Here is a 233,528-nt window from a genome sequence, read left to right on the forward strand (position 1 = left end):
AGACCCTTTTAGTTCATCATACCCTTTCCCCAAAGGCACAAATAAGTGAGGAAAGAGTACCAAGGTGCAGAGTAGCAGGAGAAGGCACGAAGAGGAGAAGCCAGCCCCACAGAAGCACAACCCACGCACATTCGCTGAAAGCCTCGTGGCTGCCTGGTGCATCAATGCCAACTTACATTCGCATAATCTTCAGGGAGCCCATGAGGAAGGCAGCAGCAGCAGTGACAATAGTCTAGCTTTGTCCTTTTGTTTGTCTGTTTAAAGGAAAGGACAAGATTTGTCAGCATGGAGTAAAGCAAAGGAAAGATGAGAAGAAAGGCTGAGAATTAGACATTCCTAAAGCAAGGTCCAACAGTGTCACTCCTCTGCTCAAGAAGTATCCCTGCCTATTGCCTCTTGGGCAAACTACAAGCTATATCATTTGTATTTAAAGCCCTTTACATTATGGTTTATATCAATGTGTGTGTGTGTGTGTGTGTGTGTGTGTGTGCATACGTGCGTGTACTTCCCACTCATACCCCCAATCCCAGTGAAATAAATAAATAGCAATTGTTTAATTTTTGCCCTTGTATCCCCAACACTCAGCCTAACATATAGTAGGTGCTTAATAAATGCTTCTTTCAGGGCATTTAACTGGCTCAGTGGATAGAGAGCCAGGGCTGGAGATGAGAGGTTCTGGGTTAAAATCTGGCCTCAGAAATGTCCTAACATTATGACCCTGGACGAGTTACTTTACCCCAATTGCCTAGCCCTTACCACTCTTCTGCCTTGGAACTGATACTTAGCAGCAATTCTCAGGCAGAAGGTAAGGGGTTTTGAAAAATAAAATGAAATAAATGCTTCTTTCCTTTCATCATCCCTTCCCTAAAATCAAAATGGAGATGGGGAAATGAAGATACAGAAACAAAGAACCAAACCAAGCCAAATCATTTCTCAGTGAAGCCACTGAAAGTCCAGCCCTAGGTTCAGCTTAAATCTGTGCCTACAGATTTCCAGAAATGCCTATCCTCACTGAGCAGGCATTTCCCCCTCAACTTCTGTACTGTAGCATCAAGAAAGCCTGTCATTTCATTATTCTGTAGCTTGGCCTAGGAATAAGCCCATTTTTTGGTAGCAGGGTTGGGATATCATCACAAGGGAAGTCAGTAAGGTTCCCATGATGGTGAGAAACTCAAAAAATTGACAGTCACTGATGGGGAGAGTGACAGAATCACTTCTTCCTTTAAACCCCAAAGAGCTATTTCCCCATCCCGGTGCGGACAAGATGTCCAGATTCTCTGGAACCATCTCTAGACTACATTGATTCTATGAGCTCTGAGATGAGTTGGTTGGGCTCAGCTCTAATTCTATGATCCTATGAGCCCATGACTTCTCAATTCTGCTGAGAGCAGCACCATGACTGTCCTAGAGGATTCTGGGAAATGGGTTATACTTTTAAGGCCATTTCTAGGGCAGTCCTATCTAATTCCTGCCTGCTTTCTAGGAGTTTCTTCCATTTCTCCCACCAGTACAGGGTCTCCACTCACTTTCTTTTTCTGTGCTTCAGTTTGCCCTGTCTTCCTGCCCTTTTCCAAAATGGCATCCTATTTATAAGCCCTTCACCTCATGGCAGGATTATGCTCCTGCTCACACCAAGTTTGACTCCATCTGTATGCTCCAGCCTGGCCCCAGCCACTCGAGATAGAGTTGAAAACATTACAGAACTGCAGAGCCTAGAAGTGGGAAAGGACCTCAGAGATCACACAGTTCTCCTTAGAACTAAATCTTCTCTACAACTCCTCCCATCCCCCTTCAGGGCTCATCCAGTCTTAACTTGGAGCCCTCCATTAAAGGCAGCCCTTGTCCTGCCACTGGATTTCAGTGACTCTGGAAGAGCAAATAAGGCTGATGACTCACTTCGATCCAATTTACACTGGAGTCAGAAGGCATCACTAGTGATGTCATTTTGGTCCTGTTCAAACATAAAAGACAGCAACCAACCAACGAGTCAACTGCCTCCTGAGGCACTCCCTTCCACTCTGGGAGAGCTCTGATTGTCAGGAAAGTTTTGCTGATGTCAAGTTGAAACCTGCTTCTCTGCTGGTCCATCTCCAGAAGTGAAGCCAGTCCTCTAGGTATGACCAGACCAGGGCAGAGGCTGCAGGCCCTCTTCCCTCCCCAGGGCTGGGAAAGCTGTGCCCTTGAATGCAGGGGAATGGTTGCCTTATCATGCCCTGGACCAGAGGCGTCCCAAAAATATGTTACACAATAAGTAAAACTACAATGGAGCACAGATAATGAATGTCAACAAATGGCTTTCTAAGTCAACCTGCACCCACATGTATGGATTAGCGGCCCCTGTTTCTTTATTTGAGTTGGCCACCTCTGCTCTGGACTTGAGCTTAGCTTGCAATCCATGAAAACTTCCAGTTTTTTCTCAGATGACAGATGGCTGCTGTCTGGCCAAGGGAGCAGCATTCTCCCCATAGGCCCACATTCAGAGTTGAGGGACCCCTTTAGTTTCTGACTCCCCCCTGGTCACAGGCATGTTCTTGCTCCTTTGAATTTAAGCCTTATCTCCAACTCCCATTGTTAGAAGGTAGGGCCTAGAAGGCCAAGGTCACTGTTTAGATGCCAATGAGCTTTTCACAGAGAGAGATCACTGTCCTCACTGGGGCAAGGACAACAAATGAAACAGTCCCTACCCTCAAAGAGATTAGATTTTCCTGGGAGCAGAAAAGAAAAGATAAGACAATATGAGGAGGCAGAGAATTAACCAAGAATTTGGCATCAGGGCTGAGCCTTGAAGAAACGTGAATGATGAGAGGCACAGTCAGAGAGCATGAAGAATGGCTTGGAAAAAGCTAGTCAGGGCAGTGGGTAGGGGAGGGAGTGCCAATGTGTGACTGGGAAGGGAGTTGGAGCCTGATTATGGAATGCCAAGCTAAGACATTTGTATTTGGTCCTTGAGGTAATAGGGAGCCACTAACACGTTTTAAGCAAAGGGGAGCGACAGTCAGCCTTGAGCCTAGAGACTGAATTAAAGAAGGGGAGATACTGGAAGCAAGGAGGCCAATAAGAAGGTTATTATAAGTTCTGGGGAGAGGCCACAGCCATGTAAGAGAAGAGATGCAGTAAAGAGAGAGAGCAGCAAGGTCTGACATTCTCCCTGGAGAAAAAAGAGTCGAAGATGATTTTGAGATTGTAAACCTGAGATGATAGTAGAACCCTGGACAGAAATTGGCAAGCTTGAAGGAGATTTGTGTGTTTGGGTGAGGGAAGAGGGCGAGTTTTGGTCTGGATACCAACGGTACCAGTGTCTCTGCCCCTGACAACCTGCCCCAACAAACACGTGCTATAATGAAGAGCAGACAAGAGTGGGAATGGTTTGTCCCAAGCCCATCCCCATTATCAAGCCTCTACTGAAAACACTGTCTATTGCTGGTGGGCTCTTTGCATCTGTCTTATATGGAGCCCTCAGTCTCTGTGCTGTCTTCAAACAGTGGTTTTGCCTTCTGTAAAGTAGAAGGAACAACTCTGGCTACACTTGGCAGTGTTGGAAGGACTCCAGTCCCCTGGAGAAGTTTCTTGGATGCCCCATGGCCTCCCTTAAAAGGTGCCATCTAAGAATGAGCCTCCTCTTCCCTGCTGGGGAGTACACTCCGGGCTCAGATGCTGCTGTACAAGCTAGAAAGTGGCTTCTGTGAGTTGCTTTTCCCCTGTGGGGCGGGAATGAGGCCCCACAACACATGTTGCCTCCTCCTCCCTCCATCTGTCTTGTTTCCCCTCTGAGCTCCATTCGTCTCACAGAAGACCAGAGGATAAAGGGAGCAGCCAGCTGACAATGCCAAAGACTGCCAACATAGGTAGAAAGAAATTACTCCTCCAAGGAACAAAAGCCTAGAGATTCCTGGGCACCAACTGCTCACCGGCCTAAGAAGGCAGCAAGAGGACCTTCATTCCGGCTTGGTGGAGACACTAAAAGGGCTTTCTTTGGGGACGTGGAGGGATTGCTCTGCATTCTTTCCTCCCCCTCCACTCAGAAGATGCAGCAGTTCTCCGCTTATTTCCACTGTCAAGGGAATCTTCCCTGAAAGCACATTTCCTGGGTTTCCAACCTTGAATTATTCATCTTTGCTGCCTAGGCTTAACAAACCTCTCTGCCTGAAGTCCCTGGGTGGGACTAAACTGCCCTTCCAAGTCAGAGAGATGGAAATGACAAAAGTAGCTCAATTCCATTCTACAAAACATTCTTGAAGTGCCTGCCTTGGCAAAAGATCTGCACCAGCTTGCTGCCCTTGGAGTCAGCATTCGAACTCAACCATTTACTAGGTGACATGACCCTGGGCAAGTCCTTTCACTCTCAAAGGCCCACTTGGTGTGAGGACCAAAGAAGCTAAAGGAAGCCAAGTGTTTGGCAAACCTTAGCAGTGAGGGTGGTTGTTGTCCAAGCTCTAGGAATTTTGCCTCCAGCATCTCTCTCTCTCTCTCTCTCTCTCTCTCTCTCTCTCTCTCTCTCTCTCTCTATATATATATATATATATATATATATATATATATATATATATATATAGGCCTCCTTGAGCCAAGTTCCCTTGCTCCTTGCCCCCAAACTCCAGGATCCTCTAACCCCAAGTTCTAGCTTGTTTGGTAGATAGAAGTCAAGCCCCATCCCCATTCCACATCCACTGTCCTTCTCAGGAAGTCCATGTCTTCCAAAAAATATTGTGGAAAGGGCTTCCTGCCCTGGTTAGGAGTGTCTTCATTGTTTGGGAACTTTTGGAGATGGCTTTCCTAAGAAAGGACCACCCTCACCTTAAGATCATGGGGTCCTAAATAGGGTTTGAGCTAGAAGGGGCCTTCAAGGACAGAGTGGGAAACTGAGGCCCAGAGAAGGAAATGGATTTGCCCAAGGTCATGCAGTTCTTTTCACGGAGGAAGAAGGGAAGTGTTGCTTGGGGTCTAGGGGACCTGGCCTACTCTTTCATTGGGATAGAAGGAAGCCGAAACTGTGAGGGCGTGGTTAGGATCTACCCAGGACTCATTCACCCCCCCCCCCTCTAAAATTGACACAGGAAGCACTAGAGCTATGAGGGAAGACTTGTGGATGCCTGGACATAACAAACCAATGTGTACCAGAACCCTAAAGACATGCCCTGGGCTCCCCTTCTACAAGAAACAGATGACTGAGGGTAATGGTTTAAAAATGTTTAAATAATTTAAAAGAGCTTATGGCGTTGTCACGGCAACCAGCCTCAATGCACTCAGCTTCCCAAGGCCCCTAGCACCTGCTCCATTCTATGAGAGAAATTTCCCCCAACAGGAATGTCTCCTACTTCCTTGCTTCTTTTCCTTTCAATAAAGATGTTCATTTTCTCTCCCTTCGTTTGTTCTTAATGTGGTAGGAGCAAGTTGGCCTCCCCTCTCCTTCCCTTTTCCCTCTCCCATCTTCTCCTTCCTTGCTCCTCTTTCTCCTTCCTCCACCAGTCCTCTCTGCCAGCATCTCTGGATGCTCTCTCAGCACCGACTTTGAAGAACAAGCAGACCTTGAGCCTTTGTTCTCTGTGGGCTTTTTTGCTCCAGTCTTTTGGTCTCTCTACAGCTTGGAGAGAAATGGCACAATGTAACTCACTACCTGAGTTCCTGTTATCTGAGAAAACCCAGATGATTAAACAGATCGGCTCACCCATTTTTCCTCCCCTCCCCTTTTCATTTTTATCATCCCTGTGAGGAAACTGTATGCCTAAGGTGAATACATAGCGTCACGAGTTCACAGGAACCTTGGTGGTCATTTAATTGGCCTTTCTCACTGATGTCAAGAGCAGTTGAGTGACTTGTCCAAGGTAATGTCAGGGAGGGATTCCACGCCAAGTTACTAACTCCAAATCTCGCTGCCGTACCCACCATGTCCTTCCTTTCTATGACTACCAGATATCCCGTCTCACTAGCACATCTTTAGGCAGTATGTAAGGCTTTTTAAAGGAGTGTCTAGCAAAGTTTGGGTTTTTGTTGGGAATTGTCTTACATCTAAATATGAATATAATTTTACAGTGTGAAGTCAACGAGAAAAAGTTATCACAAGAAATATATCAGATCAAGGTCTGATGTGCAGATTCTCTCAGGAACTGGTGCATCTCTAATAACACTGACACACAAAGCCCCAAAGGAGCCATAGTGCATGTGGATCCACCTTGAAAGGAGAGAGAGACCTTTGGCTGAGCGGAGTGGCCTGGTGGACAGCAAGGGCCAGAGATACTGCCTAAATGCGACCATCCTGGAGCTCTTATCTGCTTTGGTCTCCAGTATTCTGGTTTTGTTTGGATCATCTCTCAGCCTAGATCTTTCTCTTGTCTGAGGTGAACAAGGAGGCGCTAACAAAGGGAGCCGCTTTTACCTGCACCAGGAACTATAGGTTCTCTACTCCATTGAAAGGAGACCCATTGCGAGGAGGAAAATGAGGTGCCATAATTATTAGTGAATTCTGAAGTGACCTGGGGAATGAAGCATTTTTCTCTTCCTACACCCCATGTGGTACCCCAGTCAGATTCCCTAATTTTTCAGATGGAGAAAACGTGGCTCAAGGCTGTTCACAGAGACTTTGCCTAAAATCTCACTGTTAGTAAATGGTAGCGATGGGATTGGAACTCTGGTCTTCTGGAGCTTTCCACCAAGCTTATTATTAGTATTATTCCTTGTCAAAAGCCTGAATTTCAGGCAATAAATGGAAAGTGAGAGAGGAATCGGGAATGATCCTTTTCTCTCTCCCACGGACGGCTGAACAGCAGCTGAAGAAAAGGAGGACTCCAATGGGTTGTTGCGGGAACAAGGATACACTAACTGAAACTACCCGAGGGCTCCAATAGGAAAATGTAGTTGTTAGCCCCCCAGAAGATGTCCTGGCAGCACAGGAATTTCATAGAATATTACTGGGCAGGAAGAAATGCCAAGAGAGGAATTTTTAAAACCTGGGAGATTTGGAGGAACTGATGCAGAGTTAAGGAAAAAGAGCCAAGAAAACAATATCCGCAGGATGACCTCAGGGAGGGACATGAAACCCGCACTAAAAGGCCACATAAGATATGTTCATCATTCCAAATCATGAGAGTTTGTTTGGCCAATCTGTCTTTTTGTCTTTTTAAAGAGTTTTTCTGGGAAGGGGAGTGTCTGGGATATGAGAAGATGTCAAGAATGCGGTGTTGCAGCAATTAAAAAAATCAATAAAAGAGTTAACTAAAAGGAAAACCTGTATGTTTTAAAGGGATGGGGAGCAGGGAACTCTCATGATTTGGAATGGCGAACACATTTCTCAACATAAAGATGGACAAAGAAGAGAAGGCAGAAGGTACGTATATGTAATGTGGGTGGATGCTTTTGCTTCTGTCGCAATAAAGGCTTCCATGTTGGAGAGTAGGTTAAAGGGGAATAACTGTGCTATAAAACCAAAAGATAACAATTGAACCAAAGGCAAACCTTGTAAATCCTCAGATCAAGGGAGGCCAGACTTGGGAGGGGGGAATCATGTGGCTTTAAAGGGTCTCCAGTTTCAAAAAAAAACCCCGCCAGCTAGGCAACTGGCCTGCTGAGTTATGATAGCCTTGACTCTACTACTTATTCCTCTTACAGCCTCTAGAGAGAAGACCCCTTCTGTGACCTGGTCTGGTGAGTAGCTTACTTAGAACTGGAGGGAATTCATATTGTAGGCAATAGAGCAAGGCTTCTTTACCTTTGTTATGCCATGGGCAGTGGGCTGCTGAAGCCCATGCGCCCCTGTTCAGAATCATATTTGTAAATGCATAAAATCAAATACAAAAGACTATACATGAAATCAATTCTATTAAAATACAGTTATCAATATTTTTTACTGGAATTCTTTTTAGTTAAGTTTTAAAATTTTTATTTTCAGTTCCAAATTCTCAACTCGCTACTCCCTCCCCCATGGATTGAGATAGCAAAAAGTATAACACACGATTGACTATGAATTAGGGCACAAAAACCTCACAAGGAAAAGTAGAAATGCAGAAATACTAACAACCTTTTCAGATCATAACAGAATTAAAAACTACATTCAAAAAGGAGCCTTGGAAACATCGATTAAAATTAATTGGAAAATAAATAATCGAATCTTAAAGAACAAGTGGGGAAAAGAACAAATCACAGAATTGATCAACAATTTCAATAAAAAAATGACAATGATGAGATACCACGCCAAAATTTGCAGAATACAAACAAAGCAATACTTGGGGGAAATTTTCTATATCTAAATAAATATAAATATAAATATAGATAAAATATAGAAAGATCAGAACAATGAATTGGGCATGCGACTTTAAAAAATAAAAAAGAACAAATTAAAAATTCTCAAATAAACACTAAATTGAAAATTCTGAAAATCATAGGCGCGATTAATAAAATTGAAAGTAAGGAAACCACTGGACGAGTAAATAAATAAAAGTAGGAGCAGGTTTTGTGGAGGGGGGAAATCAACAAAATAGAAAAACCACTGGTTAATTTGATTAAAAAGAAAAACAAATCACCAGTATCAAAAACGAAAAAGAGTGACTTGACCACCAATGAAGATAAAATTAGAGCAACTATTAGGAGCAATTTTGCCCAATCATATGTCAATAAATCTAACAATCTAAGTAAAATGGATAAATACTTATAAAATATAAATTGTACAGATCAACAGAAGAAGAAATAGAATATTTAAATAACTATTTTATAAGAATTGAATAAGCCACCAATGAGCTCCCTAGTTAAAAATACACAGAACCAGATGGATTCAGAAGAGAATTTTGCCAAATATTTAAAGAGCGATTAATTCTAATACTATACTTTCTATATGGAAAAACAGGCAAAGAAAAAGTCATACCAAATTCCTTTTATGACACAAATACTGTGCTGATATCTAAACCAGGAAGAGCCAAAACACAGAAAGAAAACCACATAACAATTTCCCTAATGAATACTGAGGCAAAATTTTAAAATAAAATATTAACAATGAGAGCACAGCAATATATCACAAAAATTATACATTATGACCAGGCAGGATTTATGCCAGGAATTCAGGGCCGGTTCAATATGAGGAAAATTAAAAACAATGAAAAGCATAAGAAAAAATGGAGCTTTCCTTAAAATGATAAGGAATATTTATCTAAAACCATCACCATGCATTATCAGTAATAGGGATAAGCTAGAAGCTTTCCCAATAAATAAGATGAGGGATGAAGCGATGCTGCCCATTATCACTACTATTATTTAATACTGTACTAGAAATGCGGGCTCTAGCAAGAACATACGAAAAAGAAATGAGGAAACAAAACTATCACTTTTTGCAGATGATATCATTCAAGAATTCTACAGAATCAACTAAAAACTAGTTGAAATAATTAAAAACTTTAGCAAAGTTGCATTTTATAAAAACACCACAGAAATCATCAGCATTTTTACCTACTACCAACAAAGTTCAGCAACAAGAGATAGAAAGAGAAATTCCATTTAAAATAACTGTAGAAACATGGAAATAGGTTCTGATCAAGGACACATGTAAAACCCAGTGGAATGGTGTGTTGGCTACGGGAAGGGTGGGGGGAGGGAAGGGAGGGAAAGAATATGGTTCTTGTAACCAAGGAATAATGTTCTAAATTGACTAAATAAAAATTTCAAAAATAAAAAGAAGAATAAAATAACTGTAGACACAAGTAAAACCCACTGGAATTGCGTGTCAGCTGGCGGGGGGAGAGAAGTGAGAGAAAGAACATGAATCATGTAACCATGGAAAAATATTCTAAATTAATTAATTAAAAATTTTTTCAATTAAAAAATAAAATAAAATTTAAAAAAGAATTCACATCAAAGCATAAAGAAATAAAATAAAATAAAGGTAGAAAATATAAAATACTTAGCAGTATATCTACCAAGACAAACCCAGGAACTAGATGAACACAATTACAAAACACTTTTCACCCAGATAAAGTCAGATCTAAACAATTGGAGAAATATAAATTGCTTATTGGTAGATGAATCCAATATAATAAAAATTACAACTACCTAAATTAACTTACTTATTTGATCCCATGCCAATCAGACTACCAAAAAGTATTTTGTAGAGCTAGAAAAAATAATAGCATAATTTTGGAAGGATAAAAGGCCAAGAATATTAAAGGGAATCAATAAAAAAATATATGAAGGAAGGTGGCCTGAGCCATATCAGTTCTCCATTTGTATTACAAAGTGTTAATCATCAAAACAATCTGGTGCTGGCTAAGAAACAGAGTGGTGGATCAGAGGACTACATCAGGTACACAATACAGAGTAATCTACTCTTTGATACATGCAAAGATCCAAGCTTTCAGAACAAGAACTCACTATTTAGTGAAAACTGAAAAGCAATTTGGCAGAAACTGAGTATAAACCAACATCTAATATGATCTACCACAATAAGGTCAGATACACAATTTAAACATAAAGGGTCCTACTGTAAGCAAATGAGAGAAGCATAGAATAGTTTATGTGTCAGATCTATGTTTAAGAGAAGAATTTATGACCAAACAAGAGATAGAGAGCATTACAGAATATAAACCAGATATTTTTGATTCTATTAAGTTAAAAACTTTCTGCACAAGCAAAACCAATGTCGTCAAGATTAGAAGGAAAGCAGAGAACTGGGGTGGGGGGGGGACTTTAAAGCAAGTTTCTCTGATAAAGGCCCCATTTCTGAAATATATAGGAAAGCGAGTCAAATTTATACAAATTCAAGTCATTCCCCAGTTGATAAACGGCCAAAGGATATGAATAGGCAGTTTTCAGATGAAGAAATCAAATCTATCTATAATCACATAAGAATATGTTCTGTGGGATGATCAACTGTGCATGACTTAGCTATTCTCAACAAGACAATGATCTAAGATGAGTCCAAATGACTTATTATTTCAAGTGCTATCCACCTCAAAAGAACTGATGAAGTCTCAACGAAGATCAAAGCTTCCTTTTTTACTTTATTTTTTAAATCTTGGGGGTTTTTGTCTGTCTTCTTTTACAACATGACTAATATAGAACTGTTTTGCGTGACTGCACATGTATCACATATCAAACTGTTTGCCTTCTCAAAATTAGGAGGGTGTGAAGAAAGGAGAGAATTTCTAACTTAAATATTTTTAAATGAACATAAAAATTGTTAGCACATGTAAGTGGAAAAAATGAAGCTAGGAAAAAATAAATACAATACACATTATATATATATGAAGTCACACAAAACATAACATACTTAGATATTAGCCACTGACATTTTTATAAACCCTCACCTTCTGTCTTGGAATCAATATTGTGTATTGGTTTCAAGGCAGAAGAGTAGGAGGGGCTAAGCAATGGGGGGTAAATGACTTGCCCAGGATCACACACCTGGGCAGTGTCTGAGGATCTCCCATTTCTAGTCCTAACTCTCAATCCACTGAGCTACCCAGCTGTCCCCCACTGACATTTTTTAAAGCAAGTACATAAACTCAAAGCTAAGAACCTCTGCACTGGAGTCACCATGTGATCCTGAGAAAAATCACTTACTAGGGGCTTCATTCTCAAAAGGCCTACCTGGGAGGCCTCATGAGATCCAAGCTTGTCGCCTGACAAACCACTGTAGGCTGCTCTCTCTGGTGAAAGGGTGCCAAGGTGAACAATATCAAAGTAGATATGGAACATAGCCTAGAATAAAGGCTAACACTGCAGTGAATCAAACATGGGGCCAGATGCTGAAAAGTTTTTCACTCGCACTCCTGATCTTTAAGTATTAGGAGAAGGTAAGTGGCCTAGCAGAGTTGGGAGTCCTGTGTCTTCATCTCATGCTCTCCCACTGGCTGGGTCAATAGCCCCAAGAGCATTTCCCAAACCATGTCAAAGGAGCTGCCCCAAAGACGCAGGGTTATAACTTCAGCAGAGAGGACTGAGGCTTCTCCTTTTCTTAGACCTACATTTTCTCATCTCTTTCACTCTGGGGTGGGGAGAATTCCAGGGTCTCAGGCAGGATCTACTGAGTTGTGAAGGTCTTAAGGGCAGATCTGATACTGGACCACTGTCTGTCATCCATAGACCAATCTGGCTAAGTATAGAGAAGCATACAGCAGCAGAAGGTCATCGACACGATGAGTTGTTTGTTTTTTTTTCAGCTAGAGCAACTCAAACTGGGAACCTGAAGTAAGAGTCCTCACCAATGAAAACAGGGATCTTTGGAAGAATTAAAGTATAAATTAGGCCTACTAAGGGTCGGTCATCCTGGATTGCAGATGGGAGAAAAGGCATTGCAAACACTGCAGTAATCCTTCAGACCTAGAGAGTCTGCTCATATGCCACCATTTCCACTCTGAGGTGAGCTGAAAAAGCTGCCTTCTACATATGATGGCAAGCTTCTCACCACCATTGTGATGAGGGCCTTCTGCCAGTCTCCATGGGGACAAAGAGATGTTATGAGAGGGGAACAGTCATTTCGTTGTTTAAAAGAAGAGTACCATGAAAATCAGGCTAGAAAGGGTCCTTTTGGGTCAGTAGAAAACCAGTGGCAAGCTTCAGTTCACAATGGGATCCAATCAATTTAATTAACCTAAGCTGATTCTCTCCTGGAAATGGTCTCTTTAGCTCTGATTAACACCCTCTCAGGGATATTATCATGGTTGGAGCCTTGTCTGTTTTATTTTAGACTTTGGATCTCTTCAGATTTTTGCCCATTGTTGTTTGATCTTAAATGAAGCCTCAGAAAACTCTGCCAAAATCTCAGCTGTCAGAATGGAGACACTGTGGGTTTTGCACTCCGGTACCTGAGGACAATCAAACAGCCATTTTGAATTTTTCTAGAGTGTTCTTCAGAAATGCAAGTTGCCTTTGCTCCAAAAAGAAGGTTCCTTTCTAATCCCTTTGCCTCACAGCAAATGGTGCTCTCCTTGGCTCTTCCTCTCCCTCCCTACCTCTGTCCAGCTACAGTCCACTTCCTCAGACTGTGACTATTGTAGGCCTCCAGCTCATGGAAACTTCATTCTTTCTATATAGCCTGCCCCCACAATTAGCCAGAGGGAGGTCTCTGCCCCCTTCCCCTGGTCCCTCAAGCTGCCCAAAAGGACTTGGTCTTAAATCTACCCTCCTCAGAGGTGATGGGGAGCAGAGAGGGAAGGCAACCCATTTCAGGCTCATTTTCATAGTGCCCTCTTCATCCCCAGCCCCAGATGAAAGCTTTAACTTTGCACACTTTGGGGCCACAGTTGCGTTGATGTGTATTAAATAACCCGGACAAAAAATGTGTGTCTCCAAGGGAAAAAAAGCAGAAAGCTCCTTTCTGATCTCCCTACAAGAGAGTAGGCAGGAGATTGCCCCTTTGACTTCTTTTTTCTTTCTTTTTTTTTCTTTATACCTTTTTTAATGAATTCTTAAAGCTAGACTTTCCCACAAATGCCTTCTAATAGGTTTCATTATTTTTTATTCTGTTTATCATAAGAATAGATAATATCACATTTGCATTGTTAAAGAGACCTCTTTCAAAACGTTGACATTTCATTTTCTGAATAGAAACCAGCCTTCCATGTAACATTAGGTTAGAATAACACATTATTATTTATCATTCAGTTTCTTAATGTCAACAAATTAAGTCGATTTTTACATCAGTAGGTTAAATTCAAGCCAACTGTTGTTTTAAGTTGATTTCAAAACAGTTTTATATGTTTTTTTTATTTTATAGTATTTTATTTGATCATTTCCATGCATTTTTCATTAAAGACAAAGATCATTTTCTTTTCCTCCCTCCCACCCCCCGTGGCCGATGCGTGATTCCACTGGTATCACATGTGTCCTTGATTCGAACCCATTGCCATGTTGTTAGTATTTGCATTAGAGTGTTCGTTTAGAGTCTCTCCTCTGTCATGTCCCCTCAGCCATTGTAGTCAGGCAGTTGCTTTTCCTCGGTGTTTCTATTCCCTCAGTTTGTCCTCTGCTTATGGATAGTGTTTTTTCTCCTTGATCCCTGCAGATTGTGCAGGGACATTACACTGCCACTAATGGAGAAGTCCATTACGTTCAATTATACCACAGTGTGTTTGTCTCTGTGTACATGTTCTCCTGGTTCTGCTCCTCTCGCTCTGCATCACTTCCTGGAGGTTGTTCCAGTCTCCATGGAACTCCTCCACTTTATTATTCCTTTTTGCACAATAATATTCCATCACCAACATATACCACAATTTGTTCAGCCATTCCCCAATTGATGGTCATCCCCTCGTTTTCCAATTTTTGGCCACCACAAAGAGCGCCGCTATGAATATTTTTGTACAAGTCTTTGTGTCCATTATCTCTTTGGGGTAAAGACCCAGCAGTGCTATGGCTGGATCAAAGGGTAGACATTCTTTTATCGCCCTTTGTGCATAGTTCCAAATTGACCTCCAGAATGGCTGGATCAGTTCACAACTCCACCAGCAATGAATTAATGTCCCTACTTTGCCACATCCCCTCCAGCATTCATTACTTTCCATAACTGTCATGTTAGCCAATCTGCTAGGTGTGAGGTGATACCTCAGAGTTGTTTTGATTTGCATCTCTCTGATTATAAGAGATGTGGAGCACTTCTTCATGGGCTTATTAATAGTTTTGATTTCTTTATCTGAAAACTGCCTATCCATGTCCCTTGCCCATTTATCAATTGGGGAATGGCTTGATTTTTTGTACAATTGATTTAGCTCTTTATAAATTTGAGTAATTAAACCTTTGTCAGAGGTTTTTATGAAGATTTTTTCCCCAATTTGTTGTTTCCTTTCTGATTTTAGTTACATTGGTTTTGTTTGTACAAAAGCCTTTTAATTTGATGTAGTCGAAATTATTTATTTTACATTTTGTGATTCTTTCTATGTCTTGCTTGGTTTTAAAGTCTTTCCCCTCCCAAAGGTCTGACATGTATACTATTCTGTGTTTACCCAATTTACTTATGGCTTCCTTCTTTATGTTTAAGTCTTTCACCCATTTTGAATTTATCTTGGTGTAGGGTGTCAGGTGTTGATCTATTCCTAGTCTCTCCCACACTGTCTTCCAATTTTCCCAGCAGTTCTTATCGAATAGTGGATTTTTGTCCCAAGACCTGGGATCTTTGGGTTTATCGTATACTGTCTGGCTGAGGTCACTTGCCCCCAGTCTATTCCACTGATCCTCCTTTCTGTCTCTTAGCCAGTACCAAATTGTTTTGATGACTGCTGCTTTGTAATATAGTTTGAGGTCTGGGACTGCTAGGCCCCCCTCATTTGTGTTTTTTTTTCATTATTTCCCTGGATATCCTTGATCTTTTGTTATTCCAAATGAACTTTGTTATGGTTTTTTCCAAATCAGTAAAGAAATTTTTTGGGAGTTCCATGGGTATGGCACTAAATAGATAAATAAGTTTGGGTAGGATGGTCATTTTTATTATATTGGCTCATCCTACCCATGAGCAGTTAATGTTTTTCCAATTGCTCAAGTCTAGTTTTGGTTGTGTGGCGAGTGTTTTGTAGTTGTGTTCATATAGTTCCTGTGTTTCTCTCGGGAGGTAGATTCCTAGGTATTTTATTTTATCTAAGGTGATTTTGAATGGGATTTCTCTTTCTAGTTTTTGCTGCTGAGCTGTGTTGGAGATATATAGAAAAGCTGATGACTTATGTGGGTTTATTTTGTATCCTGCAACTTTGCTAAAGTTGTTGATTATTTCAATAAGCTTTTTGGTTGAATCTCTCTTTAAGTAGACCATCATGTCATCTGTAAAGAGTGATAACTTGGTCTCCTCCTTGCCTATTTTGATGCCTTCAATTTCTTTTTCTTCTCTAATTGCTACTGCTAGTGTTTCTAGTATGATGTCAAATAATAGAGGTGATAATGGGCATCCTTGTTTCACTCCTGATCTTATTGGGAATGCATCTAGTTTATCCCCATTGCAAATGATATTAGCTGATGGTTTTAGATATATACTGTTTATTATTTTTAGGAATGGCCCTTCTATTCCTATGCTTTCTAGTGTTTTTAATAGGAATGGGTGTTGTATTTTATCAAAGGCTTTTTCTGCGTCTATTGAGATAATCATGTGGTTCTTGTTGGTTTGCTTGTTGATGTGGTCAATTATGTGGATGGTTTTCCTAATATTGAACCAGCCCTGCATCCCTGGTATAAATCCTACTTGATCATGGTGGATGACCCTTCTGATCACTTGCTGAAGTCTTTTTGCTAGTATCCTATTTAAGATTTTTGCATCTATATTCATTAGGGAGATTGGTCTATAGTTTTCTTTCTCTGTTTTTGACCTGCCTGGTTTTGGAATCAGTACCATGTTTGTGTCATAAAAGGAGTTTGGTAGAACTCTCTCTTTGCTTATTATGTCAAATAGTTTGTATAGTATTGGGATTAACTGTTCTCTGAATGTTTGATAGAATTCACTGGTGAATCCATCAGGCCCTGGGGATTTTTTCTTAGGGAGTTCTTTGATGGCCTGTTGAATTTCATTTTCTGATATGGGATTATTTAAGAATTCTATTTCCTCTTCTGTTAGTCTAGGCAGTTTGTATTTTTGTATATATTCATCCATATCACTTAAATTGGTATATTTATTGCCATATAATTGGGCAAAGTAATTTTTAATGATTGCCTTAATTTCCTCTTCCTCAGAGGTGATGTCCCCCTTTTCATCTTTGATGCTGTTAATTTGCTTTTCTTCCTTCCTTTTTTAAATTAGATTGACCAGTACTTTGTCTATTTTGTTTGTTTTTTCAAAGTACCAACTTCTTGTCTTATTTATTAAATCAATAGTTCTATCACTTTCGATTTTATTAATTTCTCCCTTAATTTTTAGGATTTCTAGTTTGGTTTTCTGCTGGGGGTTTTTAATTTGGTCACTTTCGAGTTTTTTTATTTGCATTTCCAATTGATTGATCTCTGCTCTCCCTAGTTTGTTAATATATGCACTCAGGGATATGAATTTACCTCTGATTACCGCTTTGGCTGCATCCCAAAAGGTTTGAAAGGATGTCTCGCCATTGTCATTTTCCTCGATGAAATTATTAATTGTTTCTATGATTTCTTCTCTAACTAAACGATTTTGGAGTATCATATTGTTTAGTTTCCAATTAGTTTTTGATTTGGTTTTCCATGTACCATTACTGATCGTTATTTTTATTGCCTTGTGGTCTGAAAAGGCTGCATTTATTATTTCTGCTTTTCTGCATTTGTGTGCCATGTTTCTGTGACCTAATGTATGGTCAATCTTTGTGAATGTGCCATGTGGTGCTGAGAAGAAGGTGTATTCCTTTTTATCCCTATTTATTTTTCTCCATATGTCTATTAATTCTAATTTTTCTAAGATTTTGTTCACTTCTTTTACCTCTTTCTTATTTATTTTTTGATTTGATTAATCTAAATTTGATAATAGTTGGTTCAAATCTCCCACATGTGTCATGTGCCCACAGAGAGTGCTCTGTATGCCATCTATGGCACCCATGCCATAGGTTCACCATTACTGCCATTTCAAGAGCCCAAGACACCCAACCTGCAACCCTCTATTGTATCTCTGACTTCAGAAATCTCCTTCAACCAGACATCATATTCCCACAAGTGCCTGCCCAAGCATACACCAATAGGAAAGCAGCAAACAAATTCACAGAGCCATTCCCAGGCTGGAATTCCAAGAGCACCCAAACTGGAAATGTGTGTAGAAGTCCACAAAAAAAGCTAATGGCAAACTCTGTACCCAAATGCGGCACCATTATTAATGTATATAATGCCTCAGTAACATAATTAAAAAGAAAAACCCGAGCACTAATGATTCCCTAGGGCCTCATGTACTTCTGCTGGCTTTGCCCCTTCATGCCCTAATTTAATAATCATAGCAACACTTGCTATTTATGTCGTTTGAAGCTTTACAAAGCCCATTTTTACCATTCAGTTTGGCCATTCTTGGACCAAGGCTTTAGGATTTGAAATTATCATATAAAAACCAGGTAATTAACAAGGATTATGCAAATTAGCTCTCTGGGTTATATTCCCAGCTCAGGAACTCCCCTCCTCTGAAGAGCTATTCTGGAATGTAAATCCACTGAGTAGTGCAGGCTATTCCTCATAGAATTTTACAATTTTCACATCAACAACACAAGTCACCCTATTAACTACCACTATGCTACTATATATTTTGTCAAGAAGTGAACTCATTTTCTCAGCAACCATATTCTAGAGTTTTACCAGATGTAGGAAAGCCTGTCAGCTGCCAAACAGTAAGTCCAAGGAGGGTCTAAAGAGCTGGATCCAAATGCCTCCGGCCACCCTTCCCCTCTGTTCTTAAAAAGAGCCAGGATGGGTGCCAGGGCCCTTTTTATAATCCCCTGATGGATGCACTCCAGACCTCCAGAAGAGCATTTGGGTTCCATAGGCTGAGGGGCTTTGCTACCAAGTTCAAATGGAACTTGAATGCAGCTAAATAAATTTAGGTGGACCTTCCTTCCATAATGTCAGCTGCTTTGTAACTTTCCATTCTAGCTGGGTGAAAAGCTATTCTTCTACCTCAAAATGCGCAGCTCTCAGGTTGAAGCATTATAAAACCTTCTACCATAGCAGCAGCAGCAGAAGAAATGCAAACTTCTAATGGTGCCCACATAGCAAGTCTCAAACACTGAATAAAACAAGGAAGAAATTTCTGAAACCATTATCATAACCCACATGAAATTAAATGAGTCATTTTTAGCAGGGCTAAGGTCCTAAACTAAGAAATACATGCTCTAAGGAGTCTTTCATTTAGGAAGACCTGTCAAAGTAACCACATATGGTCCACAATTTTTTTAAACCTTTACCGGAAAGACAGAAGAGCAGAAAGGGCTAGGCAATTGGGGTTAAGTGACTTGTTCAGGGTCACACAGCTAGGGGGGTTATCTGAGGTCCCTTTTGAACCCAGAACCTCCCATTTCTAGGCCTGACTTTCAATCACATGGTCCATAATTATAAACCCAGAAGATGTCCCATTTTAGTGGAACCTATTGAATGGACCCAAAATTGCACATGGGTCTTAACAAACCATTGATCAACCAAAAAAAAAAAGACAGGAACTCAAGAATTAAGAGAATCACCAAAGTCAGGCCTCTGAGTTAAATCCAGCCTGGGCACAAGGTGTCCTGTGCTACTACAGGTACCCAAGGTCGAAAACAGTGGCCAGCCAGGCAGGGGTCTTAGAATCCCACTCCTGACATGAGATGTATCAACCTGAAATAGAGAAATACCAAAGCAAGGGTCTCCAATGAAGCAAGAGAACAGTGGTTTGGGTCTACTGCACAACACTAGAGTGCAGGAGTACCTTAAGGGAGCATAAGGGGCAGACCTGAAATATACTTCAAAAGAGAGAAGTGCTTGAGAGGGGCAGCAACAGAGAAGAGTTAAGCCAAAGGCTGGGGAGTGACCAAAGGCTGGGGAGTGATCAACATCTGGTCAGAACAACAGGTTCCAGGTAGCAGAAGTTTCTAGAGATTTCCCAAGACCTGCTCCAAGCACAAGGTCACTGTGGTCCAGGGAGTCCCTTCTGATGATCAATGAAAGAATAACATGGGGAAAAGGCATTAAAGGAAAAAGATGTTCTTGCTATCTCTTTGTGAAAGTAGATAAGTGCACTTTTCGAACTGGAAGAAATTTGGAATTCATAGGCTTAAGAATGATCACATTTTATCTCAGTTGGAATATTTATTTTTGTTGACAGAATTGTCACTGTTCTCTTTCTCTTCCTATTACTCTGTATTTACGTATCTTTGTGCATAATGTATCCCCACAGCAGGTTGCAAACTCCTTGAAAACAGAGATTGTTTCATCTTTGCTCTTCTGGTGCCAGCCCCTATATGCCTTACACAGTAGGTATATACAAGTTTGCTGAATAGAATAAATCACTTTTTAGGGAGAAAAAAGCTCACATATAAGTTGTAAATGAAAAAGACCTCAGGATTCTGGTTCTGCCTAAGGTTATGCAACTCAGATCTTCCAGACTTCAGAGATCTAGTCCAATCTCCTAATGTTACAGTTGAGGAAACTGAGGTTCAGTGAGATTAGGTGATTTGCTCAAGGTCACACAGGTTAATAAGTAATCCAGTCAAGCTTTATGCCCACCATCCCCTACTCTACTAGTCAGCCATCAGATTAAGTTTAACCTTGATGCTTTATGAGAAGCCATACAGCTCAAGTGGGAATATCAAGACTGCTGGCAGTTTTAAATCAGTAGCTATTTGCTTCACTCTAAACCCTCCCTGAATTGTGGCTGATTCTACTGGGCTTGCAGTTGTTAAACACCACCTGCCTTTGACTCAGCAGTGGACACGCTCCTGTGGTAGGTGGGGGTGGGAAGCACAGCAGGAAGGGAATGTGAAGGTTACAAAAAGAAATGGATGCTCTGCAAGAAAAGGAAGTCAACGTTCTCAACGCCACACTATTTTAGTCTCCGTAGATGACATTGCTGACAGTGCATGAGTCTATGACAGAAAAGGCTGGTGTGTGACCTGCCCAGAGCAGAGGGAGTCTGTCGTCAGACCAACCTTTTTGGTGATTTGGGCTTTCTGCAAGGCCCAATACTGATTACGAATCATCCTCCCCAGGTCATAGCCAGGATGATTTCACAAAAGCAGCCCACCCACCCCAAGTCAGAGAAGTGTTTACAGTTGGCATCTTCCTGAAGAATAAATTTGCTAGGAAGGCAATGTGGGTGACTGACTATGGCCAAATGCAGTGAGTTGGGGCAATAACTGCAAATCAAATAACAATTTCCATGGGATGAAGTGTGGGAAAACTGCTCATCTTATATCAGCCTTCTCAGCCCCATCCACACACTTAGCAAGGATATGATTGCTGGCAGTGACATCTTCCAATACAAAGGCGAGCTTTGGTATATGTGCGCGTGTGTGAGCGCCTGGGCACACCCAAGTGTATGCTCCAGTGCGCAGACTCAAACATTGTAATTGTGCAAGATGAATTTTACATAATGTACATTTATACATATAAACATATACCAAAGACTGGGTGCATGGTGGATGGATGGCCAGTCTTGGAGTCAAGATGATCTGTGTTCAAGTCCTGCCTCTAACACTTTATTGGCTATGTGACAATGGGCAAGATATTATCTATAGTATACACGTGGTTCACTAAACTTCACACTGCAGCGTTGGGTATCAGGGTCCCCCAAACCACAGAATCTCTAAGCTAAAGGGACCTAAGGGGGCATGTAGCCCAGTTCATACCTGAACAAGAATCTCTACCACCACATACGCAACGGACAGTCATCCAATTTGTCTGGAAAACTCCAGTGAAGGGGAACCTGCTGCCTCTCCACACAATCTGCCCTACCCTTGGCCTGCTTTAATCGTCGGGTCCTTTTTCCTTACATTGATCTGAATATTCTACTCTAACTTCCATCCAGTGCCCCATTACAGTGTTCACTCTAAGACCTGGCATTTCTGTAGCCCTTTAGGGTTTCCAAAGCATTTTACATATACCGCCCCATTTGAGCTTCCCTGGGAAGTGCTCCAGGTATTATAACTTCCATTTCCCAGGAGAGGCTAGGTTAGTCCTCCTGGTCCACAGAGCGAGTCTTTGCTGAAGGATTTGAACCTCAAGTCCTACACTGCTGCACAGCCCAGATTTAACTCCTGCTCCTGGCAGAGTGTGTGCCCTGTGGGAGATGGGATCATTGTGTGGGCGCACACCTTCACCGCTGTCCAGTGCTGAACCAGAGGCAGGCCTCCTCCAGCCGGGTGCTGTCCAAGTGCTGAACGCTGCTCTGCTAGGGAACTTGCTCAAATAATTTCCCTAAATTAAAGGGTATCCCTGAGACACAGTCCCGAGAATTTTGGACACACACACACACACTCTCCCATAGTGCCTTCGTAAAGGGAGCCTATTCTTTTAAAAGCCTGGGCAAAACCAGTCTGTCTCCATGAGCTGGGTGGGTCCATCTCACTGTAAATTCTGGGCTATTTCATTCCTCTTATGCCCTCCCAGTTCTAATCGCAGCTAGTCACCTTCCTCTTTGTCGCCCCTTTAAATATAGCCTTGTTTACGGGTTTAAGCGTTTTCTGGCCAGCCATAGGAGGACCCTGTCTCAGAAAGAAGTCTGATGTCCTTTAAAATGTCAAATGACCCGCAAAAGGAAAACCCAGAAGCGGCAAAAAGCATGAGGCTTGCCCCTTAGAGATGGGCCTTCCACAGCCTGCTCCTAGTCAGCAGATTCAAGAGAAGGGCTCTCCACCCTACTCCCAGGCTTCTGAGGAAGTAGAAGTCACCTCATGGTTTCTCTAGGTGGGGAAACAGGCAGCAGAGATGGGCCAGTTGGATTCCTCAAGATTCCCTTTAACCTGATGGCTGCATTTCAGAAATCCATCAGTGTTATCTTTGGCACTCCAATAACTGATGGCCTTATCCAGGTGCTACTCCATCCTATAGGAAGGCAGAGGAGCAGGAGAAATGAGTCTCCAGCTCAGTTCAAAACAAAAGACAATCCAATCCAGGGGCTGCCAAGTTGCCTGGACAATCAAACACCAATTTGATGCTGTCAGACTGGGACTTCCTGGAGGCCCTTTTATAGGGGTATGAACTTCAGCAGGCTGAGATATGACAGATCCTGTTAACATCTGGCATCTATCTAAGGGTGATTAATCTTTATTCATTGACTCAGTGGTCCTCAGATGTGAAAATAATCATTTTCGTCCTGAAAATACTTGTCAAATTGTAACCCAAATCCACATAGCCTATTCACTGAGATTCAGCTAGCTCTGGGGTATAAGTGGAGCAGCCCACAGTATAACAGAAAGGACTTGAAGATAAATTGGTTTAACAGTAACATGGGATTACTAAAGATTGTCAGAATTGTCAGAGTTTTGACACGGACCAAAAGCTTTTCAATTAAGCTCTGAGAGTTTGTCTTATGGTATTACTTAGATGGACTATTCAAACTATCTTTTTAACTTCTTGTGGGCTAATGATGATTTCTGTGACATTTTCCTTCTCTTTTCCCCTCTAAATTATATGTTTCTGTACCCTTAGGAAAATTTTAATAATCAACCTCATAATTATTCATTATTTCACCTATTCTAAAATATTTTTCAAAACTTAACTCATTAGAGCCTCACATCTCTGTAAGGTGAGTAGTAAGAGTGTTAACCCATTTTATAGATGAGGAACCTAATGCTGAGAGAAGTGAGTGACTTAACCAAAGGTCACACAGTAGGTAAATGTTAGAGTCAAGACTTGAATCCAAGTCTTACAATCCAAGTTCAGGGATCTTTCCACTGTACCATACTATGTTGTCCTTCCAATTAGACACCTGGCTGACACTGGAGCCTCAAGCTGTCCTTACATGGAAGTGATAGGAAAGTTTCTGTCCTCCCAAAAGGCTGATTCTCCTATGCTTAGGGACTTTGGGATCCCAGGGGACTTGTTTGCACCCTATTGCTTTGAGGGCTTAGGACCTGTCAGTAACTTGCTGGAGTGACCTGAAATGCATCTTGGGCAAGTCTCTTCACCCCTCTGAGCCTCAGCTTCTTTTCAGCAAAATAAGAGAGTCAAACTAGATGACCCCCAAATTCCTTCTAGCACAAAAATGGAGACTGCAAGCACTGGACTCCCTACAGTATCAGCGACAGAGTCAGAGGCAGAAATCAGCTTGTTTTGTCCAGTCTATCCTCTCCTGTGGCCTGTGGCTCAGCCCTGCAGGGTTCCAGGCCAGTTTCCACTTGACTTCTTTCTCTAAGTTGTTTTAGACTAATAATGGATGGATAGGTAAGGTACGGTCTTGTTGGGGGCTAGCCGGAGCTTTTAGTGCTACCTCTAACACATACTGGCTGTGTGACAAGGAAAATCACTCAATCTCTAAGTGCTTTGGGCAACTCTCCAAGACCAGAAGTCACTGAGAAGGTGGAGAGGATTCCCCAATCTCCAAGTTCCCTATGCCCCTGAAATCACCAGTTCACTTCAGCTCCTAGCCATTTCTCATTGTCCTAACTAAAAGTCGGGAGGGAGGGAGAGGTGCCAAGTGAGAGTTTTAGAATCATAATGTATTTAAGATGAGCACATCTAAGTCGATCCACCTTCAGCTGTGTCTAGATTTTTAAAATGAGCCACAAAGGACTTATCTAAGGTGTTGCTGGCTAATCATGAATATTTAGGCAGGCTAAATTTGGGGTAAAGAAGCTGCTATGCCACCAGGAAGGAAGTTCAAGGCAAATGGGCCTGCTGAGAAAAAAGGGCAAGAGGGAAATGAGGCTAAGGAGGAAGTGAGACCTTATGGATGGCTTTCAAGCAGGAAAGATAAAGCCTAATGCCAGCTTCCTCCAGAAGGTCATGTCATTGCTCTCTGGTCATTAGCTCTTGGGAACCATATTGTAATAGCCTAGCCATGCTGGGTCATGCTGTCTTGGGTACAGAGGTTAATAGAGAGGGAGAGATGATGGCAGTGGAAAAGTTCATCCAAGAGGCCGGGGGAAATTGGAGAGACCATATAAGCCTTGCTGAGACAGAGAGAAACAGAAGCAGTGAGAAAGGGCAAGCTTCTGGCCTCCAGAGCCCTCCTCCCAGGGGCTAATTAACTCTGGCCCTGGCCTGCCACCTCCTCTCAGCCATGAAGCTGTCAAGAGGAAAATGCCCAATGATCGGGCTCCTTCACACTCTTCTGTCTCCTCTCCCTCCCACCACCTTCCTTCACTTTTAAATCATTAGGACTTGACTCTCCTGCCTCAGCTTGGCTCTGGGCTAGATGAAAGCTGTTGAGAAAGGGAGCGAATAAACAGCTTGTTTGGATTTCTCAGGGCTGGAGTTAGAGCCTGGATAGAAACACCTACCACACCTCCTGAGCTGAGCCTTGGCAGTCCAAGCTCCTCCCCAGCACAGTGACATGCTCTGAACCCCATTCCAGCTGCTGGCTACTGTGCCTTTAAATTGCTGCTTTCGGAGGGTGCATATGGGGGGAGGTAGGAGGGAGGGGAAATCTTCCTCCCAATCTCCCTCCTCCCTCCCCTCCAAGATTCTCCAGGGTTCTGAGAGTGATCGCTGTCCAAAGAGGATCCCTCCCAGCTTCCCAAGCAGCCAGGGCCCTCCCTCCACAGCCTGGGAGTCCGAGGCATCGAAGCAGAGTCATCTGTGACTGTGATTATCTAAATGAGGACAACTGTAGCCCCCAATCAGTGAGGACGGGGAGGAGAAAGGAAAGAAGAAAGACCAGAGAAGAGGAGGAGAAGAGGACCGACCAACTCCCTGGGCTGGGGAATCAGGCTATGCCTAGGCTGCCCAAGTTGGAGGAAGGCTTCTGACTTTTGACATTCCCAGTGGGGTTTTCCTCTCTTGCCTCCCAAGCCAGGGAAGAAGGGAAGGGCATCAGTTGTTCTAAGGAATGAAAACTCTCACTCCTGGAACCCTCTCCTTCCTCCTCCTCTGGACCCTACAAGAGCAGGTCCTACTCAGGTGAGCAGAGCATGGGTTAGAGCATGTGGCTGCATGAATAACAGAACCCCAAACCCAATGGCCGGAGAGGCTGTGCTTCTGTGCTTCCACGGGACGTGGCCGGGGTCCTGGGGGATTCTGCCCCAAGTGCTTTCATCTAAGTTTATGGGAAGCTGAGAGCCTAGTGGCTCCCTGAGACCCCAATGAGGCACTGTCTAGGAAGCTAGTGCATTTGGGCAGGAAACTTGGCTGTAATGCTGGTTGCCCAGGGCAGTGAGTGTGCTCCTTAGCCTCTCCTCTCAACACTCAGACACCCAGCTATACTCACTGAAGTCAAGAGGAAATCACATATGCTGGATGAGCTGAAAGCCCGCATCTGGAGGAGTCGAAGATGAACAAAACATAGGACCCCCTGCCCTGGGGGCTGTCTGTACATGACTGGTGACCGAGCCCCAGGTGGAAATAAATAGGACTCACTGCCTCTGAGGGGACAGAATACTTCCCAGAGCTCCTTGCTCTCCCGCACCCCTACCCTGCAGAATTAGAGCCGGAAGAAACTCAGTGCTGTTAGGAGAGAAGCAGCAAAAAAGGGATGTGCCTGGGGACAGAGTGGGCTGGGAAAGGCACACTGGCAGGGGCAGGAATGGCCCTCTCTCACATCCCTCTTCATGCCATCCATTGCTATGACCGAGGGCCTATTTGAAGATACTTCCCTCCCTAAATACATCTGGTGGCCCCTTTGGCAGCTGGGAGCATTGAAGAGCCAACTTCCCAAGCGTGTGACTTAGGAGCTGTACTTCAGGGGATGATCCCTGATCCCAACTTTGCTGTCTTTGGTGATGGGTTGGCAGCTTCCAAAACAGATTCCAGTTCTTCTTGGAGGAATTATTTTTAGAAATACAGAAAGTCAAATTTGACTTAAGGGCTCTTAAAGGTCATTTAGTACAGCCCCCTTCTATTTACACAAGAACGGAAACTGAAGGCCAGAGAGGGGGAGGGACTTGGCCAAGGTCACACAGTCAGCTAGCTAAAGAGTTGGAGCCTCCCAGGGCTTCATGTGAGCATGGGTGTCAGTTCTGCTACTTCTATATTCTTCTTAGCAGCAGGGACTTTCTAGGAATGAAGGTGACTGGAGTGTCTTAGTGACACTGAGGACTACCTCAGAGGTGAGCTCAGAGGTGAGCACTGGGCCTTCCTGCCCAATTCCAAAACTTCTCCTACAGCAAGAAACCTTTGAGGGGAAGCCAAGTTAGTCCTGCTAACAGTGTGAGGGAAAGCTAAGCCTGAAGCTGATGTGGAAGGTGGCCTGAGTAGGGTCAGTCTGTAAGTCTGCTGTAGAGAAAGGCTCTGACTCAGTCTCCCTATGGTGGGCAGGTGGCCATCAGCTGGCAGTAGCACCTGGGAAGTAAGTGGGGAACTACTCTGGCTTGATGATGACCTCCACCTTCTTCCCTTAGTTTTCAGAACCCATCTCTAGCCACCTGCTGTAGCAGCACCAACTCTCACCCCACTGGTGTATGAAGGGGTGGGGATGAGGCATAAACTGTTGTAATGTTATGGGGTTCAAATATGTACCCCTGGGGTTTGGGAAGGATACCTTTTGCAAGAATGCAAGACTCCAAGATTTAGTTTAAAAACGAAAAGAGAAATTTATTAATTTAGGGAGTAATGTTGAGGATGGCCAGGAGGATAGCAAGGTGGGACAGCAAGATGGGGAGCAGTTCCTTGGGAGGACAGCATGGATGGAAAGGCTGTTCCCCAGAGGACATCAGTTCTGGGGATTTTATACTCTTTACAACAGATGTCATGGTGTGGACGTGACCTAGAGTGCCCCTCATCCAGGCATTTGGTGGGGTGAGGTGCTCATCTGACTGGGTGGGGTCTGCCTGGAGGCATAACGATTCCTTATAGGATCCAGGTATAGCCTGGAGGTGCATCTCTCTGTCCATAATGAATCTAGAGGAGGATCAAGGTAGATAGTCATCTCAGGACCCTAGCGGGGGTCATTGGGTGTTTCCAGGTTCAGAGGAAGGAGGAAGGAAGGGAGCCAGGGAGTTTCCCTGATAATAGTTCACCTGAGTTTCTGGGGTACAGTGTCCATGTCAGTAACTTGAAGGGAGTGGGGTGGAGAGAGAAAGATGTGCCATCTTCAGAGGAGGGCTCCCTCTAGGAAAGGGCAGACATTAAGCTCTCCCTCCCATGCATCTCGCTAGACCCTAAGGTGATGCCTAGAATTGGTCACTGTCTGGTGCTATTAAGTGTTGCTAGGTGCTAGATGGCTGTGGGGGAGGGCCACTTGGCTTTGAGAAATGAGTCCAGCCACTCTTGGGCTGCTAGTGCCTTGAAAGAAGCCCCCATTTTGGTTAACTGGCCAGTAACCCATTCTGTTGCTCAACTCCTTTGTACCTGAGGGTTTTGCTAAACCTGTGGAAACGCCAGAGAGACAGCAGGGTGCAATGAGTAAAGAACTGACTTTGGAGCCAGGAAGGTCCATGTTCAAATCCCATCTCAGATATTTGCTGACTCTGTGGCCCTGGAAAAGTTGCTTAGGCTCTCTGGGCTTAATTTTCTCCCTCTGTAAAAGGAAGGAGGGGATTCATTGACTTCGAAGGTCCCTTTCAGCTCTAAATCTATGACACTATTCCATCTTCACAGGCAGGAATACACAGGGTAGACTGAGGGGATTCCAATGCTCAAAAGAGAGAGTGGGCTTGTCAGGAAAGAAGGACTCCTGGAACATGTGTTAGATAGAAGAAGCCCCAAGTTCCCAAAACAACTGCTGGAACTATATCATGAATCTTAGGCAAGGGAGGAGTACAAGGACCTCAGGTACCATTCCAGCAGAAGTCAAGTAACGTTGCCATCCTCGCCCTCAGAGAAACTGAATGAATGGTTAGTAAACAGTCTGGGGGGCTGGAGTGCATCATCTTTACTTTGGCTTTTGCACCAAACGGGCTTTAGCCGTAGTTGGACAAAACAAAGCTAGTCTTGGTCTCATCATCCCCAAGGCACTTCTGCTGCACTTGGCCTAAGCACAGCTGGTCAGCCTCTGGCTCCAAGCCCCCATCTGATTCTGCCATCTGCAAATGCCCACATCCTAGGATCCTAGGCCAGAGGATCCTGTTCAAACCAGAACTGTCAAGACTTAAAATAACAACCAATAGGATACCTTATGGGGCCAGCACGCCCTGACCCCAGAAATTCCGTCTTGTCCCTGACTGATTCTGACCCCTCAGCCTCTAGAAGGAAAATGTCCATGGGTTCCTTGGGAATCACAAGCTTTTAGGATTATAGGATCAGAGTTGGAAGGGATCTCTCTGAAAGCTCACCTCATTTCCTTATATCAAGCTGAATTCCCAAACCAAGAAGAACAAGCTGTTTCTATAAGGAGGCCCACTCCACTTGGGGGCAGCTCTAATTGTTGGAAAGTGTTTCCAGAATGCAGCTTAACTTTGCCTCTGTGGAGCTAGCTTTCTCCTATTGCCACTCCTGGTTCTGCCCACTGGGATCACAAGATGACCCTTTAGGTATCTGAAGATAGCTACCATGCCCCCTCAAGGTCTTTTCTTCTTCATTCCTTTAAGAAATCCCAATGCGATGTAGTCTCTAGGGTCTTTTGTATCCTTTGTACACACTCCAGCTTACCAATCGATGTCTTTTTGTAAATAACAAAGTTGGCAGGAGGGGAAGGTTTAAAAGGAGACATGAGCTCAGTTTGGGACATGTCCCACTGACATCTCAAACTCAACAGCAGGCATTTGGACTCATGAGATTGGAGCTCAGCAGAAAGATTAGGGCTGGCTAGAAAGATTTAGGAATCAACTGTGGAGAGATGATAATTACACCCATGGGAACATATGAGCTCACTAAGGGACCCAATATAAAGAGAAGAGAAGAGGGCCTAGGACAGAGCCTTAGGGAACACCCACATGTGGGGGAATGAAGAACACTAATAAACTAAGCAAAGAGAACAAGAAGAAATGGTTAGAAAGGTAGAAAAATCAGAAGAGATCCTGCTCAGGAATCAAAAGGAGAGAGCACATCCACAAGGCAGGGGGGCCAGCAGTGGCCAGCCTGGCAGAAATGGCAAAGAGAATGTAATCATCGTGTTGTGTAGTTAAGGGTTATAGGTGATCTTTGAGAGAACAGTTGTAGTAGAGGGGTAGAGTCAGAAGCTAAATTCTGAGGGACTGAGCAAATGAATGGAGAAGCACATTGTTAGGAGTGAAATGATTGCAAAATATTTCCATGTGAAGTTATGCTCTCACCAGGTTGTGACCTGATGTACATCAGCTATTCATGGCTCACAACTTCACCAGAAAGGCTAAGGAGAAGCAAAGGGGATAAGGGCAGAAACATGTAGCCCACTAATTTTCAACCTCTCTTCACTAGGTTGGCTTTGGGGAAAGAGGAAGTCAAATTTGCCTCCAAGAGCATTCCTCAACCCATGTCACCCTCTGATTTCCTGGACAAACTCATGGGACGAACTTCTGGGTATGATGCTAGGATTCGGCCCAATTTTAAAGGTAAATTGCCGTTAGTTTTTACGGGAGGCCCAAGGACACACCAGTGTCCAGCCAGGACCTCTGATTTCCAGCCACGATGAAGGAAAGGATGGTAAAGGTGGTAAAAGGTGGGCTCTTCTGTCTATCCTTGCTCTTACACACTCAATGCTGCCCTCCATTCCCTATAAATGCCATCCAGTCAATGCCATCTTCCCTTGACTTTTCCAATCTCCATCACTACCCCTAGCCTTAGCTATCTATCTCCCCAGCTCAGCTATCTACACACTTTTGGGAGAAGACCCAGGAGGGAAAAGGAGAAAAGGAAAGGAAAAAGAGTCAAGAGGGAAAGGGACTTAGTTCACTGGCTGACTCCATAGTCCCTTAAGTGATCCAGTAATGGCGCTATGGTTTGGTGTCCTCAGGGCCCCCTGTGAATGTGACTTGCAACATCTTCATTAACAGCTTCAGCTCTGTCACAGAAACCACAATGGTAAGTAACATCCCCTCACCACTTGCTAGGATTCCCTGTTCCTCCCATTACTGCCTAGACTTTCCTTCATAGGGTTTCCTCATTCCAAGATCTCTACCCTCCACCCCACCCACACTACAAGGGGTGTTCCAACCTCCTCACTGGGTTTCTACCTCCTACTGCAATACCAAGGCAAGAAAGCACTTCCTAATGTCATATACTTTCAGCTGAAAGAAATCAGAAGAATTATGTAATCCATACCCTTGCCAAAGGCATAGGTCCCCCTTGGATATCAAGCTTCCCCTTCTTTCTCTTTCCTTTTTCTGATCTCATGGCCAAGGGCTCTTTAACAAGGCTGGCCTGTGAATTCCCAAAGTTGAAATACTTGCTATTCAAACCATCAGAGACCTGTGGTCCTCTGAAAGGGGGCAGACTGAGGCTACAAAGCTCTGTGTGTCTAAGCAGCAGGGGGCCAGAGATTTGGGGTAGTAGCTCAAATCAGCCCAGCCCAGTCCAGCCCCCTCCCTCCAATGGGAAAGTCTTCCTTTCCCCATATTCTACGCACACTTCCTTTGGAGGTCTGAGGGATGCTCAAACTGAGCCTACAGAGTTGTCCCAGTTGCATCTGACATGGCTGTTTCCTCCCCTCCCCCCAAGGATTACAGAGTGAATGTGTTCCTTCGGCAGCAGTGGAACGACCCACGCCTGGCATATCTAGAATACCCAGATGACTCCCTGGACTTAGACCCTTCCATGCTAGACTCTATCTGGAAGCCAGACCTATTCTTTGCCAATGAGAAGGGGGCCAATTTCCACGAGGTGACCACTGACAACAAGCTGCTTCGGATCTTCAAGAATGGGAGTGTGCTCTACAGCATCAGGTGTGGGCCAGAGTGGGCGAGGAAACCCTTGGGAGAGGAAAATGGGAGAGGGAAGGGCTGGCCACGAGGGAAAGGGGGACCAGCAGTTCCTTTTTGTGGGTCTGCAGTACATCATCTGAGGCTGTTGGCTTAAAGCTTAGTGTGGCACACAGTGTAAGGACGGTTGTGCCAAGATCACTATTACATCTCCTTGTTTATCAGGGCAACTTACACAAGCCAAAGGGAAGAAAGCATACAGAGGAGGAGGATGTTGAAACAACATTATTTTCCTCTCTCTGCACTGGTATAGTGAGTAAAGAGCAGTAGCCCTGGCAACAAGAAAATCTAGGATAAAGTCCAGCCTTTGACATCTTTGTGACCCTGAGCAATTTCCTCAATTGCCCCAATTTCCTCAGCTGTAAAATGAGAACAATGCCTATAGTACTGACCTTATCAAGTGAGATAATAATATATCATAGAGTCCTTGACTAACTTGAAATTGCTATATCAACATTCATGATCTTTATTATTATTATATCTGGTCCTGCCAGGCTGACTCTTGTCTTGTCTTGTCCAATGGACCTCAAGAACTTCCCCATGGACATCCAGACGTGCACAATGCAGCTAGAAAGCTGTGAGTACCTGTGGATGGATGAGGTAAAATTGGAAGGGTGCTCCTAAGTATCTCCCCCATCAGCCTGCTTGGGGACTTAAAATTCCACCACTGCTCACTTTTTGGATTAAGGCACAAGATTCCCTTTCAAATGTCCTAGAGCCTAGTAGGACCTGACCAGTCTGGCTGAGGCACTGTAGTAGAGGATCTCACAAAAGGGTAAGCAGCAGTAAACCCCAATACCGTCTACTTATAACAGTACCCTGGCCAGTCCCGTACCTCTAATGTAGACATTACCTACCTATGACGTATGACCTTAAAGTAGAAACTGAGCCAGGCTCATAAGTGGCTCATAAGATCTTTCTCTGTTCCATTTTTATTGGATGTCTGTCATCCAAAATACTTCCAAGTATGTGAGGTGTTGGCTTCCTGTGTGTGCTCATAACACCACAGGCCTCTAGGAGTACGGAGATCTTGTACCTATATACTCAGTGTGTTCAGTGAACCTCTCCATATGGTGTGGTGGGGCAAAATGCCCAAATGTGCCAAAAGCAGGTCTTAATTTATGTAAATCAGTCCCCAAGGGTGGTGGGTTTTAAGAAATCCTAGCTCTGAAAGTGATCCTCTAGTTTGCATGCAATATTTGACACACGTGCTCACTCAGCCAGATTCCAGACTCCCAGGAGATTCTCATCTGCTACCTGAGCACCTCTCTGGAATGGAGAGGACAAGCTGAAGAGCTCAATGTTGATCGCTTTCTCCTTGGTGTCCTAGATATAAGGTGGGCTATCTTCTCCTGAAAAGCCTTGCTCAAGTGAGCATGAAATGTCCAGTCTTACTCCTTCTGTAGTGTAAGACAGGATAGCCTTTTTCTGGGTGCGCGTGCGCACGCGCACACATACACACACACAGAGGGAGGCCCCTGACCCTTTGCTTCTCCTCTTTCAGTTGGTTATACTATGAACGACCTTGTGTTTGAGTGGCTGGAAGATGCCCCCGCTGTGCAAGTGGCTGAAGGGTTGACCCTGCCCCAGTTTATCCTGAGGGATGAAAAGGATCTTGGCTATTGCACCAAATATTACAACACAGGTAAAGTCTAGAATTCTCCACTACCTCTGGACTCCAGGGCCCAGGCCTGGCCACTGATGAGCTCTATGGCTCCAAAAGAAACTGACCTTTAGAGCTGAACAATAGGAACAGTCGGCTATGTTCTGGGAGGGATACAGATGATGTGGTTAATGCCCTACCCATGCCCAGTTAGGCCACAGGAAAGCCCCTTAGAATCAGTGTCTCTGTGCTATACTGTAGGCAAAGCTCAGGTTCTACCAACTATGATCTCTCTCCAATGATGCCAATAATCTACTGATAGCTTCTTGACTGAGCCCTAAGGTGTAAGTGCCAGAGCTGGAATACAAGAAAGCACTCCCAACTGTGGGTAGAGGATTTTAGAGGGACAATGGAAAAGGTCCCAGGGCCAAGGGAGAGTTCAATGTTTCATCACAGAAGGTTTCCTTTTCACAATCCCAGCGTAAGATATGGCAAGGGAGATTGGAAGAGTCTGGAAGAGTCTGTGGACTGTAAGATCAAGAGCTAAAGGGAGGAAGACTCCATTCCAGAGAAGAGATGGAATTGGCAAGTGTCTCACACGACTCAGGAAAGGGAGTCCATTTCTGCCAGAGCTAATGAACAAATAATCATCTCCTTCCACCTTCCCACTAGGAGATGCTCGACAAACTGTCATGGAGTCAAATTAAATTGGTTTTCAAAACCAATGAACAAAAACTAACAATCCAGGAAAGACCTAAAATACCTATATAAGAGGCCTGCTTCCCAGTGGGACAGCTCCTGGGCACAGCCAGCTCTCACTTGAGGGCCCTTTCCCATATGGGCATATTGGACTGGGAAACTCTATGCCTTTGCAGAGATGCCAAGTTTCCCTCAGTATCTGACATTTGAGCTGCATTGTCTTAGTGACCTGTGCTCCTTAGTGTCTGTATTGCCTGTAAACAGCAGGCAGTCGACAAGCATTTATTAAGAAGTTACTATGTGCCAGGATCTGTGTTAAACTCTGGGGATTACAAGAAAGGCCAAAACAAGGTCCCTATCCTCAAGAAGTCCACACTTTAATGGGGAGACCACATGAAAACAACTAGGTACAAACAAGATACACACAATCTAAAAGAGGGATAGTCTGGGAAGTGAAGGCACAAGAGAGAAGGACAAGAAAAGCCTTCTGATGAAGGTGAGATTTGAGCTGACTCTGGAAGGAAGCCAAGAGGCAGAAGAGGGGAAGGAAAATGTGCCAGGCATGGGGAACAGCCTGCAAAGAGTTATGAAGGCTGGAGATGCTGGATCATAGAGTCTGGGGAGGAGAGTAACACTTTCAGAAGATTGGAAAGGTAGGAAGGGGCTGGGTTGGGAAAGGCTATAGAAGCTGAACAGAAGATTTTATATTTGATCCTGAAGTTTGTTAATGTAAAATCAAGTGGGGTGGTGGCTCTGAGGAAAGCTGATCTCACTGGTGCTCTAGAAAAATTACTCTGGCAGCTGAGTGGAGGATAGATTTGAGTGAGGGGACCAGTTAGGTGGCCTCTGCCCAGAGTGGCTATTCGTAGACATTAGGGAAAGAGCCAATAGATGAGGAGAGATTCAAAATGAAAGAGAGTAGGGGGTAGAGGGAGAAATCTGCTAGAGAAGAGGATTGAGTTGAATCAAGGGAATGTGTAGGTTTGCCTTGACAAGAAGAGGCACCTCTTTACGAGAGACAATAATAGTGGAGAAAATAATTATGGAAGATGTCTGAGAAATATGGGATGAGGAGGAAGAGAAAAGATGGAACTCTCAATAGATGGCCTCAGGCAAGGTCCTGGGCTGACAGGATGGGCAGGGGAAGAATGGCAGGAGGGGTTTGAGAAGGAATAAAAGGATTGAAAAACTACTGTGGTGAGTTGGGTAGCAAGTCAATCACAGAGGAATTGTCTTTCAACAGTGAGGGCCCAATTGAGATTATGTAACATAAATTTATAGTGGATCCTGTCAGCACCTCTTTGTAACTATTCTCATCTCCCTTCAACAGCAACTCTCCAAGAGAAAACAAAGAGGAATCCACTAGTCCTGAGACAGCAAGCCAAATAGGATCAGAGGCCTAGATCACTATCTACAAGGCTCATTAGTCAAGTCAACAAGTCAACAAGCATTTATTGCTTACTGTGAGACAATGACTCTGGGTCACTCCCTGTGGGGAAGTTGAGATTGTGAAGGTCTCAGCCATACATCACATTTATCCAACTTTTCTTTGATCTACTTGTAAACCCTGGGAGGGAGATAGAGATAGTATGGGAGTGACCATGTTGAGTCTGGCCCAAAAGGAGACAAGGCTACTGCCAGCCATCTATAGGCCAGATGGTGCATGTGGGGCTAATCCTCTCTTTTTTGGCAGGAAAGTTTACCTGTATAGAGGTGAAGTTTCACTTGGAGCGCCAGATGGGTTACTACCTGATCCAAATGTATATTCCCAGCCTGCTCATTGTCATTCTATCCTGGGTGTCCTTCTGGATCAACATGGATGCTGCCCCTGCCCGGGTAGGCTTGGGCATCACGACAGTATTGACGATGACGACCCAGAGCTCGGGCTCCAGAGCTTCTTTACCTAAGGTGAAAGGGCACATTGGAAGATAACTTTGCATAAGATATCTCTTAGCTAGCTCATCCTCTTATGTCAGCCATGTCTAAATTCAAATGAACAAACATTTACCTAGGATTGATCACACATGTCCATGAGAAGTAGGTCAAGAGCCAGCCTTAGTCAAGAAGACCTGCTTCTGAGACATACTAGCTATCATGACCCTAAACAAATCACTTTGCCTCTTAGGACTTTAAGCCAACAGTGTCAAACTCAAGTTGAAACCAATTTCTGCTGGCTGCATATTGACTTAGAAAACTACAAATTAACATGATCTACGTTGAAATTATTTTTACATATTTTGTTAAACATTCCCCAATTACATTTGAAACTGGTTCAGGCTGTACTCGGGAGTTTTGCAGAGGCTTGTGGCTGCTATTAAGTTTGACACTTCTGCTCCAAGGCTCTAAAGGGGACAGAAGGTTTCTTTAGACCAATGAAATCCTAGGTCCAGACAAAACTAAATAGTTATGTGCATAGGGCAGGCTAGTGGCGCAGTGGATAAAGTGCTGAGCCTGAAGTCAGAAAGACCTCAGTTCAAATCTGGCCTCAGACACATAGTAGTTGTGTGAGCCTTGGCAAGTCATTTCATCCTGTTTGCCTCAGTTTCCTCATCTGTGGAGAAGAGTCAAACCACACTGAGAAATGACTGAAAAACAACAACAAACAGTCCCATGCTTGGTGGTGGGGCTACATAGGATTACAAGTGCTAGAGAATTTAGAAGCTGAAAACATCAGTGCTTAGGGATCTTCCTGATCCAGTCAAAGGAAGAAATTATAGACATTGTAGGATCATAGACAACTTCTAAAGATGGAAGGCACCTTGGAGTTCAATGATTCCAAGCTACTCACACCTTACTAATGAAGAAACGAGGACATAGAGAAGGGCAGTCACTCCTTATGAGCTAAAACATTAGATCTAAAAGATTCCAGTTATTTGAAATAGGTTTAAATTCACTTTTAAATAATCTCTCTGTCCTATTACTTCGAGTCAAACCATATCCCAAAGGGAAGTACAAATTCTGATGTTTTGCTAGAATTTTGTTGTAATAAATATTGCTCAAAGGAAGTGGGTCCCTGGCTAGGGCTTGGCACATTATTGTCACACAAATGCTTATTGTCACAGGGCCCTCTTGCAATAAGATTTGCCTGATATCTCCAATACTTATGAAGGAAATTCAAGACTCCTCCCCGACACCTTGCACCTGGAAAAAGCCTTCTGGTCAGAAAGACCAAAAGCAGATCTAATGACTTGACCAGGACTTACATCTGTCTACTTTAACATGGACCTTGGGTCCCTCCCAGGACCGAGCTTGCCAATGTCCCGAGAGGACTTATCAAGGAGGAAGCAGGGAGAAGTGAGACTCTCCCAGGGCTTCAGATCAGTGGCGTTCTCTGATGAGCATAGGAACACACTCCATGGCAATGCTCCTTGGGTTAATATGGGGAGAGAAGGGCCTCTAACTTAATTTGTAAAAGAAAATTAGAGCTCTCCTGTATAGGACATGTAAATGCTCTACTGATTTTGGAAAGTAAATAAACAAAAAAAATGCCCTAGATGGAGGGAGTGGAGGGGGAGAGACAGTTCTATGTCAAGGCTGAAGTGCAATGTTGGATTATAGAAAGGAGAATGAAGAATTGTGAGATGAAAAGGCAGTATCTGCTGACCTTCCTAACTAGACAGCTTCAGATTGAATTGCATAGAACCCAACCAAGGTTAAAATAATGGGAAAGGAGGGACAGAGCAGACAGACTTCAGTTGGACCAATCAGTCAAGCTGGTGGTGATGGGAGTGGCACAGTTGTTGGTACTGCTGAGGCATGCAAGTGGGCACCTGGAGTGTCATCCAGTAAGTAACAATGATGTGGCATATTCAGGGGAGACTTCATGGGCAGAGATTCTAGCCAGGGGAAAAGAGGCCAGGCTGTGCCAGGGAGAAAACAGACCTGGAGAACACAGTGTTCCCTTTTATGTTTCTTGGGTTGTTTCACTGTTGAGATCAAGAGAGGGGGGGATCTAAGGAAAAGTGCTGCCATCTCTACCTTAGGCTTGCCAAAAGAACTCCCTTTTCCGGTCCCCTCCTGTGAACACACACAATCCATCTGCTCCCAGAAACCACTTACTTTGTTTTCTCATTTGGAAGGAAATGGCTTTTTTTCCTTCTCTTTTTTATAGCATCTGGTACCTCCTGGTCAGATTCTAATGGGTTTTCTATGGTTCTGTTGGCCAGAAAGCAAACCACAAATGTGCATCCCAACCAAAAAGTCTTAGGAGCCATTCAGAGCAAAGGCTTCAGGTCATTCCTTAAGAGTGGCTATTTTCATTACTCCGGGCCCAAAGAAGGCACCCTGCCATCATCCCCAGGTCCTGGTGTGAGTTGTGAAGGACAGGGATACATTCTCCCACTAGGGCCTTTTACTTTGACTGAAAGGGCTTTGAGAGGAACATAGAGAAAAATATGAAGGCTTCTCTGGAACTAGGAGAGGCTGGCCTAGAGAATCTGCCCTTGGGATTCTTCCAATTCACCTAACGCTATTGCTGCCTTTGGTTCCTCTGAGCCCTTAGCTCCTGGTAACTCTGGCAGTCACTGATCACAACAGCTCAAGTCACAGCACCAGAGGCTTCTGGGACATATGTCCTACCCCTCCTCCCCACCCCCAGGATCACAGCTGAAACAGGGAACTGGGCCAGTGAAAGAGAACAGTAGGTAGCCAAAGATCCAGGTCATGAAGATATCCCCATCAGCACTCTGGCTCATAGAATCAGGGGAAGACAGATAGAGGAGAAGGGTCCCCATGGCACCAGAGAAAGAGATGCATGAAAATTCTGGAGCATACAATAAAAGAAACAAAGGCAACCAGTGCTGAGAGAAGACAGGCTACAAAGGAGAAGAGTGGATCAATAATATAGCAAAGGGTCCAGGGCATCTGAATACTAGAATTCATGCATCTCCTTTTCTTTTTCTTTTTTTTTATTTTTATTTGGTCATTTCCAAACATTATTCATTGGAAACAAAGATCATTTTCTTTTCTTCCCTCCCCTCCCTCCCAACCCTCTCCCACAGCCGACGCGCAATTCCACTGGGTATCACATGTGTTCTTGATTCAAACCCATTTCCATGTCGTTGGTATTTGCATTAGAGTGTTCATTTAGAGTCTCTCCTCAGTCATATCCCCTCCACCCCTGTAGTCAAGCAGTTGCTTTTCATCAGTATTTTTACTCCCACAGTTTATCCTCTGCTTATGGATAGTGTTTTTTAGATCCCTGCAGATTGTTCAGGGACATTGCATTGCCACTAATGGAGAAGTCCATCACCTTCTATTGTACCACAATGTATCCGTCTCTGTGTACAATGTTCTCCTGGTTCTGCTCCTCTCGGTCTGCATCACTTCTTGGAGGTCGTTCCAGTCTCCATGGAATCCCTCCACTTTATTATTCCTTTGAGCACAATAATATTCCATCACCAACAGATACACCAATTTGTTTAGCCATTCCCCAATTGAAGGGCATCCCCCCCATTTTCCAGTTTTTGGCCACCACAAAGAGTGCAGCTATGAATATTCTTGTACAAGTCTTTTTTCCTTATTATCACTTTGGGGTACAAACCCAGCAGTGCTATGGCTGGATCATAGGGCAGAATTCTTTTATCGCCCTTTGGGCATAGTTCCAAATTGCCCTCCAGAATGGTTGGATCAATTCACAACTCCACCAGCAATGAATTAGTGTCCCTGCTTTGCCACATCCCCTCCAGCATTCACTACTTTCCATAGCTGTTATGTTAGCCAATCTGCTAGGTGTGAGGTGATACCTCAGAGTTGTTTTGATTTCCATCTCTCTGATTATAAGAGATGTAGAACACTTTTTCATGTGCTTATTAATAGTTTTTATTTCTTTGGCTGAGAACTGCCTGTTCATGTCCCTTGCCCATTTATCAATTGGAGAATGGCTTGGTTTTTTGTACAATTGATTTAGCTCTTTGTAAATTTGAGTAATTAGACCTTTGTCAGAGGTTTTTATGAAGATTGTTTCCCAATTTGTTGCTACCCTTCTGATTTTGGTTACATTGGTTTTGTTTGTACAAAAACTTTTTAATTTGATATAGTCAAAATAATTTATTTTACATTTTGTGACTCTTTCTAAGTCTTGCTTGGTTTTAAAACCTTTCCCTTCCCAAAGATCTAACAGGTATACTATTCTGTGTTCACCTAATTTACTTATAGTTTCCTTCTTTATGTTCAAGTCATTCACCCATTCTGAATTTATCTTGGTGTAGGGTGTGAGGTGTTAATCCAAACCTCATCTCTCCCACACTGTCTTCCAATTTTCCCAGCAGTTTTTATCAAATAATGGATTTTTGTCCCAAAAGCTGGGGTCTTTGGGTTTGTCATAAACTGTCTTGCTGAGATCATTTATGCCAAGTCTATTCCACTGATCCTCCTTTCTGTCTCTTAGCCAGTACCAAATTGTTTTGATGATCACTGCTTTATAGAATAGTTTGAGATCTGGGACTGCAAGTCCTCCTTCCTTTGCATTTTTTTTTCATGATTTCCCTGGATATCCTTGATCTTTTGTTATTCCAAATGAACTTAGTTATGGTTTTTTTCTAATTCAGTAAAGAAGTTTTTTGGTAGTTCAATGGGTATGGCACTAAATAAGTAAATTAATTTGGGTAGGATTGTCATTTTTATTATGTTAGCTCGTCCTACCCATGAGCAATCAATGTTTTTCCAATTGTTTAGATCTAGTTTTAGCTGTGTGGAAAGTGTTTTATAGTTGTGTTCATATAGTTCCTGTGTTTGTCTCGGCAGATAGATTCCTAAGTATTTTATATTGTCTAGGGTGATTTTAAATGGAATTTCTCTCTATTTCTTGCTGCTGAGCTGTGTTGGAAATATATAGAAATGCTGATGACTTATGTGGGTTTATTTTGTATCCTGCAACTTTGCTAAAGTTGTTGATTATTTCGAGTAACTTTTTGGTTGATTCTCTAGGATTCCTTAAGTAAACCATCATATCGTCTGCAAAGAGTGATAGCTTGGCCTCCTCACTGCCAATTTTAATAGCTTCAATTTCTTTTTCTTCTCTAATTGCTACTGCTAGTGTTTCTAGTATAATATTAAATAATAGAGGTTATAATGGCCATCCTTGTTTTACTCCTGATCTTATTGGAAAGGCTTCTAGTTTATCCCCATTGCAGATGATGTTTGCTGATGGTTTTAGATATATACTGTTTATTATTTTTAGGAAAGGCCCTTCTATTCCTATACTTTCTAGTGTTTTCAATAGGATTGGGTGTTGTATTTTATCAAAGGCTTTTTCTGCATCTATTGAGATAATCATGTGATTTTTGTCAGTTTGCTTGTTAATATGGTCAATTATGTGGATGGTTTTCCTAATATTGAACCATCCTTGCATTCCTGGTATGAATCCTGCCTGGTCATAGTAGATGACCCTTGTGATGACTTGCTGGAGTCTTTTTGCTAGTATCCCTATTTAAGATTTTTGCGTCTATATTCATTAGGGAGATTGGTCTATAGTTTTCTTTCTCTGTTTTTGACCTGCCTGGCTTTGGGATCAGTACCATGTTTGTGTCGTAGAATGAATTTGGTAGAACTCCTTCTTGGCCTATTCTGTCAAATAGTTTGTTTAATATTTGGGATTAGTTGTTCTTTGAATGTTGGATAGATAGAATTCATGTATCTCCTTTTCTTCCAAACACTCCTAGCACTTCCCAGACCATCCCAATACTAGCTCATTATTTAATCTCCATCAGCATTGACTGAAACCCCAGAGCAGTGCACAGCACTATAATAATCCGCTAGTGACATCAGACAACATTGTTACCTCTTAATAGATGGAAAAGTACAGACAAAGTGAGATGCAGTATTATTCAGGGTCACACAGCAAATGGGGATCAAGGTCAAGACTCAAAATGAGATCTAACTACAACATTTTAGAGATTATCTAATCCAACTGCCTCATTTTTACAAATGAAGAAATTGAGGCCCAGAAAGATTAAACAACTTGCCCAAATTTGCACAGTAAGTAATTACTAACCATATTACATATCAGTCAGACTTCAAGACCAGTATGTGAGGCTAAACTTCCAAATGGGATCTTGAGTTCTGTGTTCTAGTTTAACTATGTGGAGTATAGAGTTAAGTGAAGGGGAATGATATGAAATAAGTCCAGAAAAGGTAAGAGAGCCAGACTATGAAAGGATTTGAGTATCAAACTGAAGAGTTTATATTTTATCCCAGAGGTAACAGGGAACCACTAAAAATTCTTGAGCACAGACTCTTTTTGTTGCCCAGAATAATTGCGAAACTCTGTCTCAGGGAAATTCTGTCTGGTAAAAGCTGGGGAAACCACGTAGTAGGACCCAGGTTAGCAAGAGGCAGTATGGTGCAGTAGAAAGAAGCCCAGCTCTAGAGTCAGAGTCTTGAGTTCAAATGCCAGTTCTGCCATTTACTTCCTGATTGACTTTGAGTAAGCCATCTCATTTCTCTGGACCTCGGTTCCATCTGTAAAATAAGGAAGGAAGGGGTTGGATTGAGTGACCTCAAATATTCTTGCTAGTTCTAGGACTATCCAAAGAACAGCCTCTTTTAGCATGGAAGCCTGCCTCAAACAGGTTCACCTGCTCTCCACAGTTGGCAATCTTTTCACTGCCAAGCCCTAAGGGTTACAGAGGGTTGGCCAGGATATACCTGCTTTTCCGGACTATGTAGTAACTAAATCAGACCTCATTAGCCTCAGATCAGGATTTTGTTGTGGTTCAGTTGTCCCAGTTACTTCCTACACTTTGTCAATTTCCTTGGTGAAAATACTGAAGAGGTTTTCCATTTCATTCTCTGGCTCATTTTACAGATGAGGAAACTGAGGCAAAAAGGATAAAGTGACTCACCCAGGGTCACACAGATAGGATATGTCTGAGGCCAGGTTTGAACTTCCTCACTTCAGGTCTAACACTCTAGCCACTGGACCACCTAGCTGCCCCATAGCAGGCTATCTTTTCATTTTAGAGAACTTCTAATGGTAGAAACGAAGTGTCAGATGCCAGGAATATGGTGGGGCTACTTCCTCTTTTGTTGAAATTAAGGGGAATCACCATTCCCTACCTCTACCCCAAATTCTCTCTTTCCCAGGGAAAATGAGTAATACTAGTCAACTCAATTCAATTAGGCAATCATTTCTGATGTACCTATTATGGACTAGACTCTGAGGATACAAAAATAAAATGAAAAATAATCCCTGCTTTCAAAAAACTGACACTCTATAGGAGTGAAGGGGGTTCAATATATAAATATAAGCTATATGCAAATAAGCAGTGAAAAGGAGAGGTTCTAAAATTTGAGAGAAGTGTTCAAAGCAGAACTCATGTAGGAAGTAGCTTGAGCTAAGTCTTGAAGGGAGCTAGGGATTCCAAGAGGTGAAATCAAAGAGTGAGAACATTCCAGACATGGGGGAAGCCTATGCAGAGGTACAGATCTGGGGAGGGGGTGAAATGTCATATATGGGGAACATCAAATGAGCACGTTTGCCTGGAACAGAGAATTCATAAGAGGGAGTATTGCATAATCAATTCAGAAACACAGATCAGATGGAAATTATGAAGGGTTTTCAATGCTAAATGGAGCATTGCATCATAGAAGCAATAGGGAGCCACTGAAATTTCTTGAGGGAGAGAGAGGCACAGCCAAGCCTGAGTTTCTTATGGAGGAAAAAATTGAGAAATAGAACCTGACTAGGAAAGAGCCTAGCATGGTGCCATCTACACAAGTGCCTAATAATTATGGAAGGAGGAAGGGAAGAAGAGTGTTAAGGAGGGAGATAGAGAAGAAATGAAAGTGAGGGAATTAGAAGGGAAATCTATGATAAAGTGAAGTGGTCCATTAAAAGAATTGATCAAGCTAGATGATCTCTAAGGTCCTTTCCAACCTCAATGTTCTTGGAATCTGAGAGCTTTGTGGTGTGGTAGATGCACGAGCCTGGGATGCAGTTATGTGATCTGGAGTAAGCCCTTTACCCTTGGTGTGTCTTGCTACAAGAAAGATGAACTCCATGACTATAAAATAAGCGTCCCTAGATACCCCAAAGTGAGGGACATGGGCATATTTAGTAATACTCTTAGTTAAGAGAAGGGGGGCAGAAACAAAAGGAAACTGGAGGAAGAGGGATGGATGGATGACTCTGTCTTTAAAAATTAAACTGATCAAGAATGAAACCAAGGAGCAGAAAGACAGCTCAGTTGGGAGGGGTGGGGAGGGAGGGGAAAGGAACCCTGATGGCCACCTCTGCCCTGTGGACATTGCAGGTGTCCTACGTGAAGGCCATTGATATCTGGATGGCTGTCTGTCTGCTCTTTGTGTTTGCTGCGCTGCTGGAGTATGCTGCTGTTAACTTTGTCTCCCGCCAACATAAGGAGTTCATGCGCCTCCGAAGAAGGCAGAGGCGCCAGCGCATGGTGAGTGTTTTGGTTTGCAACCCAGCATGCCATTCCCCCCTATCTCTGCCATCTTCTCTCGATCTTCTTCCTTCTGCTTCTGAGGCTCTTATCCACACTAGAAACTTGGTGATTCACTTGGGTGTTGTCCCATTGGAAGGACTTATGCCATATTTTTTTAATTTAAAAAATTTTTATTCAGGGGGGAGCTGGGGAGCTCAGTGGATAGAGAGCCAAGTCTAGAGATGGGAGGTCCTGGGTTTAAACCTGACATCGGACACTTCTTAGCTGTGTGACTCTGGACAAGTCACTTGACCCCCATTGCCTAGCCCTCACCACTCTTCTGCCTTGGAATCAATACATAGTATTCATTCTAGGGTGGAAGGTGAGGGTTTAAAAAATTGTTTTTCAAAGCCTTAACCTTCTGTCTTAAAATTGATACCAAGTTAAGTGATTGCCCAGGGTCACACAGCTAGGAATCCGGCCATGTTTGCATCAGCTATCTGTGGTATTGGCCAAAAAGGACAGCTTCTTCCCACTCATCTTTAGCAGATCCAGAAGTCAGACATACAGGATGCTCCTAACTTTGACTTAGCTAAAATTGGTGCCAGCTTCACACTCATGTTTTACTCACGCTGGGGCTACAAGAAACAGTGTTTGTTGGAAAGAATACTAGGGTTGAAGTCAGGAGATCTCTGTTGAAGGCCCAACTCCAACACTGCACAGTTATGTGACCTTGGCTAAGTTAGCAGCTCTCAGATGTTATCCATGCAATGCTTTCCAAGGTGGCTGAGTCGATTAAACCATAAAATGCTACAGAAAACTGGTCATGTTGCCCCCAAGTGATTGTGCAGCTTTTGGTTGTTAGCCTCCTCCCCGCTCCCTGAGTACCCCGGAGTACTTCTGCAGGCCCTACTACTAGATGGGAATTCAAGGGCCAAAAAGCATCTTTTGTGGTGAGAGCGGCTAAAAGGACTCTATAACCTCCTTGGGGCCTAACTCTGCCAACTTGCCCTCTTCTGGATAAAAGCTTTCATTCTGGTCCCTTGAGGACAAACAGGAGCAGTTAGATTGGGGATATTCTCTGTTATTTATTTGCATTCTTCATTCCCTTTTCTCTTATGGAAGAAAAAAAAGTTTCCTCCTGGGAGAAACATTAGATGGCCTGTGTTGTCATGACAACAGAGATGGCCTCTTTCCATCCCCTCTGGAAGGAGGCACTGGTGATCACCTGACAATCTGGTCCACCTGTCCCCCTCCCTGCCCCAGAGCCAGGGTAGGGGGATGGGGGGGTGGGGGGGCCCACTGAGTTGTCATAACAATGAAGATGGTCTCCCTCCTCTACTTTCAGAAAGCAGTGTGTTCCTGTTGTTATGACAACAGAAGCTTCCCAGAGCCACTCTTCTGGGCAGGGAATACAAAGTGATGAACAAAGAACCCTGGTTGCTTTCTGCCATGGGCTGACTGCCTGGTGCAGAGGGGCAAAAAGATTTGGTGTGATCAGAACCACGAGCTCTCCCAACAAGTGGCAACTTCTCACTTGGCTTGATCTAGAGGCCTCAGAGCTTGAGGCAGCAAATCCAGGGATGGCAAGTTAAGGACCCCAGGCCTAGGGTCTGGCCTCTGTCAGAGAAGGAGGTTCGGTCTATCAGAGGGTCATGGCCTCTTCCAATTCCTTCCCCTCCCTCCTATCCAACTCACAGACTCTGATCCGTCTTCTGCTGGGGCCCAGGAGCTCCCCGATGGAACATGATGTTCCTAATGCCTTGCCTTGGGATTCAAGATAGCCAGCCCTCCATCACTTGGCCTTTATCTCCTACTATTTCTAGGTTCTTACCACTCATTATCTCTTTCCTCCATTAACAGAGCCCTGAGGGGGCGCCCTCTAGTGGTCAAATTCACTCTGGCACCTCCTCATAATTTATTCTATGCTAGGAACCAAAGCTGGACCCTGGCTCTGGGGCTGTGAGGGACCTCAGAGGGAAACTGAGGCCCAGGGAGGGTTAGAGATTGGCTCAAGGTCACACAAGTAGGAAGTAGCAAGGCTGTGATTTGAAACCACGTCCTGACTTCATGTAAAAATTCAAGAAACATTTTTTACTTTCTAGGTCTAGTAGGAGGCACTGCCCTGCTCCAGAGATACACAAACAAAAAAGCTGGAAGGAGTCCCTTCCTACTCAAGGAGTTGGCAGTGGGGGGGGGGGGGAATAAGCATTTATTAAGCACTGGGTGCTGTGCTAAGTAACACTTTACAAATATCTCATTTGATCCTCACCACCTGGGAGGGGGTAAGTACTGGGTTGTTTACATTTTCTATTTTACAGTTAAGGAAAATGAGGCAAACAAAGGTTAAGTGACCTATCTACAGTCACATAGGTAATAAGAGTCTGAGGCCAGATTTGAATTCAGGTCTACGTGACTCTCTAGCCATTGCACCATCTCCTGCCCCTATATCCCAAGACCCATGTTCTTTTGAGGACATCACATTTCCTTTCCCAATTTGAAATTCCAAGCTAAGGTCCACCCCTACCTCACCCCACCCATCACCTTTTAGACCTTCCCTCTAAAAAGATCTAGCCTGGGCTGGTAAAAGGCCAGGGAAGGAGGGAGGTGGTAGGAGCCGTCCTCTAGGCTGCCATCTCTCTCTCATCAAGCAATTGCTTCTGTAAAACTGCCCTGAATCACTCCCCCGACTGTTTTTGTTGCATGGAGTGAGCAGGAATGTGTCTGGCAGCAGACTAGCCTGAATGACCACGAGAGAGCCTGCTGGAGCTTCTCTCACCTCTGAAGCACTGACTCCAGGGCCCCTCAAGGCACCACCAACTCATCTCTGCTTCCCCCCTTCTTTTCTGATGAAGTCCTGCCATTCCATTTGCTCCACTAACCAAATGAGCTCAAAGCTGTAAAACAGGCCTGAGGCCCTAATTAGGCAGGGCCTGAAAGGGTCCAGGCTCTAGGTAAAGACTGTAACAAAACCCATCAGGGCCAGCCAAAGTCTGGGCCTCTTCTTTTCGGGCAGATCAAAGCAGTTGGGAGTTTGGAAGTACTTTCATTTCATCAGTCTGCTGCGGACAGTTTCTTTTCTGTCTCTGCATCTCTAGCTCCTGGCGCAGTGCTTGGCAAGTGGCTACAGAATCAGTCTATTCCTGAACCTGGGTGGAACTTGCCTAGAGTGCACTGTGCATGGTGCTATGCCGTCCTTGCCACCTCTGTACCCTTCTGACTTCCACCAATGGCCTTCACTTCCTTCAAAGACCAAACAAGACTTAACTCTTTCCGAAAGTCTTTCAGGACTTCTGAGCAGCCTTCTCAGCATCCACACTTAAAGGGGAAGGGTCTCTTTCTTACTTTGAGGCTGCCTTCTGCTTTGTCTCTTTTAAAAGATAGTGAGTTCCTTAAGGACATCTACAATGTCTACGTCTGGGTAATCTCTCCCCTCCCTGATGCTTAATGCCATCGATGAAATTGTTTCCATCCATTATCTCATTTTACCTTCTCAAAAATTCAAGAAAGTCAGAACTAGTTATTAGTCCCATTTTACAAGTGGGGAAACCAAGGTTCAAGCAAGTCACTTGACTTGCTTAAAGGCCCACAGCTAGAAAGTCTTTCCAGGGCTCTTTCTGCTTGCCTAAGATGAACAGATTGACCAGCTCCTCAGGGAATGATTGAGGCTTGCCACATGGAGAGGGGACTGCTATCACCCTGCAGTTCCCAATCTGCCAACCCTCCCCAGAGCCTTAGTCCAATAAGCCCTGCTTCCTCTCTCACCACTTCTCACTTGCCCTTCCAGGGCCTCCTTTCCCCTATTTGTAGCAGCAGCTCACAGGGTACCCTTGTCCCTCATGATGCTAAAAGAGCCCAAGTTCTCTCTCTTCTCCCTCCCTGACTTCAGGATATTTTTCTGGAGCAGCCTTTCAGCCCTTGCCCACTCTCCCACCTCAGAGGGTAGGTACAAGGGGGATCAGGCTACCATGGGCACATTCACTCTCTATCCTGGGCCCCATTCCCTACTCAAGGTCCTCTGCTTCAACTGTGAGAGTGCAGAAGAAAATCCAAAAGCAACTTTAAAGAACCAGCCAAACAGACTAGGAACACTGAGCTGTTCAGGTTTTTTCCTCCATTCTGGGTCTGTTGAAGCCATTCTCACACTGGATGAATCAAGGGAGTCTGGTGGCCCCAGAAGCAGGAATCTCTTCTCCTACTTCTTCTTTAACCTACCAATGGCTTTGGTGGGATGCCAAAGTTTCCACATCTCTAAAATGGGAATTAATATTACCTTTATCATAGGAATAATGTATGGTTTTATCAGAGCAAGCTGTAAAGTGCTGGGAGGCCTTTGGAAATGAGATGCTACAGCAATTCAGAAAGTAGCCTGGTATTCCTCTGGGGATTACTGTAGGAAACAAAAATATCTCCCTACCTCCCCCCTGGAGATCACAGTCTGGGTACCATACAACAGCTCAGAATTAATGCAGATATTTTCTAGCTTCTCTCTAAATAGGCTCTGGCTTGATTGTGTCACATTCCCTTCCCCAAGAACTTTCAATGGTTCCCCATTGCCCCTGGAATTAAATAAAGACTCCTTAACCTGGCATTTTAAGCCCTTCCCAATATGGCTCTCGCTTTCCAGGCTGATTGCATATTACTTTTCTTCCAGACAAACTGGCTCATGTATTTACTATTTATTGAACTCAGCACTTAATCAGCATGTATTAGCATAGGTATCTCTCTCCTTCATTTGTAAATGAGAATATTGGGCATCATGTAACCTTTTCTGCATCACTCAGGGTTAGAGGAACCCAGGCATTCCTGACTCCAAGCCCAGCACTCTCTCCATGCTGCCTTACCCTTGAGCTTTGGTTTTTAGAGAGAGAAAACAAACAAGCCCCATCCTGGGTAGGATTCTACCTCCTTTCTTAGCCTACACATCATCAAAACCAAGGTCTCAAGAGCCTAGACATTTCCTAAATAACATCTTCCAGTAGGTTCTGCTTATCGCAAAAAATCTGGGCATCTCCATCCTTCACAATGGCTCAACAGTGCAGTTAGTTCTGAATGTTGCTAAGCATCTGTTGGTAACTATGGTGGTGATTATTATTGGGAGCGGGGAACCTGTAAACAAGAACATAACACACTATACTTTGGGGCAGCTAGGTGGTGTAGGAGATAGAGCACCCAGCCTGAAGTCAGGAAGACTCAACTTCATGAGTTCCAATCCAGTGGCAGACACTTACTAACTGTGGGACCCTGGGCAAGTCACTTAACTATTTGCCTCCATTTCCTCCATCTGTAAAAATAAGTTGGAGAAGGAAATAGCAAACTACTCTAGTATCTCTGCCAAGAAAACCCCAAATGAGGTCATGGAGAGTCAGACACAACTGATAAGTGACTTAACAACAACATGCTTATGATGGATAAATGCATAGACTATACAGCCCAAGTGCTTCTACATACATTACTAAGTATACTGCAGATGTCTAGATTTCCCTCTTGACATGCTATTTATATGGCCTTGAGTAAGGAACAGATGTATGCAGTCTGGTCTCTGTCCCTATTATCATCTCTCCAACTCTGCCTGCCTTTACTTACTTGCTTCCACAGGAGGAAGAGGTCATCCGAGAGAGTCGATTCTATTTCCGGGGCTATGGCCTGGGCCACTGCCTACAGGTTCGGGATGGAGGACCCATGGAAGGCCCAGGTATTTATAGCAGCCCACCTCCAGTTCCTCTCCTGAGAGAGGGGGAGACTGTGCGGAAGCGCTATGTGGACAGGGCCAAACGCATTGATACCATTTCCCGGGCAATCTTCCCTTTCACCTTCCTCATCTTCAACATCTTTTACTGGGTTGTCTACAAAGTTCTGCGATCAGAGGACATCCACCAAGCACCCTGATGAGGCCTTCCCAGAGTGGGGCAGGGCTGTCACTGTCTTTTGGCCTGCATCAGAACTTGGACAGCTCCCTGACATCCCATCCAGAGCACCCAACTACCAGTCTACCAGCCCCATGGGTCTATGCTGCTGTTTGCTGCTGCATGGTGACAAAAGTGGCTGTATTCCTAGAGAAGGCTTCTCTATTCAAATCCAAACCAGCTCCAAGTTCACTCAGCTACTCCTCGAGTTAGGGTCTGCCATTTTCCCGGGGCTAGCTGATCTGGTCTTCTTTCTCTTCCAATGGCTCCTCTTTCATTAAGGGGCTACCCAGATCCCTAATGCTAAAAACTATAAGCTCTGCCATCTCACCCTAGTCCACCTTCATCCCAGCATGACCCTCCAGGGATGCTGTGCTCTCTTCCCTTCCCATCTGAACATGGTGCATCCTACCCATTTCAAAGCATGGAAATGAAGAGTGTGTCCATCCATACTTGTTGACCTTCATGGCCAGCCATATCTATATATCCATAGGACCAGAGAGCTTCAGTTTGGGGCTAGAGAAGAAGGAAGGGAAGCTGAAAGCCTTTCTATCACCCATCTGCCACAGAGAATGACTAAAGAGTCCTGTCCTGAACTAAGAGAATCAGCTGAGAAGTCTTCACAGCCATTAAAGAACCCAACTCTGGGCATGGATGGGGCAGTGCTTTAGACTTCTGGAAAAATCTGCTCTTGACAATGCAGAAAGACCTCATCAATTAATACTACTGGAGTCTCCTAAACCAGAGAACACTCATTCTCCTGTTCCTGCAGGCCTTCTTCCCTTAAGAATCTAGCATAGCAACAGTAGCGTTGGGATGCTTAGAAAGGGACAATATTTTTTTTAAACCCTTACCTTCTGTCTTGGAGTCAATACTGTGTATTGGCTCCAAGGCAGAAGAGTGGTAAGGGCTAGGCAGTGGGGATCAAGTGACCTGCCCAGGGTCACACAGCTAGGAGGGACAATATTTTTTAAAGGAAAGGCTTGATCTTACCCACTGGCACTTGTAACCTTGCATAAGAAACCAGTCCTGAGCCAATGTGTGCCTGGAATTCTAGGAGTTGTGGAAAACAGAGACTGTCCTTGGATGGTTTTGTGTTAGCTTTTTCATTCCAAACCCCGACTCTTTGATATCTAAAAGTCTCCGCTCTTGTGCCTACATCACCAAAAGATGCACCTGGCCTCTTGGCTGCTGACTTCATCCCCTGCTGTTGGTTATGAGTGAAGACCTTGAGATCATGCACCCCTTTTGGCAAATAATCCACAGCAACACTCCAACCTTGTCCTGGACAGAGGGAGATCCAAGTTTCCTGAGCAGGGATGGGGTGTAATGGTTGCTGCACTGTGCCAACAAGATCATGTCAACCTGCAGGGGTGGGTGTCATTGGTGGGAACATTTTGGGGTCCCCTAATCTAGTGACTGTGCTTCCTATTCTCCACCCCCCATACCCCCCCACACACAGCATGGTGGCTGAAAACAGAGCTGGGCGTGAGGTATGTAGTATATACTTCAAGGCTATATTTCTGCTGCCTCCCTATTAGTCCACATGGAAGCACGGGCCCAACACGATGGAGTCTATAACATGTACAAAACTGTGAGCTACAAAGACTGAATGTGATGAAGAGCGCTGGAGGAGGGGGTCTCAATAAATCTTCTTTGTTGTTTTTTGGGCATAACCAACTGGGTTTTTGGGAATGGCACACATATATACCCTCTCTTTTGCTACCATGTTCAAATTCCAAAGTCAATAAAGTCTCAAGTCAAATCCAGTGGTGGGTTCCCATTCTCCCCAGGGCCAATTGAGGTTGCTTGTTTCTTCACAGGTGGTGCTCCTGGGAGAAGCCTCTCTCCCAGCATGGCATTCAGTCATGGGGAATAGAGTCCTAGACTTGGTTATTGTCTGGAAGACCTGAGTTTGAATCCTACTACACTAGCTATGTGGCTGTAGGCAAGTCTCTTAGGCCCTCTTAGTTTCAGTTTCTCCATCTGTAAAGTGGAGATAATACTAAACCCTGCCTTCCAGGCTGTTATGAGTAACAACTAAGATCATTTATGTAAGGTATTTTGCAAAAGCTAAAGTGAGCTATTATTATTCCTCCTCTCAGTCCTATGCAAGGGATACGGAACCATGGAGGGAGGCTGGCTCCAAAATCATCAGTCAGTGGGCAAGCAAAGAGTACTCCCTACAGGGGAGTACAGGGTCAATGAGCCAGTAGGGAGGGGCTGAATTAGGAGGGAAGGAATGGGGTAGTGGAAATCAGCAAGGCCACAAGCAAAATCCCCTTCGAACAGAATCAGAGACCACCCCTTGATAATCTTCCCGATGGGTCCCATGGGGTGTGGGGTGTCAGGCTGCCACGGCCCAGGGGCCTGGGGAAGGGAGGGGCTCTATGGAGATGAGCTGTTTCAACAGAGCACTGCTTGTTAGAGATCTAGTCCAGATGGGCCAACTGCACAAATCTGCCCTGTTGGAAGTCTTGGAGAACAATGCGCTGGAGACAGCAATAATCCTGAGCCATGGCGCCTGCCCAACTGGGACCCAGCTTGGGCAATCAGCTGGTACTAGAAGGCCAGAGAAGTCAAAGAACGGGCCACCAGAATGACCCAGGGAGTTAACAAAGTGACACAGAGGCTAGCAGCCTCCCTTGGAGGGAGTATAGAACAAACGGTCTTAATTGTCCCACTCACACTACAAGAGCCCCACCTCCCCTCCTTCACCCAGAAGCACTCTAGAGGAGACACATGGTGGAAGAATCTAGGCCATGTGACTTCCCCTTCCCCTCTCCCTCCAGCCCCTCCCCACACACTGAGGTTTTCTGTGGCTCCTTGGGGCTTTTCCTTCCCTTGGGGCAAATTGGACACCTGGTGTTCAGGTCTGGCACACTATCCCGGGGCTCCCTAACCCTTCCAGTTGCTACTTGCCAGGAAGAAGTGGCAGAGTGAAATGAGAGGCCTCCATGATGTCTGCTTCATTGCTACCCATGTTCTGTGCCATACTGACTCCTCAGAAGGGAGTACTCTTGGAGAGATGGTGAGCCTTAAAAGAACCTTTTTCCAAAGAGGGAAAAAACTTCCTACACAGTGAAGTGTTTCTGGTGTTTTCATTAATCCAGTGTTAATATTTCATGTCAGTTTAAAATTTCATATGTTTTCCTTCCCTAAGAGAGGGTCTGACTAGTTGTTAGGGATGGCAGTTCCTCCACTACCTCCCAGCTTCCCTCTGCCCCTTTGAAAAGAGCTGTGTTCCTTTTTACCCTCCTGCCCCTTGCTTCCTCACCCAGAATCCCAGGGCAGTCAAGGGAAAGTTTTAAGAGGAAAAAGAAGCAGAGAATGAAAATCTCCTGCTTCCCACCTCCCCCGCCACCCCTCAAGCCTTTCTTTTCACTAGTTGCCAAAGCAATGAGACTCTTCAAGGGGAAAGGCCAAATACAGATGCTCCCCTCCTGCTAAGTCACTTCAGGGCTGAAATCTTGCTCAGAAATGGCTGTTCTAACTGCCCAAAGACCCTGGCCCTTCAGTGTGCTAGCTTGTCAGCACCCATGATCACTTCAAGGACACTTGAGACCCTTAATTTCTATTTCAGTCTAAGGCCCCAGAGAGAGGCCTACTGGAGCTGACGAGAGAGGGGAAAGAAGTCAGCCTCGGCATCCTCCAAAGGGTTCACAAGGCAGGCACTTGGAGTCCTCCCTTAACGGGCCAGATCCTGAAAGCAGGAATGGTCTTACACATTTTATCGCCCTCCTTCCCACAGTACCAATGACAGGGCTTTAGATATAACAAACATTCCATTTTTTGAATTGAAAGCACACTGCAGTACTCCAACGAAGTTTGCTATAAAGCACGTTTCTGACAAGTGAATCCTTCTCTTCCCTCCCTTCCCTATTGACCCAGTCAGCTGTTTTTCCAGGGGAAAAAAACCATTATATATATAGGCCCTAGATACAATGAAATCACATGCAAAAGGGCTGAGAATCAAATACTTCAAGGAAAAGGATAACTCTTGGAGAAGATATCAATGATATGCAAAACAACAATGTTCCTTTATTGTCCTCCAAATCAAGAGAAACAAAACAAAACAAAACAAAACACTGTAATTCTGGCGATGACAATTTAGCTCAGTACCTGAAAGAAATTCTGGCAGTTCCACCAGCTGCCCCTTGCGGACTGTTCACACTACATTCTAGAGAAACCAGTCTGGAAAGCATCAGTGCTTTGGCTGGTTTTCACCCACCTTAAACCAACATCCAACTTTGGAGCCAATGTACTTTTGACTTTAAGGCAAAAACTTATCCCAGTCATTTCCATTTGTGGTGGTATAGGTGGGAAGGTGGCACAGTGGACAGAGTGCTGGACCTGGAGCCAGGAAGAAATGTCTTCCTGAGTTCAAATCTAGACATGGACACTTACCAGCTGTGGGACGGTGGGCAAGTCACTTCACCCGGCAGGCCTCAGGTCCCTCATCTGTATAACAAGCTAGAGAAGAAACTGGTAAACTACACCAGAATCTTTACCAAGAAAACTCCAAATGGAGTCACAAAGAGTTGGACAGGACTGAAAAACGATCTGACAACAATGGACTGAATCATGAAAGATCACTTTCCATGTGGGAAAAATGCAATCCTGGAGCCACAGAGCCAGTCACAGAACCTGCTTTCGGCTTCTGTGTGGTCCCCACATGGCCACTGCCTTGCATCAGGCAAGGTTCTTCAAACAGCCTGGCTCTGTTCAGGGAGGTTGTACATCACGTGAAGAATGTTTTCCCCTACCACCAACTCTCACTATGTCGTATAGTTGTCAGAAGCATTTGGGTCTCATTTGACAAGGTGGCCACCAGTATACTTCCTACTGTGGAGGCTACTAAAAAGTGCTCTCTGCAGGGATGGAATAGCCTCTATCTACATGTGGTGCACACCCAGCCCAGCCAAACTATCCCAAAGTGGATGCTTTTCCATGGATGTTTCTTCTCCAAAGCACTGGCATTCCATGGAATCTTGGTTTGCTATTTCTGATAAACAAAAGGTATCTATAGCCACTTGGTTGGCTTAAGGTTGGGGCTGCTTCTCTAAGGTGACCTAGGAAGACCCTTAATTTATACTCTGTCACCCTTCTCTGAATAGTTCTGGCCTTACTGCAGAGCAGCCTTGACCATCCCATCTCCTGACAGAACCCACAATGACTTGGATAGGTTCTGCCTCCCTGATACCTTCTAAAAGAGGAAAGGAGGGAAACAGGGGCTCTAGCACCCCAACTGAGTCTGGCTGCCCACAGGTTCCTCTGCTAGTCCCCAAAGTCCTGGGAACATGAGACAAGGTATAGAGGATTTTCAATGTTGGCATCATAGGCAATTGATATGCCTTTAAAATACTGATAAGCAAACCAATTGACAACTGAACCTTCAACCAAGCAACAAAAGTCTCTCATTCGGCCAATATAGCCTGGTAATGGCAATAATTATTCCTTAATAATAATTCCTTCCTCCCTTCCCCAGTCTCTCCCCTCATTCAATAAGCTCCAGGGACTCCTTATCACCTCCAAGATCAAGTACCAAATTCTCTGTTTGGCATCGAAAACCCTTCACAATGTGGAGTACTCCTTATACTGACATCCCTCAACATATTCTGCAATCCAGTGACACTGGCCTCCTTACTCACTGTTCCATCTCTCAACACCATGCCTGGGACTCTCTTTCTTCATCTCTGCCTCTTGATCCCCCTTAGAGCTAGTGCCTTCCTTTGGTTGACCATCTGCTTAGGACAGCGCCTGCCTTATAGGAGGCACTTAAGAAATGTTTACTGACTAACTGATTTTTCAAAGGGGAAAACTACCCCCTTTGCAACCTCCCTATGCATTGTCTTCCCAACAACCCAGAGAACACATACCAGACCCAAGATGTAGCATACCAGGCATGTTGGCATCTGGGAAGTATGACTGATGTATTGATATTGTATTACCAGACACATGATCAGACCTCTTGATGGTCATTTTATGGAAAGGGACAGACTGAAGCACTAGCAAAGGATGGGCAAATTCATGAGCTGGGCCAAGCTGCCACAGCTCAGAGTACTTTCATTTGCAAAATGGGGTTCAATTAGGGGTTGATAGCCATGCCTCCGCTTGTGGGTTGGATTAATCTCCATCTCTTTGATCTCATCATTGTCAATTCAACTAATGGTAAAACCTATGTCATGTTACCTTGATCCACATTCCTAAAAACCTTCAATAAATACTGGGGACTAGCATGAAACTCACACTTACTATCCCTTTACTAGCTCTCTCTGACTAGCTCTCCTCTAACTAGCTCTCTCTCCCCCTTCACTTCCTCTCTCCCTCTGTTCCTCCTAGACTCTCTCAGTCTTATGGTTACTCACTCCTTCTCTCTCTCTCCTTCCCTCCTCTCCTCTTACCTCTCTTGCTTCACTATCTTTTTCATAGCTACGCTGTCGCTCCAGTGCAATATTGCTATAGGAGGCACCAAGGAGTTGTGACTCCCCACTTTTTCTAGCGACACTGTCACCCCCAATGCAGACTCTCTTGTCTATCAAGTATCAAGGAGTTGGTACTCCCCACCTATTCTCTTATTCCTCTTATTTCCTCAGAGTTCGCATTACTCCCCATGTGTTTCTACTTTTGCCTTTGAGTCATTATTATTCTCCCATTTCCTTAGTCTCCTCTCTCCACCTCAGGTTATTACCCACAGATAAATATTATAGGACTCCCCGGGGGGGGGGTCGCTATACAAGACTTCAGTTGACACTGGTCTGGATGGCTCTGCTTGGGTAAGGACAGCTATTGCCTGTCTCCTCCAGGTGACAAGTTCTGTTCTTGACTTCCTTGGAATATATACCTATTAGTGGTATTGCTGAATCAAAGGGTGTATACACTTTTGTGGCTTTTCTAGTATAATTCTAAACAGTTTTCCAAATGGCTGGACCAACTGCCAGGAATACCAATGACACATTAGTGTGCCTACCCTCCCATAGCCCTTCTAAGGAGTTCTTTCTGATGGACGTTACCCTTTATGATCTTCCCATGTGCTGCCTTCCCAATAGCTCAGAGAATAAATGCCAGACCTCAAAGTCCAAGTAATAGAATAATAATTGCTAAAATATAATAATAAATAAAGGGGTTTCCTTTGTGCCAGGCACTATGCTAAGCACTCTACAATCATTATCTCATTGGATGATTTGAATAGGTCTGCTTAGGTAATGATGTCATTTCCTTCTTCATCCTTTTCCAGGTGTTAACTTCTCCCTAGAATGAGTTTAAGGAATTGCTATTGGATTTCCCTTTTCAAACACTCATACCGTCTACAAGGAATGAGCCTATGACTAGAGGGCATGGTGGTAGGGTGTCAATAAGGAAGGAGAGACACTTTAATTCAAAACTTGCTTAGCTTAATCCAGGATAGGATGAGTTTCAGTTTGATAGAGGGACTGTCCAAAGGCCACAACCCTCTGTAGACTCCACATAATGTTCTACATGGAATTTAGAAAAATGCAGCCAAAAAAGTGGTGAGAGGTATAACGGTAGGAATCTGGCATAGGCAGAGGTCAGGAAGGAGATCATTGCAGGCTTGCAGAGTCTAAAGATAGAATGCCAAACTTTAGCCCTAACCCTAATTCTCCTGCATTTTTATATCACATTTTTTCAGTTGCTTTTCACCTGATGGGCAGCCGCAGAAATTCAAATAAGGTAGGATGCAGAGGAGAGAGAAAATGAAGCTGGGAGGGGGCCAGGGAAGGATGGTGTACTGAGGATTCCTGGACAAGATGGTCTCTGGCATCCCTTTCAACTTGGATGTTATGACATGACCCAAGATCTCTGGGTCTAGAGGGATCCATGGGTAGACTTTGTGTTTGGAGGGAAACCTAGCCATGTGTTTTGGGGCAATTTGGATCAATGGAAAGAATGGACTTATTGGGTGACTAGACGGGAGGTTGGAAATGAATTATCTGAAGAATTATTCCTAAAACATTTCCCTCATGTCACTTCCCACATGTCCCTTAAATGGCTTCTCATGACCTGCAGAATAAAGCTAACCCTCCTCAGCCTGCCAGTGAATAGCCTGGATATAGCTCCACTCTGATTTAATTGAATCTCCCCCCTACTCTATCTAGGCTGCTCTAATCAACTTTGAATGAACAGTCCTTGCTTATTCCTGCTCCTATGGCTTTGTTGTTTTTGTGTCTCTAACCTGAGACATCTTCTTCCTTTTTCCCCACATTTCCAAATTGCCCATTCTTCCAAGTCCACCTTAAATCATCCTTTTTGAAAAATCAAATGTTGTATTACTAACTTAACATTTGCCATCAACACTACCAGCTAAAGTTGCTTAGAAACTCTTGACATTTGAATTCATTTTCATGTCTACACAGTAATTTCAATCACTCCTAAGGCCTTGTCAGGATTCTTCATTTATCTATTCATTCTATTAATTGTTCCTTTTATTTATCTGCTGGTTAGCTATAAGTACTCCATTTCTTTGTTGTTGTTGTTGTTTTGCTTTGCATCATTTCATAAAGGTTTCTTTTTCAGATTTTAAAAAATGAATCTCATCTACTTGTCTGTCTTAATTGCATTAGAGTACTCCACTACCTCGATGCCGGCCCATAATTTGTATAGCCCCAATGGGAGATATTCTGCTGGTTTCTAGCTTTTTGCAAGTGCAAACAAGGCTGCATGAGAATCATTGGGGGGAAAAGAGATTTTTTGGTTCCTGGCAACACTATCTGTGCAGTCAAGACATCATCCTGTGATGTCATTGGTCCTCTCTGAAAGGACGGACAGGCTATTTGTGCCCAGCAATGGAATTATGGGGTCAAAGGCTATGATCAGTTTGACAACCTCAACAAGTCTGCAATTCTAGCAGCAATGAAGGAATATGTACCTGTTCCTTCATACTGACACTACCCTGAGCCAGTGTTGAGTTTCATTGCTCTTAATTACTTTTGCCAATTTTATGGGTGCAAGGTCATCCCTCGAACTTGCTGGAAAATGCATCTCTCTGATCAGGCCAGTCACACTCTCCGGACACTGATCATCTCCTGTGTCACGTTGTTAGTCATCCTTCCATGCAAGCCTAGTTTGTCTTATCAACTAGATGGTGAGGTCGTCCTCGAGGAAAGGGGCTGTGCGTGATCAATCGTACCTCACTCAATGCCGAGCACACAGATATACTGAGATGATCACCAAACAGAATAAGGCATTCATTAAATGTGGGCACAGCACTCAGTAAGGCACTAGTTAAATGAATGAATGAGACCCCAGAATCAGATCTGGCTCTGTTTCATGATTGGAGAGGGAAGGGCAATGTTTTCCTCAAAATATTTTTGCCACTTTGTACCCAAAGACCTGGGAATTCAAAGTGATACTTCTTCCTTCCCACTGGTCGCAGCTCCTTCCCACCGTCCTAACTCCTCCCTTCCCTTGCTCCCCGCCTCAACCCCCTCATTGTCCCCCTTCTCTGCTGGGTGGGAGCCAGGATTAGAAAATGGTCCAGCTGTCCCCAGTAACTTACGCCAGCCTGGACTGCTCTGCAGTGCCACGAAGGGCCAGGACTTTTGTTTACAGCTGGTATCAGGGAGAGGCAGAGAGCACAGCTGACAGCCCCACTCTGGAGCAAACATCAATCTCCCTCTGTCCTCCCAGCCAAGTTTCACAAACCAGCTCTATTGAGGACTGGCCTGCACCCGCCTGGGGCCCCACCAACCTTCCATTTACAGCTTTGGCCTGGGAGCTGCTGGGTCAATCGCTGCTTTGTACCTCTTAGGGACCTCCCTTCCTCTCTCTCCCATGCACCCAGACTCTATCCTTTCCTCAAACATTAGTTCTTCCTCAGACCTCAGCCCGTGGGAGGAAATATGTTCTCCTGGTCCTCAGCTCCCTAACCCTCTTACACCTCTCCCCCAAGGAGCACCTGAAGGAATCCCACTCTTCCATCCTGAGACTACTAGTCTGGAGGGGGTGGGGGGAGAAAGGAAACTCCCAGTGTTAGAACTGAAGCAAGGTAAGAGGGTCAGGTGGCTCTGGCTTCTGTGCCTGCTCTCCTTCTTGAGCTGATCAAAGAGATGGAAATTACAACAAGTTAGAGGTCCCACTTCACTGCCATGGCTGCCTCCACAGAAGGGCTGCTACATTCTTCCAATGCTTCCGATGTCATGGCCCCCTTTGGCAGACAGGTTGTTGAAGCCTACTGAATCCTGCAGAGAATGGTGTTCTGAAGTGGATTACAAAGGACAGTTACCCAAATGATTTTTACAAATGAGCTCATGGACCACAGGTTAAGGACCTCTGTTCCATAGCATGAAATAAAGGCTGCCTTCCTTTCCAGGTGCCTTTGTTACCTTGAAAGCTTCATGCAGAAGCTGGTGATCCTTTAACCCAGGTCTGTGCAAACGCAGACATGAGAATATTGGGCAACATCACCCAGGAAACTCTGGGCGGTGACACAGCAAGCCAAAGATGAAATTGCCCTTTTTCAGTCAGTCTCAGGAGACAGGACCTGACACGTTAGCTCAGAACCTGGGGGAACCAGGCTTGCTGGTTAGATATCCTACGGTATAAGGAAGTTTCTGAAGAAGCAGCCATGAGGCTCTGGTTTGCTCTATACCAAAATAAAGGCTTCAGCAGAGAGACCAAGAAGAGCCAAGTTGGATAGATAAAAAAATGTTTGCTTTGTCTAGAGAGTGCAGACTTTCTCAAGGGAATACAAGACCAAAGAAGGCTTGCTCCATGATCCTCACAATCACCAGATGGACAAGGCAGATGTTATCACTATTTCACAGATAAGGAAACCAAGGAACAGAGATGCTACCTGACTTTCCCAAGGCCACTCAGCTACTTAGTGCTAGAGTCAGGACTAGAACTCAGGTCTTCTGACCCTTTCCAGAGCCAGGCTCTGTCTATTCCATTTCATCCAGCCTCTCTTGACATGCAACAAATCACTGCATGTCAGTGCATGGCATTCTCGGAGGGACAAGTAAACTCAACCTTAGGAGGAAAAAGACAAATTATATTGTGATGCCTATGGAAAATGCCATCTGGAATATGAGCAGGAGAAGGTGACGGCAAAACACTCTACTGTTTCTGCCAAGAAAATCTCAAATGAGAACACAAAGATTCAGACATGACTGAAACGACTGGCATACAAATCTATGACCCCACAGCAAGGGCATTGCACAGGGCCTCTGCTGCATTAGGCTCAAATTGGCCATTTGCTTCTCCTCTAGCTTCATGTCCTAGAAGTGCCAGAGGGCACTGGCACCCTCTTCCTCAAATGTGAGATGGGTGGAGGGCACTGGGGACAGCTGGAAAGGCCCACAGAGGTTGTAAAGGGCCTGGAATTTTACTTAATGTGCTTCTTCTTTCCCTTTCCTGTCTACAAGGGCTGTAAGACAAGCCTGCAATTTCCTACAAAGAGAGGCCCCTCTGCCTTCCTACTCCCACCCCCACCCCAAGTCCAGCCAGTCCTGCCTTAATGTCATGGTAATCTGAGAAGGGCCAATCTTAAAACTTTCCCAGGGTTCTACCTGTTCCTTTCCACTCCCTTGACATCTCCAATCTCCACAAGTGCAGGTAACCATGGCAACCACCAGTCTGCCAGAGAGAGAGGATGCAGCTTGGCGCTACACCTAGAGGAAAAAAAAACCCCAAACTCATCACATTTTCTTATTTTCTCTTAGCAGCTGCTGGATGTTCTATACCCTCCCAGCCCATCTCTAACCTACATGACACAGGAGGACACCACAAAGTCAGCCCTCTCAGCTGGGAAGGGAGGTGGGAAGGGGGAACCACACTGGAGACAATTTACGAAGGGTGTACTGCAAAGTGTCAAATGTTTTCCTCAACACTGATAACACAAAGACAAAAAAATCAAAAGAATCCCAGCTCCCACAGAGCTCCAGTTCTACTGGAGGGGAGGGGATGGTACATTCACCATGCTGCGCTTTAGTACATGTAAAATGTGGTACTTGGGGGATCAGTGGATTGAGAGCCAGGTCCTTGAGGTAGGAGTCCAGGGTTCAAATCTGGCCTCAGATACTTCCCAGCTGTGTGACCGTGGGCAAGTTACTTAACCCCGTTGCCAAGCCCTAACTGCTCTTCTCCCTGGGAAGTGATACTTAGTACTACCTCTAAGACAGAAGATAAAGGGTTTTTAACTGTGGTACTTGGTTCTAGTTCAATGGAAAGATGCAAGAAAATTTGAAAGAATGTGAACATTTTTCAGACTCTTTGTGCACACTAATCAGAATCAAGCTGTTCACAGGTCCATAAGAACAAGGCTACCTGAGAACAGAGAACATTAACAACTGGTAGGATCAGGAAAAGGATCACCATGAGAGGCAGCACCTGATTTGGGTCCTTCAGCTATGGATTCTAGAAGGCAGAGGTAAGGAAGGATGTTTGCAGAAAGGCAGAATCCACAGAGTGGCTGTAGGAGCACAGACTATTTACACCCTCATTCCATTTAAAAATCCCCAAGAGGAGGCTGCTCCACCTTGTCCCTCTAGTCCAAGGATAATGTGCATGATCTCCAACATTCATTCTTTTAAATGAGAGTCCCTCTAATTATATCTAGTAACCAAAGTATCTTTCCCAGTCACCTCTATGGGCACACACAGGAATAGGTGAAGCCTATGTAAAATCCAGCCCTCTGGCTTTCAGCTAACCCTCGATGTACCCACCACCACTGGGAAAGGTCACAGAACTACCTGAGGGAATACAATGTCTCCAGGGCTAGTGGACACTGACTCGGTGGTTGGCACAGTAGAGGCTGCCTCCACAGTGTCTCATAGCGAGCCAGCGCCGGGAATGGAAATCTCAAAGGTCATATGGCTAATACCCAAGAAGACCAGACTAAAAGGCAGCTTTTTGAGGCCATTTAGCTGGTCAGATCCCCTAGGAACAAAGTGACCCAGACTAAAGGTAGTGTTTTGTTCTGATCATCTTTGAACTAGCCAAATTTTTTGTTTGAAACATAAACACTGCCCTCAGGTACAACTCCCAAGTGGTTTCCACACAGCAGTCCCTGTGATCATCAGGCCAGTGGTTTGCAAAATCTGCCAGGAAGGATGGATGCCCCTGGAGTTCTCAAATCCTGGCTCAGCAACCAGCCTTGGTACAATTTTCTCAGAAGTTCCCAAGTTGCTCACTGAAGTGCTTGGCTTCCAAGCTTGAGCAATCCTCAAACCCAGAGAAAAGAGTATCAAGGAGAAGAGAGTGATCCACAGTGTCCAAGGCTGTAGAGAGGTCAAGGAGAATGATGACTGAGAAAAGGCCACTGGCTGGTAACCGGAGAGAGCAGTTTCAATGGAATGCTAAGGTCAGAAACCAGACTATATGGGGTTCGGAAGAATCTGAGAAGAGTGAAAGGAAATGAAGAAGAGGGGAGAGGAGGGAATTCACAGTAAATTGACATAAGATCTAGTCTTTGTACAAGTCTAGAGTTAATCAGGAGGCAATCTTTCAATACCAGAGTCTGTCACCCACAGGACTGAGTTGCCAAGTTGCATCCTGGGAATTATGCATATAAGACAGTAACCCAAGAAATGTGTGGCTCTCTGTGAATCTAACACTATTAAAGGCACCAATTGACAGTCCTGCTGACTAGAGGCAAAAATTAATTCCCCAAACATGTCCAGTTTGGGGCACTAGGTAGGGGGAAGCTGCCCAAACTCCTTGCCTCAGGCCTGAGCTGGCCAAAAAAGAGAGTACAGCATGTGGCAGGCATTAAGGGCCTCTGGAAAGCATACATCAGCAATCACCATTAATATGAAATCCAGTGGAGAAGGCCAAGTCAGGCAGCCATCACCCTTGCTTCTCTCTCTGTCAGACTGACAACAAAGTGGGAGAGGGACAAAGGAAAGCAGCCGCAGCAGTTCTATACAGCATGCAGCACAATCCTCCAGAGACTAGAAAGAGAACCTTTAGTCCTAAACTGAGCTATCAAATTAAAATAGCTGTTTTAAAGAAAAAAAGAAAAACAATGAAGGAAAACAGAAGTGGAGACCTTAGTCAAGCAAAGCTAAGAACCCTAAACAGGAAAGGATAGGCCTAATTTATGGATGCTAAATGAATGCTAAATGAAATGTAAAGTTTTTTTCTTTCAGTGAGCCAAATCAGATCTGCCCTTCACCAGCATCAGTGGAAAAAAATCACTTAGGAGCCAGTCTTAATTGGAACTGAAATTCTCCCTTCCAAAGCTAAGGGCCCCACGGAGACAGATATCCTTCAAACTGTACTGGTTGTTTGATTATTCTAGTTCTTGTCCACAAGCAGCTATCTCTTCCTGTGGGCCAATTCCCCGAGTCTCTGAACAAACTCACCATAACTGCTGAGCCCCAAAACTGCTTTCTGAGCTGCCAGGTAAGAAAAGGACACAGTATCTGATTTGCCTAACAGAGGTAGTAAGGCAGGGCCAATAGAGCATGGTACTCAGGAGGATTCAGGTTCAAATCCTTGAGTTTGTTGGGACCATGGGTAAATCACAACCACTCTGAGCTTCAGACAACTCACTATAAGTTACAGGTAGGGTGATCTCAATATCTGTTCTTTCACATCAAGGAGATCACAAGTCTTTGAGATCCTGACAAGTGAATACTAAGGCCAGTCTTTAATCTGGGGACCCTGAAACTGAAGCAGGATGTCATCGAATTTCAAAGTTCAAAGAGATCTCAAAGGTCAACTAGTCCAATCTCTTCTTAAAGCATGAATTCCATTTACAACGCCCCAACCCTTTTCAGGATCCACCTTGGTAACTGGGAACTCGCTACTTCAAGGAGCAAGAATTTTTAAACAGCTCTAATTGCTAAAAAAAGGCTTTCCTTTGGGGATATTGGAAGAAAAAACTCTATGGTATATTAATAAAGTGTAATATTATCGAGTAATAAGAAATCACAAATGAGGAAAACAGAAACATGAAGATGTGAATGTGAACTGATGCAGAGTGAAATAAACAGAATTAGAACAATTGACAAAACACAACAATAAGCACTAAAAGGTGGTTGAACTTAAGAGTTATTGAAAAACAACAACAATAACCAATGAAGACTCGCGGGGAACAGATAATAAAACAGAAAGTGTCCCCGGACTAGACTGCAAAAGACAGAATAATATATACTTTATCAGATATCCTCGTTGTATTGGTTGTTTTTGCTTAACTGGTTTTCTTGATTACAAGGGAGACCTGGAGCAAAGATTTGAAATAACTGATATAATGGCCAAAAGTATCCATTTTTATAAAGGTTCTTTCTTCTATTTTTCTGAAACGACCAAAACAGGAAGGAGAAAATCTTCTGGTTTCTAGCAGAATTGCAGCCAGTGAGAGTACCTAGCTTTGAGAACTACTTGTCCCATGTGGCTCCAAGACCTTGGCGTTCTATTTCCAACATCAAAAGGGATATGACAATACGTGAGCACTGAGATGAAAATGAACAGTCTCAGCTGCCCTGGAAGACCACAGTCTTAAGCATTTCAACATGAATAAACACCTACTACACTTAGAGCATCTTGTCCTAAGTCAGTTGGTCAAATCAACATGGCGGCATTGTGTCAGATTCTAGTAGACTTGGACAAATTCCATAAGCTGTGATTTCTGCCTCCATGATGGCAAGTGACAAACCAAACATCAGAACTAGGCCACAAACTTACTGCACTGGCGAATTCGACTGCAGGACAGACCGGAAGTAAACAGTCATTCCTTCACATTAGGTATGAACCTCAGTGATACTTCTGGGCAATGAAAAGTAAGCTTTCTTTCAGAGTTGGAGGTAGGGAAGACTGTCTGTCTCCAGCTAAAATGGGGGAAACTACGAGTTGGCTATCTAATGAATGTGATGTCTTTTTCAGGGTCACATAGACAAGACAGGATGGAATCATGGCTCTAATATCTCTGTTAAGGGTCTGGTACTGAAAACACACAGCCAACTAACAGAAATAGATTCAAAACCACTCCCCAGGTAAAGTGAGGATAATAATGACACTTTCTTCCTAGAGGTTGTTGTGAGAATTAAATAAGATAATGTAAGCAAATACTTTACAAACCTTAAAGTGACATCTGATTTATTAGCTAGTATTAATCTTCCCTCCTCTCTCTTTTTGTTGGACTTTTTTGATAGGTTGGTTAATTTCCTGAAACTTTCCCCCTTTTTTTCCTTCATTATAAGGGATGGCTCTCTGGAAAGGGATGGGGGAAGGATACAATGGGCAATGTGGGTTATCTAAAAACAAAAGATAACAATACAAATTTCATTGAAAAAATCCTAGGTCAAATAGGTAGAACATGTGAGAGTCAGGAGTTCTAAGGTCTAACAGCCTATCTACCAGTCAGTATATTATTTTGGATAAGCTAAATCACCTCTCCAGACTTCAGTTTCTCTGCCATCCAGCTATGTTACAAAGATAAAGAGATGTGACTTGTGAAATCACTTTGAAATCCCTGCTTCCCTCAGTTTCCTCATCTGTGAATTAGGATGCCTCCCAGGGTTGTTGTGAAGATAAAAGTGTAATCACGTGGGCAGCTGGATAGCTGAGTGTATTGTGAGACAGGCCTAGAGACAGGAGGTCCTAGGTTCCAATCTGACCTCAGACACTTCCCAGCTGTGTGACCCTGGGCAAGTCACTTGACCCCCATTGCCTAGCCCTTACCACTCTTCTGCCTTGGAGCCAATACACAGTATTGACTCTAAAACGGAAGGTGAGGGTTTAAAAAAAAGTGTAATCACATTTGTAAAGTGCTCAGCATAATGGCTGGCACATAGTAGGTGAGATTTGAATGCTAGCCCTTTTCATTATTACAATCAAAGGAAAGAAAAAAAGAGGACACCTAAGTGGCTCAGTGGAAGGATTGTAAAGGCCCCAGGTTCAAATGTGACCTCAGACACTTCTCATCTCTGTGTTCTTGGGCAAGTCACTTAATTCCCATTTCCTAACCTTTGCTCTTGCCTCTCTTCTGTCTTGGAACCAAAAAGGGAGAATTCAGGTAAATTGAAAGCACTGAGAACTGAACTGCCTTGTGAGATCACCAAGCCTGTCCTATACATACTAAATACCTATTGGTTTGGGGGTGAGGTACTTGGCCAGCTGGGTGTCAGGTGAGGGTCAGAGGTTGGAGAGCTGCCCTAGGAGGGCACGACAAGCCCTCCATACCAGAGATACTACCGGCTCCCAGTAGCTGCTAGCATGCAGCAGCGGCCACACCCAGGGCAACGGCTTCAAGAGGCCAGCTAAACCTTCTGAGGGTAGCCATCGGGTCTTCGACCCCTGGTGAACCCAGGCTTTGCTCACCCAGCATGTGAAGACTGCTTCAGCTGAACAGGCAGAAGAAACCAATTAGAAGGTTCAACGACTGAGAGGGCGACGCAGCAAAGCACTGTGGAGTGCTTAGGGTGTGATGGAGCACAAAAGACAACACGGCCATCCAATGCAGCTGAGGAAGTCTCCAGGTGTAACGACTTTTCATGCCACTGGACCCAGGCTTCCAAAGCTGCGAGAGTGGGACTGTCTCTGTGCATTGACTTTTCCACTTAAGTCTCCTTCACCCACAAGTGTCTTTGTGCACACTCATCTTACCATAGATGAAAACGCACAAAGACAATCGTCATTCTCGGTTACCGAGAGACTACTACCAACCAATACTTGTCCAGCTGAAATGCAAGAGTTAACCCCCAAATACACAGGCTCTGCCTTGGTAGAGTTTACTTTCCTAAAGGAGAGCCAGACACAAATACAAATTCGATCCATGGACTTCTTTCTCTAGACCCTCTGTCTGTGTGATAGTCAAGCATTTTAGGGAGAGAATTTAAATCAAGGCTCAGAAAAGTTAGGATCGGAATCTGTACACTGGAAAGAACTCAATTTCTTTCTACAAGAAAACAGGAGAGAAAGGAGGAAGAGCTAAAGAGAAAGGAAATGGAAGCCCAAGAGAAGAAAGGAGGAAAGGAATGATCTAAAAGAGCCTTTGTTAAGAGGTCTCCAGGAACCCATCATCCCATCCTAGTGTCTTTCCACACTCAGGATCTGGTGACATCTAGTGGATAGATGGGAGGTTGCTTCGAGGGTTTTCTGGGAAATGAAAACAAGGAAAGAATATTCCTAAATCCCCAAACACTGGAGTATGCCAGGGCCAACCTTTCATTGTATTTTGAGAAACCTTCATTTGGAATAGCAATTTCGCTGAGCAAAAGAACTTCATATTTTCTCCCAACTTTCCCGAGTAGGGGCATGCCTCTCAGTACAGCTAAAATTATGTTGAGGAAAATGTCTGCCATCAATATTGCTCTCGATGAGGACAAATACCACCGAATAGAATGAAAATAGAATGTTCACTGACTTGACTGCCTGTCCCTTTGTCATCCCCAAACCTAAAATAGCACATATTTATCAAGTTCTAGAAGACTCTAGAAGAGGCTTTCTCAAGATCTGAGCTAGTGTTCTTGAAGAGTCTTGTCTGAATTCGTCCTGATCTGGACAATTCTGAGGGACTTATGAGAAAGAAGCTCTCCACATTCAGAGAAAGAACCATGGGAGCGGAAACCCAGAAGAAAAACACTTCTTTGATCATATAGATCAATGAGGACAATACTGGGGATGTAGACTAAGTGATCATACTGGTGCAAATATTAATAATATGGAAATAGGTATTGATCAATGACACATGTAAAAGCAAGTGGAATTGCAAGTTGGCTAAGGGAGGGGATGGGAGGAGGGGAGGGAAAAAACATGAATCATGTAACCATGGAAAAATATTCTAAATCACTTAAATAAATAAACTTTAAAAAAAGACCTCTCTAGAAAGAAAAATAAATAAAATAAAATTTAAAAATGAATTAGTCCTGATTTTAAAACCCTGGGAGAAATGGAGCAACACGGGCCAGCCCCCACCACCCCAAATCCACCTTGCACACGGGCCAAGGAGCAAAAGGCTAGGTAATGGGGGTCAAGTGACTTGCCCAGGGTCACACAGCTGGGAAGTGTCTGAGGCCAGATTTGAACCTAGGACCTCAGGTCTCTAGGCCTGGCTCTCAATCCACTGAGCTACCCAGCTGCCCCAGAGGTGATGTTCCAACCTGCACCAGGGAGGCCAACGAACCAGCCGTGCATTACAATCGAGCACGCAGCTTTCTAACGTCAACACTTTCAAGTACCTGGGCAGCACCATCGCCAACGACGGGTCCCTAGACCACGAGATCAATGCCAGGATCCAAAAGGCCAGCCAGGCACTCGGGCGGCTGTGCTCCAAAGTCCTCCAACACAGCGGTGTAAGCACTGCGATGAAGCTCAAAGTGTACAACGCAGTGGCCCACGCTCGCTCCTGTACGGTTGCGAGACATGGACACTGTACCGGAAGCACATGAAATAGTTGGAGCAATTCCACCAACGCTCTCTCCGGTCAATCATGAGGATCCAATGGCAGGACCGAATCACCAACCAGGAAGTCCTTGACAGAGCCAACTCCACCAGCATCGAAGTCCTGGTCCTCAAAACCCAGCTACGATGGTCTGGACACGTCATCCGCCTGGACCCACAGCGAATACCAAGACAGGTATTCTATGGTGAACTGTCAGCTGGACTCAGGAAACAAGGCCGACCAAAGAAAAGATTCAAGGATCAGCTAAAGTCCAACTTGAAGTGGGCTGGCATTACACCAAAGCAACTAGAACTCGCTGCCTCTGACAGAAGCAGCTGGCGAACCCACATTCACCATGCCGCCACCACCTTTGAAGATGAGTGATGTCGACGTCTTGCCGCTGCGCGTGAACGCCGACACCAGGCCACAACTTCACCTCCCGTAACAACTGGTGTCCCATGCCCCATGTGCCACAAACTTTGCGCCTCAGCCTTTGGACTGCAAAGCCACATGAGGGGTACATCAATAGATGATAATGGACAAAGACAATCCTCATTCTCGGTCACCGAGAGAGACTACCACTATAGCTGTTCCCACCCAAACTACCAGGATGTCCATTGTCTGGTGAAGTGGGACCTTCCCTCAGGGAGAAACCTCTCCTGTGACAAGGTCAAAATCTGGGGTTTCTACCTTTAAATTAAGTAAACTGGGGATCTCTAGATTTCCATGTTGACAAGCAGTAGGTATAAATGAAGATTTTGAGCCTTTGGACTTCATCCCCCAGAAGTCTCTTAGTATTTCCCCAAATTCCCTTTTCCCGCATCCCTGCATTTTGCATGGTTGTATTTAAGTGGCTGTAACTCCCTCTCTTTTTTTGACCTGAGACCAGGCTGAGTTCAGGCAGTTCTTTTGCTTTAGTTATTATTAATAAAACTTTAAGAATATAATAGTTATTGGATATGCATTTTAAAACTCACAAATACAATGATCCAGGACAATTCTGAGGGATTTATGAAATAAAATGCTCTCCACCTCCAGAGAAAGAACTGTTAGAGTAGGAATGCAGATGGAAAGTTATGATTTATCCCTTATTTAGCCACAAACAGGAGGTAGGGCCTCTTGCAGAGTTACCGAGTCCTGAATAACCTGTGATGTGGCCTTTGTTTTTGCCTTTATGTTTCTATAGTTTGTGGGGTTGCTTTTTATGATTATTTTGGTAGAGTAGGCAATCTTCCTGATTAAGCTTTCCTAATTGGTGTAGAATAGATATTAATAGGGTTAATAATATGGGATGGCAGCTTTAAGGCTAGCAGCGTGGGGTGGGTCAGCTCTGTGTGAGTAGGTATATGGGGAGCTGATCAAGCCCTGTGGAAGAACGTGTTTATGGATTTCTCTTGTTTTCTCTCCCAGCAGCAATGAAGCGGTACAAAAGGAGGAGTCTGTGGGAGAAGAGGCTGAAGGCATCATCAGGAACCACCAGATTTGAAAGGCTTAAAGACTTTGGGGAAATGGGGTCGTGTTTTGATTGCTAGTTTTTGCCAAAGGCAGACGGCCTCCCTTTCTGGCACAAATTGTCAATGTGTTGCTGGCTTTGGGGAGTGCCTCCAAATGCCAACTGCCCATACTTGTACCCCAAGGCTTTCCCACCAGTAGTGATGGAGTCCAACCCCATATAGCATTACCCATTTGTCTGTATATCTGGTCAGCGACGTCTAGTCCCGACCAAAAGGGGGGGGGGTGTCAAGGTGGAATCTAGAAGTCCCCAGTTTATTTAGTTGGGCAGCAGAAACCCCAGTTTTGACCTTGTCACAGGAGTTTTCTCCCTGAGGGAAGGTCCTACTTCACTGGTCTCAGGCTAACAAATAGGTAGTTTGGGTAGGGAATAGCTAATCCCACCAGAGGTGAATGGTTTCTCCCTTTAGGCTAGTCCTTTACCAAGATGGCCCAGCCATGGGCTGGGTCTTTCCCTTTTGTGCCCCTCACAGTTATTTGTCTGGAACTCCTCCTTTTCCTTTTTTACTATTGTAAAGTCAACTGTCCCTCTCCTCCTCAGCCCCCATGTTTTACCTAGAAAGTTATTTAAGCTCCCCAACTTTAATGACTCTTACATTTGGCACCCCCAGGGGTCAGTGACCAGAGTGGCCAGAGTTCAATCTTCAGACTCTGAGCTGTCCTGTGTGACTATTTAATAGTTCTGTGTTTTTTTCCCACTCAATAGGGCCTTGAAAGAAATTCGTCGTGGCATCTTTTAACAGGGGGCTGCCCCAAAACCAGTGATGGCACTATTAGCTAGGTGACCATCCCTGTGTTGGGTGTTGTGGAAGATACAAAGGGGCTCGGCCTCCCAGGGCTTTCCACTAGCAGAAAAGACTTCTGTCTTAGCAGATACTAGAAGTTCACAAAAGGAAGGGAGTCAGGGAAGGCTTCTTGGAGGAAATGGGCCTTAATAGGGCCCTACTGGATGATAAGCATTTAACAGGGAGTGGATTAGAAGTAGGGCATTCCAAGGTGCTTATTTGTTTGTTTGAGGGGGGAGGGAGGAGAGGACTGGATGGGGATGGGGAAATAACACCCCAAAGGCCCAGACTAAGCATTACTTTAGAGTATGGAATGTGCATAGACAGAAATCTAATTGGAGCAGAGGAAGATGCCTACTAGGAAAATGGTTGCAATGCCTTGTTCATAGCTGGCTGCTAAATGTATGTATAATGAGGGCGTGGTAAAAGACAGGCCCAACTTGTTTCCTGCCCTGTTATGGACACAATCTCCAATTTGGAAGAGCCCTGGAGGTTGGGGGGGAGGTGGGTGGCATATTTCTCAACCTGAGCAATTAGTGTGCTCAGCTTTAAAGATTTATAAGCTTAATTAATGTATGTGCCCATTTGAGCCCACACTTTGCAGAGAGGTTAACTGAGGTTCAGATGGCAAGTGCAAATCAACTTCCAAAAGGAAAATGTATGCACAGTCAGAAAATAGGAATCATCACTATGGGGTTCGCAGTCTTTTTTTTTTTTAAACCCTTACCTTCCGTCTTGAGTCAATACTGTGTATTGGCTCCAAGGCAGAAGAGTAGTAAGGGCTAGCCAATGGGGGTCAAGTGACTTGCCCAGGGTCACACAGCTGGGAAGTGTCTGAGGCCAGATTTGAACCCAGGACCTCCCATCTCTAGGCCTGGCTCTCAATTCACTGAGCTACCCAGCTGCCCCCTTCTCCCTCCGCCCCCCCCAGTCTTTTTAATAGAAGCTTCCTCAGAGGTATTTTTCCTGCGGTGTTTGTCCTGGGGCCAGGAGCTGTCAGATATGGAGAGAAGACAAGATAAGGAGGAGGTCCAAGAGGGAGACAAATTGGGGAGTAGGAGGGTGGGAAGCACAGAAAGATGAAAAAAAAGTGCATCAATAAAATATTAAAAGGGGGTAAGTGGCTCACTGGAGGCTGGAGGTCCTGGGTTCAAGTCAGGTATCAGACACTTAACTAGTTGGTTGAGTCTGGGCTACTCACTTACCCCCAATTGCCTAGCCCTTACTACTCTTCTGCTTTCCAAACCTGAAGGTAAGGGCTTGGGAAAAAAAGAATTTGATGGTGACAGGTAGATAGCACAGTGGATTGAGAACCAGGCCGGGAGCCTGAAGGTCTTGGGTTCAAATCAAACCTCAGATGGTTCCTGTCTTGGAGTTGTTACTAAGCCAGAAAGAATGAAATAAATAATAAAAATCATATAGGGAGCCCCAGCAAAGGCAGTCTCTCATTCTACTGGAAGAACAAGTATGGAACTAACAAAAGAAAAGAAGAGCTGCCCTAGAGGAGGTCAAGCCAGGCCCCAGCCAATGGGAGCTCTCCGGGCAGACGTGCGGTCCAGGACTTCTTACCTTCTCTGAGCGCTAGGGTGGGGCGGAGAGAGGGCTTGGGCACTGCAAATAAACATTAGTGAACTGAAAAAGAGGTGACTGGGAAATGGTTAACACCACCACCAACAATGCAATACTGGGAGGGGGGCGGCTCCCCGTGCCGCGACCATCTTGGGGCTCCGGGGCTTACCGAGATAACTCGCGATAAGAGCCCAGAACTCACTCGCTTCCCGTCACATGAAGCCTCATCACGTGAACACTCTCGCTCAGCCACATGACCCCCAGGGCCGGGAGTTTTGTCTCCGGTAACCACCCCCGGAGTGGCTGGTGATTGGCTAGCCCCCCCCCCTGCCCCGAGTTTTGAGCGCTCATTGGTCCTCCTCTTCCTTTAACCCGGTGAGCCGGGATTGTGGGAAGAAGACTGAGGACCGCGGAGTTTGAGCTTGGGGTCCGTGGCTGTTGGAAGATGGACCATCCGGGGCAGGAGCGGGGCCCGATGTTTGCCTTCGCGGCTCTGGCCCTGGTTCTGCTGGGCGGGCCCTGGGCCACTGCCCTGGACAACGGGCTGGCCTTGACCCCGACCATGGGCTGGCTGCACTGGGAGCGCTTCACGTGCAACGTGGACTGCATCGAGGATCCGGAGAACTGCATTAGGTAATAGGCGGGGCCCTTCCCGTCGGCCCGGAGCTCGGAGGGGCTCCGGGATCATCTGAGCCAATGGCATAGACCTAGAGGTCCCACTTCGAGCGCTTGCCAGGGGAAAAGGACACTTCAAGCTGTTTCCTGTTTTAGAACCTCCAGCTCCCTCCCCTTCCTCCCCCCCAAAAAGCCCCTAAAGAAAACAAAAGGGCTTTCTCTCTCACTTCCCTGTTGCCCCAGGGAACCCCGCTAGGGCCCAGCTTCTTAGACCGAGGAGTTTAGGAGTCGCCCCTCTGCCCTCACCGACCGCATCCGGCCATCCGCCCAGCCCTGTCGATTCTGCCTTCCCCTCTTGTCTGGACGGCCGCAGTGATCTCTTCCTTTCCCATCCTAAAAGTCCGTCCCTGCCGAAGGAGCGCCAAGTCAAAGCCCAACTCCTCCTTGGTCGGGGATTTAAAACCTTTGTTCTCTATGTGCCTCCAAGGTCATTGCTTGCACAGCCCGTTCACGGAATCCCTAGCCTCCTTCAAAGCCCCGCTCCTACGGGAAGTCTGTAGATACTTTGTACTTCTTTATCTGGACAGTGGAGTGCCTCTGATTACCAGTGTGACCTTGGACAAGTCACTTAACCTTTCTAGTCCTCAGTTTCTACATCTGTAAAATGAGGCATTTGAGTCAGAGTTGGAGCTCCAAGGGCCCAGCCAGCTCTAAATTGATGACCCAATCATTACATAACGTGTTGCTTCCCTCCAGTAAAATATAAGCTGCTCTTGAGGCTATGTTGGGTCATTTTTGTCTTTGATTCCAAATCCTAGTGCAGGCATTAACAAATGAGGGAGGGGGTTGGACTATATGACCTCAGATGTCATTTCCAGCTCTAGCATCCTGTAATGTCCAGCCTTTGTTTCATAGTTTATTTATTTTAAACCCTCACCTTCCCTCTTGGAGTCTATACTGTGGATTGGTTCCATGGCAGAAGAGTGGTAAGGGCTAGGCAATGGGGCTTAAGTGACTTGCCCAGGGTCACACAGTGAGGAAGTATCTGAGACTAGATTTGAACCCAGGACCTCCCTTCTCTAGGCCTGACTCAATCCACTGAGCTACCCAGCTGCCCCCCACAGCCAGTGCTGGAGAAATAAATAATTAAATAGCTCATAAGGGGCAGTGCCACAGATTGTGTGAGAAACAGCCTGGCCTGGTGAATATCAGATTGCTTTGGGAGCCTGGAAGACCCAGGTTCAATCCCCCTTCTGCTGTAATACCATAGATAAGTCATTTCACTTTTCTTGGCCTCAGTTTCTACTTCTGTAAAATGGAGATAATACTACCTCTGTTACTTACTCATGGGGTTGTTGAGAGTTAATCAACATGATGTATATTAAGTGCTTCGCAAACCCTAAGAAATGATGCAAATGTAGCTCTTCTTTGGGGGGGGGGTTAATACCACAAATAAATGAGTCTGTATTTTGCTCACCAAGGGAGTGAGATCCCTGCTTTTTGGAAATCCAACTTCCAGAGGCGGCTGTCCTAGGGCACCTCTTACAGGCAGTTCATAGATTATTGGTTATGACACAGGGCAGCAGTGTCTTCGGGTTCTAGTCATTGTGACCCTAAATAAGACTATCCTAGTCTGAATTAAACTCCTTGTTTGATGTTGGCCTTTCTATTCTTGAAAGGGGGAAGAAAAGCCAGAAACCCTCTCTGATGGTCATCATGGTGACTCTGATTTTTCTCTCAGTGAAGGACTTTTTATGCAGATGGCCGACATCATGGTATCAGAAGGCTGGAAGGATGCGGGCTATGAGTACGTCTGCATTGATGACTGTTGGTTGGCCTCCAAACGAAATAAGAATGGCTCCCTCCAGGCAGACCCCAAACGCTTCCCTAGTGGAATCCGGCATTTGGCAGATTATGTGAGTTCACAGAGAAGCCTCTCTGTCCCATTCAGGGACATGTATTGTATGTACCCGTATATAATCATTCAGAGACGTGTGTATGTATGTTTCTTTGTTTAAATGTATATACACATGTATGTATGTTGCAAAATAGCTCTTGTGACACTGTGCAATACCCAGAAAATGGGCATGCTGCTGTAATCTGACTGGAGGAAATGGTTCATCCATCTGACACACTCCTCATTCCTTCAGATGATGGCAGTTTGACAATAGTCCTGTATTCGAGTCTATTTTTTACACTCCCATCTTGGAAAAGCTGGCCTTTGCTGACAAAGGACCCTGGAACATTTCTGATTGTAGTTCTTGGGGATATACCCTTGCAGAGTTTCATCTCCAGGACATTTTTCTCCTACCTCATAGGCATAGCTATGATGGCTTGCTTGTAACTCCGAAGATAAACTCCTTAGTGGTTTTCTCCTGTAGGCCATTAACCTAGCTTCACAATCAATAATTTTGGTTTCACGACAAAGCCCACAACTCAGCTAAGGTACATTAGAGGAGGGAAGTCACAAACTCAAGAAGAAATGGATGGGGGGCCTTAAACTGTACCCATAAACTTTATGACCTTAAGTTGACTTAGAAAACCACGGATTAACATTATCTATGTTTTATTGTATTTTTTATTTGTTTTGTTGAATATTTTCCAATTACTTTTGGCTCTGATTCAGCCATCCATACTGAGGAATGTTGCAGGCCACATTGAAGGGTGGAACCAAGAGGAAGGGGAAAGGGTAGAGGATGCCATGGTTGGGTTATTTCTACTACACTTAGGCACAGGGCCCTGTTTATTCTGGTCCTTCACTGCTTTCAATGCTGTGTGCATGTATGTGTTTGTCTCCTCCAGGTACACTCCAGGGGGCTGAAGTTAGGCATTTATCAAGATGTGGGAACTCTTACCTGTGCTGGATACCCGGGCAGCTTTGGCTACTACGATATCGATGCCCAAACCTTCGCTGACTGGGGAGTGGACCTGCTCAAATTTGATGGATGTAACTTTAAAGATGTAGAAAGTTTGGTAGAAGGTATGCTCCAACTCCACTGGTGATTCCACTGGAGTCACATTTCTTTAGACCAAGAGAGATCAGGAATATTCATAGCCTCAAGTACCCCCCACCCCCAGCTCAGCTCTTATTTTTATTCTTCATATCCGAGTCTCTCCTTCATTCAGCAAATCTCTTGCTGAGCACCTACTCTCCAGTCAAATACCCTGGACCTCCCCAAGCTTGGATCTGCTCTGGTGGTCAAAAATCTTGTTTTATGAAATAATAGCAAACTTTAATTTAAACTCAGTATTTCCCATTCCCACAGGGGAAGAAAGTGCTGAAAACAGTAGGGAAGAGCAGTGGCTAGTATTCAGCCATTTTTATTTTGTTAGCAGCTTTTTTGGAGGGGTTGTGGAGGTAGAGAGGAATAGGCCTTTGTGGATTTACTTTAGTTTGGGGGAACTGGAACCCCGACTAAGAATTACTTGAGGTGCTGAGAAAACCCCCATTGGGGTCACAAAGAGTCTGGCATGGCTGAACAACGGCACCTCCTAGGGCTGCTGTGACAATTAAAGCATAAAGTTATATAAATGCTAGTGTCTGTCAATGTTAACATTATGCCTTACTTTCTACCTTAATTTCCACTGCCAGTCAGGCTAGGAGAGACTATTTAGAAATAAGCAAAGTTCTGCCTCTGCTTGCTGGTGGTCCAAAACCAAACCACGGACCCTTTAGAGAGCCAGTTTTGTTTGAGAACTTAAACTATCACCACATAAGGAGTGCATACGAGTTGAAAATGGCCCTTCCTGGCTTTTCCCCCATTCTTTTCTTTTACAGGCTATAAGTCCATGTCCTCTGCCCTCAACAAAACTGGCAGAAGCATCCTGTATTCCTGTGAGTGGCCTCTGTATTTAAGACCCTTCCAGGAGGTAAGCCAGCATACCAGTAGTCTCAGAAGCCTTCCAGAATTATCATGAAGTCAGGTCTCCCTCCAAATTCTGGTAGCCCAGCTTGACCAGTAGTAGTATCTCTACTCTTAGACTGCTCATTTCTGCTAAGATCCTAGGCCTTGTCCTGGCAGAAAACTTGACTCTTCTTTTTTTTTTTTAAATTCAATTAATTTATTTTTTAATTTTTATTTGGTCATTTCCAAACATTATTCATTGGAAACAAAGATCATTTTCTTTTCTCCCCTCCCCCCCTCCCTCCACCTCTCCCACAGCCGACATGCAATTCCACTGGGTATCACCTCTGTTCTTGATTCAAACCCATTTCCGTGTTGTTCGTGTTTGCATTAGAGTGTTCATTTAGAGTTTCTCCTCAGACATGTCCCCTCCACCCCTGTAGTCAAGCAGTTGCTTTTCATCAGTATTTTTACTCCCACAGTTTATCCTCTGCTTGTGGATAGTGTTTTTTAGATCCCTGCAGATTGTTCAGGGACATTGCATTGAGACTAATGGAGAAGTCCATTACATTTGATTGTGCCACAGTGTATCAGTCTCTGTGAACAATGTTTTCCTGGTTCTGCTCCTTTCGCTCTGCATCACTTCCTGGAGGTTGTTCCAGTCTCCATGGAATTCCTCCACTTTATTATTCCTTTTAGCACAATAGTATTCCATCACCAACATATACCACAATTTGTTCAGCCATTCCCCAATTGAAGGGCATCCCCTCGTTTTCCAGTTTTTGGCCACCACAAAGAGCGCAGCTATGAATATTCTTGTACAAGTCTTTTTCCTTATTATCTCTTTGGGGTACAAACCCAGCAGTGCTATGGCTGGGTCAAAGGGCAGACAGTCTTTTATCGCCCTTTGGGCATAGTTCCAAATTGCCCTCCAGAATGGCTGGATCAATTCACAACTCCACCAGCAATGAATTAGTGTCCCCATTTTGCCACATCCCCTCCAGCATTCACTACTTAAAGCTTGACTCTTCTGATAGACCTGCTCCTAGACCGACCTCACTCACCCTTCCCCACGTAGTGAGTGCTGCTCACAGCACAAATGGGAACTACCCAACTCTTGTTGTCAGTTCCTAGATATTCCTCTGCCTCTTATTTAAAATCTATTAGCCTTGAACAAAAATATTCATAGCTGCGCTCTTTGTGGTAGCCAAAAATTGGAAAACGAGGAGTGTCCCTCGATTAGAGAATGGCTGAACAAATTGTGGTATCTGTTGGTGATGGAATACTATTGTGCTATAAGGAATGGTGAAATGGAGGATTTTTACATGAACTGGGAGAACCTCCATGAATTGATGCCGAATGAAATGAGCAGAACTAGGAGAACAATGTACACAGACAGTGAAACACTGGAACAATCCAAAATGTAATATTTATTTATTATTTGTTACCTTTGGATAATAAAATACAAATTAAATAAAATAAAAAATAATAAAATGAGCTTTTTGTCCACCAATGGGCAGTCAGTTGCATTGAGTGCGATCTTAGTCTAGACTTGGTATCCTGGCTTGGCCATTGTGATGGTAGGAACTATTGAGAGCAAAAGGCTGAATTCTCCTGGCACAGGGTAGCCATGTGTTAACTGGAATGGGGAAAGCTCAAATTAGTGTGCTATTGTAAGGGCTGGGATTACTGCCTTTTCCACTCTCCTGGACTCTTCCCCCCCCCCCCCCCCCCCCATCATACTTTGCACTCAAGAATCATTCATTAAGTCGTTTGGATCTCAATTTGTAGCCCAATTACACAGAAATCCGGCAGTATTGCAATCACTGGAGGAACTATGGCGATATCTTTGACTCTTGGAATAGTGTGAAGACTATTTTGGCCTGGACTGCATCTAAACAGGAGAGCCTCGTTCCTGCTGCTGGACCAGGGGGCTGGAATGATCCTGACATGGTAAGAACCCAAGTCTTTGTTAGGTGAGGCCACTAGGAGAAGCTGGTCAGACAGCCAAGATTGGCCAAATCATGACAGGGCCTTTTTGGGACCTGAGGAGTCACTAAATGGAGTCATTAAATGTCCCTAAGTCACCAGATGGAGCCCTTTGAGCATAACTGAGTCATAAAGCATCCCTTATAAGGTTTACAAAGTGCTTTAGTCACATCTCTTGGGATGTGAGAGGCAGGCATACAGCTTCACTTCTTAGTGCTGGAGTCTTGAATCTCAGTCTATCAGTCTCACTAAGAATCAGACATGGCTTTGCTAACTTATTTATTTCTAAAACTTATATCTATATATACACACACAGCTAGTGATTGGCAACTTTGGACTCAGCTGGGATCAACAAGTGACTCAGATGGCACTGTGGGCTATCATGGCAGCTCCACTCTTCATGTCTAATGACTTACGCCACATTAGCCCCCAATCCAAGAACCTGCTCCAGAACAAAGATGTCATTGCAATCAACCAGGATCCTTTGGGCAAGCAGGGCTACCAGCTCAGGAAGGTATGTATACATAGCAGGTAGTGGCTCATTGGAGAAAATGGGACCAAGAGAATTTCAGGATGGGTACTTGTGCAGCCCCTTTTCTAAGGTGGTCCCAAAATGAGAAACCCACTCATTTTCCAGATACTCGGTATACATTCGATAGGAGCAAAGGCTCTAAACTTGTGCCCTACCCTTGAAAATGCCTTTTTTCTTTGCAACTTCTCTGCTATATATTTAATAGCAGCAGCATCCCAAATTAATGGCCTGGCAGATTTGTTTGGACAGCTTTGGAGCTAGAAATGGTGGCTGTTCACCTGGCCTGATTTTGAGAAGGCTGCTGCTTCAGTTCCTCTGGTTATGGCTATGAGGAACTGTTACTAATGCTGAAACTCTCTTGGTCTTCTAGGACAAGGACTTCGAAGTGTGGGAACGACCCCTATCAAATTTAGCCTGGGCCGTGGCTGTGCTAAACCAGAAAGAGATAGGAGGTCCTCAGAATTACGCCTTTTCCACTTCTGCCCTGGGCCACGGACTAGGGTGTTCCCCTGCTTGCTATATCACCCAGATCCTCCCAGTTAAAGAAGATCTGGGACTTTATACATGGATTTCTCAGTTGAAGGTTCGGGTGAACCCCACAGGCACTGTCTTGTTGAAGCTCCAGACTTATCAGCAACAGGAATATTCCAGCCATACCTCCCCAGATGATCTTGTTTCCAGTAACAGCACCTATGACTATTATGACTACTACAACAATGCTACCTCTGATGACATCATTTCTGTGACTGTCTTAGATACCTTATAATTTATAATTTGTAAATGTTCTAAGTGCATGTGCTCTGGATTTGTACCTTTTTGGCAACACAATCAAGTATGGATCCCTTTTGTCTGCTGCTAGGAATTAAACTATTTCTTTAATCAGTGGTTCCTTATTTAATTAATGCTCTTACTTTGTAATGTCATCTAATTAATCCTGCCACACTCCCTAACAGAAATGAAGAGCAGTGTCCCAGTTCTAAGGTCTAAACCTGTTACTTCTAACCACTACCCTGGGGGAACTGTCAGAAGTACCGGGGCGAATGCTCTTATTTCTAAGGATGACTAGGACATAAACTTTTTTTTTTCTGGAAAGGGAAAGCTAAATGGGCTAAATAAAATCAGTGTAGTCCACAAGGTCATGTGTCTCCCTCCCCCTCAATAAGAGTCTGGCAAACACCTTTAGGAAGACTCAACATTTATTAAGCACCTTTAGTGTGAAAGGCACAGTGCGGGCACTGTGCCAAGATACAAAGATTGACACAGACAAACATTCTGCCCTTGAGAGGGCTTAAAGCCTAACATGGGTTTATGTAGTACAAAAAACAATGTAAAACAAAGGAACAATTACTCCATTCTTTGCTATTTCAAGTCTTGCCCAGTTGTCATTCCCATCCACCCCTAAACAAAATTGCTACTGGTTTTCAATTTGGAGGCTACCCACTCAATGACTCAATTAGTTCTCTATAGAGGATTAACTGAAGAACTTTTCATTTGATAAGATGTTTCTGTCACTATTAATTCTCCAGATATTTTTCAAATGGGAAGGGCAACCTCTGTAGGTGAATTGGATTGCTTTAAAATAGGGGCTACTTATTCCTATCCTTACTACTCTTTATCCCCAATTCCCCAACCCCAATTTGCCTGGGAACCTAGGCTGTCACTGGTTTTAGTCATAGTACTAATAGCCAAGGCCCCCTAGAAATGTCCAGCTGGGCTATCTCTCAATGACAGGTACATTTCCTTAAGTAGATGATAAAAGTTACAACATTCAGCCACATCTTCAAGAACCTTTCCTACATGGGAAAAGCTTCATGTCGTATGAGACTTGGTTTTACTCAAGCCTCTTCCTTTCCAAGACAGAAAATACAAAACCAAGGGATGGAATGGAATGGTTTTTTCTATCAAGACGAAAACAGTGAAACTGGATCACTTGGCCCTGTAACAGAACAAGAGGAAAGTAATTAGTATATGACTTGAGAATACTGCTGATGCCCCAAAGGTAGCAGGAACTCCTCCTGAAATCCCATTGTTTTGGAAAGTCTGGGAAAAGCCTTTTATAGGCCTAGGCCAGACACCAAGGAGAGTCCTGCTGAATCCCGGGAAGTTTACTTGAGGGAGATGGGCAATGTGCCTGTCAGCACCACTATTAAGTGTTCTTCAGCATTTGAACTCAGGTCTCCAGGGTGCTGGACATTGCATTTTAAAACTTCCACTTTTTAATAAACCAACAAGATGAATCCTTCACCTGACAAGGGTAACAGATAATTCCCCAAAGGCCAGGTTTTTGCAAATTAACACATAGCTTCTCTCCCCAAATAAGGCTGCATGTTTGAGGAACACAGAGAGGACAGCTTAAATACCTTTCTCTTCTTACTTCTTCCCAGTTCAAAACGCTTACACCTCTTAATGGCAAGCATCCTTTTTGTCCTGCAGCTGGGTCCCAAACATTCAAGCCTCAGTACAACCCTTTTTGTGGTCTCTGCCTGGAAACAAAAATTAAATTGGGACACTTTTTTAGCACAAATCAAACTGGAACGAAACCGAGCTCCCACCAAAAAGCTGACCTATACACCATGATGTCAGGAGCACTACTTGAAGCAGAAGCTTGGCCAGAAAGGGGCAGACGGCTCCAAGATTAGGCCAAAATCAGTTAGGTGTCTGAGATACATGAAGGAGGGATTCCCTTCTCCCTTAGCAGGAAGGCCTGCCCTGTTACTCACCTTTTTCCTGAAAATTGGTTTGGTCTGACCACCATAGCCACTCTGCTTCCTGTCATAGAGCCTTCTCTCTAGAAGCAAAGAAAATGTACTCAACAAGGATGTCCATATTGCCAAGTCACGAGAGATGGGGAAAAGTGTCAAGGGGGATGAACAATGATTCGGGTAACTTTTTTCTTTCCTAAGCTGCTTTTTAAGCAATAACATCAGTATCTAACGCATTTCTGGCTACCAAGCAGGAGGGTCCCAGTAACTGTCGCTCGTTGCTCTCACCCTGCGCAAAAGGACGATCTCTGCCTCTCCTGTACTGTGTCACTCTGTGAGGCTGGTGCTTGCCACGCTTTCTGCAGAAAGTCTTGAGGAATTTGGGGATGTTCAGCTGATAAAAGTGCATGAAGAGGAGGGCATGGCCGAAAGCATCCTGGACCACACGAGCGCCGTAGAGGAGCGCCCACTAGTGGCCAGAATTTGGCCCTCTGTGCCACCGCCCCTTTCTCCGCCTCCCGCCCCACCCACCTCCCCTCGGACTCGGCTGCGGCCACACCTCACCGGCCTTCCGCCCCCACCCCTGAGGGACGCCATGTTTTCTTTGTTCTCGCCCACTCCAAGATGGAGCCTGGGCGAGGTCATCTTCGAGCACTCCCGGGTAAGGATGGGCTATCCCAGTGAGCAGAGCTCTGTTGGGCCGCCAAAGCCCAGCAGAGGTCCGGGCTGATGCCCGGGAGGTCGGATTAAGCCCGATTCGCGCGTCCCAGGTGTCCACCAGGGCTGTGGCAACGTCAACGTGGCCGGAAACACAAGCAGAAAAATAAAGACTGGGAGCCGCGGAGCCTTATGGGAGACGCCCTGAAGACGAGGCCAGTCGGGACTTGCGCTGTGCGCCCTCTAGCGGCCGAAGGCCGACACTGCGATTCTGCATTGCGCAGTGCGCCATGACAGGCGAAGAGACAAAGGCGGGCAGCAAACAAAGGGTGGTGGAGCTGTGCGGGGCAGAGTGGGCTGGGGACTCACCGAAGGGTAGCACTAAGCTTCCAACTGGGCTTCTCCGATGTCCAGGCCGCTGGGGTCCCTCGGCCGAGCGCTCATAAGAGAGCGCTCGGCCGAGGACGACGACGAGCTGAAAAGGACGACCGCCTTCGAAGGATGACAGCAGAAGACTGAAGCTGGAAAGAGGAGGAGGCTCATGCGCATGCCCTGACGTCAGAGGGAGGAGCTGCACGAGAAGGCCCGCCTCTCCCACACAGCCGGGTAGGCGTGGCCCCTCCCCCTTGACCCCGCCCCTTCTATCGACCCCGCCCCTTCCCCCCCCCCCTCCTCCCTAGTCCCCACTCCCCATTCCCCTACCCTGACCCTGAACTCTCTGGACCAAGGTTTTTACCTCGTTTAGCTAAGACAAGATACCTAGGAAATGATGCTTTTGTATGACTTCTCTAAGGGCCCTCCCAGCTCCAAACCTAAGATCAACTCCTTCCTATGACAGGTGAGTGATCTGAGACTCAGAAAAAGAAAAGCCAAAGTCACAGAGAAAGGGCAGGCCTGGAATCTGAACCCAGGGCCTGGGACATCCCTTCTTTTACAGTGGAGGATACTACTTCAAAACTCCTTGCCAAGGAAACCTGTGCCTCAAACCATAGTTTAAGGGTCTTCTTGCCCCTTTGGTAAAAGTATTGAAGTGGTTTGCCATTTCCTTCTCCAGTTCAGCTGACACATGAGGAAACTTGAGTTAAGCCCAGATTTACACAGCTAGGAAGTACCTGAGGCTGGATTTGAACTCAGGACTTCCTGACTCCAGGCCCCAAACTGTATTATTCTGAGAGTCACCTAGCTACCCTTCCAGCAAATTATCATTGCTACTGTAACATACATTGTTTATCCCTCACTCAAGGCCTTTCCACTTTACTGGGGCTTGTCAGGGTTTAACAGAGGCCTATCCTTGGCATGATGATGTATCAAGATCCATTGAGGCATGGGGGCTACATGTAGAGCTGGAAGGGGCCCTAGAGGTCATCCAGTCAAAACTCTACAGAAAAGGAATCTGAGACCCAGAGAGGTCAAAAAACACTTGCCCAAGGCCACCCAAACAGGAAGTTGCAGACTTAGGAGTTGAACTTAGACTCCAATTCCAGTTTTCTTTCCAGTGGGGTAGGGGATGATTACTATTTATGAATTGTTCTTAAGTGCAAAATGCCATGTTGAGCCAAACCAAATGAGTGAATATCTGAGCACTTTGGGCAATGAGTATATGAAGTCAGAGGCCTCGGGATCATGCCTTGGGTATGAGTGCTTGCCAAACCCTTTTCTGGGCTCCAAGAAGCTACAGCATCTGCAGTGGTTTTATCTTGGTAAAACCATCTTGGCAGATGGCTAAACCAGATTAAGGGTAACCGACAGGCCTCAAACCCATTGGTGAATTAAGGGGACGTCTACCCCAAGCATGTGAAGACATTCCCTAGCGGAAGGGGCGGATATGAACAATTTCTTCCATGGCCATGAAAGTGGTCAAAATGAGGCTGAAGCAGGAGCTGTGTAGCATTTAAGAGCTTGGTCAGACATCAAAGACACCAAAGACATCCACTGCATCTTGGGCCATCGCCTGTCATCCTGAATTTTGTCTTGCTATTGGACTTTGATGACTCTGGAAGAGAGAGGCTGATGACTTTGTGCAGCTTGAAACAACAACAACCCACTTACTGCTTCCATGACCTTGGGTGAATCACCTCTAGACCTCAGTTTCTCTATCGGTAAAATGAAGGGGTCAAATTATATGATTACCCAGGTCAGTCCCAGCACTAAATCCTATGTTCCCTGGGACTGCAGATTACGGGCCCCACAAGGAGTGGCCCTCCGCCTCCACGGTCCAGTACAGAAAGATCTGAAGGCCACAAGAAGATAAACAAGTCAGGTCACTTGCTGAAATATTGAAAGGATAATAGCAACCCCTGTGACAGTCATACCCATTTCATTCCTTCATAGCCTTTTGGCTAAATACCAGAATGTATGAAACTGCTTGTACTTGAAGGTCTCTGAAATTGTGGATCATCTCTGAGCCAAAAATCACATCATCCCAGAGACAGTCAGTCACCTTCTACCTCTCCCACCCCCCAATCTCCGGGTAAAGCCAAAGGCCAAACCAAGAAAATATTTCTGGGAGCCAGACGTGCACCCTTGGCTTCCATTGAGTTTCTGCTCTCATGTTGTGGCTGGTTCAAGGAAAACATGTTTTGAATCGAACAGTACAAAAGGCAAAAACTTCTCTGTCAACATGCCTGGAAAACCCAGACCATGGAAGGAATCCATCTACTACTCTGGGCCTTGGAACTAAACATTAAAATGCAAACTTCTCCAAACCTCTATCTGATCAGATGCATCATTGCTGAGATAAGTGTTTTGCTTATAGGGTTTGACACTGCAGGATCAAGGGACGCAAGTGTGGAGCTCTCCATAACAGTGGGTGTGTCACAATCTAGAATGATAGTATTTGAGAGGCAGCCTGTCCCAGTGAATAGAGTACAAGACTAGGACTTGGGAATTCTTCTGCTGTTTACTGGCTATGTGGCCAGTTTCCCCAACTATAAAATGAGTATAATAACTATGGTCCCTACAATGAGGGGGCAGCTAGGCAGCATAGTGAATAGAGTGCCAGGCTCGGAATCAGGAAGACCTGAATTCAAATCCAGCCTCAGATGTTCTAGCTATATGACCCTGGACAAGTCACTTAACCCTGTTTGCCTTAGTTTCCTCATCTATAAAATAATCTGGAGAAATGGCAAACCACTCCTGCCTGTACCTTTGCTGATTGGACACAACTGAAAAGAATAAACCACAAAAATTACAATGACTCTTTACAAACTTTAAAGCACCATATAAACGTCACTTATTCTTATTTATCCACCTGCCTTGAGCAAATGTGAGAATTAACTAGGCCAATACTTAGCCTATGAAAAGGCGTTTAGAAAATATGTACCCAGTTAGGACAACTTCATTGTCTGGAGAATTTTGACAGGCATATGAAGGCTTCAGAGACTTGGCAAGAACTAAGGCAGGCCCAAGAGTCAGTCAGTCAGTCAATAGATACTAGAACTCTGACCAGTGCAATGACCGATCTTGGCTCCTGAGGACTAAGGTTTGCTTGTTCTGAGCCTCACAATAGTCCTGGAAGGTAGAGAAGAGGAAACTGAAGTGACTTGCTAAGGAGCATCTGATTAGTAAGTGTCTCAGGCAGGATTGGAAGCCAGTGAAATAGACTTCTATCTCTTTGCAGAGGCAGCTGTGGCTTAGTGGATAGAATGACTAAAAAGATCCACTGGAGACGGAAATGGCAAACCACTCCAGTATCCTTGCCAAGAAAAGCCCATGCTCCAGGGAGTCAGACACCACAGAATAACAACTTATTTGCAGAGAGGTGGTGGATTATGAGTCAAATGAAACATATGTTGTCAAACACGGTCTGATGTTTGTTTATTTTGCTCCAATGTGCAAGAGAGAGTTGGGAGCTTTGTTTAGGCACGGTGACAGCAATGTAAATAAAAGCATCAATAAGACATTTAAGGCTTGGAGACGAGAGGACCTGGGTACAAATGTGCCTTCAGATACTTCCTAGTTGTGTGGGTCTGGGCAAGTCACTTAACCCTAACTGTTCAGCCCCTGCGCTTAGAATTGCTGTCTTACAATTGACACTAAGATAGAAGGTGAGGGTTAAAAAAAAAGACTTTTAAACACTTTAAATAATCTTAATAATGGAACCTGTGATATTCTTCTGCATCAAGGACCAGAGACTGAGTGCAGGCTACTAAGAGTATGCTTATGCTGGTAGAGTATGTTTGGCAAGCATTTTGGTGCAATGCTCAAAGCTTGAGGCCTTCACCATCTGCTGCCCCAAATGCTGCAGTTCTTGAGAGAGCACATGCCAAAACAAATGGAATTTCCTGGGAGAATCTGGAGGAGAAATGTGCTTCCTGGGATGACCAAAGAAAGACGCCTCTTTTTCCCTCTAAGGAGTCAAACTGGCAGGCCAGAGGCAGCAGATGTGGCTCAGCTCCAGAGCCCATTGGCATAATCCCCAGGCTTGAAATGATATACCTTCCTCCTGCAGAACCCAGAGGAGATATGCTCTCCAGGATTAGAGTCTAGACAGTTAAAGAGATGGCCTCCTAGTAAGGATCTTAAATGGAGAAACATCACCATCCCTGGGAAATAGGGAAGGGCCCAAGTTTGGATTTTGGCCCAGGTTCTGACATTTTTATCTTTAGTGCAAAAAAAAAAAATTCTTTCTTAGAAAATGACTCAACAGAGGAAGTCTTTCTATCTCTAGCTCTGTCATTCTCTGTAAACTGGGGTTCTATGGAGAAACTGTCCCCTTTGCCCCACCCCTCGCTTTAGCTTCAATCCAGTTGTCTTAACTTTCAGGGCCCTCAGCCTCACCTCACCAGAACAAAGGCCATTAAGGCAACTCTTCTTCAGCAAGGCCTTGACTTGTCTCTCCTTCTCCCTGCCATTCCCCCCATTTCTGCATTTCATTAATAGCTCTGACTGTAGCATGTCAGTTGTTTTTTCAAGTTTCCTGCGGACATGTAACTTTGCCATCAGTTTTGATGTGGAAACGTTATGATAGAGAAATGTTGTTGGACAATGGTAGTGAAGAGTTGACTATGTAGAGGGTTCCAAAAAGAATTTCTCTTTCCTCTCCCTTTCTGCTCCTTGTCCTACCCATGTGTGCAATCCTTAAGCTAAGGCTGGCCTCCACCTTCATGGCCTGGCTGCCTGGGCTAGGCCATATGGCTTGAGGATCAGTGACATCAAAGTGGATGGAAGAAGGCTTTTTCTGAGCCCGACTCATGGTGGCAGTGTTGGGGGTTCCAAGCAGATGGAGGGGGAAATAAGATACCATGCCTCTGAGAAGGGAGAAAAAAAAGACATTGGTTTAAGTCAGGAAACAAAAAAAGGGGAACTGAGTGGCTGTGGAAGGGTGGGGTTTGCTCACACTGTCCTTCCTCTCTGGACTGTAAGAATATGTCTCCAGTGCCAGTCTCTATGCGGATCGAGTCCCACCTTCCAAGTCTGGGCAGCTTAATGCATCTGGGAATCTGCCAGCATTAAGTCAAGACTGAGGTAGGTGGTTAATGGAGCAACAATGAATGACCGAGTAGGGATGGGGATGGGAGGACCTTCCTCCCTCAGGGCCATATGGGAGGACAAAGAAAAAACATGGCTGTGGTCTGAGAGGGCCAGAGGGGGTCGATGATGGGAGTGTGGGAGGGTCAAAAGCAGTTAGCTGGAGATGATCAGGAGGGACAAATGTCATGGGCTAAGGGACTAAAGAAAGCAGAGGAAAGAACCAACGAGGAGCTAACCCCAGAATTAGTCACTGAACTGAAAAGCCTGAGCACAGTCACAAGTCAAACCTTCTTATTCGTGACGTTCGCACGTTTGGAGAGTGCACTACAATGTCCTTCTGGGCATGGTGAGACCCCTTTACAGATGTTGCTTTAATATTCCACTGGACTTTAGAAAGCAGCAGCATCCTGGGGTGATTTAGAGGCAAAAGACGGGGGTGTGAATCCCAGCCCTGCCACTGCTGTGTGACATGACCAAGAATCAGAGAATGTCAGTGTTCTGAAGCTAATGCCCCCAAAGAACACCCCACCACCACCACCACATTCCCTGGAAGTGGCTCTCCAGTCTTTGTTTGATAACCTCCAGAAAGGGGAGTCTAAAGGCATCTGGTTCAACGTCCATGTCTAAATGTATGACCCTGAATTTAAGAGCTGAAAGGTACTTAAGAAGTCATCTGGTCCAGATAGTGGGCACATTATTTCATCTCTGGATCTCAGTTTACCTCTTTGTAAAATAAGATGCTTCTGTAAGGGGATCTTTATTGGTTCTTTCCAGCATGAAATCCTGAGGTCTTTATGAATTTGCTAAAAGTTACACCCTAGGATGATCGAGAGACTACAAGGAGCTGAGTAAAGGCACACTTAGAAGATCAGGGATCCTGAAGGACCTACGGTCCCATGAAGCTATTCATGAGACGCCATTCCAATATCGGATTAGGCAGAAGTGGACAGAATCAGAGCTGGCCTACGGTTCACATTTGACTAAAAAACAAGAAGCCATCTTTTTGTATCAAGGAAAGGCAGCCTGTGTCACTGGGAGAATTGTTAGGTGGCCCTGTGGGTATCACTAGAAGCCCTCGCTCTTCCATTCCTCCCCTTGTGTGTGCCTCTTTCCTTCTCCCACTCCTTTCTTCATGTTCAACATCTCTTTCTTTCTCCCTTTCCTGTCCCCTGCTTCTGTCCTCCACTTGGCCGTGATGGGCATTGCTTAGTTGGTGCCACTCAGGACTTGCTGCTGAGCCTAGTTGGGGCCTAAATCTACCAGGGTACAGTGGATTTGAAGTCAGAGAGTCAGAGGCCTGGGATCAAATGTTGCTTCTGCCACTCACTAGCTGGCTCCCTGTGCACAGGGTATTCCACCTCTGTAGGCCTCAGCAAGCACTTGGCCTGCCTATGGGTGCATGTTTCTCTTTGCTCCATGGCCTGCTTCTCCCTGCAGTCCTTTCCCATGGACTTCCTGGGCTGCTTGTCATATACCTGATGATGGACATGTCAAATGACAGGGCTGGACTCAATGACTGCTAAGAGCCCTTCCTCTCTAAATCCAGGCGGGACTATATATATGTGTGTATTTCTATGGATGTACATCCGTTGGGGGGGGGGCGGTCCATCATTAGGAGAAGAGCCAGCTCCCTCCAGGGTAACCCTGCCTGGTCTCAGGGCTGCCAAAGCATGTTAGAATCTCCCTGAATTCCTCAGGGCAGTGCTGCCTACCCTACTTGAAGGGTGGCAGCTGGCTGCTATCTCCTGAGCCTTGTGCCCTGCAGGCAGAGAAGGTTGTCATTGATGCCTTGTTCTTGCCCACCAGGCCATCCTAGCAAGAGGAAGGATGTAAGAGAGGTGGAACTTGAATCTAGGTCATCCTGGTTGAAGGTGATGTACTCTGCCACATTCCTGGGGCTGGAAAAGGAGTGTGACCATGGAAGAAGGGGAATGGAAAATGGGTGCTCCTCCCTAGGGCTGTGAATGGAGAAGCAGGGAGAAAAAAGCATAGGCCCAGGGCCAAATGGCATCAGGGCCTTCATTTCCCCGGGCCCCCACTGACCCTTGGCCAGAAGGAGCAGGGGAAGAAGGAGGAAGTGAGCACCTACCTGGCTCCCTAGGACTCTCCTCCATCCTGGGCAATGCTTTGCACCTATAGCACAAGCCTGGGACCTTGCTTTGGCTTTGTCACAGTGCCTGCAGGTGAGGCTTCCACTGCTGCCACCCATGACATGCTACGGGACTCTGGCCAAAGCCCTTTGCCTCTCTACACCTCAGTTTCCTTGTCTGTAAAATAAGAATAATTCCTCTTTCACAGGGTTTCTGGGAAGACAAAAGGAAAGCCATGTGAAATAGGTGACATGAGGTCAGGTCAAAGAAATTTCAGGGGTTTCGTTGGAAGGTGGTGGGAAGTGGGAAATGGCTTAGTGGGCTGTTAGAGCATCACAACTGAGCGTTGTTAGAATGTTCAAACGGAAACTTGGAAAATGGCTTTCTTCTGTGCTAGAGACATGAAGGGAGGGGAGAAGTGCTGGGAGGTCAGGGCACTCCTTACAAGGTTTACTGAAGTGACATTGGTGGCATAATTGGCGTGTGTTGGGGGAGGGGGTGGGTAGACAGGTATCAGAGGCACGAAGACTTGGAGCCAAGGCCTGCCTCAGCAAGCACTGGCTCTATGACCCTGGCCAAGTAATTTTACCTCTCCGCACCCCAAACAACTCCCTTCAGCCTGTAAGTTGTGGGTGATTTGCTGAACCACCAAATAAGGAAAACATTGTATCCCAAATGGCTTTATCTGGAGGCTCAACCCCCCTAGAGAGGGCGATCTGCTTTGTGTTGCCAGATTCTTTACATCAAGTGCACATAGCTTTGTCTCCCTCTCCTTTCTCTGGCTGCTCCAAGCTCTTAGCATTTGAACTCCCTAAAAAGGGTTGGTTCTCTTTTATGTTTCAAAGGCCTATTTCAGGGTCTTCGAGCCTATCAGTGTTGTTCCTTTGTTTAGAAATGCTTTATGGTGCCTAATTTATGAGGCAGCTGCTGCTCAGGGTTTCAAAACGCTGGGCCTGGAGTCAGGAAGACCTGAGTTCAAATGTGACCTCTTAGCTATGTGACCCTGGGCAAGTCACTTAACCTCTTATAGCCTATCAAAAGGATCCACTGGATAGACTGGAGAAAGAAGTGGCAAACCACTTCAGCCAGTGTCCTTGGTGCACAACAGTGGTCCATCATCGGGTCACTGAGAGTCCAACACAAGTGGCAATTGAACGTGGGGCTCCTTTGGCGTCCTCCAAAAATGAAGTGCACCTCAAACAGGAAGGGACCCACTGCCTCCACAAGCCAGGCCTTGGGTGGTTCCCAGAAACTCAAGCTCCACACTATTTCCTAGCTCTGAGCTGGGAAGGGGAGAAGGCTGGAGAATGAGGATTTTCAGTGAGTCATCCCTAAGGGAAAGGCTTCAGGAGAGAGCTAACCAATCTGACATGTCCTGGGGAGGCCTCTCCGTTATGCAAATGAATGCTGAACCAAGACCCCATTGGGCCCCATGGGGCTTTCAGTTTCAGTGAGGCTGAAAATGCAGTGAAGGAAGAAAGAAGGCAGGAAGGCAAGCAGGCATTCAAAGGGGGGGGGGGCTAGACTCTTCATACCTAGCCCTTCCTCCTGGCCTAGGCCCTCCCAGGTGTCCAGTACACTAAGTTATAATGGCCTAGCAGTGATTCACATGGCACGAATACCTCCAGAAACAAAGTAGACTATAGTTTAGTAGGTTAGCCACCCCCACCCCACCCCAGATCCCGGATGCCTACAATTCCAGACAGAAAAGAATTCAGCATCAGGCAAGCTGCAGGTTAGAATGGCTACAAACCCAGACAAGTGGTGCAGTGGAGTGGTGGAGAGAAGGATGTGCCAGGCATGGCACATTCAACCCACAACAACAGATGGCAGCCCAGAAAGATAGAGCACTTCTACAAGCCAAGAGCCCCCCCCCCTCCCCCCAGTTCAGTAGAATGCCATCTACCGGGTAATGCTAACAATGCACTCCTCCTTGGGCGATCAGAGGCAACTCAACAAAAGGGAGAGAGCAGTAAGCTGGAAGTGAGAAGGTCTCTTGGCTTTCTACAGTTCTTTTCCACTTGAAAGCCTGAGCCTAGAAATACCTGGAGAGAGGCACAACAAAGTGCCATGACGTGTGAGAGGAGGAAGGCCATTGCTGACTTGAAAGGCTTCATGGGGAAGAGGCATTTGATGGGAATTGAGCTATCAGGGATGGGAAAATGATTGAACAGGTGAAGAGAAAGATGGAGGACATTCCAAGATGAAGCCTAAACAAGGCCACAGAGGCAAGAAAAGGCAGGAAGAATTCTGGGCCTCATTCAATCCCACAAAGACAAAAAATAAAAAGGTCCTGCCTTCGGGGAGCTTTCAGCTCTTGGCTAGAGAATAGTCTTGTTGGGCTGGAGTGCAGAGTGGGTAGTAGCCTGATACTACTATTTTTTGCGGAGAGGTCCCTGGTATTTGGTGAGTGAGGGCCTCTAATCTAATAAATAAGGAGGCTGAACTCTTCAAGGGTAAGCCCTGTGTTAACTCCCCACTTAGGATTGTTGAAGGGAGGAATTAGAATGAGGAAGCTCATTCAGGCAATGGTCTGAAGGATAGACTGGAGCAGGGAAGAAAGAAGAAGACCTGTACATAAAGAAGCTATTGCAATGCTGTAGGTAGGTGGTAATGAAGACCTGTACTAAGGTGGGAGTAATGGCAACAGAAAGGAGATCAATCCAAAAGGCACTGCAGAAACTGGATTTCCAGGGATTGGATGTGAAAGGTGAGTGGCAGAGAAGAGGCAAGAGATAAAGAAGACCCCAAGGTTTTGACCTGGGAAGGCTGGCTGAATGGAATTCAGACCAAGGTCAAAATCAGAGGCTTCTTGCTAAGGGTCCCCACCCAGAGTTTCCTCTGTATATTGGTTCCCATACAAAAGTCAGAGGACTCCTGCAAGTTCTCCACCACCAGGCTCACACTCCTATAGCTCCAGATGTGTCCACTACACTCAGTATTGGCCACAAAACGTTCAAGGTGCTGGCAGGAAAGCCATTCACATAGAGACATCTTGGAGCCATTTGAAACAGTGACTCTGGGGCTCAGAAGTCATAGGCTGTTCTGGAGCCAGCTTGAATTGGCTTATGGGAGCTATAAAGCAGGGCTTGGGTTGTTGCTTTGTTGATTGTCTAGACTTCAGAAAGTATTCCTATTGCAGGTTAAACCTTATTTTCAGAGAACTGGTTGTTAAACATTTATTAGCACATCCCAGGCTGGAAGTCATTCATTTAGAGGTGGTGGTTAAAATCAAGGGAATGAATGAGTTTATGAAGAAAAGAAAAAAAGAAGAGAAGGCCAAAGACAAGAGCTTTAAAGACATTCAAGTCAAGATGATGAGGGATCGGGGAAGGAGGCAGAGCTGGAAGGGTTAGAGACTTAGGAAGAGAACCAGAAGAATATGACATCTCCCCAGAAAAGGGGAGGGAGGGGGAGGGAGGGAGGGAGGGAGAGAGAGAGAGAGAGAGAAAGAGAGAGAGAGAGAGAGAGAGAGAGAGAGAGAGAGAGAGAGAGAGAGAGAGAGAGAGAGAGAGAGAGAGAGAGAGAGAGAGAGAGAGAGAGAGGGAGAGAGAGGGAGAGAGAGGGAGAGATGGGGCAGAAGAATAAAATAAAAGGAATGCTTTCTGGGGAGCCTGACAAAGCTGCACATGTCTAAAAACAAATGGGAAGGAGAGACTGAAGATGCTAAGAGAGCACATGAGTGAAAACAGTGTAGAAATACCTAGACATGATACAAAGGCCAAAAGGAAGCCAGGTGAACTAAAGTAAAATGAAATCACATGGTCCTACCAAAATGGAAACAGAAAAACCCAGAGCTAGAGTATCGTATCACAGCAGTTTGGGGTTCAAGGGTACCTAAACTCCTCTTGCCTGCCATATGTGAGACCTGGCAATGTCCACATCACACTGTAGGAGTCCATTCCCCCCCTCCAAACAAGGCAGGGGAAAGGGAGCTCCTCAGTAGTCCAGAAATTAACACAGAAAAAAATCACTGCCAAAAACAGAGCAGCAGCCCTAAGAGCTTCAGGGATTGGCACTCCATCACGTGAGCCCTAAAGTTACCACTAGAAAGGCACAGAACCACTTTTGATCAGTCAGGCCACAGATTTGGGAAAAGCTTCCAGGTCAGCACTGGCTTTGTCTTTAACCCTTTTTCCTCACCAGGCCTCAGTAGAGCTGTATCTTGCCTTCTTGCCAGCCCACCAAATCTAGGTGAATTGAGTAGTCACCATAAAGTCCCTGCAGAGGCCCCTGGCTATTCTCCAGTTTATAAGCTCAGGGAACCCCCAACCTCCATCTCAGGAGTTTCTTCTGGGAGCTAATCAGAAATCATTTCAGGCCCACTTTCTACCCCTAACAAGGCAGTTCAATAAATCTATTCATCTCCACACTGGAGCATCAGGAAGGACAAGACCCTGGAAGAGAACAAAAAAGAACAAGGTTTCCCTTGCTGTGGCCCAGGAGACACAGCTAGTAACATTTTGTCTGCTGACTGAGCCTTTATCCTGGGGTTGTGGAAATGCATTCAAGCAAAGAGCCACATTAGGGACACACAAAGGATACAGGATAGAGGGGAGTGGATGGCCCTTTCAAAGCCTTCCCATTCATGTGGATGGCGATGGACACTATCCTTAGAGGTAAAAAAGAAGATGACATGAAGAATCTGAGAAATGAAAAGGTTTAGAAACTGTAGGGGGGTGGAAACAGTCTTCAGGTTGGAAAACCCAGAGCAACAAGCTTCCTGTTGATCTGAGAAACAGTGAGACATGAATGTGTCTGTTGTCAAGCCAGGGAATGACACTGGGAAAGTGATCTTTTAAAGGGGATGCTTCTCATCTAGGTAGCGCGAAGGATTGTTTGGAAGAGACTTATAATATTCCCATGTTTAACTCAACATAAAGAAAAATTGAACAATCTGAGTTGTCCCCAGAAGGAACTGACTGCTTTTTGAAGTACTGAATTCCCAATCGCTGAAGCTTTGGCTGAAGGGCCATTTGGATTTTTGGTTGGCTTTTTTAAACGCTTACCTAATATCTTAGGATCAATACTAAATATTGATTCCAAGGTAGAAGAATGGTAAGAGCTAGGTAGTTGGGGCTAAGTCACTTGTCCAGGGTCTCATAGCCAGGAAGTATCCAAGGCCAAATTTGAACACGGGACCTCTTGTCTCCAGGCCTGACTCACTAGCCACTGAGCCAACTTGCTGCCCCAGTGAGGGACCCTTTGTAAGTAACATTGTAGAAAGAGTTCATGTTTCATATAAGGGTTGAAGTAGAGCATCTTTGAGGTCCCATCCAACCCTGAGATTCTGGGGTTCTGTTGGTGAAAATTTCCCATATTTCACAGGTTGCCATGGTCTAAGAATTTCTTTCTAAATGGCCTCTTTCCATTTGTGATGAGCCTTATTGTACTTAGCTTGGCTGGTGCTCAGAAAACAAACATCACCTATCATCAAGCCCAGATCCAGAGCCTCATCCAGCCAAATCTTCGGCTCCAGCAACATAGTCTTTGAGCCCCCCAGCTCACATCGATGCCATAAGGGCATTTGGGATCTAGTCTAGAAAAGCAAAAAAAGAGCAGCCCACAGGGCCATGGATTTGGGGCTGGAGAGGATCTCAGAGGCGCTCTTATCCAGTGCCCTCATTTTACAGATGAGGAAACTCAAGGCCCAGAGGATGAAGTGCCTTCCCCAAGGATGCCCAGCTAAGAAGGGGCAGGAGCAGGATTTGAATTTCTGTCCTGATTCCAATCCTGTGCTCTTTCCACCACCCACACAATCTCCTGCGGTTTTGAACGGTGCTCGGCGTTCTTTGTTCCCTTAGGTAAATCATAGGTTGCCATGGTGCCCGGAGGTTACTAAGCGAGCATCTCAAGGCCACCCCCAGCAGCTGTTCCCCTTTGTTTCCCAGGTCTAGCTGTGTCAGGTTCTGTCTGCTTATAAGGCCACAGGAAAAATCCAGTTATAACCAGCAGAGAAAGAAAGGAAACCAGCAGTGAGGCTGGTCACTGACCAGCTGCACCTGAAGAGTGCTAATTAATGGATGGATGTCAGCCTCCAGCAGTCTCTAGCTATGTGCCAGAGGACTATATTCTTGGCTAGCTCTGTTCTGTTGGATGGGTTTTCTTTCCCTCCCTGGGGTCTTTTAAAAATCATTTGTATTTATTTCGTTGACTGTTTCCCAATTACATGTTTAAACATTTTCTTTCCAAATTCTCTCCTTCTTTCCTGCCCCTCCCTGATAATTTTTCAGCAACAGCCTGACTAAAGATCTAAGTGCTTTGCAAAGGAGGTAAAGCTGGAAGGATAGCTAAATTCATTAAGTAGCTGAATCAGGATCCAAAATTACCTCCCCAGGGTGGATTAAGGGGCCAACTCGTAACAAGACTCCATGTTGGAGGCAGTGTGGTCTAATGGAAAGAGTGCGATCCACAGACCTGGGTTTGAATCGTGGCTCTGCCACTTACTCTGTACAATCTTTGGCAAGTCACTTTCGAAACTCCTGGGGCCTCAGTTTCCCCCTCTGTAAAGTGAGAGAATTGGACTAGATGGTCCCTAAAGTGCTTTCTGGTTCGAACTCCATGAACCTACTACCATTCTGCCACTATAGGGAAGGTTGATTTAAAAAAGCAACCACTTTATGGTGCTTATTTACTATTCCCATGGTGCTTTTCTCCTTCACCTTTCTAATGGAAACTTTAGCGTTTCAGAGTCTGCAAATGTGAACAACAGACAAGAGAGAGGGAAGAGCCCATGGCTGCATAAGGGTGTTGTGTTGGTTCTCCTTAAAGGTTTTCCTTTGACACATGGGAAGGTTTCCTGTGGAGGATGGGGAGGGCTACATCTGGAAATGCCCACAATGTAAGAATCAGAGGCGTCCATAAACCTGACAATAGTGACACCTACACTTTTAAAAAGCCACTGTTTTGTTCAGACTAAATTTACTCCTGGACTGGAGGCCAACTCACTGTGTACCTTTTGCCACCTTTCTCTGTCTCAAGTGATTTCTCTAAAAGAGATAGTGAGGTCAGTCTTGCCTTCCTCACCAGGCAATCCTGAGAATCACTAAGTTACTTCCTAGTCATACATGGCTCAGACATCTGAGATGGAAGATAGGATCGGTGCAGTAATCCCACAGGGCAGTAATATGATCATTATAGGCTGAAGTCAGCACGCTATTACTGCTTTTCTTGTTGCCACTATTGATCACCACATATGGCTCTAAGAACCAATTTGGAGCAAATAAGGACCTCACATTGGGATGCTGAGCAGAATTCCAGAGCTTTCATCCTCTTTCCTTTCAGCTTGGGCAGGATTGGTGTGGAGGCAGTTAATTATACCTCCTACCCTCAGGTATGACCCCATCATGCTCCTCAGTTCCTGCTGGGCTCCAGACATCAATGGGTTGCCACTGAAAACAATTAAATATACTGATCAGGAAACCAGGCATTAAAAGTCCCAAAAGAGCCCCATTCAATTCTTACTATCTTCATGTACTCTTGAAGGGGGGATGATTTGTTAGTGAGGGAGGGGAGCATCAGGACAAAAAGCTGCCCTGAGCTTATCTTTGTTCCCAGGTTCCAATTACACAGGCTATGTGTAAAATAAGTTCTGTTGGTGTTGATGCAGGTCTGCTTCTTTGGTATCTGGCGAAAAGACAAGTAACTTCAAGATCCAGGACAATCAATGGACTTCTACGATGACCCAGTCTTACAGAGCCTCCCTATGATGGAGTTTACCCCCCAAACTTCCTTTCCCTAGGATTTACCCCAGCCCATCGGGACGCTATAACAAGAGCCCCTGGTTAACTGCCCAAAATGGCATTACTATTGAAAATGGGATCAGTTTGAGATGGGTTAAGGCAGAAGTGAGGCCAATTGGTAGTTGTGCTGGGTGCTTACCAATTTTCTGTTTCCAGCCCACAGGTGAAGAATACTGGGGAAGGGAAAGAGGGCACAAACGAGAAGAAAAGTCATGGCTGCTGTAATCCTAGAAAGTATCTTCCTGAAGCGATCCCAGCAGAAAAAGAAGACCTCCCCTCTGAACTTCAAGAAACGACTCTTTCTCTTGACAGTTCAGAAACTCTCATATTATGAATATGACTTCGAACGTGGGGTGAGTCTCTGCTCTCTGATGCCAAGGCGGGTCTGCAACTATTTATTTTTGGCCCCATTTCATATAGGAGGGAAACAGAGTTAACAAACCTTCTGTGACTTGCCCACAGTCACATACTGACTGGGGATCAGGAGCAGGATTTGAACCCTGTCTTCTGACTGCAATGTCAGCAGTCTAACTACCATACCAAGCTGCCTCTTAGTGGGTGCTTCCTAAGTGTTATTGATGACGCCAATGGTGAAGGCCAAGAGCAGGATCTGTTGTCTTCTTCCATTAGACCGTGAGTGTCACGAGAACAAGGAATTGTTTGCTTTCTTCTCTGGCCCCCCAGGGGCACATTACTATTTCATTGGTTCATTTATTCCCAGTCACTCACAAAGATGGCAGGTCAGAGGGTTGCCTAGATATTCTGCAAGTTGTCAGACTCTGTTATTGGCAATTGAATTCATAAAACAGAATTTAATCATTCCTGTCTCTATCACTTGCAATAACTCCACCTCACTCAATTCTTTATTCTCTTTCTCAGAGACGAGGAAGTAAGAAGGGTTCAGTAGATGTTGAAAAGATCACCTGTGTTGAAACAGTAGTTCCTGAAAAAAATCCTCCCCCTGAGCGGCAGATCCCGGTGAGAACAGGTCCCCTTTGCTATCCATCCACCCCTGTGCTGCTCTGTAAAAAAGCAGAGCTCACTCTCATCCCCATGGACAATATGAATACAGTAAAAATAAACGACTTCATGATATCACCACATTTGGGTGGCATTATGTCCTCTCAAAATAAGAGAGATGGATTCAATTCAACAAACATTCTTAGGCTAGTAGGTATCTCACAAAAACATATAAAGCTCATTTAACATGATTCTTTGTTCTCCAATACCAATGTCATGATATTTGGATGGTGTAGCCCAACTCAAGTAGGGGGCCACTAAACAATAAGTAAGGATCCCTGTGGGCCCATCTTCACTTGAAAACCACAAATGAACATTATCTATGTCCTACTGCATGTTTATTTAGTTACATATTTCCCAATGTGGGGATTGTTGTGGGCTTGTGAGCACATTTAACACCTCTGGTGTAGAGTATATTTTTTGAACCAGATCCATGACTTCGTCAATGTCGGGAACTCCTGGTGAGGAAACTCCCTCAACTAATATATCAGTACCTGCTCAGAAACTTCCAATTTTCAAATGTTGCCCTAGAGTGATTTGGGGAGGGAGGGGGTCACATAACCAGGATGTATCAAAGGCCTGACTGGAAGTCAAGCCTTCCTGAGTCTGAGCTCAGTTCTCTGTCCCCTATATGACATTGTCCCATAGTTTCTTATGAGGTATCTAATATGATACCAATTGAATCCTAAGCTTAAGGGCTTTGGGGAGCTTGGGGGGGGGCAGGAACTGACCCTAAGCCTTCCTCCTTGTCTCTCAGGACTCAGGGGCTCTAGTTCATTTTCAGCAAAGGGAAGAATCTGGTTCTTCTTGGGTATAGATTAGGAGATCCTCTCCATTCCCCCAGTTGCTTTAGAGAATTCGGTCTTACATCTATCCACCAGAGCCTGAATGAGAGAGAGGCCCAGTTCTTGGATCCCTGTAATGTGTTTTCATATCTATCCTCAGCTAGCTTGGATACAAGTTCTCAAGTAGGTTTGAGAATGACCTTGTTCATTCCCATTCCATGATTCTGAGGCAGGATAGACCACAGAAACTGGCTGTTTAGAGTCCTGCAGGTTGGTGCCTCTGTGCCAAGGCTTCAGGCAGGGACCCCTGTGGCCTGACTTTATTTTTTAGTCAGAGCCTTCTACAGCTAACACAGGAAGGCCTATGCCCTCTATCTCTTTTTCTTACAGAGAAAGGGGGAAGAGGCCAGTGAGATGGAACAGATCTCTATCATTGAGAGGTTCCCCTACCCCTTTCAGGTAAGTCTTTCTCCCTCCATTGTGGGACTGGAAGGGACCTTAGCAGGTGGTTCGTGCCATCTCATCATTTTCCAGATCAATAGGGGCTGGGCAAATGCAGGTCCCCAGGGAGAAGAGGTTTCAGGTGGGCCAGGAAGTCAGGGTGAAAAATGAGACTGACACAGGCATGTGCATCAAACAGGATTATATGCTCAATGTTTATCCTTAAAGCACCCCAAATTTCTTTTTGGCAGTGAATACCAGCCTGCAGAAGAGACAGCTTTTAACTCATCTATGATGGTGTTCCCTGGCTGTGGTCACTGAGATATGGAAGAAATGATACCTATTTACTGATTGAAAGATGTCCTTCCTTTCAGGGTTGCTCCTATTTATTGCTGTGAATTTTAAAAATCAGCAAGTAGACTGGAGCTGGGGGCTTAACATTCAGAGAGGGATGCTACTGTGTCTACTGTTAAACTCCAATTCAATTTTAGCTTTGAAATGGCAAAAACAGTGGGCACAATCTAAGCTGGGAAATAGGCACAGTCCCAAGCACCCCCCAAATGATTTGTTTTCGAGAATGTGGCTTTTCTTTGTTCTGTGACCAGAAACACTGCAGCCTCCAGGCCCGCCCTGAGAGACAGAAAAGGAAACGGAAGGGCCCCTCTGAAGGAGGGGGAAGGGGGCGGAGGAAGGCGAGGGGGAAGGGGGGCCTCTTAGTCATGGTTACAGGAGCATAGCAAAGGGCTAGAAACCAAGGCAGGTTGGGAATGAGGGCCACTTGTTCTATTTCTGGGATGAAAAAGGTGCCAGGGAAGAAACAGGGGCCCTTTGTGATAACGGCTTTTGCCATTGCTGCCTTCTCCCTTCAGAGAGTCTGTGCTAACAGAGACAAGCAGTTTCAATAATACAAAGCAGCAAATAATCCCCATATTATTTCTCTCTAATGTCCACGCTGACCATGTGGCACCCCCCCCCAGCTCCCCACAAACATAAAGTGGATCCTGTCCTGGGGACATGGGGCCTTGCATGTGGCAGAGTCTAGATAATTATGATTTACTTTCATTATTGTTGGGGTTCTTCAGTCGTGTCTGACTCTTCAGGATCCCGTTTGGGATTTTCTTGGCAAAGATACTAGAGAGGTTTGCCATTTTTTTTCTCCAGCTCATTTTATAGATGAGGAAACTGAGGCGGACAGGGTGAAATGACTCACACAGCTAGTAATTGTCTGGGTCTGGATTTGAACTCAGGTCTTCCTGCTTTAGGCCTAGTGTTCTTTCCACTGGGTCACCTAGCTGCCCCTTTGCTTTCATTAAAATTACAGTACATTTCCTTACCTGCTTATCCTACTTGGTGAACACTTAGCCTCAGTTTCCTCATCTGTAAAATGAGAGTAATAATAGCACCTCCCTCCCTAAAGTTATTGTGAAGATCAGTGGAGATATAGATGTGCAGTGTGTTGCAAACATTAAAGCACTACATGGGTCCTAGCTATTATTATTGTTGTTCTTGGTAAGTATGTAAGAGTAATGTATTGAGAATTCTGACCGTTTGCAGGTGACCTTAGTCCTTCCCCCTGACTGGTACTATGGCTAGATCTTCCTTCTTTGCCCTGAGGCCTAACTGCTCTGGCCTGGTCTGTTCATTCCCCAGGTGGTATATGACGAAGGCCCCCTGTATGTCTTCTCCCCAACCGAAGAGCTGAGGAAGCGCTGGATTCACCAGCTCAAAAACGGTAAGGCTGGTTTGGAAAAGCTAAACAAAACAGCTGCAAACATTTGGAAAAGTACTTCAGGATGCTCCATGGGGGCCAAAATCAATAGGTTTCAAACCAGTCACATGATTGACAGTGAGAAGAGTAAGCTCATGGTCTCAGTGCTCTTGGGGTCCCCTCACTGACACTTCAAGGCAGATTACTTCATACCTGAACACCTAACAAAGACTGTGCCTTCCCCTTTTCTTACCAGCAACTGCCAGTGATGTGTTTGCTTTCATCCCTTTAAGCAAGAACTGCTCCGTGTTGTTATTCTCTCATTGTGGGTTCATAGCTCTAGAGCTGGGAAGGCCCTTTAAGGTCTCTTCATTTTACAGAGTAGCCAAGAGAAGGTAAAGGACTCACCCAAGAACACAGAGAGTAAAGGGTCAGAGTGAGGCTGGATCTTTGCTCTATAGAGGAGGAGAAGAAGAAGAAGAAAAAAGAGACGGCCTACAAATCTCAGAAGCTCCTTTTCTATTCTGGACCTTCCAGCAGTCTAAAATTGATCAGAGCCCAGTTTCTGCCTTTTGGCCCAATTTTATGCCCTGTACAGCTTGGATGAAACTCCCCCAGGATGCATTCTGCATGTCTACTTGTGTAGCTCCGTGGCTATTAGGGACTAAGAGATTAACGGGCTGAATTGCCCTCAGGAAAGGTTGCCCAGAGAAACAGGAAGTATGGTGGGCTGATAATGGACAGCTGGGCTATTGCATGACAGTCACTTGTCCCAAACATAACGACTCTCATGCAGAAGAGACTTCTTAACCACACCAACTTTGCTCCTTCCTCAGGACACATTTGACTCCTTGTGACTGTACCCTGTCTAGCCCTAGAGCTCTAAATATGTTGTTGTTCAGTAGTGTCTGACTCTTCATGACCCCACAGATCCTACTGTCCGTGGTATTTTCTCAGTAAAGTAAAAACCACTGGAGTGGTTTGCCATTTCCTCCTCTAGTAAATTAAGGCACTGATGTTGCTGTAGTCATTTTATATAACAATTTCCTGATTTTGCTCAGTTTCCAAGTTTCTCTGAGCACCCAATATCCAGGATTTCTTATTCTTTTACCTTTACGTATTACAATTTGTTCAGCCATTTGCTAGTTAACGGGTACCCACTGACTTTGACTTCTTTAGAGGTACGTGCCTAGTAGTGGGAGCTCTTGGTAAAAGGGTCAGAACAGTTAAGTCACTATTATCACCTAATTCCAAACTGAACTTCAGTACAGTCAGACCAGCCTATAGCTCCAAGTATGTGTTTCTGTGTATCTTCCTGCAGGCCCTCCAACACAATTTCCATCTGCTCTTTGCCAATTTGTTGGGGGACCACAGCATCCATGACATTCCAGTTAGAACAGGTTTCTCTGTAGCTGCTACTTCCTCTGCCCTATAACCAACCATATGATCTGGAGTCATTGACTGCTTGGAGACATGAACATTTCATTTCTTTGCTACATCTTCCTACCCCTGTCTAGTGGCTATGCTTCTGTATGGTGCCCTTTTCACTTTGCCCTCTGGAATGCCCCTTTTAGTCTCTTACATTCCTTTTATCTTCTGGAAATGACAGCAACCTGTCTCCTGAAGACCTCATATCCTTGGCTATTTTCCCCAGTGCAGGCCTTTCCTTCTGTCACAGCCCCTGACTTGATGGGTGGGCGGGAGAAGCTGGAGTACCCTTTGCACCACAAAGTGGGCTCCCTCTGCCCTCCTCCCTCAGCAGAGGCTCCTTTGAAATGCACACCAGCTAATGTCATCACCCTGGCCAAATCCTTATCCCTGTTATCTACTGGCTTCCATGATATTCTTTCTCAATAAGTGCGTAGCATATGGCTCAATCTTCCTCAGCATCCATCCCAACCCCTAAAAAGAGTAGGTTTCAATCAATCAGTGCCTCCACTTCCCCACTTCCCCTTAATTCTGTAATGTCTTCCAAGCTTTCTTTAGATCCCACTACTGTGGGATTTCATTTATCTCAAATGGCAATAGTGCCCTCTTCATGTAAATCACATGAATCTCTTTTCTGCAAAGTAGAAGTCTGTAGGAAATTATCACCTGCCTCACAGGATGCTTATAAGTGCAGAAGGAGAAATCACAGGCCAGATGCCATTCTTGAGTTCTGTAGACATCTAATACCTCTCATATATATATATTCACTGAGAGGTCTTCTCATATTAAGGACTACTGAGGACCAAAAAACATTAGTGACCAATTCCATGGGAAGAGTAAAGGGAGAGTAAGGGGGAAGCCAAGTTAAGTCCAGTCAAAGGGGAAAAAATGTAATCCATGGCTTCTCCTATTAAAGTACTGCCAGGGGGCTCCAGACTGCAGAATAACCTCTTACTCTCTTCTCCTCTTCAACAGTGATCCGGTACAACAGTGACCTGGTGCAGAAATACCATCCTTGCTTCTGGATTGATGGACAGTATCTGTGCTGCTCTCAGACAGCCAAAAATGCCATGGGCTGTCAAATCCTGGAGAATCGGAATGGAAGTGAGACATCTATCTTTTCTTGCTTTGTTGATATACCCTACCGTATCCTGACTTACTACCCTTGATGTCTCCAGAATGCTTGCTGTATCATCACTGGTTTCTTATTCTACAGGCTTAAAACCAGGAAGCTCTCACCGGAAGACCAAAAAGCCTCTTCCTCCCACCCCCGAGGAAGACCAGGTATAGAGGGACCCTGGATGTGAATGCAAATTGAATAGTAAAATGACATTTTTGTTTCTAGAGCCAAGTTAGAATCCCTAGAGGGGGAGGACCAGAGATGTGCTGCCATTTGGAATTCTTACTGGGCACTTTGAAACCAAATAATAAGGGGCACCATTTCCAGTGCAGGAAAAAGATAAAGAGCTATAAAGCCATCCAGCTGCCATTGGGGGATGCTACCCATTTGAAATCTGACTAATCACTGCTGTTTATATAGTACTTGGTGGCTAACAAAGTACGTATTCATGCCTTATCTCATTTGGCTATCCCAAGAATACCACGAGGCAGATAGGCAGTTATCCGTTTTTCAAATTAAAAAACCAAGTCCCAGAAATGCTAAGCACATGGGCCAGAGACAACCAAGTACTAACTACATTGGAGAGCTGGGCCTAAAAGCCAGTTTATTTGACTTCTAATGGAGTGGCTGATTTGGGAAAACACTCCAGATGGGGAAGCAGAGGGAAATGGGCCACTTCTAGTTACATTACCTATTTGGACTTCCCACTTCACAGATTCTAAACAAGCCACTACCTCCTGAGCCAACAGGAGGCCCCAACTCCACAACGGAGCTCAAGAGAGTTGTTGCCCTTTATGATTATATGCCAATGAATGCAAATGACCTGCGATTACAGAAGGGTGAAGAGTATTTTATCCTGGAGGAGAGCACTTTGCCTTGGTGGAAAGCTCGAGATAAAAATGGGTGAGAAGCTAATAAAGCCATTTCAGGGCCCCACACACCGACACTCTGATACATAATCTGACAATATAATCCCACTTCCTTGCTATCATGGATAGAAAGGGTTTCTCCACCCAACACTGAATATACATAAAAATCCCATAACCTAGCATTAGCCAGGTGGCCTGGGTTTGGGCCCCATCTGGAAATTTGGGATGGTTTTTTGTTTTGATTTGGGGCCTGAACCTGCAGTTTGACTGGCATATGAGAATACCAATGAGTTCCCCATGCCCTCTACAAATGCAGATCTGCAACTGTTCTGCAATTTGCAATCTTTGGCAGTTGAGTCAAGTCAAGACAAATCTACAGACATTTCTTAAAAGTGCCTAGTATGTGTCAGGCCCTGTGATAAAGCTCTGGAGATACAAAAATGGGCAAAAAAAGTCCCTGCCTTCAAGGAACTCATGCTCTAAAGGGAGAGACATCATCCAAACAACGATGTACACCCAAGACACAGACAGGATAAAGTGCAGATAATCTCTGACAAAAGGCACTAGTATTGAGGAGAATCTGGAGAGATCAGAAGGGAAGATCTGAATCCAGACATGAAGGAAGCCAAGAAGTAGAGCTGAGGAAGGAAAGCATTCCAACAATGGGGGGACAGCCAGAGAAAAGGCAGACTCATGAGTGTGACAAGATCATAGAGCAGCATGCAGAGAGGAGGAATGTGTAAGAAAACTGGAAAGACAGGAGAAAGGGCTCTAAAAGCCAAACAGAAGATTTTCTATTTGATCTGGGAGGTGATATGGAGCCTTTCAAGTTTATTAAGCAAGGGAGTGATATGGTCAAACCTGTCGAAATAACAGAAGACTTTTGCAAGATAGTCCAGGCATGAGGGTATGAGGGCCTACCCCAGAGTGTGGCAGTGCCAAAGGAGAGTTCACATGAAGATAGAATCAATATACCTTGGAAACTGATTAGATAGGAGTTTGGGAAATGGTTGAGTGAGGAGTTGAGGATGACACCTAGGTTGTAAGCCTGGTTGACCAGGAGCATGGTGGTACCCTTAATAGTAATAGGGAAGATAAGAAGAGGGGAGGGTTTGTGGGGAAATAAAATGGTTTCAGTTTTAGACATGTTGAATTTAAGATGTCTATAGAAGATCAAGTTTGAAATATCTAGTAGGCAGTTGGAAATGTGAGTCTGGAGGTCAACAGAGAGGTTAGGGCTGGATAAGTAGGCTTGAGAATCATCTGCATAGAAGTGATAATCGAATCCATGGGAACTGAAGAGATCACCATGTGAGATAGTACAGAGGGAGAAGAGAACTCTGAAGAGAGCATTGGAGGATGCCCTATGGTTAGTGGGTGTTACCTAGATGAAGATCCAGTAAAGGAAAAAATGAGAAATCAGAAAGGTAGGAGAAAAAACAAAAGAGAGAAAGCTGTCATAAAAAATGAGACAGGGGAGATAGATTATCAAGGAAAAGAGAGTCCTCAACCATGTCAAAGGCTGCAGGAATGTCAAGGATAAGATCTGAGAAAAGACCATTAGATTTGTCAATGAAGAAATCATTGGTAACTCAGGAGAGAGTAGTTTCAACTATATGATGAGGTCAGGAGCCAGAATATGGAGGATTTAGAAGAGAATGAAAAAAAAAGGAAGTAGAGACACCTCTTATAGATGGCTTTCTCACAGAGGTAGGCATGTTTAGAAACTCCCCTCTCTCTAGGAGGCCTGACCTTGAACTCTTAAACTCAGGGTAACTCATGAGCTAACTCCCAGAGCTGGTGCCACCTAAAAAAATCTCCCTTTTGGCCATAAGTCTAGATTCTGGGATCATGGTACCCAGGAAATTGAAATCTTTCCCCTCTACATAAAGATTGGGCTGCAGGAACATTATCTATTACATACTATCTCAGGCAATATGGATGAGCATTTGTCTGCTTCTGTCATGAACTTCTGAAGGAACTCTGTCATGGTTCCAGTTGCTGTTATCTCTTAGATTAGGAAAGTTCTTTCTCAGGATTTCTCATGCACAACCTCAAATAACTCCCATGCGCTCATGCCACAAGGTAGCAATTATTTGTTCCTGGAGGTGGAGGAGATCACACATACATAAGTTTCTTGCTTACCTCCAGAACACCCATTTGGTGAAACAGTGCTCCAACCTGTTCTATGATCTGGGTAAAGGCAAAACAATGAGAATGGTGGACTATCCTTTTATGACCTGCACAGAGGGGTAGCTCTTGTGACAAAGAGCCTGCAATGAAGCCCTATTCATCCAGCCATGTCATGAACACTCCATCAGGAGTTGCCATCTGTCCTCTGAAGAGAGTGCCACTGGGTGTGTATATACTCTCTTCGGAAAGAGAGAGATGCTCATTCTCTCTTCAGATGCCTTTCCCCAGAGCTACACAAACTAAACTCCAATATAACCCAAAACAAATAGAGTCTGACCCATCTGCCACTGGGATGCTCATGGGGCTGTGGTGCCAGAGCCACATGTTTGGCTCTCTCCCTCCCTGCAGAGATGGTCCAGGGTGACTCATGTCTTTGTCCACTTTGCAGACAGGAAGGTTACATCCCTAACAACTATGTCACGGAGGCGGAAGACTCCATTGAGATGTATGAGTAAGTATGTACAGGGCCTTTGGCTACAGTATTTCACAAGGAAGAGAATGCATACCTCTCTTCCCTTCAACAGGCATTTCAAAAATTCAAGTGTGTTGACAAGCCTAGCTCACTGCCAAAAGTATAGGGGGTCTACCACTGGAAATGAAATTTTTGAAAAGCTGTCAAGCCCAAATTGAATATCTTCTACTCTTCATCCTAGCCACAGGAGTGGGTTGTCTCTGAGTGCTTCCTTTCTCAATCACTCCTTTCTCATGTCTCTTTGGTCCCAGCTTAGGTTTGAGAAAGGGGTAGATGATGTCTCCTCTGAGCATCAAAAGTATGCAATAGCAATTTCCGAGTTGAATATATTCATGACAGCTAAGGGAGCGCAGGTGGGCCTGGTACAGCTGTGATACTTCTTTCTGGGTTCAGTCCTGGACACTTGGACTATTATCTGTTTCAGGTGGTATTCCAAACATATGACCCGGAGCCAAGCAGAGCAATTACTAAAGCAGGAGGTGAGTACAGACTCACGTCTGATTGAGACTTGATTCTCAGGACTCCAAGCACAGAAACACTAGCAGGCTCTTAAGCCAATGACTCATGTCACCTCCAAGCTGAAGGAAATGAGGTTGTCATCATGCAATGTCTGATGATACTTACACTCAATAGCTGCTATGGCAACTGGCAACAGAGAAGTGAAGGTCAGGATGGATGGATGTGGGAGCTCCACTCGTTCCTCAGGTATCTCTGCTTCTTTCTCTTCATTGCAGGGTAAAGAAGGTGGTTTCATTGTCAGAGACTCCAGCAAAGCAGGAAAATACACTGTGTCTGTGTTTACCAAATCAGCTGGGTAAGTGTCAAGTCCAGAGAGTCAGTCAGTCAACAAGCAATGGACTTGAGGAGGGAAATCCAGGAAAGAACACAGAGAGGGAGTAGTCAAGGAGGTAGGAGAAGAACCAAGAGAAAGGGATCCTGAAAACCTAGAGGGTAATCAACAGTGTCAAAGTCTGCAGAGAGGTCAAGGAGAATGAGGGCTGAGAAAGTGCCAGTGGATTTGACAATGAATTTGAATTGGTAACCTTGGAGAGATGAGATGGCCACCCAGTAGTGGTAGAAGGGTCAGGTGAGAGTTTTTGAGGATCAGGAAAACATGGACAGGTGGGTTATAGGTTGCAGGAAAGGTCCTGTAAATGGAGAGAGCGTGAAGATACATGAGAAAATGGGAGTGATGGAGGGCGAAATCTGATGAAATAGGATCAAGGGGGTTTGCCACCTCATCATGTGACATGTCACTGGCATATTGAACATCCCAACAGGCCACTTTTTCTCTTTCATCTTTGAGCTTTTCCACCTCACTGATTGGGAATCTGTCACTTCTCAGTGTTTGTTTTCCAAGTCTCTGACTGTGTCTCTACCTCCCCAGGGATCCTCAAGGGGTGATCCGCCATTATGTTGTGTGCTCCACCCCTCAGAGTCAATACTATCTAGCTGAGAAGCATCTCTTCAGCACCATTCCTGAACTCATCAACTACCACCAGCACAACTCTGCAGGTGAGTACCAGAGGCTTCTTTAGAAGGGCCTACCAGCAGACAGGGGGCATATGTGGTGCTGACATGCCCATCATTCTATCATGGAGGCTAAGGAAGGCATGCAGCAGCTTGCACAGAATTCATCCTCAAGGAAGTGTGGGGGACTTATTCAAAGTAAGATACTAAGTAAGTGCATCCATGAGGCTGGCAAGTGGTGAAGACCCCTGAAGTACCAACTGTGGGCTGAGGAGATGATGGATATAAAAGGCTCTGGTCCCTTTAAAGCATGATATCAATGTCCAGTACTTTTCCTGCTATTAGCAGGTTAGCTGCTTGCAGGAAAGGCAATAGAGGAAAAGAATTCTATTGGTAGTTGGTAATATGTAAAAAGAGCTTTTGTATTATGAACTTAAACATGAATGTTTCCATATGCAAAGAAAAATAGAAAAAGTTTGTATATGAAATGGTGCATCTACCACATAATGTTGCCTTTTTTATCTTAAAAGGATATGTCAAATTTAACAGTCATAACAAAGTGGGGGTGGGGGAGGTCTGTGCATATCCAAGACTGAGAACTTGGTTGGAGAAACTAAGGAAATCTGGATTTTCACTAGCTTCTGCCTAAGATTTTGTATATCTTTCAATTACGAATAGCAGCAACATGCCTGATTGTAAGCAGGAGTCACGAGTTCTGTCAGCCTGCCAGGGGGTCCCTGACCCAGAGAAGTCTAAGAACTCTCCTGCCCCAGGTCATCTCATTGGAGCTACGTGATAATCCTAACGCTGTGAGGGAGATCCTGGAATGGATCTAGTTATCTCCAGTTTACAGAAGATGAAACCAAGGCTCAGAGAAGTTACCTGTGATTTGCCCATCATCAAATAGCTAGTAAATGTCTGAAGCAGGATCTCAGCCCAGGTCTGCCTGGCTCCAAGGTAGTCCCTCTACCTCAATGCCAGTGTTGCTGCTCAGTGGAAGCACCACCCTTCCCCTCATGACAGTTATGGTCCAGCTGGGATGACAAGATGAACAGAAATGAATCCATCCCCAAAAAGAAAACAATAGGTAGTAATGAAGCACTAACTTGTGAAGCCTGGGCTCTGAGTGCAGGGAAGGTTTACAGATGGGAGAGATAAACTGTCTGGAGCTGGAGCAGATAGACAAAAAGCCTGAATAATAGCTATAATAATAGCTGACACTTATATAATGCCTACTATGTGCCAGGTACCCATGCTAAGCACTTTACAATTAATATCTCATTTGATCCTCACAACAACCCTGGGATGTAGGTGCTGTTATTATCCCTATTTTACAAATGAGGAAAGTGAGACAAACAAAATCCAAGTGACTTGCTCATGGTCACACAGCTACCAAGGGTCTGAGGATGAATTTGAACTCAGATCTTCCTGACTGCAGGCCCACCTAGCAGTCTAAGAATGTCAAACTTGAGTTGGGTTTGGACTCTAGGAGTATATTACTGATGAGGACCATACTTTCTTCCATGAAAATACCTTTGGAGGAGAGGAAGAGGAAGGAGAGAACAGACACCAATCCCATGATATTGCCAGAAATGTGGGATTATGAAGTCAACTGGACCAAGGCAGTTATGTGTAGCCATCTGGGCACTGGTAGAATGAAATGCTGAGTAAGGCTGCGCACCCACCTTCCCAGGTATATACCCTCTGTTGTATATTTCAGGCCTCATCTCCAGACTCAAGTATCCAGTGTCTCAACAAAACAAGAACGCTCCCTCCACGGCAGGGCTGGGCTATGGTAACTGCTTTTTTCTCAACTTGAATCTAGACCTTTCACGCTGGCCCACCAACCCCTGCATTCCCAATCCAACCTCTTACCTTCCACCTCTCAATGGCTTCAGAAGTAAGCTGGAACGCACCAATCCTGAGTTTCCCCTTAAGAGAGCCTTGCTGCAACAATGCTATTTGGTCCCTACCGGGAGAAAAAGCAGCTACAGGGTCATCTCGACTACCTCCTCACCTTAAAACAGCACTGTTTCCAAAGTTCCAAGATCTCCAAATCCCAGAGCATCCATATGAGGAAAGATACCTGGATGATCCTGAGACTTCCCTTGAACCCATATCTCATCCTCCCCTAGGCAGATTCTTCCCTACTATATGATTCCTCTCCCATAGAATTACACAGAGGCTACTATTTGTTATAGGGTCTTGGGAGATTGATCCAAGGGACCTGACATTCTTGAAGGAACTGGGGACTGGACAGTTTGGGGTGGTGAAGTATGGGAAATGGAGAGGCCAATATGACGTGGCCATCAAGATGATCAGAGAAGGCTCCATGTCAGAGGATGAGTTCATTGAGGAGGCCAAAGTCATGATGTGAGTTACTACCCAAACTCTCCATCCAACCTTTGGTGTCTATATCAGCAGGCATGCTACACTGTGATGTGAGTGTGCCATACATTGTGGGAAACTTCCAAGGTCTGGGACCAGGACCTGGGGTCACACTGTGATGAGTGGAAGGCCTAGCCTCCAGATATTCATTGAGAACAGAGTTGGTCCTAGGGGTGTCCTAGTGGGAAATGATACTACCATGGCCAATCTTGTTTCCAGTGTCCTAGTATCTCCTCCAGTATCCCTTTCATAGCCTGACTGCAGTGGACTAAAGCCATTTCTGCCAAGGAAATAGTCTCCATGATTGTCCTGTATTAGATTTACTCCTTCATTTTATTAAGAAATTTCAAGCCTCTGCCTAGTGCCAGTCTCTAAATGTTGGGGCCCACCTCAGGGTTGGAGGGAGGAAGGGAGGAATGATGGCAATAGAGTCACCAGGGGCACTTGCTTTAGGGCCACTTCTGGGCTCTTGGATCAGTCTTTGTCTTCCTCAACCCTTCCTTGAGTGCTCTATGGAGCAAGCAGGGGAGGATGGATCTGTTACCTATCCTGTAGGAACCTGTCACATGAGAAACTGGTCCAGTTATATGGGGTCTGTACCAAGCAGCGTCCTATCTTCATCATCACTGAGTACATGGCCAACGGCTGCCTCCTGAACTACCTGAGGGAAATGCGGCACCGCTTCCAGACCCCACAGTTGCTGGAGATGTGCAGGGACGTGTGTGAGGCCATGGACTACCTGGAATCTAAGCAGTTCCTTCACCGGGATCTAGTAGGACCTTGGGGGACTGTGTGGCTACAAAGAAGGCAGGGTGGGGGAAAGCATAGATAGTATGGTTTAAGTAGGGTTTAAGGAGAGGCTTTCACTCAAGCCTTCCAATTAAACCTACATTGGGCAGCACAGATCCACAGCAAGTTATTCTCTCATGATTACTGCACCTCCTCCGTGTAGCATTATAACAAGAGGAAGAACCTTAGGGCAAGCCCCCTGAAAACTACTGCATAGTACAGCTAGGACAGTCTGTACTGTAAGTCTACTTCATAGACTACAGAGAGGATGGGACAGGTGAAAGGCTACGTGGAGCATGGAGAGAGCCAGAAGCAACACTAGAGCTTATGTATGCCAGGAGGCTATTCCAGAGTCAGTGACAGTTGATGTCAAAGCATGACAGAATATAGGTGGTGGAAGATACACCAGGTAGGACTTGAGGAGATAGGAATGAGCTTGGTCATTGGTGCCATTTTTCCAGTTTCACTCTGAGTGTGAAAACTGTGCATTTGCCTTGGCCCTAGTGGCAAAGATTAATGGGTTTGGCGGCAGTTGTCCACATTTGTGCCTTCTCCCTTCCTTCCACCAGTGGTAGCAGGGTGGGAGGGGTGCCCTCTCAGGTCATCAGTGTTTCCTTGTTCCCAGTGCTAGGGAAGCAGGAAGACTCAGGAGTAGCAGAAGGGCCCCTTGCCTCCAAAGGATTCTGCATCAGTGTAGCTGCACCTCCATTTGTGCTCTGCCCACACAAATTGCCTCAAGTCCTCCAAACTGCCCCACATTTAGTTCTAATTTAATATATCCCTAGAAAATGGATTCCATAATAGCTATATATGTGAATGAATGAAATCCAGTGGAATTTGTACTCTCATTGATTTCATTCATTATCGACATATTGAGGTGTCTCTGTGAAGCAGAATCAAAGGTAGGCACATAGTCAACAGGCATTTTTAAAATACCTACTGTATGCCAGACAATATACTAAGCACAATCACACTGGATTTAGAGAGGTTTCTCACACAGAAGGAACAAAAACCTTTGGACTGACCTCAACATGTACTTAACAAATGTGCTCCCTGAGGATTCCACCAGTGCATGGAAATGTAGCCTCACCGGGATCTCTTCCTCCATAGGCTGCTCGAAATTGTTTGGTCAATGACCAAGGGATTGTCAAAGTGTCTGACTTCGGTCTCTCCAGGTCAGTGTGCCTCCTCATCCTCTTTCCCCCTTTTTCTCCTTGAAAAATAGAAATAGTCTCTGTTTTTTTCATCCTACTCAGTCTATGCTCCCCACTAACTTCCTGCTTCCTGCTTCTCCCTCCCAGTTACTTTAAGCATGCTCTCTATCTTCTCTTTTCCTCTTCCCTTGGAGAGACTTTCCCCTCCTTGCTCATGTCTCTCTGGCTTCTTCTTCACCTCTATTTTTTCATTATACCTTCTCTTTCTTTGTACCCTTGTTATCTTTAAGAACAAAACCAAAACAATAAGCCTGTACCTTCTGTCTTAGAACCAATACTAAGTATTGATTCCAAAGTAGAAGATGAATAAGGGCTAGGTGATAAGGGTTAAATGACCTGCCCAAGGGCTCATAGCTAGGAAGTATCCGAGACCATATTTGAACCCAGAATCTCCCATCTCCAGGCCTGGCTCTCCCTGGAGCCACCTAGCTGCCTCACCTTTTGCTGTCCTGACCTCCTGACTTCTTCCTAATCAGTTGTATAAATCTCACCACCAACAGGAGAGGATAGTCCTGGGGATCTCAACATTATATGGCAACAAAGCCAATTCAGAAAGCTTCATCAGCAACTAAAAGCAAGAAGGACTGCTGTGCAAAGCATTGTCCAGTGGCAATGGGCCTTGATTTCTGTCCTGACTTTAAGAGATTTGGAATATCTTTTGCCTAATTTGTTCCAGAAAAGATTGGTCAGACAACATGAGACATTTAGCGAATCTACAGAGGTCCAGGCAGATCTCAAGATGATCATCAACAATTTGACCTAAATCTTCTCTTGAAGGTATGTCTTGGATGATGAATATACCAGCTCAGCAGGTTCCAAATTTCCAGTTCGGTGGTCTCCACCAGAAGTCCTCATGTACAGCAAGTTCAGTAGCAAATCTGACATCTGGGCTTTTGGTAAGTAGACAAGGTAATAAAGGAGGAAGAAGTGGGAGAGGGTCAAATCATCAGGACGGCTGCCATTTCCAAAGTACTATAAGGACCACAAGGTTCTTTCCCTACATTCCCCCTATGTGATGCTCCCAACAGCCCTGTGAGGTGAGTGCTGTAGTTATGATGAATCTTATAATACAAATTAGGAAACTAAGGCTTAAAGAAACTGATTGGTCTGTGGACACCAACTAGTAAGTGCCAAAGAAGCGATTTGAACCCAGGTCTCTCTTTCACTAAGCCAACTCCATTATACCCCATTGCCATGGAAAGTATCACCTACTTTTGCTACATTCCATGGGGCTGCTGTCTCTAGTACCTAGAATTATAGTAAGGGGCTTGTGAGCCACACAACTGTATCAAGTAGGGCATCACCTTCAGAAACCAGACTGGCTGAGTGTGAGTATATACGCATACATACAAGAGATAGCTGTGGCTTTGTGGATAGAGTGCTGGGCCTGAAGACAGGAAGACTTAAGATCAAATCTGGTCTCAGATACACTCTAGCTGTGTGACTGTGGGCATGTCGCCTAACCTCTGATTGCCTGACAGAAATGACCCACTCACTGATGAAGGGAGTGACAAATCACTCTAGTATCCTTGCCAAGAAGACCCCATGGATAGATGACCCCCAAGGTGTCATGAAGAGTTGGACACAACTGACCAATAACAATCATACATATATATGATGTTTTTCAAAATTTTGGTGGGGGTTGTTTTTGTTTTGTTTTGTTTTTTTGCCTTATAGGGGTTTTGATGTGGGAAATTTACTCTCTGGGGAAGATGCCGTATGAGAGATTTAGTAACAGTGAAACAGCAGAACACATTGCCAAAGGCCTCCGTCTATATCGACCTCAGCTAGCTTCAGAACGAGTGTATGCCATCATGTACAGTTGCTGGCATGAGGTGAGCCTTCTTCCTGGCTGCACAAACAGGTTTCCAAAACCTTCCTCCCCAGGCAATTGACAAGGGGCTCCTTTCCCACTTTCCAGGGCACATAAGAGCTGGTCACTGATTGGTGGCTGCACAGATTCTCTTGTCCTCTTACTAATTCCCAGAGAACAAGTGCTACCATTGGATTTGTGGAGTGGACTGAAATGCCCTACCAAAAGTTCCTGCCAGGCAGCCAAATACACACAAGCAGACATCTTGTCTGATCTGTAAAAAGCAATGAGAAATTCAGTGCTTACCCCTGTGTGTAGCATTGGTCCTTTGCCAGCCTTTCTTTTCTATGACCCTAAATGAAAGCTATGGGGCCCTAATGATAAAAGCAAACTATGTTCATTACCCAGTTCTTTATATATATATTTCATTCAAAAAGGGGATCTTCCTGCTTCCCACAAAGTCCTCTCCTACTCCCTTCCTGAGGCACTTTCTCAACCACTTTTCAGCCTGTGACCACCCAAATGGAGGTCTTGGGCTGGGTTTGAGCCTTCCTGTCCTTGGTACTTCACCTTTCTCCTGTGGAATGTGGGCACAGAAGTGTCTGGTTGTAGAGCATAAGGGCTGGGGGGTCTGGAGTCAGAGCAGTATTTCACATGCTGCTCTCCCTGCCCTTGACCAGATGGCATGGGGCACAATGAAGGTGGGCTATGTGGCAAAGGAGGAGCCACCCTGCTTCTTGGGACCTTGTGGCCTGCACCTCTCTGACACACTTTCATAGAATGCAAATCTAACTGAATTTCCTGACCCAGAGGTCCATGACTCCTGCCCCCTCCCAACAATATTCTTTCTCTTTGGGTCCAGAAAGCAGATGAACGCCCCACTTTCAGATTTCTTCTGAGCAACATTCTGGATGTGATGGATGAAGAATCCTAAGCCATTCAACCGAATATCTCCCCTCCCTGCTCCATTTGCTCACTTACTTTTCTCTCAAGAAATCCCAGGCTTCCAGGCTCTGGGTGGGAAGGGGAAGGGAAAAGGGAGGGGAGGGGAGGGGAGGGGAGGGGAGGGGAGGGGAGGGGAGGGGAGGGGAGGAGGGAGGAAAAAAGCCTTTATGCTCCTCCAGCCACACTATCCATCTGAGACTGGCTCACACCTTTGATCCCCAGGGACCTTCTTTGGCCTGGGCAAAAGCTGAGGAATAGTAGCCCCATTCTTCACAATATGCTGTTGCCCCAAGACAGAAAAATTCCTACTAGCAATTAAGACCCAATTTGTAATGGATGTATGTGTGTGTGTGTGTGTGTGTGTGTGTGTGCGCGCGCGCGCGTGTGTGCACACACATATATGCACAAACAGACCCTTTGGGGGGCCTTAAGTTGGCAGTAACAAGAGGTGGCCACAATGACAGGCGTGGTTAGGGGACTGTTTTTGATACAATAAAACTGCTAGAAAAACCCCTGAAGGTCTCCTTTCTCATTTGTCATCACACAACCTCCCTCTAGGTGTCGCTGCCTGCACAAAAGAGCTTCCCACAAGTCACCCCTAATTTCACTCAATCCTACAAGCAATTGGGCAGGGCTTTCACTTTACTGGGAGTTCAAACACTTGGCTAGGTGAAAACTGGAGCAGCTAGGTGGCAAAGGGGCTAGCGCACTGGACCTGAGTCACATCTTCCAGAGTTCAAATCTGTCCTTAGACACTGACTAGCTGTGGGCCGCTGACCAAGTCCCCTCATCCCTTTGCCTCCGGTTTCTGTAAAATGAACTGGAGAAGGAAATGGCAAACCTCCAGTATCTTTGCTAAGAAAACCCCAAATGGGGTCAGAGACAAAGTCAGATATGACTGAACAACAACAGGCACAACCCCAAGTGGGCTCAGGTTAAGGAATTTACATTCTACTGGGAGAAAACGTGTCTCCCCATCCAATCCATCCTCCAGTCTGCTATCAAAGAGATCTTCCCAAAGCAGGGGTCTGACCATGTCACCCCAATCCTTCCCCTCCTCCACTCCCCACTCAATATAATTCCAATAGTTCTGTATTATCTTTAGAATTCAATGTAAAATCCTCTGATTGGTATTCAAAGCCCTTCACAACCTAGCTCCTTCCTATTATTCCAGTCTTTCTATACTCTGCTCCCCTCCCCATACCCTAGGATTCAGCCACACTGTCCTACTTGTAGCTCCTGTTACAGAAACTCCCATCTCGGTGCCTTTGCACTGGCTATCCCCTAGAGCTGGAATATTTTTCCTTCTCCCCTCTGCTTCCTGATTTTCTTCAAGTCTCAGCTCAGATCTTCTCTTTTACAAAAGGCCCTCCCCACTGATAAGCCTTCCCTCTGAGATTACCTCCCATTTACATCAGATATATTTGTAGTGAAGGCTGTCTCCAACATGTAGCCTAAAGGTATGATTTTGTAGTTGAGAGGGAGGCAGAAGAGACATTTCCAGTCTCTTCTCCAAGGGTGCTTGTAATTCCTATCAAAAGAGGAAGCAGGAGGTTGGGGCTAGAAGCTTGGTCACTGCTTGCCTCTAAGAAAGGATGTACCAGATTTGAATTCTATTTGCTTACTCCCTTAAATACTGTCAGGCTAGGCATTTGGCGTTTAGGTTTAGGCTAAACTTCTGATTATTGTCCATTAATGGGGAAAAGAGGATCCTAGCTTTCTATTCAAGGTCTTACCCTTTGTCCACCAAATACCACTTCTACAATATACACAGTAAATAACACAGAAACCCATTTATCTAATTCCCTGGTCAAATAGAAATCACATTAAGTATGCATAGGAGAATATATACCAAACAATGCAGAGTGATGGAGCTCTCCCATTGGGAGCCAGGTACAGAAACAGGGAGAGAGACGCAGCTCTCACCTAAGGGGAACTTACCTGAAACCTCTAGAGTAGCAAGTTGGGGAGAGAGACATGATGGAGGTTGCTAGCTCCTCTCATGTCATCTTTCCAGTCATGTCCTTCCTTTGGCAATCTGAAGTGGGGTTGGCATATAGAAAGCAATTAAATAAATGCTTGTTGACTGACTGATAGTTCCTCATTCTTTTGATTCAGCCAGACATAGGTTCAATTCAGGGTCCCACTTTTTAAGGACATTTATAAGCTGGAGAGGGTTCACAGGAGGGAGGACCAGCATGTTGAGTCTTGAACTCATATCACAGTAAGATTGTGTGAAGAAACTGAGAGGGAAGTAGTGATAATGACAGCTGTCTCCAATTATCCGAAGGACTTGGGTGGGGAGGGGGGGGAAGTGGATTATTAGACTTACTCTACTTGGTCCCAGAGAGAAGCAGCAGGAACAATGAAGGGGGTAAATTTAGTCTTGATAATTCTAACCAGGGTAGTTATCCTGAAGAAACTAGTGGGGCGGGTGTGTGTGTGTGTGGGGGGGGGGATGGTTAGGCTCTATGAGCCCAGGGGGCGAGTTTCAAAGGAGCTGAGTGAGTGATTGAGGTCTTAGAGACAACCAAGTTTGTCTCACACAATTTTACAGAAGAGTAAGTTGGGGCCTAAGTGGTAAGGGAAGCCAAAGAAGCAGTCCATGATTCGGGACTGCCCTCTGGCCCGACTATGCCCGGCCCAGGAAGTGGATCCTACAACGGAAAGGCCGCAGGGGGTAGGATAATGAATAGAAGGCACGAGCGCGACTAGGGGCAGTTTACTGTCCAGTCATTGGCTCAGGGTCACGCGCAGGCGCCGGGCGCTGATGCGGTCGTGCGCTCGCGCGCTCCCTCAATTAACTGCTTAGCCATTGGCCCGGAGCACGCGCAGGCGCAGCGGGCACGCGTGCGTACATTACAGTTAACCGTCCAACTATTGGTAGGGCGCGCGCAGGCGCAATATGCACGAGCCGGAGGGGAGGGGAAAAAGAAGAGGAATCCAAGGAGGTGGGGCGGTCCCGGAGCCGGTGGGTTCTGCTTCCGTTTCCGCCCTGAAGACACGTGAAGGTCGGTGGGTTGTTGCGGCTTGCGGTCTCGGGCTTTTCGCGGGGCCAGGTCGGCATGGATTCCTCATCGTCCATGACGGGGCTGGGCTCGGTGGACCCGCAGCTGCAGCATTTCATCGAGGTGGAAACTCAGAAGCAGCGATTTCAGCATTTGGTGCACCAAATGACTGAGCTGTGCTGGGTGAGAAGCTGGGGGCCTGGGTCCCTCCAACCTTTCTTTCTTGCTCTGCCCTCTGCCCAGCGTCAGGGACACGGGGAGGTAAGGGAGGGGGAAGGGAAGTCCGCCACCTCTAACCCTGGAGTAGTCCCTCCTTTCTCAGGAAAATGGGGATCCTCACAGTTCCAAGGGTGCTGGGGGTCGAGGCTGCAAATGAGAGCCGAGGCTCCGAACTCCCATCCCTCCTAAGCTTGTCCTCCCCTCCCATACTCCCGTAGTTATCACTAGGTGGGTAAAGAATGTGATCGGAGCCCATCTCGGCTCTGGGATCTTTTGTGAAAGTCCAAATCCTTGGGCTCATATAACTTTCCGCTTCTGGACTCATCCAGAGTGTCTCCTAATTGTAACGCAACTTTCTTTCCTTGGAAAAGGAGTGAAGGGAACCCATTGACTGGAAAGGTGGAGTTTTCGGTCTCTAACACTACATGCACACTGATCTGCCTTCTTTCCTGGATCACTTACCTGGTCATGATGAGTATTTGGAGAACAAAGTGTACCAGCCTCAAGATTCAGTAAATCTCTGCCAGCTTGGAACCACCTTTGGTGGCCATTCGGTGTTTCCCTATACAGAAAGTTAGATAGAACGAAGAGGTGTTGCTAGGATATGGTTTTGTTTTAGGATAATGGCTGAGAGGCCATTGGATGTAAGTATATGTGCCTCCAAGTTGAGTTGGATCAAGCATGGGACCTGGGCCCCATGCATTGAATTGCAGTTAGTAACTTGTTTCCAAAGCACCTCTAGGCCTTTACTCTGAAACTCCAGATTTCCAGGTTGTGGCCAACTTAAGAGGCCTCTTGAGATCCTTGGTTTACCTAAATTCCAAACTAAGAGAATTTACAGGTTTTGAAAACCTCTTTGTTAAGCTTTAACCCTCTTTGCCTTTTGCAGTGTTCAGTTAGTCCCAAAACATTGTGGCACTATGAATATTGTTGGACAGAACTGAATAAAGCAGCAAAAAGACAAACTGGGCCTTTTTGCATTTTTCAGACTTGGTGCTTATTATGGGGTTTTTGCGCTCTGTCATAGACTTTTTATATGCTAATCATATGTTTTCTTTATTCTATTTGACCGCATATCTTTTCTTGAGCAGGAAAAGTGCATGGACAAACCTGGGCCCAAGTTGGACAGTCGAGCCGAAACCTGCTTTGTGAACTGCGTGGAACGGTTTATTGACACAAGCCAGTTCATCCTGAACCGATTGGAGCAGACACAGAAGTCCAGGCCAGCCTTCTCAGAAAGTTTGTCTGACTAATCTCAGCACAATCATCTGTTCCATTGACAAAGGAACTCTATAGTTCAAGAAGAACTGTGATGGGATGATTGTAAAAGAAAAGGCTGTGAGGAGATTGACTCCCAGCTTATATCCCAGCCTTGGGGTGTTCTGTCACCTGAATGAGCAGAGAAGTTTTGTGAGTTTGGGGTTGTGTTTTGTTTTGTTTCAAAATGCCAGTTTTGTGAAAAATATGGACAGTTGAATAGAAGACTACTAGCTACACTTAAACTGTACCCAGGGCTATGTTCTTAATGTTCCATTGGCTTCTTTGTAGGTGTTCAAATTGGGACCACATGGGTAGACTCCCTCATCTGTATCTGTGTTCATTTCAAACCTGTGGGAGGGTGGGATCGAGAGAACACTCTTTGTATCTGGCAGCAGGAGGGGAGAAACTATTTGGTACTGCTGTTTCAGGTCTCCTTATCTATTTTATGACTATCAGGGCTGGACAGAGCTCTAATACAGTACCAGACTATACACCTCACTTCCAGTGGTATGTCCTCTTCCTTTACTGTGACTTATTTTAAATACCTGTATGTAATAGGTCTCAGTAGACAATGCTGAGAAGCTGGAGACCTTTGGATATGGAGAAATCTAGCTTAATTATCTAGTTGAACATAACTTTTGCCTTCCTCTTGGCATCTCCAAATGAGAGTAGCTTGCCCTGAGTTTCAGAGTATTAAATGACTGAAAGATGTGCCTCAATTAACTGAAAAGGTTAAAACCAGCCACCACCCCAGTCAGCCATAGTTTCAGGTAGAGGGGCATACTTAATGTATTGGTTCATTGTTTCATTTACTGCAAATCTTCTGATCACTGAAATAAAAACCTTTGCCTCAGGTTGACACATTATTGGAAAAACTTTTCTTTCCTCATCACTCAGCTTTTGAGAGCTCATTGTTGTTGTATCTCAGAGTCTACACAACACTTTTCCTCATGCTTCATTACTTAAAGGATAGTCCTAGGTCTGTTTACTTCCACATCACTGATCAGACAACTCAGTAATCTCCAGCTGGCCCAAGATCCTAATTGACAGAGCTAGAGCTTCCAGTGTTGGTCCTTTACCTCTAAGGCCAGGGTTATTTGAAGTACATCACTACCTCTACTAACTAGATGTCCTCGGAGTTAAATACTTGTAACTCAGCCCATTCCAGGACTTTACATTCTTCTTTTATTAAGAGGGGTTCTAGATTCTTTCAACCATACACAACTTAGGTGATCTCTTTTGCATGGATTGTGGATTAATAAATAGTTGTCTAATCCAGATGATGAAACATCTAGCTTAATGAATACAAAGTTGATGCTGGAGTCAGGAAGAATGCCCTGCCTCTTGCATATTATACTGGCTGTGTGAGGCAGGCAATTCTCCAAGATGAAGTTACACATGACTTGTCAAATGAAATTATGTGTCCTTAGTGGGTGACATAGGAAGGAGGGTTCAGTGCCCTAAAGCTGTTTAAGGAATCTACCCAGGGAGATGAAATTGAGCCCAAAGTTGAAGGAGTACACTGCTGCTTTAATTGCTCCCTGCCTGGAATTGGAAAGGGAGCTGAAGCTGTTCCTACAAGGAAGAACACCGAGAGAAATACTTATATTGCTCATCAAGAATCAACATTTATTTAGCATCAAATATGGTTACAAAAGTAAAAACCTGAGTGTCCCCTGCCCTCAAGGAGCTTACATTCTAGTGCTTGGTTCTCTTTCAAACATACCATGAGCCTTCTATAGACTCTAGGATGATCTGCAGACAGGAAGTATAATATCTATAACTGCTGTCGGTCCTCATGTGAAGGCTGCCATTGGATTTTGTAATCTTCAGGGAACTGGGCAGGGACAAAGGGAACTCTGCTGCAAGTCAAGCCAAAAATGCCCAAAGGGCCCTTTAAGCTGCTTCTTGCTTTGGTCTCACACACATTACATGACAAGTGACTCTGTACTTTGCTTTCTATTTAAGTGTATCAGAGGGTCACCAAGGTCTGAAATAGGTATTCTTCTGGGTAGCTAAATCATCAACTTTGCCCTCCAGGACCCTAAGGACTACAAGCTGGGGAAGGGGGACAGTTAATAGTCTCTGGAATATAATTTTTTTTTTTTACAATCAAATGCTCTTACCAGGCAGCAGTTATTAGTAATTATACTTGAGTCCTTGATACAAACTTCAGGATGGTCAGGATTCAGTTAGCACTAACAGGGACACCAAAACACCTGTAAAAACATTTAAAAAACAAACTAGCATTCACTAAACACTGAAATATTCCAAGTGTACCAAGTAAATCCAGCTTTTAGGTTGTCTGAAACTATCGATGAGGAATCAATGGTTGTTTTCACAAATACTTCACCGGTGTATATATACATACACAGATATCTAGCACCATGTCTTACAACAACTTAGCATGTTCTATGCAAGTGAAACAAATGAGACTAGTGACAACATGGCAGTTGGGGAGGTTCTGCTGTTCCACTGCTTACTAGTTAGGTATTAATCTGTTCCTTTCCAGGTAAATCTGATCTGACCTGGATAGATGTCAGAGGCCTGGGCAGATCTTAAGCAAAAGTACAAAGGCCACCTTACCCAACAGAAACAGAAAGGACTCTGCCTAAGATTATTCACAGATTTTCAATCTCTTCCACCTCAATATTCTGGAACTCTTTGTTGAGGTCCTCCCTATTTAGGAGAGGCTGATTTTGTCTTTCATTTTCCCTCCAGGGAGGAGCATGGGGATTACTTGAACCTGACCTTGGAGAAAAATATATCAGGTCAGGAGAAAAAGGAATATCTCGAAAGGCATGAAGAAGGAAAATGCCAAAAACAATGGTTAGGAAACCACTGATTGTGCCGATGACGCTGTCTAGGACCATATACTGCCATTCCTTAAAAAGAATGGCAGAGCAGGTCATGACAGCTGTTGTGAAAAGGACATAATAGATGGGAGTAACTATGGAGGTATTGAAAATGTCCAAGGCCCGGTTCAGATAGTTGATCTGAATACTTATGCAAATCACCAGACAAAACAACAGCACCCAACCAAGGGGCTCTTTCAGGACAGGCTTCCCTGAAAAAAGCTCCTTTAGAGAGATGCCCAAACCCTTGACACAGGACACAGAAAGGGAACCGATTGAGGAGCAGATCAGAACATACACCAAGACGTTACTGTGGCCATATCGAGGTCCTACCACAAAGATGAGGGCAGTGGAACTGGCCAGTACACATATGGCAAAGCCAATAAATCCTGAGAGAAAAGAAAATTCAATTAGTAAGAATCTGAAATCCATTATTCTACAGACATAGGAAAGGCTAAATCACAAAAACTATATACTATCACATCTCAGCAAGAGTAAATGGATTTGAACTTGAAAGTCCTCTAATCACATTAACAAGTAAGGTTTTAGTTCTAAATTTTTTCCATATAGCTATCACCATCAAAAAAAAAAAGGTCTAATGTGAAGAGACGGACAGTTTCTGTGTCAGATACTTATTTGGTAACAACCTCGGGGTGGGGGTAAGCAGGAAACATCGGATCAGGATTCAGGTACAAGAGTAGGGAATTCTTGAGGAGAAAATGGCCCACAGGATTTAGAACTAGCAAAGTAATATAATCTCAAGTGGGAAGTAAGGCTCCTGCTAAGGAGCTAGATTAGGGTGCTTAAAACATGGTGCTCTTCTATCACCTAAAAAGTAAATGAGAAGACCTTCAAACAAAAAGGGTAGAAACCACACAGATTATTAAATCTGGGTACCTATATGAAATGCACCTCTGAAACTTGTGATAAAATAATGGAGAAATGGAACCAGGAGGTTATTTTGTCTAAATCCTGCAATCCCCCATGGAAGGGGGAAAACAGCTGGGGTGGTGCTATAATCCTACACAGTAGGTGCTTTGCTGAGAATCAGTATATAAAAATGAATCCAAGGGTCAATCTCCAGTGACAAGGACAAGAAGCTTAGGACAGAGGGGAAATGGAAGTGGGAAGACAATGAGTTCAGTCTGAGACATCCAGGATGACATGTCTAACAAGCAGCTAGAGATACTTGATTCTACCTCAGGGGATAAAACAGGGCCAAACATGTCATTTGAGAGCCATCTACATAGAGGTGACAATTGGACCCCTAAAAACAGATGAAATCACCAAAGAGCATAAAGAAAGAAAAAGACCTGGGACAGAGCCTTAAAAAGGACATCCAATGTTTGGTGGCAGGAAGAGGAGAACAAACTAGAGAAGGAAACTGGGAAAAGGTGAATTAAGAAGTAACAGAGGGGTTGGATCCAAAGATAAGTAAATTGGTAAGAAGTCTCAAGTAAAGGGCCCCTGGATCTCTGTTAAATAGCTCATTTCACCAATGACTTGAAGAAAGGCATACCTGGCCTGCTTGCTTATCAATTTGCAGATGACACAAACCTAGGAAGAATGAAAGAATTCGAATCCAAGAGGATCTCAACAAGTTAGATCACTGGGTCAAATTTAGTAAGACAGTAATAGGGATAGATGTGGTGTGTTAAGGCTCTCTCTCTTTTTCTTTTCTAAATCACTTACCTTCTATCTTAGAATCGATAAGAAGTATCGGTTCCAAGGCAGAAGAACGGTGAGGAGTAGGCATTTGGGGTTAAGTGACTTGCCCAGGATCTCACAGCCAGGAAGTGTCAGGCCACATTTGAACTCAGGACCTCTCATCTCTAAGGCTGGCTCTCTATTCACTGAGCTACCTAGCTACCCCCAAACTATATCTTGTTTTGGTTCTCTTGACCTCCTTTCTAGTTAGCATAGTAAGTTTAAAGGCAGCTAGGCAGCATAGTAGATAAAGCCCTGGGCTGGGCCTGAGCCTGAAGTCAGGAAGACTCATCTTTCTGATTTCAAATCTGGCCTCAGACCCTAACTAGTTGTGGTATCCTTGACATGTCACTTCACCCTGTTTGCCTCAGTTTCCTCATCTGTAAAATGAGCTGGAGAAGGAAATCCAAACTGTTCCAGTATCTTTGCCAAGAAAACCCCAAAAGGGGTCACGGACAGTCTTGAACAACTGAAAAGCAACAACAATAGTAAGTTTTAAGTAGCCAGTACAAAGCAGCAAAAGCAGGAAATGAGATTACAAAGAGAAATCTTAGAAGCTATGTACAAACTGTTCCAAAGATAAAAGCAGCATAATTTACAAACTGTATCCTATATTAAGCAAAAATCACATTCTGGCAATATATGCTGAATCAAGGGAAGTCATCTTGACTTTGTTGTCAAGGCCTTTGGATCTTATGCTATGTATATATCTAGATAAGTTTCAGATATCCCTAACAAGTCCAGTGGAATAGCAAATAGTCCTGATAACTTTGAGATGATGAGGATATATTAATGAACTAAATCCAAGGTGCAATCTTATCCTCCAGTCCCACAATGTCTGTTTCTGTATCCCTTCTTATCAACTGTCTCTATACTTTCTGTGTTGTTCCCCGTTATGCTCATTGTGCCCCATTAAAGTGTGATTGTGGCCTCACTTCCAATTCTGTCATGGTCTTCCCCAATAGTAGCCAAAGAACTAGGCACACTGATATCATTCATATGATCTCATACTTAAATTAGGACAAATCAACGTTGCAAGTACAAGATGGCTAGTCAACAGTCCCTCACAACGAGAAGGGGTGTGGCAGCTTAAAGCAGCCAAAAAAAAAAGCAAATGCCATACTAAAGTCCATCAGGAGACATTGGGACCACGATTGGGAGGGGGGGGGCCTCCATCAGGACTCTATTCTGATCAGCTGAAACTGTATTCTGTTCATTTAGCTCTGGCTGCTACATTTTACAAGGAACAGCACTAAACCAGAGAACAGTTAGAGGAGGGGAACCTGGATGGTAATGGAAATGGCAATCACATATGGAAATAAGCTGAAAGAATTGGGAGATGGGTAGTCTGGAGAAGACAAGTGGGACTGGGATAGGAATAACAGTTTCAAGAACTTGAAAGACTATCTACCGAAGAGGACTCACACTTGCTCTGCTTGGCCCCTGACATAAGAACCAGGGGTAGTGGGAGAACCTATAAAGGAGCAAATTTTAGCTTGATATTGGGAGAAACAACTAAGTCTATGCAAGAAGGTAAAGGTCTATCTCAGAAGGTAGTAAGTTCCCTCTCCCTGGAAGTATTCAGAGAAAGGTTTGATGACTACTTTCAACAGCTTCTGAGATCCACTCCCTCCAGCTCAGACTCTAGAAGGGCAGTGAAAATAAAAGGGGAGCAGAGAACCAAAAACATAGATGTGGCTCTGCTTCTGAATTCAAGGTTTCTCCATGTTTGACTGATTGGCCATGCTATACCAGCAATTCTGAAAAGGAAAATCAAAGGAATTCCATGAGGAGGAAGGTTCTAAAGGTCCCAGATGGAGATTGCTCACATGGCCAACAACTAGCTGTCACTGTCTCAGCCCCATCCAAACTAATCCTGCTGTCATCTCTTTTCCTCTCAACAGATGGAAAAGTTTACCTCTGAACTTCATGGGAAAAATAGAGCTCTCTTTCCCTAGGGATCAAACCAAACCTTCTGTTTGTTCTTGTGAAAGGTAAAGTGGAGGGGGGCCCCACAAAATTTTGAAAACTACTGCTCTGATAAATTCATGATTATGATTAATAAAGTCCAGAGAAAATGAAATACATTATCCCAGATGAAGATGGCAATTTCCTCTTATCTCCTATCTTTCAAAATGGTACTTCCCAAGAAACAGGCATGTAATTTGATTTCTCTGTCAAATTAGGGTAATCAGAAATAGGCAGGTAGTAAGAGTGATGTAGGACCAGAGTTTGGTGAATAAGAATGAGAAAAAACAAAGTATCTGAAGGAAGACTTTATTGACTAGCAGCCAACCAACTGGTGAATTGCTCTACATTTAGGTAGTTTGGTTTTTAAACCAGACACTGTAATCAGAACCATATGTGAGGGGCAGCTAGGTGGCACAGTACTTAGAGCACCAGGCCTGGAGTCAGAAGGACCTGGGTTCAAACTGGCCTCAGATACTTCATAGCTAGGTGGCCCTGGGCAAGCCACTTAACCCCAATCACCTAGTCCTTGCTGTTCTTCTCTCTTAGAATTGATACTAAAACAGAAGATAAAAAAGAATCATATGTGAAGTCCTTTCAGCTTAGAACCTGTACATACCAGTTTCCAGAACTCAAGAGAAACTGTGGCCTTCTTCATGCCAGAATGAATCATTAGAGTAGGACTGAAGATTCAGCATGGGATAGGGTTGAAAGCAGGGACTATTAAAATCACTTATCTTCTTCCATTAAGGAAGAAGAGGGGGTAGACCTCTGAGAGAAAAGAAATGAAAATCCCACCCAAGGCTTTTGTTATACATACTAAGTTATTTTAGATCAAAATCATATTAGAATTTCCTATCTGGTACCTGGACTTTTCAGCTTCTCAGACATCTCTGCCAAGGTGAGGATCATCTCCTCCTGTGGGGCATGGATCACCATCATTGTTGAACCCAGAATACTGAGCACACAGCCAATCTTCCCATGAACATTCAATTTCTCATTCAAGAAGTAAGAGGACAAAATGGAACTGAGGATAAACATGAAACGTGTCAATGTACCCAAGCAGAGATTCCTTTGCCAAAAACACTCATCTAAAAATCAATACCATACTGCCTCAGGACAGTGAAAACCACCAAGTTCACCAGAGTTTTCAGTATATTATATACAACTTCAATAAGAGGGAAATAGCTAAGCATTTAACTGGGCTTAGCAGATCCTGGGAAGAAAAAAAAAGGGAGAACCAGTAGAGGACACAAGAAGATAAACAAAACCAAAGAACCATGAATGCATAAATAGTTATTTAAGTTCAGTCAGAGTTGGTGGGCAGGAAGAAAACAATCTGCTCTATTCATGAAAAAGAATTCATCATAATAGCAATCTCATGAAGTTCTAAAATGAAACTCTCTCCAAAAACAGATAATTATGTGTGAATTTTAGTTTTACTTAACCCTACTTAGTCTTTAGAAATTCTAGCAACCAGAAATGTAAACACCCTTACTTAAGGATTAAGTGTTGAGGAGGATGGCCTATGACTGACATGTGCTAGCAAGTGACAAATCAGAAACAACCGATAGAACCCCTAGGCTGTCCTAAGTCAAGCTTCAGTTACCATTAGTACATGTGAGGCACAGGAAGTGATGTAAAGAAATGCCTATCTATTTCGAGTGACTTCCTCTCTCCAGCTCTCTCTCGTGGAGATGTTGGGCTCGTCAGTGAGGGGAGCTCGTGGCAGTGTTCTTAACGTGCTTGGTGAGTGGTTAGGCTGATTCCTCCTTTCCTTTACCTCCTAAAGTGCTATCCTCCTAGGAGACCCTTCATCTCAGAGGAGGCCTCATGGCTGGTAGCCAAGCTAAATTGAGAAGGCCCTTTGGCCAAGGCCTCTGAACTCTTGCCTGACTTGGCCTGGGCCGGAGCAGTTTAGATGCTCTTCGTCTTAATTTCTTCCCTCTATTGTAATTAAACCACCATAAAAATCCCAAACTGACTTGCGTATTTTATTGGGACTGAATTAATCCCTGGCGACCACTAGTATAAAATATTCAGTCAACAACCCCTAATTTTACCCCTTACATATGGGAAAGAAAAACTTTTCAAAACACTTCAAGTAATTAAAATTTGTGAAAGGAATATAAGAAAACAAGGCTATTAGGGAACTGGAGTAAAAAGTTCTGAGCAAGAATACATCACCTCTTCCTGTTGGTTGCTAGGTCACAGATTTTTTAAAAAGCACCTGAATGTTGCTTACCTGACTAACACACTCAGTGCACCCAAGGGTGTCACTAGTGTGGCTGGGGCAAAAGCATAGGCAGCAAAATTAGCAGCTTCTCCAACTCCCACTGCAAAGGAGAAAAAATTTTCTTGGTTAGGAAGGTGATCTTCACCACAGACAAATCTTGGCATGTGTACAATGTTATCTACAGCAACTACAGAATGACCCTTATCTCTCATCAGATCTTGATGAAGACAATCTGGGACCCTGAACCCAAGAGCTCTGGGAATAGCACTTCTTTCAGCCCAGTGCCCTTGGCCATCAACCCTGGGCAGCAATTCCTGTGGAGAGGTAGCCTGGCCACTGCTCTAAGAGGTATTATAGATACAGCTTCTGGAGGCCAAGAAAATAAAGTTCTTGCACCAAAGTTTGTGGCCCTGTCCAGTGGTTCAACATTAGAAACTATGATTTTATCAGGGTAAATGACGTAAAAGAAGAGACATGACTACTTGCTTGGCCATTGTACCCTCAAGACAACAAGACTTTTCCATCCCATTTGTAGTGGGAGCTTCCCAAATGAGTTGTCCACCCCATTAGAATGTGGACTCCTCCAGAGCATAGACTGTCTGCCTTTTCTATCTGTAACCCTAGGGTTTAGTTGAGTGTTTTGTATGTGTTAAGTACATAATAAATGCTCCATTCATCATTCCCTCATGTGTCCATCCATACAGTTCTTAAACCTATCTGATGCAAAGCCTTGGGTTCTGACTTGTGCTTGCTTAATAAACTCTTATTTACCTAGTTCTTTTAGGCAACTTCTTTCTTGATGACATAAATCCTTCAGCAGTAGTAAAATAGGATGCTGTACCAATAACTGATTGATGGCCTGACAGACTGAGATTATAACTCCAGTAAGCAAAGGTAAATTAATTCATATGGCACTATGTACCAATAAATGAGGACTACTGGCTAAGTGCTAAATAAGTTTAGCAGAGATAACAGGAGGTGATAATGAGACCATTCTATACTAAAGCAAAAGTCTAAGTAGTCTGGAATTTCATTCAAGGCCCTTGGGCACCAGCAAGTTGTAGACACAAGAGGAAGAGGTACAATTATTGTGACTTGAAGGCCCTAGGAAGCATGCTGTCACTGTAATTCATTCATCTATTTGGAAAATGGATGAGTCAGAAAGATACAAAAGAGGTTTCTCATAAGGGAAGGGGGAGTGAATATGGGTGTCTACCTATGGGACCATGTAGGAGTATACTGATACTTTGAGTGTTCATGATATAGGAAAGGAAGTCTTAGTTAGGGAGTTAAAAAGGAAATCACAAGTACTTGTTGGTCTATACCAAACCAGGTTATAATCAATGTGATCAAAAATTGGTTTTATATTTTGTGTGTATTTTTGCTAGAATACAAATGGTTGAATATAACTGCAACAGAAAAAAATTGTTTTACATGTTTAATGTGGAATGGTCATCTTTCCAGCTTACCCTAAAATTGTCTTATTTGACTATCTTTTCAGGCAGCAATTTCATGAACAATCCAAGAAAACTTACTGGATATTAGTCCAGCCCACCAGAGCCACTCCTTTAGGTATGCATGGCCACCGTGACCTAAAAAAGGGAGAAGTTGTTATGAAACTACCAGGCCTGAACAACTGGAATAAAGGAAAATCATAGTAAAATTGGAACATTTTTCTTTGGCTGAAAAGATAATTTTTCTGTTCTTCCTGACAAGCTAGAATCTGGTGGGGCCTTGGATTCCTCCTCTTCAACTTGCAACTTCCTAAAAGTTTTTCTTTTATTTCTTTTTTTTAGCACAAGAAATCACTGACTGGACATTTTGACCTGAATTTGTGAATTCCAAATGCAGACAATTTATTATGGCCCCCCAGTAGCAGTATGGCAGTTCCTTTCAAAACAGCCTGGGAAAAGAAACTCTAGTAGTGGGCTTTGGGTTTGGGCATGGCACATACCAGTGGGCAAGAGTTGAGACAAATAAAGCCCAATTCTTTTTTTTCCTTTAAACCCTTACCTTTCATCTTGGAGTCAATACTGTGTATTGTCTCCAAGGCAGAAGAGCAGTAAGGACTAGGCAATGGGGGTTAAGTGACTTGCCCAGGGTCACACAGCTGGGAAGTGTCTGAGGCCAAATTTGAACCTAGGACCTCCCATCTCTAGGCCTGAATCTCAATCCACTGAGCCACCCAGCTGCCCCCATAAAGCCCAATTCTGATGTATTCTGGGCCCCTTTTAATCATGGACTCAGAACAAAAGAATTTGAATGGGACAAGCTTTTAAAAATCTGAACTTCACAACTGCTTTCCTAAATCACTTAATCTTCCCATTACCAAATAACAGCTATGTCTGCAGCACAGCTCCTTGAAACTCTTCAGTTTTCTTCAATCCCAGACATCTGTTATCTCTCTCCATTATCATGGGAATGATAAATCAAATTCAGAGACAATCCTAAAAACTACCTTTGAACTCATTTCAACCTTTTCTAGGAGCCAATCGGCAAAGATGCTAATAATAACAATCTGTACAGATTTTCATGTTGGCTTCCTTTAATCTTTTCAGTCCAAAGGAAAGGAAAAATTCTAACAAACCAACCCAGGAATACAGTTTGCTATACCTGCTCTCAACGAGCCCCTGCTGGCAATCTTAAGAAGTCCTTTTTTTTTCAGGATGAAGCTTGCACCAATGAAAATGCTGGAGCTGAGAGCCAAGCAGAGACCGATATAGAAGTTATTGTGTGCAGCCATTTTGTCTGGCCAGCACTGGTCCTGTTGGGATTGTAAAATAAAGCAAATGTGAGAAGGTCACTGGCCCTTTGACAAAGTTCAATACCAACACTGTATTCATGAAGATCAGATGTCAAAGATTCCTTCTTCTGAGGATAGCATTAAATGGTCCAATTGGCTAGCTAGAAGTCTTGATGACAGATTAAGAAGACAGTTGCCAGTTGGTCAAATTGAGCGATTTTATTTTTTCCCCTGTGACCATTTGATTTTTAAGACAAACTGTTTCAACTTTAACCCTTGCTCTTGTGAATATGACACCAATATTTCATCCCTGGCAAATGGAGAGGTGGTTGGCTTTTTCCTCGAAGCTGCTAAATTTTAAAGTTGGTTTTTCAGGATGAACCCTATTGATAGCTTTACCAATGAGTTGGCCAACAGGGTCATATTAAGCGCTGGCTAAAATCCTGCTTTTGTGTATGCCCTAGTGTTCAAAGACCAAATCGCTATTGCTTAGTGTAAAGGAAGAACAATCTGAAAATGCATGGGCTGGGTTCTTCTTTCTCTTTTTTTTCCTCTGAGCTGTTCTATTTGTTTGTTTTCAGGGTTTATCCTTTCAATGATCAATAAAAATTTACCATGGGCAAATAAATAAATAAACAAATAAATAAATAACATTTTTCAGAGAGGTGAAACTACTGCATTGCCCTCCTCATCCTAATCTACAAGCATTTGCTTTTTTTTTCTTTTCCTGCAAGCATTTGTTAACTAAGACACTGACTAGGTGATGGTGCCATACATTCTCTGCCAGCTTGCCACCAGGAAACAGGCTGAGATCTTGAAGGTAAAACAAAGTCCAGGGGCCCTTATCTGAGGGGAAGCAGGAGCATAGTATTAAAGAATACAGAAGAGATGTTATATGTACCTCACATGAAGGGATGTCTGTGCACATACTTAGATGGATATCTATGCCTCAGTCCAGCTTCTAGTAATTTAGAGTAGTTCTCCAGTGATATAGATTAACACTATATAACTTTTCCCAATTTACAGAACAAATCCAATATGCCAGGGTTTCTAAAATGGCTACCCTGCTCTTAACCACACCTGGAAGAAGTAAAAGAGCCCTTTCAGAAGCAGATAAGACTTTGAAACAATGCCCCAAGGTAGCATCTCCTACACATGTATGGGGACAATCATATTGGTAGAATTTTGTATTTATCTAGAAAACACAATCATGATTTGTTGCAGCACAAAGGGTGGAGCAATGTGTCAGGGAGAAAATTCATTTCAGAAATTAAAATAAGAGGCACAAGGTTGGTTTTTGTTCCAGAGGATTAAAAAATCCCCTGAAAAATATGAATGTGAAAATGAATAAAATATAAGGTCACAAGCAAGAGAAACAAATAAATAAAATGGCTACCTTGAAATGGGCCTAATCTTCCAATTTCAATGTCCTTATTGTTGTTCCTGGATCTCTATTCCCAGTCCAATTCAACCTGTTCCAGTTTCCTAAATCCCTTTTTCTCTCAATTTCTCTATTCTTAGCTCCTATGTTCAGATTTATATATTCCTTCCCTCATTTTATAACCTATATTAAATCAACCCAATTCAAGTTTCTATTATGCTGTGAATAATCTCTTTCTCTGATATTCTACATCATGTATCCTCTTTATCATTCATTTAATACCACAAGCTTGCACAAAACAAATTTTGTTGGGGTATAAACCCAGGTGATTTTTTAAAAAAGGTAAACATTTATTGAATAGAAAATCAGACTTTTCCCCACTAAACTAAAAATGACCCAAATGTAACTAAAATTAATTTTTGAAATTAAAAAAATTAAACTTTAGTTGGAAAATTATAAAGGATAGGTACGGATCCAAAAAAGAAATATAAGATACCCTACTCCTTTGCAGAGGTGGGAGGTCCAGAAATCTTGTACATTGCAGATTTTCAGACTTTTTAATGAATTGGTCAGTTATGCTGATTATTTCCTTTCTTTTTTTTGTCTTAAGAATGCTATTTTTTTTATTATATGGGATAGTTCTCTGGGATGGGGAAGGATACTGGGGAAATTATGGTGATTAAAAAAAAAAGACAAAAATAGACACTTATTTAAAACCCCAAACATGTTCTATTGATTAAACTTTACTCTAAAAATTCATGTGTAAAAGATGAAACAAAAAAACTCCTACGTTTTCTTTAGCCATATTACCTCACTTCTATGTGTAGCACTCTTCCCTTAACTTTCTCCACCTTTATATTTTAGTTTCCCAACTAGATTGTAGGGTTGGCTCTCATCTTTGCACCCCAAAACCAGACGCTTAGGATATCAGATCTAATTAAATGCACAAACCATTTGGTGGGAATGGGGAGGGGGCATTCTGTTACAGGTGAAAGGGTAGGAATGGGAGAATGCCTAATAGGTGTGAAACTGAGTCCTGGAGAAAGGCCCTCAATATTTTCTTTTAGGCTAAGTGATCAGAGGGGAAATCTTTCAAGCTGAGGTTCCCTTTTGGGGGAGATGAAGGTCTGTGCCCAATTCTAACCCTCTAGGGGGAAGGCTGCGGAGGCATTAGGGTCAGGCCTGGGGGGAGAGGAGCATCTTGTGATTTTTTTCCCCCTAAAAATTCTTTTTAGTTCTCTTCATTTTCTAGGACATCCCTACCCAATGAGTCATCCCTGATAACAAAAGTTTTTAAATGTGTGTGTGTGTGTGTAAATACAGAATTTTAAAAGGCTTAAGGCGGGGAAAGCGGCTGGGGATGCTTAGGAAGGGCAGGGTTCTTAGCCCACTCACTTCCGGCCCCGCTCAGTTGCTGACATCTGGCAGCCCCCCATCCCCCACTCTCGTGGCCGCCCGAGCCGCCGCTGCCCTTACCTTTCTCCCAAAGCCAAACGCGTGCTCCCCAAGTCCCGACCTCGCCTCGCCTACACGACGAGAGGGAGAGACGGAAGGGAGGGAACCCGCGGAGTAAGAAGAGAGGGAGGGAGGGAGGGAGGCACACCACGGCCCTCCTGCCGCACCTGCGAAAATCCCGCCTTCCTGCAGCCTCCCCACCCCCAGTCACTTCCGCTGCCTCGCTCTGAGCCTCCCTCCACCGGAACCCCGCCCAGAGCGCGCCAGGCGGCCGGGGGGGGGGGGGGGGCAGGGGCGGGGCTGCCGAGCGCTTCCGGTGCCCGCGCGGTTGCTCAGGCGTTGCGCCTCCCGCCGTCGTCAAGTCGTCGTCGCCTAGAGATCATAGTTCTCGGCCGCTGGCGTCGGCGCCGGCGGCTGTTTGTCTCTGCGGACTTTGGTGAGTGGGCCAGAGCCTCTAAGGGGGTAGCGGGCTGCGATCCTTTTAAATGAGGAAGGTAGAGCCATTACTGGTCCGAGAGATGCAACCGGGGAGTGGGGGCAGGGATCTGTGAAGAAAATCGGCTAGGGGACCTCGGAGCTGGAGGGGAGCCCGGAGGCTGTCCTCGCCCTTTATTCTTGGGGAAATTGAGGTACAGGAAAGGGACAGTCCCAAGATAAGGAGGCAGTGTGGTATAGTGGAAAGCACTTAACTTAGAGCCTCAGGATCCGAGTTCGATTTCCGCCTCTACCTCTTAATACTTGTGTGAGCAAGGACAGGTCAGTCCCTTCCCCCGTCTCAGCCTTCTCCTCAGCAAAATGTGGGCACCTAAGCTTTATTTAGTGCCGTGGGCCCCCTCTGACCGCCTCAGAACCGTGTCGGGATGACAATAGGAAAGGAATTCTGTGGAAATACGGGTATCAAATACTTTTAAAATGAGGCCCTGGACCAGATGAAGTGTAAGAAACTGCAGTGTCCAGCCCTTTGGTAGTCATGGCTGGAAAGAGTGGGAAGAAATAAAATCCCTAGAGAATTCCAGAATTTCATTTTCTTGTCAGTTGCCTTATCTTTTCCCGCCATCTTTCAGACCTTTAAGAAGTCTAGCACCTTATTTTACAGATGAGTAAATTAAGGCTCGGAGAGGTTAAAGTCATTGCTAATAATTAATTACACTATTACCTTATGTACTTTATACATTTAAAACGTTGTGAGTGTGGTCAGTAATAATGGGATGTACTTTTCTAAGGGTACTACAAAAAGTTGGTGCATTGATTGGAAATCAGTTTCTTAAAAATCTAATCAAAATATTTCCACTGTCATTTTGACAAACTCCCCCCCCCCTCCAGATATGGGCATATGGGTATCCCCTTGTTGGAAAGCCCAGACTAAACTATTTTGCCCCCAGAGGAGAACCTGAAATGAATCTGAGTTACCTGACCAAAGTATTTTAGAATTTAGAATTCTGCTGGGAAGTCTTCTGTTGAAATTGCTCTGGCAGAAGCTTGCATATCAGTAGAAGAGTTGAGGTGGTGTTAAGGGGTAGTTGATATAGCCCTCAGCTTCTGGCATTTATTTTATTTGCTTTATTTTAATGGACCTTCCCCTCTTAATTTGAATTTAGTCTTTGAATGCATATGAATTTTTGTGTGAAGCAAAGAAGAAAAGAAATGACTATCACAAGTAATACATTTGTGGTTGGTTTGGGTTTTTTCCCCTTCTCTTATGCTGGATGTCTCTCAGGGCTTCTGTAGAGAAAAGGGGTACTCTGAAATGCTTTGCTTTTTTCTATGCCTTTCCAAAAATTTCTTAGGCTATCTTTATGGGTTGACTTTTTAACATTAGCTATAGGACATAGGGGATCACACAGAGCCTCTTTAACTCCATATGTATTAAGAATTCTTTAGGGGAGATTTAAATTCAAAGCCCAATCATACATGACCTATTGATTGCTAGAGTTTGTGCATTAATAATAATAATATCTGATATATATGTGTATGTATACATACACACATGTTTGAGCTTTAAAGTTTATTAATATACTGGTAGGCAATTTGTCATTCCAACCCTCAATAACCCAGTGACATTGGCATTACAGGTATAAGCCCCTTTTTATAGGTGATGAAACACAGAATCAGGTTAAAGGATTTGACCCTGCTTATATAGCTGGTAAGCATCAGATATAGGATTTGAACCCAGATTTCTTTGATGCTAGGGTCATTACTCTATCCATTGTAATGTACTACTGCCTTTCTCATCTTGACCTCTAATCTAAGGTAAAGGGGATTTGGGACTTGTTTGTGGCATAGCACCAAATTTTTTTTTTCACTTTTATCCTTCCTGATCATCTAACTTTGAACCTAATTGTCAGGTTGAAAATATAAACATTCCATTCTCTCCACCTCTGAGGAATCCTTTACACTGAAGAACTTGGGGATCCCGGCATCTAGGAAGCTATTTATGAAAGCCAAGCTATTCCAGGTATGTCCCTACTTAAATCTAATAAGTGGATATTAGAAACAACAAAAAAGGAGTAGGAACGTGGTTATTCAACTTACAAAAAGGTAAAATATACCTGATAGACATAGTCACAAAAGCCACAGGAAGCTGCATGTGCTCCAAATAAATGCTTACCTTGATTCAATTCAAAATCTATTCAAGAAGTGAATAGATAATGAGAAATTTAAGTAGATTTCCCTCAAAGCATCATAGACTACTACTCCAAAGGGTTTTGGTGTTCATTGTGGCTCTCACTTTATTTCCCTTTTTGTCTGTGATTTTTGCAGGAGATTATGCAATCTCCTTAGAAAGATAGAATCCTTTCTTGTATTGTTGGGTTGCAACTCCTCACATGAGAATGTAGCATGTTATTGTTAGGAACTTTTACTTTATGAAATATAGATAGTTGATATCAAGAGAACTTGTATAGTTTAAATTAAATTCTCTTTGGAGATATAGTTTTCAATTAGAAAGAAGTGGTAGGGATTAAATAGTGTCTTTGAGGTGTATGCATCTGTACTTGTTAGAGGATTCGTAAAACCAACCAATACCTCCTATTTGGAGATACCATTTATAGTGAACAATTGAAGGAAACAAAGGGGTTTTCACTGACTATTTGTGGTTTTGGTTTTTTCCCACCCCCCACTCCCCCAAATCAAGAAGCAAGATGAGCAAGAACAAAGAGGATCCTCCCCATGAGTTGGAAAACCAGTTTATATTACGCCTGCCTCCGGTAAGGAATCCTAGAGAATAAATGCAAATAACTGGAGGTTGAGTTTGAGTGTCTTTTACTCACACTATACTACTTTGGACAAACCGACGTGTAAGGATTCTGTGTGGTTGTAGGTTGTTAAGTATAAAACCATTATTTAAGAGGAACTTGGTCACAAAGAATCCAGTTGTAGTATTGTACTGTTTAACCTTTTCATTAAGGTTCAACTCTTTTTCCCTATTCATGACTATTTACTTTAGAGAGCTATTTTTAAAAATAATATTAATCCTGAATAGACTTATCAACTCTCATAGGGTCTTTGTGTCTACTGCCCATCACAGTAGCTGACTGTTGGAAGTTCTACTTGAAGTAAATCGATGTGAATCATGGATTTAGAGCTAAAAGTGTTCTCTAATACTAGAGACCTAGTTCACCTCTGCCATTTTACAGATGAATGACCCAAGGCCCAGAGAACCAAAGTGACTTGCCTGAGGCTATGCAGATATTAAGTAGTTAGTGCTCTGACTGGTCCTATACTGTATCTCCAGTTACCCTATCCAGTCTGGAGTTCCTTTCTTAGTAGACACTAGGCTTGTTCTGGTTTAGAATGCTTGTGTACCTGTAAACAGGTTGTAAAATTAGCAGGATACTACCGACAGAGTTCCACCATTGATGTCAAAGTGTGTTGTGATATCAAAACCTGAATACCTTCTGGGAATGGAAAGAATGATCCTTTTGAATACTATTTTAGGGCCTCTTTCTCCTTTGATATCTGGATCTAGACTTTGAAATGGATCCCAAAAGTGACATCCAGTGGGACGTGCCATATATTACAACATATAAATTGCCCTGGGATGGAATAAACAAAGTTTCCCTCAAATTGGGGTCGTTATATACTGGCATATTTGCAGATCAGACCCTCTCCTGACTTTTAGCACCTAGAGCTGATAGTCAATGGAATAGGTCAAGAACCTAGGGGAGGAAGAGTCCTTTCATTGCAGCTCTAAGAATGAGGGTCAACCTTTGTGTGACGTCAACTTAGATATCCTGATAAAGGTTAAAAAATATAGCTCTAGGAATACCAAGTAGTTGCTGTCTCTATGTGTCTATCTACAAATTGGTTGAAGGTTGGATTTAAGAGCAGAATTCCCTGGCACATCTCTTCTGCCATCTGGCATACATGTGACCAGCCTTGTAAATTTTTCTTCTTTTCAGGAATATGCTTCTACTGTGAGAAGGGCAATACAATCTGGAAATGTCAACCTAAAAGACAAATTAACTATTGAATTACATCGTACGTATTCCATATATTTTTCGTGGTCTCTTCTGTCCCATATTGTAAGTGAATCGGCAATGTCTTATGTTTTTTAGACTCAGTTTTATTTTATTTTCAGATTAGCTTTTTTTCTCTTCTCCATCTCCCACCCCACTTTTGAAAAAGCAGGAAAAACAAGATCTGTTACAAATTCCTAATTCAAACAGAGCAAATTCCCACATTAACCAGGTCCAGAAAAACTGGGCTTTGCTGTCTTCTCTCAAGTTTGTCAAGCTTGCTTGCTCTCTCTGGAGGTGGGTGGCAGGTTTCAGCAGGAGTCCTCTGGAACTGCAGTTGGTCATTGTGCTGATCAGAGTTCCTAAGTCTTTCAAAGTTGTTATCTTTACCATATTGCTGTTATTGTGTCCCTTTATTAGTCTCACTTCGCTTAGCAACAGCTCATCCTAGTCTTCCCAGATTTCTCTGAAACCATCCAAAGGGCAACACAACTAAAAGCTATCACTCTGTATGTACCTATGGGAGTGCCTGGGGTTTGGCTTCTAGAGACCAGACAGATAATGCTGACTGTCTTCTATCTGATATTCAGCCTTCTTGGTTTCTCACTATCCAAGGGAATAGCAAATGCTGGCCTTTCTTTATGAAGATAACATTTCAGGACTCCCCACAGGGAGGAAGTATGCTTTCCAGAATAGTTGGTGTTTCACTGAGCTATTCAAACAAGCTGGAGTTTCACTGGCCATTTGCATGCTTTTGTGAAGTAGCTGCCCAGGACTATAGATGCATTTTCTCTGTGACAGTAACTGGAGATCGAACCCATACCATTCTAGAAGAACAGTATTTTTTCCCTCCTACAAAAGCATGTATCTGCAATGACCTCCCCTACAGTGATAAATATTTGAGTTCCAAAAAGCCCTCTGATATTCTATATCTGGAACATGAATGTTTCTGAAGGCTAGTTTGAATGAGTGGAATACATTGCTTAGAGCAACACAAAAATACAGCATTTACAGCGATACAAAATTTCCTACAGAAAACCATAGCTTCACCAAGCTATTCAGTCCTCAACCATTAATAGGAAATTCAGCATCTCCTAGAAGAGTTGGGAGTTTATGAATACCAGGCCACCTACCATTTTTCCTCAGAGGTTTCTGGCCACATAACACAACTCTTAACATTCTTACTGTTAAAAGAAATGGTAGAGTTCCTAATAAAATACAATGCAGGTACCTTGTTATCATGTAGGTCCTCATTATTGTGACCTTAGGAGACCTACAGTTTATTGAAAATGTCAGGATTAAGCTTTTTAAAAAATTTGTCCTTAGCTGATGGACGTCATGGAATTGTCCGTGTGGATCGTGTCCCATTAGCATCTAAGCTGGTTGACCTGCCTTGCGTTATTGGAAGCTTGAAAACCATTGATAAGAAAACCTTTTACAAGACTGCCGACATCTGCCAGGTATGAACTGTCTTGTCTTTCCTAATCTCCATGAATGCTCACATCTCCCAGATATTCTATTGTATTTGGGGAATGACTCCTTGTTCTCACTGATTTCTAGGCTAAAGACCCAAGGATGAAATTCCATGTTTCCTTTTGCTGTTTTGAGACTTAACTGTTCATTGCCATTACTTCTTGTCATACAAGCAGCTTGTGGAGTGTGGAACCTCCGTTTGTCCTTTGTAGTGATTCATTATTTGAAAAAATAAGAGCAGCTGGGATCTTCTCTGGCTCCTTCTTGCTGAAGCACCCTGCAATTGACCATAGAGGTATAGCCTGGTTCTTATACATCATCTCCACTGTTGATTTCTTGTTTTCTTTGTTAATCAAAATGCCAGGATTTGTTTTCCAACATACTTCCTCCTCTGCAGTGGTAAGTACTCTAGTTCCCAAATCTAGCTTTTGCCAGATTTTGCTAGATTCTGTATTTGTAATGATGCCTTGAGGCAAGATGGATGTCTGTAAAATGTCTCATCCTCCTGACCCTTTATCAAATTTTACTAATGCCTTCTGTTTTCACATCAGTCATTTCTGGATATATACTCCCAACTCCCATACCCTCTGGCCACATCCTATAGCATATACAACAGTCCCCAAACTCAGCTTGTCCCCTCCTTCCCCCTGGCCTACTTTAAAGGGGGACTTAATATTTTCATTTCTTCTCAGGGCCCAGAATTTGTCATTTATAATTACAAAGGATCAGCTTCGTTTTGTGGTTCAGTTCCTATGTCTCTCTGAAATATTTATTACAGCACAGTCACATTTCTTTACATTCAGATACCACAGTTTGTTCAATCATTCCCTGGCCAATGGGCACTCTTTTTGTTTCTAGCACTTAGTGTAAAGCCTGGCTTATAGGTGGCTAGTCAATGCTTGAGGATTCCATTTCTTTGCCACTTCAAAAGGCACTGCCATGAATATTTTGGCATCTATTATGCCTTTGTTTCTGGCTTTTTACATCCTTGATGGTATATGCCCAGCAGAGGGATTTCTAGGTTTAAGACTTTATTAGCATTTGTCTTATATAATCCTGAGTCGGTATCTAGAACAGTTGAACCAATCCACAAGTCCACCAAGAGTATAATATTCATGTACCTGCCTTATTACTATTTCTAGTATTGACTCTTGACATCTTTTCAGTTTGCTAGGGATGAGGTGAAACCTCAAAAGTTATTCCAGTTTATATTTCACTTATTCATTGTGAACTCCCTCCTTGCTCCAAATCATCTCAACATTCTTCCCTCTCTCCCCTAATGCTCTATTTAGAAGGAAGATGCAGTCACTGATGTCTGCTGATTCCTCCTGTATTGCTTACAGATATTCCCAGATCTCCCCCATAGTGAAAAAACTTTTGCTTGACCCTAGCATCCCCTCAAGCTGTCATCTTTTTCAGTCAGATTCCTAGAAGAAACCATTTATACGTCTTGCCTCCCCTTTCTTACCACCAGTCTTTCAGCTTCTAACCTCATTGATCATCGGAAACTTCTCTCCACAGTTACCCACGCTTTATTACTTGCTGAAGCTGATGGCTTTTTCCCCAATCCTTGTCCTTCTTGTTGCATTGGACATAGCTGACCACTCTGTCCTCCTGAGTGCCCTTTCCTCCCCCAGTTTTCATGACCCTGCTCCCTGGCTCATTGCTTGGCCTTTCCTTGTCAGTTTCTTTTGTTGAACCATATCCTCATCTCACTTCTTATGTGGGTGATGGACCCAACGGCTCTCTCCTAGACCTTCTCCCTATATTGTACACACTCTGTGATCCTGTCAGCTCCTGACATTAGTTGAAATATTCCAGATAAGATGGCATTTGTAAAGTGCTTTGCAAACCTTAAGGTGCTATATAAATGCTAACTATTATTATTGTTAGGCCATATCCATAGTCTCCTCTCTGCAAAGGAGAGAGAGGGATACTTTCTCAGATCTCTTTCTTTGGGGCTAACCTTAGACATTACATTTTAGAGCTTTTGGTTTCACAAATGGAATTCACAATGAAGCATATTGTCATTTCTCAAGAAATTTCAGTGGCTCCCTCTTGTTTCTAGAATAAAATACAAAGCTGGCTTTTAGAACCTTTCACATTCTGTCTCCAGGCTACCCTTCCAGGCTTATTTCACGGTCTTTTCCTTTACATGCTTCACATTCTGAACAAAGTGTCCTTGTTGTTGCCTAGACTTGGTGTTCCATTGTCCACCTCTGTGCCTTTTTCTAGACTTCACTCCATGCTCAGAATGTACCCCTTCCCCACCTCTACCTTATAGCAACCTTAGCTCCCTTCCAAACTGAATTGGGACCACTCACTGCAACCATTTAAAGGAGTACTCCTTGTGTGAGTTGAACATCCTATCTCGGGGAGTGGGATGACAGCTCCCATGATGGCTTCCCAGTTTTCTCTTTGTATATAGGAAAAGATCTGGTTTTTGATATGTATTAGAGTTGCTCCCTCCTTTTAGAAAGTTCTAGGGTAGTGATTGGCAGGGAGCTTTCTCCATTTCCAGTTCTAGGGTTTGGCATCTCTGTGTGCTATAACTGTTTGATATGGTTGACAGTGTGGAATTCGAATGTTCTCTCATTTACTTGAGGTCAGTTAGTAGGTGGGCTGTGCAGAATCTCAGTCAAGATCCTAAGTCGTGTGGGTCCACATGGGCCCAGGGGGATACTTACCTCTGGAGCAATAGGGAAGAGTAGGAGACTTTCTCAGCGGGTTTGGGGGATGAAAGAAGAGAAATCAAAAAGCAATTTAAGCTACATAGGTATACAGGAAAATAGCCAGTTGGTTTAGACATGAGTGTCCTCTAGCAGGTCTGGCCAGTGCGAGGAGAATGGCTTGGGACTGTTCCCTCAAGGGAGAACCAGAGATCTCTGCTGGGGATTCCTTGAGATTCTGCATAGGAATGCTAACTCCTATTCTATAGGGGAGTGGGAAATAATGATACATGAAGATCCCACCATGGTGGAGGGAAACCCCAATAGAACTATGTAAAAATGTATGTATGCCCATATGTTTGTTTTATGGCAAGCAATAGCAGCTATTCAGAGGTTAGCATGGCATAGGCACGAATTTTGAGAAACAAGCATATTCTAGTACACTTGAGAAGGTCAGAGAAAGCCCAAGCCAGACTCCTATCAAATGAATCACTGTGGTTACAGCTGAAGGGACCCTTCCAGCAAAAGCATAACTCAAGTGCCTTCTCTGGGAGGAAGTCTAACTCATCCCTGCCAGTTGTGAATGCCCTCCCCCTGGAAATTATTCTGAATGGATTTTGTATTTGGTTTTCTTTTTTACATATTCCTTCCAAAAGAATCTATGTTCCTTTGGGTCAGGGACAATTTAGTTTTTGTCTTTTTTGTGTCCACTATTTAGCACAGTGCCTAACACATAATAGGTATTTACTAAATGTTCGTTAAATTAATTTAACGATGATTTGGAGCAGTCTTCCATAAAGTTGTTAATGTTTTGCCCTTCTTTTGAGAAATGATTCTCTCCTTTGATCACAATATGAAGGAATGGCTCTTCGTCTGGGTTAATCTCCCTATATAACTGGGACAATAGATTTTTACCAGTGATGATATTTGATTCAGTTGATTTCCCCCCCCCCACTTGACCATTTTTCTTCTTATCCTAGCTGTATTGACTTTGTATATGAAAAAGCTTTTAGAATGTTCCATAAGAGAAATTGTCTGTTTCATCTTTTTTAATCACTTCTACCTTGCTTGTTTAAGAATTCTCCACCTACCTACAGTTGCGAAAGGTACCTCTTTTCATTTTCCTCTAAGTTTTTTTTAATGTAACCGCTTATATTTAGGTGCCTTTTCGGTGGTAAGGGTGGTGGTCTATTGTTAAAACCAGCATCCAGCATCTAAGTCATGGAGCCCCAAGCAACTTTTATAATTTTTTGGGGGGGGTGGGGGGGTTGCTGTTTGTAGATGCTTGTGAGTACCGTGGATGGAGATCTTTATCCACCTTTGGAAGAACCAGCTGCCACTAATGATCCAAAACTAAACAAGAAAAAGGATAGGGACAGAGAGAAGAAATTCATCTGGAACCATGGCAGTAAGTGAGAAACCTTTTTCTTGCCCTGACCTACTTGTTGTGATTACTGAACCCTACTTAGTGGTGACTCTGGCATCTGCCCCAAGCCAGAGCCCTAGGTAACTAGCCAGAGTTCAAAAGGACCTGATCTTGGACTTCGGACTTCCTACAGCATCCTAGCCTCTTATTTCTTGTGAATGATAGCTTTTTGTCAAGTGCTGTAATTCTGTAACCACCTTGTGTCACTTATAGGTTCTTAGAGTAGGATGAGTTTTCTTTTTATCAAAACTGTTTAGACTGACGTCTTACCAACAATTAGGCTGATGCATGTCACTTTCTTTTATTTGTTTCAGTCACTCTGCCACTAAAGAATGTTAGAAAGAGAAGATTCCGTAAAACAGCCAAGAAGAAGGTAAATTCCCACCTCATAGAGTCTAATGGTTTCTCTGCCAGGTAGCCTGGGAGGGTGAAGATGGGAAAAGGGATCAAGATGAGGTCTGGCTATAGTACTTATTTAAAGGTTCAGGAAACACTTTGGACTATGGCATTCATAAATAGAAGGCATCACAGCCTGGTCTCAATCTTTAGCCCTTGACTGAGCATGAGTAGACAGACTTTTTCCTATTCCTAACTGCCTCATCCTTGATTCTTAAGGAAGCCACTAATACCTGCTAAAGAACAAAGGATTGTTTATGGATTGCCCCTCCCCTCACCCATGTGGTCCTGCTGCTCCCCTCTCCCCAATATTAGTTCACCGAATTGGAATTGGAAGGGGTGTAATATTGTTTGTTCATTATTTCAGCTTGACTTACTAGTTCATTTGGATTGAATAAGCTGGGAAGGGCATAATAGCTTCTGGAAGTCCTATCCCTAATTTGTGTCACTGAAAAATGACTGACATTTTAAATCTTTTGAATAATTCCCAGGGAAGAAAGAAACTAGCAGATTCAAGAAAACAGTATATGCAGCAACAACAGAAATATTGTTTGAAGGATAACTGTAAATGTCTACCTCCAGAGAAAAAACTGAGAAATAAAAACACCCATGACAGTTTTATATGTACCTTTTTTTTTGTCAAATGATGCCTTCTGTAGTTCAGAGACAGAAGGGAGGGAGATACCTGGGAAATTAAATGTGACAAACAAATTAAATTTTTTTAAACCACAAATAGCTCCCAGGGGAAAATGTTCTATTTGTCAGGTATCTTTGTCATCTGTTTTTCTCTGTTTCTTAGCTACTTATTGTGAAGGCAGTATCTTAGAAATCAGGTCTCAGTTTTACAGACAATTGTTTACTATTACTGAGTCTCCCTTTTGAGGTCCTGATTTCAATTTCTGGCTTGTCACTTTGGTTACTCTGGAGATAATTGTTTAAGATAAGATTCAAGAGGGAACATGCAGATAAGACTTGCTTTTTATAAGAGTGTATCTAATAACAAAGATGCGAGGAACAGAAATCTGGGGATTTGAAATTTCATGTCAGATTATTTCTCAATAGCTAATGTAGGTTACTATTGCAAAGTCAGTGCAAATACTTAATAACAGCTAGAGCTAAATTCTGCCATAAAGTTTTAAGATGGAAAAAACAAAGCCCCCTAAGTCATTTGTTCAATGGGAGAAAACTCCCATATCCTGTCAAAGCCCAGGTGCTAGAAAAAGGCTTCTTTTTCTTGCAGCTGAAGAATGCTGGTCGTTCTGATGACTTTGCCTGCAATGGTAGGCTCATCCCTGCCAGCCACTGGGTGTTTAATGCTGTTACTGTTCTTTTGTCTCCTCTGGCCCAGTACATTGAATCTCCAGATGTGGAAAAGGAAGTCAAGAGACTGCTAAGTACAGATGCTGAAGCTGTCAGTACCCGTATCCTTTTATATCCCAAATATCGAAGTCTGGGAGATTCTTTGGGCCTATTAACTTGTTTGTTTTTTTTTTCATTTAGCCTTTAGCAGAGGCATTTACTAAGATGGTATGGTAAGAATGGTTGGTTCAAACCACGTATTCACACACACACAGAGGCCATGTTTTCTTCATTTAGCCAGCAGAAACCCAGGCCATCAGATTTGTTTTATGCTTGTGTTAATATAGGGCAGCATTGGTGAAGATGTAGCACATGGGCAGAGCTGGCTCTTGGGGAGCCACTCTGTTCCCCCTCTTCCCAGCATCCGAGGACATTTTTTGCATGTCCCCCTCCTCTGTCCAGCCACCCAAAACAAGCATTTCCTCCCTCAACTCTTTCCGCTAATGTGGTAGCCCACAGACAGCTTGAATTTGCCCTCTGGGCAGAAAAGGTTCACCAGTGCTGATAGAACATTTTGCCATACTCAGGATGTAGGCCTAATTGGGCTTAGGCCAGACTTAATTAAGTAGCATTTCAGGTAGAGAGACTCTTCAGAGACTTTGGATTCTCCCCTTTTCTCTTGCCTTTTCCTCAATCGCACATGTTTTCAGGTTGGGAGGTCATTGCAGAAGATGAAACAAAGGACACTGATAATCATGGTTCCCTAACCAGCCTGGACATCTCTCCAGGAATGAGTAGCCAAAAGCAGGGCCACAGCTCCTCAGGTACTGCATTACTTTAGGCAGAGCTAGAGCCTAGAAAGAGAGGGATTTCCGACTGTTTGAATGATGAGCAGTTTCCACAAACCTGCTGATCATCACTGGCAAAGGATTCCTAGGTCTTCCTTCAACCTTTCTTGGTGATTGGCTCTTTGGTTTGGGATTATTAGTATTCTAATGTCTCTTCCATCCCTGCTGAAGCTCAACTCTTAGTTATTAAATGTATGGAGAGGCCTTGTCAGTGTTTCCTAACTTTTTGTGTGAGGAACACAACAGGTTACTGACCAGCCCTGGGGCGTGGTAGTGGGAGGTATTTCAAACATTGCATTTATTTGCTGCTTTCTCTCCTTTCACACTAAAAGAGCATGATGAGCTTCGAGAGATATTTAATGACATTAGCAGCAGCAGTGATGATGATGATGAACAAGATCACCACGATGATGACGATCTAAACATCATCGACATTGAGGAGGAACTGGAAAGAAGATCAGCAAGTGCATTTGATGAATCCGATGAACAGCGCCAAGAAGATGAGAAGGCCAATCACCTCAGTAAGTGCTGAGAGTCAGGCTGAGTGAGTCCCATTTGCTCCAGTAGCTGCCGGAGATAAGCAGATGTGTATCGAAGCTAGCTCACTATGATTATGGCCTACCACTGATGTGGGCTAGAATAAGGAGAAACACCTTTTTCTTAGTTTTAGGACTCCGGAAGCAAATTGATATGATGAAGGGAAAGCACCAAGAGACTCAGGACAGAGCAAAACGGCAGGAGGATCTCATCTTCAAAGTGGAAAATCTGGCCCTCAAGGTGAGTTGGATGATCTCTGAGGCCAACTGGTCCCCAGTACCTTCCTTTCCCTTCCCCCTACTCAGGGTGTCAGCACTGTTTTCCCTTCCATATTAACCTGGATTTGCTCATCTGTCCCTATGTACCACCCTCCTCTCCAAGAAGTGAAGCCAAGGACTCTGTTGTTGTTGCTTTTGTTCTCCTAGCACTTTTTCACAGAGTAGCAGCTCTTAAGAATTGTGAGTGGAATTGAAATTCTCTCCCTTCTCTCTCCTCTCTGCTCTATCATCCCCACCTTTTCCCCAGCACATGTTTCTTCATGTTTCTCAGGCCTATTTTCCTTGCTCATAGTTAGGTTTTCAGTTGCTCAGTTTAGTTTCCCCTTTGATCCTTTGATTTGCATCATTGTGATCTTGTATACTCTATTGATTCTGCAGTCATTCACTTGAATTTCCCTGTGTTTTTCTGAAATCCTCATATTCACAGAACCACAGAACTTTGTCATTCCTCAGTACATAGTAACATTCCTTTCTGTTCCAGAAACCACACTTTGGGCATTTTCAACTTAGGGCACTCACTTTGTTTCCAGGTCTTCCTTTTCCCCACTTAATAGTTCTCTCTAACCATTAAACCACCCAGTTGCACCTCATCTTTTTCTTTATAATGGGGACATGTTTAAATATAAAAAAAACAATTTTGAGGAAAGGAGCCAACTGGCTTAAAGTATATTTGTGTTAAACACCATATGTGAATCCAAAAAGCAGGGATTAGTCAGAAATGATTTAGCTTTAATTAAAGAATCCTGATTCTCAGTTTCTGTGTACCATTTGCACAGAAGAGTTCTGTTGTCTTTTCAAACTGCATGTATGTACATTATCTTCTCTTAGCATCCGTTGTGTCCTTTAAGGGAGCCAAGGATTGAATTTCTTTTTCAACTGTCTTCTGTTGCATGTTTGAGGAAAAGTGAATCGTTTGCATTTTTATTCCAACATGTTTAGCAACTTTTAATGAAAGGGCATGTGTTATTGAAACACATAGGTGTGAGTGGGAGGGAGACTCCCAGGCCAGCTCCCACCTGAGGTAGGGATGGATGGAGAAGCCCTCTAGTTGTTCAGAAGAACAACTGCTCTAAAACTTGATGGATTTGGGATCAGGCCCCTATTAGAAGGAGCAATCAATCTGTTGTACCTGCATCTCCACCAGATGAGATCATGTGTATGGGAAAGGAAGAAGATAGAAACAGAAAATGAATTTGTGATTTCATTGGTATAGGGAGCTCCTGGGGGAGGAAATTCCTTCTCCCTATACTGATTCACACCCACTCTGCCTCTTCTCTGAAGACCAGAGAGCAGCCTAGAGCATTAAGAGATTAAGTGACTTGACTAGGATCACATATCCAATATATCTCAGAATCAGGGCTTTCTAGCCACTATACCAAAATGTAGACAATGTCATGTAAATGAAGGTAATTTTTTTTATTGTTGTAGCTTGTTAACAGTGGTTTTCAAACTTTTTAGTATCGTAACCCCTTTATACTCTCAAGCAAGATTGTCTGTGTGAATTGTATTTATTGATTACTTCCTTAGAAATGAAAAATCTTTGTAGTAGTAGGAAGAGTGTTTCAATCTCGCAGACCCCCGAAAGGCTCTCAAGAACCTGTAGGAGTTCCCAAACCATCCTCTGAAAACCCCTAGCGATTTGGCCATAATGAAAGAGCAGTGATGAGACAGCATGGAATTCTAGTTAAATGCCATCATTTCAAGGTAGCCAAAGGAACACATTTAGCAAAGGGTTAAGATGTTATGTGAAGGCATTCATTTAAAGGGAAAAAAGAATGTTTTGTAGGACATTTTAGAGCTACACTGGCGAGCATGGTTTAAAGCCACAAAATTGATGGAAAGAGAGAGCTTTTGTTAGACCCCAAGCTTACTGCTGGACCTTCTGCCTGAAGAGCCCTTTGTCTGCCTTGGTTATTGTCTCTTTAGTGATAAGGCCTAGCATTCATTGCTTCTGTGACTTATTTTCTAGAGCCGTCTTCAGGCTGTGCTGGATGAGCTCAAACAGCAGGAAGAACAAGAAAAGGAGCAGGTAAGTTCTGATGGAATGGGCAAGGGCAACAGTGGCCAAATTGGCCCCAAGTAAGATGGCACAGAGTGGTGGATGGTATGGAACTAGGCTGAGGAACAAGGAGCCATGTGAAAAAGTCTACTGCCTATTTCCCCATGTAGCTGTGGCCTTGCACCGTTGTAGCAGCTTGCAAGAGTCTTGTGTCTAGAGACATGGCAAGGTTGAATTCTTGAGTTAGACTGGTTTTTGCTAGGGGGTTGTCTCCATGTCCCATGGATCTTGGAGAGCTTCTTTCAAGTCACACAGCTCTCTGTCCAGGTTAAGTAGCTCTCCCCTGCCCCAATATGTAGTCAGGTGCTAGATCTGGTCATTTCTAGCTCCACAACACCGCTTGCATTTCTACCCTTCTTTCCTCTCCAAGACCACTGCCCCTATTTTGGGCCCTTATCACAGCTCTTCTGGACTGTTCTAATGACCTTAGAATTTGTCTGCCTTGTTCAAGCTACCCTTCACACAGAATAATCTGCCTCATGGATAGCTGTAACCATGTTACTCCTCTGCTCTAGAGTTTGCTGTGACTCACCATTGCCTCTAGAATAAAATCGACTCCTCTGTTTGGTAGTTACTGCCCTTCTTAGTTTGGCTGCAGAATACCTTTCTTTTTTTTCCCTTTTTATTTATTTCTTTATTTTAGGCCCTCACCTTCCATCTTAGAATCAAGACTGGGTATTGGTTCTAAAGCAGAAGAGTGGTAAAGGCTAGGCAATGGGGGTGAAGTGGCTTGCCCAGGGTCACACTGCTGGGGGAAGTGTCTGAGGTCAAATTTGAATCCAGGACCTCCCATCTCTGGGCCTGACTCTCAAACCACTGAGCAGCCCAGCTGTCCCCTCCAGAATACCTTTCTAGACTGACTTCATAATGCTTTCCTTTACATACCCCTTGTTTCAGCCAAACTGAGCATTCTGTTTCCCACCTCTTTAGCTGTACAGAGTCTGTCTCCCATGCCTGGGGTGCTCTCCCCCTCTTCTCTGCCTCTTAGCATCTTGAGGTTCATTTAAGATTCAGCTTAGGTGCCATGACCTAGAGCAGGGGTTCTTCACCTTTTTGGGTCAGGAACCCCATTGGCAGTCCAGGAAAGCCTGTAGGCCCCTTCTCAGAATCCTGGTTTTGCATGAATCATAAAATGACATGCCCCAGATTGCAAAGGAAACCTATTATATTGAAATAAAGGTGGAAATGTTTATCTCCTCCAAGTTCATGGAGCCCCTGACATGGATCCCAGGTGAAGAACCCCCGACATAGAAGAAGTCTCTTTTAAACCCTTTAGTTCTTTATATTCTCCCCTGTAGACCAGATTTCTGGGCCTATTTCATGATATCCCCTCCTTAGAATGTAAGCTCCTTAAGGGCAGGGTCTGTTGTGTGTCGTAATATCCACAGCACTTTGCCTTGTCTTATGCATAGTAGGTGCTTAATTGACATTTGTTGGATTGGATTAAAGAAGCCAAGTGCATTGGGGTCTCTAGAGAGGGGAAGAAATGAAACTTCCTGGAGGTCTGGGGGCTGCTTAGGAGAGGTCTTAGTGGCCTTGTAGTGATCTGACATTTTCTGGTAGGACTCATTCAAACGGAAAAAGCAAGTACGTAAACATATCAGTTTCTTCCTTGGAGGGAATGGCATTTGAGACGGGCCTGGATTAGGGTTTTGTCTAGGAGTGGTAGGAGAAGGGGGGCCGCACTAGTAGCAGCAACAGTAGTTTAGTGTGTACAGATGGAGGAGAGGAATTTGACCTTAGCTCATTAGGTAGTAGAGAGGCATTGGAGGCTTCTGAGCAGGGAGGCCACTGACGTGTTGAAGGAAGCTTTATAACGCCCAATTCAACCGAGTGTTTAGATCTGATTGGAAGGTAAGGATCTGAAGGTGGAGAGACCAGTTAAGAGGCTAATGCAGCAGTCCAGACGAAGGCCTGAACTAGGGGGCTGGATGTAGGGAAGGATTATCACAGAGCCCAGTGTGGCAGCATTTGGCAAGTGGCTGTGCAAAGGCAAAGTGGGAAGTCTGCACCCAAGTTTCAAGCCTGGGTGCTTAGGAGAGGGGTGGCACCAATGGCAGAAAGAAGAAAAAGAAAATAGCTGCTTTGGGGAGGGGAGAGGAAGACTTTGATTTAGACATCTGGAGCAGGAGGGCCCTAGCATACCAGGTCAAGATGTTCAGCAAGCTTCGTAAATGCAGGGCTGGAGTTCAGGAAGAAGGAGGAGGTCAAAGATACAGGTTTTAGGGTTGTCTGCACGGAAGTGATAAAAGGTGAGTATGTAGGGATGAGAAAGTGATGAAGGACAACCCTAAGTTGGCATTACAGCCACTGAGGAAGACTTAGGATATGGGTGACTGGAGACCCTCTATTGTTACCTCCCCAGGCAGGACTGGTAACTGCAGGTGGCACACATATACACAGTTGTTTTGTGAGGCCTTGTTTCCCCTACATGAATATCACAGAGTAAAAATAAACACCTAGGTATAAGGATATGAAATAGTATTTTTAAAAATCCTTGTCTTAAAGGCTTTTGGTTCCTGTGTTAGCATTGGTATAGTAGCTAGAGCAGTGGACTTGAATCCAGGAAGAGCTGTGCTTGATTTCCACCTCAGACGTTTACTAGCTGTGTGACCCTGGGCAAGTCACTTAGCTTCTCTTAGCCTCAGTTTCCTCATCTGTAAAATGGGGATGATAATAATAGCACCTACCTCACAGGGATGTTGTGAGGCTCAAATAAGCTACTGTATGTCAAGTATGTTGCAAACCTTGGAGCACCATATAAATGTGAGCTATTGTTAGCACTGTCAATAAATGTATATAATAAAGTCAAAACAGAATAAGTTTAAATCAAATAACCAACCCAGAGAAGGAAGGCCCTGCATTCCAAGATAGTGGTGAGTTCAGTAGAGCAGGTGGGACCTTACCCAATAGTATGGCAAGGAGCAGTGAGACCCAGCATAGGCACTTTGATTGTCCTTCCCCTCCTGGTTTGGCACCATGGTCGCCACTGTCCCATCTCCTGTTCCCTTGCAGACAGTACAGTCTTCCTTTGTGCTCCCTCCTAGCAGCTTCACTGCCACCTTGGAAAACTTGCTTTTCTGTGCTTTCAGTAATCCTCGCTGGGATTATTACAGTGTTTGGCGCGTGCACCATTCCCTGGGGCACCATTTTTCTCCCTGGTGAGGAATGAAAGACACCATATAAATGCCAAATGATAACTGTTCTTTTTATTTCCTGCAAGCCTGAGTTGTGCATCATGTAAGTGAATCTAGATTTACAGATGAAATGTTTCTTCACCTCTCCCCTTGCAGCTCAGCTCCTTGCAGGAACAGCTGGACTCGCTCCTGGAGAAGTAAGGGGAACTTGGCTGCTATTCACTGTAATCTTCACACTGGCAAGCATCATGCATGCAAACTGGGGGTTCATTCTCTGGGCTGAGAATAGATAACATGACGATGGAAATGTGATTGCACTCACATCTCACTGTGTTTGTGTTACCTGTTTCTGTCTTTGCATCAGTCACCCTTTTGCTTTCCCATCCTATTGCTACGTAGGAGATCACGGCAAGAGGGGCCAGGTTGCAGTGAGGTCCCACGATTAGTGGGCTAGCCACATTAGCCTTGTCATTCGGTCCTACCTTGCGCCCTGGCTTTGACTTTTTACTTCTAGAACTATTCTTATATCTGTTGGTCTGTGGGAGCATCAGAGGCCTCAGCCATATTTTCCAAATAGATTTGAACCTGGAGTTTCCTGCAGGTGTTCTGTATCTGTTTTAATTCTCTCCTACACAAAGGAGAGCAAGTTGTATATATTGTGTAAGGTGTAATCTATGCCTGCCCTCACGGTGATTCCCACGGACACCACTGACCTACCTGGTGGGTTTGAAGAAGCATATAACTTGGTGTAGATAGGGGCAATTAAAGAACAATGGGTCTATCTTGGCCTCTGGGGTGCACAGTGGGTCAGAAGGCCAATAAGGAGCTGTTGCCCTTAGGCTGAGCCTACAGATCCAAACCGCTTCCATCACAGGAAAATCCATGATTCCTTCCAATTCCCACCTAGGCTTGTCCTAGATTTTGATGTGAAGGTCTACCTATTTCTTGTGTTTTGTTGAAAATTGCTCAATTGGGCCTTTTTCCAAATGTGCCAAAAAAAACCCAAACGGATCCCCATGCTTTTAGTAGGGGCTGTGCCAGGAAGACAGAGAATATTTCCCAGTGGATGCTTTTGGGACCCAAAACCAATTAGATTGGAGCCTCAGTAGAAAAAAGGAAAGAGCTCTCTTCTGATTAATTCCTAATGGACGAGGCAGTTCTCAGATTAATCAGACAAAATTGGGGATTTGTTGAGCCAAGGAAGGGGAGGAAACAGAAGAGGGATTTTGAAAGACCCTGCTAATCTGCTGCTATTGCAAAACATCTTGAGAGGAACTGGGACTGAATCTTGACCTTTAGAAAAAGAGAATGAGACCCAAGTGGATAAGCTATGTTTCTTAGGCTTACATGTATAGGGCTTTAGGGAAGCTGGTCCTTGGACCCCGGACCAGAAGTTTTTCCAGCTTGCTGTAGGACCCACTTCACAGCTCTTGGGAATGCAGGATCATCTTTACTCTGTGATGTGGCCTTACTAGAGGTTCCTGGAGGAATGAAATACTGCTGCTTGGTGGGTGAGGAAACATTTTTTCATGAAGTCTGTCCATCACTTATCAACCTGGCCTAATAGCGGAGCTGAAGTAGCTCTCAGCCACATCTTCTCTCCAAGGATGGTTTTTCATTTGCTCTCTTACCACATTGCCCCTCAGGGCTCCTTGCTAGTACAACTCCATATTCTTCATCATGCCTGTGTTGTCTTGGCCATTAAGAAGGGGAAGACTTTATTTGTACATGTGGTATGTGTGTTGCCATGTATATCTCCTTTTTGTCTGTAACTTTAGATTCTGTGTTCCTTGTAAGCAGTTAGATGCCTTTTTAGCTTCTCTACAACACCTACTGTGGCATGTGCTCCCTGTTATGTGGTTGAGGGAATACCTGAAGATTTGTGGGTTCCCTTTGCTTTCCAAGGTCCTGCAGAGCTCCCTTGCATTCTCTAGTTTTCTGCGATGGAGGAGCTTGGGTGCAATACAGGGTTAGGTGGCTTAGCCTTTTGCTCTGAAGAACAGACTTAGAATACTTTGGGACCTGTTTCAAATGTTAAACCTGACCAGTATCTTATTGGATTATTGAGAATTGCCATCTCTCTTCAAAGCCGGGAAAAAATTAGGATATCCAGCCTGGCTCATGGTAGCATTTTTCCTCCTGATATACTCCTGGGGTAGGATCACTCTGGGATCCTCTTTAGAGCGCTAAAAGAATCCCTGTGGGGATTGGAGAGCAGATTGATTCCAGGGTCTGCTGCTGTCGCTGCCTCTGGGCAGATTCCTTCGATCTCTAGGCTCTCAAGGCAGGTTTAGAGCAGTGTGATTGATGCCAATCAGAAGAGTATCCAAGGCTCCTTAAGGTTGAAGTAGGATGTGGCACTGAGGAATACAGTCACTGGCTTGCCATCTCAGTGTATACCATCCACTTTCAGGGTTCAGGTAGGCTTAGGACCAGTCTCTTTAAGGGAAGAGAAAGTGTGATACTGCAAGACAAAGCCCTTTCTGACAGAACTGAACCCAAAGCCCATTCCATTGAGAAGTGCCCAAACGATACACCCAGACATGGGTTTCAAAAGAAGAATTGCAAATTATCAACAACTGTATAAAAAAGTGTTCAGAGTCACTAATAGGCGAAATGCATTCTGAATTTTCACCTCCAGTCCACCAAAGTGGCAAGGATGTTAAAAGAGTGAAATAGTCAGTACTGGGAGGGCTACCAGAAGCCAGGTGTGCATCTTGTTGTTGGAGGAGCCATTTGTTTCTCCAACAATCCTACAAAACAATTTGGAATTGTGTGTGGGGAAATGTTTTTATCCAGCTATCCCACTGTTGTGCACGTACCCCAAGGAAGTGCATGACAAAGTCCCCGAATGTACTAAAGCATTAATAGGATTTATAGTAGCAAAAAAGGCAAACAAAAGCCGTATAAAGAAAGATGAGAGAATGGCTGATCAAACTGGTTTAAGAATAGAATGCTATTAGCTGAGGAATTCAAAGATACTTGGGAAGACTCATGGACTGATACAGGACACAACAACAACAACAACAAAAACCAACCACAAAGACCAACTGGACTCTGATGAATTGAAAAGGCTAAACTTGTTCCCAGAAAACAGATGATGAAACACTACTGTCCATAAAGAAGCTGAGCACTACTGCTGTGGCATGCTGTATATACTCAGATGTATTGATGGTTGTGTTGGGGTTGCATAATTGTTCCTTTGTGTCCTTGGGAGGGTGGAGGGTGGGGGCTGCATTCTGTGAAATGACTGGTGTAAAAATAAAAGGCATCAATTAAACATAAAGAAAAAAACAACTGGACCCAAAGCTTTGCTTTCTGTTTCCTCCAATATCCATTTTACCTCTGCTCCAGATCTCAATTCACCTTTAGAAGAAAAGAGAGGACATTAGCATTAACCTTGAAGTGGCTCACTTGTTTTTATAGGAACAAGAGCTACCAATTTGGAAATTAGAAATGTGGTGTTTCTTTAATGGAGATATGTACCCATATTAGAAACTAAAAACACAAGAGGTTGGGGGCAGCTGAGTGACTCAGTGGATTGAGAGTCAGGCCCAGAGATAAGAGGTCCTAGGTTCAAATTTGGTCTCAGATACTACCTAACTTTGTGACCCTGGGCATGTCACTTAACCCCCATTGCCTAGCTTTTACTGCTCTTCTGCCATGGAACCAATACATAGTATTGATTCTAAGGTGGAATGTGAGGGTTAGAAAAATAAAACTTAAGAATAAAAAAACACAAGATGTCTATGGCTACATCTCATTCTTTGGTATCTGGGGATGGGGCTAAGGAGCTGGCACTGAGGGAATTCAGCCAAGGACCCAGTCTCCATTTGCCACTGTGTGCTGCCGTCAGGGTCTCAGAAATGAATAAGAGGTCCAACTCAGAGTCTGGTCTTGACCTTAGAGTCAGCTCTGCCTCCGTTTCCTCATCTGTAAAATGGGAGTGATAAATAATAGCACCTACCTCACAGGGTTGTTGTGAGGATCAAATGAGATAATTGTAAAGCACTTGGCATAGTGCCTAGTACATAAGGCTATATAAACATTAGCTTTTGTTAGCACATAGTAAATGTTATACAAATGTATTTGAAAAACAAAAACCTCTAAGCCTAAGACTTACCCTAATGAGTTCATTTCCTGATCATTTTCACACAGTTCTCTTCCAACTTTCAGTTCTATAGAGCTTGACTTCCAGTTTACAATTCCAATTATGACTGATTTTTAGAAATGCACGCTGACTTTTTTTTTTTACAAAGTTCAGTTTCTTAGTGGCAACTCTTCTGGAGCAGTAAAGATGACATTTCTTGAGGCCACTGTAGCCAGGACTTGTTGCAATACGCAGAGATCTGGCAGTTTGATCCTGAGGGCCTGCAAGCTGATGATCAAATAAGAGATTGTATATAAAGTATTTTGAGTAATTTAAAGCCTTATAGAAATTGAAGAGTAAAGTGATACAGTGGGGGAAAGGGATGGTTGGATCTGGAGTCACAAGGGCCCATGTTGAGTCCCTGCTTTGCCATTTATTACCTTGGGTGAGTCACTTAATCTTCCTGGATCTCAGGTTCCTTATCTTTCAAATGAAGTCTAAAGTTCCTTCCAACTCTGAATCTGTAATCCTGTGATCTTCAGGAAGCCCGAGGCAGTAAGATGCCTTTGAAGAAGGGGAGCCGAGCCTATTCCAAATCCAAAGGCTCTGGAGGCAAGAAGCAATAGAGGAGATTCACCAGCAACTATCCTGAGCCTCAAAGGTACCAGACAATCTCTGCCTCCAGGGACTCTGACCAGTACTAAGTGTTGACTCTATACGTTGTTGACCCCTATCTTCTGGGTGGAATTGATCCTCTGCCATCTTAGGATAATGCAGCTTTTTGGCCAGGCCCCACCCTTAGTTAACTGGTGTAGGAGGCTTAAATGCTATTTATTTCTTGACCCAGATGTCTAGACAGAACCCAGTGCCTACATGGCTGCCTCTACCCTTAACTCCCCAGCATTTGGTATGACCAGCTAAGGAAGCTGACATTCCTGACTCCAAACCAATGCTCTCATTAGTCATCACAGGGCTCTGGAGGGTGGCAGATGCATTCTAGATCTCCCCCTCCCCTAGCCTATGACAGACAGACTCCCAAGTCTTGCTTCCTTTATTCCTGTTTCCAAGTTGCTTATTTCCTGCCTACTTCTCCCTATGCTCTCAGCCTTATCAGCCTTTTATACCCATCTCTGCCTTCTCATTGTATTGTGTCTTCTGGAGCCCCTTTTTGGCAAAAAAAGAAAAACCACTGCTTCATTCTAGATCTCTCCATCTCATACTTTCCATCTGGCACTAATGGAAATCTGGCTTCTCTGAAGGTATTGTTTACCTTGCTATGCCATCACTAGTACTGGGTGCTTCTCGTATGCCTTCTTACACAGAACCAGGAGGAAGATGAGCCATATTCTGTGCTCCAGACTGTTGACCTTTACTACTATTACTCAGGAACCTCTCCTACTTTGAGTTTTAGTCCATCCCTTTCCCTAGGCTTAGATCCATAATGTAATATTCTGTTGGCCCCTGGGACATTGTTTCTCCCTCTCTAGAGGAGTTAAGTACTGGGTTCACAGACTTCCCCTCCGTCCCAGTTCCTGCTCCTAAACTTGAGGTAACAGCCTTAAAAACCCTGGCTTCTCAATTCATCAGTTTCCTCAAGCCCGATAACCCGCTTCATCAAGCTAGTTACAAGGATGGTCAGATCTTAGATCTCATTCCTTCTGAAATGACTCCTTAATTAGAACCTTCTACTCTACTGCCTCATCCCTTAACTTATCCTTTATTCATCCCTCCCATCTCACAGGCTTGACCATTTCAACCATACACTGCCATTTACCCTTGAATGCCTTTCTCTCATTTTGTGGTGGCTCATGTTTTACCAACAACTATCGCATGTCCCCCCTTCCCCTAGGCTCCCCCTACCATTCCCCTCTGCTCCAAAACTCACAGAATCTGAAGCTCAGTTCAGGAAAGCCACCCAACCGTTTATTTACTTATTTGTGGGTAAGGGGGGCTTGGGAAGGAGAGGGAATCACTAGGAGGTGACCATGATGTGAAGGGGAAAACTACTGTTTTGTTACACAATAATCCTCTTATTTGTCCCTAATTAACTTATCACAGTGACCACCGTGGCTGTTGTAAACCTCTTCTGTCTTCCACTCCCTTTCAATCACTGCCCTCGCGGCAGAGCAGCTTGCTTGAAAATAAAGGCTGGCCATTAAGACCTTCATCTTGTCTATTCTCTACCTCACCCCTTCTCTGTATCAACTCGCCACGTCTCCCTTTCTTCAGTTTCTGAGGAAGAATGCCCTTTTCCTTGCCAATGCCAACTTAGTCTCAACCCATCACCATCCCAGAATGTTCTCGAATATTCTCTTCCACCTCTTACCTTCCTTTTCTCCTCATCCATTGGCTCCTTCCCTACTGCCTGTATACATTGCCAGGCCTCTCTCGTCCTTAAAAAGCTTTCACTCACTCCTGCCCTCCCCTCTCCTTCCTTTCACAGACAAACATCTAGAAGGTGTGACGCCTAAACTCGCTGTCTGCATTTTTTGTCATGTTCATTTTGCTCTTTGTAATCTGGTGTCCAGCTGCACTGCTAGACTGCTAGACACTAAGGTTTCAATGATCCCTTAGCTACTAAGTCCATCCGCCTCTCATTCCTCATTCTACTTGACCATGGATTCTGTGAAACTACTCAGATTTGTTCCCTTTACTTCTGTCTTCTCTCCATCCTCCTGGCCTACTGTCCCTCGAGACTGTGTCCTGAGTCCTTCTTTCTGTACTTTCTCTCACCACCCTTAGTGGTCTCATCAGCACCTGTGAGTCCAGTTGTTATCTCTATGAAGATGACTCCCAAATCCATATGTACATCCCCAGCCTTGACCTGCAGAGCAGTCCTGCAGGACCAGTTCCCAACTTGGTGTCCCACTGGGTAGCTCAAACTCGTCATACCCTAAATCAAACTTATGAATTTCTCCCCTAATTCTCCCCTTTCTTTATCATTCTTCTTGTCACTCACATTCACCTTTTTGCCATCCTTGACTCTTCCCTTCACTCCCCATTTGTAATCCATTGCCAAGTCGAACATATTTTTCTACAATCTCATGTCTGTTCTATTTGTTTATATTCAACAATTAGAATTATTATAGGAGATAAGTTATGCTCAACTATATTCAAATTAAACATTTCTTTACAAGAGAAAACTATAAAAGAAAAGGGGAAAGAGATTGGAAGAATTATTTATTGCAGATATAATAGATAAGAGTGGCATCCAAAGTATAGAGGGAACCATTAAAAATTCATAAAAGTAGTCACTCTGTCTATCGTGGATAAATTGTCAAAGGCAGCTATGAGTAGATAATTTTCCAGAGAAGAAACATAAATTGTTAATAATTACTTGAAAGAAAATTCATTCTTTTGAATGAAAGCAATATAAATGAAAACAACTTTGACGATATTTATCTCACACCCCTCAGGTGACATGATATATCTGAAAGCTCTTTGCAAACCTGAAAGCATGATATAAATGCTAGATATTAGCAAAAATAACCCTGAACAACAAAAACTGGATTTTTCTGTCGTATAGGGATATGACATATAATCAGGTTTTTTTTTTACATTTATTACAATTATGGTTTCACGTTTTGTTTGTCAGCTACTATTTTTAAAGGAATCAATTTCATATTTACTTTTTACTAAACAAAATTACAGGTTATTCAACTCACCTAAATTTGAACTGCCAATAATTTCCTGTCCTGTTTTGCCTGTGCCACATCCTTCAGCTTCCAACAATAGGCAGCCAGGATTCTTGGTCTCCATTTGCCTTAACATTGCATTTTCCTTTCTGGAGATTTCTAGATGGAAACATTCCCTGTGTTCATCACTGATAGCACATAGTTTTCTGGGAAAGATTCCAAATGTTATTTTTTGAAATAAATCTTGAGTAATATGCTATAGCCCCAAAGTTTATAGGCTTTGAGAAGACCAAAGATATTTTCTTGGTTATTTTCTGCCTTTTGGTTTTCACCAAAAATGTTTGGTCATTAGTAGTTTCCATGTTATTCCTTTAACTTTTTCAAAATGGTTATATTTTACCATTTCCCTTTTTCAAAAGCTGCAAAATATCCTTTCTTTGATTTCAGGTTCATTGATTCTTGGAAATTTATTTTTCAGATAAAGAAAATCTGCATTTTTTCAATCCATCATCTTCACAAAATTTTTCATTAAGCCAGCTTTATAATATGCAGTGGTGGTAAGAACATTTTTCTCCTTCAAATTGTTGGATTACCATTTGATTTTTTCCTTGAATTTGTTCTTTGACGCCAGTATTGTTGACTGTTGTTTCCATTAACTTCTTTCTTGTTTATAAATAAAGCAGTTGTATTTCTTGTTCCCAATTGCATCTAGAATAAAGAACAATTTCTTTGAGATTCCCATGTATTTGCAAAGGCCCTTTTTCATATTGAATGTGTCTCAAGAGGAGTTTTCATATCTCAAATCTGCTCCCTCTTACGTGAAATTCCTTCCTCTGAATCTCAATACTGAAAATCCAGCTTGATTTCTGGATAAGTAAAGATTATAAACAAGGTCATTTGGATCAGTTTGAGTCATGAAATAAAGATCTGAGATTGGAAAGGTTTCCTCAGATGGTGGATCATCCCCTTGCTGGACTACTCTATGGTCAAACATCAGTCCAATCTGATTATCAATCGGGTTTACCCTTTGTATTCAAATTCCAGGTTTCTGGTGTACAGGGAGTTTAGTTTCTTCATTGGTTCTTATAACTGATGATAGACTTGAATGTTGCATAGTATGTTTAGACCTGTAGGTAATTCCTGATATATTTCTTAATCAAAAGTAGCTGTATCTCCACCCCCGTGTAATCTTTATTTGATTTTTCTCTTTTATTTTTTAAGTTGTATTTATTTCTTTAAAAATATTTTCCCATGTTTCCATGCTTCATTTCCTCTCCCTCCCCTCTTCCCTCTCCCCTCCCAGAGCTGACAAGCACTTCCACTGGGTTGTACAAATGTTGTCACTTGATACCTGTGAAAGTAGCTGGATCTTCAGTGATCTTTTCACTATCTTCAAACCAAAAAGGTTTAGTCAGGAGACCAACACATGTTACAACATTAGTTGGGAGTCTGAGCCTTGTCTCTGTTGTAACCCAAATAGCATTCATCTGCATTTTCCCCTGGAGGATCAAAGTTACCTTGTACATCATGATTATTTGGATGACTGCCAGAGAAGACAAACTGAGAGTTTAGTGGGCGCACACCTGTATCTACTAAGGGCAAAATGCTTGGGAAAAAACGAGTAGGAAAAAGAATGTTTGCCAAATGATACCAGGCACATGAAAGACAGAATAGTCTGATGTGTGCATGTGTGTGTGTTTCTCACTGCATGGTGGAATGCATTTGAACATATCCCAGCATCTAGCAGACAGACAAGGCCTTCATACAGAATGCAAAAATCCGACCAGTGCTCTCTCAGTACCCTGTCCTCCTCCCTCCATTCACCTGCACTGAACCGTGCTTGATTTAATGCCTCACGTTATAGAATTGACATCAAAGCTCACCTGCCACTTGTTATTATTGGTAAGAGAGAGATTGTCTTCCCATGTTGAAATCCAGCATCCAAAAATACATAAAAAGCACCAGGCAAAATGCGGACTGAACACTAGGTAGAAAGCAATAAGCCCACTGGCATGGAGAAAGTACATTCATTCATTGTTGATGCAACTGCCAAGTTTTAGAAGTTTTTTGGAGAACACTTTGGCAGGAAGCTTGTTGAGCCAGCAATTCCCTTGATGGGAATATTCCCTGACAAGAGCTGCCTCTGTTCAGAGCTTTTCTTCACAGCATTACTGGTATCTGCACCAAACATTTAGGAAGTAGCCGAAATGTCCAATAATAGGGAAACGGTGAGCGTAGCTATGGAATACTATAATGCAACAAAAACCATTGAGTAGGAAAAATCCAAAGAAGTCTGGAAATACTTTCTGAAATAATGTGGACAGAGACAGTGAGTGCATAAAAGAATAATGGGCGATGCATTCATTAAAATTAATTTAAGTAGTTAGAAACGAAGGCAGTATGATACAATAGAGAGTTGGCCTCAGAGCTAGGAAGACCCAAGTTCAAGTTCTGTATCTGACATATTGGCTGTGTGATTACAGAGTCTCAATGCTCTAGGTCAGTGATGGTGAACCTTTAGAGATTACATGCTGTGCCCTGCTCCTCCCTCACCCCCAGACCAAGTGCCCTGTAGTCACTCCACCCCCAGCCCCTTACCCCAGACAGAGGAGCAAGAAAGTGCTCCCATTGGACTGCTGGGCAGAGGGGTGGGTGAAGTAAAAAAAGTCCTCAGCCTGGATGGGATAAGGTGGGCGGGGCATGGGTGGCAGAGCTGGAGGGGAGCAGGGCGCTCCCCGTAACCTTAAATTCTAACCCTAACTAAATTTGTTTCTAACCCTACCTTGAGGAAGTAGTAGCAGAAGGCATCTGGGTGATGTGAGATTAGGGAGAGGGAAGAAGAGGGAGTTCTTGGGGAATGGCCCCAATTTTCCACTTAACTGGCCTGCCAGTGTTCAATGGAAACCATTTTTTAGTGTTGGGAGGTGAACTGTATGAGTAGAGGCAAGGTGAATTTTGGACTCCAGCTTGAAAGGGAGAGAAGTTGGCCTTCTGCAGGCTATTTCCTATGACCCCTTAGGCCTTAATGGGCATAGGCAGAAGGTGTGGGCCGGAGGCAGGACTCAGGGTGAGGCACAAGGAGATACAGGAACAATGTGGTGAGGCACCACTTATAGTAGATGGAAGGAGGGAGGGAGGAAGGAAGGGATAAACGAAGGGGTAGAAGTGGCAGGTATTGTTTCTGCTTCTGTGGTGAGCACATAGGTCCCTCCAGAATGAGCTGTATGAGGAATCAAAACTCCTTTATCCCCATAACAAGAGGAATAAAGCCTACAAATGAGATGGCATTTGTAAAGCACTCGGCACAGTACCAGGCACAGAGTAGGGGCCATCTGAATGCTTCCTCCCTCCCTCAACCCCCAGTACCCTCCACAGGCTGGCTTCTCCCAGCTTTAGCTCCTTGCCCTCTGTGTTTGAGCCAAACTGAACAATTCATTGTTCCCCAACTCAGCAAGGAATTCCATCCCTATCATCTCCCCCTTGCTTTTGATAGGCAGCATGGTATAGTGGACAGGCTATTGGTTCAGGATTCCAGAAGACCTGGGTTCAAATCTCATTTTCTCTACTAACTACCTGTGTGTGACCTCTGCCTCAGTTTCTTCATCTAATAAATGAGAAGGGTTGGATTCATTGGCTTCTAAGATCCCTTCCAGCTCTAAATCTCTGTAATCTCTGATCCTGTGGCTCCATCTCCCCTTTCTGTGCTCAGGCCTGGTATGCTCCCCACTTTCCCATTTGCCTCTTAGAATCAGTAGCTTTCTTCCTGATGTCGCCAAGCAGCCATCTCCTACAGGAAGCCATTCCTGATTCTCACCTTTCCTGACACTGCTTTCTCCTCTTCAGATAATCTTATATTCCCTGTGTGTCCATGTTGTCCCTCCCTCTCTTTCAGTGCTATGTAAGCTTTTTGTGGGCAGGGACTCTTTGGGTTTCAGGCTTCTATCTCCAGCAGTGTGCCTTGCCCACAGTAGGTTGGCATTTAATTTTTTTTTAAAACCTCGCCTTCCATCTTGGAGTCAATACTGTGTATTGGCTCCAAGGCAGAAGGGTGGTAAGGGCTAGGCAATGGGGGTCAAGTGACTTGCCCAGGGTCACCCAGCTCAGAAGTGTCTGAGGCCAGATTTGAACCTAGGACCTCCCGTCTCGAGGCCTGACTCTCAGTCCACTGGGCTACCCAGCTGCCCCCGTCGGTATTTAATAAATGTGGAATCAATTGTGTTCCAATAATATACAGCCCATGGTAAAGTGCTATGGAAGTTGAAGGTGTTATATAATACTCTAGCTCTCCTATAGTTTGCCTGGTGTGCCCACCTGAGGACCCTGGGCAGTGGAGACACTTCCCTCTGATCGTAATCTTATCCTCCATCCTCATGGGGGAGGACTGTGGAAAGCCAGGAGGATACAAAGGGGCAGAGGCAAAGGTCTCAGGCTAAATAGTGGGAGCAAATCCAAGAACCTCTTTTCTCCAGGAAAAAAGATGTATGCATGACACACTTAAGTTAAATCTCCATTACTACCATTTTCTCCATGCCTCTTTTTTTTTGAAACCCTCACCTTCCATCTTGAAATCAATACTGGGTATTGGCTCTAAGGCAGAAGAGTGATAAGGGCTAGGTAATGGGGGTTAAGTGACTTGCCCAGGTCACACAGCTGGGAAGCATCTGAGGTCAAATTTGAACCCAGGACCTCCTGTCTCTAGGCCTGGCTCTCAATCCATTGAGCTACCCATGTGCCCTGTCCATGCCTGTCTTCAGCCTAGCCAATCAACAAAACAGTACACCAAGCTTGGCTTTGTAGCCTGTGCCAATTTCCCATGAACATTTAACAATCGCCTTTGGAGAGCCAGTTTAAGCTGGATCTTGCACAGTCCTGGAGGGAGATTTAAGTAGTAGGTTTGGGTGACTTTCCTCCTCTTTCTCTGCCCCAGGTGGAAGGCCTTGGTTCCCATGAGCAGTAATTTATTGGCCATGAAATAAGGAGGCTCTGAGCTGTGCCCTTATTGTCAGTGAGCCAACACATTTGAAGGCCCTACATCAGTGATGGTGAACCTTTTAGAGATGGAGTACCTGGCCCCACCCCCAGACCAACTGCCGTGTTCCCCCCCCCCCCACCACTGAGTGCCAGATGTGTCCTGTTCCTCTTACCCCACACAGGGGAGGGAGGAAGTTGCTGCTATTGGGCTGTTGGGCAGAGGGGTGGGGAAGTGAGGAATGTCCTCAGCAAGTGTAGAGAGGGGGAGGGGAGTGACTTGAGCACTTTGCTCCCCTCTAGCTCGGCTGCCTGTGAGCTATCCCCCTTACCCACCTGTGCACTCCCATTGACTGCTAGGCAGAGGGGTGGGGGATGTGAAAAAATGTCCTCAGGCATGTGGAAAGGGGAGGGGAGCAGGTCCACCTGAGTCCCTCTGCCTTTCTGGTAAGGTACTCTTGGTGGGGTGCCCACAGAGAGCATTCTGCGTGCCATAGGCTCACCATCACTGCCCTACAGTGTGCCAGACAAAAGGAAAAGGCTCTCCTTGGTGAGTTCATCTTCTAATGGGGGAGACAGCACGTCTATGTGAATGGAGAAGCTTTAGCAGCTTGAAGCCACTGAGGTTTGGGAAACATTCTGTACCTACAGATATATATCTGGCTGTGCCTGGGGCAATGTGGATGTGCTGAGTAAATCAAAGGAGATCCAGGGTGAGGGGGAAGAAGGCACTGGGGATCTGGAAAGGCTTGGTGGAGATGCCAAGAGGCAGAGGGAGGAGGAAGTGCATCTGGGAATGCTGTACACTGGACACCAAAGAAAACTAGCTCCTGCTGCCATGGTAGCACCTTGAAGCTACTTCAGTGGGGGCCGTGAACTCATGGATATGTTTTTAATATTTTGACAACCTTCCATTTAACTAGTTTCCTTGGTAATCCTATGGATTTTGTTTTAGGCATTTAAAAACTGAGTGGGAGAAGGTGTCCTTGGACCTCACTAGATTGCCTCTTCAGAATTAAGGTTAAGAACCTTTGCTCTAGGCCAAGCAAAGAAGGGCTGCCACCCTCCAGGGGCGAGGAGAGCAGAGATCCTGAGCTGGAGTGAAAGCCATTAGGTTGTTAGCAGAACACTTCATCTCTTCTGCTAAATAAAAACCAGCAGGTTAAGGCTGTAACGCAGGTGGGAGTGGCCAGAGCTCTGTCCTAGGGTGCTACGATGTACTTGTAGGCAGAAATTTGGAGCAGCTCAGAAACATCTGAGCGGAGCAAGAATCATTTTTTTAATGGGCAATTTCCAGATGGTGTGCTTGGTAAATTCTTCCTGAAGACAAGGTAGCACCACAGGAGGGTTCTCTTCCCTCCCACCTTTCTGGAAACGAAATAGCCTCCTGGTGTTTCAGGACTCTATCGCACCATGGCCTTATGTCTTGAGATCCAGGGTCTGTTTCTCACCTCCTCAAACATCTTAAGTTGGGAAAAATGTCTTAGTTTAAGGAGAAGCTTATGAGAATTTCAGTGAAGAGAAAGGAAGGAGTTTGGGGAAAGGTGGCAAAAAGGAACCCCAAAAGATAGAGGAGTGGGGAAACTCAAGAGAAGGGGATTATGGGTCAGAGGCAGAGGAAATCTAGGTTTAAACACTCACTCTCGTCTGATACTTGAGGTTTTGCTCCGATGGGCAGTGGGCGAGTCTCCCTGTGCACGGGGGTCCTCAAGGGTGGCCACAGCATGAGCCCTGAGAGAATCTACCATTGCATCTGTGCCCACTTGGAAATGAGGAACACGACATGGGCATGGGCTCGTGGAGATGAAGGAGTCATGAAGAAGAGTCAGGGCATACAAATACAAGTTTATTCTTTCCAAAGCAGAATTAGAAGAAGAAACAGCGCCATATGGAGTAATAACCAAAGTAAGCCATTCTGCCCCAGCCCCAAACTCTTCTTCGACCCTTAGCCCTCCTCAGGGCAGAGGAAGGCCATGTGCTCCTGCTGCTGCCATGGCCAGTTTGTGGGGCCAAAGAAAGTGAACTTATTCCCTTGTTCTGGGGACAGGGGCCCATGTAGGCTTGGCCCAGGGTCAGAGCAGCCACCCCGGGGAGGGGGGGGAGAGGCTCCTCAACCCCAGGTGTGGCCTTTTCCTCACTGAGACCTTGGTGGGATCCCAGCCTGAAGAGCCCCAGAACTGGACCTCTACCCTTCAGAACATTCTCTTGGTGGCCCCACCCATAGCACCCAGGGCACAGCAGGAAGCTGCCTAACATCCTGGGGGTGGGGGGTGGGAATGATGATAAGGGGATGCGTCTCCAACTCTTGGCCCAAGTCAGGTAAGAAACAGAGATGGGCAGGGCCTCTCTCCCTCCCTGTGTGGCAGACCCACTTCTCCACTGGTCATCCCCAAACTTATCACAGTAAACACCCTCTGTCCATCCTAACTTATCATTGTCACCTTTTAATTGCAGCTGCAGCTGATTTGGGCCACTCATGCCCCTTGTAGCTCCGTGAACCCCACCAATGAGAAGACCTTCTCTGGACTCCTAGCAACACCCCACACAACCACTGGTATACATGACAAGAAATTCAACAGCACCAAACCCAATGCACAATAAGATGCTTTGACAACATACATACAGCACATTTCAAGGATTCCAAGGGCTCCTTCACCCCCAATGCCTGTCTCAGGGATGACCACTGAGGCTCAGTGATCCCCGATCAGGAAAAATTCCACACTCTGCTTCACCCTTACCTCCACTTCAGTCCACACACCTGCTACAGCCAGGTCCCTATCCGTGCCTGCCATCCGGGCTCATTGGTAGAGGTGGGCAGCTGGGTTCTTGGGCCTAGGGGATCCTTTCTGAGTGTTCCTGGTGAGAAACTACTCTGGGACATGTGCTTGGAAGGGCACAGACATCACAACAACCAGCAAGCAAACTCCCCATTTCTATCCAGGAGCTCTTTGTGAGGCCCCCAGGAAGACTCAGTTCACCCTGTCTGATCTTCCTGGCACTAGGATCTGGCCTCTTCCTACCATTCTTGCCCCATCTATTTGTGGCTGGTGTAGAGCCTCCCTGGCCTCGTGATATGTATGACCCTGTGCCAGGAGGCCAAGGCCAAGGCATCTGATGGCACCAGACAAGTCTGGTGTGGCCACCAGGCTTCCCACACCCAGCACACCACCCTATCTTCACTGCAACAGAAGTAAACAGAGAGCAGCGACCTGCTGCTTCCCAGTGGGGTGACATCACTCACTTCAGCTGTCTTATGGTAACCCAAGGGAGAAGTCTGCCATGGTTTCCTTTAAGAGGCCAAGTGAGGCCTTGGAAAGAGAAGGAGCTGAAGGATAAACTAGGTTACCTCGCCCAGGAAGTGGGAGGGGAGGAGGGAGAAGAGAAACAGAGTCCGTAGTCACCAGAGCTATGAGGCCTTTGCTCCCTCTCTGGGATCTGGGACAGGGCAGAGCTTTCATTTGGTCTAACCTAGGCTTTGAGGAGTCCCGGGCAGTAGAGCACCCTGGCCCAGCCCTGGGGGTGACCGAGGAACTCTGTGCTCACAGGCTCAGGAGGCTGGTCCCAAAGGGGCCTGCAGCAAACCTGGAAACAGTCCCACTGAGGGAACAGCTTGGGATCCAGTAATCCAGGCACTTCTCCCCATCCAGCCAAAGGCTGGGGCTGACAAAGAGCAAGGTAGAACATGAATACTTCACGAGGTATTAGAATTTAATGTGTGATGAGTGGGGCTGGGAGAATACCAATGCATGAAGTAGCTATCCCTCTATAGGTCTAGACTAGACAGAGACCTAGACAAATGCCATGGATTCCAGGGCTCTCTTTGAAAGCTCCTTCCAGTATAAGGCTGATGAAGGCAGCTCTGGCTTGGGTCAGAGGCCCAGAGCCTCCTGTCTACTCGGGCCTTTGGGTGCCCAGGGAGGTTGCTATTCAGTGTTAGAAGAGAATCAAATGAGGCATTGCAAAAAGGGAAGCCCTTCTGGCATCTCCAGATGCTCTGGAGAAGCCATCAGAGCCCTGATGGCACAACCAGCATCTCTGCTGGGCTGTGTGCATCTGGGCAGCCACCTGCCTCACCCTGGGGACAAGGGAGGGAAGGAACCCCACCGAGGTGCTGGGCCCAGGGAAGGCCCTTGGAGTACGGTCCCACAGCCTTCCTGAAATGACTTCTTTCTCCATGAGCCAGGATCCAGAGGATGGCATGGGGGGCACCTTTACAACCATCCCTCTAAGGAAGTGGCAGGGACAAAGCTCCTTCCGAGACCTAGCCTGATGCTATCAACCCCGATGCCCCAGGGGAAACTACTGAGCAAACCTCCAGGACCTGTGGGGGCCAGAAGGCAAGCAGCACCCTCCCTCCCTCCCTCTCCCAAGCAGGTTTCCCCATGGCCCAGCAGGCTGTGGCCTTGAGGAAATGGAAAGATGGGCAGGGGGTGGGGAATCTATGCTAGTGTAGTCTCCATTGGCCCAAATGTTAAGTGGCGTTAAGAGCCAGCAAGAATCAAAGCTCCATTCCCAAAGCAGAAGGAAGCCCCAGTTTTAGAGTGCCCAGAAGGAGCATGTGGCCCCAGCATGGCACCAAGAGTTAGTGGAACAAGGGAGGCTAGTCTGAAAGCCTGACTAGGACACCATCCTGCCAACTGAGGGGAGGCCAGGGTGCAGGTCAGGAGTGGGGAGCAGAGGAAGGAAGGAGTTCCAGGCAGCAGAGCATCAATGCTGAGTGGCACTCTGCCCCAAACTCTCTGGGGAGGAGGGAGGGTCACGCTCACATGGGTCCTGAGCTGGGCCAGAGGGCAGGATCCCCACTGGGGCAGGGCCAGGGCCAGGGGCAGGGGCTGCCTACCTCCTATGATTTAAAGAGAAGGTGGGGAACAGAACAGGCACTGCTTGTATTCCTCAAGTAGCCAGCTTTCCTGGGACACTGCCACAATGTGTGGAGAGGGAGCAGGCTGCTGGCTTGAGGATTGGCAGTTCTCTGCTGGCTCCCCTCAGCTCATTCCACCTCAAATCCCTGTTGCTGCCTGAAGCCTGTTAACACCGTGGGGCTGAGTGAATGAGAAGGGCCAGTGGTGACAGGATGGGCCTGGTTGGGGCAGGGACAGGGGGTCTGGCCAGAGCTGGGTAGGGATCCAGAGTACAGGAAGCACATCGGGATGCATCAGGAAGCCAGTAGAGTGTTGGCGGGCACATCTGGGCTTCGGACATTAGGGAAGGCGTGGCGGAGCTTCTCCATGATGTCCTCCAAGCACAGGCTGACATCCTGACTCTTCTGCCCCATATCATCTAAGGTGGAGAGGGGAGGCAAGGAAGGGGGCATGGAGGAGGAGGCCTGGCCCTGGAGGAAGGACTAGACCCAGCAAAGAAGGGGGAGCTCACCTGCAGCCTCAGTGTCTGGGGTGGTGTGCTCCTTCTCCTGGGAATGACTACCCTCTGACTGCTGTGGAGAAGAGGCCAATGAGGAGCCCCCAGAGCCATTGCCTTCTGATTCAGGGGGTGGCTACAAAGAGAAAGGAAGAGGTGATGCTCTTGTTCCTTAGTGCCAGGGATCCAAGGGGCTCTGTCACTAACTGGCAATTTCTACCATCTCCCATGGGGGACATCCTAACACTCTTCCAATTTCAGCAACAATTGTTCATTTGGCCAACACTTATGAAGCACCCACTATGTGCCAGACACACATTGGGTCTGATGCTGGAGACACAAAGATAAGAATGAAATAGTCTCAACCCTCGAGGAGCTTACAATCTATTACATTATTCAGAAGCAGATTCTTTCTGGCCTTCCTTTTAGAAATGGAGACCTCCCATTCCCCACACCTTGCATGTTTTCTAAATATTGCCAGCCAATTCTGGGAGGAGACCAAGAGTTGGTGAGTCTCATTGGACAGGATGACAGAAGCCTTGGGTCTGTCCAAAGTGTCTGGAAGGTGGAGCCATTTCTGGGCATTTGTGGTCACTGGGTGGACAGACCTCCGTCACATGTTGAATCATATGGAACATTAGGGGTGAAGTCAGGCTATGAGCCATGCCAGCTGAAATGGCAGCAGATGCAGCTGCTTCTGAAGGGTTCTCTGCCTGTTGGGCATGGGCCCAGGACTGCCTGCCCAGGCACTCTCACCTGCAGGAGCAGCTCCCTGAGGCGCAACAGCTGTGACTCCAGCTGCCTATTGTGGTCTTCCAGAATCTGCATGCGGGTCTCCAGGCGGCTCTTGTGCTGCCGGAGGAGCCTGGCTTCTGCCAATAGCTCCTCATTGCGGGGATCCTGGGCCACCTCAGGAGGGCCCTCAACAGCCTCCTCATGCTGCCACTTTAGACGTCGTAGCTCTCCTTGGAGGATCCTGTCATAGACATGGGGCCTAAGGGCCGAGGCCAAAGCAGGGTCCTTGGCCCGGGTGCCATCTAGGCCAGGCTGGGAGTCCCACCATGGAGAGGAGTTGGAGTTAGGCATGGTCAAGTTACAGGATGCCCTTGCTTCTTGCTGATCACATTTGCACATCTAGAACATGCAGTGATCTTTCCCCCCAACCTTAGTGGAATGAGCACACATTGTACAGAACAGATGCCTCCTGGCTTGCCAGCACTGCTTTTAGACCACAAACCCTGTGCATAGAAATCCAGTAAGCCATTTGGAGGGTGACTTAAGCCCTTCCCTTGTCCTACCCCCAACCCCTATCCATCCTCCAGGAGCCTGAGCCTCAGAGCTTGGTCAGCAGGGAAAGGGAGACTCCCATTGGCAGAGCAAACCCTCTGACTAGGCCCAGGGGAAGCTGGCTTTGGGCCTACTCTCATCCTGGCCCCATCCCCAATAATCTACATGTTGCCTTATACAGCCTCATTTCCATTGTCTTCCCAGTTCTTTTTGCAGAGCCCAGATGCTCATCCTCTCCTAAAAGTCTAGTTTCCAGGGGAAGCAGTATAGGCCTCACTGCTGCTCCTCAGTCCAGATCCAGCCCCTCTTGTCAGCCTGTCTCAAACCCATGCACACACTCACCGGTTCTCATCCTCCAGGTGAGCCAGAATCTTCTCCAGCTCCCCCTTGTCATCGGCAATAATGGTACTCTGGGCTTGCTGCCCAAAGGTAGGCTCCCGGTCTGTAATGGGACTCGAGTGCCTCAGCAGGTACTGATCTTCATCTCTGTCATGGGATAGGGGAGAAGAGGATGAAGAGAAAGGTGTCACCTACAGGGCAGGAAATCCCCTTACAGACAGCTCCTGGCTTTCAGTTTCCTCATGAGGGCCATGACTCTAGAGAGAGGAGGGCCATGTATCCAGGCTTTGTCAGGGTGGATATAGGAAGCCTAGGCCTGAGAAAAGACTTGGATCTTGGGACTCCTGGGTTCTCCTTGCACTATACTGGATGGCTATGAGCAAGAAACTTCCTTTTCCTGTGCCTTACTTTCCCCTCTGGAAGATGGCTGTAATACTTGGATTTCAGTCTAAGTCAGACTAGCCCTGGGACCTTAGATTGCTTTGCCTCAAGGCTTCCCTCTGGGCAGGAGAGTGTCCCTGCTGTAGAACATTGCCGCCAATATTTGATACACCCTAGGCTGGCAGGTGGGACACTAGGATCTTTGGGAGAAATATTCTAAGATCAGTCATTTCCATTCCACTGAATGAGGATATTCCCTCCCTCCTCCAGAAGTGGCATAGGAAAGCAGAAGCTTGGAGCAAGAGGCTACTGGGGTCCCAGGCAGAAAGCAGTTGGGGGCAGGGAGAATGACAGCCATGGGAAGGCCTCCATCTTGCCATGATTAGTGACATCTACTTTCCTCACTTGGCATCCTACCTAAAAGGAGGGGTCCCTTTCCCACAGCCCCCATGTAATTTCCCAGGGCCAAGGCCTGCCTTGCCCAACTGTGAAGGCAGGAAGCCCCTGGGAAATGCTGTCCTGGTCCCACAGGGACTCACATGCTGTCATCGGGGGACAGGCTGTCATTGAAGAAGGAACAATTCTGACTTTCCATCTCAGCAAGCCTGGGGATAGAAGAATAGACACAGAAGTAAGGCACAAGAGGGAGCCTGCCTTCTCCCAAGAGCATAGCTTTCCCAACAGAACCAGCAGCCTCCCAGGCCTAGGATTCCATGCCTCCCTTGGCCATTTGATCTCAGTTTACGCAGGGATGAGTCCTAGTATTTTCTCACTAGGCCGTACTCCCCTGTTCTGGACAAAGCTCTCCCGAGACATGGGGTGAGCCAGGGGATTGGCCTGGCTAGATTACTCTCCCTCATTTTCCTGTGTATTCTGCCTCCTTTGCCCTCCCTGATCCTGGGCTGGTGGTGCCCACCCTGGTACCTGCTGGCAAAGTGTTCGATGCGGGAGTGTGTATCAGAGTGTGGTAACATGGGGGAGGAGGCAGGCCTAGAAGAAGAAGCCAGAGGTCAGCATCTGGATGCCTCTTATTTTTCCCCACCCCCAGCCCCAGACCACTTCCTTCCCATGGCCAGAGCTCAGTGCCAGTGCCCTCCCAGCATTCTCTCTGATTCTGTATAGTGGGGCCCATCTGGCCCTGGGGGTCAGAGAGGCCATCCTGCCTTGGTGCCAGGGACCCCCGGGGCTCAGGAAGCAAGGCACTCACGGCTCACTATAGTCAGCCTCCAGTACAGACTGCACAGGCAGATATCCTCTCTGAGGGTGTTTGCTGAAATACTGCTTGGATCGAAATTTGTTTTTCAGGGTTGTAGCAAAATCCCTCACGTTCTCACTTGAAGTCGTCTGGAGAGAGACAGAGCTGAAAGCCCATCTACCACCACTGCCACCGCCCCCAGCAGAGCCTCAGAGCAGCCAATGAGGGACCAAGGGCTTGGGGAGAGCATTCAATAGCCCAAGGTTGCACATATGTGGAGGGAGCGAGCCAAGTTTTCCCAACAGGATAGGATCTGTGTTAGGGGTGACTGAAGGAACTATGGTAGCAGACAGAGACAGATCCTCCAGGGAAGAAGGACTCTCAATTCTGTCACTTCTGTTTTCCCTCTGCTTTAGAATGGAAAGAGCAGAGCAAAAATGACTAATGGCGAGTTGCTCCGCAATCTAGGTGAGGGGATAAGAGTAAGGGAGGGCCTAGCTGTCCTTGCCGAACCATCTGACCCACATAAACTCCATTGTTAGGTCCTGTAAGAAGGGGAAGAGGAGATGAGGTGGCTGACCCCATTGGTAGCTATATTTGGAGCATCAGAGAAAAGAACAGAGAGGTAGCACAAGGGCATGATGGGCTGTCTTGATTTGTTAAAAAGAGAGAAGAATGGAATCTATAAACTTTGGGCCAGGAGCTTGCTGGTAAACTGACTTCTAGACCAGACCATGGCAGAGATGATTAGTGACTAGTTAGAAAAGGGAGTGGCAATTGCCAAGTGCTGACATGGCTTCCCCAAGAACAGGTCAGGCTGCACTGGCTTTGTGCACTTCCATGCTAGAGCTCCTAAATGAGTAAAGGGAATGTCGCCTAAATTTTTGGAGAGCTTTTGACAAAGCTGAGAAGGTGGAAAGGTATGAACCAGATGAAAATCCAATTGGTTGGGTTCAGAACTGGTAGGATGGCTAGACTCAAAGCACAGTAATTAATGTTTTGATACCATCTCAGCAGGAGGTCTCCAGTAGAGGACCCCAAGGATCTGTTCTTAGGCTCACAGTAGTTAACCCTTTCTGTCAACGTCTTGGATAAAGGCACAGATTATATGCTCACCAGCCTCACAGAGGACACTGAGCTTCAGTGAGATACCTAACATGGTGGATGCAAAGATTGTGGTGTGGTTGGCCATTTCTCCAGTTCATTTTACAGATGAGGAAACAAAGGCACACAGGTGATGTGACTTGCTCAGGGTCACACAGCTAGGAAGTGTTTGAAGTCAGATTTGGACCCACAAAGATGAAACTTCCTAACTACTGGCTCAGCACTCTATCCGCTATAGCACCTATAGAGTGCCTTGGGCTGAATCTAATGAAAGCCAATAATGATAAATGAAAATTCTTGCACTTGAGTCCAACAAAACTTCACGTATGGGATAGAGTGGCAAGCTAGATAGCAGCTTGTCCAGAAAGGATCTGGGGGTTTAGTAACAGAGGAGGCAGCCCCAACAGTGGCTGTGACCTGAGCTGCATTCAGGAATGAAGCACCCTGAGCTCTGCCTCTGGCCTGGCCTGTCAGCTCTGAGCACCACAGCTTGCAGTTGACCCTGATACCCTGGAGAGGCTCCAGGGGACAGCAGCTGCTGTGACAGGGAAGGATGTCGAGTCTTCAGCTAATGTGGATGAGTTGGGCAGATGGCCTGCTTAGCCCAAGGGAGCAAAGACTCCAGAGGGATGTGCTAGTGGTGGGAAAGGCTGTCCCGGGAAAGATGGATCAGTTTTGTTCTTTCTACTTAGCCTCAGAGTGCGCAACCAGGAGAGCCATGGGCAGAAGCTGCAAAGAGGCATATTTCAACCCAGTGTCAGGAGAAATGTCTTGGGCATGAAATCCACCCCAGGGGCAGTGGGCCACCTTGGGAAGGAAGAGAAAGAGCCTTTGGATACAGTGTGGATGGCTACCTGGCCAGGAGGTTTGGGGGAGGCAATTCTTTTTCAGGTAAGGGTTGAACTGAATGGCTGCTAAGGTCCTCCTTTCAACTCCGAAATTCTGTACTTCAGAGAATCCATAGGAGAAGAAACCTGAGGGGAAAGGGCAGCTCTGCTCTGTGTGCTTGTGTGCATGCTTGTGTGCATGTGTGTATGTGTGTGTGTGTGTGTGTGTGTGCGCGCACGCGCGCGCATGACTCAGAGTGTGGGGAGAAGTAACTGTATGCCCAGAATAGAGAGAAGCTCATTGAAATTCTGTAGCCAGGCAGCAGAGGCAATGCCAAGTCTGGGATATGAAGAGTTTCAGCCTGAAACCAAATGGGCCCTGGGGCCCACACAGCCTGTGAGGTCCAAAAAGGACCAAAGAGGAAAGCCTAAAAGGGACTGAGCAGCCCCCAAGGCCCAGTCAAGCTGTTTCATCCTGAAATGGGCCCGCAAGGTAGTTGGTGCCTACATATCTCTGACTCTGAACACTGGGCACTCTGGAGGAGGGTCCGAGGGGTAAGAACTGGGGTACCTCTACTGGGGAAGTTGCCCCAGCTGATGGCAAACAGCTACCCAACAGCCACATGGCTTCCCTCCTTACCGGCGTGTAATATTCCATGATGGGATAGTGTAGTTTGTTCCCTTTACTGGCCCTGCCTGTTAGGAAGCAGGTCTGGCAGATGTCCACGTTGAACTGTTTAAGACTCCGGTACCTTGGGGAAGATGAGGGTGACAAGAGGGATCTAGTGAATGCATGTTTGCCTGCTTGGGAGGGGTACCAGGACAGATAAAAGTGGGACTGCTTGCCTGCCCTCACAACATGCACTGCAAGTCTGACTTCCACTGCAAATTCTCCTGCCACAGAACATCCCTGCCAACCCAAAGGTAGCAATGGGGAGGACACATGGAAAAGGGCCTTGGCCCAGCACGTGCTGGCTAAAACACGACATGAAGACAGCTTTATCATTAAGGGATCCAGAGAGACCCATTTGTGAGAGATTGTTCTCTTTCATCAAGCATCTATTTGCTTAGCCCCAAGCAAGCTCCTTGCAGGCAGGGACTGCTTGATCTTTGTTTACATGCCTAGCATAATATTGGCACATGATAAGTGCTCTAATCTGTGCCAATTTAGTTGGACAGAGCAAGCCAGTTACTTCCTTGGGCTTCTCTGGCATGGCTTACAGACCTGGGAGTGCCTGAACCTATTCCCACTTTGTCGGGGGCAGGGGGGTAGGGTGTGCCAACCAGGGTACCTGTCATATCCTGGGCCCAGTTCCAACCTCTGACTGGCTCTGAGACCTGGCTAAAGAATGATTAGAAATAATTCTGGACTAGGCCTCAGGATGCCTGGCTTCCAATTCGGCCTTGGATATTTACTGGCAGCAAATCCTAATCCCAGTTTTCTCAAAGGTACATGGGAATACCACCATCACCCCAACAATGTCATTGCATGTTTGGGAGGCTGGGCTTAGTTGAAGTATGTCAAAAAAGTTGTAGATGGCACTGGGACTGGCATTGGGGCTGGCACTGCAGTGGTACTCATACCTGAAACCTTTGATGGGGCACTGTCTGCAGATGGAGCACTTTGTCTGGTGCTTCACCTGCTCTGCAATGGTGACACGGTGCAGCACGGCCAGCCACACCATGGACTGTGGCTCCAGGTTGGCCCACTCCAAAAACTGGGCAGCTTCAATGACTGGCTTCCCAGTGCTCTGGGGAGAGATTTTCAGAAGCCACAGGAAGAGCTGAGGCCCAAGGTAAGCCTGGAGTCTTGTCCAAGACTTGTAACTTTGGGAACCTTTCCAGTAAATACCTTCCCCTGTAGCCTCCACAGAGCTGACCTTTCTCTGGATGAGCTGACACCCTCCCTGACTCCAACCCCCAATAGACTCAGGGATGCTCCATTCAGCACTGTTGTCCCCCCCCCCCCCCCCAAGCAAGCCCTCCTCTCGCTCTGTACTCACGAAACGGAAGCAGCTTCGGACACTGGGCTCCACGTTGCTCCCCCCAAAGGCCGCCACTTCCCCTAGTTGGCGGGGCACCTGGATGGCCTCATGTAGTAGTACCCCAAGGTGGCGCTGGTCACACTGGCTGCCAGAGGTGGCCACCTGGCTGAAGAGGTCTGAGGATAGCCACCGAGGAGGAAAGAGCAAAACATGCACACATTTAACTGAAGACTCCAGGGAGTCTTGGACCCATCTAAGGCAGAGACCTAGGCTTGGGCAATACAAAAGGTGCTCAAAGATTCCCTTTTTAAGGCTGGTCCAGTTGGGGGTTAGCTGCTGTGAGGAGATAGCTCAGGGAGAGGCCTTGCAGTCTAGGATACTGTGAGATGGAGGGAAGAGGACAAAGAAAAACTGGGGTTACCACCAGGCTGCTGCTGGAGGCACCACTGCCAAGGAAAGAAACTTAGCACAGCTGGATTTAGCTCACCTGCTTTAGTCTTACTAACTGGAAGCTAAACTCAACTGTTTCTCCCTGCTGCAGCACCCCTCTAAATGTTAGTATCCTGGTACAAAAGGTCTGTTCAACTCAGCCTAGTTATGACCAGAGGCCTTGAGAGAATATGAGGGGCAGAGTCAGACATGGAGATGGCTAGAGAAATCGTGTGTGTGTAACTAGAAGACAGACAGACAGACACCCCCCAACACACATGCACACTACTATAGTAAACCCTTAGGAAGCTAAATGGATAACTGGCTCCTCCATCCCCTCTTTCTCCCAGTTGTTCCTGGCTGTGGTAAACCACACAAATAATCTCACCACTCTTTCTAAGGGGCTCTGGGATTTCTTTGGTCTTGAAGTGTGAGCCTGGGATCAAAGGGTGGAGCCTGGAGAGTGGATGCCACTCCACGCTCATTGATGTTCACATCCTTAACCATGTAGGATGCAGTAGAGGAAGTGATAAAGTCTTCTCTCCCTCCCCCCATCCTCTCAATCTGGGTCAAAACAGCAATACCCTGGGAAGCCATCTGGGCTCTGGGCCAGGTCCTAGGGCACTGACTGAAGTAACTTCAAGAGTGGCTCCTGGTCTGTGGTGCTCTCCTGAGAACTTACATCAAGTCTATAGGCCAAGGCGGCTTTGCAGGACAGCTGTCAAAAGCAGCTGGGGGAACCAACCCTCAGTGTCTGCCCTCTGCCCTCTGCCCACCATGCCCCCTTCCCGACTCTCATCAGGGAACTCACACTGAAATTTCTCTTTCACTTCTGTTCCACACAAGCAGGCAATGCCAGTCTTAAAAGACAGGGCTCTCATCTTTCCACTGCGCCCACTGGGAGATGAAAGGAAAACAGGCTGAGTACTGGCATAGGCAGGACCCTGGGCACCCAGGAGGCCCTGGTCCTGCCTGGCTCCATTTCATTGGGAGCTGGTGGCTCCCTTGGGTCCACAGAGGCTCATCTTGGCTCACCTATCAAATACATTGAGGAGCCAATTGAGACTCATGTCTACACAGAGCGGTACATTCACCAAGATGCCTCTCTCTTCCTCCAGCCGCTCATACAGGGATGTCAGGCAGTGGATGACTTCAACCACATCCATCACGTGCTCACTGGGCTGCAGCTCATGCTCATTGAAGATCTCCAAAGCCGTGTTCAAGGTGACCAGGTCCACTGTGGGCCAGTATTGGGCCCCCAGGGCAAAGGCAAGGAGATAAAGATATAAGCCAAGCATGAGCACAATCATGAAACATGTATGAAACAGCATGAAAACCTTGCCTACTTGAAGTATGCTACATTCAAGCCCACCCTGAGGTCACAACTAATTACCTCCCTTAAACCCCAAGGTAAGAAGCCCCAATCTCAGTCTTGCCTAGCTTGGTATCTTCTTCTCCTAAGTCCGTAGAATTAGGTGTAGCTGTGCTGAGTTCATGCTGCCATGCCTCGATACTTTCAGGTCTGGTACCTGGCTGGCCAGCAGCCCTGGGCAAACCTAGAGTCATCTAGTACTAGCATTTCTCTTTCCTCTCCTATGGAACACTAGCAGGCTCTAGACCCATGCACCCAAACGCATGAGTTTCTGGGGGCTCCCCCCAGGGGACCAAGAGGAAATTGGCCCAGGGTGTGGCTCAGGTTCTGATTCCAAACCTCTCCCAGCCTCTGGCTGAGGCTCATGAACTGCCCATCCCATTCCCATAAGCCAGTCAACTCTGACCAGAGTGAATTGAAGTTAGTGGAAGGGGCTTGAGGGCTGCGAGGGAGGTGGGGCTGGAGACATACAGCGGAGGGCCTTCTGGACACGGCGGAGTTTCATGGCTGTCCGATAAGCTGAGAATTTGATGTTGTTCAGGTCAGCTGCCAAGAGAAAGAAGAAACCTCTCTGGGGCCAGAGTTGAAATCATCATGGCTTAGATGGGACAAGGCCATTGTGAACAGGTCAGACTCTAGATCCCTAGCTCTGAGAGTGGCGTACAGTAATACAAAGATGGCCCCTGGGTTGGATAGGAACTCTGGTGTCCCTCGAGGGCTGATGTAGCACACCGAGGGCCCTCTCAGCGCCCTGACATTCTTACCCAGCGTTTGATACAACTCAGTCATCTTGGGATGGTCCCAGCATGTTGTCTGAGCCTGATGGCTACAAAATAGAAGGGCACAAGCATCATTCCCAACAGGCTCTGTCCATCCCGTTCCACCCCCATTCATACATGCACACACATGAATACAGAAGGGGAAACTTGAAGAGGGTGAAAGTGGACAGCCAAGGAGCTCACAGCCAGCACAGGGAGACAGAGGCTAGGCGGGTGGCTGCCTACTGCTTCTGCCTGCAGCCTACATACACAAACACACTCACTCACTTGATGTAGTAGGGCACTTTATTGGGTGAAATTGCTCTTTCCCAAGGGACCTGGACGGAGGCTGGTAAGGGAAAAGAGAAAGGGAATGCAAACTGGCTCTGTTGCCCTGCAACCCCCAGTACCCGTGACGACTGGAGAGCTAGCTTGGGGGACCTCGGCAGAGCTAAAGAAGCAAAGGCATTAGACAACCCCCCCCATGGGGAAAGATTTTGCTAAGGGTCACCCTAACAGATCAAGGATAGAAAACAATACATGCCTGGCTGTCTCTTGGCAGCTGTGGGCCTATGTGGCCAGCCAGAGAAGCCCTGATACTCCTAGCAGGCTAGCAGCCTTTCCTGGGGAGGGCCCATTAACACTGGGTTTGAGCATAGCCCATTCCTAACTGGGGGAATGAGAGAGCTCTCTGGAGCCCATGATGAGCAACCCTGTCAGCACCCTTTAAGGACTTCACATGCTGTCCCATCTCTAGCCCTGGTCAATCCCACAAATCCCACAATCCTGTATGAATGGTGGCACATTGGAGGAGCCACGTCTTCTTGTTATTCAAATGCCAAGGGACACTAAGCAGAAGGGTCCCCCAATCAACTTGCTAAGCTTTTAGGACACAGAGCCTTTGGGACTTCTGAAAGTCCCTCTCCCTGAAGAGCTTCAACATCATTAAGGGGACAGAGATCTCTCCTGATTATGTGTCAGAACCTGAGGCTAGCCCAACCTGAAGTGGGCCATCTGGAGACAAACAGGTCTCAGTGACTGGGGCTTCTTCCCAGTTCAGCCCTCCTCCCTGAAGGCTCCCCACACGACTAAAAGGGACTGTTATGCTCTTGGAATGGGCTAAAGCTTAGGGCTGCTCTTTTAAGCCATGCCCATCTTGGCTCACGCACTGGACAGGAAGTGCTGGGATCCTGGCCCAAAGTCCCGGTGGGCATCCTGGAGCTGCTTGAGTCGTTCATTAACTGAAGCCTGTGGGAAAAGTGAGCAAGAATGAAGTTGGGTCCAAAGTTCAAAAGATTTCTGGATACCTCAGAATCAGTCACTAACCCTGGTCTGGCCTGACCTCCCCTGAGCTCCTTATCCCCCTACTACAAGCCACAGTCACTCCTGCATCCCAGCTCTGTTTCCCATATTAGGAGGGGCACCCTGATCTCACCCCAACTAGTTTCACCCATTCAGAGCTGCATCTCAGGGGTCCAGAGGCTTGTTCCTCCCTAACCCCTGGGAGACAGATGGCCTTTCCCCTGTTCATCTCAGTAAGGCCTAATGCAGTGATGGTGAACCTTTTAGAGACCAAGTGCCCAAACTGCAACCCTCACACTGCATGTGAGACTCCCCTCCCCCACCTTACCCCAAATGGGAGGGAAGAAGTGCTCCCATTGGGCTGCTGGGGTCCGTCATGTGAGAAATGTCCTCAGGCACATGTGGGGAAGGGAGCAGCCCCATCTGGCACATTTCAGCACGTGTGTCATACACAGCCCTGATGCCTATACCTTCCTTCCCCTCTTCAGCTCACTGCTAGGCCTCACTCCTACCTGCAGCTGTTTCCACCGTGTGTTGATTTGCTCCAGGGCCCGGGAGTTCTCCATAGAGAGATGTACATCAGAGATGGCCAGCTGGTGGGCGAGCTCATTCACCAACTTTACCCCTTCCTTCACTGGGGACAATTCCTCTGTGAACAGCTACCAGGAAGAACAGATCTCATGCCCAGTAGGGACAATGGACACAGCAGTCACTCTCTTATCCTCTTTCCTCATCCAGTTGGTCCCTCATCAGGTCCCCTCATAAGGCCAGCCAGGGTGAGCAAACAAGTCCTCACCCACTACTCTGACCCTCCCCACTTCCACACCTCAGAAATGCCAAAATCTGTCCAAAAGCCCAAATCTGTCTTCCTGAATCCATTGACACCCTCAGAGCCCCAAGTCAGCCCCCTGTACCCAGTGATGCCCTAGGCCCCCAGTGGAGTCCAGTCTAGCAATGATGTAGCAGGGTCAGGCTTAGGAGCCCATGGCAAATAGCCATTGGATATAGGCCCCTTGTACCTTAATGGCCTGTATGTGCTCTGGCAAGGAGTCGATGAAGAGGTCTCCAATGGGCTCCCAGGTAGCCCGGATGCCCTCAGCCTGGGTTAGGGTGCTCCCCAACTCCCCCATGGCTCCCTGGATCTCCAGTAGCTGCTCCAAGGTTCGCTCGATGTGACGATGCTGATCCACACAGCGGGCAGTCAATTTTTCCCACAGCTCACTGGCCACAGTCGCTTGCTTCCATACAAAGCGGCTGAGGTTTTGAATTTTCTGCCTGGGGGAAGCATCTGCCAAGGAAGGCCAAAGTTGCCAGCAAGAACCCCAGAAAGAGAGACAGATAAAGAAGGTGCCATGGCAGGGAGGAGCCAAAATAGGGAAGCTATCTCTCCTCATATCAGGGTATGGATCAGTCAAAGCTATTTGGGGTGGCAGTGGGAGCTTCAAAATGGGATTTGGCTGTGGGAAAACTCCTGATGCAGGAGGAAGCCTCCAGCTTCCTGCACTCACTCCCAAGCAGATGGGGCTAGGCCTAGAAGCAGCCCTTGGGAGGCTACTACTGGGGTCAACCCTGACCAGAGCTGTGCCCTTTCTCTCTGTCTGTCCCATTTCTGTTATATTGAGGGAACAAAATGCTGTGTGTGTGTACCCACAAATGTTTCAAAATCTCCTACTGAGCTGGCAGCAACTAGAGATGGTGGTTAGCCTCTAAGGACTTCCACAAGGGCTAGACGTCACCCTGCACCTTGATTCTAAGAGACCTGGGAGCAAAGATTATCTCAGGCCAACCATCTGTCAGGGCCCTTCCCTAATTGGACCACACTACTGGGGGCCAGGCCTCTGAGGACCAGGGGAGAAGTCAGAAGTCATCAGGATCATCCCAAAGGGCCCGAGGCAAGGTGCTGTTCTGTGCAGTTTTTGAAAAAAAAACCTGTTTATTCCCTCCTTCATTTCTGTTTGAAAACCGTCATGCTTTTAAAGCTGGCCTTTGAGTGCCCCATGACATGTAATATCACAACGGGCCTTTCCAAGGACATTGGATTTATCATCACAGCAGCAAGGCAGTATGGGATGGACATGAGCTCTCTCTTGAGAGCTGGCCTCATAGCCAGTCTCACCTTGGACACGTGCTAGCTACGGGATCCTGAGCAAGACCCTTCACTTTCTCAGGGCCCCCAGACAATTCTAGAACCTGTACTGGTATAAGGGGTTTCCTCACCCAGGAGTTGGCCATACCAAAGAAATCACAGAGCCAGTCCTTTCCCTGCACTTCCAAGGAGACACTGAAGCCTGGAAGTAACTCATTCATTCATTTAACCAACACTAAGAGGCTGGGACAGGCACTGGAGGAAGCCTGAAGAGAAATGAGGCATAACCTGCACACCCCACCCCAAGCTTAGAATGTGTGTGTGTGTGAGAACATGTGCACAGATAAATGTCATCCAAATTAGAAGAGGACCCAGACATAACAAAGGGGTGGGCTGTGGAGTTGGGACACTAACTGGTTTGAAGCCCTATTTCCTGGCAATGAAAGCATGGGTACATTGGTCATTTGCCCTCTGGATTCCCAGGGCAACACTCTAAGACTAGGGATTATAACCTAGCTATGCAGCTACCCTGGTGGGAGGCATTTCTACACTGGGAGTTCTCTCTACACCAGTGAAATCACAGGTCCCAACCAAAAGGAAAAAGAAGTATATAATTACACAAAAGTGCTTTGAAATCCAATGAGAGAGCAAACACTTCCACAACATGGAGAGACTGTTTCCACATCTTCCTGTTCTTGGGGTGGGGGGGTCTCTTGCACTCCCCAGTCTTGAATCTCCCCATCTAAGATCTTTCCCCCTAGGACAGCTGACATTGGCATCAGTTTTGAGAAGGCAGGGGAGGGAAGCAAAAGGAAATGCTAAGCAGGTGGAAGAAAGGAAGGCCACCCACCTTTGTTCTCACAGTGGGGTTCTTCTAGTTCTTCAAACGGGTGCTGGGAGAGGAAGGCCTGAGCTGACTCGAGTACTGAGTAGATATAGGGGCCCCGGGACTTGACCTCTTCCATAAAAGCCTGTAAAGGATAGGAAGAGTGAGAGTCCCCAGGGCTCCCAAAGGCCTGGCTCCTCTAGATCCATGGGGCTACGAAGGCCATGTTTAAGCTGGGACTCTGGTGCTCCTTGCTCTGAAGGTTTCTGATGAGTGGTAGTGAAGTGGCATTATCAGGCCACATACAAAGTGAGCAACATTGTTTAGTTGGCTTTGGGATCTTCTTTCTTCCTGTAACAAACAAGGGCATTTGTAGAACTCAAAAAGAGAGTAGGTAGGAAAGGCTGAAGGAACTGTGGCCTTTTGAGATGGAGAGGGGCAACCCAGAAGGCCTTTGAGAGTTGCCTTCAAACATTTGAAAGACTGTCTCTGGAAAAGGGACCAGGCTTGTTCTGCTTGGCCTCGAAGGGCCAAGCTAGACACAGGAATGTGGATTTCAGCTCGATAGGAAGGACTCCCTAGCAATCAGAGCTGCCCAGAAGTGGAAGGAAGCAGAGGTCTCCGAGCAGAGATTGGCTGTTCTTGAGGAGATTGCATCAGGTGGCAGGAGGAGGCTGGCCTAGTGGTCCTCCCATGGCCTTTGGACTCAAAGGCTCTGGAATGTTGACCTACCGAGTGAGTCTCCTTTTCCTTCTGTACCAGAGCCACGGCCCCCTGGAGTGGCAGCTGAGCAGACAGCTCCTCATCTTTCTGACTGAGCCAGTCGATGATTTCTTGAAGAGGGGGCTGCAGCTTCCCACTGGGATCAGAGAAGGCCTCAAGTCGAGCCCTGCAGGCAGTAGACCAGAAGGACTGTGAATGGCCAATAATTCACTTACCTGGTGGCTCCTTCCACTAATTCATCTGGATTACCTTGGCCTGAGGTGCTACCGGGGTGTCCTGTCTCTGAGGAAGGAAACCGGAGCCAAGCTACAACTAGGCCTAAGTTAAAGGAAGTCTATCTAGATAAGGGAAAACTTCCAATAGCATGGCCTAGGGAAGAGAGACATGGCTTTGTGTACTTGGAGTTGTCTCATCTCCAGCGTAGGCTGGCAGTGTGACCTCTTAGCACCCTGGGCCACTCCCCAAGACTAGAAGTTGCAGAGCAGGTGGTCTGCCTTGGGAGAGGGATTTTCTTAATGGTGGTGGGGGGTCCCCTATACCAGTGATATCCCAAGTCTAGTCTGGGGCCTATCCTTTCCTCATGATCAATTACTCAAAAGTGGAATGGGTGTCCATAGCAAAGAGGGAGTTCTCCAAGCAGGCCAGGCCAGGAAAGCTGTGTCAAGTTTGCCCTCAGAAAAGAGACAGGGATAGGACAGCTCCAGTGCGGGACTAGAAGGTGATACTTTAGCCAGATCAGCTGCGCTGATGGGAGGAACCTCAGCCTGATAAAAAGCTAGAAGCTGAGGGCATAGGCCTGCCAAACCCCCTTCAAACAGAGATCCAGAACTTGGGATCTGGCCAGTGGGGAGCAGCCCCAGGTCAGGGTGGGGAGAAAGGAAGCAAGGCACTGGCCTGGGTCAGCAAGAAAGAAAGCCAGGGAGACCCTGACAGAGAGAAGGTGAGGCAGAGGCAGGGGGCAGTCCTTTCTGCTGGGTGCAGATTCAACAATCCCATGAGGAGGAGGCACAGTGATCACCCCCACTTTATGGCAAATGAGGTAGCTTCACAGGATGAAATGAAGTGAGTACATCTGAGACCAAATCCAGGTCCCTTATTGCCCAGACTGATGGTCCTTCCACCAGACCAGAGATGGTTGGGAAAAGCAGTAATGGGAATGGAGAGAGAAATCGTTAGGGCAGAGGTAGCCCAAGGGCCCCTGGGAGTCAGAGGAATGGAAGGAAATAGGCCCTGAGCTAAAGCTTGGAGGTCTGGGGCCATGTCATGTCTGTTGGGCTTACCGGAGGTTGTGGGACTTCTTTTTGATTTCGTTCCAACACAGATTCATGGCTGGAGCATTCAGGGGCCCGATGGCACCATTCAGGACTTGCTGCCTCAGACAGGTCAGCCCTGTGCCATCCTGGGAAGCTGCAGCTGTGGCTCTAACCTGGACAGAGGCACAGATGCCAAGTTACACAGTGACTGAGGAGACACTGCTATGCCAAGGCTGTGGCCCATGAAGCCACAAATCTGGAGGAAGGGTGAAGCTTAGGGGTCTAGGAGCCTCAGTCAGGGAGTCCCAAGGTTTGAGGCAGAAGGGCACATCTTCTAGTCTATCTGCCTCACTTTATAAAGAGAGATGAACAAAAACCTAATGGCATGAGGGGTAAATACACAGAGGAGCCAAGAGTTCTGTTCCCTACCAGGATCTTAACCCTCTCTGGCAATCACCCACCACCAAGCCCATATTGTGCAGAAAAGCAATGCAGGGATGACACCTGGGATGGGGATTTCTTTTGCATAAGGAATTGTGGGCAAAGCAGCTCTCTCTTTCAATGCTGCCTGGTACCTGTTCTATGAGTTTGGGCCTCAGAGGGGACCAGGTTCTATACTGGACGCAGGACTTGATTCCAGGGTTTGGCTAGATGTGCTGTAGGTGCCCAGGCTTAGGCTCCCCCAGGGAGCTCTGGAACAGCTTCCCCTCCTCTCCTCTTACTCCCTCTGAACAGGACAGTACTGTAATAGCCATTCTCCTAGGCAGCATCTTTGTCCCCATCTCTGAGGCCCCTGAGACAGGGTGGCAACCAAAAAGGCCCAAACACTGGACTCAGCTAGGGAATCCTGAGGGTCCACACACCTCCTGAGCACTAGCAGGACCTCAAGAGTGGCCCAGAGAGCACCAGGGAAGGAAAGAGAATTCAGTTGCAGTCTAGAAACCGTTTCCTATGCCCTCATCTTCCTCCCCCCCCCACATGAAGGGACCCTACCTGTGTTGGGAAGGGGCTCCTCAGTGGCCTTGGTCAGCAGCAGCAGCTCCATCGGCCTGGGCATTAATGTCCTCACCCTGCTTGCTGCCTGGGCACTGCCTGGCCAATTCCTGATAGAGCACTGGCCTCAATCAAGGGAGGTGGATTTGCTCTCAGCAAGCGGGTGGGCTGGTGGGCTGGGAGGCGGGAGCAGTCAGCCACTGTCACCCTGTTTACTGACCCCCCAGGAATCTAGAGGGGGGCGGCTAGAGCAGGGCTTTCCCGGTGAATCATAGCTTTGTCCATGTGGAATTTCTGTTCTCTTTGTCTCTCTCTGTCTCTCTGTCTCTGTCTCTCTCTCCTGACTCAGTCATCCTGGGAAGCCTGCTCCTTCTGCCCGGGGGTGGGGAGGGCAGGAGTGGGACACCAAGATTTCCAGTGCCCTGCAGTGAGTGACTAGCATGGCATAGCATGTCAGAGCTGAATGTTCTCTTTCCACAGGCTGGCCCTCTGGGGGAATGGGAGTGAAGGGTAGACGGTGCCCCCTGACACCAAATGGGGAGAGCTGCTGGCACTCAGGATGAACAATATCCACCAAGAAATGCCCCCGAATGGAATAAGCATGTCTATTGCACTCACTACGTGTCAGGCATTCTTATTTCATCCTTCCAACCTTGCAGGCTGGCACTGTCATCATTCCCATCATTTACCACTGAGGAAACTGGGGCAAACAGAAGTTAAGTGACTAGTGACCCAGGCTGGATTTGAACTCAGGTCTTTCTGCTTCCGAGCCTGACACTCTCTCTTATCCAATGCACACTAGCTCTAAGCTTGGGAAACAGTGCTCCCTATAGCCAAAGTCACACTACTAGTAACAGGGCTGGCGTTGAGAGGATGCTCTCACATTGGTGAACATGTTCCACATATCCTCAGTTGAGTCTCCTAACAGCCCTGTAGGTGAGGACTATATTTATTCTCCTGTTTCACAGGGAAAACGAGGTTCAGAGAGCTCGCCTCTTTTGCTCTTATTATAAGCCTGCCTCTGTCATCACCTGCCACCCGCCACCCACAGAGCCTAAGGGACAGAACCTTGGATTGCCCTGTCTCCGAAATGAAGTGTTTGCGTTGGGAGGGGGGTTTGGAGGGGGAAAAGACCAGAGCCTGGACAGCTGGAAGGTGACTTTTGTGGGCATACATGGAGCATCAGAGCAACAGGCAAGAGGCAAGGCTACACTCGGCAGCCATCAGGATCTGGGAACAAAGAGGCCTCTGCTGGGCTTCTCCCTGGCCTGGCCCTCCAGCACCACCTTCTCTCCTCCTCCCAGCAGACCTGCCTGGGGAAAGGTTAACATTCCAGGCCTGGAGGCTTCCCCTCCCTACCACCTCCCAACGGAAAATACTTTGTTTTTGCCAAAAGAGTTGGTTTCCATTCCCGTCCTCAGCTGCTCCCACAGAACCCTCTGCACATTGTTTTCATGCTCAGGCCCACCTACAGGAATAGCTGGCCCAGCTGCCTGGCCCTCCTGTGCTGGATACATCCCCTTCTTGCTGCCCCTCCCTTGCCCCTACTATGCTGAAGGCCCCCAAGTAGCAGGGCTGGGTGTCCTTGGACCTGGCTGCTCACCTTCAAGCTGCCCTTCTTTCTGTGTTCTCTTTGGCAGCCTGAGCCTTTCCTCCCATCACTCTAGAGCTGAGCTCTGCTCCCTACTTCCACCCCACAGCCATTCATTCCTTGGAGGCTCCTGGCTTGCCTCAGAGCTTGTGCGGAACAGGCAAGTGGCAGTTCTGTGCTGGTCACCCAGAGCCTAGGCACTGCCACTATTTTGCTGTGTGACCTTGATCAAGTTTCCCCCACTCTGGACTTTCCTTGATTTTCCACTCTTCAAAGTAAGGGGAAGCAAATTCCAGCTTCCAATGTCCTTTCCATGTCTGGCATTCTATCAAGCTAGATCTGCCTTGGGCACAAAAAGCAGGGTATGGCAGAGGGAGAAGGTGCCAAGGGTGGGGCAGGGAGCTGAGCGATATCATCATCACTTACCAAATTTCCCTTAAACTCGGCTGCCTAGAAGGAGCACTGCCAACCTTTGGTAGAAGGCCAGTTCCCCTGCCCCCAGGTCCTCAGATTGCAAGGGGAATGTCTAAGGAGATAACTGGACTAGGAAAGGCAAACCTTTGACTGGCCTCTAGTGTGGCCCACCTCCTCTCCTGCCCAGGGAACCACTTTCTCTGCTGAACATCTTAGCTTCCAATTCTCCATCTCCATCTTTGGGAGACAGGCCAGAAGAAAACCGCTCTTCAGGCCTCTTGACCATCCTACCTTCTCCTTCCCCTTGTGTCCCTCCTGAGATGTCCCTGCTCTCCAGTGCCCATGTGTTGTGCCAGTTCCCTCCCTGGGTACCATATATATTTAGCTGCCACCCGCACAGTCCTTCTTGGTGAGTCATCACTGCAGAACCAGCTGTGGGCCCCTGGCTTCTAGACTCCCAAACATACCCCTCAACCCCAAGCTAAAGAATTGGACTGATTCTCTCCTTCATGGGGTTGGTGCCTCTCTCCTGCTTGGCTTTCCCAGTGTGTGTGGGGCCCAAGATTCCCAAGCTGTCTAAGGACACTCTTTCTTCCTCCACCCTTAGTAAACAGCCAATCAACCTGATTTTCCCAGGGCCCTGGATTCTACTTTCCTGGGCCAAGAGGAAGCAAACCCTAGGACTGGGTTCAGACTTTGAAGGGAGCCGAGGACAAGCAGATTCTTCCAGGCCTGAGGGCCCTAAGGAGTGGGGAGAAGATAGGTACAGCCTTCCCCAGGCAAGCCTTTGGCCACCCTTCCTTCCTGAGTATCCTATCATTAGAGATGGAGACCTTAAGACAGATGATGCTCCCTATAGAATGCTAGAATTAAACTGGGAGATAAAAGAGAAAGCAGTGGGAAAAGACCAATGGAAAGGAGAGAGGCCTGGGGGATGGGGTGTGGGGAGGGAGAATTAAGAAGGGATGTAGGAAAGAGCTGAAATATAGCCACACTTAAAACTCTTGAACTCAGGAGTGATCACTCCTTATCCTTGGACAGCAGTGGGTAGGCATATGGCCTGCCCTTAAGAGTCAGGCATAGCAGAGGCATTCCCAGGCCAAGGGACCCTTCCCAGCTAAATTGGGCCCTTGGTTCTGGGGGTGGGATGCTCTGCTCACCTAGCCCTCTAAACTCCTCCCCCATGGTAGCAGGGAATGAAGAAAATCTACATGGCTTTGGCTAGAGGAAGGGCCATTCGGACAGATCCTCCAGGCCAAAAGCAGCATCCCTGGACATCAAAAAGACTGAGCACGTGCATAGGGAGCAATAGATACATATGGACCCTTACTGCACACACACAAAGATGCCCTTTCCTGGACTAGCAGCATGCCCTGATTGCCTCCACCTGAAATCTACCACATCCATCAGACTGAGTGGTACCATCAGGAAGATCAAATCTAATCACTGCATTTGGGGGCAGAGGGCCTGAGCTAGTTTTGTTCCTGTGTGATCCTGGGCCAGGCAATTGGCCCTTCTGGGCCACTCACCTTTATTGGCCCAGATGGCTCTTCTATTTCTAAATCTCTATTATGCTCCTATATATGCTTTCCTTACTGATGATCAGAGATGGCCTTACATAGTAGAAAAGGTTTAGAATCCAGGTGGCCTGGGTTCAAATCCTACTTCTTCTAACTTCCTGGGAAATGTTAGACTAGTTAATTTCCCTTCTTGAGACTCAGTTTGCTCCCTGGTAAATGAGGTCTTTGAGGTTCCATCAATGTCCTTTGGCTCTTACCTGAAGCTGTGGTCGGGTGGTATTGAGGCCGCCGTTGTGCTGGGATTGGTCGGCTGCCCGCCACTCATGACATCGTGGGAAGGTGTAGGGACATCCCTGCATGACCATGGATTGCATCAGAACAGCAGCTCATGAGGGGGTGGTGGGTGGTGTGCAGGGTAGCGCAGAGGGACAAAAGCACCTGAGAAAGCACCAGAGAGCACTTGCATTAGGTCCTGGCTCTGGAGCAGCTTCACCATCCAATGCTGACCTTTATCTCTCGGCCTGGCCTGCCCTGTGGAGGTGGCACAAGGAATAAAGAGAAAAAAGCGAAGGCTCAAAAGGGTGGGGGCCAACTTCTGGCATGAAATATGGTGACAACCGAATCAGTTTTCTGGCCAAGTCCAAGCTTATGGGGTCTATGAGGCAAAACATACTATAGAACTCCGAATGGCTGCCTCTCCTCCCCACCCTCTGCTCCATTCCACTGGATAAGGATCTCCCCACAATGAGGCTGAGATAATGACTCCACCCAACATGGAAGAGACCTTCCTTTCTCAATCAGATTTTGGTCTGCACCTACTGGGGGTACAGTGACAAAGCAACAACAAGGGTAAGCATTTAGAGAGCACTTGGCCACCATCACAATCACCCTTGAAGGAAGATGCTATTATTATCTCCATTTGACAGATGAGGAAACTGAAGGTGGGGGAGGTTAAGTGACTTGCCCAAGGTGGCTTAGCTACTAAGTGTTTGAGGAGGAATCCAAACTCCAGTCTTGCTAACTCCAAGGCTAGCATTCTATGTATTGTGCTGCCTAGCTGCCGAAGGCACCTTAAGTGCCTGAGTCACAAGTGTTGCCAATAGACTCAGGAGCCCTGGATGCAAGGTCTGGCTCTGCCAAAGACTACCTACTCATCTGAGACCTCAGGCAAGACATTTCACATCTCTTGGCCTCCGTTTCCTCATCTATTAAATGAAGGTCTTGGACTTGATGATCTCTAAGGCAAGGATTCTATGAGCCAATGAACATGCTGGCTGAACTGCTTTCCAAACTGTGTATGTGGAGGGACCAATGTCATTCTCCCAAAGCTAATGAACTTGTACTCTAAGGGGAGAGAACAGAGGAAGTGTGAGAAGTGGCTAGATGGACACCGCAAGGCCAATGAGTCTGAACCCACTTCCTGAAAACAAGTCTCATCTCAGCACACCCCGAAAGTGGCCATCCAGACTCTTCTGCTTGAAGACTTCCGGGGCAAGGCCAGGGCAAGGGAGCAGTGGTACTAAATTCCCATCAGCAAATTCAACTCCACTCTTGCCCTTGAGTAATCAGCTAGCCAGGCCGACCTAATCAAGTACAAGACATACTGAACTAACCAACCTCGCTGCCATGGTAGTCAAGGGCATGTTGGTTTTAGTGGAACATTTGACACTCTTGTGTTATCCTTAAAGAAAAGATAGAGGGACATGTGTTAGGCAACTGTACCATCAAATAGCTTTGCAACTGTTTGGCTAGCCCAAAGGGTAGTCATTCAATGCCCAATGACCAGCTTGGCAAGAGAGCTCAAGTAGAGCGTTCCAGGAATGACTCTCTAGGTGGCCCTGGCCTGTTTAACATTTTTATCAATGACTCAGACCAAGTTATAGATGTCTGCTTATCAGGTTCTCAAGTGATAAAGCTGGGAGAGATGAATAACAGTCAAGATATTGACAGACTGAACACTGGGCACAATCCAATTATATTTAATTCAACAGGGATACAAGTAAAGTGAACTTGGGTTTCAAACTAGCTTCACAAGTACAGGATGGAGAAGGGGTAGATAGAGAGCTCCTTGGAAAAGATTTGAGAGGTATGGTCCTGGAGAATTTCATTTCAGCATTGATTAAAAGCCAACTCAACTCCAGGTACTATTCTAGAGGCCAGGGGTATAAAGGAAAAAAATGGAAATAGTCCCTGACCTCAAAGAGTTTGTAGCAGGGATTTATTGTTTAACAATCATCACTCCAAAAAAACGTATTCATGACATACTTTTAAATTTAAGCTGATTATTAACATTTTTCCATTACTTCCTTAAGTCTAGGAAACCAACAAAATTAAGTCCTGATTTATGGCTTTTGTTAAATTCAAAGGTGTATAAGTTCACACTAAAAATTTAACAATCAGCTTTCATGAGCAAGTTCAAGCTGGGTCCAGAACACATCCTATAGCAGGGTTGGTGAACCTTTTCCTAGTTCAAGTGCCCAGAGGGCAAATTCAGGCTGTCTATGAGCCCCTGCCTTACCAGAGAGAGTTGAGGGAGAAAGTGCTTGCTTTGGACTTCTGGACAGAGGGGTGGGGATGCAAAAAATGTCCTCTGGTGCTGGGAAGAGGGGGAACGGAGTGGCTCCCAGAATGCCGGCTCTGCACATGTACCACATCTTCACCAACAAGGTCCTATAGCATGTGGAAATGTGCAGTGCATACCTCCTAATAGTCTCTCCCCTTTCCAATCCACCCTCCACCCAGCTTCAAAAGTGCTTTTCCTAAAGTACAGGTCTGGCCCCATCACTAACCTACTCAATGAACTTGGGTGACATACTTAGAGTAGAAAGGAGGGGCTGGAATAAATTGGCTCTACATCATGTGAATGGCCACTAGTAAGAGTTGAGATCATGCTATGAGACAAAGCAAAGGCCAACATATACGACATAAAAAGAAGAGACGGGCAAGGAAACTCCATTATGGTGAAAGGAACCCCAGACAACAAACTAGGATCAACAAGCAATGCAGATGCTTCCACCTTTCACCTTTAAATTCAGGACAGAAAAAGGAACATAAGAAAGACCAGAGTAGCAGGAAATATCAGAATCTCTTTCTGGGTGGGGTAAATCTAACAGAAAGAAGAACAAAAGAAAAAAAGAGTCAAACAAAATGATGGAGGTACTAGAGCTTAAAGATGTCTGTCTGGCATCTTCTACATGGTACTGCTAAAGGATGTATGTACAAATGAGGTAGCATTAGCCAAGTTCAAATCCTGTCTCGCACATTTACTGGGTGACTCTGGGCAAGATGCTTAACCTCTCAGCCTCAGTTTCCTCATGTGTAAAATGGGGGTAATAATTTAAGCACCTGCCTCACAGGGTTGTGAGGATCAAAGGAAATCATAAAGAGTGCTTTGCAGACCTTAAAGGGAGATAGAAATACTAGCGGTTTTCTAAACATCTCAGTACAACTTGAAACTTTTGAAAAAATCAACCACATATTAGGGCACATAGAAATTGCAAACAAATGTAAAGAGGCAGAAACAATAAACATATCCTGGGGAGACCATGACACAATAAAATACTAATCAGCACAACGAGCACAAATGAAAAACACAGATCCAAATGGAGACTTAATAACAAAATCCTAATTAATGAATGGGTCAAAGAAATCATAGAAACAGATAATTATGTGAAAGAAAATGATAATGATTAAACAACATACCAAAATTTCTGGGATGCAGCTAAAGCAGTCCTCGGGGGGAAAATCATATCCCTACAAACATACATTAACAAAACAGAAAAAGAGAAGATTAATGAACTGAATATGCATTAAAAATTAGAAAGTCAACACATATACAAACCCCAAAAAAGCATTGAAGAGGAAATATTAAAAACTAGAAAAGAAATAAGCCAGAAGCAAAAAAATATATAGAAAAGACAAATAAAACAAAGGTTTGGCTCCTTGGAGACTAATCAAATTGATGAACTTTTAGGCAATCTGATTAAAAAGAATAGGATAGAAAATCACATCAACAAAATAGCAAACAAGTAGGATGAAATCACAACAAAATCAGAAAAAAATCAAAAGAATTATCAGAAACTACTATACATAATTATATGCTAACAAGACTGAGAACACAAATGAAACAGAGGTATATCTACAGAAATATAAAATCCTTGAGCAGCTGGGTGGCTCAGTGGATAAAGAGTCAGGCCTGGGGACAGGAGGTCTTGGGTTCAAATCTGGCCTCAGATACTTCCTAGCTGTGTGATCCTGGGCAAGTCACTTAACCACAAATGCCTACCCCTTACTGTTTTTCTGCTTCAGAACCGATGTTCAGCAGTGATTCTAAGACTGGAGGTAAGGGTTAAAAAATACAAAATACCCAAACTAATTGAAAACCAGAAATCTCAAGTAATCGATCTAATCTCAGAAATGGAGTAGTTGTAAAGGCACTATTTTTTTAAACCCTTACCTTCCATCTTAGAATCAATACTGGATATTGGTTCCAAGACAGAAGAGTAGTAAAGGCTAGGCAATGGGGGTCAAGTGACTTGCCCAGGGTCACACAGCTCGGAAGTGTCTGAGGCCAGATTTGAACCTAGGACCTCCAGTCTCTAGGCCTGGCTCTCAATCCACTGAGTCACCCAGCCACCCCCTGTAAAGGCACTATTGGGGAGTGGGAGAACAACACCTGGTCCTCATGAATTCATAGGAGAATTCTATCAAAATATTGAGAACAATTGGGACCAACACTGCACAAACTATTCCTTGACATTTGAAATTCCCTCTTTCCGGAAGCTTACAGTATTTTTTTCAACATGGAAGCTCTACATTTTTGGCAATGATATTCCTGGAATTTTCCTTTTGGGGCTCCTTTCAGGAGGTTTTCTTGGGATTTTTAAAGGTAGTGAGTTGGCACAATGGATAGAGCACTGAACGTGGAATCAATCAGGATGATATTAGTTTGAATCCAGCCTCAGACGCTTACTGGCTGTATGACCTGGGCAAGTCAATTCACCTCCATCTACCTCAGTAATAATTGCTACATCCCAGGGTTTGCATTAAGGATCAAATAGGTTAATATTTTTAAAGTGCTTAACACACAGTAGGCACTTAACCAATGCAAGTTTCCTTTCCATTTTCTTCAATTTCCCCCTGTGAGTACAAGCAAAAATATAGACCCAAACGGAGGCAATAACAAAATCCTAAATAATTAATGCATCAAAGAAATCCTAGAAATAATGAATAATTATGTGAAAGATGGTAGATATGAGTAGTTGTCATTTTAGATTTTTAAAAAACCCTTCACTTTCCATTTTAGAACCAATATTGTGTATTGGTTCTGAGGCAGAAGAGAGGTAAAAGCTAGACAATGGGGATGATGGGACTTGCCCAGGGTCACACAGCTGGAAGTGTCTGAGGATAGATTTGAACCCAGGACTATCCATCTCTGGGCTTGGCTCTCTCCCCACTGAGTTGCCTAGCTGCCCCCTCATTTTTGATTTCCTGAAATAATGTCCATGCATTTTTTTCAAAATTGGTTTTCAGAGAGTACAGAGATTCTTAATTTTTTTCTGGTTTTTCAGGTCAGGTTTTAAAAATATATCATCATTTCTTCTTTTTTTTCAGTGTTTTTATTTCATTCTAATATTCCCTACCCTCGAATGGAGTCATTTGTTTATGCTTGGTCTCTTCTAGTTTGGGGTGGGGGGATTCCACTTCTTGGATAAGGTTTACCACTTTTTTGAAGATACTTTTCTTCCATTTTTTTTTATTAAAAAATATCTTGGGGGCAGCTGGGTGGCTCAGTGGATTGAGAGTCAGGCCCAGAGAGAGATGGGAGGTCCTGGGTTCAAATCTAGCCTCAGATACTTCCTAGCTGTGTGACCCTGGGGAAGTCACATCACCCCCATTGCCTAGCCCTTACTGCTCTTCTACCAGTACCAGTACCAGTACCCAGTCTTGATTCTAAGACAGAAGGTGAGGGTTTAAAAAATGTTTTAAAATATCTTGTTTCATTGTTTTTTTCTTTGATTGATTCATCTCTTTAGCTTTAGGTCCTGAAATGGGCCAGCCTTTGCCCTTTTTTGGTGGAGTTGAGCTTGCTTGGTTTCACCCTGGCTCCCAGGGATTCTTGACATGACCTACACTGCCTGAGTACTCCTGGATCTCGGAGGTCTAGAGCACTGGTTTTCAGGACACATGCTGCCATCTCAAGCCAGATCTAGGGACCTTCGAGACCTTGGGCCTGGACTACCCAGGTGTGAGCTCTGGATCATGGCTCTGATGAGCACCAAGCTGGTGGCTTCCCACCGCTACTGCACGGGGCTTCCAAGGTCTGTAGTTTGGAGCTTTCTCAAAGCAGCCCTTCCACCACTCTTGCTGCCTCAGGACTCTGCAGTTACACAGTGCCCTGCCCCTGGCTGCCTGGTACTTGCTTTCCTTGAGGGACCCCCTTTCCTTTTGTCCTTGGGCTTCTGGCTTATTTTGGGTGCCGTTGGAGGGTGGAAGATCTCATTAACATCGTTTCACCCTGGATTTATTGATCACTATTTGGTCTGCTAGGAGTTTCAGCATTTGGCTGCAGTAGGTATGAGAGAAGCTAGGCAGCCTGCCTGCTTTTTGTTCAGGCAGCCATCTGGGCAGGAAGTCCTGCTTTCCTCTACTTCCTAGATAAGTAGTGTTGTCTCTCCTGATTAGACTGTAAACTCTTTAAGGAGCAGGGCTAGTTCTCTTTAGTCTTTGTTCCCTCAGCACCTAGGACAGTGACTGACAGACAAGAAATGCTGGGCATTAGAGAAAGGAAACACCCAGGAATTTGGCAACTGGCAGAGTGGGGAATCAGGGAAAGCCACATGTATACGCTTGGACCCCAAGAGCTCGAAGAGAGGAAGACATGGGCGGCATAGCAAGGCCCAGAGGCAGGTGATCAGAAGCCTCATATGAAGAATATCCAATAGGCCAGTTTAGTGGAAAAGTAGTCCAGAAAGGAGAGGACTGTGTGATATGTTGGTCTGGGCATCGCCATCACAGAAATGAAAATGGATCCACGAGAGCCCATATGAGATTGCCAAGCAAGTAAGGGAAGAAAAAGAAGAGGGCCTGAGTCAGAGGTGTGACCCTTGGATTGGGAAAACAGATAAGGAATGCAACAGGAGAGGACTACTGGGACAGAAGGATGCCTCTACTGGCAAATGAGGTTTCAGCATCAGTTGTTTTTCATTGTTATAAGGATCAGTTTAAGTCAGATCAGGAGGTGGGGAGGAGGCTATATCCAGAAATGATTGTGATGGAAAGACAAAAAGGCATTAATAAATGTTGTTTAACTAACTAACTAAGCACATTTCCATTTGGACCCAGAGGGCAGAACTGGAATCAATTGGGCTTTTAAGGTCAGGAAAAACTAACAAAGACATCTGACCCAAAGTAGCAGTAGAGGTCTTCAAGCAGAGGCTTGAGGGACTGATTGAATGCCGGGACCACTGAGAGCCTGTGAAAAGACATGGGAAGGGGGCATCTGGGTGGCTCAGTGGATTGAGAGCCAGGCCTAGAGATGGGAGGTCTTGGGTTCCAGTCTGGCCTCAGACACTTCCCAGCTGTGTGACCCTGGGCAAGTCACTTAACCCCCATTGCCTAGCCCTTACCACTCTTTTGTCTTGCAACCAATACACAGTATTGATTCTAAGATGGAAGGGAAAGGTTTAAAAAATTAAAAAAAGACATGGGAAGAAGTCCTTTGCTGGCATAGAAAAGGAAGAAGGTAGGGATAGAGGAATGAAGGAAGGAGCCCAGCTATTGGCTCAAAATCCTTGGGAATTGACTCTGTCCTGACCCAATTCAGGCAGCAGACATGCAGAAGCTACAGTAGAATCACTAGAAGGGTGAAACTTCCTAGGAGGGGTGAAACCTAGCAGGGAGAAGGGCCAGAAAGACTTACAGAGCACTACAATGGCTTTGTTTCCTGGGAGCAGAGAGACTCAGTTTACCTCTTTGCCAATTCCCCAATTCCAAACCTTCTACCTTAGAATCACAGAAGAATTTAAGGTCAGTGAGAATGGCGAGGGGGGTGAGTGTAGCATGACACAATGACAGTCCCAAAGAACCATTCATGAAAGTGGTTGCTCTGTCATAGTGCAGCCTCTCTACCTGTTCCACTAGGCAAGAAAAGTGGGGGTGAGGCTTTAGGAAAAGAGATGAACATCAAAAGCCAGTGGGGCTCTACTACCTGCAAAAAAAGGAATGACAAAGAACTCGGGTCCTACACTAAGCATACTTGATGTAAGCAGAAGAACCAGAACCATAGAATTTTATAGCAGGAAAGGACCTTAGGGATCAGCCAATCCAATCCTGAGTTCACAGGAGGCAAAAGTAAAGAGACAATTCTTGAACAGCTGCCTAGCAGGCAATTCCCAGAAGTCAAATCCTATTTTCCACTAATTTCCATTATAAACTTGGAATTCCCATAAGGAGAGGGAAAAAATTAGACCCAAGAGATAATACAAATTACTCTGAAGAGTGCAACAAATCTTATATTTAAAGGCAAAAGATCATTCTCTGAAAATATCCTTGATGTAAGCCCAAGTAGCAATATTGCTTTGAACCTGAACACCCCCGCCTGTGTTCCTTTGGAGGGAGACCCCAGGAAGAAGAAACCATGTTCTCCACTGCCTGGCCAATTCGCTTGGTCTCAGTGTTTTCTTCTAAGCAAGAGGAAGAAGATGTGCGTTTAAGAACTCTTAGCTCTCGGTTGTTTCTCTGAAGGGCTCTAACTCAGCTAGCATCTCTGTCACAGATGGGTTTGGATGGCATCCTTTGTCAGGAAGGGGCCTGGCAAAGTACAGTTCTGATATTCAAGAATCACGACACCATGACAAGTGTGCTGATGCCACAGACACACCTGTATGGGCTTAGGTGGTTCTCCTCTTGGGCTTTCTTGGGGACCCCCCCCAGGCCAGCTCTACAGCATCCAGGAGCTTCTGGGACTCTCCTTAGGTGGGGAGGGGGGACTTCATCCAGGACACCCTACTAGGCTTAACTCAGACAACCAGCTCAGGCCTTTCATGCCCTTCCTTCTTTCCTTGAGCTAAAGGCAGGCCCATACTCCAAGTACCAGATACCAAGGGCTCAGAGGCCTTAAGGCTCTGCTGTCAGGGCCCTCCAAAGAGTTCAGCCAGGGCAAGGCAAGGTAGAGTGTCTTGAGTAGCATTAAGTCATAGAGTATGATTAAGGAAATAGGGGCAGCAAAGTACAGCCCTGCATCCCTAGACAGAAGGCTAGCCACCAGAGCCCTCTCTTCCCTTTCTACCTCACATCCGTTTGACATTTACACTTCCAGCACCCCAGTCTCTGGAGGGTGACTGCTCTTGAGGCAGTGAGCAAGCCTCCTCCACTTTGCCCCACTCCAGCTCCCCCTGGGCTGTGGCTTTCCCTGAGGTGTTCCAAGATGGCTTACCTGAGGGACTTTACCTATGAGAAAAGATGGCTTAGGAAGAGTGGAGAGGGAAGGGGAATTGGACCCGAGCAAGCCCTCTGGAAGAGGCATTTGCCATTTTGATCAACTAAGAGGGGAAAACAAAAAGAAAGAGATAAACACCTTCCTCTGTGGGCACCAAGTGCCAGGCAAGGCAGGGCAGGACAGTGTCTGTGGACCTCTCATCCTCCCCTTGGTGCCTGTTTGTTTGCAGGGAGGGGAGACAACCAAGGCCTGGGGCTCTCCTGGGATCCCACTTGCCACTGAAGAGTAGGGGGAGGGCAGAGGTAAAGGGGTGCTTAACTCCCAGCTGGCAAGTTCTATGCCACTCATTCCAGGGGAGTTCTGAGGAGTAGCCTAACACTTTCTGGGTGGTCGGGGTGGAAACCGGGGCGGATGCCACAGGAAAGAAAAGAGGCTGAAGGCAGGGAGGGAATGTGGAACTCAGGGTGGGCAGCTTAGCCCCCTGGATTCCTAGGCTACTCCTGGGACCAACTCGTGCCTCTGTGTGCCGGACTGCTACTTATTGGCAGAGGGGGAGAGCTCCGAGGCCCCACCCCTCCATGGCACAGATCTTCCCATCAGAAATGAGCTCTTGGAACAAAGCCTGGAATTGATGAGGGAAAAGCACCCCCCCCCCAATAAAGGAGCCCAACTGGTCCCCTTCCTCTTTGTTTCCCCAGCCCAGCTCAGGGATTCCTTCCTCAGGCATTGAGCAGCCCTTTCGGCAAGTTTCCCCTGGAGCACATACATGAACAGGAAATCCGGGTGCAAACACGCAGAGCCTGCCGCTGGCCCACCCGCCCGCACCCACGGGCCCCCTCCTCAGCAGTTTCCCCAGCCACCTGAGCCCGGGCAAAGGCTGGGGAGCAGCTTCTCCACGGCCTACCTTGCAATCCAGTCAGGTCGCAGAAGCAGACGGCAGTGAAGACAAGGAAGGAGGCGAGGGGCTGGACTGCCTCTGTGAATCAGCAAAGAAGTGGCTCTGTGACAGAGATGCCCACAGCTGCTGTGTGCACACTCTCTCCTTCTGTCTCTCCCCCCTCCTCCCTTCCCCTGCCCTCCCTCTCCCTCTTCCTCTCCTCCTCCTCCTCCTCCTCCTCCTCCTCCTCCTCCTCCCGGCTGCGCTCTGTTGCTATGCAATCATATCACCAGGTCTAACAGCATCACTCCGACCTCAGGCAAAGATACCCTTGACTGGGTGAATGCGGGACAAGAAAGGACAATCCTGAAAAGCTGGGGGCCCTGGGGGGCTCTGGGGAAAGAAGCAAGGAGGAGGAGGAAGAGGAGGAGGAGGAGGAGGAGGAGGAGGAGGAAGAGGAGGAGGAAGAGGAAGAGGAGGAGGAAGAGGAAGAGGAAGAGGAGGAGGAGGAGGAGGAGGAAGAGGAAGAGGAAGAGGAGGAGGAGGAGGAGGAGGAGGAGGAGGAGGAGGAAGAGGAAGAGGAGGAGGGGAAAAGGAGCCCTTGGAGGCCAAGGGGCTTGGGAGGGGTGGGAGAGAGGGGCCTGGAGAGCAGATGACAGCTCACGATATTGCTCCAGGGGGGGAATCTTAGCCCCACTCATGCCGACAGTCAGAAGTCAGGGCCACCGTAACCACTTTGGGAGACAGGTGGGGCTTTAGTTTCTCTTGGGGGTGGGGAAGGATCCTCCCTAGGGACCAAAAGAAGGTGATCAGTCCCTCTGGGATCCTCCAAAGGGACTTAAGCTGTTTAGGAGGCAAAATGGCTTAGGCACCCCACCCCTTCAGGCCCAGAGGAATACGAATCCCAAGGCAGAGTGCTTGGGAAGCACTGAAGAGCAGCAGGGAGAACTTGGGTGCTCAGGAAGGGAGGGGAGAAGGGCCTCCCTCACCCCATCTCCTCCATGTACATCTTGAGCACTTTTGGAGAGCGAGAGCTCGGTTTGAGCAGGCATTGTATCAGTTTTGTCTTTGGATCTTCAGCACCCAGGATAGCGCCTGCTTGTATTCCCTTTCCTGAGGGTGGCCCTAGCTGACCTGGCTGGCTCTGTAAATTGGGATCCTCTCAGGTTTCCCAGTTGCCATTTTCCTGACCCAAATGAGCTGGGCTTTGGCTGCCAGAGCATTCCCCGAGGGGTCAGGACTTTTGCTAAGTGGCTGGGGATACCGATACAAGCAAGCCCTACAGGAATATGGATGATGGTCTTTGCCCATTTTTTACCTCTGCTGGGTTTGTACTGGTTCAACCTGAACCCTCAGGGGCCTTTCATTTCTAGAGGGCTCTTCTGGTCCAAGCACGTGGTCTTTCCTTTTTTTGGGACTCCCTGGGGCATGACCTATCCCATTCCACTACTGACTGGGGTTCATTCCAGGCAACTGAGGACAGCAAAGTCAGCGGAAGTCGGTGATGCTGTGGCTAGCAGTTAAACGTACAACTGATTTTTACACCAGAGAAGTCAAGAGCAAATGAAAGGTGAAATTGACCCCTAGAGCTTTCTGACTGTGAGCTAGCTGTGGCCATTTAGCCTACTGTCCTGTCTGCCTAGAGGGAAAATTGGTCAGCGGTCACAAAGTCAGCCTTTGATGCCCAGCAGTGTGCTTGGCTCTTCTCTTATGAATGGGAATGAGGGACAAACACAAAATGGTCTAATGATTTTTTTCAAAACTGTAAAGTCATTTCATTGGTCCTCTGGACCTCAGTTTTCCTCACCTATAAAATGGGAGTAATGGTGCCAGATGATTTGGTTAGCATGTGGTTTCTGTAGCAGTAACTGAAGCTGAGTGATTCTGGGCCTCTGGAGTGCTCTCTGGAAAGCTTAGTTAAGGCCTAAGGTTGTGGGAGCCTAATGCAAAGCGCTCTGAAGAGCCAGTAGAATGGCTGGGAGTAGGGGAAGCCAGAGAGAGACTAGAGCAGACAGTAGCAGGACTGTGGCTATTGCTGCTACTACAAAGAAGGCAGTAAGGCAAGAGGATTACTCTGAATTTACTGGAACTGCCGAGCTCCTTCTTGCCATTCTTTAGGGCACTCCTACAAATAAGCCTGGCAGCCTCGAAGGGTTGAGGCCAGGCCCTGGCAAGATTTGGGAGGAGGTGGGGAGACAGGACAGCTGCAAAGAGCAGCTGGAATAAGGGGCCTGGGGTCTCTTGTTCCATCTACATAAGCCCTCCATCTGCCATTGGAGTGAGTCTTTTCCTAGGAAGACTGTCTAGGCTGGGGATTGGACCAAGGGGTTGGGAGGTCTGGTATGTGCTGTTGGCTTGGGGTTAGGCAAGCAAATTCAAGCCTCCTTGTAGTTCCATGGGAAATATTCTTTCCAAAAACAATCTTCCTCTCAAAGTCCTTTCCAAACTTGAACTTCCTACCTTCTTCTTAGGAAACAATGGCTGCCATGAATACACCTTCTCCCTCTTTCTCTTAGGCCCAGTCTCTTTCTTTTAAGAAATACTGTCAAATGTCAGCCAGAAAGAAAGCTACAGCCCTGGAAAATGGTGATTAGGCTGAGAATAAGGAATAGCTCACATCAAAGAAGACCTTTGGCTTTCCCTAGCCCTGAAGGGATCCGGGCATTGAATGGAGGGCAGCAGACTCCTGGTTACTTCAGACATCAGCTGGGGTTCGTTGAGGGCGTCTGACAGGAAGTCCTAGAGCAGTGGTTCTCAACCTCTCAATTTGTAGCAATGACAATGCATAATGCACATCAGGTATTTACATTCCGAATCATAACGGTAGCAAAATTACAGTTTTGAAGTAGCCACCAAAATAATGTTTTGGTTTGGGGTCACTGCAACATGAGGAACTGTATTGTGGGGTCACGGCATTAGAAAGGTTGAGAACCACTGCGCTAGAAGGACTGAGTGGTTTTAGAAAAACTTCAAGATGAAATGATTTGTTTTGCATTGAGGAAGCAAATCATCAGCTTTTACTTGACCTGCAGTTGGAGAACTATGTTTTATCACACTCTGAAATTTTCTTCATTCAAAATATCTATATAAATATATAATCTATATAAATGTAGATGATACAGCCTTTAGCTATCATATTACTTGCCTTCTTGGGGAATGGGGAGGGATGGGGGGAGGAGGAGGAAAAAAGGAATAACATAGATTTGGGGACATGGTGAATGTGAAAATATTTCTCTTGGATAAACAGATTTATTATAATTTAGTACATATTTCTAACAAATCATGTGTATTATATTATACATTGTGTTATATGCATAAATAAAATAGACAGTAACTCTTACAAAAAGATCTGATCAAATCTTTGACGAAAAGTGTAGAGAAAAGAAATGGAGACCAAATACTCTTCAAACTCACGTGCCTTAAGAAAAAAAATCTTATATAACTGTTTCATTAAAATTCTTGAGTTGGGGGCAACTGGGTGGCTCAGTGGATTGGAAGCCAGGCCTAGAGATGAGAGGTCCTGGGTTCCAATCTGGCCTTCCTAGCTGTGTGACCCTGGGTAAGTCACTGAACCCCCGTTGCCTAGCCCTTACCACTCTTCTGCCCTGGAACCAATACCCAGTATTGATTCTAAGATGGAAGGGAAAGGTTTAAAAAAAATAAAAATAAATGGCTTGAGTTGAAGAGCTACATCTGAAGGCATGAGGCAATGTTGTCTCCCCAAGTCTTACACTGCTTGGGGCCAAATAATAACAAATAAGTAGAAATAGTTTCTCTAAGACTTGTGCCCACAAACCCAGAGTACACATAGCATTAATAACGTTTCTTGTGGGGAGAGATATGAAATATGACAAGGTGAGATTTACTCTCTCATTGTAGGCTTAAATGGCATTGGCACTCTTCTTGCTTTGGGAGGACAAAGTTTGACCACTTTTCAGAATGGGGCAGGTAGGTTGTGCAGTGGCTAGAGTACTGGGCTTGGAATCAAGTAGACTCACCTCCACGAGTTCAAATCTGACCTCAAATGCTTTCTGTGTGATCCTGGGCAAGTCACTTCACCCTGTTTGTTTCAGTTCCTCATCTGTAAAATGAGCTGGGGAAGGAAGCAACAAACCAGAATTTTTGCCAGGAAAAACCCAAATAGGGCCATGAAGGGTTTGGCCATGACTGAAACAAGTGAACAATAACACATGTCTAACCATATGTCTCCCAGTATTGATTGGGATTGGAATTGGCAAGCTTTGGGCTTTGTCCTACCATTAACCTGTCCTGACTAGGGAACAAAGCATGCATTTCGCTTCCCGTATTATGAGGAATCCATGGATGGCAAGGGAGAGAACCCTCTTCTAAACTAGCACTTCTTGCTTACCATGACTCAGGTCTCAGGGGTCCAGGGGAAGTAGCAAAGGGTGGAACAAAGGGGCAGGAGAGGTGTCATGCCAGCCTTTGAACTCCAAAGCAGCTTGAGATCTCTAAGGGTGGAGAAAATTGCCCAGGCTAGGCAAGAAGTGGAGCTATGGAGTTGAATGGGAGCGAGTATCTTTAAGCTTTTGATTAACATGCTCAGCAGATGTTACTGAGGCTGGCATTAAGAGCTAGGGGATTTCTTCTTGGCATCTACATCTCTTTTAATATCTCCAAGCTTTTAGACCAAGTTCTGAGTCAGAGAGATTCCAAGCAAAAACAGACTCATGGCAGTGGTGGTGACAGAGGGCTTGGGGTAGTTGCCCTGTCTCACCAGCCAAAAACCCCAGGAAGGAGAGCCACTTGTGGCCACTTTTTCTTGAACCAAAGATCAGCCTGAATTTTCATGGAAGACCATCTTTGGAAGCTGGAAGCTCATCTGCCAGAGATGATGTCTGGATATCAGAGAATGAAAGAGTAAGAGCTGGAAGTGACTTCTGAAGATACTTACACAAGAGGAAACTGAAGTCCCAAGAAGAAAGTCAGAATTCTAATGGAACTTTGCCCACCTACCACCATGGTCAGGTGGGGGTGGGGGTGGACCTTTCCTCTTGGTCTCTTCAACATGGGAAACACCTACTCAAGAGAGCTGCTGCCTAAGCATCCCATCCTCATGAGACTCCTACCTTTTGGCCCACCCTTTTCCCCAGCCTCTGTAAGTACAAAGGCTAACTAAGCCTTCTTTTTTTCTTTTTAAACCCTTACCTTCCATCTTGGAATCAATACTGTATTGGTTCCAAGGCAGAAGAGTGGTAAGGACTAGGCAATGGGGGTTAAGAGATTTGTCCAGGGTCACCCAGCTGAGAAGTGTCTGAGGGCAGATTTGAACCCAGGACCTCCTGTCTCTGGGCCTGGCTCTCAATCCAAGTAACTAAACCTTTTGAGAGACATTTTGCCCTATTATCCTGGCAGGACTCACACCTGTGGGGGTTGGATTGTCCTCTGGTCTATATGTACCTTTCTAATTTATAGAACCCTAATTATGTCTAATGGAGGTGACTTGAACAGGGTCATAGAGGTTGTAAGCAGCAGAGGTGAGATTAGAACTCAAGTCTTCAGACTCCAAATTCAGCATTCTTTCCACTAGTCCATACCAGAGTGGTGACATGGAGCAGAGACAGGGGAGGGAAAACTAGGAGTGGGAAGGGAGAAGGCAGCATATCTTGGTAGCTGGCATTAAAAGTTAGAAATATCTGTCCTCAGGAGAGGTGTGCTGACTCCATTCCTAGGACTAGCCTGCCTGCTTGCTATTATCAGGTGACTTTGGGTCTTTATAATACTTTGGACTGAATAGCTTTGGGTTCAAATCCTGGCTTACCTACTTGGGTCACTTAACTTTCATGGACCTCAGTTTCTGCATTTGCAAAAGGTGCTGGGGGGAGGCTCAAAGACCTTAGAGATCCTGTTGGCTCAAGGCATATGGCCCTATTTGAGTTCATCCTCACAGCAGTCCTGTAAGGGATGATGGGATAGAGTTAAATGCAATGTATTACCTTTTTCCAAAAAGGTAAATTTACCAAAAGGGTAAATGATCCATCCAAGGTCACAGAGCCAGGAGCAGAATCCTAGACTCCTACTTCCTAGCCTCCTGGTAGTCTTTCCACTCTTCCACTTTGATTGCAGCCTAGCTTAGTCTAAATAGAGCATCTCACTTGGTTACATAACACCCCTGCTGCTGGGCCCAATTTACCAGAAGCTTGGGAATCGCAGAAGTGGGTGGGAGTAACCAACTGTGGAAGATGAGCTCCACATTTGAGATGCTGCTCAACAGAAGAAAGAGTCAGCTCGATCAAAGCTGTTAGAATCGACTTGGCTCCTCACTGGATATGGTTTCAAACTATCCCACAAGCTGCCCCAGGGAATCTTACTTGGCCTTGGCTTTTATATCCTCCAGGCCACATCCCAGCACCCAAATCTCAGTCTCTTGAGGTGGAAAAGACCTGAACATTTTTTTTAAACCTGGAAAAGAAGTCAGTTAGTCCAATGGTATTTCCTGTCTCTTCCCCTATTTTTTCCCAAATTGCTGTCCTACACAGAAACCCCTCCCCTTATTCTGGCCTTTTGGGCTCTCTTTCTAATCTCACTCTGCTCTCACATTCCCCAGGCTCTGCTTTATCCTAGTCTTCCTCTCTTGTAATAATTCCTTCCAATGTGCCCTGGGAGATTTCCTGTTCTAGTGAAAACAAACTTCTGTCTACCCGGCACTCTGGGCATCAGCATTCCTTCCTGCCACTTGGAGAGCTCAGCTAAGGTTTAGGATTCCCTCTCTCCCCCTTCCCCCAGTCTCCGACAGACTGTTCCTTCTCTCCCTCCCTTATCCTCCAGCTGGTGCACTCTGGGTAGCCCAACTGGCTGAAACCATTACTCTATAACCTCACCTAGACAGGGTAGACAATTTCAAAGTCATCTGGTCCGGTCTCCTCATTTTATAGATAAGCATGTCCAAAGCTCAGAGTTGAAGCCCTTTGCCCAAGTTTACATGGGTAGCCACTGGGAAAGACCCATAGAGAGCCAAGTATCAATAGTTGTTGCTCCCAGTAGGCAATGACTTCATTTCTAGTCCTCACTCTTGAATGGTGAATGACTGAACAAATGGTGCTATATGAATGAATGATACAGCATTTATTAATCACTTAATATGTGCAAAGCCCTGGGTAAGTGCTTTGTATATAAAGAAAAATCAAGGGAGAAGGCAATCACGGAGGACAGACCAGTCTTGACATGGCAAATGGCTTCACTTTCTCTGATTCAGTTGAGCAATAATTTAGTACCAGGTACCATTCAAGGTACTGGGGAGAAAAAGGCAGAGTCTCTCCAGGAGCTGACTTTCTTTTGGAAATTCTTCAACATGGAGCTAGGCTCTAGGAATTTTCAGGTGGCAGAGGGACAAATTAGTATAGACAGGTGCCTTCATGGGACTCACTAGTCTTGAAGCTAAGGAATGCATCTGTGATTTCATTTGTATAAGGAACTCCCAGATCAGGAAATTCCTATCAAAGTCAACAGCCCTTTCTCTGCAACTTAAAAGTCTTTGAGTTCCCTAGAACACTGAGAGGTAAAGTGATTTGCCCAGGATCACACAGCTAGTATGTGTCCAGAGTGAAATTTGAACCCAAGTCTTCCTGGCTCCAAGACTAACTCCCCATCTACTATACTATGCAGCCTCTCTCTATGAGATAAAGGCATTAGAGACCTTCAACTGGGGAGACTTAGCCAGTGGCATTCCATAGGGGTCATCCCCGATTGGGACAAAACGAGAATATACTGATTTGATATACACTTCCACCTCCTGGAATCCTCAGCTTCTTTCAAAGCTCATGCTAAATACTGCCTCCTCTCCAAGGCCTCTGTAATGCCCCTAGCTATTAGTGCCTCCCCTGCCCCACAAACTGCCTGATATTACTTTGGACACATTCTGTATAAATTCCTATATGGACACGCTGTCTCTTCCAACAGAACACAAACTCCTTGGAGAGAAAAATTGTTTCATTCTTGGTACTTCTATCCACAATGCCTAGCACCGAGCAGGCTCTTAATAAATGGATCTGAAAGAGTGACTGAGAGATGAAGTTGGGCTAAATGCAAATGGTCTCCTACTGGGAAAGAGAAAGCTTGCCATCTCAGCCACTGGTGGCTCCTTGGGTTTAGCTAAAAGCTTATTTTGCCCTTCTCCAGGGCCTACTTGTCAGCCCCTTGCCCATTCCCTGGTACCTCTTGGCTACCATTATTTCCTTTTATTTCTGAGCTGGCTTCTCTCTCCCTACAGGCCAAACTGTAAATACACCTTTTTTGTTTCCTACCCTATGGATTCCAAAGAAGTTGAGGAAGCCACAGTGGCTAGCTTTTACGGAGGGATTCAACAGGATTGATTAATTTCACCATTCTCTTGCCCGCTGTCATTTCTTTTCCCAAGTGTGCATTCACAAATTTTGCTGATTCAAGGCCCTGGGAGCCCATTTTCTAGAGAGAAAATCAAATATTCTTAACTGTCCCTGGTTGGGAAGCAGGCCTTTGCTCTGAGTCTCTCTTTGGAGGTTTAAGTTATGCTGTTAGCACACTGATTTTAGGAATACTCCTGCTGGTAGTTCAGTCCTGCTAGACTGGGGATAATATGAATGCCAAAAATTTTGGGGGGGCTAGGTAGTTTATCACTTCCCTAGAGCCTCTGCCCTAAAGCATTTCCTCTTGTTTATTCCAGGACCTCCAAACTGCAAACTCTCCTCCACTCAGCCTATAGAAACAATTCTCTCCTCTCTCCTTGCATTTTGAAATAAGAAGCTCCTTCCCAGAACCACATCTCTGGGTTTACATTTACTGGGTCTAGTTTGTGAGACACCTTCCTGAAATACCTTTGGCTTCCCTTGAGAAAAAGAGCTTTGGGATTTTTTCTGTGTCCCTAAAGAAAAGGTAGAGGGCCCTGAGTTTCCAAGGAAGCACTCTGGTTAGCAAGACATTAAACATAGGACAGAATTTATTTCACCCAGTAGAAAATACAAAGGAGTTGTGTCTGAGTTGACAAAATATCAAAACTCCTTTTTTTTCTTTCTCTGGTAAGCCTCATCTCCCCATGGGACTTACATAATCCTCCCAATTTATTGTATTAAATTGAGTATTAACTTGGGGCTTGAGGGTCCAACAGGGGGAAAGTATTGAGGGTAAACAGAGTCAAATAAATGCCCAAGAATTGGCACGTTAAAGAACAAATCATAGAAACATAGAAAAGTTCATCTCTCCAAAAACTCACAACAATGAGACAATAAATTGAAATTTATGGCATGCAATTAAGAAGCATTTAGGAGAAAATTGATATCTCTAATGATTTTCATCAATAAGAGAAAGAATAAATTATAAAACTGGGTGTGCAACTGAGAAAATCCAACAACTAGGAAACCAACAAATAAGAAACCTTCAACTAAACATCAAAGGGGAAATTATGAAAAAAAAAGAGATGAACAAAACTGAAAGCAAATAAAACATTTGAATTGATAAATAAAACTAGGAACCCAGGTTTGTTTATTTGTCTGTTTGTGGAAAAGATAAACAATTAGCTAATCTCCAGAGAGGAAAACCAAAATTTTCACATCAAAAGTAAAAAAAGAAAATTCATAACAGTTGAAGAGGAAAGAAAGGGAGTTATAAGAAGCTGCTTGGCACACTTATCTGACAACAAAACGGATAAAGAAGATGAAATACTGACTACTTACAAAAATACAAAATACCCAGATTAATAGAAGAGGACATAGACTATTTTAGTATAGAAATAAGTTTAAACTAGATACATATGAACTCCCAAGGAGGAAAAAAAATCTAGGACCTGATAGATTTACAAGATAATTTTATCAACCAAATGAAAAATTAATTGCAATATCCATAAATTATTTGTAAGAATAGAAAAAGAAGAGACCCTTTAATACTCTATGATGTAAATATGGACTTGATAACAAAACCACGGAGAGAAAAAGGCAGAGAAAGAAAATTGTAGACCATTATCTCTGATGAACATTGACACAAAAATAATAAAATATTAGCAAATAGACTACAACAACAAATTTAAAACATCATACAGTATGGACAGGTTGGGTTTAGACAAGAAATACAGGATATACTTGGAATAAACAGGCAATATTATTCACAAATAAAATAGGCTGTATTAATAATAAATAATAAAAATCATATTATATCAACAGATGCTAAAAAGGTTTCTGACAAAATGCAATGCCAGTTTATGCTAAAAAAAAAGCAAAACAAAACACTAGAAAGCATAGCAATACATGGACTTTCCCTTAACATAGAGTGATATCTATCTAAATCAGAAACAAACACTCTATGTAGTGGGAAAAGATTAGTGACCTTTCCAGTGAAAGCAGTGAAAGCAAGGATACTTGTTATCAACAATACATAGTTCTAGAACTGCTATTTGTAGCAGTAAGACAAGAAAAAAATCAAGGGAATGAGTATATGCAAAAAGTAAACAAAACAATCACTTTCTGAAGATGATAAGATAGTGTATCTAAAGAATCCTAGAGTCTACTAAAAATAATTGAAACAATCAACAAAGTATTGTAGGAAGCAAATTATGACATAAATCAACGGCATTTCTATATAGTACTAATAAAATCCAGTTGGAAGAGGCAGAAAGAAAAACTCCATTCAAAGTAACTACAGAATATAGAAATAATAGGGACTCTATGGTGATACACAGGAACTATATGAAAGCAACTGCAGAACATTCTTTTTTTTTAAATTTAAAACCCTTACCTTCCATCTTGGAGCCAATACTGGCTCCAAGGCAGAAGAGTGGTAAGGGCTAGGCAATGGGGGTCAAGTGACTTCCCCAGGGTCACACAGCTGGGAAGTATCTGAGGCCAGATTTGAACCTAGGACCTCCTATCTCTAGGACTGGCTCTTATTCCACTGAGCTACCCAGCTGCCCCCCAGAACATTCTTTACAAAAATAAAGACAAACATAAATAACTAGAGAAATGTTAATTGTTCATAGGTAGTATAAGCAGATATAATAATAAAAATGACACTATTACCTAAATTATGTATTAAATCAAACTATGAAAGGCTCATTTTGTCAAGGTAAAAAAATAATAAAATTCATCTTAGAGAAAAAAGATCAAGACTCTCAAAGGAAATAATGAAAAAAGTGACAAACCAGAGGGCCTAGGAGTACCAAATTTCAAATGAAACTATAAAGGTATAATCATCAAAAGGATTGGAACTTGTTAAAAAATAGACATGTTATTCAGTGGAATAGATTAGGGACAGGATACATGGAAGCATACACACATGGTAGCCTAGCATTTAATAAACCCAAACACCTCAGAGAAAAAAACTGGAAAGGAGCCCAGCAGAAATTTGGCACAGACCAGTATCTCACATTGTATACTAAGATAGATTCCAAATGGATATACCTCCTTACATAATGTGGTTTCTTTTTTTTTTTAATTTAATTTAATTTAATTTTTTTGGTTACAATACTCACTTTATTTCCCTCCCTCCTCTCCACCCACCCTTCCCACAGCCGACGCACAATTTCATTGGGTATTACTTGTGTCCTTGATCAGAACCTATTTCCATGTTGTTGTTTGCACTAGGATGTTCATTTAGAGTCTACATCCCCAACCATATCCCTTCGACCCATATATTCAAGCAGATGTTTTTCTTCTGTGTTTTTTCTCTGAATGTGGATAGTGGTTTTTCTTGTAGATTCCTCCCAGTTGTTCAGGGTCACTGCACTGCCACTAATGGAGAAGTCCATTACGTTCTCTTGCACCACAATGTGTCAGTCTCTGTGTACAAAGTTCTCCTGGTTCTGCTCCTTTTGCTATGCATCAATTCCTGCAGGTTATTCCAGTTACCATGGAATCCCTCCAGTTCATCATTTCTTTGAGCATAAAAGTATCCCATCACCAACAGATACCACAATTTGTCCAGTCATTCCCCAATTGAAGGGCATCCACCCATTTTTCTTTTTTCTTTTTTAAGTCTTTAAAACATTATTTTATTTAGTCATTTTCATACATTGTTCATTGGAAACAGATAATTTTCTTTTCCTCCCCCCAACCCCTCACCACCCCTTCCCCAGCCGATGCGCGATTCATCTGGGTATCACATGTGTCCTTGCTCTGAACCCATTTCCTTGTTGTTGTTATTTGCATTAGGGCGCTCATTTAGCGTCTCTCCTCGATCATGTCCCCTCAACCTCTGTAGTCAAGCAGTTGCTTTTCCTCGGTGTTTTTACTCCCTCAGTTTGTCCTCTGCTTGAGGATAGTTTTTTTTTTTCTTGTAGATCGCTGCAGGTTGTTCAGGGACATTGTAAAGCCATTACTGGAGAAGTCCATCACCTTCAATTGTACCACAGTGTATTAGTCTCTGTGTACAATGTTCTCCTGGTTCTGCTCCTCTCGCTCTGCATCACTTCCTGGAGGTTGTTCCAGTCTCCATGGAACTCCTCCACTTTATTATTCCTTTTAGCACAATAGTACTCCATCACCAACATATACCACAATTTGCTCAGCCATTTCCCAATTGATGGGCATCCCCTCGTTTTCCAGTTTTTGGCCACCACAAAGAGCGCAGCTATGAATATTCTTGTACAAGTCTTTTTGTCCATTATCTCTTTGGGGTACAAGCCCAGCAGTGCTATGGCTGGATCAAAGGGCAGACAGTCTTCTAGTGCCCTTTGGGCATAGTTCCAAATTGCCCTCCAGAATGGCTGGATCAATTCACCACCCCACCAGCAATGAATTAATGTCCTTACTTTGCCACATCCCCTCCAGCATTCATTACTTTCCTTTGCTGTCATGTTAGCCAATCTGCTAGGTGTGAGGTGATACCTCAGAGTTGTTTTGATTTGCATCTCTCTGATTATAAGAGATTTAGAACACTTTTTCATGTGCTTATTAATAGTTTTGATTTAACTGAAAATTGCCTATTCATGTCCCTTGCCCATTTATCAACTGGAGAATGGCTTGATTTTTTGTACAATTGGTTTAACTCTTTATAAATTTGATTAATTAGACCTTTGTCAGAGGTCTTTGTAATGAAGATTGTTTACCAGTTTGTTGCTTCCCATCTAATTTTGGATGCATTACTTTTGTTTGTACAAAACCTTTTTAATTTGATGTAATAAAATTATTGATTTTACATTTTGTGATTTTTTCTAGTTTTTGCTTGATTTTAAAGTCTTTCCTTTCCCAAAGACCTGACAAGTATACTATTCTGTGTTCGCCTGATTTGCTTATAGTTTCCTTCTTTATATTCAGGTCAGTCACCCATTCTGAGTTTATCTTGGTGTAGGGTGTGAGATGTTGATCCAAACCTAATCTCTCCCATACTGTCCTCCAATTTTCCCAGCAGGTTTTATCAAATAATGGGTTTTGGTCCCCAAATCTGGGATCTTTGGGCTTATCATAGACTGCCTTGATGAGGTCATTTGCCCCAAGTTTATTCCACTGATTCTCCTTTCTGTCTTTTAGCCAGTACCAAATTGTTTTGATGACCACTGCTTTATAGTATAGTTTGAGATCTGGAACTGCAAGTCCTCCTTCCTTTGCATTTTTTTCCATGATTTCCCTGGATATCCTTGATCTTTTGTTTTTCCAAATGAACTTTGTTATGGTTTTTTCTAATTCAGTAAAAAAGTTTTTTTGGTAGTTCAATGGGTATGACACTGAATAAGTAAATTAATTTGGGCAGGATTGTCATTTTTATGTTAGCTCATCCTACAAATGAGCAATCAATGTCTCTCCAATTGTTTAGATCTAGTTCTAATTGTGTGGAGAGAGTATTGTAGTTGTGTTCGTATAGTTCCTATGTTTGTCTCGGCAGATAGATTCCTAAGTATTTTATATGGTCTATGGTGATTTTAAATGGAATTTCTCTTTTTAATTCTTGCTGCTGAAATGAGTTGGAGATCTATAGAAATGCAGATGACTTATGAGGGTTTATTTTGTATCCTGCAACTCTGCTAAAGTTGTTGATTATTTCGATTAGCTTTTTGGTTGAATCTCTAGGATTCTTTAAGTAGACCATCATGTCATCTGCAAAGAGTGATAACTTGGTCTCCTCCTTGCCTATTTTGATGCCTTCAATTTCCTTTTCTTCTCGAATTGCTACTGCTAGTGTTTCTAGTACAGTGTTAAATAACAGAGGTGATAATGGGCATCCTTGTTTCACTCCTGATCTTATTGGGAAGTCTTCAAGTTTATCCCCATTGCAGATGATGTTTGCTGATGGTTTTAAATATATACTGTTTATTATTTTTAGGAAAGGCCCTTCTGTTCCTATTCTATTCTATTCCTATACTTTCTAGTGTTTTTAATAGGAATGGATGTTGTATTTTATCAAAGGATTTTTCTGCATCTATTGAGATAATCATGAGATTTTTGTCAGTTTGCTTGTTAATATGGTCAATTGTGTGGATGGTTGTCCTAATATTGAACCATCCTTGCATTCCTGGTATGAATCCTACCTGGTCATAGTGAATAACCCCTGTGATGACTTGCTTGAGTCTTTTTGCTGGTATCTGAATGACGTCTTCTTGGCAGCTTGTAATATTTTTTTTCCCTTGGTCTGATAGTTCTTGAATTTGGCTATAACATTCTTGGGTGTTGTCAGTTGGGGATTAAATACAGAAGGTGATCTGTGGATTCTTTCAATCTCTACTTTTTCCTCTTGTTCTAGAATATCAGGGCAGTTTTATTGAATAATTTCCTGTAGTATTATGTCCAGGATTTTTCTTTTGTCATGGTTTTCTGGTAGACCAATGATTCTTAAATTGTCTCTCCTTGAATGATTTTCTAAATCTTCTGTTTTTTGAATGAGATGTTTCATATTTTCCTCAATTTTTTCATTCTTTTGGTTTTGTTTTATAGTGTCCTGCTGCCTTGTGAGGTCACTTAATTCTAATTGTTGTATTCTGGTTCTTAAAGACTGGATTTCATCCCTGGATTTTTGGTCATCCTTCTCCTTCTGATATGATTTTCTTTGGAGGCCATCTTTCATTCTCTTTGCCTCATCTTTCATCTTCTTTGCCTCATCTTTCATCTCCTTTGCCTTATTTTCAAGCTGGTTGATTTTTGCTTTCAAGACACTATTGTCTGTTTCCAGATGACTTATCTTAGTTTTTAAGTTCTGTCTATTGTAATTTCTTTCTTCTTTTTCTATTGTTTGCTCATATTTACCCCTATCTGCTCCCTGTATTTGTCTGTGCTCTTGCTCCTCTCATTTTTTTGGTTTTGGGGGTTTCTGTCAGTCTCCCCTCTTGGAGCTTTGACAGAAGATCCCTCCCTGCAGTCTGTGGGGAAGGGGTGTTGGAGTTTGAGCTTCCCTGTCCTCTGGAGGCTTTTGATTGGATTAAAGTCCTGCAGTCTGTGAGAGAGGGGTGTTGGAGTTTGGGCTTTCCTGACCTCTGAAGACTTTTGATGGGATTAAGTTCAGCTGAGTTGGGCTGGATGTGCCCTGAGGCCAAAACCTCCTGCAAGGCTGGAGCAATATGGAGAATCTCAGCTGCCATGACCAGGCTGCCTGCTCTTCACTCCCTTTCCAGCTCCTTCCCCACTGCCTGTGTTTGACACTCTGAGCCTGTCACAGCTCTGCCCACAAGGTACTCCCTCCAGACCAGCGCCTTTGCCCATCCAGAGGTTCCTGTTGCCACTGGAGGCTTAGCACTTTGGGGGTAGGGGTCTTGGGACCTTCCTTCTGCCTTCCCCTTAAACCCAAGTATTCTTGGATTCTGGCTTTTGAGGGGAGTACCTTTTGGATTGAGTCCAGTAGGAGGGTTCCTTGGCTCTGTCCTGTTGTTAGGCTTGATTTTCAATCCCCTAGGAGCATTCAGTTTGTGATCGGTAAGGAAGGGTTTTCAGAGGTCTGAACTTCTGCTGTTTCTAAGCCACCATGTTGACTTCGCCTCTCCCATAATGTGGTTTCTTAATAAATGTTTACTGACTGGCATGATTCAGGCATAAAGAATGACACCATAAACAAATTAGAAGAGCAAGGAACAAATTACTTTATGGATTTACCTTTCAATAGGGGAAAAGTTCATGACCAATACAAGGAAAAGAGAGGAATGTAGAAGATAGAATGCATCATTTTAATTGCATAAAATTTAAAAGATTTTGCATAAACAAAATCAATGTAGCCAAAATTAAAAGGGAAACAGTTAACTAGAGCAGGGGGAGGCAATTTAATTTTTTTCTAACCCTTACCTTCTGTCTTGGAATCAATACTGTGTATTGGTTTCAAGGCAGAAGAGTGGTAAGGGCTAGGCAATGGGAATTAAGTGACTTGCTCAGAGTCACACAGCTATGGAGTGTCTGAGGCCAGATTTGAACCTAGGACCTCCCATCTCTAGGCCTGGATCTCAATCCACTGAGCTACACAGCTGCCCCGGGAGGCAACTTTTGCATCTAATTTCTCTCATAAATGGCTCATTTTTAAGTTATATAAGGAACTGACTTACATTTCAAAGAATAAGAACCACTACTCAATCGACATACTGTCAAAGACTATAAGCATCCAGTTTTTATTTTATTTTTTAATTTAATTTTTAATTTTTAAAATATTTTCCCATATTTACATGATACATTTTCTTTCCTTCCCCCATTCCCTCCCCTCTCCCAGAGCCAACAAGCAATTCCACTGGGTTATACAAAATGTTATAATTTGATACCTATTTCCATATTATTCATTTTTGCAATAGAGTAATCTTTTGAAACCAAAACCCCAAATCATGTACCAATATAAACAAGTGATGTCATATATTTTTCTCCTGCATTTCTACTCCCACAGTTCTTTCTCTTGATGTGGATATCTTTCTTTCTCCTAAGTCCCTTGGTATTGTCCTAGATCATTTTGTATTGCTGCTAGTAGCAAAGTTCATTATATTTGATCACTCCACAATGTTTCACTTTCTGTGTACAATGTCCTCCTGGTTCTGCTTATTTCACTCTGCATCAGATCCTGGAGATTCTTCCAGTTCACACAGAATTCCTCCAGTTCATCATTCCTCACAACACAATAGTATTCCATAACCATCATATACTACAATTTGTTCAGCATTCCCCAATTGAGGGACACTCCCTAATTTTTCATTTTTTCTGCCACCACAAAGAGTGTGACTAGGAACATTTTTGTACAACCATTTTTTATTATCTGTTTGGGGTACAAACCTAGTAGTGGTATTGCTGGATCAAAGGGCAGGCATTCTTTTAAAGTCTTTTGGGCATAATTCCAAATGAGCAAGCAGTTTTTTAAAAAAAGAAATCTAAGCTATCAATAGCCATATTAAAAATGCTCAAAATTACTACTAATTAGAGAAATGAGATTAATGATAGCACTTAAGTCCTAGGGTTGTTGGGAGATTAAAATGAGGTATTTGTTAAGCACTTTTCAAATCTTAAAGTCTTGAAATCCTGTCATAATCAATGTCATTATTATTATTGTAGAAGTGAGGTTTTTTAAATTATTGGTTGGACTAGGTGGCTTCTGAGGTCCCTTCTAGCTCTGAGATTCTGTAGCTTTGTCATTTCAATCAATGCTACACAAAGTAGAAAAATAATCGAAAGTTAAGGCTTTTAATGATGAGAACACAGTATAGCTTGAGCAAACCTAAGGAGGTGGGAGATGAAGCACAGAGTTTAGAGAATAACAACCAGGCTAATTTGACTGTAACAGAGTATAAATAAGCCTAGAAAACTTGACCAGAGTTATATTATTATTTACAGTTTTCAGTGTTAAGCTGTAAGATGAGTATTTTATTCTAGGGAGTCACTGGGGATTCTCGAGCTGAGAAGTGACATGACCAGAGCTCTACTTTTGAAAAATGAGATAGATTGTTACGGATGGATTGGAAAGGGAGAGAGGCTAGGACAATTCCATTCGTTTTTCTGAATGTCACATCATACCATGCCCTCAAGGAGTGCAGTCCACTAAGGCCTATCTTTTTCAGACACTGCTTTCAGCCATGCCTCCTCTTTTGTTTCTATTTTTGAAGTTGCTTTTTCAAATCCACTAGGCATTATAGGCATTTCTTTAAAACCATGTCTAAATTACCGAGCAGGTGCTGATATGCACTGATGAGAGTTTCCCCATTAGGCATATTCTCTACCAAAGATATCACACATCTGATTCCCCCCAAACTCCAGCCTTCACATTCATCTCAATTAAGCTGCTTCTAGCAATACTTGTAAGGCACAGAAAACTCATCAGTCTGCATTAGTGGAGAGACTTTCCACTCTGGGCTTTCCTCACATCTAGGAAGCCACAAATGTCAATTTGTTTTTTCCAAGAGAAGTTCACCTTCTCAGATTTGGTCAATGTGTCAAGCCCATGGCCTCTGCCAGTAGGCTCTTTGGAACAAGGATAATCTCTGACCTCTTCAAAGCTGAGGGGCCAAAGTGCAGACAGGAAGGTGCCTGATTCCTGATGGGGTTTACCTAAGCATTGACTAATCCTCTATCTCCAGAGGGTCAAGACAGACTGAGTTCACTGACCCCAGACAGAGGTCTGATCCTCTAACCACCTACTGGCCTTTTCACTGGTAAAGGGAAGGGAAGGTTTCCTTTTCAATACAAACATGTAGAGAGAGTACCAATTTGGAAACAGCTTCTTGGGCACAGGACAAGGGTGCCCACAGCTACTGACCACCAGCTACCAACTATGGATTCTTTTAAGGACAGAATTCTCTTTAACTCATTATTCGAAGCAATGCTGATTATTCCTCTTAACCAACAAGGTACCCCAAGTTTTTATAAAGGTCAAGAGTCATTTTCTTTTTTTAAACCTTCACCTTCCGTCTTGGAATCAATACTGTGTATTGGTTCCAAGGCAGAAAAGTGGTAAGGGATAGGCAATGGGGGTCAGGTGACTTGACCAGGGTCACCCAGCTAGGGAGTGTCTGAGTCCAGATTTGAATCTAGGAGCTCCTGTCTCTGGGCCTGGCTATAGTTTTCTAAAGTAAAATGCCCAGCTAGCCAAAAAGGCACTGGGGTGAAAAGAATTGCCTGTGCCCTCCAAACCTTTCCCACCTCCCCACCCATGAAGAAGGAGAAATGAATGTGGCTTCTCTAGCTTTGGGAGGCTGCTGCATCACTCCATTGCCCAAGTCTCTAGGTCCCTAAAAACCTCAAGGTACTTTTCATATAGAATATGGTCTATGCCTAACCTTTTTCAACTTGTACTCCAAAATTCTCTCTTCTGAACCCATAAGATCTTACCTTTATCCCTATTTGGCTCCAGTAAAAAACTCTCTGCCTGTAAGTTATAGACGAATTACTCATTTGAACTGGGGGAGCTTGGGGCCTCTACTCTGGGCACTCTTCACAGCTAGGAAACCAGCAGTTTAACAACCCCTAAAGAACTTATACAATCTGGACAGTATCCTAGCCAACTGCTTGCTGAGGGAGCATGCTCCAACATCTTGAAGGCTGGCTGGGGAGAGAAAATGTAGGTGTCTAATTCCAAACAGGTCTGCTCTCCCAGGAGCTCACCTATCCCCACCCCTAACCCAACCAGGAGCCAAGACAGAGCCACAGAACTTGTCGATGCTCTAGATACTTGGGGGATCTCTCCCTCTCTGGGTTTTGAAGGTATCCCAGGGTTAATGGGGTCCCTGTCTCTCTTTCATTTGCCTCAAGTCACCTCAATGTAAACATGAATAGGGATAGCAGTACTTGAGAAGAGAGAGGATTGTGTACCTTTAGGGGCCCAGGACAAGGGTAGCCTTCATGAAGGTCTTCTAGGCCACGCAATCTGCAGGCCAAGTGTTTGTGCAGCATAGGACCAATGTGGAAGTCCAAAGATCCAGATCAGCAATTATGCCATCATATCATTCTGTGCTTGAACTCTCTTGAAGCTACGTTTAACACTCAAGTGGGAGAAGAGAGAGCCTCCTTCCCATGCTGCTTCTGGGCACAAAAGAAAAGGCTAAGCCAGCAGAATCCAAGCTCTGGTAGAACTTACATCAGACTTTCAGTTCCAGGCCAGGGACAAACTCTGTGACGGTGATCTAAGGACCAATGTCGTTAAGTGTGGAGAGACTCAGTGCCAGCCTATGGGCAAGACAATGGATTCTGTGGCCATAGAAACTCTTAGGGACCTTTAACTAATTCTATACTCTGTGGCTCTATGAAGAGCTCATAGGATTGTGGGATCCCAAAGCTAGAGCTGGGACGCCACTTTGAAGTTTGGAAGCTGAGACTTACATAGGCAAAGTAGCTTGCCCAAGGTCATAAAGCTGGGAAATGGCAGAGCCCAGATTTGAGACCAAGTTCTCTGACATCGAAACCAGTACTATTGGATTTGTGTCAGTGGAGGGTAGGGGGAGACCGACATCCTTGAAATCACAGCTGTCCCCAAATAAGTCCTTGGCAAGGCCCAGGCTGAAGGTTGGATGTAAAATCAGGGACACGTCAGACTGAAAGGCTGGTGGAAGGTGAACTGGAATGGCTCAAATATCAAAGCTCTTCACAAGTAAGAAATGATGACTGTGCTCACAGGCCAGCCACAGAAACTGGCAGTTAAGTGCCATAGTTGGAATGGGAAACAGTGACTCAGAGAGAACATCAGCAATAAACACACAAAGCAGAGAAAATGGGATGGAATTCTGCTCTCTACAGCCCACACTGTCCTTCCTCAGAGTGGATGGAAAACAAAGCCAGGATGGGGATGCTTGGGAAGCAGGATAGTACTTCTCCTTTCCCTTAGAACGCCTGTCTCTTGACTCATCACAGGTCAGGGGAAAGACTGAAGCCCAAGTCGCTCTCTCATGTAGCTCTGTCTACGTTAAACTGGTTCCATTTTGAAAGGGGGTATGCTCAAAGCAGATTGAGATTATAGGATGTGGGCCTTTGGGGAAGGCATCTGAGGGATATAGTTCTTTGGAGTATAGGCATACTTGGCCAGCAGCATCTTATTGAGAAGACACATGAAATTCCAAAACCAAGACTGACACTGCTCAGGAAATCTCCCTTCCCTATTGGAACTGGGGAGACAAAGTTGACCTTGATTTGAAAACAGAGTAGAACAAAACCATTGTTTCCAGCAAATGAATGCTGGAAGCTTGGCCCAATGTGGTCATAATGAAACCTCTCTAAGTGGCCAGTAACTTCAGCACTTTGAAATATGTCAGTAGGAGACTTTGAGGGTATGGTTCTGTAACACCTAAAGTCAAGAGGTTCCAAGGCACGTCTCTCATGCAAAGAATTCTAGGAGGGGTTAGTTATTCCTTACTAGTAAACCAAAAGAGAAAGAGGAAAAACTGAGCTTTAGAAAAAAACAAGGGGGCAGCTGGGTGGCTCAGTGGATTGAGAGCCAGGCCTAGAGACGGGAGGTCCTAGTTCAAATCTGGCCTCAGACACTTCCCAACTGTGTGATCCTGGGCAAGTCACTTAACCCCCATTGCCTAGCTCTTACCACTCTTCTGCCTTGGAGCCAATACACAGTATTGACTACAAGATGGAAGGTGAGGGTTTAAAAAAATGGGAGTGAGGGGGCCTGCAAAGAATGCTGGAGATGCTTAAGTGGCAGTAGTTCCTACGAATCCAGCTCTAACTGGTTCTTCTTGGATTAGAGAAGCTCCAAGGCCCTGTCTAGCACAAAATCCTATGATTCTAAACTGAATGAAAAGAAGAAAAGGGAGAAAAAGCTTATGGGAATCACATTTAAAGAAGAAACAGAACTCTTCCAGGGTCTATGATTTGTATTAGTGTTAATGTAACGGGTTAATGAAAACCACTTCCCCCTTGATTTTTCTGTGTAATCTAAGTATCATAAACTCAGTTTACTTATTTGTGGAAAGACTTGGGATGGGGGAAATGCACAAGTACTATTTAAGAAAAATTCTTAGCTGCTAATAGAAAAATCAAGTTGATATGGTCTATTCTCTTTAGCCTAGTTAAAATGGAAAGACAGCATATTCTTTTATCTTTGCTCTGTCAGTACAATAGAATTTAATAAGTGAAATAATTACTTTTCTCCCTGAGATTGATAGTTACAGGAGAGATTTTTTTATTGTCCATTAAATCCTTCCCTAAACAGATCATTATCCCTTCCTTTTACTCATTCATAAGGCTCCTCTGCTTCGGTTTCCTCAGTCAAAGTGGTATGGGAGGCTGACAGATTAGAGGCAAACCTTTCACTCCCACTCATTCTTAGGCCATCCATCTATGATATAGCCTCCAGGATAGGATTGCTCTAACAAAATACTGGATGCTGCCTTTCACCAACAAACTGCGCAGTTCACGTTCTTTTTTTTTTTTCAACTTCCTGACAACCACATCTCAGAGAGAAAAAAAAAAGTCACCATTTGAGTGGCCTGACTTCTTTTCTCTATCTAAAATGAAATATCTGGCCTTTTCCCTTTAACTCTCCTTTGCCAGTGTGAATGAGCCAATTTCAATTCTGACTTTAAAGAATGAGTTGTGGACAATGGGTTTTCCAAATCCAAAGAGTGGCAGAGAGGGCTCCCACATTTTAGATCTGCTTCAATTGCCTGTTTGCCATTGAGGAAAATGGGATAGGCAGAGTGTATGATTTGGACAGCAATTCCCAGATCAGTTGATATGAAAATCACCGATTTCCTTTGAGGCATATGAAAAGGTCATGTCATAAAAAAAATTTAGAGTCAGCAAAGCAGTGGACATAAAAAAATCCATGAAAATTACCGGCATTTTTGTATATTAATAAAAAAAACCCAGCAGTTAAAGTAAGGGAAAAAATCATTTAAAGGAACTACAGAATGTACAAAATATTTAGAAGCCTATCAACCAAGATCCATGCAGGAACTATATGAAAACACTGACAAAGCAACCTGTGGAATTAAGACAGATCTGAATGACATGAAGAATATTAATTCTTGTTCTGGGAAGAATAATCCAATCTAATACTAAGTATAATGCTACTAAATTAATTTTCTTGGTTCCATATTAAACTATCAAAGGATTACTTTGTAGAGCTAGAAAAATTGAGGAATAGAAGGTCAAGAATCTCAAAAGAAATAATGAAAAAACTGGCAAAGGAACTTAGAAGTACTATATCTCAAACTAGTTACAAAGCAGCAATCATAATAAGAATTTGTTAGTACTTAAGAGAAAAGAGAGGCTGATTAGTAGAATACAGAAGTAAAAAGCACAGTAGTATTTGATAAAGCTAAAAATCCTAACTTTTTAAACCCTTACCTTCCATATTAGAATCAATACTGTATTTTGGTTCTAAAGCAGAAGAGCGGTAAGGGCTAGGCAATGGGGGTTAAGTGACTTGCCCAGGGTCACACAGCTAGGAAGTATGTACAGTCAAATTTGAACCCAGGACTTCCCATCTCTAGGCCTGGCTCTCAATCCACTGAACCATCTAGCTGCCCACTAAAAATCCCAATTTTTGACAAACCCAAATATCCTGGCCATTGGAATAAGAGGTCACTACTGAACAAAAACCACTGGGAAAACTGGAAAGCAGTCTGGCAGAAATTTGGTATAGGCCATATAGCATATACCCAGAACAGCTCCAAGTAGATACATGATTTAGATATTTTTAAAATTACATCATAAACAAATTAGAGAAGTAAGGAAGAAATCATTTTTTTAAACCCTCACCTTCCATCTTGTAGTCAATACTGTGTATTGGCTCCAAGGCAGAAGAGCGATAAGGGCTAGGCAAGGGGGGTCAAGTGACTTGCCCAGGGTCACACAGCTGGGAAGTGTCTGAGGCCAGACTTGAACCTAGGACCTCCCATCTCTAGCCCTTGCTCTCAATTCACTGAGCCACCCACCCAGCTGCCCCCCAGGAAGAAATCATCTTATGAACTTATAAATAGGGTTTAAAAGAGTTCATGACCAAACAAGGGATAGGGAGAATCACAGAAGAAAACAATGGACAATTTTGATTACATAAAATTTAAAAGGTTTTGCACAAATAAAACCAAGGTATCTAAGATTAGAAGAGAAACAGGTAACTGGAAGAAAAATCACTGAAGTTCCTCTGAAAAGTCCTCATTTCCAAAGTATAAAAATACTGATTAAAATTTCAAAGAACAAGAGGCATTCCCCAACTGATATATGGTCAAAGGTTATGAACAAGCAGTTTCTAAAAGAAGAAATCTAAGCTATAATAGCTATTCGAAAAAATGTTCTAAATCACTAATAATGAGATAAATGTACATAAAGCAGCTCCCAGGTTCTATCTCATATCCATTAGATTGGCAAAGTAACAAAAATAAATGATAACTAATAGAAGGGCTAAGGGAACACAAGAGTATTAATGCACTGTTAGTGGAACTGAAAAGTGGTCTAGCATTTCTGGCAAATAATTTGAAACTATGTCCCCAAAGCTACTAAACTGTACATATATACCTTTTGACTTAGCAATACTGTGACTAGGTCTACATACCTCAAAGAAATAAAAAAAGGGGGGGGGAGAAAGATCCTCTGTACGAAAACATTTTATCACTTTTGGTATTAGCAAAGAATTGCAAACTAAGAGGAAACCCACAAATTGAGGAATGGTCAAAGAAATTATGGTATATGAATGCAATGAAACACTTTTCTCTTGTAAAAAGAAAGAAAGGTGGAGTTTTAGAGAAACCTGGGAAACCCTGCATTGAATGATACAGATTTAAGTGAGCAGAGCTTGGAGAACCATTCTATATTATAGCAACAACACTGTAAAAACAATTTTTAAAGACTTCAAAACTCGAATCCATACAATGATTAACCATGATTCCAGAGGACCAATGATGAAGCAGGCTAAAACAGACCACCCACCTCCAGACAGATCAACGACAAGCTCAAGATGCATAAACGGCCAATATGGGAACTCAAACTCTAGAACACTGGGATGCTGAGGTTCCCCCTAGACCTTTCAAAACTCACAAGGTCAAAGACTTCATTCCCTTCACCTAGAACATCAAAGAACAATTGCAAAGGCCAAGGACAGAAATTAGTTATAGAATGTCCTCATTCTCCTCAGTATCTCCAAGGCCCATTTCTTACATATCTTCCTTTACTCAAAATTTCCAGGAACCAGGCTTTGAAGTTTCTCCACTGGGAAAGTTGCAACACCTGAGCACTCTGATGGTAGCTAGTACTACTAGCATCAGACTCCAGTTATATTGGAAAGACTTGTATAAACTGATACAGAGTATAGTAAGCAGAGTTAGGAGAAACAGTTATACAATAACAACACTGTAAAGAATAACAACTCTGGAAGATTTTAGACTTCTGATCAATGCAATGACCATCTACAATGGGTTCCAGAGAATCCAAGACAAAACATGCTACCCATGAGAAAGGTCATAGACACAAAAGACAAAGATACGGCCAATAGGGGCAAATTTTTTTTTTTTGCTTGACAATAGATATTGTTACAAGCGTTTTCAAAGGGGAAGGTGTCAGGAAAGAGAAGATAAAAATAAATGCTTATCCATTTTAAAAAGTAAAAGTTTTTAAAACTAGAAAAGAATATTAGGTACTTTACCAGGCTATGGCTTGGAAATGAATTTTTTAAAAATCTGAACTTAATGAAAAAAGAGCATTTCTATACATATGAAAGGACTTGAAAGAAGGATTTTTTCCCTCCACATTATTTTTAAATTTTATTTTTAGAATACTTTCCCTTGGTTACATGATTCATGTTTTCCCCCTCTCTTCTTCCTTCCCCCTTCCCAGAGTCAACAAGCAATTCCACTGGCTTATGCATGTATTGTCACTCTATTTCTATATTATTCATTTTGTAATAGAGTGATCTTTTAAAAACCACAACCCCAAATTATATACCCATATAACCAAGTGATAAATCACATGTTTTCCTTCTGTTTCTACTCCCATAGTTCTTTCTCTAGATGTGGATAGCATAAGTTCCACAGAATTGCTTTTGATCATTGCATTGCTATTAGTAGCAGTCTATTACATTTGATCATTTCATAATGTTCCAGTTACCATGTACAATGTTCTCCTGGTTCTGCTCATTTCACTCTGCATCAGTTCATGGATGTTGTTCCAGCTCACATGAAATCCTCCATTTCATCATTCCTTATAGCACAGTAGTATTCCATAACCACCATATACCACAATTTGTTCAGCCATTCCCCAATTGAGGATTTTCCATTTTTTTTGTCCCCATGAAAAGTGCAGCTATAAATATTTTTGTACAAACATTTTTTCTCTCTTTGGGGTACAAACCCAGTAGTTGTTTAGCTGGATTAAAGGGCATGCAATCAGAAAAGAGGATTCATTCTAGAAATATGCAACCATGAATCTCTATTAAAACTGCTTACTTAAAAAAAGGTACTCAAGTTCTTCTTGTTATTTTCAAAACTGTCTTGCTTATCTGTGTGTTCTTCTGAACTTCCTTCTCTTATGTGCTGAATTTAAAAATTCAGTAGTCCTTCTGTTTTTGGCATGACTACTGCTACCCCCTTCCCCTCAATTATTGCCCTCCCCCACCAATTAACCGCTGAAATAGAGAAAAAAGCCAACCTCATAGCATATAAACATAGTCAAACAAAATCCTGTGTAAAAACCATGTCTCTATCTGCCCCTCATGTCCATCATTTCTCTGGAAGCTAGGTGGCACAGTAGGTAGAATGCTGGACTTGGGGTCAGGAAGATTTGAGTTCAAATTCCACCTCAGACACTTACTGTGTGTCTCTGGGCAAATCATTTAATCCTTGTCTCAGTTTCTTTAGCTGTAAAATAGGATAATAATAGTGCCTATCTCCCAAGGTTGTTTTGAAGATAAAATTAGATATTTGTAAAAAGCACTTACCCTCATTCCTGGTGCACATTAGGTCCTTAAATGCTTGGGTCCTTCTTTCTTTCTGCTCTTAGGACGTAGGTGGCATGTATCATCAGGGCTCCTCAAGATATATGGTTGCTTACCACACTGATCAAAGTTCTTATGTTTTTCAAAGTCATGTTTCTTACACTGTTGCTCTCCTTGCACAAATTATTCTGGTTTTGCTTCCTTCACTCTTTCTCAGTTCTTAATATCCACAACTCTATGAAATCTTTCATTTCTTATTGAGTAATAATATTCCATTACATTCTTATATCACAATTTGTTCAGCCATTCCCCAACCGTCTAAGAGGAAATCGAAGGCATCCCCTCAGATTCTAGTTCTTTGATTTCCCCCCTTTTATAATCTAAGGGGAAAGATCAGAAAAGATAAAACAGATCATTTAAATTACGTGAAATTGAAAAGCTTTTGCATAAACAAAATCAGTGCAATTAGAAGGGAAAGAATTCGCTGGGAAAAAAATCTTTGCATCAAATATATCTAAGGGTCTGGAGGCTACATGGGGAATTGACACTCATATTTAAGATGAAGAACCATGCCCCATTGAAGTAGTCAAAGGATATGGACAATTCTTTTTTAAAATTGCAAACTATTACCCATATCAAATACTGTCCAATTGATGAGATATGCAAATAACATTAGAAATGCAAATCAAAATAACTCTGAGGTTTCGCTTTACACTCAGCAAATTGGCAAAGATGACAAAAGTTGGGGAAAATGAATGTTGGAGGGACTGCAGAAATATAGGCTTAGTTGGTGGTGGCACTAGGAATTAGCCCAGCTATTCTCGAAAGCAATTTGGAATTATGCTTAAGAAAAAGTGAACAATGTCCTTATCCTTTAACCCAGATGGCCCATTGCTAAGTATATGGATGGTCCTAAAGTCAGGAAGTTCAAATCCAGCCTTCAGAATTTACAAGCTGTATCACTTGTCTCTGTCTCCCTCATTTGCAAAAATGGGGATATCAATAGCACCTACCTCCTAGGGTTGTCATGGGCATCAAATGAGATATTTGTAAAGTGCTTTGCAAACCTTAAAGTACTATTTAAACACAAGTTGTTATTATTATTTACCCGAAAGAGGTCAAAGTCAAAAAGGACCTATAAGAACTAGAAACAAAATTAGATACCCATCAAGAGAGGAATGCGTAAACAAAAGTGAGTACATGGATATGTGACCCAGGCTATTCTGGACATGTCCAGCTCTAACATGATGATTGCCTTGAGGGGCCTTTGAGCATGCCCATATTTCCCAACATGAAACTTATGTTCTCATTTAAGTCCTGTCATATGTATAGAACTCAACAGTCCTTACCAGCGTGGTAGTAGTTTCCTTGAGTTGGCTGCATGCTTCTTTAAGAGTGGTGAGACAGCTGTCCACTCCCATTTCCACCATCATTCTCAGCTGGGCTCCTTCCACTTGTCCTTTCTAATGCTCCCACACATCTGCTCTGAACTGAACTGAGGAGAGAAGGGAGGACCATCTCCTGATCCCTCTCTTTTACTCCAGCTCTGGAGTATTTGTTTCTAGTCTATGTTGTTTGTCCTCATTTAACATGATTGATTCTCACAAGTGTCAGTTTGAGCCATGGCATCCTGGAGCCAGGATATGTGAGCAGGATGGTACAGTCAGCTAGCTGTGATAGATACATGAAGAGATTTTGTAGGACAAACCAAGATGCAAGAGTCAAGGATGGGGACCTGTCTGTCAATCAAGAGGAAGGTTCCAAATGGAATGTTCCCAGGAGTGGCAGTTGGGGGTTTCTGGACACAGAGAGAAGCAGAAACTTGGCTTTTGAGTTGGTTGTCTCTCTAAGAGTTGAGCTGTCCAGGAGAAACTGAGAGACTTTGGACTTTGTTTTCTCTCTGGGGTTAAGCTGAGAGATCTTGCTGACTTTGTAAAGAAGAAGAAAGATTTTCAACAGCTGTTGTCCTCCATCTCTCTGTCTTAGAGTCACAGTTTGTGGCTGGACTACTTTCTCAAACCATCAAATTCTCCCTCATTATAGATTAGGGACATCCTCATCCCTCTTACCTCAGTTTCCTATCCTGTTATCCCAATAAACCCCTTGACTTGAAAAAGGAAAAGAAGAGTAGCTTTATAGTTTACTCAAGGGGGTAGGGAAGAAGCCAAAGGGTTCAAGAAGAACTGGGAGGTGAGGGAGGCAGAAAGGAGAGGGTTGGAGAAGGGAGGGAGTGAAGGGGGGAGGAGGTTAGAAAGATATACTGATCCATCAGCCATCAATAGGGATCAGTAGGCAAACCCCAGAGCAGTTCTCTTGTGTAGCAGTTCCCCTGTGTGGCAGCATCCCTGTACTAGCATCCCTCAGCATTTCTCATTCCTACCTCCATGACGACCAAGCAGTTTCAGGTTCCCCTCTAGCAGTTCTCCAGTAACAGCCAGCCAGAGTATAGTCATTTACAGCAACAAGAAAGTTTCCTCAGTTTACTTTTCTATTTCATAACCCAGAAAGGAAGCCCTGAGAAATCAGAGTGTCTACTAGTTGAGTCAGAGGTGGACTTTAAATTTGGGCCTGGGATTAGATTATATGCTACAGGAACTGAACAGAGCTCTGTCCTTCCCCTTCCCAGGGAGGATTATGCCTCTCACATATCATGCAAGTCAATTTGTGTGTTTGGAATCATGCCTTTGGAAATATTCTTTTGTAAAATCTCCCAAGTTACAAATATGATGGAATATTAGAATATTAGTCCCATAAGAAATCACATTATGAGGAATTGAGAGGAGCATAGGAAGAAATATAAACGGACAAACCGAATATATACATAAAATCACAATGGAAATGGAAAGGAAGACGGAATACAAAGCCATAATATCAATAGTCCACTTGATCTTTTTTCCTTTAGATTAACCAGTGAATCTTCCCAGTTAATTAAATCATGATCTAAGATCTCCACCATTATTTCCCTTTTTAAATTATTTCTTTTCTGCCTCACTTTATGCTAGTTGAAGGAAAGTTATTTTTACCAACAGGTAACCATCATTCCTTTCTCCCTGGAGGGGGTTGTTTTCAATCCCCTTTCCCTGATGTGGAACCGTAGTTTTGAGAAAAATTATCCAACATATTTTTGAGTAACACAAAGCCTGTTTTCAGGCTTATCTGCTCAAGGCTTTGGGAGTATAGTTAAATAATATAGCATTTATCAGAGAGGAAATGGTCAATGAGAAGAAAACCAGACCA

General features: G+C 44.8%; 8 protein-coding genes across 25 annotated transcripts; 5 read left to right on the forward strand and 3 right to left on the reverse strand.

Moving 5' to 3' along the window:
* The first annotated feature begins 24,863 nt into the window (after positions 1-24,863).
* Positions 24,864-51,650, forward strand: LOC100022755 (glycine receptor subunit alpha-4). Of its 2 annotated transcripts, none has more exons than XM_056808788.1 (9): positions 24,864-25,422; positions 29,794-29,927; positions 30,329-30,396; positions 31,033-31,256; positions 31,787-31,869; positions 32,797-32,937; positions 35,288-35,502; positions 43,848-43,997; positions 49,578-51,650. In XM_056808788.1, the coding sequence occupies exons 1-9, from the start codon at positions 25,352-25,354 to the stop codon at positions 49,866-49,868; spliced, it is 1,377 nt and encodes a 458-aa protein (XP_056664766.1). In that variant the 5' UTR covers positions 24,864-25,351; the 3' UTR covers positions 49,869-51,650. The 2 variants fall into 2 exon arrangements, with proteins under 2 accessions (XP_056664766.1, XP_056664767.1); XM_056808789.1 differs by having other exon boundaries at positions 24,972-25,422; positions 31,063-31,256.
* Positions 51,651-73,453: 21,803 nt separating this feature from the next.
* On the forward strand, positions 73,454-80,956 carry GLA (galactosidase alpha). Its single transcript, XM_001374480.4, has 7 exons — positions 73,454-73,729; positions 75,453-75,627; positions 76,514-76,691; positions 77,490-77,581; positions 79,348-79,509; positions 79,862-80,059; positions 80,448-80,956. The coding sequence occupies exons 1-7, from the start codon at positions 73,542-73,544 to the stop codon at positions 80,841-80,843; spliced, it is 1,389 nt and encodes a 462-aa protein (XP_001374517.2). The 5' UTR covers positions 73,454-73,541; the 3' UTR covers positions 80,844-80,956.
* A 299-nt stretch (positions 80,957-81,255) lies between these two features.
* On the reverse strand, positions 81,256-84,000 carry RPL36A (ribosomal protein L36a). The gene is made up of 5 exons (XM_056808745.1): positions 83,908-84,000; positions 83,806-83,869; positions 82,798-82,865; positions 82,438-82,560; positions 81,256-82,013 (listed from the first exon to the last, which is right to left on the reverse strand). Exons 1-5 carry the CDS (start codon positions 83,983-83,985, stop codon positions 81,909-81,911), a joined length of 438 nt encoding a protein of 145 aa, XP_056664723.1. The 5' UTR covers positions 83,986-84,000; the 3' UTR covers positions 81,256-81,908.
* Positions 83,911-117,910, forward strand: BTK (Bruton tyrosine kinase). 3 transcript variants are annotated; one of them, XM_056808742.1, is made up of 19 exons: positions 83,911-84,042; positions 98,897-99,093; positions 99,620-99,718; positions 100,936-101,004; positions 102,637-102,718; positions 105,098-105,226; positions 105,339-105,406; positions 105,958-106,145; positions 108,693-108,755; positions 109,201-109,255; positions 109,511-109,590; positions 110,164-110,291; positions 111,967-112,041; positions 112,448-112,619; positions 113,190-113,406; positions 114,534-114,598; positions 115,415-115,533; positions 116,315-116,472; positions 117,313-117,910. In XM_056808742.1, the coding sequence occupies exons 2-19, from the start codon at positions 98,953-98,955 to the stop codon at positions 117,382-117,384; spliced, it is 1,980 nt and encodes a 659-aa protein (XP_056664720.1). In that variant the 5' UTR covers positions 83,911-84,042; positions 98,897-98,952; the 3' UTR covers positions 117,385-117,910. The 3 variants fall into 3 exon arrangements, with proteins under 3 accessions (XP_056664720.1, XP_056664721.1, XP_056664722.1); XM_056808743.1 differs by lacking the exon at positions 83,911-84,042 and adding an exon at positions 84,124-88,902; XM_056808744.1 differs by lacking the exons at positions 83,911-84,042; positions 99,620-99,718 and adding an exon at positions 84,124-88,902.
* Positions 117,911-120,282: 2,372 nt separating this feature from the next.
* TIMM8A (translocase of inner mitochondrial membrane 8A) lies at positions 120,283-122,748 on the forward strand. Of its 2 annotated transcripts, none has more exons than XM_003342319.4 (2): positions 120,283-120,586; positions 121,714-122,748. In XM_003342319.4, the coding sequence occupies exons 1-2, from the start codon at positions 120,461-120,463 to the stop codon at positions 121,873-121,875; spliced, it is 288 nt and encodes a 95-aa protein (XP_003342367.1). In that variant the 5' UTR covers positions 120,283-120,460; the 3' UTR covers positions 121,876-122,748. The 2 variants fall into 2 exon arrangements, with proteins under 2 accessions (XP_003342367.1, XP_007507842.1); XM_007507780.3 differs by having other exon boundaries at positions 120,293-120,664.
* Positions 122,749-123,485: 737 nt separating this feature from the next.
* Positions 123,486-136,451, reverse strand: LOC100022920 (magnesium transporter NIPA2-like). 7 transcript variants are annotated; one of them, XR_474960.3, is made up of 8 exons: positions 136,249-136,451; positions 133,262-133,412; positions 132,184-132,240; positions 130,658-130,748; positions 129,279-129,439; positions 125,036-125,126; positions 124,009-124,101; positions 123,486-123,744 (listed from the first exon to the last, which is right to left on the reverse strand). XR_474960.3 is itself a non-coding variant. In XM_007507778.3 (7 exons), the coding sequence occupies exons 2-7, from the start codon at positions 133,389-133,391 to the stop codon at positions 124,071-124,073; spliced, it is 561 nt and encodes a 186-aa protein (XP_007507840.1). In that variant the 5' UTR covers positions 133,392-133,412; positions 136,249-136,451; the 3' UTR covers positions 123,486-124,070. The 7 variants fall into 7 exon arrangements, 3 of the variants coding, with proteins under 3 accessions (XP_007507840.1, XP_001374618.2, XP_007507841.1); XR_474959.3 differs by having other exon boundaries at positions 124,009-125,126; positions 136,249-136,450; XR_008914393.1 differs by having other exon boundaries at positions 123,486-124,101; positions 125,036-126,913; positions 136,249-136,450.
* A 62-nt stretch (positions 136,452-136,513) lies between these two features.
* TAF7L (TATA-box binding protein associated factor 7 like) lies at positions 136,514-163,272 on the forward strand. 6 transcript variants are annotated; one of them, XM_007507783.3, is made up of 14 exons: positions 136,514-136,663; positions 138,573-138,682; positions 139,361-139,433; positions 140,628-140,706; positions 142,011-142,144; positions 146,108-146,234; positions 146,567-146,625; positions 147,997-148,069; positions 148,658-148,771; positions 149,128-149,316; positions 149,460-149,572; positions 151,580-151,639; positions 159,439-159,557; positions 163,010-163,272. In XM_007507783.3, exons 3-13 carry the CDS (start codon positions 139,368-139,370, stop codon positions 159,520-159,522), a joined length of 1,098 nt encoding a protein of 365 aa, XP_007507845.1. In that variant the 5' UTR covers positions 136,514-136,663; positions 138,573-138,682; positions 139,361-139,367; the 3' UTR covers positions 159,523-159,557; positions 163,010-163,272. The 6 variants fall into 6 exon arrangements, with proteins under 6 accessions (XP_007507845.1, XP_056665553.1, XP_001364310.1 ...); XM_056809575.1 differs by having other exon boundaries at positions 146,567-146,624; positions 147,990-148,069; XM_056809576.1 differs by having other exon boundaries at positions 136,527-136,663; positions 139,364-139,433; positions 146,567-146,624; positions 147,990-148,069.
* A 6,052-nt stretch (positions 163,273-169,324) lies between these two features.
* Positions 169,325-203,797, reverse strand: DRP2 (dystrophin related protein 2). 3 transcript variants are annotated; one of them, XM_007507785.2, is made up of 24 exons: positions 203,586-203,797; positions 196,945-196,995; positions 193,500-193,680; positions 188,752-188,897; positions 187,481-187,637; positions 186,773-186,893; positions 184,856-185,124; positions 184,349-184,495; positions 183,704-183,782; positions 182,823-182,883; positions 182,541-182,602; positions 182,248-182,322; positions 181,440-181,641; positions 181,216-181,301; positions 179,994-180,151; positions 179,575-179,741; positions 178,631-178,742; positions 176,072-176,208; positions 175,789-175,854; positions 175,404-175,469; positions 174,487-174,630; positions 173,614-173,833; positions 172,873-172,993; positions 169,325-172,779 (listed from the first exon to the last, which is right to left on the reverse strand). In XM_007507785.2, exons 3-24 carry the CDS (start codon positions 193,614-193,616, stop codon positions 172,655-172,657), a joined length of 2,838 nt encoding a protein of 945 aa, XP_007507847.2. In that variant the 5' UTR covers positions 193,617-193,680; positions 196,945-196,995; positions 203,586-203,797; the 3' UTR covers positions 169,325-172,654. The 3 variants fall into 3 exon arrangements, with proteins under 3 accessions (XP_007507847.2, XP_056665742.1, XP_001364381.2); XM_056809764.1 differs by having other exon boundaries at positions 193,500-193,773; positions 203,586-203,753; XM_001364344.3 differs by lacking the exon at positions 196,945-196,995.
* Between the last annotated feature and the right edge of the window lie 29,731 nt (positions 203,798-233,528).

Source organism: Monodelphis domestica, chromosome X (genome assembly GCF_027887165.1).
Source record: "Monodelphis domestica isolate mMonDom1 chromosome X, mMonDom1.pri, whole genome shotgun sequence".
In the NCBI taxonomy this organism is placed as follows: Eukaryota; Metazoa; Chordata; class Mammalia; order Didelphimorphia; family Didelphidae; genus Monodelphis; species Monodelphis domestica.

Bases quoted from the DNA above. Each gene is read 5' to 3' on its own strand.
- RPL36A (XM_056808745.1), bottom strand. From the start codon at position 83,985: ATGCGCATGAGCCTCCTCCTCTTTCCAGCTTCAGTCTTCTGCTGTCAT. The intron at 82,561-82,797 runs GTGAGTAACAGG...TTTTGTTTCCAG, and splicing joins AACCAATTTTCAGGAAAAAG to GCAGAGACCACAAAAAGGGT. The intron at 82,014-82,437 runs GTATTTAAGCTG...GTTCTGTTACAG, and splicing joins GAAGAAGTAAGAAGAGAAAG to GGCCAAGTGATCCAGTTTCA.
- TIMM8A (XM_007507780.3), top strand. From the start codon at position 120,461: ATGGATTCCTCATCGTCCATGACGGGGCTGGGCTCGGTGGACCCGCAG. The intron at 120,665-121,713 runs GTAAGGGAGGGG...TTTCTTGAGCAG, and splicing joins AGCGTCAGGGACACGGGGAG to GAAAAGTGCATGGACAAACC.
- LOC100022920 (XM_001374581.5), bottom strand. From the start codon at position 133,391: ATGGCTGCACACAATAACTTCTATATCGGTCTCTGCTTGGCTCTCAGC. The intron at 132,241-133,261 runs GTATAGCAAACT...TCCCTTTTTTAG, and splicing joins CAGGGGCTCGTTGAGAGCAG to GTCACGGTGGCCATGCATAC. The intron at 130,749-132,183 runs GTAAGTTTTCTT...TCTCCTTTGCAG, and splicing joins GTGGGCTGGACTAATATCCA to TGGGAGTTGGAGAAGCTGCT.
- BTK (XM_056808742.1), top strand. From the start codon at position 98,953: ATGGCTGCTGTAATCCTAGAAAGTATCTTCCTGAAGCGATCCCAGCAG. The intron at 112,042-112,447 runs GTAACTGCTTTT...TATTTGTTATAG, and splicing joins CACGGCAGGGCTGGGCTATG to GGTCTTGGGAGATTGATCCA. The intron at 114,599-115,414 runs GTCAGTGTGCCT...CTTCTCTTGAAG, and splicing joins TCTGACTTCGGTCTCTCCAG to GTATGTCTTGGATGATGAAT.
- LOC100022755 (XM_056808788.1), top strand. From the start codon at position 25,352: ATGAAAACTCTCACTCCTGGAACCCTCTCCTTCCTCCTCCTCTGGACC. The intron at 30,397-31,032 runs GTAAGTAACATC...CCTCCCCCCAAG, and splicing joins CTGTCACAGAAACCACAATG to GATTACAGAGTGAATGTGTT. The intron at 35,503-43,847 runs GTGAAAGGGCAC...TGGACATTGCAG, and splicing joins CCAGAGCTTCTTTACCTAAG to GTGTCCTACGTGAAGGCCAT.
- DRP2 (XM_001364344.3), bottom strand. From the start codon at position 193,616: ATGCAATCCATGGTCATGCAGGGATGTCCCTACACCTTCCCACGATGT. The intron at 184,496-184,855 runs GTACAAGGGGCC...TCTTCCTGGTAG, and splicing joins AGCACATACAGGCCATTAAG to CTGTTCACAGAGGAATTGTC. The intron at 180,152-181,215 runs GTGAGTTCCCTG...GGCTATCCTCAG, and splicing joins AGTGAAAGAGAAATTTCAGT to ACCTCTTCAGCCAGGTGGCC.
- GLA (XM_001374480.4), top strand. From the start codon at position 73,542: ATGGACCATCCGGGGCAGGAGCGGGGCCCGATGTTTGCCTTCGCGGCT. The intron at 76,692-77,489 runs GTATGCTCCAAC...TTTCTTTTACAG, and splicing joins TGTAGAAAGTTTGGTAGAAG to GCTATAAGTCCATGTCCTCT. The intron at 77,582-79,347 runs GTAAGCCAGCAT...CTCAATTTGTAG, and splicing joins ATTTAAGACCCTTCCAGGAG to CCCAATTACACAGAAATCCG.
- TAF7L (XM_056809575.1), top strand. From the start codon at position 139,368: ATGAGCAAGAACAAAGAGGATCCTCCCCATGAGTTGGAAAACCAGTTT. The intron at 148,070-148,657 runs GTATCCTTTTAT...ACATGTTTTCAG, and splicing joins TGCTGAAGCTGTCAGTACCC to GTTGGGAGGTCATTGCAGAA. The intron at 148,772-149,127 runs GTACTGCATTAC...TCACACTAAAAG, and splicing joins GCAGGGCCACAGCTCCTCAG to AGCATGATGAGCTTCGAGAG.